At 44.4% G+C, this 269,638-nt stretch overlaps 5 protein-coding genes, 1 long non-coding RNA gene and 1 pseudogene across 17 annotated transcripts; 6 read left to right on the plus strand and 1 right to left on the minus strand.

Moving 5' to 3' along the window:
- The first annotated feature begins 18,529 nt into the window (after positions 1–18,529).
- Positions 18,530–65,179, plus strand: LOC130294285 (free fatty acid receptor 2-like). The gene is made up of 2 exons (XM_056543898.1): positions 18,530–18,655; positions 64,213–65,179. The coding sequence occupies exons 1-2, from the start codon at positions 18,600–18,602 to the stop codon at positions 65,177–65,179; spliced, it is 1,023 nt and encodes a 340-aa protein (XP_056399873.1). The 5' UTR covers positions 18,530–18,599.
- A 10,594-nt stretch (positions 65,180–75,773) lies between these two features.
- LOC130293770 (signal-regulatory protein gamma-like) lies at positions 75,774–167,138 on the minus strand. Of its 6 annotated transcripts, none has more exons than XM_056542847.1 (6): positions 166,688–167,138; positions 162,205–162,540; positions 161,640–161,936; positions 161,387–161,488; positions 161,111–161,171; positions 75,774–75,993 (listed from the first exon to the last, which is right to left on the minus strand). In XM_056542847.1, the coding sequence occupies exons 1-5, from the start codon at positions 166,758–166,760 to the stop codon at positions 161,146–161,148; spliced, it is 834 nt and encodes a 277-aa protein (XP_056398822.1). In that variant the 5' UTR covers positions 166,761–167,138; the 3' UTR covers positions 75,774–75,993; positions 161,111–161,145. The 6 variants fall into 6 exon arrangements, with proteins under 6 accessions (XP_056398822.1, XP_056398823.1, XP_056398824.1 ...); XM_056542848.1 differs by lacking the exon at positions 75,774–75,993 and adding an exon at positions 132,055–133,124; XM_056542849.1 differs by lacking the exon at positions 75,774–75,993 and adding an exon at positions 145,960–146,288.
- LOC130293772 (uncharacterized) lies at positions 92,972–104,159 on the plus strand. Its single transcript, XR_008848288.1, has 3 exons — positions 92,972–93,171; positions 101,972–102,065; positions 103,998–104,159. It is a non-coding gene; the product is annotated as an uncharacterized LOC130293772 (long non-coding RNA).
- LOC130293769 (free fatty acid receptor 2-like) lies at positions 127,794–153,805 on the plus strand. 2 transcript variants are annotated; one of them, XM_056542844.1, is made up of 2 exons: positions 127,794–127,916; positions 152,233–153,805. In XM_056542844.1, the coding sequence occupies exon 2, from the start codon at positions 152,249–152,251 to the stop codon at positions 153,224–153,226; it is 978 nt and encodes a 325-aa protein (XP_056398819.1). In that variant the 5' UTR covers positions 127,794–127,916; positions 152,233–152,248; the 3' UTR covers positions 153,227–153,805. The 2 variants fall into 2 exon arrangements, with proteins under 2 accessions (XP_056398819.1, XP_056398820.1); XM_056542845.1 differs by lacking the exon at positions 127,794–127,916 and adding an exon at positions 135,216–135,402.
- A 2,343-nt stretch (positions 167,139–169,481) lies between the features above and the next one.
- Positions 169,482–226,055, plus strand: USF2 (upstream transcription factor 2, c-fos interacting). Of its 6 annotated transcripts, none has more exons than XM_056543152.1 (11): positions 169,482–171,444; positions 194,371–194,417; positions 194,496–194,522; positions 202,809–202,927; positions 204,652–204,771; positions 212,487–212,640; positions 215,506–215,593; positions 218,467–218,525; positions 218,613–218,707; positions 222,049–222,177; positions 224,320–226,055. In XM_056543152.1, the coding sequence occupies exons 1-11, from the start codon at positions 171,401–171,403 to the stop codon at positions 224,407–224,409; spliced, it is 972 nt and encodes a 323-aa protein (XP_056399127.1). In that variant the 5' UTR covers positions 169,482–171,400; the 3' UTR covers positions 224,410–226,055. The 6 variants fall into 6 exon arrangements, with proteins under 6 accessions (XP_056399127.1, XP_056399132.1, XP_056399126.1 ...); XM_056543151.1 differs by having other exon boundaries at positions 169,486–171,444; positions 222,046–222,177; positions 224,320–226,054; XM_056543157.1 differs by lacking the exon at positions 194,496–194,522 and having other exon boundaries at positions 169,483–171,444.
- A 1,073-nt stretch (positions 226,056–227,128) lies between these two features.
- LOC130293938 (hepcidin-like) lies at positions 227,129–243,077 on the plus strand. Its single transcript, XM_056543244.1, has 4 exons — positions 227,129–227,148; positions 237,097–237,236; positions 239,214–239,279; positions 242,719–243,077. The coding sequence occupies exons 2-4, from the start codon at positions 237,159–237,161 to the stop codon at positions 242,818–242,820; spliced, it is 246 nt and encodes an 81-aa protein (XP_056399219.1). The 5' UTR covers positions 227,129–227,148; positions 237,097–237,158; the 3' UTR covers positions 242,821–243,077.
- Positions 243,078–258,973: 15,896 nt separating this feature from the next.
- LOC130294286 (hepcidin-like) lies at positions 258,974–263,459 on the plus strand (annotated as a pseudogene).
- Positions 263,460–269,638: the final 6,179 nt, after the last annotated feature.

The raw sequence follows: 269,638 nt of genomic DNA on the forward strand, positions 1-269,638 counted from the left end.
GCAGGAATGAGTGTGGGGTGGACCGGTGTTGTATTTTATGCTATGGTGTTGGTTTTATGATCGTTATATTGATTATGTTCTGTCGGATATGATATGTTTATGTTTTGTAATTTTTTTATTGTTATGTTTGAAATTTTAATAAAAGATCTACAGGATATAACTCAGGATCAGTACAGGATAAGTAATGTAATGTATGTACACAGTGACCTCACCAGCAGAATAGTGAGTACAGCTCTGGAGTATAATACAGGATATAACTCAGGATCAGTACAGGATAAGTAATGTAATGTGTGTACACAGTGATTTCACCAGCATAATAGTGAGTACAGCTCTGGAGTATAATACAGGATATAACTCAGGATCAGTACAGGATAAGTAATGTAATGTATTTACAAAGTGACTTATTTCATCAGTAAAAAGAAGTATCACTCAGCAATATTAGGACAATATAATACAAGTACAAAATGCAGCGGGTGCCTCCTCCCTGAGCCAGAGTCAGTAAAAATGGAACCTAAAAGATATTCCAAAGCCGCCAGTTGCAAGGTGTAAATAAAGGGATATTTTTTCACTTGAAAGCGCTGTTCTTGGAATATGTTTTGGATTGCATCAATGTATACATAAAGCACACAGCAAAGCATGATAGTGAGAACTTTTACTTTGCAACTCTTTAATATTTTGGGATAGACAGCGAAAATCTGAGCAGATCAAATTCCAGTTCCTGTGCATTACAAGATGGTGTTTATTGGATCGGATCCTATATTAAAGGGGTACTCCGGCGCTAAGACATCTTATCCCCTATGCAAAGGATAAGTAATGTAAGATGCCTGATCGCGAGGGGACCCCCGTGATCTTGCACGCAGCACCCCGTTACAATCAGTCCCCGGAGCTTGTTTGCTCCCGGTCTGATGACTGGCGATCACGGGGCTGGAGCATTGTGACATCACGCTCCACCCCCTCAATGCAAGCCTAGGCTTGCATTGAGGGGGCGGAGCATGACGTCACACGGGGCGGAGCCGTTATGTCACAATGCTCCGCCCTGTGTGATGTCACACTCTGCCCCCTCAATGCAAGCCGAGGCTTGCATTGAGGGGGCGGAGCGTGACGTCACACGGGGCGGAGCCGTTACGTCACAATGCTCCGGCCCCGTGATCGCCAGTCATCAGCACCGGAGCGAACATTCTCCGGGGGAAATTGTAATGGGGGTGCTGCGTGCAAGATCACGGGAGTCCCCAGCAGCGGGACCCCCGCAACCAGGCATCTTATCCCCTATCCTTTGGATAGGGGATATGATGTCTAAGTGCCGGAGTACCCCTTTAAATGTCCTTGTTTTATAAATGACATATACCATGTGCTCTGAATTGTGTACATATGTTATTTTTTCTTAGTTCAGGTTTATTGGATATACTTTAAGGGTACATTCCCACACGACGTATTTGCTGCGTATTTGCTGCTGCGTATTTTATTTTCTCTGTTGAAGTCAATGGGTAGGAAAATACGCAGCACCATATACGCAGCAAATACGCAGCAAAATACACCGTGTGGGAACGTACCCTAAAGGTAGATAGTCTACAAAATTGGGATAGTAATTCAGGCCAATGCTTTCGTATAAAAAAGCAAAAAAATAAATACATAAAAAAAAAAATCGGTAAAACTTCTACTGTGGAAAACTGTATCATGAAGGAGATTTGGAGATTTATATTTTAAACTGTGAAAAATTGTATCGACTACTTATTGTGTATATATTTTTCAGTTTATGTTTTTATTTTATTGAAATTGTTCTTATTTTTGCTGTACCTCTATTTTATTAGATTAAAAATAAAATCTTTTGTGTTCACTAGGACTGATATTATATTTGCTTGAGACTGTTTTAACATATATGGAAGTTGTACTGGATATTTTAGGGTCATTTATTTTTTTAGGTCAGTTCTTTTTTTTTTCTTATTCCAATTATTTTTTAAATTCTATTTATTTATTTTTTAAGTTAACTTTTAAATTCTAATTTAGCATTTAGAATTCTTTTTAAATTCCAAATGAGAATGCTAAGAATTTTAGAATTTTTAAATTCACGTTTTGAGGCCGTGTTCACATTCAGTAAAAGCGTCTGTAAACGGCTTGTGTCTCGCTTTTTGTGCCATTTATCTGGAGTCAGACGTGCTACCGTTGCGCCACAAGGTCAACTTGCCATTTATGATTTTAAAAAACTGCAGATTTTAACTGTGTGTGAACATGGCCTCAATATCCATGAAGAGTTGAACGGCTTTCGAGTTCCTTATTTTTACTCCTTATTTTAAATCTTTTTTTTAATACTTTTTAGTAGTTATTTCTAGTGACGCTGTTTTGCTAAGTGGTAGATTTATGATTTGCTTGAAAATTTGTGCACTTTTTTTTAAATTTGTGTTATTTTTCCTGGCAGAGTTTTTGTGTCTGATTTAAGAAATTTGCACACAGATTTACATGTATTTATTTTCTTAAAGTAGTACTGAAATAAAACGTATCCCCTATCCAAAGCATAGGGGATAAGTTACAGATCGCAAGGAGTCCGACCACTGGAACCCCCCACAATCTCCTGCAGGGTGCCCGGCTGTCCGTAGGAAGGGGGCCTGCCGACTCTGCACAAAGCCGCAGCCAACATGCCCCCTCCATGTATCCCACAGAGATACATGGAGGGGGGAACGTGCCGGCTGCAGCTTCCTGCTGGGGGTGCCACACCAACTTCCTGTGGACTGCTGGGGTGCTGTGCAGGAGACCACCCCTGCGGTCGGGCCCCCCGTGATCTATAAGTCATCCACTATCCTTTGGGTAGAGGATATGTTTTATTTCACAGGACTACTCCTTTAAATGAGGCATTTCATTAGGGGGCAGGAGATGTAAGATATTGTGATCCAGATTTTTCAATCTGCCTGGTTGCTATGGACAAAACTGTCTGGTTTTGCGCATAGCAACCAATCACAGTTCAGATGAAAGCTGAGCTGTGATCGGTTGCTATGGTCAAAACCAGACAGTTTTGCCCGCTAGTAGCCAGGCAGAATCCTAAATTGAAACCTTTATCTCTATTTTGGAACTTTCTTGTATGACCAATCCGCTCAAAATAGTGTCGTCGGACATTTTGTTTACCCAGACAGTGTTTCATATGGTCACTAGACTATATCACTAGAACGAGACACACAAATTCCACTGTCAGTTTTAAAAACATTTAATGCAAATTTGTATAATAGCTCCCAAAAAATAATAATAATAGTCATAGTAGTAGAATAAAATGCTGTATACAATATGCCGGGCTACTGACGACTGTACAAAAGGGAATGATGAGTGTACGGTAAATATCTAGCGGGCCCCATGTATGGAGTCTAGCTTAAACATGGTAGATATGGGACCCATAGCTAGGGATGGGAAAGTCTGGAAAAAAAATTAAAATTGGGGGAAAACAATGTATGGCATATGTTCTATTATAATGATAAATAATCTTCTTATTGTAATGTCTGTTTTTGTGTCTTTGCTTTTGTCCGTTTAAGACCCTGTTCAGACTTTCTTTGTATGCATTATCAGTTTTCTGTGCTATTCCCCCTGGAGAGGGAATAGTTCATGCTCTGAGCCAATCAGAACTCAGGTGGGGCTATTTAAACCCGAGCTTTTCTATAGTCTGTGCTGGTTATTTGGCCATTTGTGCTATTCTGACTGTTACATGATGCACCATGTACTTATCTGTTAATATCTGAGTTTTAACCCTGGTTTTATTATCCTGTTTATGATAGCTTTTAGTCTGCTTGGTTTTATAGGACATCTGTCAGTTTTTAGTATTATATATGTCCGTAACATATATGTCCGAGTCTTACTTATTACCTGTGCCCTGTATGTTATTATTCCTGTTTGGTATCCTGGAGTCAATTCTGACTCATCTGGTTTTCAGTCTAGTGTTCTATGTATTATATTTCTGTTTCCTACCAGGTCAGCATCCTGATCACACGATGGAGTGTGCCCGTTGGTTAGTAGTTTATTTGGCTTTATTATGCTGTCTACTCCTTTTGTTGAGTGGGGTGTCCAGTTTGTTTCTGTGTCCCAGTGTGAACAGTGTTCAGTGTTCCTGATCAGTTTGGTGTTTTTGCATTCAGTTCTTCCGTTCATCTCTTGGATTCTGCTGTATACTTGTTGCATACTTAGTTACATACCTAGTCTTGTTCATTTAATCATGTTTGCCGTTTATGTGGATTCCGGTTTCTGAACCATTTGTTAGGACTCTGCATCCTGCCCTGTTTGTGAGTTTATATTCTGTCTGGTATATCTGGTTGCCTGGTAGTTTTCCCGTTCTGTTTATGGCCTGTGACTATGTATATTATTATTTGTTTTGCGCCCACTGCACTGCAGGGAGGGACCGGCTCCAAGTTTTCGATCCACCGTTTAGGGTGGATGGGCAAGTAGGCAGGGAGAGTTTTTCCAGGGTCAGTTTAGGGCTCACTCTCCCTGTCCACCCCCAGTCATGACACTTATAACATGGTATTCCAACTATATAACATTTAGACCTTCTTCGATCTCACCTGAAGACAAGCCATTCCTGGAATATAATTAAAATACTGAGAATGCAATGTGCATTTCTGTCTCTAGGGGAGCTGAGGGGAAAAGGTTTCAGTTTGGTTTGGTTGTGGCTTTATCTTGGTAGTATTACAGTAGTTAATTGTTTCTGTGCTCTCAGATTGGCCATAAAGGGGTTTTGCAGCAAAAACTAACATATCCTCTATCCACAGGATAGAGTATAAGTAGCTGATCGAGAGAGGTCCGATCACTAGGACCCTGGCAATCTCCTGCATGGTGCTCCGGCTCTCCTCCTGCATGGAGCGTGGGTCAGCATGTGTCCTTCATGTATCTCTGTGGATGAATCGGAGATACAGAAGTACAGTGTTCGTGTATTTCGGGCTCTCTCCAATAGAGATGCATGGAGGACACAAGCTGACCCCTGCTCCGTGCAAAATAAGAGCCAGAGCACTGTGCAGAAGATTGTGGGGGGTCCCAGGGAACCTGTCATGAGATTTCACCATATATATATTACACGTGGCAACACGTTATACACCCTGTTCCAAATTATTATGCAAATTCGGGGACACCCTGGGGACGCGGCGACAGCGATGGAGGGCGACATCCAGGGCAGCGGTGACGAGCGGTGACGGTCCGGAGCGGCGGGGACAGGTGAGTATACCCTACAATACCAGTGGTCTTCAACCTGCGGACCTCCAGATGTTGCAAAACTACAACTCCCAGCATGCTGGGTGTTGTAGTTTTGCAACATCTGGAGGTCCGCAGGTTGTAGACCAGTGTCCAATACTTTACATTGCACGGATCCCTCAACATACGATGGTTTCAACAAACAATGGTTCATTTGGAATGGATTACCATCGTATGTTGAGGGACCACTGTAGTTAATAACATGAGAATTATGCTGGTTGTTATTTAGATCAATTATTTAGGTAAATGAGAAAAATATCATTTGAATAATAATTTGGAACAGGGTGTAGATAGATAGATAGATAGAGAGATAGGTATTAGAGAGATAGATAGATAGATAGATAGATACCGTAGATAGATAGGGAATGCTGGGAGTTCTGGGAGTTTTAGCTTTGCAACATCTGAATGTGTGCTGGTTGGGTAACACTGGTTTTGGAACTTCCCGACCATGAAGAATATAAAGGAGCAGTTTTAATAATGGCCAATAGAGGGCGGCAGAGTAAAGGAAAAAAATCTGAATCTGTCCTTTATAAATATACAGTTCGGCACCAACCATCATCGGAAATAACCTACTGACGCCCCTTTATTATCCTCAGATGGTTTAGTCTGATAAAGACTCAAAGAACTGGCCCTATATAGGAAGATCAAAGAACTAAGAAGGTTCTTTTATAGACAAAATAAGAATTATTTTAGTTTTCTGTTACTAGAAAGTGGTGCATTGTGGGTGCGCAGGTGACAGATACATAGTTAGAGCTACAGTGGGGCCTGAAAGTTTGTAAAAACTTAAAGGGGTACTTATCTTATCCCCAAAGGATAGGGGATAAGATGTCTGATCACAGGGGGGTCCAACCGATGGGATCCCCCACAATTCCTGGCCCGGAACACCAGCGTTCTGAACTGCACTCCCTGCTAGATTATGAGCTACCACAGCCGTCACGTCCCCTCCAAATATTTCCCATAGAAAGGGGGCGTGACAACCACGGTCACCCGAAGTCTAGCACATAAATGTTCAGAACGCCAGGGTGCCGGGCCAGAGATCGTGGGAGATCACAGCGCCGGACCCTCGAGATCAGACATCTTATCCCCTATCCTTTGGATCGGGGTGGAGTACCCCTTAAAATTTTTTCTATATTTCTGCATAAAGTTGACGTAAACAACATCAGATTTTCCTAACAGTAAATACAGAGAACCAAATCAATCAACACAATATTTTTTTCCATACATGAATGACTAATTCATGTATGGAAAAAAATATCCATATCTGTGAGTGGTAAAAGATCATTTGAAGGGGGAATTAGGATCATGTGATGTCAATCAATAGGATGACAATCAGGTGTGAGGAGGGGGTGACATGTTGATCTTTACAGCACATTTTGTGGCTTATACAAACCTTTTGGGATCCACTTTGCAGCTTTCCCATTTTCAAAACCTGAGGAAGGGGTGCGAACCCCAAAACGCGTCATTGGTGTATGGATTAAAGATCCCTTAGATTCTGTGGTTCTACATTTCCTGACAATTCTTTGGGGATTCTGAGCGCCTGGACAAAAAAGGTAATAATAATAATAATGTTAATGATAATAATATACAAATGAGACCTCAGGGGAATAGTTGTTGGTGTGTATCAGGCTGGAGAAGGTAACAAAAGCATCTTTAAAGAGATTGGACTTCATCAATCCACAATCAGACAGAATCCCCAAAGAATTGTCAGGAAACGTAGAAGCACAGAATCTAATAGATCTTTATTCTATACACCAACGACACGTTTTGGGGTTAGCACCCCTTCCTCGGGAGTTGAAATTGAGAATACAGCAAAATGGATCCCCAAGCTTTTGACAACCGGACAAAAGAGGACAAAGCCTGGTCAGAACCGACCTCCCTAGGGTTTTAAGTGATGCCCCATCACCTGACCCGGCTCCTTCTGTCATCTATTTCTTAATCTCAAAAAACACCCCAAAGGGACAACGATTTGTGATTGTTTCGGAGGCAACTACTGCTGGGATTGAGCAGTGACAACAGAAGTAGGAAGAATTATATCTGCAGCAAGAAGCTGCAGGACAGATGTCACAATGGTATTAACTTAATGGGGGAATATGTAGATTAGGGGGGCAGTTACAGTTATGACGTCCCTGCCACGCCCCCTCCATAGACTTGCAATGAGGGGGTGTGGCCGTGACATCATGAGCGGGGCGTGACAGTGATGCCACGAGCCTCCGACACTGAACCCAATGCTCTAAACGAATGCCGGGTGCAGCAAGGAGATCACAGGGGTCCCCAGTGGCGGGACTCCTGCGATCAGACATCTCATCCCGTATCTTTTGGATAGGGGATAAGATGTCTAGGGGTGGAGTACCCCTTTTATCATGCTCCAGCCCCCACCTTCCTGGCCGAGCACAATGGATGGTCCACTCAGCCCCTTACTGCCCGCAGTGATGTCCCAGTGAGTGGGTCATTACTTGCACTTGTCCAGGAAGGTGGGGGGGGGGGGGGCAGAACGTGCCAAGGATGGGTAAGTAGCACAGGAGATCACAGGAGTTCAGACTAGGGCTAGTGCAAGGATATTTGCCACCCTGCCCCCTTGACTTGCCCAACAAGGCTTGCTCGATGCACAATTATGGTACTGGGGGGGGGGGGGATGTTGCAACGGTGGTGCTGGCTGGGCGGGTGTTTTGGATAAGCGGTTGGGGCTTTGGATCCTGGCTGGCTACTAACATTCATGTAGCCAGCTGAGCGGCGCCCCCTTCAAGAGGGCGCTCTAGGTGGCTGCCTATTTTGCCTATAAGCAGAACCGACCCTGATCCGACCAATGGGACCACCTGCAACATCCTGTACAGGGTCCCGGCTACTTACCTGTATGTAGGGAAAAAGTGTGTCCGGAGTGCCCCTTTTAAAGTTTAATTCTTATCAGAACTCCCATGGTAGATCATACTACTCAATTCATAAGTGACCAATCACCACTTCAAGCTTTATTTTCACATCTCAACAGGCAGAACTAGATGGGCAGAATTCTGAACGCAGCTCTGGCTGTGACTAAGGCATGAAGTAACTATGTAAGTGCAATACAAAAAAAAAATGTTTCTGAGGAGTCATTCAACATTTCATTTAGATTTTATTTATTAAATCGTATGACAAATTATTTTGAGAGATGTTGACGACCAACTATAAAAGTGGAGCCGGTGACGTCACCACGAGAACCTCCGGTCTCCTCACATGAAGAACAATAAATGGTCCCCGTCTAGAGGAATTTCATTGCACTTTGCTCATACATTTTACCTGTCATCTGCTTGTCGGGGTCGGTCATAATATGGTGGATTGTGCCCATTACTGCCCCTCCTGACAGACACTAGACGCTCCTGGAGCCTGCAGACGATTTGTCATTCCAAATCCTGGGTCGTATTCTATTGTCAGAGGTGAACAATGATCTCATGGCCCCGTCTGTATCCGTATATTGTGACTCCAAGTCTTTTGGTTCTGTGTCTGGCAATGATTTTTATAGGAGACCCTGCACAGGTCTTCATTGTCTGCATGTGGATCGTCACTGTCACGTCTTCTGTGGTGCTGCAGTTTGACTGGTGAAGCAGGAGCTACAGGATGAACACAGCTACAGATCTCTGCTGCGAATGGTATTGGTAGGCAAGGTGGCATCTTTGGTGGCACTCTATGGCACCTAGGTGAATATCTTATAGCTGTATGATGGATGACATTGTAAAATATCTGCTCATGACAGAAGGCCACCATGTTACCGGCCTGGACGTGCACTGAGTGGCTACAAGTGATGGCTCTGGGGCAGTGTTTCCAACCAGGGTGCTTCCGGGTATTGCAAAACTACAATTCCCAGCAGATAGGTAGGTAGGTAGGTAGGTAGATAGATAGATAGATAGATAGATAGGAGATAGATAGGAGATAGATAGATAGATAGATAGATAGATAGATAGATAGATAGATAGATAGATAGGAGATAGATAGATATGAGATAGATAGATAGATAGATAGATAGATATGAGATTAATAGATAGATAATAGATATGAGATAGATAGATAGATATGAGATAGATAGATAGATAGATAGATAGAGATGAGATAGATAGATAGATAGATAGATAGATAGATATGAGACAGATAGATAGATATGAGATAGATAGATAGATAGATAGATATGAGATAGATAGATAGATAGATAGATAGATATGAGATAGAAAGATAGATAGATAGATATGAGATCGATAGATAGATAGATATGAGATAGATAGATATTAAATAGATAGATAGATATGAGATGGATATGAGATAGATAGATAGATATGAGATAGATAGATAGATAGATATGAGATAGATAGATATGAGATAGACAGATAGATATCTGTCTTTCACTCATCCCTCCTGCAGACCACGGCCTGGAGTTCATCGCCCTTGGCCTCCATGCACCACTCTGGCCACTGCCATCCTAGTAGCCTCCATGTTAGACTCACCTCCTGTTCAGACTTTGTTTTTCCTCTGAACACGTTGCTTTTCCTTGTTTATACATTGATGCTTCAATAAACTCCTGTTCACACTGCACTGATGGACGTCAGGAAATGTAAGAGGTGAAGAGATGATGTAATAATTCATCTGCAACCAAAGATCATGGATAACTCCACCACCCATGAGGTCTATCTATAAGGAGATGTGGTTCTCCATCAATAGGGCAGTCACTCTGGGTCTTTGGATGATACCTAGTACACAGCGGGGGTGTTGCACTTACTAGCCAATCAGATTTGAGAAGTCATTTTACCACCTGATTGGTTAAACACCCCTGCGTTTCTCAGCCACACTGAAAGGCCTGAGATAGACGTTTGGGTCCAAAAGTTGCCCTGTCGTACTGAATGGAGGGTTGAGTCTGATTGGCCGCCTGGTACTCTCATTTGCTTACTGATAATGGCGCATTGTTCCTGCCTGGTGTTTACTGTGCACACAGGGTTTATCACGTTCTGTATATACCACAGTATTTTTTACCACAATCATTTTATAACGTCCACACTGTCATCTATTAACAAGATGGTTTTCTTTTCCAGGGAAATTCAATTTCTGCCGTACGTGACCGGTCAGGCATCGCCTAATAATAATATTGATAGAGGGGCTGCCATTGCCATTGGGTTTTTGGCAGGTACTGTAATTTTTTATTCATTTATTTTTATTTAATTTTATTTATTTATTTATTGTATTTATTTATTTATGTTATTTATTGTATTTATTTATTTATTGTATTTATTTATTTTATTTATTTATTGTATTGATTATTAATTGTATTTATTTATTTATTATGTATTTATTTATTTATTAAACTAAGAATAAATACTTGTATTTTGTATTTTTGTATCCCCATGCTGGGAGTCGAAGTTTTGCAACATCTGAAGGGCCACAGTTTGAGACCACTGATCTAAAGCAATAAAACATTGAAAAAAAATAATGCATTAAAGTCAAAATCATAATGACACCTTATCTTTATTCTGTAGGTCCATACGGTTAAAATGATCCCCTACTTATATAGGTTTGATTTTGTTGTATTTCTGGAAAAAATCATAACTACATGCAGGAAAATGTATACGTTTAAAAATGTCATCTTCTGACCCCTATAACTTTTTTATTTTTCTGCATATGGGCCGGTATGAGGGCTCATTTTGTGCGCTGTGATCTGAAGTTTTTATCGGTACCATTTTTGTTTTGATAGGACTTTTTGATCGCTTTTTATAAATTTTTTACTGGTATAAAAAGTGACCAAAAATATGCTATTTTGGAATTTTTTTGCGCGCACGCCATTGACCGTGCGGTTTAATTAATGATATATTTTTATAGTTTGGACATTTATGCACGCGGTGATACCACATATGTTTATATTTATTTTTATTTACATTGTTTTTTTTATGGGAAAAGGGGGGGGATTCTGAATATTATAAGGGAAGGGGTTAAATCCCATTTATTAACACTTTTTTTTAAGCTTTTTTTTTGCAATGTTATATCTCCCATAGGGACCTATAACACTGCACACACTGATCTCTTAAACTGATCATTATTATCCCATAGGAACCTATAACACTGCACACACTGATCTCTTATACTGATCATTATTAACCCATAGGGACCTATAACACTGCACACACTGATCTCTTATACTGATCATTATTATCCCATAGGGACCTATAACACTGCACACACTGATCTCTTATACTGATCATTATTATCCCATAGGGACCTATAACACTGCACACACTGATCTCTTATACTGATCATTATTATCCCATAGGGACCTATAACACTGCACACACTGATCTCTTATACTGATCATTATTAACCCATAGGGACCTATAACACTGCACACACTGATCTCTTATACTGATCATTATTATCCCATAGGGACCTATAACACTGCACACACTGATCTCTTATACTGATCATTATTATCCCATAGGAGACTATAACACTGCACACACTGATCTCTTATACTGATCATTATTATCCCATAGGAGACTATAACACTGCACACACTGATCTCTTATACTGATCATTATTATCCCATAGGGACCTATAACACTGCACACACGGGACCTCGCAGGCTTGATGGGACTTGCAGTGACTTGACAGACTATGATGCAGGCCACTCTGACTATAGGTGACTTGACTTGAGATGGTGACAGACAATTGAGATGACTTACTCAGGACCGAGGCCTCCAATGGACGGACACAGGCACCGGAACACTTGACTGCACCGGACCTCAGCAGGAACTCAAGAGCATGGAAAAGAGAGAGATTACAGCCCCTCCCCATATTATTTAGGGGGGGGGGGCTGTGCAAGGAGCCCATAGGTCACTTGGGAGGTCACCTTGTCACTGGGGTTCTCTGGGTAACAATACAATCATGTGGTACAGATATAAAGGCATATTACACTTATAATACATGACTACACATAACCTATAAATACTATAGGGTTTGCTGCAGGGGAGCCCCAAGGACACGCAGGGACTCTGCCTGACAGGACAGAAGTACAGTACGGCAACATCCCATATTGGGACATTACAGTTGCAATCAGGGGTCAAGTCCTGGGAAAAAAGTGTGGGAACTCACCCTAGGTTTCCCCTTAAAGGGGTACTAGACATCTTATACCGTATCCAAAGGATAGGAGATAAGAGGTCTGATCCCGGGGGTCCCGCTGCTGGGGACCCCCATGTTCTCCCTGCTGCTCACAGCATTCGTTTAGAGCGTTGGGTGCAGCACCGGAGGCTTAGGACGTCACCGTCACGGCCCCTCAATGCAAGTCTATGGGAGGGGGCTTGACGGCCGTCACGCCCCTGTCACGATGCCGGCTGGCAGGAGGTGGATCCTCTGTGCCAGAGAGGGATTGGCGTGGACCGTGCTAGTGGACCGGTTCTAAGTCACTACTGGTTTTCACCAGAGCCCGCCGCAAAGCGGGATGGTCTTGCTGCGGCGGTAGTGACCAGGTCGTATCCACTAGCAACGGCTCAACCTCTCTGGCTGCTGAAGATAGGCGCGGTACAAGGGAGTAGACAGAAGCAAGGTCGGACGTAGCAGAAGGTCGGGGCAGGCAGCAAGGATCGTAGTCAGGGGCAACGGCAGAAGGTCAGGAACACGGGCTAGGAACAAACAAGGGAACGCTTTCACTAGGCACAAGGGCAACAAGATCCGGCAAGGGAGTGCAAGGGAAGTGAGGTATAAGTAGGGAGTGCACAGGTGGAAACTAATTAAGCTAATTGGGAAGATTGGGCCAGGCACCAACATTGGTGCACTGGCCCTTTAAATTGCAGAGACCCGGCGCGCGCGCGCCCTAGGGAGCGGGGCCGCGCGCGCCGGGACAGGACCGACGGAGAGCGAGTCAGGTACGGGGACCGGGGTGCGCATCGCGAGCGGGCGCCACCCGCATCGCGAATCGCATCCCGGCTGGAGTGGATCTGACCGGGGCGCTGCAGCAAGGAGGATGAGACGAGCGCTCCGGGGAGGAACGGGGACCCGGAGCGCTCGGCGTAACAGTACCCCCCCCCTTGGGTCTCCCCCTCTTCTTGGGGCCAAAGAACCTGAGGAAAAAAAACTCAATTATTCCGTGATGAGATCCGAGGCACATTAGGAGGGGTTCCGTGCGGTAACGCACGGCACAGTCCAATCTTTCATTGTAAACACAATTGATGTAGAGGGGTCTGGCGAGACTGGTCACAGGAATGTTGAACCTGTAGATAAGAGAGGCCAAAAAAAAATTTCCTGCAGATCCGGAATCCAAGAAGGCCATAGTAGAGAAGGAGAAGGTAGAGGCAGATATCCGCACAGGCACAGTAAGGCGTGGAGAAGCAGAGTTGACATCAAGAACTGTGTCACCTTTGTGCGGAGTCAGCGTACGTCTTTCCAGGCGGGGAGGACGGATAGGACAATCCTTCAGGAAGTGTTCGGTACCGGCATAGTACAGGCAAAGATTCTCCATGCGGCGTCGTGTCCTCTCTAGAGGTGTCAAGCGAGACCGGTCAACTTGCATAGCCTCCGCGGCGGGATGCACAGGAACGGATTGCAGAGGACCAGAGGAGAGAGGAGCCGGGGAGAAAAAACGCCTCGTGCGAACAAAGTCCATATCCAGGCGGAGCTCCAGACGCCATCCGGAAGAACGCATGTCAATGCGAGTGGCAAGATGAATGAGTTCATGTCGGTTAGCAGGAGTTTCTCGTGCGGCCAGAACATCTTTAATGTTGCTGGATAGGCCTTTTTTAAAGGTCGCGCAGAGAACCTCACTATTCCAGGACAACTCGGAAGCAAGAGCACGGAACTGAATGGCGTACTCGCCAACGGAAGAAACACCCTGGGCCAGGTTCAGCAGGGCAGTCTCGGCAGAAGAAGCTCGGGCAGGCTCCTCGAAGACACCACGGGCCTCAGCGAAGAAGGACTGGACTGTGGCTGTGGCAGGATCATTGCGGTCCCCATCAAATTTGTCCGGCAGGGACAAGCAGGGGTTAGGAGCGGCCGGTTGCTGCGGAGGAGTTGCAGGAGCCGGCGGAGGAGATGGTTGTTGCGGCTGTAGCTGTGACTGAAGTTGCTGTATCTGCGGCTGCAACTGCTGTGTCTGTGACTGAAGATGCAGTGTCACGGAGGTCAAGTATGCCAGCTGTTGATCTCGTTGGGCGATCTTTAGGGCTAGCTGGGCGACCAGTGTAGGAACTTCAGCGGGATCCATGGCCTTTCCAGAAAGGAGACCACGGCAGAGTCTAGAGTCCCCATCAAATTTGTCCGGCAGGGACAAGCAGGGGTTAGGAGCGACCGGTTGCTGCGGAGGAGTTGCAGGAGCCGGCGGAGGAGATGGTTGTTGCAGCTGTAGCTGTGACTGAAATTGTGACTGAAGCTGCTGTATCTGTGACTGAAGATGCAGTGTCACGGAGGTCAAGTATGCCAGCTGGTGATCTCGTTGGGCGATCTTTAGGGCTAGCTGGGCGACCAGTGTAGGATCTTCAGCGGGATCCATGGCCGGATCTACTGTCACGATGCCGGCTGGCAGGAGGTGGATCCTCTGTGCCAGAGAGGGATTGGCGTGGACCGTGCTAGTGGACCGGTTCTAAGTCACTACTGGTTTTCACCAGAGCCCGCCGCAAAGCGGGATGGTCTTGCTGCGGCGGTAGTGACCAGGTCGTATCCACTAGCAACGGCTCAACCTCTCTGGCTGCTGAAGATAGGCGCGGTACAAGGGAGTAGACAGAAGCAAGGTCGGACGTAGCAGAAGGTCGGGGCAGGCAGCAAGGATCGTAGTCAGGGGCAACGGCAGGAGGTCAGGAACACGGGCTAGGAACAAACAAGGGAACGCTTTCACTAGGCACAAGGGCAACAAGATCCGGCAAGGGAGTGCAAGGGAAGTGAGGTATAAGTAGGGAGTGCACAGGTGGAAACTAATTAAGCTAATTGGGAAGATTGGGCCAGGCACCAACATTGGTGCACTGGCCCTTTAAATTGCAGAGACCCGGCGCGCGCGCGCCCTAGGGAGCGGGGCCGCGCGCGCCGGGACAGGACCGACGGAGAGCGAGTCAGGTACGGGGACCGGGGTGCGCATCGCGAGCGGGCGCCACCCGCATCGCGAATCGCATCCCGGCTGGAGGCGGTACCGCAGCGCACCCGGTCAGTGGATCTGACCGGGGCGCTGCAGCAACGAGGATGAGACGAGCGCTCCGGGGAGGAACGGGGACCCGGAGCGCTCGGCGTAACAGCCCCCTCCCATAGACTTGCATTGAGGGGGCATTACTGATCACAAGCCTCTGCCCTGCATTACCAGTCATCTGGCAGGAGCGAAGTTCGCTCCGTGCACCGAATGTCTGGGGTGCCGCAGCCGAGATCGCGGGGGTCCCCAGCAGCGGTACTCCCGCAATCAGACATCTTATCCCCTGTCCTTTGCATAGGGGATAACATGTCAAGGGGCGGAGTAACCCTTAAAGGACTGGTCCTGCAGGACCCCTGCTATTGGGAACTGTATTCCTGCTGTGTAAAAAGTGCAGGAACTCTGTTCTCATGAGTTCCTGCAGGACTGGAGCCCTGGTTGTAATGCAAATAAGTGTGCGTGTCAAATGTTTGGAAGAAAACTGTAGTATTCAGCAAAGTTGAGCTGCAATGTCCTCTGTGGGATGCAGGTCTGTACGGAGATGTGATGTGATAGCCACAAATTCATGGCTGCAGGGGGACAGAACATCATATTAAAATTATGTCCCAAAGTATTAACATTGGTCCCTCCTCTTACCTGTTATGTATGCACCTGTATCGTCATTTTATTAGTACGAAACAGCTGTCTCCTCTTCACTCTCCACACTCCGCTGTCTTGTCTCCCCACTTTTCCACCATGTAAGTTTTTACTACTTGAAATTAGGGAATCTTGGATAGAAGAGACGGTGAATGCTCTGCCTGTTAGGCTGGGTTCACACTACGTTTTAAGCAATATGGGACCTTATACGGCTGTGGGGAGCAAAAACCGGGCTCTCCCGTATCCCTGCCGTATCCGGCAAATATGTAATGAATTTCAATGAGCCGACCGGAGTCAAAAGCTGACTCCGATTGGCTCATTTTTGCCCCGTATACACTTCTCTAACTGGACCGGATACGGCTGGGATACGGAAGCGCTTGGTTTTTGCTCCCCCCAGCTGTACAAAGGTCCCATATTGCTTAAAACGTAGTGTGAACCCAGCCTTGTATCTAGTGGACGTGGCGGGTAAAAACATCCATTGGCTTTGTCCTGTGGCAGCCATGTTTGCAGCATGTGAATGAGGACTTGTTCCTGCTGTGTCGGGTGTTTATCTTGTGTATCTCCAGCTCCCATAGAGAACACATGGAGCGCAAGTCAACAAGGTGCGCCCGGCCCTAATTAATACGTGACCGGGCCGGTTTATTTATCATATTGATTGATTGAGAAGACGATGTTCCTGATGATGAAGCACAGCAGGCGTATTGCTGATCGTAGTCTATAATGACCTCAGGTCTATTGCTGATCGTAGTCAATTATACTTACCTCAGGTCTATTCTTAACACATGGGAGGTGATTTATCAAAACCTGTCGTGAGGAAAAGTTGACCAGTTGCCCATAGCAACCAAACAAATCGCTTCTTTAATTTTTTAGAGGCGTTTTTAAAAACATAAAATGTACAGACCTCACTAGGATTCCCCTATTACTAATGGATCCCAAGATGAAATGGCGTATACCCAACAGAACTACAACATCTGTCCGAATCCTATAGAGAGGTTCATGCTTCTTAACAGGTCAACAAAACCTACATAACTTTCTACTAACTGTACATTTCCCCATTACAATGTCCCAGCCATAGAAACCACCAGAAATGGCACAAACTGTAAATATGTCGTAACACTATGTCATCCGCAGATCATCCCCATAACAGTGTCATCTGCAGATCCCCCCATAACAGTTTCATCTACAGATCCCCCATAACAGTGTCATCTGCAGATCCCCCATAACAGTGTCATCTGCAGATCCCCCATAACAGTTTGTCATCTACAGATCCCCCATAATAGTGTGTCATCTACAGACCCCCATAACAGTGTCTCATCTACAGATCCCCCATAACAGTTTGTCATCTGCAGATCCCCCATAATAGTGTGCCATCTACAGACCCCCCCTAACAGTGTGTCATCTACAGATCCCCCCATAATATTGTGTCATCTGCAGATCCCCCATAACAGTTTGTCATCTACAGATCCCCCATAATAGTGTGTCATCTACAGACCCCCATAACAGTGTCTCATCTACAGATCCCCCATAACAGTTTGTCATCTGCAGATCCCCCATAATAGTGTGCCATCTACAGACCCCCCCTAACAGTGTGTCATCTACAGATCCCCCCATAACAGTGTCATCTGCAGATCCCCCATAACAGTGTGTCATCTACAGATCCCCCATTACAGTTTGTCATCTACAGATCCCCCGTAATAGTGTGTCATCTACAGACCCCCCATAACAGTGAGTCATCTACAGACCCCCCATAACAGTGTGTCATCTACAGATCCCCCATAACAGTGTGTCATCTACAGATCCCCCATAACAGTGTCATCTACAGACCCCCATAACAGTGTGTCATCTACAGATCTCCCATAACAGTGTGTCATCTACAGATCCCCATAACAATTTGTCATCTACAGATCCCCCATAACAGTGTGTCATCTACAGATCCCCCATAACAGTGTGTCATCTACAGATCCCCATAACAATGTGTCATCTGCAGATCCCCCATACCAGTATTTCATCTACAGATCCCCCGTAACAATGTGTCTCCTACAGATCCCCCATAACAGTGTGACATCTACAGATCCACCATAACAGTGTGTCCCCTACAGATCCCCCATAACATTGTGTCATCTACAGATCCCCCCATAATATTGTGTCATCTACAGGTCCCCCATAACAGTGTGTCATCTACAGATCCCCCATAACAGTGTCATCTACAGATCCCCCAATAACAGTGTCATCTACAGATCCCCTATTTACAAGTCCCATCACTCCATAGACCCACATTAGAATAAGATCTATAGCACCAACATATTCCGCAGCGCAGTGCACACATTCCCCCATCACAGCATCCTCCTCCTGTCTGGGGTGCGGTCCCCTTCACATCTCCACTTCTATTCTTCTCTCCGTCTCTCGGACTTGTATCTTCTGTAGAATCTGACGTCACCTCCAGTGAGTTGACTTAAGTGAGTGTCGGCTGCAGGAGGCGGCAGAGGAGCTGATACTCCGCTCTCACCATGGTCCTCCCGGGCAGCCTCCTCCTCCTCCTCTCCTCTGGATGTTACGTCTCCTCCATTGCTGCAACTTTTATTTTCCTTGGGATGTGAAATTCTTCTGACTGGATAAAGTGGAGACATCCGATGACTACAAGGAGATGACAGCTGCGGCGGAGAAGGGGTTAACCCCCAATGCATCCTCCGAAGCCTTCGGGTATGTGACTTTACACCAAACTATCTGTACATACTTTAGTTCTCTGTATTTTATAGATTTGTGTTTTTGCTCTTTTATGTTGTGAATGTAGTAAATCTTCTATAGAAAACCACATGATGACAAACACATCTCTACTACACCAGCAGGTGTACGATTCCTTCTGACTGCATCACTACCTGCTCCTCCTCCGATGGCTCTGCTATACATATAGTACTGAGTGTTAAAGGGGTTATCCAAAGATTTTAAGTTATCGGGGGGAGATGTATTAAATCTGAGAATTGTAGTTTTGCAACAGCTGGAGGCACCCTGGTTGGGAAACACTGCATTAAAGCGGTATCCCAAGATTAAAACGTATCAACGAGAGAAGTGATAAGTATAGGATCCTAGTCTTGGGACTCCCAACTATCAACAGTCGGACCCCCACAAATCAGATAATTGTTAGTAAGCGATTTATCGATTAACAAGTATCAGATTGGTGGGGTCCGACTGCTGAGACCCCCGCCAATCGCCAGAATGCAGGTTAAGCGGCAGCTGAGTGAATGGAGGGGCAGCGCAAATGCTCAGGTACTGAAGTCGACTATCTTCATAAATATTTTATAGAGCAGTGGTCTCCAACCTGCGGACCTCCAGATGTTGCAAAACGACAACTCCCAGCATGCCCGGACAGCCGTTGGCTGTCCGTGCATGCTGGGAGTTGTCGTTTTGCAACATCTGGAGATCTGCAGGTTGAAGACCACTGTTATAGAGAGTTTGATTCATTCGGGGGGGACAAGGGAGCAGGGTTCTTCTGATAGTTGGGGGTCCCAGGACTAGGATTGGATAGCTATCTCTTATTTTGTTGAGAACTTTTAATCTTGGGATATCCCTTTAATGCAGTGTTTCCCAACCGGGGCGCCTCCAGCTGTTGCAAAACTTGTAGTTACCTGGCCGTTTAGGCTCAGGTAACTTTGACTGGGCAGACGTTGGAGGGGTGAAGTTTGTTATGGGGTAAGGGGTTAAGAGGCCCGAGTGTGGGAGAGGTAGGGTTAATGGTAGTTCCCTTTCCTTCCCCTTCTTGTTTCCCATTGGGTGGTTGGTCTAAGGGGATTGGTTTTGGGGCCGCACAGTAATCTGTAGCTTTTGTCTTTATTTTTTTCTATAGATCGTTGGCTCCATAGGGGAGAGGGCCAGATTAAGGCTGCTTGGAAGGAGGAGCACTTCATTATGATGCCCCCCCCGACAGTTCCCCCACATTAGGTGCAGTATAGTTCCCCACATTAGGTGCAGTATAGTTCCCCACATTAGGTGCAGTATAGTTCCCCACATTAGGTGCAGTATAGTTCCCCCGCATTAGGTTGTAGTTCCTCCGCATTAGGGGTACAGTACAGTTCCCCCACATTAGGGGTGCAGTACAGTTCCCCCACATTAGGGGTACAGTACAGATCCCCCACATTAGGGGTGCAGTACAGTTCCCCCACATTAGGTGCAGTATAGTCCCCAACATTAGGTGCAGTACAGTTCCCCCACATTAGGTGCAGTATAGTTCCCCCACATTAGGTGCAGTATAGTCCCCCACATTAGGTGCAGTATAGTCCCCCACATTATGTGCAGTATAGTTCCCCACATTAGGTGCAGTATAGTTCCCCCACATTAGGTGCAGTATAGTTCCCCCACATTAGGTGCAGTATAGTTCCCCCACATTAGGTGCAGTACAGTTCCCACACATTAGGTGCAGTATAGTTCCCCCACATTAGGTGCAGTATAGTTCCCCACATTAGGTGCAGTATAGTTCCCACACATTAGGTGCAGTATAGTCCCCCACATTAGGTGCAGCATAGTTCCCCCACATTAGGTGCAGTATAGTCCCCCACATTAGGTGCAGTATAGTTCCCCCACATTAGGTGCAGTATAGTCCCCCACATTAGGTGCAGTATAGTTCCCCCCACATTAGGTGCAGTATAGTTCCCCCACATTAGGTGCAGTATAGTTCCCCCACATTAGGTGCAGTATAGTCCCCCACATTAGGTGCAGTATAGTTCCCCCACAGACATACAGCCTTCAGCCATATACAGTGTATGGCTGGAGGCTGTATGCCTGTTTACTGCCCCATGTTCTGACCACCTCTCCTCCGGTCCGGGGTCACGATCTACTGCTCTGGCTTATGGGTCCTAGCAGTAGGTACCAGGACCGGAGAGGAGCAGTGGTCGGAACACTGAAGATGACATGCTGGTGAGTGGTGACTTACCATGCGTGCGTCCTCCTCACTGCTCCGCTCTACTCTTCTATGGGCGCATGCACGGGACGTCAGTGACGTCACAGACCTCCCGCCCGGCAGCCCCTGCATTTTTAAAGTTAATGCAGGGCCGCAGAGAGGTAACAGGGACATCCATGTGTCCTGAAAAGATTTTTCGGGACACAGGGATGTCCCGCATGTGACGGGTGCCCCCTGTGGGCACGAGACCTGGAGCAGGCCCTCCGTGAGCGCCAATGATGATCCGGCCCCAATAGGGGACTCTCATCACCAGCACGCACGACGTGGGCGCAGTCTTAGTCTTCGTGTTTCAGCCTGCGGGGTCACCATAGGGCGCTTCATAGTAACACTAACTAACATGTTATGCAGCGTACTTTACAAGCACTTCACTATGATATCTATTCCATTTCATTGTGGCATGCTAAAGGACATCCTCACGACAACAGTACATGCCATACTTTGCCATACCATAGGTATATAATTCGTACTTTGCGTAGCATACCATACATACATATACCGGGCACATCACTAGTACATAGAGTAGACACGCTACCATACAACATACATCACTATTCCATGCATACATCTCTACATTATGTGGACGTTACAACACATATACCTGGCATACGTTTTTTTATTCTGGGTATTTCATAACACGTGTCAGGCATTCGGTCACGGCAAGTCTTATACCATTCATATGATCGCTGCGATTCTCATGTATATGTGACTATGGCATGATAAAAAAAATTAAATTAAATTAAAAATAATATATATAGATAAGGATGTCGACTGATCCCCTGCGTCTTGGTTGCTCTTACAATACAGGATATAGATTAACGCATTGTATATACTGGTCACTCATTCACTTATGAGGGGCAGGTTATTATCCAGGGTAATGTCATTTCTTGGCACACTTTGGCTGCTGCGCAACCTCTTTTGTCAGTAGGGTGGTGTCGCTTGTCTGTCACTGAGACAATTTTGTAGCATATCTTTCACACGTTGTCACATTTACATCTGGTATTTACGCGTGCATACAGTTATATATTTATAGCATTTATACTGCTCATACGCTTGTGGCATTAATACTGCTCATACACTCATGGCATTTCCATTGTTCATATGCTCTTGGCATGTATACTGTGTATATGCTCATGGCATTTATACTGTTCATACTCTCATATTTATACTGTTCCTACGCTAAGGGCATTTATATTGTTAATACGCTCATGGCATTTATACTGATCATATGCTCATGGCATTTATTCTGATCATACGCTAATGGCATTTTACTCTTAATACGCTTATGGCATTTATACTGTTTATACGCTTTGACATTTATACCATTTCATACGCTCATGGCATTTATACTGTTTATACGCTTTGACATTTATACCATTTCATACGTTTCATGGCATTTATACTGTTTATACACTTTGACATTTATACCATTTCATACGTTTCGTGGCATTTATGCTGTTTATACACTCATGGTATTTATGCTGTTCTTACTCTCATGGCATTTCTGCTATTCACACGCTCATAGCATTCATACTGTTTATACACTCATGGCATTTATACTGTTCATACGCTTTGGCACTGTTAACAGTTCATACATTCATGACATGTATACGGTTCATACGCTCATGGCATTTATACAGTTCATACGCTCATGGCATTTATACAGTTCATACGCTCATGCCATGTATACAGTTCATACGCTCATGCCATTTATACAGTTCATACGCTCATGGCATTTATACTGTTTATATGCCCATGGCAGTTATACAGTTCATATTACAGTTCATACGCTTATAGTATTTATACTGTTCATACGCTTTGGCACTGTTACCAGTTCATACGTTCATGACATGTATACGGTTCATACGCTCATGTCATTTATACAGTTCATACGCTCATGGCATTTATGCTGTTCATACGCTCATGGCATTTATACTGTTCATATGCTCATGGCATTTATATTGTCATATGCCCATGGCAGTTTATTGCTTACTGTCCATACACTCATGGTATTTATTCTGTCCATTAGCTGGCTTGTATACTGTTCATATGCTCATGGCTTTCATACTCTCATACCCTCATGGCATTTATACTGTTCATATGTTTCTTGAGATGATACTGTTCTTACTCTCATGGCATCTACACTGTTTCATTTGCTTATGGTATTTATACTGTTCATACGCTCTCATTGTTCATTTGTTCATAGCATTTATGCGGCACATGCACTCTTGGCGTGTGTGCTGTTCATGCACTCCTGGCATCCATATTTGTGCACCCATGGTGTTTGTGCTGTTCGGATGCTCGTGGCATTTGTACATTTTATACGGCACATATGCTTATAGTACTGTATTTTTACTGTACATGCGATCATAGCTTATTCAGTACTTTTGCTTGTATCATTTATACGGTTTATTCGCTCATCATTTACAGTACTTTCACTCATAGTGATACATATGCTCATAGCTTTAGACTGTTCTTTTATAGGCTCATAGTACTCACATAGTACATTATTTCGGGGATACATTTGTAATGTGTATTCTAATATACTGTTAAGTATTGATAGCTTTTCATGTTCTTTTACACTGTGCAGTTCATACACAGCATTTATAAGGTACATAGGTTCTTAGTTTTCATATTAGTCATAAGTCCATGACCATTTACTGGGCATAGATAGGTTTACAGACGTTGATGCTAGAATTATATGCGTACTCTTGATAGGTTCATAACATTAATTGGCTAGCACACTCGTATTTACGTATTTACTGTTATTGACACGTCTTCAGAGAGATTACATGTAATTTAGGCGGTTGCATACCTATTGTGCCTGCCATGTCTGCAGGAGGATGCACTGCATAGTTATTGTTGCTGACACGGCTTCAGAGCAATAACATCACAAACACATAAGCAGTTATATACTCGTCATACTTGCCATGTCTGCAGGGGATGCTCTGCGTAATTGTTGCTACGGACACGTCTTCAGAGCAACAAGATCACGACACATATATGGTTGTATACCCGTCATACCTATCACGTCTGCAAAGGGGGGATACACTGCGTAGTGGTTGTTACTGACATGTCTTCAGAGCAACAACATCACGGCACATAGGTGATTGTATACCCATTATACCTGCCACGTCTGCAGGGGAATGCACTGCGCAGCAGTTGTTACTGACATGTCTTCAGAGCAATAACATCATGACACATAGGTGGTTATATACCTTTCATACCTGCCATGTCTGTAGGCACAAAGTTCACCTAAAGACCCGTCACGTCTACATACTCAATGGTTATGCAAAGACCTGTAGTTGATTTTCAGGGGACATGATGCTACAAGGTTATTATTACAGAAGGTCTGTCATGTAGTTTTGTTATTGTGTCTCTTTTTGCTAACAGTTTATTTTTGGCCTCTTAGCAGCAGCGACTTCGATAAATCTCATGTTATGACAGGTATTAATCTGTTTTGTTCTTGCCATGGTGTCATAGGTAAGTGTGTGAAAGATGTGTATGTTAGCAAGTACGGCAGCCCAGTCCTGTTCCAGTGCCGGCGTGTTTCTTCCAGATTGGGTGTGACCTATAGCTCCGTGGTACTAGACATTAGTGTTGGGCACGAATATTCGCATTTCAAATTTTAAACGCAAATATTGCAAATTCGTGAATTTGCGAATATTGCAAATATATATTTGCTATATATTCGAAATTACGAATATTCACTTTTTTCGGCATATGCACATATTCGCATATTCCTTCTTTTCATTTGTCAGCGTTAGAAACTGCAAATTGCAGAGGATGAAAACTTGGACCCTCTTGGTGCTCACCCGATGAAAGAATTAGCCGTGGAGGACAGTGGATAAAATATTCAACATTACTTTAATCAGCGCTAAAGACTATGCGTTTCAAGGGGTGGGACCCCCTCTTCGTCAGGTCTCTCTTCTTTTCATTTGTGGGCCAATTAGAATGATGCAAATACACTTGTCAGAGGTTATCAACAACATCCGTAGCAACCAATAGTAAAGTTGCCCACCCCCTCACCCCCTTTGGTGTTAGTGGTTGTGGTACTGGTTTATGCTTAAAGGGGTACTCCGGTGGTCAATGTGTTTTTCCGTTTTTGACTTGCCCTATTTGTTTTGTTTCATTTCTATTCTTGTTGTTTAGCCTACTCTATTTCCGTTCTTTGTTGTCTTTTTATCCCCCACTTTGTTTTCCTATCTTTGCTTCTATTTCCTGTTTCTTGCTGTGCTGAAAACTACAAATCCCAGCATGCCACATGCCTTGCTGGTTTGGGGTGGCTCCTTTTTTTTTGTTTTGTTTGTTCCGCCCTTTACCCATCCTACTATTTTCCTGGGTCGGCCCCCTTATACACAGCACACTAATATAATCAGCCTTGGTTGGGATACACTGTCATACACACACAAAAGGGACTACAACTCCCAGCATGTGTCATTCAGGAGTCTTCAGTCTGTGGTATAACACCAGCATGCTGCCTCTGTAGTCTCCTGGGGGTTGTAGTTCACCACACCTCTATTGGGCATACACCAGTGTTTCCCAACCAGGGTGCCTCCAGGTGTTGCAAAACTACTACTACCAGTATGCCTGCTGGGAGTTGTAGTTTTGATACAGCAGAAGACACCCTGGTTGGAAAACAATGCACTTTGTTTGTAATATACTGAATAGGCTAGGCCAGTGTTTCTCAATCACTGTGGCTCCAGCTGTTGCAAGACTACAACTCCCAGCATGCCCAAAGACTGTCCAGGCATGCTGGGAGTTGTAGTTTTGCAACAGCTGGAGGCAGACTGGTTTGTAAACACTAGCATACACACACATAACAGGGACTACAACTCCCAGCATGTGTCATTCAGGACAGAGCAGGGGGAGGGGAGATGAGGAGCTGTGTACAGAGCAGGGGGAGGGGAGATGAGGAGCTGTGTACAGAGCAGGGGGGAGGGGAGATGAGGAGCTGTGTACAGAGCAGGGGGAAGGGGAGATGAGGAGCTGTGTACAGAGCAGGGGGAGGGGGAGATGAGGAGCTGTGTACAGAGCAGGGGGAGGGGGAGATGAGGAGCTGTGTACAGAGCAGGAGGGAGGGGAGATGAGGAGCTGTGTACAGAGCAGGGGAGGGGGAGATGAGGAGCTGTGTACAGAGCAGGGGGGAGGAGAGATGAGGAGCTGTGTACAGAGCAGGGGGAGGGGGAGATGAGGAGCTGTGTACAGAGCAGGGGGAGGGGGAGATGAGGAGCTGTGTACAGAGCAGGGGGGGGGAGATGAGGAGCTGTGTACAGAGCAGGGGGAGGGGAGATGAGGAGCTGTGTACAGAGCAGGGGGAGGGGGAGATGAGGAGCTGTGTACAGAGCAGGGGGAGGGGGAGATGAGGAGCTGTGTACAGAGCAGGGGGGAGGAGAGATGAGGAACTGTGTACAGAGCAGGGGGAGGGGGAGATGAGGAGCTGTGTACAGAGCAGGGGGAGGGGGAGATGAGGATCTATGTACAGAGCAGGGGGGGGAGATGAGGAGCTGTGTACAGAGCAGGGGGAGGGGGAGATGAGGAGCTGTGTACAGAGCAGGGGGGAGGGGAGATGAGGAGCTGTGTACAGAGCAGGGGGAGGGGGAGATGAGGAGCTGTGTACAGAGCAGGGGGGAGGAGAGATGAGGAGCTGTGTACAGAGCAGGGGGAGAGGGAGATGAGGAGCTGTGTACAGAGCAGGGGGAGGGGGAGATGAGGAGCTGTGTACAGAGCAGGGGGGGGAGATGAGGAGCTGTGTACAGAGCAGGGGGAGGGGAGATGAGGAGCAGTGTACAGAGCAGGGGGAGGGGAGATGAGGAGCTGTGTACAGAGCAGGGGGGGGGAGATGAGGAGCTGTGTAGGAGCTTCTTTCTCTCATGCACACCTGCGTCCTCCAGGAGGGGGAGATGAGGGGGCGTGGCCTATCTCTCTCATGCAGTTCTCAAAGAACAGAGGGGAAAAAAAAGCTATGACATCTTGTCCACAGCCTAAACCTAACCTGTGGACAACAGTCAGAGATCCAACACAGAACTACAGAACTTCCTGGCCCACAAACAGGTAAGAAAAAAAGACACATACTACACAAATATATTATTCATGTCAATTGCAAAAAACATGACCATTAAAAGAAGATGCAATATAGCCAAAAATCTTAACCACCGGAGTACCCCTTTAAGGAATAGAGATAGGAGAAAAAAAGAGGACAGCGCCTCGTATAATTCCGTGAGACTGGTAGGTCTCTAGATGCTAAGGTGGAATTGTGCTCACCTTGAGTGAACCTTGGGTTCATGCATATAACCCCTCCATGTTGGGGTACAGAGGTGCGATCTGGAGCTGCAACCTGCTGATCCGGCCAATATCCCCAAGGGGGTCGGCAAATACAGCAGGGGTAAACTTGAAAAAAGGAAGCTTGCAATGGCGCTGCTCGATCGGGTGAAATTCACAAGAGTCCAGATGTAAAGGGAATCAAGGTTTATTGACACAAATTACAAAAGGACAAGACACTTTACATAGTTCAAGACGCATTTCGGGAGTAAGCTCTCCCTTTGTCATCTGTGAGAAAATGTTGACAACCCTTTGATTTTGCCACCCTTTGACCCTGCCCATTGGCTCTGCCCTTTGACACCTCCCCTCCAACTCTTTCTGTATCTCTATGGGATCAGGATATATAGTAGTAATACACCTCCCTCAGCTCTATCTGTATACTGCTGCTATCTCTATGGGATCAGGATATATAGTAGTTATTCTCCTCCACTCCAACTCTTTCTGTATCTCTATGGGATCAGGATATATAGTAGTAATACACCTCCCTCAGCTCTATCTGTATACTGCTGCTATCTCTATGGGATCAGGATATATAGTAGTTATTCTCCTCCACTCCAACTCTTTCTGTATCTCTATGGGATCAGGATATATAGTAGTAATACACCTCCATCAGCTCTATCTGTATACTGCTGCTATCTCTATGGGATCAGGATATATAGTAGTTATACTCCTCCCCTCCAGCTCTATCTGTATAGTGCTGCTATCTCTATGGGATCAAGATATATAGTAGTTGTATACCTCCTCTCCAGGTGTATCTGTATACTGCTGTTATCTCTATGGGATCAGGATATATAGTATTTATACACCTCCCCTCCAGCTCTATCTTTATACTGCTGCTGCTATCTCTATGGAATCTGAATTTTTATGAATTCAGATAATCTGTTGCTGCAGATGAAGCTCAGACTTTATAACTTGTGTTGACAATGTGTAGTTAACGTTCGTGGCCAGAAAATTTACATGGCCGCCATCCAGCTGGATACGGCTCAGCACAGATATGAGCACAAAACTGCACTTCCTATCTGCTCACAAGGACCGTCTGTCTACCATCAGGCATTCAGGGGTCTGGACAGGTGAGAGCTGTAATGGCGGCCATATTGGTTGTCACCCATTGTCCCCATTAGTGACTGTTGTTCTCCTATAGAGCCGGTCTCGACTATATTCATCCGCTCAGAAGTATCATTAAAAGTCCTGACTCACTAAAGCTCCAGAGCGAAGGGGCAAATATTTACAGGATGACTCTTTTGCAAATCTGCCAAGTTTAGCTGCAAAGTTCAATGTCCTGAAGGGTACGTAAAGAGTTTCTTCTAAATAAAGTTTAGTGAGGAGTGTTAAGGATATACTCACACCTTGTATACAATATTAAGGTTACAATACAGTCCCCGAAACTACAGTCAATGCAGAGATTGTTGAGGAGGAGGAGCTTAAGATAAGCAATACAAGTCTATGGAGGGGGAAAGAGGAGCTCAAGACAAGCAATACAAGTCTATGAAGAGGGAGGAGCTCAAGACAAGCAATACAAGTCTATGAAGGGGGAGAAGCTCAAGACAAGCAATACAAGTCTATGAAGAGGGAGGAGGAGCTCAAGACAAGCAATACAAGTCTATGGAGGGGGAGGAGGAGCTCAAGACAAGCAAAACATGTCTATTAAAGGTGAGGAGGACCTCAGGACAAACAATACAAGTTTATGAAGGGGGGAGAGGAGCTCAAGACAAGCAATACAAGTCTATGAAGGGGGAGGAGGAGCTCAAGACAAGCAATACAAGTCAATGGAGGGTGGAGGAGGAGCTCAAGACAAGCAAAACATGTCTATTAAAGGGGAGGAGGACCTCTGGAAAAGCAATGCAAGTTTATGAAGGGGGGAGGAGGAGCTCAAGACAAGCAATACAAGTCTATGAAGGGGGAGGAGAAGCTCAAGACAAGCAATACAAGTCTATGAAGAGGGAGGAGGAGCTCAGGACAAGCAATACAAGTTTATGAAGGGGGAGGAGGAGCTCAAGACAAGCAATACAAGTCTATGAAGGGGGAGGAGGAGCTCAAGACAAGCAATACAAGTCTATGGAGGGGGAGGAGGAGCTCAAGACAAGCAATACAAGTCTATGAAGGGAGAGGAGCTCGAGACAAGCAATACAAGTCTATGAAGGGGGAGGAGGAGCTCAAGACAAGCAATACAAGTCTATGAAGGGGAAGGAGGAACTCAAGACAAGCAATACAACTTGATGAAGGAGGAGGAGGGTGCCCATCCATCAGCTCTGGGAGAACTGTAAATTATAGATGAAGCCTGCAGAGCAGAAATCTGCTAAAAATATCAAATACAAGTTATATAATGGTCAGATATAGTGCTGCTCCTCATGTACACACAGGACAGGGTATCCTGAAAAGTCAACTTAAATGACAGATAAGCTTTAAAATGTATCCCCTATCCACAGAATAGGTGATAAGTACCTGATTTATGGAGGTCCAATAGCTTAGACCCCGACCAATCATGAGAACAGAGATCCTAGTGCACATGCTCAGCTCCCACTCCTTTCACTCACTGTGGGTCTGTTCAGCACTCGGCTACCACTGGCGGCTCCATAGAGAATGAATGGAAGAAAGAAACGTACATCTGTGTAAATAAGTGACGTGTTACAATGAAATATGCCTGAAAAAAACTGACCATAGGCTACCAAAGTTGCTGGGAAGTTTAATCAGATATTCCGCCTATGGTGTGTGATCGGAGTTATGCTTTAAACTACTAGGAAATTCTAATATATTTTTCAACACTTCTGTTCTATCATTTATAGTAAGAATTGTTTTGGATTAAATAAAAATAAAAAAAAATAAAAAAGTACAAAGATTTATTTTTATTTTTTTCAGTAACCACTGACGTTTTACCCAGAATTCTACCAGGTTCACCTATCTCAATGATGTGTGCCCATACGAAGATTGTGATCACAACCCCATCGCCTTAGGTTCCCCTTTGTAGTTAAAGAAATGTTTTATTTATCTCATTGTTTCTTTGAAAAAAGGAAGTATTCACACTGCAGCACATTACATTGTAGCTCAGTACATTACAGTTTATTATAATGTAGCACATTGGTGTCACAGTATCATGTCGGACCTGTCGCCAATAGAGGAGAGCAGGGTTTCCATACCTGGGTCCAGCTGGTTGGAAAACACTGAGTTACTTGGGGCCTTCAGATTTCATTTATAAGGTCAGGATATGAGGAGGGGATATGAGGACAGGATAGAAGGATGAGAGATCAGGATGGGATGTGAGATCGACAGATGAGGATGGGACATGAGGTTAAGATATGAGGATGGGATATAAGGATGTGATATGAGGTCGGGATATGAGGACGGGATATGAGGACGGGATATGAGGACGGGATATGAGGATGGGATCTGAGGTTGAGATAGAAGGACAAGATATGAGGATGAGATATGATGATGGGATATGAGGTCGGGATATAAGGACAGGATGTGAGGTCGGCGTATTAGGTCAAGATTTGAGGTTGGGATATGAGGTCGGGATTTAAGAACTAGATATAAGGTCGGGATTTGAGGACAGGATATGAGGTTGGGATTTAAGGACAAGACATGAGGATGGAATGTGCAGTCGGAATATGAGGACAGGATATGAGGTCAGGAAATAAGAATGGGATATGAGGCTGGGATATGATGATGTGATATGAGGTCGGGATATGAGGTCAGGATATGAGGTCAGGATATAAGGACGGGATATGAGGTCAGGATTTGAGGTTGGGATTTGAGGTTGGGATATAAGAACAGGATATGAGATGTGTATATAAGGAATAGAATCGCCATTGTTGCTGTTCTCAGCTAGTATTTTCTTATCATTCCATGACAGCAACAAGGATTGCATTTTCTGATTCAGAGCAGGTAAATAGACAGGGTAGATGGGCATCTTAGAAGGCAGGAACACAATGTGTTGGGACTGCTGCTATAAACGTGACATAATGCAGTGCAGTCCCTGCCCTGAAGAGGCCCCAAATCCTGTAAAAATCCCATCTCGATATTACGAGAGGAAATTTGGATTTTACAGTCCAAAGCAGTAAATCTGCTCGTACATGTGTTTAACTACAGCGGCAGAAGAAGAGAGAACGTTTACTCCGAATCACTTATAATCCTCTACGACAATGTTTATTAACCAGGGTATTGACACAAACCTAAAGGGACAAACCCTCAGGACAAATCCCCAAACTAAGGATCCCCCTTCTAAATTTAAAATAAAGTTTATTAGACTCCGTAGAGTATTTAACCCAATAAATTGTGCACATTTATTTAAAAACACACTGTGCTTCCGATATTGTGCCTTGGCACTGATGGATAGATTAGAAAGTGTATCTCTCCCCTTTATTGATCCTCTAACATGCCATGTGCCAACCTGCTTATTTGTGGCGGTCATGGAGGGGAGATATATGCATCGTCTTTTGGCATATGCCCCAGTGTACGTGTCAGAATAACACTGCTGATTAAAATAGCATAGTTAGCCTCCCCGACGTTTCGCTGATTGAATCAGCTTTGTCAAGGACACAGAGGCTAATGCCTGCATTTGCGTCTGCTGGCCCTATATTATATATATATATATATATATATATATATATATATATATATATATATGTGTTTATTTATTTTTATTTACATATATATATATTTTATATATATATATTTTTTTGTATATTTTACATTTAAATGTATATTATTTGTTTATTCATTTATTTTAATATTTTATTGATTTTTTTTACTTTATTTACTTAAATTTATTTTTATTTTTATTGATTTATTTTTTCTTTACTATTTATTCTTTTCCAAACGGGACTATTAACAGCAATCTTTCCATTGCTATTACTAATCAGTAGTTTTCAATGACATAGCACTGATCAGTGATGACTACACAAGAAGATCCCTGAAGAACGGCAAGGAGAAGGGTAATCAGACCATCGGCCACCATCTTTATTCATCAGACCCCCAGAATCCTGCTGCGGGTGGTCCGATGAGTGTCACCGAAGCCCCGAACTGTATTTTTCTGTTTTTTATGGCGAGATCAGAATTTATCACAGCATCTAAAGCAGCAGTTTTCAAACTGTGGCCCTCCAGCTGTTGCAAAACTACCACTCCCAGCATGCCCGGACAGCCAACGGCTGTCCGGGCATGCTGGGAATTGTAGTTTTGCAACATCTGGAGGACCACAGTTTAAAGACCACTGATCTAAAGGGTTAATAGCGGACATCAGCAGTGGAGTACAGGCTGCTGATAGCAGCTGGTACCCGCCATCTATGAAGCAAGCACAACTCCTGTACTCGATTCATAGACTGTAAACACCCCGAGGCTTTTACAACATGTGTCCTCTAGGGGTTAAGGAATTTAAGAATTAATTCAATCTGTCATCTCCTGATTCACTTGTTCCAATAACTTTAGGCATAAATCAGGAGTCGGTGACATCTTCCTCATCCTTCAGCAGCCTGTAGTTTCCGCTTCACTGTCTTCATGCTGTCAGTAAATGTTCACAAGCTTCTTCAGTGCACAAAAGATCAATCTAGAACATTATAAAAAAGGAATTTAAGAGGGGGGGGGGAAGAGGAGGGGGATGCAGCTGCAGAACCAAGGCTACAGTGTGAGTGTGAGACTGCATGCAATTACAGGGAGAGGTGGAGATGTGATCAGAGCGCACAGCGTGTATAGACATGTGATCAGAGTGCACAGTGTGTAGAGACATGAGATCAGAGTGCACAGTGTGTAGAGACATGTGATCAGAGTGCACAGTGTGTAGAGACATGTGATCAGAGTGCACAGTGTGTAGAGACATGTGATCAGAGTGCACAGTGTGTAGAGACATGAGATCAGAGTGCACAGCGTGTAGAGAGAAATGTGATCAGAGTGCACAGAGTGTAGAGACATGTGATCAGAGTGCACAGCGTGTAGAGACATGTAATCAGAGTGCACAGCGTGTAGAGACATGTAATCAGAGTGCACAGCGTGTAGAGACATGTAATCAGAGTGCACAGCGTGTAGAGAGAAATGTGATCAGAGAGCACAGTATGTAGAGACATGTGATCAGAGTGCACAGCGTGTAGAGACATGTGATAAGAGTGCACAGCGTGTAGAGACATGTGATAAGAGTGCACAGCGTGTAGAGAGAAATGTGATCAGAGAGCACAGAATGTAGAGACATGTGATCAGAGCGCACAGCGTGTAGAGACATGTGATCAGAGTGCACAGCGTGTAGAGACATGTGATAAGAGTGCACAGCGTGTACAGATATGTGATCAGAGTGCACAGCGTGTAGAGACATGTGATCAGAGTGCACAGCGTGTAGAGACATGTGATCAGAGTGCACAGCGTGTAGAGACATGTGATAAGAGTGCACAGCGTGTAGAGACATGTGATAAGAGTGCACAGCGTGTAGAGACATGTGATAAGAGTGCACAGCGTGTAGAGAGAAATGTGATCAGAGAGCACAGAATGTAGAGACATGTGATCAGAGCGCACAGCGTGTAGAGACATGTGATCAGAGTGCACAGCGTGTAGAGACATGTGATAAGAGTGCACAGCGTGTACAGATATGTGATCAGAGTGCACAGCGTGTAGAGACATGTGATCAGAGTGCACAGCGTGTAGAGACATGTGATCAGAGTGCACAGCGTGTAGAGACATGTGATAAGAGTGCACAGCGTGTAGAGACATGTGATCAGAGTGCACAGCGTGTAGAGACATGTGATCAGAGTGCACAGTATGTAGAGACATGTGATAAGAGTGCACAGCGTGTAGAGAGAAATGTGATCAGAGAGCACAGTATGTAGAGACATGTGATCAGAGCGCACAGCGTGTAGAGACATGTGATCAGAGTGCACAGCGTGTAGAGACATGTGATAAGAGTGCACAGCGTGTAGAGAGAAATGTGATCAGAGAGCACAGTATGTAGAGACATGTGATCAGAGCGCACAGCGTGTAGAGACATGTGATCAGAGTGCACAGCGTGTAGAGACATGTGATCAGAGTGCACAGCGTGTAGAGACATGTGATAAGAGTGCACAGCGTGTAGAGACATGTGATCAGAGTGCACAGCGTGTAGAGACATGTGATCAGAGTGTACAGCGTGTAGAGACATGTGATCAGAGTGCACAGTGTGTACAGACATGTGATCAGAGCGCACAGCGTGTATAGACATGTGATCAGAGCGCACAGCGTGTACAGACATGTGATCAGAGCGCACAGCGTGTATAGACATGTGATCAGAGCGCACAGCGTGTAGAGACATGTGATCAGAGCGCACAGCATGTAGAGACATGTGATCAGAGCGCACAGCGTGTACAGACGTGTGATCAGAGCGCACAGCGTGTATAGACGTGTGATCAGAGCGCACAGCATGTACAGACATGTGATCAGAGCGCACAGCGTGTATAGACATGTGATCAGAGCGCACAGTGTGTACAGACATGTGATCAGAGCGCACAGCGTGTACAGACATGTGATCAGAGTGCACAGCGTGTACAGACATGTGATCAGAGCGCACAGTGTGTACAGACATGTGATCAGAGCGCACAGTGTGTAGAGACATGTGGTCAGAGCGCACAGCTTGTAGAGACATGTGATCAGAGCGCACAGCGTGTATAGACATGTGATCAGAGCGCACAGTGTGTACAGACATGTGATCAGAGCGCACAGCTTGTATAGACATGTGATCAGAGTGTACAGACGTGATCAGAGCGCACAGTGTGTACAGACATGTGATCAGAGCGCACAGCGTGTATAGACATGTGATCAGAGCGCACAGCGTGTACAGACATGTGATCGGAGCGCACAGCGTGTACAGACATGTGTTCAGAGCGCACAGCATGTATAGACATGTGATCAGAGCGCACAGTGTACAGACATGTGATCAGAGTGCACAGCGTGTACAGACATGTGATCAGAGCACACAGTGTGTAGAGACCTGTGATCAGAGCGCACAGTGTGTACAGACATGGGATCAGAGTGCACAGCGTGTAGAGACATGTGATCAGAGCGCACAGCGTGTAGAGACATGTGATCAGAGCGCACAGCGTGTAGAGACATGTGATCAGAGTGCACAGCGTGTAGAGACATGTGATCAGAGTGCACAGTGTGTACAGACATGTGATCAGAGCGCACAGCGTGTATAGACATGTGATCAGAGCGCACAGCGTGTACAGACATGTGATCAGAGTGCACAGCGTGTATAGACATGTGATCAGAGCGCACAGTGTGTACAGACATGTGATCAGAGCGCACAGTGTGTACAGACATGTGATCAGAGCGCACAGCGTGTATAGACATGTGATCAGAGCGCACAGTGTGTACAGACATGTGATCAGAGTGCACAGCGTGTACAGACATGTGATCAGAGCGCACAGCGTGTAGAGACATGTGATCAGAGCGCACAGCGTGTAGAGACATGTGATCAGAGCGCACAGCGTGTACAGACATGTGATCAGAGCGCACAGCGTGTACAGACATGTGATCAGAGCGCACAGTGTGTACAGACATGTGATCAGAGTGCACAGCGTGTAGAGACATGTGATCAGAGCGCACAGCATGTAGAGACATGTGATCAGAGCGCACAGCGTGTAGAGACATGTGATCAGAGCGCACAGTGTGTACAGACAATTGATCAGAACGCACAGCGTGTAGAGACATGTGATCAGAGCGCACAGTGTGTACAGACATGTGATCAGAGCGCACAGCGTGTACAGACATGTGATCAGAGTGCACAGCGTGTACAGACATGTGATCAGAGCGCACAGCGTGTACAGACATGTGATCAGAGTGCACAGCGTGAACAGACATGTGATCAGAGCGCACAGTGTGTACAGACATGTGATCAGAGCGCACAGCGTGTAGAGACATATGATCAGAGCGCACAGCGTGTACAGACATGTGATCAGAGCGCACAGTGTGTACAGACATGTGATCAGAGCGCACAGTGTGTATAGACATGTGATCAGAGCGCACAGGGTGTAGAGACATGTGATCAGAGTGCACAGTGTGTACAGATATGTGATCAGAGCGCGCAGTGTGTACAGACATGTGATCAGAGCGCACAGCGTGTAGAGACATGTGATCAGAGCGCACATCGTGTACAGACATGTGATCAGAGCGCACAGTGTGTACAGACATGTGATCAGAGCGCACAGCGTGTATAGACATATGATCAGAGCGCACAGTGTGTACAGACATGTGATCAGAGCACACAGCGTGTACAGACATGTGATCAGAGCGCACAGTGTGTACAGACATGTGATCAGAGCACACATCGTGTACAGACATGTGATCAGAGCGCACAGTGTGTACAGACATGTGATCAGAGCGCACAGCGTGTACAGACATGTGATCAGAGCACACAGTGTGTACAGACATGTGATCAGAGCGCACAGCGTGTATAGACATGTGATCAGAGCGCACAGTGTGTACAGACATGTGATCAGAGCGCACAGCGTGTATAGACATGTGATCAGAGCGCACAGCGTGTATAGACATGTGATCAGAGCGCACAGCGTGTAGAGACATGTGATCAGAGCGCACAGCGTGTACAGACATGTGATCAGAGCGCACAGCGTGTACAGACATGTGATCAGAGCGCACAGCGTGTATAGACATGTGATCAGAGCGCACAGTGTGTACAGACATGTGATCAGAGCGCACAGCGTGTATAGACATGTGATCAGAGCGCACAGTGTGTACAGACATGTGATCAGAGCACACAGCGTGTACAGACATGTGATCAGAGCGCACAGTGTGTACAGACATGTGATCAGAGCGCACAGTGTGTATAGACATGTGATCAGAGCGCACAGTGTGTACAGACATGTGATCAGAGCGCACAGCGTGTATAGACATGTGATCAGAGCGCACAGCGTGTATAGACATGTGATCAGAGCGCACAGCGTGTAGAGACATGTGATCAGAGCGCACAGCGTGTACAGACATGTGATCAGAGCGCACAGCGTGTACAGACATGTGATCAGAGCGCACAGCGTGTACAGACATGTGATCAGAGCGCACAGTGTGTACAGACATGTGATCAGAGCGCACAGCGTGTAGAGACATGTGATCAGAGCGCACAGCGTGTAGAGACATGTGATCAGAGCGCACAGCGTGTACAGACGTGATCAGAGCGCACAGCGTGTACAGACATGTGATCAGAGCGCACAGCGTGTATAGATATGTGATCTGGATGCACATTGCGGCACTTACAACCATTGAGCTCCGCAGGCTTCATATCCTCTATAAATATTCTCTGTGTGAACAGTTTTTTATCTGTCCCCTGAGGACGCCTCCGGATTATGTGTTAGTAAATTTCAGAGTCTTTTTTGTAGATACCAGAAACATGAAGAAAATGGGAAGATTCTCTCTTTATTTATGGTTTGTTTCTTTAGAAATATTGCGGGAGATTTATCAAAACCAGTGAAGATGAGGAGTGGTGCAGTTGCCCATAGCAACCAATCAGATCGCTGCTTTCATTTTGCAAAGGACTTTATAAAAATGAAAGAAGACATCTGATTGGTTGCTATGGGTAACTGCCCCACTCCTCCTCTTCACTGGTTTTGATAAATCTCCCCCAATGTCCCTGGGGAAACAATGTCACATCCATAAATGCTGAATCATCATCACACAAATCTATTTTCTTATTTGTTGGCTACTTTAGGGAGAACATTATTTGAATCAGTGTTTCCCAACCAGGGTGCCTCCAGCTGTTGCAAAACTACAACTCCCAGCATGCCCGGACAGCCAACGGCTGTCCGGGTATGCTGGGAGTTGTAGTTTTGCAACAGGTGGAGGCGCTCTGATTGGGAAACACTGACCTATACTATATACTACTATATAGTCCAACACCCTGGGAATTGTAGTTTTGTAACAGCTGGAGGCACCTCTGGTTGGGAAACACGGACTTATACTATATACTACTATATAGTCCACCATGCTGGGAGTTGTAGTTTTGCAACAGCTGGAGGCACTCTGGTTGGGAAACATTGACCTATACTATATACTACTAAATAGTCCACCATGCTGGGAGTTGTAGTTTTGCAACAGCTGGAGGCACTCTGGTTGGGAAACATTGACCTATACTATATACTATTATATAGTCCAACATGCTGGGAGTTGTAGTTTTGCAACAGCTCGAGGCACTCTGGTTGGGAAACACTGACCTATACTATATACTACTATATAGTCCAACACCCTGGGAATTGTAGTTTTGTAACAGCTGGAGGCACCTCTGGTTGGGAAACACGGACCTATACTATATACTACTATATAGTCCACCATGCTGGGAGTTGTAGTTTTGCAACAGCTGGAGGCACTCTGGTTGGGAAACATTGACCTATACTATATACTACTAAATAGTCCACCATGCTGGGAGTTGTAGTTTTGCAACAGCTGGAGGCACTCTGGTTGGGAAACATTGACCTATACTATATACTATTATATAGTCCAACATGCTGGGAGTTGTAGTTTTGCAACAGCTCGAGGCACTCTGGTTGGGAAACACTGACCTATACTATATACTACTATATAGTCCAACATGCTGGGAGTTGTAGTTTTGCAAAAGCTGGAGGCACCCCTGGTTGAGAAACACTGACCTATACTATATACTACTATATAGTCCAACACGCTGGGAGTTGTAGTTTTGCAACAGCTGGAGGCACCCTGTTTGGGAAACACAGACCAATACTATATACTACTATGTAGTCCAACGTGCTGGGAGTTGTAGTTTTGCAACAGCTGGAGGTATCCCTGGTTGGGAAACACTGACCGATGCTTTATACTACTATATAGTCCAACATGCTGGGAGTTGTAGTTTTGTAACAGCTGGAGGCACTCTGTTGGGAAACATTGACCTATACTATATACTATTATATAGTCCAACATGCTGGGAGTTGTAGTTTTGTAACAGCTGGAGGCACTCTGTTGGGAAACATTGACCTATACTATATACTATTATATAGTCCAACATGCTGGGAGTTGTAGTTTTGTAACAGCTGGAGGCACTCTGTTGGGAAACACTGACCTATACTATATACTTCTATATAGTCCAACATGCTGGGAGTTGTAGTTTTGTAACAGCTGGAGGCACTCTGTTGGGAAACTCTGACCTATACTATATACTATTATATAGTCCAACATGCTGGGAGTTGTAGTTTTGTAACAGCTGGAGGCACTCTGTTGGGAAACACTGCTTTAGACAATACAGTAACTTCTGGGTCCACCTTAGCCGGATTCTCCAATGTCTCAGATTCACCAGGATCAAGTTTTTTATGAACCTGGATCTAAGATCCATTTTTTTTTCAGGCCGGTTCCGGGCTTTCTCAATACTAGATCTCCGGACCCGATGCCCTGGCAATACCCTTGTTTTTTGGGAAATAAAACAAATTGTCTTGATTTTGTGCAGATGCCTCATCTCTACCAGACTCAATACTGTGTATAACCAGCTTAACCAGCTAATCTGTATACGGAAGAGAAATGATCTGCAGAGATGAGGTCATCTCAGGCTAAATCTGAGGCAGAAGGACCGGAAAACTGAGATTTAAAGGGGTACTCCACTGGAAAAAAATAATAATTATTATTATTTTTTTAAATCAACTGGTGCCAGAAAGTTAAACAGATTTGTAAATTACTTCTATTTTAAAATCTTAATCCTTCCAGTACTTATCAGCTGATGTATGTTCCACAGGAAGTTCTTTTCTTTTTGAATTTCCTTTCTGTCTGACCACAGTGCTCTCTGCTGCCACCTCTGTCCATTTTAGGAACTGTCCAGAACAGAAGCAAATCCCCATAGCAAACCTCTCCTGTTCCAGACAGTTCGTAAAATGGACAGAGGTGTCAGCAGAGAGCACTGTGGTCAGAAAGAAAGGAAATTCAAAAAGAAAAGAACTTCCTGTGAAGCCTACACCAGCTGATAAGTACTGGAAGGATTAAGATTGTTAAATAGAAGTAATTTACAAATCTGTTTAACTTTCTGGCACCAGTTGATTTAAATACATTTTTTTCCAGGGGAGGACCCCTTTAAAGGAGATCCGGCTGCCCCCCACACACTGGAGCTAGGGTCGCCAGCTTTCTTGCAAAAAATTATACCAGCCATGCTAATTTGCATAATTAATTACATATGCGTGACATCACAGGATACACATATGCGTTGGATAATTTTGTCCTATTCCGACCCCTATAACTTTTTTATTTCTCCTTATACGGCCTGTACGAGGGTCATTTTTCTCACCCCGATCTGTAGTTTTGAACAGGACCATTATTGTTTTGATGGGACTTTTTGATCACTTTTTTTTTTATTAAATTCGGGAGTTGCAGTTAATTACTAACTACAACTCCCAGCATGCCCTGATACAGCCTGTGGCTCAGCAGCTGCCCCAAACAAAAAACTACAACTCCCAGCATGTTGGACTATATAGTAGTATATAGTATAGGTCTATGTTTCCCAACTAGGGTGCCTCCAGCTGTTGCAAAACTACAACTCCCAGCATGTTGGACTATATAGTAGTGCATAGTATAGGTCAGTGTTTCCCAACTTGGGGTGCCTCCAGCTGTTGCAAAACTACAACTCCCAGCATGTTGGACTATATAGTAGTATATAGTATCAGTCAGTGTTTCCCAACTAGGGGTGCCTCCAGCTGTTGCAAAACTACAACTCCCAGCATGTTGGACTATATAGTAGTATATAGTATAGGTCTATGTTTCCCAACTAGGGTGCCTCCAGCTGTTGCAAAACTACAACTCCCAGCATGTTGGACTATATAGTAGTATATAGTATAGGTCAGTGTTTCCCAACTTGGGGTGCCTCCAGCTGTTGCAAAACTACAACTCCCAGTATGTTGGACTATATAGTAGTACATAGTAAAGGTCAGTGTTTCCCAACCAGGGGTGCCTCCAGCTGTTGCAAAACTACAACTCCCAGCATGTTGGACTATATAGTAGTACATAGTAAAGGTCAATGTTTCCCAACCAGGGGTGCCTCCAGCTGTTGCAAAACTACAACTCCCAGCATGCCCGGACAGCCAACGGCTGTCCGGGCATGCTGGAAGTTGTAGTTTTGCAACAGCTGGAGGCGCTCTGGTTGGGAAACACTGGTATAGTATATGGTGCAACATTCTGGGAGTTGGGGGATAGATTGGAAAAATTCTGGCCATTGTTTTTCATATAAAAATACCGGAAGGGTGGCCAACTGGAACCCCCCACCTTTTAAACTTGCCGCCACCAATCAGCCACCGCCCCACATGGCAACTTTCAGCCAATGAGGAGTCCGGAACGCTGCCGACATATCTCTACAGCACGCCCCTGCAGTACAGCTGGAAATGACGTCATCCGAAATGCACCACGTGTATCACAGACAAACAATGGAAGTATCATAGTCACATGATCTGCCGAGAGTCCAGAGCCAGAAAGACGTCACAGAGCAGCTGAAAACTACAATGTATCAGAGATCATGACAGGGTGCAGCCCTCAACCAAAAAGGGGCAATAAAGCACAATAACTGTGGATGGTAGGGCAAAGACCACCTCCAGATGTGATAGGGGCAGCACGATGGCTCAGCACTGATTCAAATCCTACCAACAACATCTGCACATAGGGGGCAGTATTATAGTAGATATATTCTTGTACATAGGAGCAGTATTATAGTAGTTATATTCTGTATATAGGAGCAGTATTATAGTAGTTATATTCTTATATATAGGAGCAGTATTATAGTAGTTATATTCTTGTATATAGGAGCAGTATTATAGTAGTTATATTCTTGTATATAGGAGCAGTATTATAGTAGTTATATTCTTGTATATAGGAGGCAGTATTATAGTAGTTATATTCTTGTATATAGGAGGCAGTATTATAGTAGTTATATTCTGTATATAGGAGCAGTATTATAGTAGTTATATTCTTGTATATAGGAGGCAGTATTATAGTAGTTATATTCTTGTATGTAGGAGGCAGTATTATAGTAGTTATATTCTTGTATATAGGAGCAGTATTATAGTAGTTATATTCTTGTATATAGGATCAGTATTATAGTAGTTATATTCTTGTATATAGGAGCAGTATTATAGTAGTTATATTCTTGTATATAGGAGCAGTATTATAGTAGTTATATTCTTATATACAGTAGCAATATTATAGTAGTTATATTCTTGTATATAGGAGCAGTATTATAGTAGTTATATTCTTGTATATAGGAGCAGTATTATAGTAGTTATATTCTTGTATATAGGAGCAGTATTATAGTAGTTATATTCTTGTATATAGGAGGCAGTATTATAGTAGTTATATTCTTGTATATAGGAGCAGTATTATAGTAGTTATATTCTTGTATATAGGAGGCAGTATTATAGGAGTTATATTCTTGTATATAGGAGCAGTATTATAGTAGTTATATTCTTGTATATAGGAGCAGTATTATAGTAGTTATATTCTTGTATATAGGAGGCAGTATTATAGTAGTTATATTCTTGTATATAGGAGGCAGTATTATAGTAGTTATATTCTTGTATATAGGAGCAGTATTATAGTAGTTATATTCTTGTATATAGGAGCAGTATTATAGTAGTTATATTCTTGTATATAGAAGGCAGTATCATAGTAGTTATATTTTTGTATATAGGAGAAGTATTATAGTAATTATATTCTTGTATATAGGAGGCATTATTATAGTAGTTATATTCTTGTATATAGGAGGCAGTATTATAGTAGTTATACTCTTGTATATAGGGACAGCATTATAGTAGTTATATTCTTGTATATAGGGGCAGTATTATAGTAGTTATATTCTTGTATATAGGAGGCAGTATTATAGTAGTTATATTCTTGTATATAGGAGCAGTATTATAGTAGTTATATTCTTGTATATAGGAGCAGTATTATAGTAGTTATATTCTTGTATATAGGAGGCAGTATTATAGTAGATATAGTCTTGTATATAGGAGCAGTATTATAGTAGTTATATTCTTGTATATAGGAACAGTATTATAGTAGTTATATTCTTGTATATAGGGGCAGTATTATAGTAGTAATATTCTTATATATAGGAGACGGTATTATAGTAGTTATATTCTTGTATATAGGAACAGTATTATAGTAGTTATATTCTTGTATATAGGAGCAGTATTATAGTAGTTATATTCTTGTATATAGGAGACGGTATTATAGTAGTTATATTCTTGTATATAGGAACAGTATTATAGTAGTTATATTCTTGTATATAGGAGCAGTATTATAGTAGTTATATTCTTGTATATAGGAGACGGTATTATAGTTATTATATTCTTGTATATAGGGGCAGTATTATAGTAGTCATATTCTTCTACATAAGAGGCAGTATTATAGTAGTTATATTCTTGTATATAGGAGCAGTATTATAGTAGTTATATTCTTGTATATAGGATCAGTATTATAGTAGTTATATTCTTGTATATAGGAGCAGTATTATAGTAGTTATATTCTTGTATATAGGAGCAGTATTATAGTAGTTATATTCTTATATACAGTAGCAATATTATAGTAGTTATATTCTTGTATATAGGAGCAGTATTATAGTAGTTATATTCTTGTATATAGGAGCAGTATTATAGTAGTTATATTCTTGTATATAGGAGCAGTATTATAGTAGTTATATTCTTGTATATAGGAGGCAGTATTATAGTAGTTATATTCTTGTATATAGGAGCAGTATTATAGTAGTTATATTCTTGTATATAGGAGGCAGTATTATAGGAGTTATATTCTTGTATATAGGAGCAGTATTATAGTAGTTATATTCTTGTATATAGGAGCAGTATTATAGTAGTTATATTCTTGTATATAGGAGGCAGTATTATAGTAGTTATATTCTTGTATATAGGAGGCAGTATTATAGTAGTTATATTCTTGTATATAGGAGCAGTATTATAGTAGTTATATTCTTGTATATAGGAGCAGTATTATAGTAGTTATATTCTTGTATATAGGAGGCAGTATTATAGTAGTTATATTTTTGTATATAGGAGAAGTATTATAGTAATTATATTCTTGTATATAGGAGGCATTATTATAGTAGTTATATTCTTGTATATAGGAGGCAGTATTATAGTAGTTATACTCTTGTATATAGGGACAGCATTATAGTAGTTATATTCTTGTATATAGGGGCAGTATTATAGTAGTTATATTCTTGTATATAGGAGGCAGTATTATAGTAGTTATATTCTTGTATATAGGAGCAGTATTATAGTAGTTATATTCTTGTATATAGGAGCAGTATTATAGTAGTTATATTCTTGTATATAGGAGGCAGTATTATAGTAGATATAGTCTTGTATATAGGAGCAGTATTATAGTAGTTATATTCTTGTATATAGGAACAGTATTATAGTAGTTATATTCTTGTATATAGGGGCAGTATTATAGTAGTTATATTCTTATATATAGGAGACGGTATTATAGTAGTTATATTCTTGTATATAGGAACAGTATTATAGTAGTTATATTCTTGTATATAGGAGCAGTATTATAGTAGTTATATTCTTGTATATAGGAGACGGTATTATAGTAGTTATATTCTTGTATATAGGAACAGTATTATAGTAGTTATATTCTTGTATATAGGAGCAGTATTATAGTAGTTATATTCTTGTATATAGGAGACGGTATTATAGTTATTATATTCTTGTATATAGGGGCAGTATTATAGTAGTCATATTCTTCTACATAAGAGGCAGTATTATAGAGATATGTTTGGGCAGTACTCAGAATGGGGAAACATTGAGAAAGTAAAAAAAATGACCTTTTTGAAAATGTGAGAACCGTGCTTCCCTTTTCCTTACGGTGGGATAGGTTTGACGACAACAATGGATTTGGTAACACTTATTTCATAGAATGTTGTCCCTGTGTAACACTTGTACATTTCCTGCAATATTTTGATGTTCCTATCAGTTGTATCTGGGGCTGATGAATAATAAGGGAATATATTTACATTATAAATACATTTCCTCGTCTTACAGGAAACAAATTCCTTCTTGTGAAGTCACGGGAACCACCAGTTGTGTCATTTGTGTTTGTTGATTCTGTAGCGATCCCACGTACAGTATAATAGATATATATATATAGATATATTTCTATGGGATACAGCTGTGTCAATATGTCCTGTATAGGGTATGTTCACACTGAGGAATTGGAGAGGAATTTATTCAAGTAATTCCGCTCGCTTATTCCTCTCCAATTCAGTCAGCAGTGAAAAACCCAATAGAGTTTAACACTATTTCCGCTCCTCAGTTCACACTGAAGAATTTCTCCAAGCGGAATTCCGACGCTGAATTCCGTTCCACGTGAAGAATGAACATGTTCTTTCTTCATGCGGAATCCGCGTCTTTGTCCCATAGAAATCAGTAAAAAAAAAAATGTCAGCAGCCCGATGCCATACTGCGCTGAATTTGTGCGGCATTTGCCCGAAATTCATGTGGAATATGAGTGGAATTCGCGTAGAATTTGCAAGGAAATTTTGCGCAAAAAAAAGGGATTTTCTAGTTTTCTCCTATATTCCGCACGGAATTCTGTGCAAATTCGGCGCAAAAAAAAAAAAAGAAATTTCGTGGTGGATTTTTTTTGCAAGAATTCCTCGCCAATTCCTCAGTGTGAACATACCCTTATAGAGAGACCTTTAAAGGGGTACTCCGGTGCTTAGACGTCTTATCCCCTATCCTTTGGATAAGATGCCTGATCGAGGGAGTCCCGCCGCTGGGGACCCCCGTGATCTTGCATGCGGCACCCCGTTTGTAATCAGTCCCTGGAGCGTGTTCGCTCCGGGACTGATTACCGGCGACTACAGGGCGGGCGGCGTGTGACGTCACGCCCCCGCCCCGTGTGATGTCACGCTCCGCCCCTCAATGCAAGCCTACGGGAGGGGGCATGACAGCTATCACGCCCCCTTCCATAGACTTGCATTGAGGGGCGGAGCGTGACATCACACGGGGGCTGGGACGTGGCGTCACACGCCGCCCGCCCTGTAGTTGCCGGTAATCAGTCCCGGAGCGAACACGCTCCGGGGACTGATTACAAATGGGGTGCCGCATGCAAGATCACGGGGAGATCATAGGGTACCAGTGGAGCTGGGGGCTGCACTTACGGTCACAGACAGAGTCCTAAGTGAAGGAGACTGTGACAAGACAAAAGAAAAGTCTGCCAAGAAGCCGAGAGACAGTTCAGAGGAACTGATCAGGAATCTCCCTGACTCGCTGGTGCCAAGAGCCATTGAAGTTGTTGCTAGGGGCAACAAACTTACCGCCAAGGGATTGCCGGTCAGACGGGAGTGTTTAGCGAGAGTCTCCAGAGTTGCCAACGTGGTGGAAGAGGAAAAGTGCCAGGTGTCAGTGTCAGTGGCCCTGGAACAAGTTGAGACTCTGCAACATGAAAACAAGAACTTGCAACAGGAGATCTCAGATTTATCTCAACAGATTGGTGAGAGTGGAAAATCTTTCAATGAGTTAGTGAAGTCCAAGAAACAGTTGCTGGACAGTGAGAAGATGATCTCCGCACAACTCAAGAGTGAGCAGCTGAGATATATAAAGCTGGAAGATGACATGAAGATCTTAAAAGAGAGCCTGGAAGCGCAGAATGAAACGCGCAGAAGGTCCCACGTAGCTGCCTTGGTTTTGCTGGGAGCGCAACTCTACGAGCAGGTGGCTGTGCTGGCGGACAATGAACAATTGAGGAAACAATTGCTGTCTTCGGAAGATACTGTCAGGGACTTGACAGAGTTACTTGACAGTGAGAGGATGAAGTCCGCTAAGCTCCAGTGTAAGCAGCGAAAATGTGAGAAAAAGGAAGAGGACCAGGAAGTCCTAAAAGAGAGCAGAGACCAAGACATGGCGGAATTGTCTCAAGAAAGGCTTCTGGGGCCGAAGTTACAGGATACAGTTATGCTTTCTCTGAATGCCAAAAAGTCCTCTAAAGCTAAAATTGAGGTGAAGTCCTGTAAGAAGTCCCCTTAAGCTAGGACTGAGCTGAAACCTGGTGGGAAATCCTCTGAAGTGGAAACTAAAGAGAAGAGAGGTGGGAAATCCTCTGAACCTGAGCAGACCAAAAATTCTGAAGGTAATGCTGAGGCAGAGAAATCCTCTGAAGCAGAAGCCAAACTAGAGTCAACCTCAAAAGCTGTGAGTAAAGAGAATGGCACAACTGAAGCTAAAGGTGAAGAGAAGAGTAAGCCTGAAGAAGCTGCAGTAGTAGAAGCTGATTCTACACAAGAATCTGAAGGAGCCAAAGACTCTGAAGCCAAACCTGAGGAAGCTGGTGCACCAGAAGAGAAAGCTGGATGGGAGGAGGTGAAACCACGTGAGAAATCCACTGAAGTCAAGACTAAGTTGAAACCAGGTGGGAAGTTCTCTAAAGTTGAAACTGAGATGGACCCGTGTCAGAGGTCCTCTGACGGTACAGAGAACAAGACCGTGGTTGGTAAAGCCTCTGAGGCCGAAAGATTCTCTGAAGCAGAGGCAGAGGTCCGGCAAGCAAGAAGAAGACACAGGTTAGAGGCATCGGTCCTCTCACTCCTTAATTTCAAGAGCCCTGCCCACACCAGGGTGAAGAACCTGGTACTGGAGAGGTGTGACCGAGAGACTTCCAATTGGTGGCTGGTAAAAGTCCGGAAGAAAAAAGGCAAGGACTTCAGAGACTGTGGGACAAAAGTTGTCCAAGAGAAAGAAAAGGCAGATGGTTTCTGTCTTTCAAATACATGTGCTCCTTCCCGGTGGTCTGAGCAAAGGGGGGGGGGGGATATGTGGCAGTGTGGCAAGGAAAGGGTGTATTTCCTTGGCTCACCCTGCAGAAGCTCTCACCTGCTTCTTAAGTAATGAGGCAGGAGGGAAGGGAGGTGTATATGAGATGAAGACTCAGTCTAATCTAGGCTCTTCCTAGGAGACAGCATGTGGGCTGTAGGGAAGAGACAGAGGCTGCTGAGGAGTACACAGCCCGAGCTGAGTGGCTCAAAGAGAGTGACATTGTGAGTAGAAGGTTGCAGGGGACATATGTTTAACCGACTGAGGGAAGCTCAGCGGTTGTTAGTCAGTACAAGCTGATCTGTTTAGTCAGTGACCAGACGGTCTAGGATTTTGCTTTGTTCCTGCTTTTTGTTTATTTCTTTCCCTGCAACCTGTCTAATAAGACTGGCAAGGTGCCAGATTTGCATTATAAGCATTTGTTTGCTGGTTTATTGAGAAGAAACGCATCCTGTGGCGTGGTCAAGGACGATCCCAGAGCTAATCCCCAAGACGGATCGTCACAATAGGAGCAGTATTATAGTAGTTATATTCTTGTATATAGGAGCAGTATTATAGTAGTTATATTCTTGTATATAGGAGCAGTATTATAGTAGTTATATTCTTGTATATAGGAGCATTATTATAGTAGTTATATTCTTGTATATAGGAGCAGTATTATAGTAGTTATATTCTTGTATATAGGAGCAGTATTATAGTAGTTATATTCTTGTATATAGGAGCAGTATTATAGTAGATATATTCTTGTATATAGGAGCAGTATTATAGTAGTTACATTCTTGTATATTGGAGGAGTATTATATTAGTTATATTCTTGTATATAGGAGGCAGTATTATAGTAGTTATATTCTTGTATATAGGAGCAGTATTATAGTAGTTATATTCTTGTATATAGGAGGCAGTATTATAGTAGTTATATTCTTGTATATAGGAGCAGTATTATAGTAGTTATATTCTTGTATATAGGAGCTGTATTATAGTAGTTATATTCTTGTATATAGGAGCAGTATTATAGTAGTTATATTCTTGTATATAGGAGTCTGTATTATAGTAGTTATATTCATGTATATAGGAGCAGTATTATAGTAGTTATGTTCTTGTATATAGGAGAAGTATTATAGTAGTTATATTCTTGTATATAGGAGCAGTAGTATAGTAGTTATATTCTTGTATATAGGAGCAGTATTATAGTAGTTATATTCTTGTATATAGGAGTCTGTATTATAGTAGTTATATTCTTGTATATAGGAGGCAGTATTATAGTAGTTATATTCTTGTATATAGGAGCAGTATTATAGTAGTTATATTCTTGTATATAGGAGCAGTATTATAGTAGTTATATTCTTGTTGTCACGATGCCGGCTGGCAGGTAGTGGACCCTCTGTGCCAGAGAGGGATTGGCGTGGACCGTGCTAGTGGACCGGTTCTAAGCCACTACTGGTTTTCACCAGAGCCCGCCGCAAAGCGGGATGGTCTTGCTGCGGCGGTAGTGACCAGGTCGTATCCACTAGCAACGGCTCACCTCTCTGGCTGCTGAAGATAGGCGCGGTACAAGGGAGTAGGCAGAAGCAAGGTCGGACGTAGCAGAAGGTCGGGGCAGGCTGCAAGGATCGTAGTCAGGGGCAACGGCAGAAGGTCTGGAAACACAGGCAAGGAACACACAAGGAACGCTTTCACTGGCACTAAGGCAACAAGATCCGGCAAGGGAGTGCAAGGGAAGCGAGGTAATATAGGGAAGTGCACAGGTGAAAACCCTAATTGGAACCACTGCGCCAATCAGCGGCGCAGTGGCCCTTTAAATCGCAGAGACCCGGCGCGCGCGCGCCCTAGGGAGCGGGGCCGCGCGCGCCGGGACAGAACAGACGGGGAGCGAGTCAGGTAGGGGAGCCGGGGTGCGCATCGCGAGCGGGCGCTACCCGCATCGCGAATCGCATCCCGGCTGGCAGCAGGATCGCAGCGCCCCGGGTCAGAGGACGTGACCGGAGCGCTGCAGCGGAGGGAGTGAAGCGAGCGCTCCGGGGAGGAGCGGGGACCCGGAGCGCTCGGCGTAACAGTACCCCCCCCCTTGGGTCTCCCCCTCTTCTTGGAGCCTGAGAACCTGAGGAGCAGACTTTTGTCAAGGATGTTGTCCTCAGGTTCCCAGGATCTCTCTTCAGGACCACAACCCTCCCAGTCTACTAAAAAAAAATTTTTCCCTCTGACCTTTTTGGCAGCCAAAATCTCCTTGACCGAGAAGACGTCCGAGGAGCCGGAAACAGGAGTGGGAGGAACAGATTTGGGAGAAAAACGGTTGAGGATGAGTGGTTTGAGAAGAGAGACGTGAAAGGCATTAGGGATACGAAGAGAAGGAGGAAGAAGAAGTTTATAAGAGACAGGATTAATTTGACACAAAATTTTGAAAGGACCAAGATAGCGTGGTCCCAACTTGTAGCTAGGGACACGGAAGCGGACATATTTAGCGGAGAGCCATACCTTGTCTCCAGGGGAAAAAACGGGGGGAGCTCTTCTTTTCTTATCCGCGAACCTCTTCATGCGTGAAGAAGCCTGTAAGAGAGAATTTTGGGTCTCTCTCCATATAATGGAAAGGTCACGAGAAATTTCATCCACAGCGGGCAGACCAGAGGGCAAGGGGGTAGGGAGGGGGGGAAGAGGGTGACGGCCGTACACCACGAAAAATGGGGATTTGGAGGAAGATTCAGAGACCCTGAAGTTATACGAGAATTCGGCCCATGGAAGGAGATCTGCCCAGTCATCCTGGCGGGAGGAAACAAAATGTCGCAAATAATCACCCAGGATCTGGTTAATTCTTTCTACTTGTCCATTGGACTGGGGATGATATGCAGAGGAAAAATTTAATTTAATCTTGAGTTGTTTACAGAGAGCTCTCCAGAATTTAGACACGAATTGGACCCCTCTATCCGAGACAATCTGCGTAGGCAACCCGTGAAGACGAAAAATGTGTACAAAAAATTGTTTAGCCAACTGAGGCGCAGAAGGAAGACCAGGAAGAGGGATGAAATGTGCCATTTTGGAGAATCGATCAACGACCACCCAAATAACGGTGTTGCCACGGGAAGGGGGTAAATCAGTAATAAAATCCATACCAATCAGAGACCAAGGCTGTTCGGGGACAGGCAGAGGATGAAGAAAACCAGCGGGCTTCTGGCGAGGAGTCTTATCCCGGGCACAGATAGTGCAGGCTCGCACAAAGTCCCCAACATCCGTCTCCAGAGTCGGCCACCAATAGAAGCGGGAGATGAGTTGCACAGATTTCTTGATGCCCGCATGACCTGCGAGATGGGAGGAGTGACCCCATTTGAGGATTCCGAGGCGTTGGCGTGGAGAAACAAAGGTCTTTCCTGGAGGAGTCTGCCTGATGGAGGCAGGAGAAGTGGAGATCAGGCAGTCAGGTGGAATGATGTGTTGCGGAGGGAGATCAACTTCTGAGGCATCCGAGGAACGAGAGAGAGCATCGGCCCTAATGTTCTTATCGGCAGGACGAAAGTGAATCTCAAAATTAAATCGGGCAAAGAACAGAGACCACCGGGCCTGGCGAGGATTCAGCCGTTGGGCCGACTGGAGGTAGGAGAGGTTCTTGTGGTCGGTGTAGATAATAACAGGAAATCTTGATCCCTCCAGCAGATGCCTCCATTCCTCAAGTGCTAATTTAATGGCTAGAAGCTCTCGATCCCCGATGGAGTAGTTCCTCTCCGCTGGAGAGAAGGTCCTAGAGAAAAAACCACAAGTGACAGCATGCCCGGAAGAATTTTTTTGTAGAAGAACAGCTCCAGCTCCTACTGAGGAGGCATCAACCTCCAATAGGAAGGGTTTGGAAGGGTCAGGTCTGGAGAGCACGGGAGCCGAAGAAAAGGCAGACTTGAGTCGTTTAAAGGAGTCTTCTGCTTGAGGAGGCCAGGACTTGGGATCAGCATTTTTTTTGGTTAAAGCCACGATAGGAGCCACAATGGTAGAAAAATGTGGAATAAATTGCCTGTAATAATTGGCGAACCCCAAAAAGCGTTGGATAGCACGGAGTCCGGAGGGGCGTGGCCAATTTAAGACGGCAGAGAGTTTGTCTGGATCCATCTGTAGTCCCTGGCCAGAGACCAAATATCCTAGAAAAGGAAGAGATTGGCATTCAAACAGACATTTCTCAATTTTGGCATAGAGTTGGTTGTCACGAAGTCTCTGAAGAACCATACGGACATGCTGGCGGTGTTCTTCTAGATTGGCAGAAAAAATTAGGATATCGTCCAGATATACCACAACACAGGAGTATAACAGATCACGAAAAATTTCATTGACAAAGTCTTGGAAGACGGCAGGGGCATTGCACAGTCCAAAGGGCATGACCAGATACTCAAAGTGTCCATCTCTGGTGTTAAATGCCGTTTTCCACTCGTCCCCCTCTCTGATGCGGATGAGGTTATAGGCGCCTCTTAAGTCCAATTTAGTGAAGATGTGGGCACCTTGGAGGCGATCAAAGAGTTCAGAGATGAGGGGTAAGGGGTAGCGGTTCTTAACCGTGATTTTATTAAGACCGCGGTAGTCAATGCAAGGACGTAGGGAGCCATCTTTTTTGGACACAAAGAAAAATCCGGCTCCGGCAGGAGAGGAGGATTTACGGATAAAGCCCTTTTTTAGATTCTCCTGGACGTATTCGGACATGGCAAGAGTCTCTGGGGCAGAGAGAGGATAAATTCTGCCCCGGGGTGGAGTAGTACCCGGGAGGAGGTCGATAGGGCAATCATAAGGCCTGTGAGGAGGTAGAGTCTCAGCTTGTTTTTTGCAGAAAACATCCGCGAAGTCCATATAGGCCTTAGGGAGACCGGTTACTGGAGGAACCACAGAGTTACGGCAAGGGTTACTGGGAACCGGTTTTAGACAGTTCTTGGAACAAGAGGACCCCCAACTCTTGATCTCCCCAGTGGACCAATCCAGGGTTGGGGAATGAAGTTGAAGCCAGGGAAGTCCAAGGAGAATCTCCGAGGTGCAATTGGGGAGGACCAAAAGTTCAATCCTCTCATGATGAGATCCGATGCTCATAAGAAGGGGCTCCGTGCGGAAACGTATGGTACAGTCCAATCTTTCATTATTTACACAATTGATGTAGAGGGGTCTGGCGAGACTGGTCACTGGGATGTTGAACCTGTTGACGAGAGAGGCCAAAATAAAATTTCCTGCAGATCCAGAGTCCAAGAAGGCCACTGTAGAGAAGGAGACGGCAGAGGCAGACATCCGCACAGGCACAGTAAGACGTGGAGAAGCAGAGTAGACATCAAGGACTGTCTCACCTTTGTGCGGAGTCAGCGTACGTCTTTCCAGGCGGGGAGGACGGATAGGACAATCCCTCAGGAAGTGTTCGGTACTAGCACAGTACAGGCAGAGGTTCTCCATACGGCGTCGTGTCCTCTCTTGAGGTGTCAGGCGAGACCGGTCGACCTGCATAGCCTCCACGGCGGGAGGCACAGGAACAGATTGCAGGGGACCAGAGGAGAGAGGAGCCGAGGAGACGAAACGCCTCGTGCGAACAGAGTCCATATCTTGGCGGAGTTCCTGACGCCTTTCAGAAAAACGCATGTCAATGCGAGTGGCTAGGTGAATAAGTTCATGTAGATTAGCAGGAATTTCTCGTGCGGCCAGAACATCTTTAATGTTGCTGGATAGGCCTTTTTTGAAGGTCGCGCAGAGGGCCTCATTATTCCAGGACAATTCTGAAGCAAGTGTACGGAATTGTACGGCATACTCGCCAACGGAAGAATTACCCTGGACCAGGTTCAACAGGGCAGTCTCAGCAGAAGAGGCTCGGGCAGGTTCCTCAAAGACACTTCGGATTTCCGAGAAGAAGGAGTGTACAGAGGCAGTGACGGGGTCATTGCGGTCCCAGAGCGGTGTGGCCCATGACAGGGCTTTTCCGGACAGAAGACTGACTACGAAAGCCACCTTAGACCTTTCAGTGGGAAACAGGTCCGACATCATCTCCAGATGCAGGGAACATTGGGAAAGAAAGCCACGGCAAAACTTAGAGTCCCCATCAAATTTATCCGGCAAGGATAAGCGTATCCCAGGAGCGGCCACTCGCTGCGGAGGAGGTGCAGGAGCTGGCGGAGGAGATGACTGCTGAAGCTGTGGTAGCAACTGTTGTAGCATAACGGTCAGTTGAGACAGCTGTTGGCCTTGTTGCGCTATCTGTTGTGACTGCTGGGCGACCACCGTGGTGAGGTCAGCGACAACTGGCAGAGGAACTTCAGCGGGATCCATGGCCGGATCTACTGTCACGATGCCGGCTGGCAGGTAGTGGACCCTCTGTGCCAGAGAGGGATTGGCGTGGACCGTGCTAGTGGACCGGTTCTAAGCCACTACTGGTTTTCACCAGAGCCCGCCGCAAAGCGGGATGGTCTTGCTGCGGCGGTAGTGACCAGGTCGTATCCACTAGCAACGGCTCACCTCTCTGGCTGCTGAAGATAGGCGCGGTACAAGGGAGTAGGCAGAAGCAAGGTCGGACGTAGCAGAAGGTCGGGGCAGGCTGCAAGGATCGTAGTCAGGGGCAACGGCAGAAGGTCTGGAAACACAGGCAAGGAACACACAAGGAACGCTTTCACTGGCACTAAGGCAACAAGATCCGGCAAGGGAGTGCAAGGGAAGCGAGGTAATATAGGGAAGTGCACAGGTGAAAACCCTAATTGGAACCACTGCGCCAATCAGCGGCGCAGTGGCCCTTTAAATCGCAGAGACCCGGCGCGCGCGCGCCCTAGGGAGCGGGGCCGCGCGCGCCGGGACAGAACAGACGGGGAGCGAGTCAGGTAGGGGAGCCGGGGTGCGCATCGCGAGCGGGCGCTACCCGCATCGCGAATCGCATCCTGGCTGGCAGCAGGATCGCAGCGCCCCGGGTCAGAGGACGTGACCGGAGCGCTGCAGCGGAGGGAGTGAAGCGAGCGCTCCGGGGAGGAGCGGGGACCCGGAGCGCTCGGCGTAACACTTGTATATAGGAGCAGTATTATAGTAGTTATATTTTTGTACATAGGAGACAGTATTATAGTAGTTATAGTCTTGTATATCGGAGGCAGTATTATAGTAGTTATAGTCTTGTATATAGGAGCAGTATTATAGTAGTTATATTCTTGTATATAGGAGCAGTATTATAGTAGTTATATTCTTGTATATAGGAGCTGTATTATAGTAGTTATATTTTTGTACATAGGAGACAGTATTATAGTATTTATAATTTTGTACATATTCCAGCACTAGCAGCCTAATGAGATGATCAGGTGCAGTGATCAGAACGCACTTCATTCTGCATTTGTAACCAAATTGTATACAGATAAAGATCTACATTATTCTCTTATAATAGCCTTAGCTGCACTATAGAAGCAGACAAAAATTCCTGACATGCTTATGTAAATGAATGACTATGTGAGACAGTATGAAATCCTGGGAATCCCCAATATTTCCATTACCTGTAACATTTGGAAGTGACAGGGCTGTTACGCCGAGCGCTCCGGGTCCCCGCTCCTCCCCGGAGCGCTCGCTACACTTCCCTCACTGCAGCGCCCCGGTCGGTTCCACGGACCCGGGGCGCTGCGTTACCACCTCCGGCCGGGATGCGATTCGCGATGCGGGTAGCGCCCGCTCGCGATGCGCACCCCGGCTCCCGTACCTTACTCGCTCCCCGTCAGTTCTGTCCCGGCGCGCGCGGCCCCGCTCCCTAGGGCGCGCGCGCGCCGGGTCTTTGCGATTTAAAGGGCCACTGCACCGCTGATTGGTGCAGTGGTTCCAATTAGTGTTTACACCTGTGCACTTCCCTATATCACCTCACTTCCCCTTCACTCCCTCGCCGGATCTTGTTGCCCTAGTGCCAGTGAAAGCGTTCCTTGTGTGTTCCTTGCCTGTGATTCCAGACCTTCTGCCGTTGCCCCTGACTACGATCCTTGCTGCCTGCCCCGACCTTCTGCTACGTCCGACCTTGCTTCTGTCTACTCCCTTGTACCGCGCCTATCTTCAGCAGCCAGAGAGGTTGAGCCGTTGCTAGGGGATACGACCTGGTCACTACCGCCGCAGCAAGACCATCCCGCTTTGCGGCGGGCTCTGGTGAAAACCAGTAGTGACTTAGAACCGATCCTCTAGCACGGTCCACGCCAATCCCTCTCTGGCACAGAGGATCCACTACCTGCCAGCCGGCATCGTGACAGTAGATCCGGCCATGGATCCCGCTGAAGTTCCTCTGCCAGTTGTCGCTGACCTCACCACGGTGGTCGCCCAGCAGTCACAACAGATTGCGCAACAAGGCCAACAGCTGTCTCAACTGACTGTTATGCTACAACAGTTACTACCACAGCTCCAGCAATCATCTCCTCCGCCAGCTCCTGTACCTCCTCCGCAGCGAGTGGCCGCTTCTGGAATACGACTATCCTTGCCGGATAAATTTGATGGGGACTCTAAGTTTTGCCGTGGCTTTCTTTCCCAATGTTCATTACACTTGGAGATGATGTCGGACCAGTTCCCCACTGAAAGGTCTAAGGTGGCTTTCGTAGTCAGCCTGCTGTCTGGAAAAGCCCTGGCTTGGGCCACACCGCTCTGGGACCGCAATGACCCCGTCACTGCCTCTGTACACTCCTTCTTCTCGGAAATTCGAAGTGTCTTTGAGGAACCTGCCCGAGCCTCTTCTGCTGAGACTGCCCTGTTGAACCTGGTCCAGGGTAATTCTTCCGTTGGCGAGTATGCCGTACAGTTCCGTACCCTTGCTTCAGAATTATCCTGGAATAATGAGGCACTCTGCGCGACCTTTAAAAAAGGCCTATCCAGCAACATTAAAGATGTTCTGGCCGCACGAGAAATCCCTGCTAACCTACATGAACTCATCCATCTTGCCACTCGCATTGACATGCGTTTTTCCGAACGGCGTCAGGAGCTCCGCCAGGATATGGACTCTGTTCGCACGAGGCGTTTCTTCTCCCCGGCTCCTCTCTCCTCTGGTCCCCTGCAATCTGTTCCTGTGCCTCCCGCCGTGGAGGCTATGCAGGTCGACCGGTCTCGCCTGACACCCCAAGAGAGGACACGACGCCGCATGGAGAATCTCTGCCTGTACTGTGCTAGTACCGAACACTTCCTGAAGGATTGTCCTATCCGTCCTCCCCGCCTGGAAAGACGTCCGCTGACTCCGCACAAAGGTGAGACAGTCCTTGATGTCTACTCTGCTTCTCCACGTCTTACTGTGCCTGTGCGGATGTCTGCCTCTGCCTTCTCCTTCTCTGCTGTGGCCTTCTTGGACTCTGGATCTGCAGGAAATTTCATCTTAGCCTCTCTCGTCAATAGGTTCAACATCCCGGTGACCAGTCTCGCCAGACCCCTCTACATCAATTGTGTAAACAATGAAAGATTGGACTGTACTATACGTTTCCGCACGGAGCCCCTTCTAATGTGCATCGGATCTCATCACGAGAGGATTGAACTGTTGGTCCTCCCCAATTGCACTTCTGAAATCCTTCTTGGACTTCCCTGGCTTCAACTCCATTCCCCAATCCTGGATTGGTCCACTGGGGAGATCAAGAGTTGGGGGCCCTCTTGTTCCAAGGACTGCTTAAAACCGGTTCCCAGTAAACCTTGCCGTGTCCCTGTGCTTCCTCATGTAACCGGTCTCCCTAAGGCCTATATGGACTTTGCGGACGTTTTTTGCAAAAAACAAGCTGAGACTCTACCTCCTCACAGGCCTTATGATTGTCCCATTGACCTCCTCCCGGGCACTACTCCACCCCGGGGCAGAATCTATCCTCTGTCCGTCCCAGAGACTCTTGCCATGTCTGAATACGTCCAAGAAAATTTAAAAAAGGGCTTTATCCGTAAATCCTCCTCTCCTGCCGGAGCCGGATTTTTCTTTGTGTCCAAAAAAGATGGCTCTCTACGTCCTTGCATTGACTACCGCGGTCTTAATAAAATCACGGTTAAGAACCGCTACCCCCTACCCCTCATCTCTGAACTCTTTGATCGTCTCCAAGGTGCCCATATTTTTACCAAACTGGACTTAAGAGGTGCTTATAATCTCATCCGCATCAGAGAGGGGGATGAATGGAAAACGGCATTTAACACCAGAGATGGACACTTTGAGTATCTGGTCATGCCCTTTGGTCTATGCAACGCCCCTGCCGTCTTCCAAGACTTTGTTAATGAAATTTTTCGTGATCTACTATACTCCTGTGTTGTTGTATATCTGGACGATATCCTGATTTTTTCTGCCAATCTTGAAGAACACCGCCAGCATGTCCGTATGGTTCTTCAGAGACTTCGTGATAATCAACTCTATGCCAAAATAGAGAAATGTCTGTTTGAATGCCAATCTCTTCCTTTTCTAGGATACTTGGTCTCTGGCCAGGGACTACAAATGGACCCAGATAAACTCTCTGCCGTCTTAGATTGGCCACGCCCCTCCGGACTCCGTGCCATCCAACGTTTTTTGGGGTTCGCCAATTATTACAGGCAATTTATTCCACATTTTTCTACCATTGTGGCTCCTATTGTGGCTTTAACAAAAAAAAATGCCGATCCCAAGTCTTGGCCTCCTCAAGCGGAAGACGCCTTTAAACGACTCAAGTCTGCCTTTTCTTCGGCTCCCGTGCTCTCCAGACCTGACCCATCTAAACCCTTCCTATTGGAGGTTGATGCCTCCTCAGTGGGAGCTGGAGCTGTCCTTCTACAAAAAAACTCTTCCGGGCATGCTGTTACTTGTGGTTTTTTTTCCAGGACCTTCTCTCCGGCGGAGAGGAACTACTCCATCGGGGATCGAGAGCTTCTAGCCATTAAATTAGCACTTGAGGAATGGAGGCATCTGCTGGAGGGATCAAGATTTCCAGTTATTATTTACACCGATCACAAGAACCTCTCCTACCTCCAGTCTGCCCAACGGCTGAATCCTCGTCAGGCCAGGTGGTCTCTGTTCTTTGCCCGATTTAATTTTGAAATTCACTTTCGGCCTGCTGATAAAAACATTAGGGCCGATGCTCTCTCTCGTTCCTCAGATGCCTCTGAAATTGAACTCTCTCCTCAACACATCATTCCTCCTGACTGCCTGATTTCCACTTCTCCAGCCTCCATCAGGCAAACTCCTCCAGGAAAGACCTTTGTTTCTCCACGCCAACGCCTTGGGATCCTCAAATGGGGTCACTCCTCCCATCTCGCAGGTCATGCGGGCATCAAGAAATCTGTGCAACTCATCTCTCGCTTCTATTGGTGGCCGACTCTAGAGACTGATGTGGTGGACTTTGTGCGAGCCTGCACTATCTGTGCCCGGGATAAGACTCCTCGCCAGAAGCCCGCTGGTTTTCTTCATCCTCTACCTGTCCCCGAACAACCTTGGTCTCTGATTGGTATGGATTTTATTACTGACTTACCCCCATCCCATGGCAACACTGTTATTTGGGTGGTCGTTGATCGATTCTCCAAAATGGCACATTTCATCCCTCTTCCTGGTCTTCCTTCAGCGCCTCAGTTGGCTAAACAATTTTTTGTACACATTTTTCGTCTTCACGGGTTGCCTACACAGATCGTCTCGGATAGAGGCGTCCAATTTGTGTCTAAATTCTGGAGGGCTCTCTGTAAACAACTCAAGATTAAATTAAATTTTTCTTCTGCATACCATCCTCAATCCAATGGACAAGTAGAGAGAATTAACCAGATCTTGGGTGACTATTTACGACATTTTGTTTCCTCCCGCCAGGATGACTGGGCAGATCTTCTACCTTGGGCCGAATTCTCGTATAATTTCAGAATCTCTGAATCTTCCTCCAAATCTCCGTTTTTCGTGGTGTACGGCCGTCACCCTCTTCCCCCCCTCCCTACCCCCTTGCCCTCTGGTCTGCCCGCTGTGGATGAAATTTCTCGTGATCTTTCCACCATATGGAAAGAGACCCAAAATTCTCTCTTACAGGCTTCTTCTCGCATGAAGAGATTCGCAGATAAGAAAAGAAGAGCTCCTCCCATTTTTTCCCCTGGAGACAAGGTATGGCTCTCCGCTAAATATGTCCGTTTCCGTGTCCCGAGCTATAAGTTGGGACCACGCTATCTTGGTCCTTTTAAAGTTTTGTGTCAAATTAATCCTGTCTCTTACAAACTTCTTCTTCCTCCTTCTCTTCGTATCCCTAATGCCTTTCACGTCTCTCTTCTTAAACCTCTCATCCTCAACCGTTTTTCTCCTAAATCTGTTCCTCCCACTCCTGTTTCCGGCTCCTCGGACATCTTCTCTGTTAAAGAGATTTTGGCCTCTAAAAAGGTCAGGGGAAGAACTTTTTTTTTAGTGGATTGGGAGGGTTGTGGTCCAGAAGAGAGGTCCTGGGAACCTGAGGACAATATCCTGGACAAAAGTCTGATCCTCAGGTTCTCAGGCCCCAAGAAGAGGGGGAGACCCAAGGGGGGGGGTACTGTTACGCCGAGCGCTCCGGGTCCCCGCTCCTCCCCGGAGCGCTCGCTACACTTCCCTCACTGCAGCGCCCCGGTCGGTTCCACGGACCCGGGGCGCTGCGTTACCACCTCCGGCCGGGATGCGATTCGCGATGCGGGTAGCGCCCGCTCGCGATGCGCACCCCGGCTCCCGTACCTTACTCGCTCCCCGTCAGTTCTGTCCCGGCGCGCGCGGCCCCGCTCCCTAGGGCGCGCGCGCGCCGGGTCTTTGCGATTTAAAGGGCCACTGCACCGCTGATTGGTGCAGTGGTTCCAATTAGTGTTTACACCTGTGCACTTCCCTATATCACCTCACTTCCCCTTCACTCCCTCGCCGGATCTTGTTGCCCTAGTGCCAGTGAAAGCGTTCCTTGTGTGTTCCTTGCCTGTGATTCCAGACCTTCTGCCGTTGCCCCTGACTACGATCCTTGCTGCCTGCCCCGACCTTCTGCTACGTCCGACCTTGCTTCTGTCTACTCCCTTGTACCGCGCCTATCTTCAGCAGCCAGAGAGGTTGAGCCGTTGCTAGGGGATACGACCTGGTCACTACCGCCGCAGCAAGACCATCCCGCTTTGCGGCGGGCTCTGGTGAAAACCAGTAGTGACTTAGAACCGATCCTCTAGCACGGTCCACGCCAATCCCTCTCTGGCACAGAGGATCCACTACCTGCCAGCCGGCATCGTGACAAGGGCTTTGTTCTCGTTCTTCACCATTGTATACACTGGTTGTGTAAATCCGCCAAATCACAAACACTTTCTGTGTTTGCACAAAACATTCATAATATTATGAATACGGATAAATGTTTACATAAGCCGGAGTTCTCCAAATCACCTCCACATACTCCAAACTAAATATTCAAAGAAACCAAAGTCAATTAAAACAAGTATAAAAAAGATTGCAATACTGTAAAGGTAAAAGAAAAGAAAAAAAGAAAATTATAAAATTTTGGTGCAGGGGGGCCCAGGGGACACTATATGGAGGCTGCCTTACATGGCAGCTAGGGTACTGGGCCACTACAATAACACTGCCAAAGAGTGCACCCTAGGAAAACAATAGCTTTGCACACTGCACCCCCTAAACATCATACCGCTACACAATGTCCCTCTGAATATTATACTGCTACACTGTGCCTCCTGAATGTAAAACTGCCACACACTGTGCCCCCCCCCCCCACCCCCGAATGTAATAATGCTACACTGTGCCCAGGAAAATAATACTGCTACACTGTGCCCCTGAATATAAGACTGCCACACTGGTCCCCCCCTGAACAAAATAATGCTAAACCGTGTCCCCGAATATAATACTGCCACACACTGTGCCCCTGATTATAATACTGCCACACACTGTGCCCCTGAATACGAAACTGCCACACATTGTGCCCCTGAATATAATAATGCCACACTGGGGCCCCAAATATAATACTGCCACACTGTGCCACTAAATATAACAATGCTGCACTGTACCCCGTATATAATGCTGCCACACTGTCCCCCCAAAATATAATAATGTTTCACTGCACCCAACCGAATATAATGCTGCCACTCCTTGGCCCAGATCTATCAATCTGGGCTTTGAGGCCAAATTGTGTATGGATTTTCCATAAGAACCAATCACAGGTCAGCTTCTTTTTTTTTTTTTTTTTTTTACCAAAGCTTGTTAAGATATAAAAGCAGAGCTGTGATTGGTTGTTATGGGAAAACTAGACAGATTTAAAAGGGGTATTCCTATCTGGGACAGAGTCTCTCAACCGCCATCACCCCCTCCCCCCCAACCCCCTCCTCCCCCAGACTCCCACCACCGCCTGATATTCCATTACAAGTTTAACCTAATTTTCAGAATATTGTGTATATATCTAATAAATATCGACCTATTTCCATGTAATCCTCCGCTGTGCTGCGCGTTGTTATTGTTTCCTCATATTCTATCTCCATTAATCTTTCTGAATATTTAATAACTTGATTAATGTGGCGGCTGCGTCCTTTGTATGTGTTATCTCCATTAAGAGGAACTGATCCATAAACACTGTCTGATCGACACCAGGCATTGAGGTGACTATATTCTTTACGGCGGCCATTAGACACAAGGCCGGGCACTGAGCAGATCATTACGGTCGGGCTGGGTATATAAGTCAAATAATAAAACATTGTCAGGATATTTTCATATCCGGACCACAAGTCCTTAATGTTTAACAGAGGCCATAAAATGAGGCCTGGAAGGGAGAAGTGGTGAAGGCACACGCTGTACCGCTTGTGGAAACGAGATAAAATTTAAATATCTGGAAACAAAGAAACAGAATGAATACACGTAGCGCATACAATGCAAAAGTAGAAGGAAGTCCCCGCACCGCTCCTTACTATGGTAAATGACTGAATAAAGTAGAAATGCAGGGATGGTGCAAGGATTCTAGGCAGAAGCTAATTTTGCTATAATAAGGCCGGCCAAGCAGCTGCCTTAGGGCGCCGAGACTACTAAGCTGAGGGGGGGCGGTGGAAATTTTTTAATGCCACTGTATTTAAACATTTAACTACTAGCTTCCCCGACGTTTCGCAGACGAATCAGCTTTGTGCCTTCAAGACGTTTCGCTGACGAATCAGCTTTGTCAAGGGTAGCGAGGCATTAGCCTCGCTACCCTTGACAAAGCCGATTCGTCAGCGAAACCTCGGGGGGGCTAGTAGTTAAATGTTTTAATACAGCAGGCATAAAGGTGGCTTAATAACAAGAATAGGGACCCAGCACCAGATGCAATCGTGTGTTGTAGTATAAACACACAGATTATAAGCACAGTCCTTGGTTAAATAAGTGTCCCATTATAGAGAGAGTAGCATTGACTCTCCAGATAAATATCACCTTAGAGCTGCTGGAATTTTAAACGTTTTGTGTGGGGTATATTTTAATCAATAACCAATAAAGTTACTATTTTTAGGGGGGGTAGGGGGGTTTCTAGTAAAGGGTTTTCCCAACGAGGGGGAAACCCCTTAAAGATTTGCAATGACTGATTTGCCCTGTAAACTCCAGGGACATTCTTTTGAATGTTTTTTTTTTTTTTTTCAGATGAACGGCAGGCACTTTTAGGAGTAATGTCAAAAGGGCGGGGGCTCAAGCTCGCTTTCTAGTCAACCTCTGCAAGTCCCTGGCCCACAATGTCCCCTCTTCCTGTCCCCACACTAACTATTCTTTCTTCCTGCCTACCGGACAGTTAAGTCATACTTTGCCATGACTTTGGTCATGCAGCAGAATGTTTAAAAACTTCAAGACAATCTCTTCATCCTGAAAGTTAAGCGATCAGGACATGTATAGGAAGTCCCATAGACTTGCATGAGACTTCCGGTACATCTCTTGATCATGTTCATTTTGCATCGTGAACATGGAGATTGTTGGCATCAGGACATCCCTAAACTGTACAGTATTTTTATTTGAACCAAGTTTAATTGAAATATCTCCAGATATTGGGAGACCTCCCAAGTGTCAATTCATTCACTAATTAGCATATTGGTGACCGAAAGTAGCTGCACCAATTGTGAGAGAATAGGGGGGACTAAAGTAAAAAAAAAATCAGGGGACCATGGGCTGTAAGTAGATGCTGTCAGATTTCCTTTTTAGGAGACATAATGTAATGTAAATCTGGGGATTTATGAATCAAAAAGGGCTTTGTCCACAAGAAGTAACCTTCTGGTGGACAAAGAAGGTTGGTCCATCCAGATTGTATTATTTTCTTCCCTGACTAATTTGATATTTTAGCAAAACTTCCACCTTCAAATTGGATTTTCAGTCTTGACTGATCTTCTTCTTTCCTTCATAGGGGTCTCATAGTGGATGAAGAACACAGTCGAATCGTCCTGGCCATCTACATTTTCACCTTCATCACGGGCCTACCGTCCAACCTGTTGGCTTTCTATGCCTTTCTAGTCAAGGTTCGTAAGAAGCCGACTCCGGTGGACATCTTCCTCCTCAACTTGACCATTTCGGACCTCCTCTTGTTGTCCTTCCTTCCTTTGAAGATGCGGGAGGCTGCTGTTGGTATGATCTGGGATATGCCATTGTTTCTTTGTCCCCTTACAGGATTTTTCTACTACAGTAGCATCTACATCAGCACGTTGTTCCTCACCGCCGTCAGTGTAGAGCGTTACCTTGGCGTGGCTTTTCCAATCAAATACAAGCTCCATCGGAAACCTGCCTACGCCACCTTCGCAAGCATCATCATCTGGTTCCTATCCTGTGCGCACTGCACCATAGTGTATGTGGTCCAGTACACTACACCCAACAACATCACCAGCGTGACCAAATGCTACGAACAATTCAATAAGGAGCAGCTGAAGATTCTGTTACCGGTACGTTTGGAGTTAGGGGTGGTCCTCTTCTTCATTCCATCCATCATAACTCTTTATTGTTACATAAACTTTGTGCGGATTCTGATGTCCTTACCCAACATCCCAAAGAGGAGAAAGCTGAGAGCTATTGGCTTGGCCATCGCCACTCTAGTCAACTTTTGCATCTGTTTTGCTCCGTACAATATTTCTCATATTGTTGGTTTTATACAAAATGAGAGTCCAAAATGGAGGGTGGACGCGCTTCTTCTCAGCACGTTAAATGCCTCATTGGATCCGGTTGTTTTTTATTTCACTTCAACCACTGTCAAGAAAACTTTCTTTTACATTTTATCTATCATCTTTGAAAACTTGAGGAACACCTGCCCCTGTAAGAAGCTTTATCCATCCCTGCGTAATGCCCCATATAGAGACAGCAACACAGATAGGTCCTCCACTTGAGTGTTCATGGACCATGTAAGAACGTATTGTATTTAAGCACTGCCCGAGCAACAGGTTCTGGAAGTCTGGATTGTCTTTTCATTGGAAACTTTGGGGGAGATTTAGCAACACCTGTACAGAGGAATAGTTGCTGAGTTGCCCATAGCAACCAATCCGATTGCTTCTTTCCCTTTTAGTTTCTGATTGGTTGCTATGGGCAAATCAGCAACTTTTCCTCTGAACAGTTTTTGAGAAATCTCCGTTTAGATACTTTAGACGACCTTCAAAAAAGTAAAAGACACAAAAAGGGCTCCGAAGGAATGAAGGAATCATGATACTGTATAGAGGCTTCATGGTATTACTCACATTGTTTTCTTATACTATACTGATATATTATAAACCCTAAAAAAAAAAATAGCAAGAATGTAAAATTTCAATTTTAAAGGAGATATGCAGTGAAAAACTTTCATGTCCCCCTGTGCTCGGGCTGCAAAAATAAAACATTTTTTTTACTCACCTTCCTACATTCCCCTGTTGCTCCGGTATCGGAGTCCCGTTCCTTCGCTGCTGCTCTGCTCCGTGTCTCTTAGGCTCAAAACATCACACTGCGGCCAGCATATCGTCAGCCGTAGCGCACTGTCATGTAAGGAGCCGGCGCGAGTGCACTAAGCCTATCACCAGTCGAGGCAGGACACCACTGCGCCAAACGATATGCTGACCGCAGTGTGATATTTCGAGCCTAAGAAACACGGAGCAGAGCAGCAGCGGAGGAACGGGATGCCGATACCGAAGCAACAGGGCAACATAGGAAGGTGAGTTAGTTTTTTTTGTTTGTTTTTGCTGCCCGGACACAAAGGGGACATAAAAGTTTTCCACTGCCTATCTCCTTTAATTTCGACATTTGTCAACACAAGTGTAAGCGCAGGTCCACATTTTACCATATAGCAAAAAACTAAGTAAAGAAGATGTATAAAATTATATGGTCAGTATTATAACTCAGGATCAGTACCGGATAAGTAATGTAATGTATGTACACAGTGATCTCACCAGCAGAATAGTGAGTACAGCTCTGGAGTATAATACATGATATAATGCAGGATCAGTACAGGATAAGTAATGTAATGTATGTACACAGTGACCTCACCAGCAGAATAGTGAGTACAGCTCTGGAATATAATACAGGATATAACTCAGGATCAGTATCGGATAAGTGATGTAATTTATGTACACAGTGACCTCACCAGCAGAATAGTGAGTACAGCTCTGGAGTATAATACAGGATATAACTCGGGATCAGTACAGTATAAGTAATGTAATATATGTACACAGTGACCTCACCAGCAGAATAGTGAGTACAGCTCTGGAGTATAGTACAGGATATAACTCAGGATCAGTTCAGGAGGAGTAATGTAATGTATGTACACAGTGATCTCACCAGCAGAATAGTGAGTACAGCTCTGGAGTATAATACAGGATATAACTCAGGATCAGTACAGGATAAGTAATGTAATGTATGTACACAGTGACCTCACCAGGAGAATAGTGAGTACAGCTCTGGAGTATAATACAGGATATAACTCAGGATCAGTACAGGATAAGTAATGTAATGTATGTACACAGTGACCTCACCAGCAGAATAGTGAGTACAGCTCTGGAGTATAATACAGGATATAAATCAGGATCAGTATAGGATAAGTAATGTAATGTATGTACACAGTGACCCCACCAGGAGAATAGTGAGTGCAGCTCTGAAATATAATACAGGCCTAACTCTCTTCAGTACCCATTTTTCACAAAAACTCAACATATTTACTAAGGTTTCCAAATAAAATGTGGTGGATTTGAGCTGAGGAAAATCCGACAGATCAGAACATGTGTAAAAATAGCAAAGTGTAGGGAAAGTGGAAAATGTAGGGAAACCTTAGAAAATACTGTGGAAAATAAATTGAAGGGAATTAAAACCGACAAAGAAACCTACAATCTACTCAGGGGACACAATGTCTAGGGATGGAGTATCCCTTTAAGTTGAAGTCTATGAAAGGAATAACTTTTACATTGTAACTCTTTAATATTTTGGGATAGACAGTTTAAATCTAAGCAGATCAAATTCCAGTTCCTCGGGGGATGTTACAGCTATATTTGTGCGCATTACAAGATGGTGTTTATTGGATCAGATCCTAAATAAAATGTCATTGTTTTATAAATATAATATACCATATGTGCACATATTATTCTGTAAGTTCTTGTTTACTGGATACACTTTATAGGTAGATAATCTCCTATAATGGGGATAGTTATTCTGGCCAATCCTTATCTATATATTATGAAATTTATCAGCGCAGAACATCAAACCTGAAACTAAAACGGTGTTAAAATTGGAAATTAATTTTATACTGTGAAAAATTGTATTACTTATTGTGTATGTATTTTATTAGTTTCTATTTTTTTATTTTTTATTTAAAATGTTCTTATTTTTGCTGTTTCTCTATATTAAGAGAGGGAAAAAAAAAACTCTTGTGTTCAGGTAGGACTGATATTTTTGTTTTACACTCCATAAATGGAAGTTGTAGTTATTTATTTTATCTTGGATAAATAGTTCCTTTTAAAAGTTTAACATTTTTAATTTTAAAGTTGAAATTTTATTTTAATATTTAGAATTCTATTAAAATTCTAAATTAGAATTCAAAGAATTTGGGAATTTTAAATTTTACAGTTTGAGGCTATTTTCACATGGTGTTAAAACTGGCCGTAAATGGCTTGTGCTTCCCTTTTTCAGGCGTTTATGGCTAATAAAAAAAAAAGGCGCTTTTTTTTACTGTGCGTGAACATGGCCTCTATGTCTATAAGGGGTTGAAGGGGTATTCCAGGATTTTTTATATATATATATATATATATATATATATATATATATATATATCCACTGGTTCCAGACAGTTAAACAGATTTGTAAATTACTTCTATTAAAAAATCTTACTCCTTCCAATAATTATCAGCTGCTGAAGTTGAGTTGTTCTTTTCTGTCTGGCAACAGTGCTCTCTGCTGACATTTCTGTTGGACTCGGGAACTGCACAGAGTAGAATAGGTTTGCTATGGGGATGTGCTTCTACTCTGGACAGTTCCCGAGACACGTGTCATCACGTGTCTCAGAAAGAAAAGAACAACTCAACTTCAGAAGCTCATAAGTACTGAAAGGATTAAGATTTTTTAATAGAAGTCATTTACAAATCTAAATATCCAAAAGAAGCACAGCACTGGTAAAACCAAAACTTTAATCGAAATCCATATTAAAATCCATATGATACAAACAGGTGCAACCGGCAAGTGTGGAGGTAACAGCCTCCTCCTCTCTGACGCGTTTCCGCCCTACCGGGCCTTAATCATAGATAGATCATTTACAAATCTGTTTAACTCTATGGAGCCAGTTGATGTATAAAAAAAAAGTTTTTTCCTGGATAACCCCTTTAAGTGGCTTTCTAAGGGTCTATTCACACTGCAGAATTTCCGCCAGCGGAATTCCGCCCCAAATGAAATCCCAATACACTTCTATGGGATTCTGCAATCTCATTGACACTTCGAAATTTCCGCTTGCGATAGCAAGCGGAAATTCCGAAGTGTCAACGGGAGTGCGGAATCCCATAGAAGTGTATTGGGATCTTATTTGAGGCGAAATTCCACTGGTGGAAATTCCGCCATGTCAATAGACCCTAACTCTCTTCAGTACCCATAGCAACCAATCAGTGTCCAGCTATCAAGTGTTAAAGGGAACCTGTCACATTCAACAAGAAGTCTGATCTACAGGCATCATGTTATAGAGCAGAAGGAACTGAACAGATTGATTTATAGTTTTGTGTATGAAGATTCAGCAAAACTTGTAATTGATTCATCTAAACCTCCGGTCATTTTGGGTTAAAGAGTCCAGTAGGCAGTTCTGTTCCGTGATTGACAGCTATCTCAATATGGACACCCATGGAAATAGCAATGCCCACTGGACTCCTAAAACTCTGCTCATTGTAGACTTAGGTGTCTAGTGTGCCATTGTAGTGATTGATAGCTATGTTTGTAGGTGCACCTAAACAGCAAAGACAGTCAATCACTGATAGGACGACCCATTGGACTCCTAAACCACTGCTCATCCTAGGCTTAGGTGTCTAGTGGGCTGTCCTACTCAGTTATTGACAGCTATGTGTAGGTGACTCAAACAGTGAAGACAGTCAACCACTAATAGGACCACCCACTGGACTCCTAAACCTTTGCTCATTCTAGGTAGTTTAGGTGTCCAGTGGGCTGTCCTACGCAGTGATTGACAGCTATCTTTTTAGGGGCACTTAAACAGCAATGACAGTCAATCACTAGACTTCTAAGCTCAGAATGAGCAGACATTTAAGGTCAATAAATAAATGGTTTTATAGATTTATAGAAAAAAATAATGTATATATATATAAACTATAATAAAAAACTATACATTAACTATAGAATGCACTGTATTTTCCCAGTGACAGGTTTCCTTCAAACCTCTCTAAGCTGCGTTATGATTGGTTGCTATGGGTAACTAAAGCACCTTTTTTTTTACTATTTACAAAGATAATCAACGTTTAAAATTGTATCTCTGCTACTTTAGCTTGGTGTTAAAAATTATTTATCTGGGCCACATATCCTAATCTGGAATATGAGAGTTTCTTGCAGATCTCCACAAATTTTAGAGTTTGAAAAAAAATTTTTTTATACTTTTTAGCTCAAATGGCTCCCAAAAATGTAATTAAAATACTGTATGTGCCCAGCTACTGATGACTGTACAAAAGAAAATGCTGTATGTATGGTAAATATTAAGTGGGCTTCACGTACGGAGTCCAGCTTAGACATGGTACCCATATGTAGAGATAGGAAGGTCTGGAAAAGGAATGAATTTTTTGGAAAATGTCAATTTTGTCTGGAAAAAAAGAGGATTTTTTTTAAACAGCTTTACGGCAACTGATCAGCTTTAATTGTAGAAACCATTGAAAGCCGGAGGGTGATTGGTTACCACGAAGAACGTCGAATTTGAATTGACTTCTATGAATTGCTTGTCCTATGAGGGGAGCCTTGCACAGGAGGCCCGCCGTTCTTGTGTTATATAACTTTAATGTGTGATGTGTTTGATATGTGAAATGGAAAATAAAGATATTTTTCTACATAAAATACTGTTTTTTTAATATACAGACTCTTAAGGATACGTTCAAATGAAGGAGTTTCTGGTGGAAAAATTCTGCTAGAAAATTTCCATGGTTTCCATTGGGATTCTGCGGCACCGTGCACACGGTGGAAATTCAGTTTCCAGCCTCCACAGAATGAATTGACATGTCATTGCCGACTATGGAGATGGCGCATTTCCAAGTGGTCCTAGTGCCGTGATAAAACTGTGACACGTAGCCGAATGTGACCTGAGCTCCTGAGAGGTGGGGATTAGTTTTAGGGGTTAGGATTAGAGTTAGGGTTAAAATTAGGGTTAATATTAAGGGTTAGGATTAGGAGTAGGGATTAGGATTAGGTGTCAGGGTTAGGATTAGGGTTAGGATTAGGGTTAGGGATTAGGATAAAGACTGGGATTAGAATTAGGATTAGGGGTTAGGATTAGGGAAAGATTAGGAGATAGGATTAGGAGTAGGGGTTAGGATTAGGCTAAAATTAGCTGTTAGGATTAGGAATAGGGGTTAGGATTAGGGAAAGATTAGGAGATAGGATTAGGAGTAGGGGTTAGGATTAGGCTAAAATTAGCTGTTAGGATTAGGAATAGGGGTTAGGATTAGGGAAAGATTAGGAGATAGGATTAGGAGTAGGGGTTAGGATTAGGCTAAAATTAGCTGTTAGGATTAGGAATAGGGGTTAGGATTAGGGGTCAGGGTTAGGATTAGGGTTAGAATTAGGAGTTAGGATTAGGGGTTAGGATTAGGGTTAGTGATTAGGGAGTGAGAGGGAGACGGCTGTAAAGCAGAAAAGGGTGTCCCTGTGCGCAGGGTCACATTCCGCTACAGGGACACAGTTTTCTTCATTACATGCCTGATTCATTGACCATAATTATATCACCTGTGAAAGACTAAGGAAATCCTAAAAACATGTCCTCTTGGGGGGGTCTTGAGGACCGCGCTTGAGAAACACTGCCTTAGGGGGTTATTAACACGTGCAAGATTAACGTTTTTGCAGTGTGATTGACACACAGGTCCTCCGCGCATGCGCTGTCAAGATGTCTCTGCCAGTGTTCACACCCTCTCCAAACGCTCGCTCCCGATGTCTCTAAACTCGGCGCCCACGCATAGTAATTGAGGCAGAATGAGCAATCGATTGCAGACACATCTCGCTGAGCGCCGCAGTAGTGAGCGGCGGCACACGTGGAGGACCTGTTTGTCACATGACAGGCTCTGACATAGAGCAGAGAGGTGTGGAATCCCTAGGACATTGCAGACCCCCTGCCACAACTCTCTGACTGTTGCTGACTGTCTGAAAATGTAAATTTTAGCATTATAAAGGCACAGAAGAAGCAGCCAATGGTATGGCAGCATTACAGTTGTACACAGCTTTTACACAGTGGGCAGAGTTTTAAAGGGGTACTCCCCTGCACCAGCATTCTGAACATTTTGTTAGGAACGCTGGGTGCAGGATGCGGGGGTCGTGATTTCACGGCCACACACCCTCAACCCAAGTATATGTTAGGGGGTGTGGCATCTCCCCCGCTGCAGGAGATCCCCCCTATCAGTCATCTTATCCCCTAAGCTTTGGATAGGGTATAAGATGTCTAGGGGTGGAGTACCCCCTTTATATACTGAGGCACAGGGGGTTTTATTGTGTTGATTTGGTCAGATATATAAGGACTGGCTTTAACATAGCTAACAACACCCCCTGAGGAAGCAAACCAGCGAAACACGCATTGAGGTGAAGCCTTTGTTATAGGATATTTACTGTGTAATGTTGAGCTTGTTTTCTGGCAGCCATTGTTTTATGCGCTTTACAGATAAGTTAGTATTGATTGGTGTATATTACCATGGCAGTGGTTATTATATATAACGTCAATGTAACTTGTACATATTGACACATGTGGATTGGTTATTCCTCACACATGACTGCTATGTATTATATTCCCCTATCTCTTTTCTGCTTCTAATTGGTATTAGGGTTATATCCGAGAAAGTATATTCAGATTCTGTCAGCTGGTGCTATAATAGATTGGGAAACTTCACCTTATCTGCTCCCATGTACCAGTGAGTCCTTCCTGGTAGTGTTTACCCCTGACAAACACTGGGTTGCATATACCTGGGCAAAGTTGATGCAGATGGAGGGTTGTTCTATTATTACAGAGGAAGCCAATAGCATGGACACTGAGCTAGTCATATACTGGTCTTGTACTTCACCAAAGTCATCTTCTTCATCACATTCCCTTATGGCAGCTAAAAGCACTTAATAGGATACCCCAGGGGAGGATATATGTTTATGAAAGCTCTAAAGCCACCACACTACCTGGATATGTTCCCTGTAAACCATCCTGCCTGGTATGCATGGCTCCTGTGGCCCCTGTTCTCTTCTCTGGCTGCTTGATATTCTTTGCCATCCATCCTTCCCCTTTGCTATATCTCCAAGCAATTATTGCAGCTCTGCCAGCCAGCTCACTCTCTGAGAGCAGCCCCCACCCTCCTGCTTAGAGCAGCAGAGAGAGGCTTAGTGTCTGCACACACCTCCCAATTCTCAGGGCTTAAAAAGTACCTGTCACCAAATAAACTCTTCTAACTCAAGCTATGTTCCCAAACTACTCCTAAAACTCCTCCCACCCTTTAAAAAGCTCTGTATCTTACCTTTCTTCTTGCTCACATAGTGCAATCTCCCAACAGGATTGGGCATTTCCCAGCAGGCATGACATCACTGAAGTCTGCTGGGGGACCACTTCCGCCCTCACATCATTGCAGTGTTGTGATGAATAGAAGACCTTAAGCTCTGTGCAGCTTTCATTGAGGCTCTGTGTAGCTGTCAATCAAGCTCAGTGCATAGAGAAGCACTTCCTGAGTTTGGTCTCTTGCCAGGCCTGGAGGAGACCAAACTCACTGTATTAATTATGACAGGGAACAGAACAGAGCCACCTAGTGGCCGTTTTTTCTATTACATTTTAAACATATTTATGTTGATAATTTTAAAAGCAAGTGAATGGGAAAGTGTATGATAATTACACAAGTACTCTTTAAGGGAGAATGATTAATCAGTGCAGGGCAGAAACCACATGGTCTGTGTCTCTCAGAAAGGTGGGGACTGCTTTCAGAGAGGGATTTGGACAGAGACAGAGTAGATGGCTGGATGATGTAATTTCCTCACATACATGTAAGTGACAACCAGAGAGGGGAAACTGCTCTATATAGCTAATGAATGAGAAGGAAAGGATGGGCTATGGGGTACCCCTTTAACAACAATTCTTTTATAGAGTACCTTTCATGATCTTTATACATTTTTTAATCCTCCCAGGTCACTCCTCCCATTTTTTTTTCTACCTTGACATTGTGCTGTATATTCTGCTCAGTCAGCTCCACAGACTGGGAAGGAGTGTGGACCCCCTGCGATCAGACATCCTATCCCCTATTCTTTGGATAAGGAATTAGATGTCTAGGGATGGAGTACTCCTTTAATAAGGAACTGCTCAGGGTCCATTGTCAGGGTTAAGGCTTAATAGAGTATACGTTTTTAGCTCTTGCTGTTGTCAAAGGCAGGGATGGGTTTCTTTACTACTGTAGCGGATTCACCAGTCATCTCCTGGTCCTCAGCGTGGCGTGGCTGTAACGTCACGTACCAGTCTCGGGAGCAGTGCCCGGCACAGAATGCCAGGGGCTGCACGGAGATTGGGGGGGTCCCAGCGGCAGAACTCCTGCGATCAGACATATTATCCCCCCCCCCCCCCCTTTGGTTAGAGGATAAGATGTCTAAGGCCGGAATACCCCTTTATAGTCTATTCCCACATATAGTATTCTGTGCAGATTTGATGCGCAGGTTTTTCTGCTGCAGATTTCAATGTAAACTGAACACAGCTTGAAATCCCGCACATCAAATCTGTGCAGAATACTGTACGTGTGAATAGACCCTTAAGATAACTTACCTCAACTTCAGGAGTGCACTACAATATCAAGATATAATGTGTCAGTGCTTGCTGGCAGTCACTCAGGTGTTCAGTATTACTCCTTCTCAAGGAGCCATAAATCTCCTACTTAAGGTATATATATATATATATACATATATATATATATGTGTATTGTGATAAAACAGCTGCTTGAAATGACTTAGATGTAATCAAAAGTCATGAAATACACCTCCCCCCCTCCCCATTCACTACAGTACATCCGATGTTACATTAGTTCTACATAAAGATGAACCCTCTATATACAGACAGGTAGCCAGTGGCAATAGACAGAATGGGATATACTGCAAGTCTTGCACATAGCAGTGTAGTTTTACACTCAGAAGTCCAAAATAAGGTGCACATTTATTTTCTCATGTCTCAGCAATGGAAACGTTTCAGCTTCTCCATGAAGCCTTTCTTAAGCATACTATAGGATATATAATTAAAAAAAAATATTAATAATAATATATATATATATATACACTCCAGCTCTATCTGTATATTGCTGCTGCCATCTCTATGGGATCAGGATATATAGTAGATATACACCTCTCCCTCCATCTCTAGCTGTATACTGCTACTATCTCTATGGGTTCAGGATATATAGTAGTTATACACCTCCCCTCCAGCTCTATCTGTATACAGCTGCTTCTATCTCTATGGGATCAGGATGTATAGTAGTTATACACCTCCTCTCCAGCTCTATCTGTATACTGCTGCTATCTCTATGGGATCAGGATATATATTAGTTATACACCTCCCCTCCAGCTCTATCTGTATACTTCTGCTATCTCTATGGTATCAGGATATTTAGTAGTTATACTCATCCCCTCCAGCTCTTTCTGTATACTGCTGCTGCTTTTTCTATGGGATTAGGATATATAGTATATACTTCCCCTCTAGCACTATCTGTATACTGTTGCTGCTATCTCTATAGGATCAGAATATATAGTAGTTATACACCTCTCCTTTAGCTCTATATGTATACTGCTGCTATCTCTATGGGATCAGGATATATAGTAGTTATACACCTCCCCTACAGCTCTATTTGTATACTGCTGTTGCTATCTTTATGGGATCAGGATATATAGTAGCTATATACCTCCCCTCCAGCTCTATCTGTATACTGCTGCTGTTTTCTCTATGTGATCAGTATATATAGTAGTTATACACTCCCCCCCCCCCCCAGCTCTATCTGTATACTGCTGCTGCTTTCTCTATGGGATCAGTATGGGATCAGGTGGTTTTGCAAAAAATTCTCCTAGTGCTGTGCAAAACTGGATATACTCCTCCCGGGCACTGAGATTTGCTGCTATGGTGGAGGATCATACAGTATCTCCTGATATCTCAGATCTTGTCCTGAGAAGCCTCATAATCCCCATACCTAATCTTTATATAAATGTTGTACTTTCTCATGGTTTAACCACCCAGATTTAATAAAACAGACATTAAAAAAGCAGTAAACAAAAAAACCACAACATTAAAGGGTTTTTTACTGTGATCCACTTTCCACAGAAAACAAAATATTTAGTTTGGTGGAATTAAATTTAATGTCTGAAAAATAATACAGACGTGACCTTAATTTCCTTGTCTCTTTCTTCTTTTTATCCTCTATCCTTTTCTATATGAAAATCTGTGTAGTGGGCAGAGCTTCTGTCACATGATGTGCTTCGTCCTTCATTTCCCAGCAGTCATAGGTGCAGATGGTCATTCCTGTGTAATAGTAACGGTAGTGTTATTATATGGAATAACATCCTCCCCCCTTCCTCTGACTTGTGAATTTTGTGTTGCAGACTGTAATAAAGAAACTACATAATGTACATAATGTATATTTACCTCATCCTGGCAGTGAATATTCAGTCAGACTTCCTCCTACATAATTTTGTATTACAGACTGTAACATAGAAGCTATAGCTGTACATGATGTATCTTTACCTCATTCTGGCCAGTGAATATTTAGACAGACTTCCTCCTACATAATTTTGTATTATAAACTGTAACATAGAAGCTATAGCTGTACATGATGTATCTTTACTTCATCCTGGCCAGTGAATATTTAGACAGACTTCCTCCTACATATTTTACAGGGAATAATATACTTCTAAAAGGCCACTGTAGCAGATGTATATACTGAACTCTTTTTGTTTGCATAGTCCCTGTGTGAAGAACTGAGCAACGGAGCATGCCTCCAGGAGGAAAGTTCCTCCAGGACGTATCCCATGGCAAAAAGCAAAAAAACAAGAGAGCAACCAGCCTATATTGGTGGGGGCGCCTTTCAAAAACGATTGATTTCTGATAATTACTTGTATTTGCAAATATGGTACTTTTCACATGCATCAGTTTAGATCTATTTATCTTCATGGTAATATCCCTTTTAAGGGGTTCAGAACGCTAGGCTTCCGGGCTGCAGAAGCCGGACCTCCTGCGATCAGACATATATAAATTCCCCATATAATTAGCTTTGAAGTATTACTGTACTCGAGCGTTCTGAACACTCGGAGCCAGAGGCCATGACCGTGCCGTCACGGCCCCTCACGCCGTTGACAGGCCCTCTCCCATAGACATGAATGGAGGGAGCGTGGTGTGATGTCACGGGGGGTGTGTGGTTGTGACGTCACAACCACTGCCGCAGGGACCCGGGTGCTGCAAGAGATCGCATGGGGCCCCAGCAGCAGGACCCCCGCAATCAGACATCTTATCCCCTATACTTTGGATCCTTTGAGTACCCCTTTAAGGAGTGTGAAGGGGCCCTTAGGGTCCATTTTATAAAACAATCCCATACATCTCGGGCAGTGGTCTCAAACTGTGGCCCTCCAGAAGTTGGAAAACTTCAACTCCCAGCATGCCCGGACAGCCAACGGCTGTCATACACATTCCATCTGCTTCAGTGCCCCTTTAAGAAGAGGGAAGGATTCACGTATAAATCTTTGGGGCTCATAAAAGGGGTACTCCGGTGGAAATGTATTATTATTATTTTTTTTAATCAACTGGTGCCAGAAAGTTATACAGATTTGTAAATTACTTCAATTTAAAAATCTTAATCCTTCCAGTACTTATCAGCTGCTGTATGTTCCACATACTTTGTTGTTGTTTCCAGTCTGATCGCAGTGCTCTCTACTGACACCTCTGTCCATGTCGGGAACTGTATGGAGCAGGAGAGGTTTGTTATGAGGATTTGTCCCTGCTTTGGACAGTTCCTGATATGGAAAGAGGTGTCAGCAGAGAGCACTGTGGTCAGACAGAAAAGAAATGTGCAGCATTCAGCAACTGATAATTACTGGAAGGATTAAGATTTTTTTTAATTCACAAATCTGTTTAACTTTCTGGCACCGGTTGATTTAAAAAAAAATTGTTTTCCATCGAAGTACCCCTTTAATAGTGGTTTGGATGCCTTACGTGTCATCTGGTTTGGACCGGCAAGATTCACATGCATTGGTTGGTGTAGACCACTATTTACAGGATCCCCCAGCTCTAGTAGAACATGACCAATATTTGAGAAGTTACCAGCTACAAGTCAGAAATGTCCGGACCATTGTCCTTGAGAATTAATTCATATTTGGAATTTGCCTTTTGATAAGGAACTAATATTTGGGTAAAGCTTCTTTTACAACCGGGTCTATTTACTGATCAACTGAATGAATAGATCTAATCTGACATTAGACAATGAGTAAACAATGGCACGTCTGCTACTTCCTACTAATCCCAGGATTGTTACATATTAAAATGTTATATCAATTTATATCAACATTCATCTCTGTTGTTCAGCCTTATATCGACTACAGGAAGGAGGATCTCAAGTCATAGACTGGGGGGGGGGGAACGTTCTTAACCACCTGGATACCTGTGAACCTTATATACTACCTGTCGGGAACCCCCGTGTTCTCCAGTATGCCACCCTGGCATTCTAAACTTTTCATTCCGAACATGAATGGAGGGGGCATGGCGTGACGTAACGAGGGGGCCTGGCATGGCATCACGACCACGGCCCTGTATCCAGCGTTCGCAACAAAAAGTTCAGAATGCCGTTGGTACGGTGTCCATATAAGGACATCATCAGGCATCAGGCAAACCTCCGTCACACCTCAGAGAAACCTCCCTCAGCCGTTAGACAAACCTCCTTCAGCCCTCAGCTCTCAGGCAAACCTCCATCACACCTCAGACAAACCTCCCTCAGCCCTCAGCTCTCAGACAAACCTCCGTCATACCTCAGACAAATCTCCTTCAGCCCTCAGCTCTCAGACAAACCTCCATCACACCTCAGACAAACCTCCCTCAGCCCTCACCTCTCAGACAAACCTCCGTCACACCTCAGACAAACCTCCCTCAGCTCTCAGCCAAACCTCCGTCACACCTCAGACAAACCTCCCTCAGCCCTCAGACAAAGCTCCGTCACACCTCAGACAAACCTCCCTCAGTCCTCAGACAAAGCTCCGTCACACCTCAGACAAACCTCCCTCAGCCCTCAGCTCTCAGCCAAACCTCTGTCACACCTCAGACAAACCTCCCTCAGCTCTCAGCCAAACCTCTGTCACACCTCAGACAAACCTCCCTCAGCCCTCAGCCAAACCTCTGTCACACCTCAGACTAACTTCCCCCAGCTCTTAGACAAAGCTCTGTCACACCTCAGACAAACCTCAGTCATAACTCATACAAACCTCTGTCACACCTGAGACAAACCTCCCACAGCCCTCAGCTCTCAGACAAACCTCCGTCATGCCTCAGACAAACCTTGGTCATACCTCAGAAAAAGCTCCGTCACACCTCAGACAAACCGCCGTCACACCTCAGACAAACCTCCCTCAGCCCTCAGACAAACCTCCGTCACACCTCAGATAAACCTCCCTCAGCCCTCAGCTCTCAGACAAACCTCTGTCACACCTCAGACAAACCTCCCTCAGCCCTCAGCTCTCAGACAAACCTCTGTCATGCCTCACACTTCAGCCAAACAGCCGTTGATGTAAAGTTTTCCTCGATTCGTAGAAAACTGAGAGCGCATGCGCAGCACTCCGCTGACAACATAGGGCTAAATTAGGCGGCATTAGGAGCGTAGCGCTGGCGTAGCCCTGCACATTCGCAGTTGTCCGTACCGCTCAGAGCACATGCTCTGCTTTCCTCCACTACGCAGTTAGAGTAGGGAGGCTGGAAAACTTTAATGGCTGTCCGGCTGACGTCTGAGGCATGACGAAAGTTTGGCTGAGAGCTGAGGGCTGAGGGAAGTCTGAGGTATGACCGAGGTTTGTGTGTGGTGTGACGGAGATTTGTCTGAGGTATGACCGAGGTTTGTCTGACGCTTGGGATGTCCTAATATGGACACCGTAATCTTGGAGCCATAGCAGGCGCCTCGGACATGAAGACCTCCTCTAGGGCGGTACCTTTGACTTTTGGTGGCAGCAACCCAAAGGGATCTGTGTCCCAGTTGTCCATAGGTAAATAAGCAAATGGAATCTGCATTATATTTCTTCGGACGGGTCACCGCAGCTGCCTACTCTCCTCTCATGCGCTGCACAGGCATGTACTTGTTGCTGCGCCTGTCGCACCTCAAATGGCAGCAGCTTCGGCCCAAACTTCTCCTTTCTCTGAGCCCTCAGTCCCTCCACAATTTCAGCCAATTCACTCTCTTTTGGCCCTTTCGGACTGGGCCGGAGGGACTGGGGGATGGGACTTCCCTGGTAGGGGAAGAAGGTGCTCCCTCATGTATCGGATCAAGCTAGGTTCATCGCTGAATAACCACTTAGGTAAAGGTGGTGATGGTGGTGAACAGACTTCGGGGCCTGGGGGGTTTGCTCAGGGTTAGGTATGGAAGGAGGGGTAGAAAATGTGTCCTCATCCGGGGTACTCACTTCCAAATCTTCTAACTGGATTTCGGCCCAGGAACCCCAGGTCTGGTGGTGAGGAGACAGCCTCACCGGTGATGATGCACTTGATGACAGTGGGGCTAGGTGGCAGGCCTCCTCAGCCCCGAGGGAAATAAGTTGCAAGCGGTCAGCCAGTTCTTGAAGCAGCTGCGACGTGGCCGCGGCAACTTGCCGGGCCTCCGGCGCCATCTTGGGAGTCTCCACACGTGCTTCTACTCGCTCTGCCATGTTGCTTTGCTCCTCTCTGTGTCTTCCATTATACTGTACAGCTCCGGCAGCGTGGTCCTTTTCTTATTGGGCTCCAAGAAAATGGTCACCGTCCGGAAGGATGTCAGCGGTGCTGCGCTGACTTCCGCTCCCCAGGCAACAAGGGGCGGGTCTTCACAGTTCCACTTCGGCATGGAGACAGCGACATGATTTCCACGCCCAGGGGAGCGACGTTGATCAGCACGGGACATTTTCATGTGCTTCTCCGGCACATCTTTAACCCGTTGAGGTACAGGCAATGCTGAATAACGTAACATGGCTTCTGTTCTCATTTTGCACATAGTTTTTGCGACTTTAGCAGTTTTTCAAATAACAGGCAGCAAACTTTTCTTCATCTCCCATTCTATTTCACAAGCGCCATGGTTAAAATACATTTCAATGACAAAGTCCCGTACACTTTCTGGCGCAAACTTCTTTTGCATCAGCATGCGATTTTTGGCAAACAGTATTAGACACAGTTCAGACTAGGGGGAAGGACTTGTGGCATATGGCGCACACCCGTATCCTGTTCGTGATGCCAAAAGTTGTGGTATTAGCGGGGTGCAATGCAGGGAAGCTGTTATAACCCTAGGGGCAGATGTTATGAACCCCTTCTTGTCGTGTCGCCAGGGCATGGTTTAGCCTTAGCGACCCAAAGGTAATATGCACGGGGGCAATGAAGACACAGATGCCAAGTTATGGACAACAGTAGCTTTATGGACTTCCCAGAGGTGTCTAGATAATGGTGTATCTCCCTTGTTTTTGATCAGGCTGAGATGTTTTGATATTCTCCTCCGAAACTGTTGAACTATTTTTCCAACATAAAATTTAGGACATCCACATTCCGCTATATATACAATGCCGGTGGTTTGGCAATCAATAAAATCTCTAATCTCGTATTGCTGACGGTCAACTGGGTTAACGAAGGTTTTCTTTTTTGGTAGAAATTTGCAGAAAGTACATTTCCCACAAGGGAAGATCAACCAATTATTTGGAGCCCCCTCCGAATAATGGCTCCTTACTAGTTGCTCACGTAAGTTTTTGCCCCTTCTATTTCTGGATCCGCCAATAAGATTGACCAGTACTTCTGCAATATGTTTTTGACTTGTTTGTTATTGGAATCATAATTTCCTATGCATCTGATAACACGGGAGGTGTCATCAGTACGCCTGGTCTGTAAAAGATCATTCCTGTCTGTCGCCCTGGCAAATGCCCTGTGCATACAATTGATAGATCACTTGTCCACTTGTTATTCTGCCAATGTTCATTTCTGGGATTTGAATGTAAATCAGGAATATTGTCCTGTATAGATAGACAGCAGTGTCTCTTATTGCTGATTTTTTGTCAATCCTCATTTATTAATGTGTCCAATACTTACCCTCAGAATTAAAAAATTTAAAATAATAGTTTATATACACAGCCATCACTTGCCTTTTTTATTATTGACTTTTTGTCATCTTTATTAATTTGTTAAATACTTACCTTGTGAAACCAGATGGTACCCTGTAATAATATAAAATAATATATAATATAAAATAGTATCTTATATACACATTTAATCCCCTCATTTCCCCCTTTTTACTGGCTGGTGTCAGTTCTGAGTCTAAGTGTCAGCGTATCCATTATTTTCTATGATAGATTACCCCCAGTTCTGTGGCTAAGTGTTCGCGCACTCTCCACTGCGCAGACACTATCAGTATATACATTGAATGAATGAGTAGAATTGACTGCTAAGTTCTCGCGCAGCTGAGAATGCGCAGCTTGGACATAGTCGTTTAGAGACTCACAGACACTAAGTTCGCGCGCTGCTTGTTCTGCGCAGTGTTTACAGATAACGTCAGTGCCGGAAGTCCGAACAAACTCCTATTAGGAGGAGAGACGTGGCAGTCATCTAGTGGTGAGTTTTTAAGCTATATGGGTGGCTATCGAACCTGTCACTTATATTTTGATACAGATTGATTGGAGATTTTGTTACAATGGTTGATGGGAGTTAATTTTGATTGGTGGTAAGATCAATGACATCATAACAGAAGGTGTTAAAAGGTCCGGTCGGCTTTTTTTTTCGTCGCCATTGCCCATTTGCCTCTTGACAAAGCCACATTGGTGGCAAACGTTGAGGGGGGCAGTGTTATGGTTTTAACTGATATGTGCCCTGACAATCAGTAGTTTTGAGATGCTAAAACACAATTGTATCTCCTACTAACTACAAACAGTGATGGAGCTGGTTGAGCCCAATAAGCCTAATTACATCAGTTAGGAGCACATAGTGTTTTTAAATGTGTGATTTTTCCTTCTCTTTTTTCACCATTATAATTTTGGACCCGCACATTAAAGTCCTGTATATAGTATTTTTGGTTGGGACCCCCAGGGCCTTTATTGGATTGCCTCCGGCAATCTATTAGTAATTATTGCACATTTTGCTCTCCAACCAACAGTCTCGTTTATTTTTGGATTATTAATACAGGATATAACTCAGGATCAGTAAAGGATAAGTAAGGTAATGTATGTACACAGTGACCTCACCAGCAGAATAGTGAGTACAGCTCTGGAGTATAATACAGGATATAACTCAGGATCAGTACAGGATAAGTAATGTAATGTATGTACACAGTGACCTCACCAGCAGAATAGTGAGTACAGCTCTGGAGTATAATACAGGATATAACTCAGGATCAGTACAGGATAAGTAATGTAATGTATGTACACAGTGACCTCACCAGCAGAATAGTGAGTACAGCTCTGGAGTATAATACAGGATATAACTCAGGATCAGTACAGGATAAGTAATGTAATGTATGTACACAGTGACCTCACCAGCAGAATAGTGAGTACAGCTCTGGAGTATAATACAGGATATAACTCAGGATCAGTACAGGATAAGTAATGTAATGTATGTAAACAGTGACCTCACCAGCAGAATAGTGAGTACAGCTCTGGGGTATAATACAGGATATAACTCAGGATCAGTACAGGATAAGTAATGTAATGTATGTACACAGTGACCTCACCAGCAGAATAGTGAGTACAGCTCTGGAGTATAATACAGGTTATAACTCAGGATCAGTACAGGATAATTAATGTAATGTATGTACACAGTGACCTCACCAGCAGAATAGTGAGTACAGCTCTGGAGTATAATACAGGTTATAACTCAGGATCAGTACAGGATAAGTAATGTAATGTATGTAAACAGTGACCTCACCAGCAGAATTGTGAGTACAGCTCTGGAGTATAATACAGGTTATAACTCAGGATCAGTACAGGATAATTAATGTAATATCTTTGCACCAGTGTTATTTTAACCACAAAAAGTTTATTTAAAGAGACATTTCTAGGACGTGCACCTCTGTCTGCTGTTGTGCAGCCCTTGCACTATTTTGGCAGAAAACTGTCATATTTCAGAATATTCCTCCTATTATAGCTTAGCAGTCCAGTGTCTCTTTATCTGGATGGTTGCTGTTTGTATGTATACAGTGTTGTGGTCAGATTTCATAAATAGAAATGGTTTGCATAAATGTATTCTGTGCCAGGAACCAGTGTGCAGTTGTTATGTTGCAAACAGATTACACTGGAAACCAGCACGCATGCACCCGAACATGTAGCTGCGGTTTCCACATTAAGAGGAAGTTGCCAAAAATTGTATCTGTGTATTCTAAATCAAATTTCTGGGGAAACAGACAGTCATAGAGCTGTAGTTGCAAAGCATCATGAAAGGCAACCAATATGATTGTCACCCAGCTTTCCTAGAGCCCTGAATAATAGACATGTTTAGTTATGTTTCTTAAAGTGACAGTGCATAAAAGGTTTCTGGTTTCTTTTAAATTACCCTTTCCCTCTTCTCCTTCAGTTTTTGCTCTTTTTTTTGTATTGTTTTATTTTAAGTTGTTTTTTAATTGTGTTATTATTTCTTACCATTTATTAATTTCTATTTGTTTCTTTTTTATCCTTCTTATACATTTTTCTTTTTTTTATTTCATTTATTTACTGATCCTAAGTTATATCCTGTATTATTTTCCAGAGCTGTACTCACTATTCTGCTGGTGAGGTCACTATGTACATACATTACATTACTTATCCTGTACTGATCCTGAGTTATATCCTGTATTATACTCCAGAGCTGTACTCACTATTCTGCTGGTGAGGTCACTGTGTACATACATTACATTACTTATCCTGTACTGATCCTGAGTTATATCCTGTATTATACTCCAGAGCTGTACTCACTATTCTGCTGGTGAGGTCACTATGTACATACATTACATTACTTATCCTGTACTGATCCTGAGTTATATCCTGTATTATACTCCAGAGCTGTACTCACTATTCTGCTGGTGAGCTCACTATGTACATACATTACATTACTTATCCTGTACTGATCCTGAGTTATATCCTGTATTATACTCCAGAGCTGTACTCACCATTCTTCTGGTGAGGTCACTGTGTACATACATTACATTACTTATCCTGTACTGATCCTGAGTTATATCCTGTATTATACTCCAGAGCTGTACTCACTATTCTGCTGGTGAGATCACTGTGTACATACATTACATTACTTATCCTGTACTGATCCTGAGTTATATCCTGTATTATACCCCAGAGCTGTACTCACTATTCTGCTGGTGAGGTCACTGTGTACATACATTACATTACTTATCCTGTACTGATCCTGAGTTATATCCTGTATTATACTCCAGAGCTGTACTCACTATTCTGCTGGTGAGGTCACTGTGTACATACATTACATTACTTATCCTGTACTGATCCTGAGTTATATCCTGTATTATACTTCAGAGCTGTACTCACTATTCTGCTGGTGAGGTCACTGTGTACATACATTACATTACTTATCCTGTACTGATCCTGAGTTATATCCTGTTTTATACTCCAGAACTGTACTCACTATTCTGCTGGTGAGGTCACTGTGTACATACATTACATTACTTATTCTGTACTGATCCTGAGTTATATCCTGGATATATATACGGTATATATATATTTTTTCCTGTTATTACTTTATCTCATCTTCCTTCCATATTATAATAATAGATATATAAAAGCTTCTCATCCCAATCCTCACGATGTCTCTAATTCTCGCTCCTGGTTTTGATAAATATGTAACAAGACCATCACCCCATTGGGACGGCAGAGAGAGATCTGTGAGTCAGATTTTCCTGTCGATCGCAGTCATTCGGTCAGTTTAGTCCATTAGATCACCACAAGAATTAATTCTTATTTTTGTAGCCACATTTTTTACCTTATGTGACTTTTGGGGGGAAAAAAAATAATAATAATTAAAAGAGAAGTTTTTATATTGTTTTGTGTCCAGACACTCACGGGTAAAGAGCAGTGTTTTCCAAACAGTGTGACTCCAGCTGTTGAAAAACTACAATTCCCAGCATGCCCGGACAGCCAACGGCTGTCCGGGCATGTTGGGAGTTGTAGTTTTGCAACAGCTGGAGGCACACTGTCTGGAAAACATTGGTATAGAGAAGCTATTAAGTCTGCAAAGAAATGTAGGAATAAAATACTCTTTTCCCCCCCAAAAAAATAAAAAAATAAAGTTCAAAACAGCGCCACCTACTGTTGAAAAAAATTGAAAAATATATTTAACAAAGATTTTTGCTACAGTAACAGTTTGAAATAGCTTCTCTATACAATGCCTACAGGTTGGCACTATGAAAGGTGGTTATTGTTGTTTTTTTTCCATAATTTATTGCAGACACCAAACCATGGGGAAGGAATGCAGGAACGGGTGCGCGCCTGTATCTCTTCCCCATAGTTGGGTGTTTGCAAAAATTTTGAAAAAGAAACCAATTTGTAATAGTATCAGCCTGTACGCAATGTATAGAGAAGCTATTTCCAACCATTATTGTGGCAAAGAACTTTGTTACATTTTTTTTTTTATTTCAATTTAAATTTAGAATTTTTATTTTATTTTATTTTTTTACAGTAGGGGGCGCTGTTTCAATTCCAGGTTTTAAAGAAGAGGTTGTACAGGAAATATAAACGTATCTACAAGTCTGGGGGTTGTTTCAAATTAATAATAAACAAGAAAACAAGATATATTTACCCTCCCCCAGCCCCTGCAGATGCCCATCCCCCCCCCCCCCCGACCAATTTTTTAGTAATAATCCTTGAGTCACATGATGAAAGAATCACATGGCTTGTCATGAGACTAAAGCACCAAATAAGAAACATAAAAACGCCATTATGGAGGGCAAAAAAAAAATCAAAGGGTAGTTTTTCTTGTGACATTTCTTTTTGTTTTTTTAGGCCACAAGTTGTGTCTTTGGGAAGCTTAACGATGGAAAAGATAAACAAAAGCAATAAATAAATAAATGAATGAATGAATGAATGAATGAACGAACAAATAAGATTAACTTAATACATAAATAAATAAATGAATGAATGAATAAACAAATAAGATTAACTTAATACATAAATAAATGAATGAATGAATTAATTAATTAATAACTAAATAAAGGAATGAAAAAAACAAATGAAAGAATGAATCAATGAACAAATAAAATAAATAACTAAATACTTAAATGAATGAATGAATAAATAGATAAATGAATGAATTAATGAATGAATAAATAAATACATTTAAAAAATCAATAACAAATAAATAACTAAATAAAGGAATGAAAAAACAAACAAATGAATGAATGAATGAATAAAATAAATAACTAAATACATAAATTAATGAATGGATAAATGAATGAATTAATGAATGAATAAATACATTTAAAAAATCAATAATAAATAAATAACTAAATAAAGGAATGAATAAATAAACAAATAAATTAATGAACAGATAAAGAAATGAATGAATAAATAACTGAATACTCAAATAAATAAAATAAATAACCATCAAAATAAATAAATAAATACAATAAATAAAAAACAAACGAATAAATGAACTAAATAGATTATAGTAAATAACTAATAAAGGAATTAATGAATAAAAAAATAAATAAATAAAGTAAATAACCTAATAAATTAATTACCGTATATACTCGAGTATAAGCCGACCCGAGTATAAGCCGAGACCCCTAATTTTAACCCAAAATCCCAGGAAAAGTTATTGACTCGAGTATAAGCCTAGGGTGGGAAATACCTCATCCCCCCCTGTCATCATCCAGACCCGTCATTAACATCCTCATCATCATCCCCTTGTCATCATCCCACACATCCCCCCTTCATCATCCCCTTATCATCCCACACATCCCCCCTTCATCATCCCCTTATCATCCCACACATCACCCCTTCATCATCCCCTTATCATCCCACACATCCCCCCTTCATCATCCCCTTATCATCCCACACATCCCCCCTTCATCATCCCCTTATCATCCCACACATCCCCCCTTCATCATCCCCTTATCATCCCACACATCCCCCCTTCATCATCCCCTTATCATCCCACACATCCCCCCTTCATCATCCCCTTATCATCCCACACATCCCCCCTTCATCATCCCCTTATCATCCCACACATCCCCCCTTCATCATCCCCTTATCATCCCACACATCCCCCCTTCATCATCCCCTTATCATCCCACACATCCCCCCTTCATCATCCCCTTATCATCCCACACATCCCCCCTTCATCATCCCCTTATCATCCCACACATCCCCCCTTCATCATCCCCTTATCATCCCACACATCCCCCCTTCATCATCCCCTTATCATCCCACACATCCCCCCTTCATCATCCCCTTATCATCCCACACATCCCCCCTTCATCATCCCCTTATCATCCCACACCCCCCCCCCCTTCATCATCCCCTTATCATCCCACACCCCCCCCCCTTCATCATCCCCACACCCCCCCCCCTTCATCATCCCCACACCCCCCCTTCATCATCCTCTTCTCATCATTCGCCCTCAGTGGTCTTCAACCTGCGGACCTCCAGAGGTTTCAAAACTACAACTCCCAGCAAGCCCGGGCAGCCATCGGCTGTCCGGGCTTGCTGGGAGTTGTAGTTTTGAAACCTCCGGAGGTCCGCAGGTTGAAGACCACTGCGGCCTTCAACATCATCCAGCCCCCCTCTCACCCCCTTTAGTTCTTAGTACTCACCTCCGCTCGGCGCTGGTCCGGTCCTGCAGGGCTGTCCGGTGAGGAGGTGGTCCGGTGAGGAGGTGGTCCGGTGAGGAGGTGGTCCGGTGAGGAGGTGGTCCGGTGGGGAGGTGGTCCGGTGGGGAGGTGGTCCGGGCTGCTATCTTCACCGGGGGCGCCTCTTCTCCGCGCTTCCGGCCGGAATAGAGCCGTTGCCTTGGCAATGACGCAGAATTACGTTGGCAATGAACGCACCTCTGCGTCGTTGTCACGGCAACGTTGACTATTCTGAGGCCGGGCCCGAAGCGCTTAGAAGAGGCCTCCCCGGTGAAGATAGCAGCCCGGAACCAGTATCCCACCGACCACCTTCTCACCGGACAGTCCTGCAGGACCGGACCAGCGCCGAGCGGAGGTGAGTACTCAGAACTAAAGGGGGTGAGAGGGGGCTGGATGATGTTGAAGGCCGCAGTGGTCTTCAACCTGCGGACCTCGGAGGTTTCAAAACTACAACTCCCCAGCAAGCCCGGACAGCCGATGGCTGCCCGGGCTTGCTGTGAGTTGTAGTTTTGAAACCTCTGGAGGTCCGCAGGTTGAAGACCACTGCGGGTGGGGGAGTTCACTCGAGTATAAGCCGAGGGGGGTGTTTTCAGCACCGAAAAATAACGTGCTGAAAAACTCGGGCCTATACTCGAGTATATACGGTAATGATACATAAGTGAAAAAATAAAAAAAACAGCGCTTAACTCTGCATAATTCTTTTCGCCAGGTCTCAAGGTGCCAAATGCTTGCGCAAAAATGTGCACAAATTAAAATTTGAATTTGACTATTTAAAGGGGTACTCCCCTGGAAAACCTTTTTTTTTTTTTTTTTTTATCAACTGGTGCCAGAAAGTTAAACAGATTAGTAAATTACTTATTAAAAATCTTAATCTCTCCACTACTTATCAGCTGCTGTATGATCCACAGGAAGTTGTATCTCTTTCTGGAGTTCTTTTCAGTCTGACCACAGGGCTCTCTGCTGACACCTCTGTTTGTATGAGGAACTGTCCAGAGCAGGATAGGTTTGCTATGGGGATTTGCTTGTACTCTGGAGAGTACCTAAAATGGACAGAGGTGTCAGCAGAGAGCACATGTGGTCACACTGAAAGGAAAATTCAAAAAGAAAAGAACTTCTTCTGGAACATACAGCAGCTGATAAGTACTGGAAGGGTTAAGATTTTTAAATAGAAGAAATTAACAAATCTGTCGAACTTTCTGACACCAGTCGATTAAAAAGTTTAAAAAATGTTTTCCAGTGAGTACCCCTTTAAGCTGCACAAGCAAAGACAAAAAAACGAGTATGCTAAAGCAAATTATGAAAGCAATACAAAAAATTCATGATAATTTAGGATAAAAAATGCATCAAAACTGAGAATTTATGTGTAAAAAAAAAAAAAATACACAAATGCAATAATAAATCCCTAAATCCCCCCCCCCCCCCTGTGCCAAATGACAGATTCAGCTCTGCTACATCTGCATGGTAGCGCCCCTTATTAATAAGCAGAAGGAACAGAGCCTCCATGTTTGATGGTTTGGGTGTCGCTCCTTCCAGAGAGCTGGTTTATCAGCACCATACGTGTTTACCTCTCGGGCCCCATCATCAGCTCCACAGGATAATATTGACTTATGAGGTTGGGCCCCGAGCCGTACCGATCATATCAACATTAACTATGGCTGATGTTAACCGCTTCATCTCCAAATCACCCTAAACAGCGTAGTAAAAGAGGCGGCACGTGCAGATCGCGAATGAGTTGCCGCTGCTGGCTACGCTTCAAAATGTGACACTAGATGGCGCTGTGGTGTTCTAAAATGGAGCTGCCCCCTTTATTTAGCTGAGTGGGTCAGAGCATCAAGTGTTGTGGGGTGCTCCCGGTATTACCTACCAAAAGAGTCCAAGGAAGAACAACTGGGGTCCGGGGCTCTCACTGATGTGTGTGGGGGGGAGAGGGTTGTGTGCAGATTTGGAATCCCTTCAAGAGTGGTCTGTGCGGTCCTCCAACTAGACAACATCCTTTATGTCATTCATCTTTTTATTTTATAGTTTCTAGTAGGGATCGACCGATTATCGGTTTGGCCGATATTATCAGACGATATTTATGATTTTGGACGGTATCGGTATCGGCAATTACCTTGCCGATAATCTGATAAAGCCCCGCCCCCATGGCACCGCACAGCAGCGCACCCCCCACCGCACCACCCAGGCCAGAGACCGCCGCTGCCCCATTGCCTCCCCCATTCCTTTTTTTATAATTACCTGTTCCCGGGGTCCGCGCTACTTCTGGCTCCTGCGGTGTCCTATGTTACGCTGTGCGCTGCGCAATGACGAGTGACGTCCTCAACGCGACGTCACCGTCAGTGCGCACAGTGACAGCTCAGGAGGACGCTGCCAGAGCCAGAAGTAGCACGGACCCCGGGCCCCGGGAACGGGTAATTATAAAACCGGGAATGCGGGAGGCAATGGGGCAGCAGCGGTCTCTGGGGGGCGGGGGCGGTGGTAGGACTCAGGAGGACCCCAGGACAGGCAGGGGGAGAGAAGCGGGTGGCGGTCCCTGGCACCGCAAAAGCTGCTGCAATTCATTGATTTAAAGCGCCCGCTTTAAATCAATGATCTGCAGCGGTGTCGCGGGGGGATAAATAGCCGATAACTTATACCGGAATATCGGTCTAAGTTATCGGCTCTCGGCCCTAACCTCCACCGATTATCGGTATCGGCCCTAAAAAATCGATATCGGTCGATCCCTAGTTTCTAGAATGTGTCTTTAAGGCTTGCACACCTGCGCCCTCAGGTTCAGAGCTCAGGGGGCCTTCCCTGTAAAGCTTCTCCCCTTAGCTCTGAACCTGCAGTGGTATCCAAACTGTGGGCCTCAAAATGTTAGAAAACTACAACTCCCAGCATGCCTGGACAGCCGTTGGCTGTCCGGGCATGCTGGGAGTTATAGTTTTGCAACAGCTGGAGGTCCACAGTATGAAGGCCCGGGCACTACAGCACCAATGGTTCCAACTAGAGATGAGCGAACTTACAGTAAATTCGATTCGTCACGAACTTCTCGGCTCGGCAGTTGATGACGTATCCTGCAGAAATTAGTTCAGCTTTCCGGTGCTCCCGTGGGCTAGGAAAGAGTCTCCTAGGAATGTATCCACCTTTTCCAGCCCACGGGAGCACCTGAAGGCTGAACTAATTTACGCAGGAAAAGTCATCAACTGCCGAGCCGAGAAGTTCGTGACGAATCGAAATTACTGTAAGTTCGCTCATCTCTAGTTCCAACCAGTGGGAACAGTGTAATTAGTGTGAACACAGCCTCAAATATCTTATCCAGCACTTAAAGGGGTACTCCCATGGAAAACATTTTTTAAACTTGATTTAAAGGGGTCCTCCCCAATTCACAGGATAGGGGGCAAGTATGTAAAGAGGTACTCCACTGGAAAACATTTATTATTATTATTATTATTTTTAAATCAACTGGTGCCAGAAAGTTAAACAGATTGGGAAATTACTTCTATTTAAAAATCTTAATCCTTCCAGTACTTATCAGCTGCTGTATGCTACAGAGGAAGTTCTTTTCTTTCTGAATTTCCTTTCTATCTGACCACAGTGCTCTCTGCTGACACCTCTGTCCGTGTCAGGATCTGTCCAGAGCAGGAGCAAATCCCCATAGAAAACCTATTCTGCTTTAGTTTTAGTGCCGTTTTTTCCAAAAATTGTGGGTTTTAGTCTTGGCGTTTTTTCCCCCCCCCGGTATTTTTATCACGACAAGTCATGTCATTCTTTCATCATGTGACTCAAGGAACGGGGGGGGGGGGGGGGGGGGGAACGCCAAGGCTAAACCTACATGGCATTTATTATTGTGTTTTTTTTTTTTTAGCGTGGATTTACCCAAGAGGAGGAAATATATATTTTTATACAGACCACAGCGACATCAAAATGAATTATGCTATATATATAAAAAATGTTTTACTCACTGAAGTGCTGCCCCTTTAACACCGCCGCCCTAGGCTCAGGCCCATTGGTACGTCATGGCAAATACAGTCTGAGCGCTAGCAGGGGTCGTAGGGTCGTAGGGGAAGTTTGAGAGTTGCAGAGTTTATCATCAAACACTGAGGGGGAGATTTATCAAATCCAGTTCAGCAGAGGGAAAGTTGCCCAGTTGCCCATAGCAACCAATCAGATCGCTTCTTTCATTTTTGAAAAGGCCTCTGGAAAATGAAAGCAGCGATCTGATTGGTTGCTATGGGCAACTCAGCAACTTTTCCTCAGGGCAGGTTTTGATAAATCTCCCCCTTGAGATTAGAAAATGTTTCTGTCAGCCTTATTTGGTGGCCCAGTACAGGAGTTGTACCCCTGTACCCTGGCAGTCCTGTGTGGTGGACTCTATTGCAGTGTCCCCTGAGTCCCCCCATTAATCTGTGTATCATAAAGGGTTAACAAGTGCCTCATGTTATGTATGAGAATGCCTTTATAATGTTATATACCTTTAAATGTTGTTACCAAGTCTTGTAACCAGGGAAGGTGTCAGTGACCAGGTGACTTGTGGGTGATCCATCGGACCCCTCCTAAGTCTCCCCCATATAAACCCCGGGAGGAGCTAATTCTGTTCTGTGCTGAGTGCAGTAAAGTCCAGACCTGAGAGTGTCTGGTGTCCTGAGGAGACCCAAGGCCTAGTCACACATCGAGAACCTCAAAGCCTGGTAAGCTACACAAGGGGTGAGGTCTAGTCAGTCCTAGTTAAGTCTGTCTAAATTCAGCATGGGTCTGCAACATTCTATCCAATTCCATTACAAGTCCCACCGAGCCCGCAAGACTCTAAAGTCACTGGTCACCTCTTTGGGCCTAACTGAGCTGCAAAGACTATTCCATCTGTCTGCCTCAGTAAAGCTGCCGTTGTCCTGTAACTCGGCGTAGGAGTCATCCCCCCCCCCCCCCCCCGTGCCTAGCCCAGGATCCAGCGGCCATACCTCAGGTGGTGCAGAGGTTAACCATGCCCTGGCGTCACGAATACAAGGGGTTAATGCCATCTGCCCCTAGGGTAATAACATCTGCCCTCATCACACCCTCACCACACTAAAGTTCCGGTTTGCTCAGGTGAAGTCTCGTGTGGAGTCAAAAATCTCAGTAATTTTTTTATGACCAGTTTACAGACATTAGATTCTGTTACTACAGACTCTGACATTTACACAACTACGAGACAAGTCAGAACAGGCCGACCATCCGGGATATAGGTCAGGAGGATCCGCCGCCGCTCCCAGATTTTTATACTTTTGTATCAGAAATAACACATGATTTTTGTTTTGCTGCAAACAAATTCTTTCTAAATGCCAAAAACATCGACTGATTCTCCATAAACACAAAGATTCTGTGCAAATCGGAGTCCTTCACATATTCTTTCTGACATTACGGCCACCATAACCTCATCCAATCAAAGTGCTGAGATTTCCACGTCGTTGATAGAGAAATGACCTATGTAAAATTTAACTTTTCTTAGACATTAAAGGGGTACTCCGTCCCTAGACATCCTATCCTCTATCCAAAGGTGTCCACTGCTGGGGACCCCCGCGATCTCGGCTGCGGTACCCCAGATATCCGGTGCACGGAGCAAACTTCACTTTGTGCCGGATGACTGGCGATGCGGGGACGTCCCACCCCCTCCCATAGACTTGCATTGAGGGGGCGTGGCCGTGACATCACAAGTGGGGCGTGTCCATGATGTCACATGCCTCCTGCGCTGAACCCGATGCTCTTAATGAATGCTGGGTGCAGCAGGGAGATTGCGGGGTCCTGACGCTGGGGACAGGGGGGGGAGTACCCCTTCAAAAGAGATAAGAATAAGGTCTGTGTCAATGCAAAAAACAAACCAAAATTGAATTAAAGGGGTTATCCAGGAATAGAAAAACCGAGATAATTTCTTTAAAAAAAATGCTCCCCTTCTATCGCCAGGTTGTGTGCGGTATTCCAACTTGGCTCTATTCACTTCAATGGAACTGAGCTGCAGAACCACACCCAATCTGGAGACAGGCAAGGAGCGTTTTTTGAAAGAAATGAGCTCTGTTTTAACACTTATCATGACAATTAATCCAGATATATTGCTGGTACAGTAACTATATCAAGTTAGCAGATACTGCCCCTTATATTGAAAAGTGACCCCCCCCCCCCCCCACACACACACACACACACACACACACACGAGATTTCTATGGCACACTGTGTAATCCCAACATGTTTCCTCCTCTAAATGGTATGTAGGGTTCAGCAGGGCATAACTCAGTAAAGTGTAAAAGAATTAATGTAAATTTTTTGGCAAAGGTAACATGGACTAAAATAAAACAAAGGCCCTGAAAATAGGTCCAAAATAGGTCCAAGACTGGACTAACCAGTACATCTGGGAGCTCATTGATTGTAGTAGGAATTGTGCAACTGTTCATGTCTCCTGTAGAGGCGCTGTAGGGAAATTGAAAACTTCTTGCTGAGTTCCTTCACTGATTACAGCTGATGGGTGGGAGTCCAAAAGGACACCCACTGAGCAGGTTATCATTGGGGGAAACACTTCAAACAACTGGTACACAGCGCCCCACCTGTCTGTAGGTTGCGTCGGGTAATGCAGGTCAGTTCCACTGACAGGCGCGGGGGGTCAGGCCCTCACATACTGAGGACAGGTGTAGGGAGCGGTGCTTCAAATAAAGCTGCCATATTACTGGATGACCACTATAATAGGCCTAGTGTGGATTCAAAGTTAAAGGGGTACTCCGGTGAAAAAAATAGTTTTACAATCAACTGGTGCCAAAAAGTTATACAGATTTGCAGCCGTGACATCACGAGCGGGGTGTGACCGTGACATCACGAGCCTCCGCCCCGCATCGCCAGTCATCCGACGCGGAGCAAAGTTCACTCCGTGCATTGGATCGCTGGAGTGTCGCAGTCGAGATCGCGGGGGTCCCCAGCGGCAGGACCCCCCAGACATCTTAAGCCCTGTCCGTGACGTCACGAGCCACCGGCGCTTCGGCGCTACACACAACGTTCTGAACGAACAACAGGTGCAGCAGGGATATCACAGGGATCTCCAGCGGCGGGACCCCATGTCTAGGGGCGAAGTAACCCTTTAAGCTTTCAGGGCATGATAGGAGTTGTGGTCTCTCAACAGTTGGGAATCCTCCTCTAATGTGTATGGCCGGCTGGGGCTTTTCATAATCATAGCTGGTGGCCAAACAAACAAGGACAATTCCAAGAACTTATGTTAGTTCTATGGCAGGAGGACACAGGCAGAATGTTTTCCTTGTTTTCCCGGAACATAAAAGAGGGTGAGTGGTAATCCCCTAGACATGACAGTATTGGCCGCTCCTGTGCCTATTCATTCCTATTAGATAAACATAGTCCCCGCATTATGGAATGTCCCATAGAATATAGGAGTCTTTGTTACTGTTTTATCATTAGGTTTCTTATCATAGGTAAAGGTCTGGAGCTGTTATATCTACAGTAGTGCCAGGTTGTCCTAGCTGTACATATCAGGACCGCGGTGCCTACATGATATCGTAGGAGCAGAATGAAAGACTCCCTGTATATATTGTTACTTTATTAATAAAACATAAATTATTAATAATGTTTGCTGGATAAATATTTAATTAAGAAGTAAATACTGGATAACTCGACTGGAAGAACTCCCCCACCGGGATAAGAGGGGAGGATCCAAGCGGTCAGACCCCCGGCGATCAGCTACTTATCCCCTATCCTGTGGAAAGGGGATAAGTTAATTTTTAGTTGGAGTTTTCCTTAAAAGCAGTGGTCTTAAAGGGGTACTCCGTTTTTTGTTGTTTTTTAAATCAACTGGTGCCAGAAAGTTTTGTAAACAGATTTGTAAATTACTTCTATTAAAAGAATCTTAATCCTTCCTGTACTTATTAGCTGCTGAAAACTACAGAGGAAATTATTTTCCGTTTGAAACACAGAGCTCTCTGCTGACATCACGAGCACAGTGCTCTCTGCTGACATCTCTGTCCATTTTAGGAACTGTCCAGACAAGGAGAAAATCCCCATAGCAAACATATGCTGCTCTGGACAGTTCCTAAAATGGACAGAGATGTCAGCAGAGAGCACTGTGCTCGTGATGTAAGCAGAGAGCTCTGTGTTCCAAAAAGAAAAGAATTGCCGCTGTAGTATTCAGCAGCTAATAAGTACAGGAAGGATAAAGATTTTTTTAATAGAAGTCATTTACAAATCTGTTTAACTTTCTGGCACCAGTTGATTTAAAAAAAAAAAAAAAAAAGTTTTTCACCGGAGTACCCCTTTAAACCTGTGGACCTGTGTTGCAAAACTACAACCCCCAACATGCCTGGACATCCTTTGTCATGCTGGAAATTATAGTTTTGCAACATCTGTAGTTCCGCAGTTTTAAGATCACTTCAGGTTCAGAGCTCAGGGGACGTTCCCCGTAAAGCTTCTTCACCCCGCGGAGCAGCTTCACGGGGAATGCCCCCTGAGCTCTGAGTAATATAGGACGGTCCTAATATGATGCTATATGAATAATATTTGGTAGAGAGTATGTACATTTACCAGAGGGGCATCATATTAGGACCGTCCTATATTACTCAGAGCTCAGGGGGCATTCCCCGTGAAGCTGCTCCGCGGGGTGAAGAAGCTTCACGGGGAACGTCCCCTGAGCTCTGAACCTGAAGTGATCTTAAAACTGCAGACCTCCAGATGTTGCAAAACTACATTTTCCAGCATGACAAAGGATCTCCAGGCATGTTGGGGGTTGTAGTTTTGCAACACAGGTCTACAGGTTTAAGACCACTGCCTTAAAGGAAAACTCCAGCAAAAACGAACTTATCCCCTTTCCACAGGATAAGGGATAAGTAGCTGATTGCCCCCTCTGCCATGTGTGCTTGTGGAGCTACAGGCATTCCCTGTGAAGCTTCTTCAGGGGGATAAGAAGCTTCACGGGGAACGTCCCCTGAGCTCAGAACCTGCATTGGTTTCCAAACTGTAGACCTCCACATATTGCAGAACTACAACTTCCAGCATGTCCGGACAGCCGTTGGCTGTCCGGACATGCTAGGAGTTGTAGTATTGCAACATCTGAAGGTGAACAGTTTGAAGACCACTGCTGGGTTTCTTGATCCGTACACCTGTTTTCTCTGCCATGTGTGCTTGTGCAGCTACAGGTTCAGAGTTCAAGGGGCATTCCCTGTGTAGCTTCTTCAGGGTGTTAAAGGGGTACTCCAATGAAAACCTTTTTTCTTTCAAATCAACTGTTGGCAGAAAGTTAAACATATTTGTAAATTACTTCTATTAAAAAATCTTAATCCTTCCAGTACTTATTAGCTGCTGAATGCTACAGAGGAAGTTCCTTTCTTTTTGGAACACTGATGACATCACGAGCACAGTGCTCTCTGCTGACATCTCTGTCTGTTTTAGCAACCATGCATAGCAGATGTATGCTAAGGGCAGCATGGTGGCTCAGTGGTTAGCACTGCTGCCTTGCAGTGCTGGGGACTTGGGCTCAAATCCCACTAAGGACAACAATAAATAAAGCGTTATTATTATTATAATAATAACGTCAGAAGAGAGAACTGTGCTCGTGATGTCATCAGAGAGCGTTCCAAAAAGAAAAGAATTTCCTCTGTAGTATTCAGCAGCTAATAAGTACAGGAAGGATTAAGATTTTTTAATAGAAGTCATTTACAAATATGTTTAACTTTCTGCCAACAGTTGATTTAAAAGAAAAAAGGTTTTCACCGGAGTACCCTTTTAAGAAGCTTCACGGGGAACATCCCCTGAGCTCTGAACCTGAAGTGTTCTCAAAACTGCGGACCTCCAGATATTGCAAAGCTACAATTTACAGCATGCCAACGGCTGTCCAGGCATGTTGGGGGTTGTAGTTCTGCAGCACAGGTCCACAGGTTTAAGACCACTGCCTTAAAGGGGTATTCCGCCCCTAGACATCTTATCCCCATCCAAAGGATAGGGGATAAGATGTCAGATCGCCGTGGTCCCGCTGCTGGGGACCCCGGGGATCGCTGCTGCGGCACCGCGCTATCATTACAGCACAGAGCGAGTTCGCTCTGTGTGTAATGACGGGCGATCCGGGGGACGGAACAGCGTGACGTCATGGCTCCGCCCCTCGTGACATCACAGCCCGTCCCCTTAATGCAAGTCTATGGGAGGGGGCGTGACGACCGCCACGCCCCCTCCCATAGACTTGTATTGAAAGGGGCGGACCATGACATCACGAGGGGCGGAGCCGTGATGTAACGATGCTTCGGCCCCTGTACCGCCCATCATTACGTGCAGAGCGAACTCGCTCTGTGCTGTAATGATAGCGCGGTGCCGCAGCAGCGATCCCCGGGGTCCCCAGCAGCGGGACCCCGGTGATCTGACATCTTATCCCCTATCCTTTGGATGGGGATAAGATGTCTAGGGGCTTAATACCCCTTTAAAGGAAAACTCCAGCAAAAACGAACTTATCCCCTTACCACAGGATTGGGGATAGGTAGCTGATCGCGGGGGGGGGGGGGGCTGCTTTGACCCTCCCCCACCATTTCTGGATTTGGGGCCCGGCTCTCAGTGAGGCCGTCTGCAGCATTCGCTTCATTCATTTGTATGGGGGAGTATCAAAGAGACCTGAGTCCGGCACTCGGGCATCGTCAGCGCTTCCATAGTTGAATGGAGTTAGTGTCGTCTACTAGTAGACAACGCGCGCTCCTCACCGATAGAGCCAGGTCCCGTTCCAGAGATCGTGGGGGGGGTCGGGCCCACCACGATCAGCTATTTATCCCCTCTCCTGTGGATAGGGGATAAGTTCGTTTTTGCTGGAGTTCTCCTTTAACACGCATCCCAGTGTCTGATGCTGAGCCCGTGGTATGAGAATTATAATAATCTATGTCGACCACAGAATTCAGGTAGAGGATGGCAAGAATCTGGAGACTAACACATAACAGTGTATACACAAATAATATACAAAACTATCTGTAAAGTTTCCTTTTTACTTTACATGCATGAGAACAAAAGACGAAACGTTTGTAAAGGGGAACCTGGCCTCTGAGGTCCCATAAATACATATATGTGACATTTAAGAGACAGTTTCTACTTCTGTTTGCAGTAAATATAGAGTTAATAACCTTTCATATTTCTATCTGATTTATTTGCTGTCAAACGTGATCTCTGTGAGACGCAACCTGCTTTTGTGAAAATACATTACTGTCCCCAAGAGTGGAGCCTGGACATCAACAAGGGCGTACCAGATGCCCCCAAGGTCGGGTTCACAGTACGTTTGAGGCACGTATACGTTGGCAGAATCTCAAAATTGGCCCCAATGTAGTCAATGTTGACCCCAATGTAGTCACCAGACTATGTTTGAGGCCCGCCTGTCCTTGTTCTTACTCTGTGCTTCGTGGGGTTCCAACTGCTCAACTGTAGGTACAGCTGTGGACACCTAACCCCAGTAGGGGCCCTAGATAGTCATTGGTTGACTTTACTAACCTCCATGACTATGCAGGTCCATGATCATGATCTCCCACCTATAAGTGTGGTTCGTGTTGTCATCCCACCATACAAAAAAAAAGTGGTCAACCCAACCCGATCCTCAAGGGCTCACCAACATTCTGTGTTTTTGAGTTACTCCATTGGAACAGAACAGCAAATAATTCAAATCCTGGATTGTTATAGAGACTACAGTTTGGGTCATTGACTTGAATGGGGCCCGTACCGATTCGAGTACAGATACTTCAGGAGCCGGTTTTTAGATCCTTCCTTTGGGGGCAATGTGAACCCGGGGTAAGACGTCATTCACATCTAAGTATTTAGCTTCCGAGAGATCTGTATGTATCGGTTTATTACAGTCTTTACTCAGACAATACGCAAGGAAATATTGACTGATCGCAACACCACACTCAAACCAGGGCCCATGTCTCCGAGTTCTTAATCTATCCTCCAACTACTCAACAGTAGATCCAGCTGTGCCCACCATTTGGGTTCCAGCAGGTGTCAAGTCTTGGGGAAAAAAAAGTGTTGGAACTCACCCAAGATTTCCACTCAAGATCTGGTCGTGCAGGACTCCTGCTAATGGGACCAGCGTTCCTGCTGTGGAAAAAGAGCAAGAACTCAGCTCCCATGCGTTCCTGCAGGACTTGAGCCCTGGGCCCCAGATAGTCATTGGTTGTCTTGACCAACCTCTATGACTACCCAGGTCCAACCAGTACAGGCATCAACCCCCCTGCTGTTAAGTCTGAGATCATCATGGGTCATGGGTCAAGAGTATTTAAAGGGGTACTCTGCCCCTAGACATCTTATCCCCTATCCAAAAGATAAAGGATAAGATGTCTCATCGCGGGGGTCCCGTTGCTGGGGACCTCAGCTATTTTGGCTGAGGCACCCCAGACATCCAGTGCACAGAGCGAACTTTGCTCTGTGCCCCCTCCCATAGACTTGCATTGAGGGGGTGTGACCATGATGTAACGTACATCAAAGGTAAAGTAGCATCTTAAAGGGGTATTCCAGGATTTTTTTTATTTGACTATGCTACAGGGGCTGGAAAGTAGTTCATAATATAGTGTCTGTACCTGTGTGTGACGGTTTTCTCACAATTTTTCTGTGATTTTCACCACAATATTTATTTTTACCAGCATACAAAATGACTGTTGTCTCAGATTTTTCCCAGGTTGCAATGTGGCCAAGACCTGACATCACTAGTCAGCTGATGACAGGGAGCCTGTCTGCTTCAATGGGTGGAGCGATCGCTTGGTGGGAGAGAGATCAATCTGCAACTAATGTAACAGCTGGAGGCACCCTGATTGAAAACCACAGGTCTTTTGAATGGATGCAGCGCATTTATGTTTCAATGGGTGGGGTGGCTGATGTTTGGGAGGGAGGAAATGGAATTATGGTATTTGTAGGCAAAAAAGAAAACTCAAACAGGAAATACCAGTTCACAAAAAGCTAGTCACAGTGTTATGGTAATCTCACAACATAGCCATTTAGTCCCAAGACAAGCGCAGATCCTTCCAAAGCATGTCCATTACTTTCTGCCAGGTACGTACTAAAATCACCTTATGGTGGAGAACCCCTTTAATGATTTTACCAAGAAATTTTTGCTCCGCTTGAAATGTTTATTGTGAGTTGAAATGATATAATAAAGTTATACAAAAACATAAAGTTCTGGTGGCGGACGGCCAGGTTGTATCAGAGCCAAGGGAGGGGTAAGGGAGCGCTCCGGCTACGATCCTGCTCCACTGGTTTTTACACAAGTCTGATTACATTTCCGTTCCCTAAATAGTTAGGATACCAATACGTTACCAATCTATGGCTGTGAATGTGAATTGGTGTTAAAGTGTTATAAAGTCATTACCGTATTATATTATTCATATAAACGACGTGAACCTAGAGATATAGCAGAGCCAAAGGTGGAACACTCCAAAGATCCACAACATTTCACTGTTTAATTCAGATGTTTTATGCCTTATGCTAAGGTTATGTTCACACTACAGAATTTTCTACCCAAAGGAGACCCCGTCTGCTGCGGGCGCCACCGAAATCCATCGAAAGCTAGGACTGCGAGGACCTGCGCCATGACTATTGACGGCAATGCAGTCTACACGTATGTTCACTGAAAGAATAAACATGTTCATGCCTGAGACCGCTGGTTATAAGCCAAGGATGTTTGCAGCATATTTGACCCCCTGGGGGGCCACCATATCTGACCATTTTGCCGCATAGACTTTTATAGTGAGAAGGTCAGATTTGATTGACAGCTGGGGAGTTATCTGTGCGCTGCCAAGAACTTTCCAAACTAATAACTAGCGTTCTCAGTGGCTCTTGGGTGTGAGACTCTGTTGTGTTGAAAACTTTTGACATGTTTCGAAGTTAGAAATTTTTTTTTTTAAAGAGTACCTGTCATATTCCACAAAAACAAATATGTTACTCAGTACCTAATCCTGGTATCAGGTATGTATAATTTTCATGTGTCTAGCACCTATATTTCTCTCACAAATACCTTCAATCTGTTGCTCACTCACTTTGTCATCCTGTGCTCGGGGGGGGGGGGGGGGGGGCTGTCCTCACTCTGCATGCATTCACTTTATGGTGGCCCAGTACGGGAGATGTTTCCTCGTACCTTTGCTGTCCTGTCAGGCAGCCTCCTTCAGTGTCCCCAGGGCCCCTTGCACCTGTTTCCCCCCTGTACATATGTTCTGCAGTGTTATGTATTATAAAATGTGTTGTATCTTTAAGAGTTATGTCATGTGATTGTTACCCAGGAGGTACCAGTGACCAGGTGACCCCCAAGAGTGACCTATAGGCTCCCTGCTAGTCTCCCCCATATAAGCCCTGGGTGGAGCTTCTCTCTTCGGCTGAGGTCCAGTGCAGTCGTCTAGTGTGTGTATCCAGAGTGTTGGAGACCTCAAAGTCCAGTCCTGCAGCCGCCATCAAGTCAAGTAAGATAAAGTCACAGCTTTATGAGTCAAGTCAGTCCCTGTCATCTGTCAAGTCATCGTGATCTGCATTCAATTGTCCAATCCTACTACAAGTCCCAGCTATCCCTTAAGGTCTCTGCGTCACTGGTCACCTCCTTGGGCCCTGGCTGAACTGTATAGACTTTACCATCTGTCATTAAAGCTACCGTTGTCCGTAACTTGGCGTCAGAGTCTTAATTTCCCCCCGTGCCTAGCCCAGGATCCAGGGGTATACCTTTGGGTGGTATAGAGGATAAACCACGCCCTGGTGTCACGAATACAAGAGGTTAATGCATCTGCCCCTAGGGTAACAACATCTGCCCTCATCACACCCCGCCACCACAACTTCTTCCCTGAGTCTGCTGTGCTGTGCTGGGTCTCGTCATCCAATCACTGCTTTGTAACCCCCTCCTGGCTGCACTGTAACCCTCTCCTCTCTCTTTTTATGCTGCAGTCTGATAGGACAGGGGTGAGCACAGAGGAGTGCTAGCCCCGCCCTCATTTACCGGACTTTGAATCTAACCATGACACTTTAAATAACAGTTACATTTTAAATGTTTTTGAACCTTAAAGGGGTACTCTGCCCCTAGATATCTTATCCCTTATCCAAAGGATAGGGGATAAAATGTCCGATCGCAGGGGTCCCGCCGCCAGGGACCCTGCAATCTCGGCCGTGGCACCCCAGACATCCGGTGCACGGAGCGAACTTCTCTCCATACTCCATGACTGGAGATGCGGGGCCAGAGGCTCGTGATGTCACAGTCACGCCCTGTCACGCCCCCTCCCATGGATGTGCATTAAGAGGGCGTGGCTGTGACGTCACGAGCCTCTGGCGCTGCACCTGACGCTTTAAATGAACACCGGGTGCAGCAGTGAGATCACAGGGGTCCCCAGCGGTGGGACCCCCGAGATCCAATATCTTATCCCCTATCCTTTGGATAGGGGATAAGGTGTCCAGGGGCGGAGTACCCCTTTAAATGAAAACTCAAACAAAAAATAAACTGATACTAATGTAATCTAAGTGAATGTGACCAGTCTCCTAAAATATTCATGAATATGATGTTTATTTTGCCCATCAGACCCGGCCGAGTCAGAACAAGACATAACAGGTCACCCCAAGAAGAAACCTCCCGCTTGGAGAACTCCTAATGGATGATGTGCGGTCACCTCTATTATCTTCCCTGGTCCATGGCCTCATAATATCCAGTCTTCGTCTCCTCACCTGTCCGCTTACGGTTAAAAGGCGTAATGTTAGTTACTTTTGTTTTCACTTTGTCATTATGGGGTATTGAGGGCAGAATAATTTGGGATTTTTTTATATTTATTATTATTTTAGCACAAAGCCACAATGTGCCCTCATCTCACTTTAGGTTTATTTTGCATTTTTAATTCTTATTTTTCCCTTTATATAATAAACAACAATAGAAACACAATGTAGTTTTCCCACAGTCACAGGCTTTGCTGGTGTGACAGCTCCCCCTTCTGGCAGGTGTATGTGTGTATGAATGTTCCAGCACTTCCGAACGGCTGCAGTTATTTCTATGAAACTTCGTACACAAGTTTTTTTTTTCCCGATGTTAAATAAAAATAGTTTAGGAATGTCACCGCTGCCCGAGAGTAACGTGATCGAGAGATGTGCAGGAAGTCACACGCAGGTCCATGAGACTTCCGGTACATCTACTGATCATGTTATTCTCAGGCTGCAGAGATTGCCCGGGAATTTTAAACATCCTGCTGCCGGACGAACATCATGGTAAAGTATGATTTAACTGTCCAACAGGCTGGTGCAGAGAATAGTTAGTGAAGGGACAGAGAGAAGGGACGGGGCTGGAGGGGGAGAGAAAATTTAAGTGAAGAGTGAGGGGAAAAATAAGACATCAGTGCGGGGGCAGGGAGAGGGCATGACAGCAATGGAATGCAGGGAGGACGAGCAGCCTATCACTGCTGGAGCTTCAAGAGACTTGGAAATTTTGGTGGCACACAGTATGCATGCCACCCAGCTTTCCTAGTCTCCTAAAGAGCTTTGCCAGACAGATATTCTATTCAGTAGACTGGGAAAGTACTGTGAGCCATGCACTGTGTACTGTCTTCCACCCAGCTTTCCTAGTCTCCTGAACAGCTGCAATATGGCTGCTTTACCAGACAGATATTCCCTTCGGCAGACTGGAAAAGCTAGGTGGAGAGCAGTACTCACAGCTCACAGTACTTCCCCAACTTTCCCAGTCTCCTAAAGAGATTATCTGTCTGGTGAAGCAGTCGTATATATATATATATATATATATATATATATATATATAGATAGATAGATATATATATATATATATATATATATATATATATATATTTGGCCGCTAAATTGTGAACTAAGTGCCTAATTTTTGCATTTTCTGCATTGTAGCAATATAGCATTTCATGTTTTATCTGTATCTTTGTGCTAGCAGTGTGCTGCTGTATTCTCTTGTTTATATATATATACCATTGTTCCCCTGACATTGTAGTAAAAAATAAAAAAATCTTTGATTTGATGTATTAAAAGTGGGAAGATTTATTACTTAATCAACAACGAAACAGAAATGCAGGGCACTCACCATTACTGTATAAAGTTCTTTATTCAGACGATCCTTTCATAACAGGGCGGTAAGACGCTCGACAGGGGTGTGATTCAGGGCTACGGTCCGTTTCTCGCGATACTTGCACTTCAACAGGCCCAGCGGCCTGTTGAAGTGCAAGTATCGCGAGAAACGGGCTGTAGCCCTGAATCACACCCCTGTCGAGCGTCTTACCGCCCTGTTATGAAAGGATCGTCTGAATAAAGAACTTTATACAGTAATGGTGAGTGCCCTGCATTTCTGTTTCGTTGTGGATGAAGTTTTTTTTCCTTGTGGATTACTACTTGCAGTGAGCACAACCAGTGAATCTTTATTTTTTGGATCTGCTAGAAGGTGGGAGTGAATCATACAGGTGCTTGAGCAGTGCCGGGTGCGCTTTTTGAGAGTGAATTAGATTTATTACTTAGTTTGCACCTGGATTTTGTTTTGAGTTGCACCTTTTACTTTGGGCTTTATTTATTTAAATTTTTTTTATGTTGTATTAAACAAAAAAAACAAACAAGTATGTGCAACATGCGCACTCAAAAAAGATGGACATATTAATGTGACATGTAGTAGTTAAATACCTGTATGAAATATTTTGGTGCAAACAATTGGTACCTTTCATGGTAATACTATACGTGGTGTAAACGACCCAAAAATGTTTTACTGCTAAAATATACTAAATAAATGAATGAATAAATAAAATATTTAATTCATATATTTTTCCTATAAATAAACAATTCAAGAAGATTGGAAACACCAACTTGACACAAAATTAGTATTTGCAAAATAAACCAGAAACAGTAAATCTTCCTGATTGAAAAGGGTCTATTCACAAGACAGAATTTCCGCTTGCGGAATTCCACCTCAATTTAAAGGGGTACTCCGGTGGAAAACTTTTTTTTTTTTTTTATCAACTGGTGCCAAATAGTTAAACAGATTTGTAAATAACTTCTATAAAAAAAAAATCTTAATACTTCCAGTACTTATTAGCTGCTGAATACTACAGAGGAAATTATTTTCTTTTTGGAACAAAGAGCTCTCTGCTGAATCACGAGCACAGTGCTCTCTGCTGACATCTCTGTCCATTTTAAGAACTGTCCAGAGTAGGAGAAAATCCCCATAGAAAACATATGCTGCTCTGGACAGTTCCTAAAATGGACAGAGATGTCAACAGAGAGCACTGTGCTTGTGATGTCAGCAGAGGGCACTGTGCTCGTGATGTCAGCAGAGAGTACTATTCTTGTAATGCCAGCAGAGAGCTCTGTGTTCCAGAAAAAAAAAAAAGAATTTCCTCTGTAGTATTCAGCGGCTAATAAGTACTGGAAGGATTAAGATTTTTTTTAATAGAAGTAATTTACAAATCTGTTTAACTTTCTGCCAACAGTTGATTTAAAAAAATTTAAAAGTTTTCCACCGGAGTACCCCTTTAAAGCCCATAGACTTCTATGGGATTCCGCACTCCCACTCACACTTCTGAATTTCCACTTGCGGAATTCCGCTAGCGGAATTCCGCAAGCGGAAATTCAGAAGTGTGAATGGGAGTGCGGAATCCCATAGAAGTTTATGGGATTTAATTTTAGGTGGAATTCCACAAGCGGAAAGTCTGTCTTGTGAATAGACCCTTATACAGTCGGATAAATTAGTAAGTGAAATACTTGTTAGTTACCATCTATGACCACCAGAGGGCACTGATGTCTTCAGTATGGGCCACAATGGGTTTATTTGTCCACATTAGTATTAGTATGTACTTTCAGAGAACAGATTGAATGATAAACTAATTATTATAAACTACAGTAAACTATAAATGAGGGAACATATTGCAGAATATATTTAGTTTCCCTGTGTTACGGATCCGTCATTAATATCTGAGCGCGCAGCTTGTGCTATTCCCACAGGTTCTGTTTGTATAACATTGAATGGTTAATGAAAACTAAACACAAAGTGACAATAATGAAAAAAAAAGGAGGAAATAAGGGACATTTAAAAAATGTGAGTTTCCCACTGTTCCATGATGATCCATTGGAGATATAGTGGTGCTGTACTGTGCTAACACCACTGACTCCTTGTTCTACAGATTCACAAGGGTCACAATAAATGGACCCCTCCCCTCAGAAATATCCAGGTATTCTAAAACCAGACCCTTATTCTATATGAAAAATTACATACAATACATTATCTGTCCTGTACTGATCCTGAGTAATATCCTGTATTATACTCCAGAGCTGTACTCACTATTCTGCTGGTGAGGTCACTGTGTACATACATTACATTACTTATCCTGTACTGATCCTGAGTTATATCCTGTATTATACTCCAGAGCTGTACTCACTATTCTGCTGGTGAGGTCACTGTGTACATACATTACATTACTTATCCTGTACTGATCCTGAGTTATATCCTGTATTATACTCCAGAGCTGTACTCACTATTCTGCTGGTGAGGTCACTGTGTACATACATTACATTACTTATCCTGTACTGATTCTGGGTTATATCCTGTATTATACTCCAGAGCTGCACTCACTACCCTGCTGGTGAGGTCACTGTGTACATACATTACATGACTTATCCTGTACTGATCCTGAGTTATATCCTGTATTATACTCCAGAGCTGTACTCACTATTCTGCTGGTGAGGTCACTGTGTACATACATTACATTACTTATCCTGTACTGATCCTGAGTTATATCCTGTATTATACTCCAGAGCTGTACTCACTATTCTGCTGGTGAGGTCACTGTGTACATACATTACATTACTTATCCTGTACTGATCCTGAGTTATATCCTGTATTATACTCCAGAGCTGTACTCACTATTCTGCTGGTGGGGTCACTGTGTACATACATTACATTACTTATCCTGTACTGATCCTGAGTTATATCCTGTATTATACCCCAGAGCTGTACTCACTATTCTGCTGGTGAGATCACTGTGTACATACATTACATTACTTATCCTGTACTGATCCCGAGTTATATCCTGTATTATACTCCAGAGCTGTACTCACTATTCTGCTGGTGAGGTCACTGTGTACATACATTACATTACTTATCCTGTACTGATCCTGAGTTATATCCTGTATTATACTCCAGAGCTGTACTCACTATTCTGCTGGTGAGGTCACTATGTACATATTTAATACAAAGAAACAATTAATGACTTGATGATTTCTGTACATCCTAACCCAGTGTTTCCCAAACAGGGCGCCTCCAGCTGTTGCAAAACTACAACTCCGAGCATGCCCGGACAGCCAACGGCTGTCCGGGCATGCTGGGAGTTGTAGTTTTGCAACGCTGGAGGGCCCCTTGTTGGGAAACACTGTCCTAACTCAACAAATTATTAAGTGCGCCTGTGGCTACCATGAAGATGATGATGATGATGATGATGAGGATGTTGTCCTCTCACCTCTACGTGTCCTTTTTTTTATTATCACAGATAAGAGAGGAGATAATATCCTGTGGATCTCGGGGACACAACACAGCAGGGAACATGTCACCCGCCTGATACACACAATATCGGATTTCTCTGCATTTCCTCAATATGGTTGGATGTAGCAGAGCTGGATTGTCCCTTAGGTCCTTTGGGACTCATTATTGTTGAGTAGTTTCAGAAGAAAATCATATGGTGAAATCATTTTTGTCCAATGTCAGACTTAGCTCTGCTACATCTGAGACCCTTACTGCTGAAGGCACTCGCTTTTGTTGAGGAGATGTAATCCCAAACTCCTGGACACATTCTCCCGCCAGGGTACAGTCGCCACGTGCCCCACCTGGACAGGTATTGGAAATACACAGCTGTTACGCCGAGCGCTCCGGGTCCCCGCTCCTCCCCGGAGCGCTCGCTTCTCTCTCGCTACCGCAGCGCTCCGGGCAGCTCCACTGACCCGGTGCGCTGCGATACCGTCTCCAGCCGGGATGCGATTCGCGATGCGGGTAGCGCCCGCTCGCGATGCGCATCCCGGCTCCCGTACCTGACTCGCTCTCCGTCTGTCCTGTCCCGGCGCGCGCGGCCCCGCTCCCTAGGGCGCGCGCGCGCCGGGTCTCTGCGATTTAAAGGGCCACTGCGCCGCTGATTGGCGCAGTGGTTCCAATTAGTGTGTTCACATGTGCACTCCCTATTTATACCTCACTTCCCCTGCACTCCCTCGCCGGATCTTGTTGCCATTGTGCCAGTGAAAGCGTTTCCTTGTGTGTTCCTAGCCTGTGTTCCAGACCTCCTGCCGTTGCCCCCGACTACGATCCTTGCTGCCTGCCCCGACCTTCTGCTACGTCCGACCTTGCTTCTGTCTACTCCCTTGTACCGCGCCTATCTTCAGCAGCCTGAGAGGTGAGCCGTTGCTAGTGGATACGACCTGGTCACTACCGCCGCAGCAAGACCATCCCGCTTTGCGGCGGGCTCTGGTGAAAACCAGTAGTGACTTAGAACCGATCCACTAGCACGGTCCACGCCAATCCCTCTCTGGCACAGAGGATCCACTACCTGCCAGCCGGCATCGTGACAGTAGATCCGGCCATGGATCCCGCTGAAGTTCCTCTGCCAGTTGTCGCTGACCTCACCACGGTGGTCGCCCAGCAGTCACAACAGATAGCGCAACAAGGCCAACAGCTGTCTCAACTGACCGTGATGCTACAGCAGCTACTACCACAGCTTCAGCAATCATCTCCTCCGCCAGCTCCTGCACCTCCTCCGCAGCAAGTGGCCGCTTCTGGTCTACGACTATCCTTGCCGGATAAATTTGATGGGGACTCTAAATTCTGCCGTGGCTTTCTTTCCCAATGTTCCCTGCACTTGGAGATGATGTCGGACCAGTTTCCTACTGAAAGGTCTAAGGTGGCTTTCGTAGTCAGCCTTTTGTCTGGAAAAGCTCTGTCATGGGCCACACCGCTCTGGGACCGCAATGACCCCGTCACTGCCTCTATACACTCCTTCTTCTCAGAAATTCGAAGTGTCTTTGAGGAACCTGCCCGAGCCTCTTCTGCTGAGACTGCCCTGTTGAACCTGGTCCAGGGTAATTCTTCCGTTGGCGAGTACGCCGTACAATTCCGTACTCTTGCTTCAGAATTATCCTGGAATAATGAGGCCCTCTGCGCGACCTTTAAAAAAGGCCTATCCAGCAACATTAAAGATGTTCTGGCCGCACGAGAAATCCCTGCTAACCTACATGAACTCATCCATCTTGCCACTCGCATTGACATGCGTTTTTCCGAAAGGCGTCAGGAGCTCCGCCAGGATATGGACTTTGTTCGCACAAGACGTTTTTTCTCCCCGGCTCCTCTCTCCTCTGGTCCCCTGCAATCCGTTTCTGTGCCTCCCGCCGTGGAGGCTATGCAGGTCGACCGGTCTCGCCTGACACCTCAAGAGAGGACACGACGCCGCATGGAGAATCTCTGTCTGTACTGTGCCAGTACCGAACACTTCCTGAAGGATTGTCCTATCCGTCCTCCCCGCCTGGAAAGACGTACGCTGACTCCGCACAAAGGTGAGACAGTCCTTGATGTCTACTCTGCTTCTCCACGTCTTACTGTGCCTGTGCGGATATCTGCCTCTGCCTTCTCCTTCTCTACTATGGCCTTCTTGGATTCCGGATCTGCAGGAAATTTTATTTTGGCCTCTCTCGTCAACAGGTTCAACATCCCAGTGACCAGTCTCGCCAGACCCCTCTACATCAATTGTGTAAACAATGAAAGATTGGATTGTACCATACGTTTCCGCACGGAGCCCCTTCTAATGTGCATCGGACCTCATCACGAGAAGATTGAATTTTTGGTCCTCCCCAATTGCACTTCCGAAATCCTCCTTGGACTACCCTGGCTTCAACTCCATTCCCCAACCCTGGATTGGTTCACTGGGGAGATCAAGAGTTGGGGGCCCTCTTGTTTCAAGGACTGCCTAAAACCGGTTCCCAGTACCCCTTGCCGTGACTCTGTGGTTCCCCCTGTAACCGGTCTCCCTAAGGCCTATATGGACTTTGCGGATGTTTTTTGCAAAAAACAAGCTGAGACTCTACCTCCTCACAGGCCTTATGATTGTCCTATTGACCTCCTCCCGGGCACTACTCCACCCCGGGGCAGAATCTATCCTCTGTCCGCCCCAGAGACTCTTGCTATGTCGGAGTACATCCAGGAAAATTTAAAAAAAGGCTTTATCCGTAAATCCTCCTCTCCTGCCGGAGCCGGATTTTTCTTTGTGTCCAAAAAAGATGGCTCTCTACGCCCTTGCATTGACTACCGCGGTCTTAATAAAATCACGATAAAGAACCGCTACCCTCTACCCCTCATCTCTGAACTCTTTGATCGCCTCCAAGGTTCCCACATCTTTACCAAACTGGACTTAAGAGGTGCTTATAATCTCATCCGCATCAGAGAGGGGGATGAATGGAAAACGGCATTTAACACTAGAGATGGACACTTTGAGTATCTGGTCATGCCCTTTGGCCTGTGCAACGCCCCTGCCGTCTTCCAAGACTTTGTTAATGAAATTTTTCGTGATCTCTTATACTCCTGTGTTGTTGTATATCTGGACGATATCCTGATTTTTCTGCCAATCTAGAAGAACACCGCCAGCATGTCCGTATGGTTCTTCAGAGACTTCGTGACAATCAACTTTATGCCAAGATAGAGAAATGTCTGTTTGAATGCCAATCTCTTCCTTTCCTAGGATACTTGGTCTCTGGCCAGGGACTACAAATGGATCCAGAAAAACTCTCTGCCGTCTTAGATTGGCCACGCCCCTCCGGACTCCGTGCTATCCAACGTTTTTTGGGGTTCGCCAATTATTGCAGGCAATTTATTCCACATTTTTCTACCGTTGTGGCCCCTATCGTGGCTTTAACCAAAAAAAATGCCAATCCCAAGTCTTGGCCTCCTCAAGCGGAAGACGCCTTTAAACGGCTCAAGTCTGCCTTTTCTTCGGCTCCCGTGCTCTCCAGACCTGACCCATCTAAACCCTTCCTATTGGAGGTTGATGCCTCCTCTGTAGGAGCTGGAGCGGTCCTTCTACAAAAAAATTCTTCCGGGCATGCTGTTACTTGTGGGTTTTTTTCTAGGACCTTCTCTCCGGCGGAGAGGAACTACTCCATCGGGGATCGAGAGCTTCTAGCCATTAAATTAGCACTTGAGGAATGGAGGCATCTGCTGGAGGGATCAAGATTTCCTGTTATTATTTACACCGATCACAAGAACCTCTCCTATCTCCAGTCTGCCCAACGGCTGAATCCTCGCCAGGCCAGGTGGTCTCTGTTCTTTGCCCGATTTAATTTTGAAATTCACTTTCGGCCTGCCGATAAGAACATTAGGGCCGATGCTCTCTCTCGTTCCTCGGATGCCTCGGAAGTTGAACTCTCTCCGCAACACATCATTCCTCCTGACTGCCTGATCTCCACTTCTCCAGCCTCCATCAGGCAAACTCCTCCAGGAAAGACCTTCGTCTCTCCACGCCAACGCCTCGGAATCCTCAAATGGGGTCACTCCTCCCATCTCGCAGGTCATACAGGCATCAAGAAATCTGTGCAACTCATCTCTCGCTTCTATTGGTGGCCGACTCTGGAGACGGATGTCGTGGACTTTGTGCGAGCCTGCACTGTCTGTGCTCGGGATAAGACTCCTCGCCAGAAGCCCGCTGGTTTTCTTCATCCTCTGCCTGTCCCCGAACAGCCTTGGTCTCTGATTGGTATGGATTTTATTACAGACCTACCCCCATCCCGTGGCAACACTGTTGTTTGGGTGGTCGTTGATCGATTCTCCAAGATGGCACATTTCATCCCTCTTCCTGGTCTTCCTTCAGCGCCTCAGTTGGCTAAACAATTTTTTGTACACATTTTTCGTCTTCACGGGTTGCCCACACAAATAGTCTCGGATAGAGGCGTCCAATTCGTGTCAAAATTCTGGAGGGCTCTCTGTAAACAACTCAAGATTAAATTAAACTTTTCTTCTGCATATCATCCTCAATCCAATGGACAAGTAGAAAGAATTAACCAGGTCTTGGGTGATTATTTACGACATTTTGTTTCCTCCCGCCAGGATGATTGGGCAGATCTTCTACCATGGGCCGAATTCTCGTATAACTTTAGAGTCTCTGAATCTTCCTCCAAATCCCCATTTTTCGTGGTGTACGGCCGTCACCCTCTTCCCCCCCTCCCTACTCCCTTGCCCTCTGGTTTGCCCGCGGTAGATGAAGTGACTCGTGATCTTTCCACCATATGGAAAGAGACCCAAGTTTCTCTTTTACAGGCTTCATCTCGCATGAAAAAGTTTGCCGATAAGAAAAGAAGAGCTCCCCCCATTTTTGCTCCCGGAGACAAGGTATGGCTCTCCGCTAAATATGTCCGCTTTCGTGTCCCCAGTTACAAACTGGGTCCACGCTATCTTGGTCCCTTCAAAGTCTTGTGCCAAATTAATCCTGTCTCTTACAAACTTCTTCTTCCTCCTTCTCTCCGTATTCCTAATGCCTTTCATGTCTCTCTTCTTAAACCACTCATCATCAACCGTTTCTCTCCCAAATTAGTTTCTCCCACTCCTGTCTCCGGTTCTTCTGACGTCTTCTCAGTGAAAGAGATACTGGCCTCCAAGACGGTCAGAGGAAAAAAGTTCTTTTTGGTGGATTGGGAGGGCTGTGGACCTGAAGAGAGATCCTGGGAACCTGAGGACAACATCCTAGACAAAAGTCTGCTCCTCAGGTTCTCAGGCTCTAAGAAGAGGGGGAGACCCAAGGGGGGGGGTACTGTTACGCCGAGCGCTCCGGGTCCCCGCTCCTCCCCGGAGCGCTCGCTTCTCTCTCGCTACCGCAGCGCTCCGGGCAGCTCCACTGACCCGGTGCGCTGCGATACCGTCTCCAGCCGGGATGCGATTCGCGATGCGGGTAGCGCCCGCTCGCGATGCGCATCCCGGCTCCCGTACCTGACTCGCTCTCCGTCTGTCCTGTCCCGGCGCGCGCGGCCCCGCTCCCTAGGGCGCGCGCGCGCCGGGTCTCTGCGATTTAAAGGGCCACTGCGCCGCTGATTGGCGCAGTGGTTCCAATTAGTGTGTTCACCTGTGCACTCCCTATTTATACCTCACTTCCCCTTCACTCCCTCGCCGGATCTTATTGCCATTGTGCCAGTGAAAGCGTTTCCTTGTGTGTTCCTAGCCTGTGTTCCAGACCTCCTGCCGTTGCCCCCGACTACGATCCTTGCTGCCTGCCCCGACCTTCTGCTACGTCCGACCTTGCTTCTGTCTACTCCCTTGTACCGCGCCTATCTTCAGCAGTCAGAGAGGTTGAGCCGTTGCTAGTGGATACGACCTGGTCACTACCGCCGCAGCAAGACCATCCCGCTTTGCGGCGGGCTCTGGTGAAAACCAGTAGTGACTTAGAACCGATCCACTAGCACGGTCCACGCCAATCCCTCTCTGGCACAGAGGATCCACTACCTGCCAGCCGGCATCGTGACAACAGCCCTGTCTATATAAGGTCTCACAGCTGACCATGAATATCAAAGCTAAAACCAAGCCATAAGCTGGAAAGAACTGCCTGTAGAGCTCAAATACAGGATTGTGTGGAGGGACAAGGGGACAAAAACCAATACCAATACCATGGTGGGGACAGCATCATGTCTGGGGGAAACCAGGTACTGCCCATCACCTGCCCAATACCATCCCAACAGTGATCATGGTGGGGGCAGAATCATGTCTGGAGGAAACCAGGTACTACCCATCACCTGCCCAATACCATCCCTACAGTGATCATGGTGGGGGCAGCATCATGTCTGGGGGATACCAGGCACTGCCCATCACCTGCCCAATACCATCCCTACAATGATCATGGTGGGGGCAGCATCATGTCTGGAGGAAACCAGGCACTGCCCATCACCTGTCCAATACCATCCCTACAGTGATCATGGTGGGGGGCAGCATCATGTCTGGAGGAAACCAGGTACTACCCATCACCTGCCCAATACCATCCCTACAGTGATCATGGTGGGGGCAGCATCATGTCTGGGGGATACCAGGCACTGCCCATCACCTGCCCAATACCATCCCTACAATGATCATGGTGGGGGCAGCATCATGTCTGGAGGAAACCAGGCACTGCCCATCACCTGTCCAATACCATCCCTACAGTGATCATGGTGGGGGCAGCATCATGTCTGGGGGAAACCAGGTACTGCCCATCACCTGCCCAATACCATCCCTACAGTGATCATGTGGGGGCAGCATCATGTCTGGAGAAAACCAGGCACTGCCCATCACCTGCCCAATACCATCCCTACAGTGATCATGGTGGGGGCAGCATCATGTCTGGAGGAAACCAGGCACTGCCCATCACCTGTCCAATACCATCCTTACAGTGATCATGGTGGGGGCAGCATCATGTCTGGAGGAAACCAGGCACTGCCCATCACCTGCCCAATACCATCCCTACAGTGATCATGGTGGGGGCAGCATCATGTCTGGAGGAAAACAGGCACTGCCCATCACCTACCCAATACCATCCCTACAGTGATCATGGTGGGGGCAGCATCATGTCTGGGGGAAACCAGGTACTGCCCATCACCTGCCCAATACCATCCCTACAGTGATCATGGTGGGGGCAGCATCATGTCTGGAGGAAACCAGTTACTGCCCATCACCTGCCCAATACCATCCCTACAGTGATCATGGTGGGGGTGGGGGCAGCATCATGTCTGGAGGAAACCAGGCACTGCCCATCACCTGCCCAATACCATCCCTACAGTGATCATGGTGGGGGCAGCATCATGTCTGGAGGAAACCAGGTACTGCCCAATACCATCCCTACAGTGATCATGGTGGGGGGCAGCATCATGTCTGGGGGAGACCAGGTACTGCCCATCACCTGCCCAATACCATCCCTACAGTGATCATGGTGGGGGCAGCATCATGTCTGGAGGAAACCAGGCACTGCCCATCACCTGCCCAATACCATCCCTACAGTGATCATGGTGGGGGCAGCATCATGTCTGGAGGAAACCAGGTACTGCCCATCACCTGCCCAATACCATCCCTACAGTGATCATGGTGGGGGCAGCATCATGTCTGGGGGAAACCAGGCACTGCCCAACACCTGCCCAATACCATCCCTACAGTGATCATGTGGGGGCAGCATCATGTCTGGAGGAAACCAGGCACTGCCCATCACCTGCCCAATACCATCCCTACAGTGATCATGGTGGGGGCAGCATCATGTCTGGGGGAAACCAGGTACTGCCCATCACCTGCCCAATACCATCCCTACAGTGATCATGGTGGGGGCAGCATCATGTCTGGGGGAAACCAGGCACTGCCCATCACCTACCCAATACCATCCCTACAGTGATCATGGTGGGGGCAGCATCATGTCTGGGGGAAACCAGGTACTGCCCATCACCTACCCAATACCATCCCTACAGTGATCATGTGGGGGCAGCATCATGTCTGGAGGAAACCAGGCACTGCCCATCACCTGCCCAATACCATCCCTACAGTGATCATGGTGGGGGCAGCATCATGTCTGGGGGAAACCAGGTACTGCCCATCACCTGCCCAATACCATCCCTACAGTGATCATGGTGGGGGCAGCATCATGTCTGGAGGAAACCAGGTACTGCCCAATACCATCCCTACAGTGATCATGGTGGGGGGCAGCATCATGTCTGGGGGAGACCAGGTACTGCCCATCACCTGCCCAATACCATCCCTACAGTGATCATGGTGGGGGCAGCATCATGTCTGGAGGAAACCAGGCACTGCCCATCACCTGTCCAATACCATCCCTACAGTGATCATGGTGGGGGCAGCATCATGTCTGGGGGAAACCAGGCACTGCCCATCACCTGCCCAATACCATCCCTACAGTGATCATGTGGGGGCAGCATCATGTCTGGAGGAAACCAGGCACTGCCCATCACCTGCCCAATACCATCCCTACAGTGATCATGGTGGGGGCAGCATCATGTCTGGAGGAAACCAGGTACTGCCCATCACCTGCCCAATACCATCCCTACAGTGATCATGGTGGGGGCAGCATCATGTCTGGGGGAAACCAGGCACTGCCCATCACCTGCCCAATACCATCCCTACAGTGATCATGTGGGGGCAGCATCATGTCTGGAGGAAACCAGGCACTGCCCATCACCTGCCCAATACCATCTCTACAGTGATCATGGTGGGGGCAGCATCATGTCTGGAGGAAACCAGGCACTGCCCATCACCTACCCAATACCATCCCTACAGTGATCATGGTGGGGGAGGCATCATGTCTGGGGGAAACCAGGTACTGCCCATCACCTGCCCAATACCATCCCTACAGTGATCATGGTGGGGGCAGCATCATGTCTGGAGGAAACCAGTTACTGCCCATCACCTGCCCAATACCATCTCTACAGTGATCATGGTGGGGGCAGAATCATGTCTGGAGGAAACCAGGCACTGCCCATCACCTGCCCAATACCATCCCTACAGTGATCATGGTGGGGGCAGCATCATGTGTGGAGGAAACCAGTTACTGCCCATCACCTGCCCAATACCATCCCTACAGTGATCATGGTGGGGGCAGCATCATGTCTGGGGGAAACCAGGCACTGCCCAATACCATCCCTACAGTGATCATGGTGGGGGGCAGCATCATGTCTGGGGGAGACCAGGTACTGCCTATCACCTGCCTAATACCATATATCAGGGGTGCCTGGTACTGTTTATCATTGATGCCTGGCACTGTATATCAGGGATGCCTAGTACTGTATATCAGGGATGCCTGGCACTGTATATCAGGGATGCCTGGCACTGTATATTAGGGATGCCTAGTACTGTATATCAGAGCTGACTGGCACTGTATATCAGAGATGCCTAGTACTGTATATGAGAGATGCCTGGCACTGTATATCAGGGGTCCCTGGCACTGTATATTAAGGATGCCTGGCACTGTATATTAAGGATGCCTGGCACTGTATATTAGGGATGCCTGGCACTGTATATCAGGGGTCCCTGGCACTGTATATTAAGGATGCCTGGCACTGTATATTAGGGATGCCTGGCACTGTATATCAGGGATGCCTGGCACTGTATATTAGGGATGCCTGGCACTGTATATCAGGGATGCCTGGCACTGTATATTAGGGATGCCTGGCACTGTATATCAGAGATGCCTGGCACTGTATATTAGGGATGCCTGGCACTGTATATCAGGGATGCCTTGCACTGTATATTAGGGATGTCTGGCACTGTATATCAGAGATGCCTGGCACTGTATATTAGGGATTCCTGGCACTGTATATCAGGGATGTCTGGCACTGTATATCAGGGATGTCTGGCACTGTATATTAGAGATGTCTGGCACTGTATATTAGGGATGCCTGGCACTGTATATCAGGGATGCCTGGCACTTTATATTAGGGATGCCTGGCACTGTATATTAGGGATGCCTGGCACTGTATATCAGGGATGCCTGGCACTGTATATCAGAGATGCCTGGCACTGTATATTAGGGATGCCTGGCACTGTATATCAGGGGTGCCTGGCACTGTATATTAGGGATGCCTGGCACTGTATATTAGGGATGTCTGGCACTGTATATCAGGGATGCCTGGCACTGTATATTAGGGATGTCTGGCACTGTATATTAGGGATGTCTGGCACTGTATATCAGGGATGTCTGGCACTGTATATTAGGGATGTCTGGCACTGTATATCAGGGATGTCTGGCACTGTATATCAGGGATGCCTGGCACTGTATATTAGGGATGCCTGGCACTGTATATTAGGGATGTCTGGCACTGTATATCTGGGATGCCTGGCACTGTATATTAGGGATGTCTGGCACTGTATATTAGGGATGCCTGGCACTGTATATTAGGGATGTCTGGCACTGTATATTAGGGATGCCTGGCACTGTATATCAGGGATGTCTGGCACTGTATATTAGGGATGCCTGGCACTGTATATTAGGGATGTCTGGCACTGTATATTAGGGATGCCTGGCACTGTATATCAGGGATGTCTGGCACTGTATATCAGGGATGCCTGGCACTGTATATTAGGGATGTCTGGCACTGTATATTAGGGATGCCTGGCACTGTATATTAGGGATGTCTGGCACTGTATATTAGGGATGCCTGGCACTGTATATTAGGGATGCCTTGCACTGTATATCAGGGGTGCCTGGCACTGTATATCAGGGATGCCTGGCACTGTATATCAGGGATGCCTTGCACTGTATATCAGGGGTGCCTGGCACTGTATATTAGGGATGCCTGGCACTGTATATTAGGGATGTCTGGCACTGTATATCAGGGATGCCTGGCACTGTATATCAGGGATGCCTGGCACTGTATAACAAAGATTCCTATCACTGTATATCAGGGAAGCTCCGGGTGGCACTGTTTATAGCAGGAGATGTGACGGTGAAGATTAATGGGTTAACTGCAGTTGGCACCGGCGATGAGTAAACTCTGGGCGCTGTTTGTAGAGGAGGGTTCTGCTTACAGAAGGAAAGTGCGGAGCAGTGTGTGATATTTATGGGCGGCATTATTTAGAGCGGGAACCCATTGGCACTATTGGCTTTCTGGTTGGAAGTACTTATAGAGAATCTCTGTCTTACTCCAACATAATTGTGGTTCTGGGGCCCAGTAACTCAGGGGCCAAACCCAGAAATAAACTTACTGCTATCTCTTTGGCTGCGTTCACACACTGCATTTCCATACTCAAAAAATATCATTGCAATAAAAAAAAATCTTAAAATTTCTAATTCAATTTTATTGTTTTCTGCAGATTTTTTCCTGCAGATTTTCATCTCCATATGTTTTTTACAGAGTTTTTTTGGGCATTTTATACCTATATAGTATGTGTTGCAATTTTTAAAGCATTTATGCACAAAAAAAAAAAAAAAAAAATTCTGCAGCGGAATTTCTGCGGCGGATTCTGTTGACACTTCCATAGGCCTCGTCTATGCTGCTGAGTTTCCACTGTTGAAATTGCACAGTGGAATTATGCTTGCAGCAGAGTCTTATTGTTTCCAATGGGATTCTGCTGCATTCCCCAAACAGTGGAATTTTCCGAAGCTGAAATTTAAAAGATTCACTACCCTCCGGAAGAATGAACATGTTCCAGCAGTGTAGGCAAGCTCAATGGGGTCTGTTGCGGATTTTGGGGTATGTTTTTTTTTTATGGCTAAGTGTAAGAATTTATGATGATATAGTACAGTGGTCTTCCAGATGTTGCAAAACTACAACTCCCAGCATGCCCGGACAGCCGTTGGCTGTCCGGGCATGCTGGGAGTTGTAGTTTTGCAACATCTGGAGGTCCACAGTTTGGAGACCACTGGTATAAAGAAGTTCAGGAAGTCCAACTGAGCTGTTACAGGAAGCCTGCTGAGCTGTAGATACAGCATTCCTATCATTTTAAAGGGGTTATCCAGGAAAAAACCTTTTTATATATATATATATATATATATATATATATATATATATATATATTAACTTGCTCCAGAAAGTTAAACAGATTTGTAAATTACTTCTATAAAAATAAAAAAAATCTTAATCCTTTCAGTACTTATGAGCTGCTGAAGTTGAGTTGTTCTTTTCTGTCTAAGTGCTCTCTGATGACACGAGTCTCGGGAACTGTCCAGAGTAGAAGCAAATTCACATAGCAAACCTCTTCTACTCTGTGCAGTTCCCGAGACAAGCAGAGATGTCAGCAGAGAGCACTGTTGCCAGACAGAAAAGAACAACTCAACTTCAGCAGCTGATAATTATTGGAAGGATTAAGATTTTTTTTTATAGAAGTAATTTACAAATCTGTTTAACTTTCTGGAGCCAGTTGAAATAAAATAAAAAAGTTTTATCCCTGGAATACCCCTTTAACTCCGTAAGAGAATCGATCTGGCCTTGACGAACATCTAGATAAATATTTACAGTGAGGATTATTCCAGATTCGTCTGGAATTTCTGATAAAAAGTATGTCATTTTTCAATTTCAAAAATAATAACTAGTGTTGAGCAGGAATATTCGTAATGTAGATTTTTATCGCGAATAGCGGCACTTTGCGATTTCACGAATATTTAGAATATAGTGCTATATACGCGTAATGACGAATATTCATGTTTTTTTTGCATGCGAATAGGGGTCTATCACATGGGTCTGGGTTTTTTTTCGCATGGGAAAAAAAAAGTGAACGAACATAGCGAATATGCAAATTTCGCGAACATAGTTCGAATCATCGTCAATATATTCGCAAAATATCGCAAATTCGAATATGGCCCCTGCTGCTCATCACTAATAATAACCAAGGTTATTAAAGGGGTACTCCCGTGGAAAACTTTAAAAAACTGGTGCCAGAAAGTTAAACAGAATTGTAAATTACTTCTATAAAAAAAAAATCTTAATCCTTCCAGTACTTTTTAGGGGCTGTATACTACAGAGGAAATGCTTTACTTTTTAGAGTTTTCTGATGTCATGACCACAGTGCTCTCTGCTGACCTCTGCTGTTCATTTTAGGAACTGTCCAGAGCAGGAGAAAATCCCCATAGAAAACATATGCTGCTCTGGACAGTTCCTAAAATGGACAGCAGAGGTCAGCAGAGAGCACTGTGGTCGTGACATCAGAGAAATCTAAAAAGTAAAGCATTTCCTCTGTAGTATATAGATCATAAAAAGTACTGGAAGGATTAAGATTTTTTAATAGAAGTGATTTACAAATCTGTTTAACTTTCTGGCACCAGTTGATTTAAAAAAAAAAAAATAAAGTTTTCCACCGGAGTACCCCTTTAAGTACTTGCCACGTGCTCACCATTTGTCAAAGGATATCATGTCTATAGATAGACAGCATGACACACTATATACTATTTCAGTATATCTGTAGCAGGAGAATAGTCAGAGAAGTATCATATATGTAGAGCTAGTAGTATCCAATCAGATGACAATACAGTGACCCCCCGTCCTACGATGGCCCCGACATACGATCATTTCAACATACGATCACTCTCAGAGGCAGCACCAACATGCGATGCTTTTGTATGTCGGGGCCATCGCATAAACGGCTATCCGGCAGCGCAGACTGCTTCAGCTGCCACCGGATAGCCGTTTACGGTGCCCCGTGTGGTCCGCTGATGATCACTTACCTGTCCTCGGGGCTCCGGCGCGTCCTCTTCGGGATCCCCTGCATAGTCGGCGCTCTCCTTCGTCGTCATCACGTCGCTGCGTACACCGTCCCGTCATCCAATAGGAGCGGCATGCATAGCGACGTGATGGCGGCAACGGAGAGCGCGGATGCCGGGGAAGCAGAGGCCTTGCCGGAGCGTCGGGGACACCCCGGGGACGCAGCGACAGTGATGGAAGGCGACATCCAGGGCAGCGGTGACGAGCGGTGACGGTCCGGAGCGGCGGGGACAGGTGAGTACAACTTTATCTAACAGTGGTCTTCAACCTGCGGACCTCCAGATGTTGCAAAAATACAACACCCAGCATGCCCGGACAGCCGTTGGCTGTCCGGGCATGCTGGATGTTGTAGTTTTGCAACATCTGGAGGTCCGCAGGTTGTAGACCACTGTCCTATACTTTGCATTGCACGGATCCCTCAACATGCGATGGTTTCAACAAACGATGGTCCATTTGGAACGGATTACCATGGTATGTTGAGGGACCATTGTATAGCCATGACATAATGTATACACCCAAATATATATATATATATTCAGCCGACCCACTAGAAGGAGATATATATACTTTTAAATAACCATATTTGTATATTTATGGATAGTAGACACAGGATAAACACGCCCACATTTATAAAGGACACACCCATCATTTGAGCAGAAGTGGCTCCAGAGAAAGTCAGGGGAATAGATGGAGAAACGGACGTAGGTCTCCAGGAAGTCCTCTACAGATGGCAATCTTAAAGGGGTATTCCAGGAAAAAACTTTTATATATATATATATATATATATATATATATATATATATATATATCAACTGGCTCCAGAAAGTAAAACAGATTTGTAAATTACTTCTATTAAAAAATCTTCATCCTTTCAGTACTTATGAGCTTATGAAGTTAAGGTTGTTCTTTTCTGTCTAAATCCTCTCTGATGACACTTGTCTTGGGAAACGCCCAGTTTAGAAGAGGATTGCTATGGGGATTTGCTTCTAAACTGGGCGTTTCCCGAGACACGTGTCATCAGAGAGCACTTAGACAGAAAAGAACAACCTTAACTTCAGAAGCTCATAAGTACTGAAAGGATGAAGATTTTTTAATAGAAGTAATTTACAAATCTGTTTAACTTTCTGGAGCCGGTTGATATATATATATATATATATATATATATATATATATATATATATATATAAAAAGTTTTTTCCTGGTTAACCCCTTTAAAAGGACATTTCAAGATGGATCCACCACACTGGATAAAGTACTAAGGAATAGCGTTGAGCGTGAATATTCGAAATGCGAAAATTTACCACGAATGACGTCACTTCGCGATTTAGCAAATATTTAAAATATAGTGATATATATTAGTAATGACGAGTATTCATTTTTTTCCGAATATGTGCGAATATGCAAATTAGAGACTATGCAAATATTCGCGAATATGCTAATATTTGAATGTGCGAATATCGGCACGTCCAGTCGGAGGACACTGATCACTCCCTTCTTTTAGGTGACAGATATCATCCAAAATGCGCACTTCATTACAAATTTTCGCTTGAAAACAAAAAAGACAACGAACATAGCAAATATGCAAATTTCGCAAACATAGGACGAATATTCATCCATATATTCACGAAATATCGCAAATTCGAATATGGCCCCCGCCGCTCATCACTACTAAGGAAGAAATCCCAGCTGGTGAGACGAGATTTACGGACATGCCTACATAACCCTCCTACATTATTTCCTTATACTGAGGACGACCTTTATATAAAGGTTTCTTGTTATGAACTGTCGGCCATGATGTCAAGAAGATTACAATACATTTATGTTTTTTATACAAACAAAGAGCTCCCTCTCTCCGTAGTCAGACCGGGTTATTATTTAGCGTTCCGGTTATATTTAACAATGTCACTAAATGATTGGGGGTTTTGTCTTGTTTGATAGATGAGACTCTATGGAGGAAGTTGGCCGCCGTCCACCCGTCTGCAGTATCAGGGCGAGATAAGCCGGTGCTTCTCCAGATGCTCAAAGCGAGAGGTGACCTGATTTTAGGTCTGCGTCAACAGGAAGTCCCTCACAACCATCGCCGGTTCTGTAGACGGGGACCTGGTTGGGTTTAGTTCCCCTTTAATAATGTGCAGAGCGCTTTTCCCTTTCTGTTTTGTCCAGTCTCTATACTGTCTCTTATATGGTTATCATGACTCCTGCCTATGAGGGTTCTCACCAGTGTTGTAGCTTTAGGGGTTGCAGCGGTCGCAGTCGTGACTGGGCCCCTAAGGCACACTAGGCTGATTACTCTTACTATGCTTTCCTGTATGCACTGTGGCACTGTACAGTCTCCTGTGTTTTCCTTCCTACTCAGTCTTTACACCTCTGAGGCCAACAAAGTGGAGGGAAGATACAGGACATTGATTGCCGTGTGGTGCACCAGGGCTTAAGTACAATCAATACCACTGCACCCCCCTTTAGTTACACCTCTGCCAAAGTGCCCCCCTTGTTTTGTCCAGTCTCTATACTGTCTCTTATATGGTTATCATGACTCCTGCCTATGAGGGTTCTCACCAGTGTTGTAGCTTTAGGGGTTGCAGCGGTCGCAGTCGTGACTGGGCCCCTAAGCCACACTAGGTTGATTACTTTTACTATGCTTTCCTGTATGCACTGTGGCACTGTGGTACGGTATTTTCCTTCCTACTCAGTCTTCACTCCTTAATGATGCCACTGTGCCCCCAGAGTTAATGATGCCACTGTGCCCCCAGAGTTAATGATGCCACTGTGCCCCCAGAGTTAATGATGCCACTGTGCCCCCAGAATTAATGATGCCACTGTGCCCCCAGAGTTAATGATGCCACTGTGCCCCCAGAGTTAATGATGCCACTGTGCCCCCAGAATTAATGATGCCTCTGTCCCCCCAGAGTTAATGATGCCACTGTGCCCCCAGAGTTAATGATGCCACTGTGCCCCCAGAGTTAATGATGCCACTGTGCCCCCAGAGTTAATTATGCCACTGTGCCCCCAGAGTTAATGATGCCACTGTGCCCCCAGAGTTAATTATGCCACTGTGCCCCCAGAGTTAATTATGCCACTGTGCCCCCAGAGTTAATGATGCCACGTGCCCCCAGAGTTAATAATGCCACTGTGCCCTCAGAGTTAATTATGCCTCTGTCCCCCCAGAGTTAATGATGCCACTGTGCCCCCAGAGTTAATGATGCCACTGTGCCCCCAGAGTTAATGATGCCACTGTGCCCCCAGAGTTAATGATGCCACTGTGCCCCCAGAGTTAATTATGCCGCTGTTCGCCCAGAATTAAGGATGCCCTGGTTCCCCTTCATGAACGTTGCCACTGTGACTGTCCAGCTGTTGCAAACTACAACTCCCATCGTGCACGGACAGAAGGTCATGATGGGAGTTGTAGTTCTACGACAACTAGAGAGTCACACAAGGAGGAACACAAATTTTTACCTTTGGCTCTACCCCAGGTCCCGCCCTGCTCCGCTGCTCTGCCCTCTTCTTGTCAGGCCTGGCCAGAGCGGATGATGCAGACAGTGCTAATCGCACAGGAGCATCACCGGGCAGGGAACACAGCGCTCCATCGCTCTGGGCAGGGGCTATTCATTTGTATGGGTGACTTAGAGAAACCTATGCAAATGAATGCGGGGAGATCCGGTGGGTGGTCCGGATGACTGGTGGCCGCGGTCCAGATCTTTACCATGTCCACCAGTTGAGTACCCCTGATATAGGACATTTATGGCCTTGTGGTGCACACTGTAACAGTAGGAGGTCAGACAGTAAGTGCACAGGACACAGAGAGTCATTATGACCTTCTGGGTGACACTGAGGGGCATTATTTTCTTAGGAGGGCACAGATAAGGCGGTATTATTTTGTGAGGTTGCACAGAGGGGGCACTATTACCTAGTGGGGAGGCAGAGGGGGATTATTTGCCTAGTTGGAGGGAGGCAGATAAGGAACTAGTACCTTCTGAGAACACTGAGGGGGCAATATTATCGGAGATACAAAAGGGGCACTATCTTCTGGGGGACACTGAGGGGGGCAATATTATCGGAGATACAAAAGGGGCACTATTATCTTCTGGGGGACACTGAGGGGGGCAATATTATCGGAGATACAAAAGGGGCACTATTATCTTCTGGGGGACACTGAGGGGGGCAATATTATCGGAGATACAAAAGGGGCACTATTATCTTCTGGGGGACACTGAGGGGGGCAATATTATCGGAGATACAAAAGGGGCACTATTATCTTCTGGGGGACACTGAGGGGGGCAATATTATCGAAGATACAAAAGGGGCACTATTATCTTCTGGGGGACACTGAGGGGGGCAATATTATCGGAGATACAAAAGGGGCACTATTATCTTCTGGGGGACACTGATGAGGCATTATTATAATGTACAGAACACAGAGGGGGCACCATTATCTTCTGGGGGACACTGAGGGGGGCAATATTATCTTGTGGGGGTCACAGATGAGGCATTATTATAATGTACAGAACACAGAGGGGGCACCATTATCTTCAGAGGGCATATCTAATAGGTTATAAATAAGTATTTGACCCCCGATGGATCAGCAAGATTTCTGGATCCCGGGTGTCTTTTATACAGGTAACGAGCTGAGATTAGGAGCACTAATTATTTCCTTATCTCAGCTTGTTACCTATCTATCAGATCCCCGTGGTCAGACATTTTATCTCCTATCCTTTGGATAGGGGATAAGATGTCTTAGGGCTGGATTACCCCTTTAAGAGAGTGCTCCTAATCTCAGCTCCTTACCTTTATATAAATCATCTGGGAGCCAGAAACCTTCCTTATTGATTGGGGAATCAAATACTTATTCCTGACTTGTGAAATGTGTTTCTCTGGATTTTTTGTCGTTATTCCTTCTCTCGCTGTCCAAATAAACCGACCATTGGAATTATAGACCGATCGTTTCTTCTGTCAGTGGGAAAACGTACAAGATCAGCAGGGGGATCAAGTACTTTTTTCCTTCGCTGTATGCAGCAGTGTGGAACAGGTGGGAGGGAACAGCAGAGGAAGACCTGTTGTAGTTTGGCAGCAGTGGAGGAGCGAGCTGTCTGGATTGGTTCTCCAAGTCCTATTCCAATTCTGAAGGGGTTAATGATGCGCTGCGCCGGTCTCTAACCGTGCAGAGGCCCGGCCCATGATCATGACAGAAGCGACTTGCCACCCGCACACAACTGGCTGCACTTATACATCTGCTGGGGCGCTGGAGACTACATCCACCCGGATATAAGAGAGAACACAGCTTCTGCAAGTAAGTCACTTTTATACAGATGTAGCAGAGCTGAATTTGTCAGATGTAGCAGAGTTGAATATGTCAAATGTAGCAGAGTTGAATTTGTCAAATGTAGCAGAGTTGACTTTGTCAAATGTAGCAGAGTTGAATTTGTCAGATGTAGCAGAGTTGAATTTGTCAGATGTAGCAGAGTTGAATTTGTCAGATGTAGCAGAGTTGAATTTGTCAGTTGTAGCAGAGTTGAATTTGTCAGATGTAGCAGAGTTGACTTTGTCAAATGTAGCAGAGTTGAATTTGTCAAATGTAGCAGAGTTGAATTTGTCAGATGTAGCAGAGTTGAATTTGTCAGATGTAGCAGAGTTGAATTTGTCAGATGTAGCAGAGTTGAATTTGTCAGATGTAGCAGAGTTGAATTTGTCAAATGTAGCAGAGTTGACTTTGTCAAATGTAGCAGAGTTGAATTTGTCAGATATAGCAGAGTTGAATTTGTCAGATATAGCAGAGTTGAATTTGTCAAACGTAGCAGAGTTGAGTTTGTCAAATGTAGCAGAGTTGAAATTGTCAGATATAGCAGAGTTGAATTTGTCAGATTTAGCAGAGTTGACTTTGTCAGATTTAGCAGAGTTGACTTTGTCAGATTTAGCAATGCTGAGTCTATTGCCAGTAGTTTTGTCAGTGGGCTCTGTTCACAGCGATACCCTGATGTGTTATATGCGATTTTACATAGGACTGCAGGTAAAACTCTTGCTCTAATACAGGGGTAACAGGCTTAACTCAAAAGAAAATTACAAATTCCAGCTCCCAGTATGGTATGAAAAATTAAAAGTCCAAAATGTATTTCACATGATTAAAATATAGAAAAAATGAAAACCAACAGGTGGAGGTTAAAAGCATAGCAGAAACGCCGACGCGTTTCGAACCATATGGTTCTTAGTCAAGGCTTAACTCAGCTACATCACTCCCATTATCCATGTATCTGTTATCATTTACAGGTGTCGCAGAACCCAGTTTCTCATTTTTTGCTCATAGTGCCGCCGGTGACACTGCATTTTTTTACGTGGGACTGCTGGTAAATCTGAAATCAAAGCATTATTAGGATATTAGGTGCAGACCCAGGAGCAAAGTTGCAAACCCCTTCCTGCTATCCCTGCAACTATATGCAAGCCATATATGTCATTATCTAGCAGAGCTTGGTTTGTCAGATGTAGCAGTGCTGAGTTTGACATTAGGCAGCCGAAGGCTGTCCGGGCATGCTGGGAGTTGTAGTTTTGCAACAGCTGCAGGCACCCTGGTTGGGAAACACTGCTCTAACTTATGTGCATTGGCATATAAACCATACAGACAGGGCATGCAGCCGCTAAGGGGCCCCTGGTGTAGCCACTATGAAAAGTATGGAGCTGTGTATGGTTAACATCAGCATTGAGACCCCTTTAATTTAGAAGGTCCATGGGGGTCTGATCTATCTGATATGAATCTGATATTATTAGCCTGTTCAAAAAAAATATATATTTAAATCAGCTGGTGCCAAAAGGTTTAACAGATTTGTAAATGACATCTATTTAAAAATCTTAATCCTTCCAGTACTTATCAGCTTCTGTATGCTCCACATGTTCTTTTCTTTTTGAATTTCTTTTCTGCCTGACCCCAATGCTCTCTGCTGACACCTCTGTCCATTTTAGGAACTGTCCAGAGCAGGAGCAAATCCCCATAGCAAAACCTCTCCTGCTCTGGACAGTTCCTAAAATGGACAGAGGTGTCAGTAGAGAGCACTGTGGTCAGACAGAAAATAAATTAAAAAAGAGAAGAACTTCCTGTGGAGCATACAGCAGCTGATAAGTACTGGAAGGGTTAATATTTTTAAATAGAAGTCATTTACAAGTCTGTTTAACTTTCTGGCACCAGTAGATTTAAAAAAAAAAAATAATAATTCCCACCGGAGTACCCCTTTAAATACCAGTAATAGGGGTGTTACACATTTTTTTTTGGGGGGGGGGGGGGGGGAGGACCCTTTTAGTTCTGCTGGGGTTCTTCCTGAAGATGTGGAGCTGGTTGGATCCGATAAGAGACGAGGAAGTGAGTTGTGTACAGGACGCTTGTAATAGTCCACTCCATGCAGATGGCGGCATCGGTGCCAAAAGGAAGATTTACACAGCGCCATTAATAGCTTCTCACCCAGCGGTGTGCGCAAATGGTGTGTGCCAACTACAGGTCACCAGATGAGTGAGCAGAGCTCAGACCGTGCCAACAGCTCCGGGGGTAGACCTAAGCGGGCGTCCAAACCAACTCTATGTGCCACTGTTTGCTTGTTGCAATAAAATCATTTTGGTGGTGACAAATTCATAGGTTAAGCAGTGGTTATAGGAGCACTCTGATGGCAGTGGTTATAGGAGCACTCTGATGGCAGTGGTTATAGGAGCACTCTGATGGCAGTGGTTATAGGAGCACTCTGATGGCAGTGGTAATAGGAGCACTCTGATGACAGTGGTTATAGGAGCACTCTGATGGCAGTGGTTATAGGAGCACTCTGATGGCAGTGGTTATAGGAGCACTCTGATGGCAGTGGTTATAGGAGCACTCTGATGGCAGTGGTAATAGGAGCACTCTGATGGCAGTGGTTATAGGAGCACTCTGATGGTAGTGGGTATAGGAGCACTCTGATGGCAGTGGTTATAGGAGCACTCTGATGGCAGTGGTAATAGGAGCACTCTGATGGTAGTGGTTATAGGAGCACTCTGATGGCAGTGGTTATAGGAGCACTCTGATGGCAGTGGTTATAGGAGCACTCTGATGGTAGTGGTTATAGGAGCACTCTGATGGCAGTGGTTATAGGAGCACTCTGATGGCAGTGGTTATAGGAGCACTCTGATGGCAGTGGTTATAGGAGCACTCTGATGGCAGTGGTTATAGGAGCACTCTGATGGCAGTGGTAATAGGAGCACTCTGATGGTAGTGGTTATAGGAGCACTCTGATGGTAGTTGTTATAGGAGCACTCTGATGGCAGTGGTTATAGGAGCACTCTGATGGTAGTGGTTATAGGAGCACTCTGATGGCAGTGGTAATAGGAGCACTCTGATGGCAGTGGTTATAGGAGCACTCTGATGGCAGTGGTTATAGGAGCACTCTGATGGCAGTGGTTATAGGAGCACTCTGATGGTAGTGGTTATAGGAGCACTCTGATGGCAGTGGTTATAGGAGCACTCTGATGGTAGTGGTTATAGGAGCACTCTGATGGCAGTGGTTATAGGAGCACTCTGATGGCAGTGGTTATAGGAGCACTCTGATGGCAGTGGTTATAGGAGCACTCTGATGGCAGTGGTTATAGGAGCACTCTGATGGCAGTGGTAATAGGAGCACTCTGATGGTAGTGGTTATAGGAGCACTCTGATGGTAGTTGTTATAGGAGCACTCTGATGGTAGTGGTTATAGGAGCACTCTGATGGCAGTGGTAATAGGAGCACTCTGATGGCAGTGGTTATAGGAGCACTCTGATGGCAGTGGTTATAGGAGCACTCTGATGGCAGTGGTTATAGGAGCACTCTGATGGTAGTGGTTATAGGAGCACTCTGATGGCAGTGGTTATAGGAGCACTCTGATGGTAGTGGTTATAGGAGCACTCTGATGGCAGTGGTTATAGGAGCACTCTGATGGCAGTGGTTATAGGAGCACTCTGATGGCAGTGGTTATGAGGTATCAATGTTTCAGCATTTTAATGGAGGCATTTAGGGGGCATGAAAAATGACAAATATCCACCCAGCTTTTGAGTAAACTCCAATGAATGGGTGTGGCTCAGTATAAAGGGGCGTGGTTATTCGCATAAGTGTTGTAGTCGCCCCATTTCCCAGATTTCAGCACTGGTGTATGGGCTCGCTGACTTATATAAAGGGGATCTCGTCATACATCCAGTCTGTGCACTGGTGGGGCTTCATGTTAGACCCATATGTTACCCTAGAAACTAACAACATGAACGATGACGCCTTTTAAAAATGTTTGAAAAACGGCAAAAAATACACAATAGCAGAAAAGGACAATTTTACAAGACAATATACTAAAGTGTTTTATGTCCTGTGAACCTTGTAAAAGTGAAAGAGATCACAGTAACTGCAAGTGTTATACACATCCTATAAAAGAGACTGTGCCAGGAGACGCTGCCAGACACCGAACAACAGGAAATGCCTGGAGATTTCAGGTCTGATGCTGCAGAATAGTGAGTACAGCTCTGGAGTATAATACAGGATATAACTCAGGATCAGTACAGGATAAGTAATGTAATGTATGTACACAGTGACCTCACCAGCAGAATAGTGAGTACAGCTCTGGAGTATAATACAGGATATAACTCAGGATCAGTACAGGATAAGTAATGTAATGTATGTACACAGTGACCTCACCAGCAGAATAGTGAGTGCAGCTCTGGAGTATAATACAGGATATAACTCAGGATCAGTACAGGATAAGTAATGTAATGTATGTACACAGTGACCTCACCAGCAGAATAGTGAGTACAGCTCTGCAGTATAATACAGGATATAACTCAAGATCAGTACAGGATAAGTAATGTAATGTATGTACACAGTGACTCCACCAGCAGAATAGTGAGTACAGCTCTGGAGTATAATACAGCATATAACTCAGGATCAGTACAGGATAAGTAATATAATGTATGTACACAGTGACCTCGCCAGCAGAAAAGTGAGTGCAGCTCTGGAGTATAATGCAGGATATAACTCAGGATCAGTACAGGATAAGTAATGTAATGTATGTACACAGTGACCTCACCAGCAGAATAGTAAGTACAGCTCTGGAGTATAATACAGGATATAATTCAGGATCAGTACAGGATAAGTAATATAATGTATGTACACAGTGACTTCACCAGCAGAATAGTGAGTACAGCTCTGGATTATAATATAGGATATAACTCAGGATCAGTACAGGATAAGTAATGTAATGTATGTACACAGTGACTTTCAGCTACAATAAACATCATTCATTATTTCCTGATATTATTTAATATGATACAATTTGCGAATCTAATAAGGTGTTTAGGATCGGGGATAATCTCAGAGGTCGCCTGTCTGTGCGCGTTCCATATTTCCTCCTGCGCTGTGTTGCCCCGGGGTGAGATCTGCACATGACCGTCACTGATCTGATTATCACAATTGCTTCTCGCTCTGATGTCATTCATTAGGATCTGCGCAATTATCAGTGTCACCTTCCATTTCCTTCTGTAAGAATCATCTTGCGCACGTTATCACATTAATAAGTACGAAGCAATAGCGACAATTATATTAGCCTGTTACAATTCTATGATTGTAAAGAATAAATGTTCCTAAAACGCCTGATGGAAAGTCTATGGATCTTTATGGCTAGACGGCAGGGTACATGAGGCATGTCATATGGATCTTTATGGCTAGACGGCAGGGTACATGAGGCATGTCATATGGATCTTTATGGCTAGACGGCAGGGTACATGAGGCATGTCATATGGATCTGGAGGTTGGGAGGCCCAATACACCTTGGATGGTCATCCAGTTTTGTCAAAATCCCCAAGTTTGGCAGACACGTACCTCACATGTATGGCTAGCTTTAGAGACCTTTTCTTCAATACGATAGCCGGACATCATGTGACTATTGGCATGGTATTGATATGAAGAGAAGAAAAGGAATGTACAAGAGATTTGGGAACAGTTTGCGTATGACTGTTGACCGAGTGACAGAAGACGTCTACATAGATGCCCAAAATGGCAGGGGCCAAAGGTCATAATCCCAACCTGGCTCTGGTCCATGAGGGGGCATAAAGTCCCCTCTGTCACGTAACATAATGCCTATATGGCACATGGTAGGTGGGGCCTTGTTAAAGGGGTACTCCGCCTCTAGACATCTTATCCCCTATCCAAAGGATAGTGGATAAGATGTCTGATTGCGGGTGTCCCGCCGCTGGGGACCCCCGCGATCTCGGCTGCGGCACCCTAGACATCCGGTGCACGGAGCCAACTTCACTTGTTGGTGTTGTGTCCCGGTACTGTATTGCATACCGTAACTTGTATGGTGGTCCCCAAAGCCAGAGTTACTTCTTTCAGGTAGGGTCTCCCAGGTGGGACAGCCCCTAGTCACCTCCTTCTCTAATTTTAAAATATTTATTTGTACATATTTAATAATGTGTATATTTAATATGATGCATATAAGTGTGCATACCTTGATAGCGTCGCAGGACCTTCAGTCATGTGACTATGTTAATTCCTCTATGGTATGTTGGAGGACCTTTGGAGGTCCTTGGGTCACATGTTTACCCATAACTATGTAAAGATGATTGACAGAAGTATTGGACCAATTAGGTCTAGTCCAGCCCCTTCCCATATAAGGGAGCTCTTGCGCTGCTCTCATGGATGCTGGACTAGCAGGACAGATCTGCGCAACTTTCAAAGACAAACTAGGCCAGAAAACCTGCCGGCCTCAGCCTAAACTAAACCGTGATTCCTAAACTAAATCCCCGCTAAAGCTAGCGTGACTACTGGACTGAAACTAAATCCCCTAAATCCAGTGGAACAGCACATATCAGTCTACGGACTCTAAAACGATTAAGGTCCCAAACACTGTCAATCTCTAAGATACTTTACCTGTATAGAGACTGTTCCGGTTATGAAGCTTGCATAAAATCTTCAGTAAAGTTCCGACTGTTTTCAGCAAACTCTCCGGTTGTGGACATTCAATTACTCTATACCTCCCTATCGCTCTTGGGAAGGGTGGTGGTAGGACAAGCATTACAGAGGAGCCCTCACCCTGGCGTCACGAATAGAAAGGTTTAAATAACCACCCTTTAGAAACCGCACAGCTACATCCCATATACCCTACTCCCCCAGGCTATCACATTGGCTTGAAGGCTCGTGATGTCACGGCCACGCCCCCTCAATGCAAGTCTATGGGAGTAGGTCATGAACTATTTATCCCGTTACTATCTTCCGTCACAAAATAACGGCCGTTATCAATAACGGACTATAACGGGTTAAAACGGCTATTAGAAAAATCCCATAGACTATATTGGGATTTCCTAACGGACGTATAGGATTTTGTTACTGCTGTTTTCAGATGGAACTTCATACGGATGTTTAAAAACGGAGAATTTTTGTAGTGTGAAACAAGCCTTACAGTATATGTTCTTTTAACATGGCCCCCTATGTATGACAGACCCCCCACAAGTGTCACCCCCATATGTATACAGTGAAGCTGTACATGAAGGAGCGCCGGACATCGACCTCCAGACACGGCGCTGCCCTCACCTGACCCCACAGATGGATCCAGTACAGGGACAACCCAAACATAACACGGCCATTAATAAGGACAATGTGAGAACAGTCTAGTAAACTGTTTGGATATAGTTGTGGGCAGTGACTCCTGGAGTGGAAGGATAACACGGTCCCTATAAAACACTGAAGTGCCCTTTAAAGCTGTTCATGTGCAATTCTACCTGTTCAGTGTTTATACAGAGAGGAAGTCAGCGTGGAGGTAAACAGGGGACAGGGGACATGACGGGGTCCTCGAGACGATTTAATCTGTTTTATGTTGTAGTTTTTATGGGGGAAGCCATGTTGTACAGGCTGTTTTATTTTTATTTTATTTTTTTACAGCATTTAGTAATATGCTTTACTGTAAGCCACATGCACATGGACACAATGAATATCTCCAGCCCCCATTCTTTGTATGGGAAAGGCTTGTGAGCATGCTCTGTGACCAGTGCAGAGGTGATTCTAGAAACATAGAATATGTCATTCAGGCCATTCAGTCTGCTCAATATTCTGAATACTATCAATAGTCCCTGGCCCTACCTTATATGAAGGATAGCCTTATACCTATCCCTATCTTATATAAATGATACCCTATCCCTATCTTATATGAAGGATAGCCTTATGCCTATCCCTATCGTATATGAAGGATAGCCTTATACCTATCCCTATCTTATATGAAGGATAGCCTTATACCTATCCCTATCTTATATGAAGGATAGCCTTATACCTATCCCTATCTTATATAAAGGATAGCCTTATACCTATCCCTATCTTATATAAAGGATAAACTTATTCCTATCCCTATCTTATATGAAGGATAGCCTTATACCTATCCCTATCTTATATGAAGGGTAGCCTTATACCTATCCCTATCTTATATAAAGGATAAACTTATTCCTATCCCTATCTTTTATGAAGGATAGCCTTATGCCTATCCCTATCTTATATGAAGGATAGCCTTATACATGTACCATGCATGCATTAACTATTCCACTGTATTTGCAGCGACCACTTCTGCAGGAGGTCTCTTCCATGCATCCACTACTCTCTTAGTAAATATATAACACAATGTCCTGTATATAACACTATGTCCTCTATTTAACACAATGTCCTGTAAATAACACTATGTCCTGTATATAACACTATATCCTCTATAACACTATGGGGGAGATTTATCAAAACCTGTCAAGAGGAAAAGTTGCCCAGTTGCCCATAGCAACCAATCAGCTCACCACTTTCATTTTTAACAAGGCCTCTGCAAAATGAAAGAAGCGATCTGATTGGTTGCTATGGGCAACTGGACAACTTTTCCTTTGCACAGGTTTTGATAAATCTCCCCCTCCTCAATATAATACTATGTCCTCTATATAGCAGTATGTAGGTGTTTCCCAACCAGGGCGCCTCCAGCTGTTGCAAAACTACAACTTCCAGCATGACTGGACAGCCAACGGTTGTCCAGGTGTTGATTCCCTTTATGTATATAAAGTCTCTATCATATCCCTCTGTCTCTTCTTTCTTCTATACATAATAAGGTCCTTTAACTTTTCCTGGTAAGTTTTATTCTGCAATCCATGGACTAGTTTAGTATCTTCTATGAACTCTCTCCAAAATATTTATATCCTTCTGGAGATACGGTCTCTAGTACTGTGCACAATACTCCAAGTGAGGTCTCATCAGTGCTCTGTACAGCGGCATGAGCACTTCCCTCTCTACTGCTAATACCTCACCCTATACACCCATGAGCACTTCCCTCTTTACTGCTAATACCTCTCCCTATACACCCATGCGCACTCCCCTCTCTCTACTGCTAATACCTCTCCCTATACATCCATGAGCACTTCCCCGTTTACTGATAATACCTCTTCCTATACACCCATGAGCACTTCCCTGTACTGCTACTACCTATCCCTATAAACCCATGAGCACTTCCTTCTTTCTACTGCTAATACCTCTCCATATACATCCATGAGCACTTCCCTCTTTACTGCTAATACCTCTCCATATACACCAATGAGCACTTACCTCTCTGCTGCTAATACCTCTCCTTAAACACCAATGAGCACTTCCGTCTACTGATAATACTTCTCCTTGTACACATATGAGCACTTCCCTCTCTACTGCTAATACCTCTCCCTATACATCCAAGTATTCTACTAGCATTCCCTGCTGCTCTATGACATTGTCTGCCCACCTTTAAGTCTTCTGACATATTATCCCCTCAATTCCTTTCCTCAGATACTGAGGTCAGGACTGTGGATCTTGCACCTATCCACATTATATTTTAGTTGCCAGAGTTCTGAACATTCCTCTAGTTTACCAAAATCTTTTTCCATTTGGTGTATCCCTCTGGGAACAACAACCCTAATTCTACTGGGAAGGGGGAGGCTGAGCTCCTATTGTCATATATTTGAGTCCCAAATGGTGCTCAATCTGTCACTTTACAGGTATTAGGCTCCATAGACCTGTGTTTTCCAAGCAGGGGGACTAAAGCTTTTGCAAAACTAAAACTCCCAGCATGCCCGGACAGCCAAAGGCTGTCCGGGCATGCTGGGAGTTGTAGTTTTGCAACAGCTGGAGGCACCCTGGTTGGGAGACACTGCCATAGAGTATAATGGAGCTCGTCTTCTGAAAAGTCTCCCACCAAAAGGTAATTAAAACTTCTTTACAGACCTCAGTTGTGGGCACATCAGCAGTAATGTACAAAACATGGCAATCACATGACATCACTGAGGTTTATAAATGACCGCCATCAATGCTCAGTCTAGACAGCTTCATATCTGTCCCTAGGTGCAAATATTCTACAAGACAAATACCTTCCGCTCTACAACTACACAGCATTCGGAAAATCTTCAGAACCTTCCATGTGTTCTTACAGTAGATATATTTCTGTACATAGGAGCAGTATTATAGTAGTTATATTCTTGTATATAGGGGGCAGTATTATAGTAGTTATATTCTTGTATATAGGAGCAGTATTATAGTAGTTATATTCTTGTATATAGGAGCAGTATTATAGTAGTTATATTCTTGTATATAGGAGCAGTATTATAGTAGTTATATTCTTGTATATAGGAGCAGTATTATAGTAGTTATATTCTTGTAGATAGGAGCAGTATTATAGTAGTTATATTCTTGTATATAGGAGCAGTATTATAGTATTTATATTATTGTATATAGGAGCAGTATTATAGTAGTTATATTCCTGTACGTAGGAGCAGTATTATAGTAGTTATATTCTTGTATATAGGAGGCAGTATTATAGTAGTTATAGTCTTGTATATAGGAGCAGTATTATAGTAGTTATATTCTTGTATATAGGAGCAGTATTATAGTAGTTATATTCTTGTATATAGGAGGCAGTATTATAGTAGTTATATTCTTGTATATAGGAGCAGTATTATAGTAGTTATATTCTTGTATATAGGAGCAGTATTATAGTAGTTATAGTCTTGTATATAGGAGCAGTATTATAGTAGTTATATTCTTGTATATAGGAGGCAGTATTATAGTAGTTATATTCTTGTATATAGGAGCAGTATTATAGTAGTTATATTCTTGTATATAGGAGCAGTATTATAGTAGTTATATTCCTGTAAATATGAGGCAGTATTAGAGTAGTTATATTCTTGTATATAGGAGCAGTATTATAGTAGTTATATTCTTGTATATAGGAGCAGTATTATAGTAGTTATATTCTTGTATATAGGAGCAGTATTATAGCAGATATATGATTATTATTTTTCACAGCAGGTGCTCACACTTCCATGTGTTCCTCTTTCTTTTGCAGTAATACATCTGGGGGGATGAGTAATAAATCGAGGGTCCTGTTTTCCACAATATTGAACTGTCCCTTTAAACTGAGATTACTGAGAGTGTGACAGCTCCTTCCTGCTGGCAGTTTTCCTCGTTGCTTTTTAATTCCTCCCCAAGTTCTCAGGCCCATTGAATCCAGGGTTATAGAGATAGTGATGAGAATCGTCTACTAATAAAGATCATTTGTACAGAAATATGTAATGTATGTGCGCATGAGAGCGAAGACATAAATATACACAAAATATCCAACTGATTATGTAAAAAAAAAAAAAAACGCAAAACACATAAGAGGCACGCAGTATGTAATCGAAAAACATTAACTATTAAATGTCCCTGTCACTTTAATATAACATATGAGCTGTCACAAAGGCACGCCAATAGTTTAGATATATCTGGGTTTAAGCGATTAAACCCGGTGCTTCCCATAACCCATGTGTGCAGGCAGAACCAGGACTAATTGTAGGCGACTTCTATCTGCTCCATTCTCTATTGGCTTCTTCTTTCCGACCCAACCTTAAACTGCTACCCTAGGCCTGGGCCTTGTTGGCCAACTGGTAAATACACCATTGGCTACTGCTCTGATTTTCCAACAGTATACAGATAGAGCTGGGGGAAAGGGGTATAACTTCTATATATCCTGATCCTGTAGAGATGGCAACAGCTGTATACAGATAGAGCTGGAGGGGAGGTGTATTACTAATATATATATATATATATATATATCCTGATCCCTTAGAAACAGCTGCAGCAGTATACAGATAGAGCTGGAGGGGTGGGGTAGAACTACTATATATCCTGATCCCATAGAGATAGCAGCAGTATACAGATAGAGCTGGAAGAGAGGTGTATAACTACTTTACTTCCTGATCCCATAGAGATAGCAGCAGCCATATACAGATAGAGCTGGAGGAGAGGTGTATAACTACTATATATCCTGATCCCATAGAGATAGAAGCAGTATACAGATAGAGCTCGAAGAGAGATGTATAACTACTTTACTACCTGATCCTATAGAGATAGCAGCAGTATACAGATAGATCGGGAGGGGAGGGGTAAAACTACTAAATATCCTGATCCCATAGAGATAGCAGCAGTATACAGATAGAGCTCGAGGGGGTGGTGTATAGCTACTATGTATCCTAATCCCATAGAGATAGCAGCAGTATACAGATAGAGCTGGAGGGAAGGTGTATAACTACTATATATCCTGATCTCATAGACATAACAGCAATATACAGATAGAGATGGAGGGGAGGTGTATAACTACTATATATCCTGATCTCATAGAGATAGCAGCAGCAGTATACAGAAAGAATTGGAGGGGAGGTGTATAACTACTATATATCCTGATCCCATAGAGATGACAGCAGTATACAGATAGAGGTGGAGGGGAGGCGTATAACTACTATATATCCTGATCTCATAGAGATAGCAGCAGCAGTATACAGAAAGAATTGGAGGGGAGGTGTATAACTACTATATATCCTGATCCCATAGAGATGACGGCAGTATACAGATAGAGCTGGGAGGGGATTGGGAGCAAGCAGTAGCGATCTGATTGGTGATGATGTCATCCTGTAGTTCACAACAAGTCAGCTGACCCAGGGCTGATAAGACTTGACATGTGGACACATGAGTTTTTTTAGGACACTCTAAAGTGGATTTTAAGATCTCAAGTACCCACTAAAATGTATCAGTCGTGGCAGCGGAAGTTCAGTGGCCCCACTTCCTTCTTTTAATGCGATTCACTTAAGAGATCCGTCCATTTCAGGTCATCTGTTTCTTACTTGTCATCTTTTTCTTTTATGATCCCATAACTTAAGGCAGATTTGATTGCCTTGTGTTGTGACTTAAAGGGGTACTCCTGTGGAAAACCTTTTTATTTATTTATTTATTTATTTATTTTTTAATCAACTGGCTCCAGAAAGTTAAACAGATTTGTAAATTACTTCTATTAAAAAATCTTAACCCTTCCAGTACTTTTAAGGGGCTGTATACTAAAGAGAAATCAAAAAAAGAAATGCATTTCCTCTGATATCATGACCACAGTGCTCTCTGCTGACCTCTGCTGTCCAGTTTAGGAACTGTCCAGAGCAGGAAAAAAATCCCCATAGCAAACATATGCTGCTCTGGACAGTTCCTAAAATGGACAGCAGACGTCAGCAGAGAGCACTGTGGTCATGACATCAGAGGAAATGCATTTCTTTTTTGGATTTCTCTTTAGTATACAGCCCCTAAAAAGTACTGGAAGGATTAAGATTTTTTAACAGAAGTGATTTACAAATCTGTTTAACTTTATGACACCAGTTGATTTAAAAAAAGTATATAAAGTATATAGCAGCTGATAAGTACTGGAATGATTAATGTCACGATGCCGGCTGGCAGGAGGTGGATCCTCTGTGCCAAAGAGGGATTGGCGTGGACCGTGCTAGTGGGCCGGTTCTAAGTCACTACTGGTGTTCACCAGAGCCCGCCGCAAAGCGGGATGGTCTTGCTGCGGCGGTAGTGACCAGGTCGTATCCACTAGCAACGGCTCAACCTCTCTGACTGCTGAAGATAGGCGCAGTACAAGGGAGTAGACAAGAGCAAGGTCGGACGTAGCAGAAGGTCAGGGCAGGCAGCAAGAATCGTAGTCAATAAGGAATAGCAGGAGGTCAAGTACACAGTATGGACAAACACAGTAACGCTTTCACTAGGCTCTAAGGCAACAAGATCCGGCAGGGAAGTGCAGGGACAGAGAACAGATATAGTCAGGGAGCAGGTGGAAGCCAATTAAGCTAATTGGGCCAGGCACCAATCATTGGTGCACTGGCCCTTTAAGTCTCAGGGAGCTGGCGCGCGCGCGCCCTAGAGAGCGGAGCCGCGCGCGCCAGCACATGACAGCAGGGGACCGGGACGGGTAAGTGACCTGGGATGCGATTCGCGAGCGGGCGCGTCCCGCTGTGCGAATCGCATCCCCGACGGCCATGACAGTGCAGCGCTCCCGGTCAGCGGGACCGACCGGGGCGCTGCGGAGAGAGAGACGCCGTAAGCGCTCCGGGGAGGAGCGGGGACCCGGAGCGCTAGGCGTAACAGTACCCCCCCCCTTAGGTCTCCCCTTCTCTTTGTCCGGTAACTGCCTCCCCTGGGATGAGGACACCGGGAAAGAATGGAGGGATTCCTCAACGGCAGGCAGTACAGCAGGAGTGGGAATGGGGAGGGAGGGCAGAGGGCGAGGCCTGGCACGGGGCAGTGTGACACCAGGAGGGGGGCCATGGGGAGGCACCGAGGCTTGCCTGACTGGACTGGGAGGGGGGGAGAGGCACTTCTTATGGCAGGCAGAGTCCATAAAGACCTTAGGGAGACCGGTTACAGGGGGAACCACAGGGTCACGGCAGGGAGTACTGGGAACCGGTTTAAGGCAGTCCTTGAAACAAGAGGAACCCTAGCTCTTGATCTCCCCTGTGGACCAATCCAGGGTTGGGGAATGGTGTTGAAGCCAGGGTAGTCCAAGGAGAATTTCGGAAGTGCAATTGGAGAGGACCAAAAACTCAATTTTTTCGTGATGAGGTCCGATGCACATTAGGAGGGGCTCCGTGCGGTAACGCACGGTGCAATCCAACCTGACTCCGTTGACCGCGGAAATGTAGAGTGGCTTGACGAGACGGGTCACCGGGATGCGGAATTTATTCACCAAGGAATCCAGAATAAAATTCCCAGAGGCACCGGAGTCCAAGCAGGCCACGGCTGAGAGGGAGGAGTTGGCTGAAGGAGAAATCCGTACGGGCACCGTGAGACGTGGAGAAGCCGACTTAGCATCAAGAGACGCCACACCCACGAGAGCTGGGTGCGAGCGTGCGTTTCCCAGACGTGGAGGACGGATAGGGCAATCCACCAAGAAATGTTCGGTACTGGCACAGTACAGACAAAGATTTTCTTCCCTACGGCGATTCCTCTCTTCCTGGGTCAGGCGAGACCGATCCACTTGCATGGCCTCCTCGGCGGGAGGCCTAAGCGTAGATTGCAACGGAGACTGTGGGAGAGGTGTCCAGAGATCTAAGTCTTTTTCCTGGCGGAGCTCTTGATGTCTCTCAGAAAAACGCATGTCAATGCGAGTGGCTAGATAAATGAGTTCATGTAGATTAGCAGGAATTTCTCGTGCGGCCAGAACATCCTTAATGTTGCTGGATAGGCCTTTTTTAAAGGTCGCGCAGAGGGCCTCATTATTCCAGGAAAGTTCAGAAGCAAGAGTACGGAATTGGATGGCGTACTCGCCAACGGAAGAATTACCCTGGACCAGGTTCAGCAGGGCAGTCTCAGCAGAAGAGGCTCGGGCAGGTTCCTCAAAGACACTTCGAATTTCCGAGAAGAAGGAGTGTACAGAGGCAGTGACGGGGTCATTGCGGTCCCAGAGCGGTGTGGCCCATGACAGAGCTTTTCCAGACAGAAGGCTGACTACGAAAGCCACCTTAGACCTTTCAGTAGGAAACTGGTCCGACATCATCTCCAAGTGCAGGGAACATTGAGAAAGAAAGCCACGGCAAAACTTAGAGTCCCCATCAAATTTGTCCGGCAGGGACAAGCGGAGGCTAGGAGCGGCCACTCGCTGCGGAAGGGGTGCAGGAGCTGGCGGAGGAGATGATTGTTGCTGCTGTAGCTGAGACTGAAATTGCTGTAGCTGTGACTGAAGCTGCTGTGTCATGGTGGTCAAGTACGACAGCTGGTGATCTTGTTGGGCGATCTGTCGGGCTTGCTGGGCGACCAGTGTAGTGAGGTCGGCGACAACTGGCAGAGGAACTTCAGCGGGATCCATGGCCGGATCTACTGTCACGATGCCGGCTGGTAGGAGGTGGATCCTCTGTGCCAGAGAGGGATTGGCGTGGACCGTGCTAGTGGACCGGTTCTAAGTCACTACTGGTGTTCACCAGAGCCCGCCGCAAAGCGGGATGGTCTTGCTGCGGCGGTAGTGACCAGGTCGTATCCACTAGCAACGGCTCAACCTCTCTGACTGCTGAAGATAGGCGCGGTACAAGGGAGTAGACAAGAGCAAGGTCGGACGTAGCAGAAGGTCAGGGCAGGCAGCAAGAATCGTAGTCAATAAGGAATAGCAGGAGGTCAAGTACACAGTATGGACAAACACAGTAACGCTTTCACTAGGCTCTAAGGCAACAAGATCCAGCAGGGGGGTGCAGGGACAGAGAACAGATATAGTCAGGGAGCAAGTGGAAGCCAATTAAGCTAATTGGGCCAGGCACCAATCATTGGTGCACTGGCCCTTTAAGTCTCAGGGAGCTGGCGCGCGCGCGCCCTAGAGAGCGGAGCCGCGCGCGCCAGCACATGACAGCAGGGGACCGGGACGGGTAAGTGACCTGGGATGCGATTCGCGAGCGGGCGCGTCCCGCTGTGCGAATCACATCCCCGACGGCCATGACAGTGCAGCGCTCCCGGTCAGCGGGACCGACCGGGGCGCTGCGGAGAGAGAGACGCCGTAAGCACTCCGGGGAGGAGCGGGGACCCGGAGCGCTAGGCGTAACAATTAAGTTTTTTAAAGATAAAGTAATTTATAAATCTGTATAACTTTCTGGCACCAGTTGATTAAAAAAAAAAAAAATGTTTTCCAGCGGAGTACCCCTTTAAATGGATAATTAAACAAACTGGAGGCTGGAAATTTGTATAGTCCATAGACTTCTCGCAGCTGAGGGTTTGTTACAACTGTCGAGACCTGCGGTGTCCAACCTCCAGCTGTTGCAAAACTACAACTCCCAGTATGTCCGGACAGCCGTTGGAGTTGTAGTTTTGCAACAGTTGAAGGCCCTAGATTGGACACCAAGGGTCAGTGTTTCCCAACCAGTGTACCTCCAGCTGTTGCAAAAAAAGCTAAAACTCCCAGATGGCTCTGCGGGCATGCTGGGAGCTGTAGTTCTACAAGAGTCTAAGGGCCGAAGCTTGGACACCTAGGGTCTAGATCAGTGTTTCACCACCAGTGTACCTACAGCTGTTGCAAAAGTACAACTCCCAGCATGCCCGGACAGCCAAAGTCTGTCCGAGCATGGTGGGAGTTGTAGTTTTGCAAGAATCTAAGAGCTGAAGTTGGTTCTAGACCAGTGTATGCCAACCAGTTTACCTTCAGCTGCTGCTAAACTACAACTCCCAGTATGTCCGGACATGCTGAGAGTTGTAGTTTTGCAACATCTGAAGGTCCAAAGGGTGTCCAGGCATGCTGGGAGTTGTAGTTTTGAAACAGTTTAAGGGTTGAGGTTTGGACACCCAGGGTCCAGACTAGTGTTTCCAAACCAGTGACCAGTGACTCTAGCTGTTGCAAAACTACAACTCCCAGCATGCCAGGACAGCTTTAGGCTGTCCGGGCATGCAAGGAGTTGTAGTTTTGCAACAATCTAAGAGTTGAAGCTTATTCTAGACCAGTGTATTCAAACCAGTTTACCTTCAGCTGCAGCGAAACTACAACTCCCAGTATGCCTGGACATGCTAAGAGTTTAAATTTTGAAACAACTGAAGGGCCACAGGTTGGCCAAAGGTTGTCTGGGCATGCTGGGAGTTGTAGTTTTGCAACAATCTAAGGGCCAAAGTTTGGACACCCAGGGTCTAGACCAGTGTTTCCAAACAAGTGTGACCCCAGCTGTTGCAAAACTACAACTCCCAGCATGCCCGGACAGCCGTTGGCTGTCCGTGCATGCTGAAAGTTGCAGTTTTGCAACAGCTGGAGGGCCACAGGTTGGCCAAAGGCTGTCTGGGCATTCTGGGAGTTGTAGTTTTGCAACAGCTCGAAACACATTAGCAGCACAAATCTTGCTAGTGTCCTGAGGGTTTGCTACAATGTGACAGCGCAGTTAAAATACCCTAAGCATAAGCCATCAATGTACGCCCCTTTTATGACTGTACAAGGATATTTCCATTTACTGAGCAGAGATCTTGAAAAATGAAAAAAAAAAAAAAAAAAAAAAGTATACCAGAAAGTTGTGGCACTTTTTATTGGGCAGTGACGAGGCCTTCTTCATGCAAAACTGGAGAAACCTTGGAGTCACCTTGAATGTAGAATAAAAAGCTACAATAGCCGGCAATTGAGATACAGCAGATATTTACACCCCCATCGTTCAGACGCGAGTACAAAGAACGGAACAGTCTAGATGAAGAGATGGCTCCACGGAGAGTAGTTATGAGATCCTCCAATGACTCTCCCGGGACTCTCACATGTTTATACTGATGTATTGTGAGGTTCCTGGAAGATCAGAAGTACAGCTGGGACACCGTCCGGATTTCTCCACAATGAGTAGGCACAACGCGGCCTGGAAGATACTGTTATATAGAGAATTTAGTGCAAGTTTTTTTAAGGAGATTGGTATCGAAAAGTATAATAAAGCAACTTACTAACATAATGTTATTGGCCATACTGCACAGATCTTCCTTTTCAGCTGAGCTGTCTCAATTGTGTTCTATCACAGGCTCTGATTGAAGCTCTTGTACCTCCTCCCCTCCTGTCAGCACAGGATGAGACCAGTGTTGTGAAAGAGGGAGTTTGTATTACTGCGTATTAGATTTATGATTCATTAGATAAGGCATCAGGGGGCCCCGTTGTGATTGAAACTACTGTGGCTGAGAATGGCTTCCTGCTGCCTTATCTAAAGAGTCCTAAATCTAAAGAGCAGTAATACCAGCTTCCCTTTTCACATCACTGGTCTCGTCCCGTGCTGACAGGAGGGAAGGGGGGAGGAAGGAGGAGGGAAGGGAGTTCTGCATCCAGAGCCTGTGGCTTGACGTCACAGCTTACAAGGGAGATAGCTCAGCTGATACGGAAGATCTCTGCACCATGGTTTATAACATTATGTTAGTAAGTTGATTTATTATACTTTATAACACTATACATGGGTTGTTTCTTTCGCTGGACAACCCCATTAATTAAATAAAAAGAAGTATATATATATATATATATTTATATATATATATATATATATATATATATATTTTTTTTTATTATTATTATTATTTTTTTTGGGAGTATTGCTCCACTTGCTTGTGTGTGAGTATGTATGTATATATATATATATATATATATATATATATATATATATATATATATATTTGTGTGAGTATATATATGTGTGTGTGTGTGTGTATGTATGTGTATATATATATATATATATATTTGTGTGTGAGTATATATATGTGTGTGTGTGTGTATATATGTGTATATATATATATATATATATATATATATATATACAGTGAAAGGAAAACCTCCCGAGAAAACGTTTGTTTTTTGTTTTTTATGACCGAATTTCTTCTTGTTATGGCAACAAAAGAAAGGCCACTACTAACAATATTTGAAATTCGAGTGCAAGTACGTTGCAGATACCGTATAGTATTTCCAGAAGACAAAGCCAACAAAGTAAAAAAAAAAAAAAATGCACAATATCTGTAAAAATATAAAGAAAACCTTTTTTGTACAAGTATAAGACAAAAAGGATCAGGCAAAGATATAAAAATCAATTGAAAACACACAGCAACACCTGAATATAGCAGTAAATAAGCTACATCCGACCCTCCTGAATGTAACAATGACCACATGGCTATAAAACAAACAACCAAATGAGATAGTAATACATGATAACTACTACTAATAAATGAATGTAATAACTGTACACGATCAATAGATGGAAAAAAAATATATAGATGATCGTTCCTTCAATAGATGTTCAACCATCAGCCCTCTTCTTTCTAATGTAGTGTTTCCCAACCAGGGTGCCTCCAGCTGTTGCAAAACTACAACTCCCAGCATGCCTGGACAGCCTTTGGCTGTCCAGGCATGCTGGGGGTTGTAGTTTTGCAACAGCTGGAGGCCCCCTGGTTGGGAAACACTGATCTAATGTGTGTGGTGCCCTATAGAAGCCCCAGTATACAGGATGATCAATAGATGTATGTCTCATCAGGTCGTACGTGGAGCGCTGCCTCCATCCTGCTGTGATGTTCCTGGAGCATTAGGAGACGGAATCATTACGGCACTTATCAGATCCCATCATCTGGGTGTCAGGATGAGGAGCTGACGTCTCGTAACATTTTATGTTTGCATTAGATGAATCGATACTTTGTAACTTTGTGACCCTCATTATTATTTCATCTGTCATTCTCCTCTCCACCCCCCCCCCACCCTCAGATCTATCATGAATGCAATAGCCAGACTTGTTTTTCTGTCTAGCTCCTACGATGATGCCTCCACTTACACCCTGTGCCCATCACTACACAGACACCTCCATCCTGTGCCCATCACTACACCGACACCTCCATCCTGTGCCCATTACTGCACCGACACCTCCATCCTGTGCCCATCACTACACCGACACCTCCATCCTGTGCCCATCACTACACCGACACCTCCATCCTGTGCCCATCACTACACCGACATCTCCATCCTGTGCCCATCACTACACCGACACCTCCATCCTGTGCCCATCACTACACCGACACCTCCATCCTGTGCCCATCACTACACCGACACCTCCATCCTGTGCCCATCACTACACCGACACCTCCATCCTGTGCCCATCACTACACCGACACCTCCATCCTGTGCCCATCACTACACCGACACCTCCATCCTGTGCCCATCACTACACCGACACCTCCATCCTGTGCCCATCACTACACCGACACCTCCATCCTGTGCCCATCAATACATAGACACCTCCATCCTGTGCCCATCACTACACCAACACCTCCATCCTGTGCCTATCACTACACCGACACCTCCATCCTGTGCCCATCAATACATAGACACCTCCATCCTGTGCCCATCACTACACCGACACCTCCATCCTGTGCCCATCACTACACCAACACCTCCACCCTGTGCCCATTACTGCACCGACACCTCCATCCTGTGCCCATCACTACACCGACACCTCCATCCTGTGCCCATCACTCCCCTGACACCTCCATCCTGTGCCCATCACTGCACCGACACCTCCACCCTGTGCCCATCACTACATAGACACCTCCATCCTGTGCCCATCACTACACCGACGCCTCCACCCTGTGCCCATCACTACATAGACACCTCCATCCTGTGCCCATCACTACACCGACGCCTCCATTCTGTGCCCATCACTAAACCGACACCTCCATCCTGTGCCCATCACTACACCGACACCTCCACCCTGTGCCCATTACTGCACCGACACCTCCATCCTGTGCCCATCACTACACCGACACCTCCATCCTGTGCCCATCACTACACCGACACCTCCATCCTGTGCCCATCACTACACCGACACCTCCATCCTGTGCCCATCACTACACCAACACCTCCACCCTGTGCCCATTACTGCACCGACACCTCCATCCTGTGCCCATCACTCCCCCGACACCTCCATCCTGTGCCCATCACTCCCCCGACACCTCCATCCTGTGCCCATCACTACACCGACACCTCCATCCTGTGCCCATTACTACACCAACACCTCCACCCTGTGCCCATCACTACACCAACACCTCCATCCTGTGCCCATCACTACACCGACACCTCCATCCTGTGTCCATCACTACACCGACACCTCCATCCTCTGCCCATCACTACACCGACACCTCCATCCTGTGCCCATCACTACACCGACACCTCCATCCTGTGCCCATCACTACACCGACACCTCTATCCTGTGCCCATCAGTACACAGACACCTCCATCCTGTGCCCATCACTGCACCGACACCTCCATCCTGTGCCCATCACTCCCCTGACACCTCCATCCTGTGCCCATCACTACACCGACACCTCCATCCTGTGCCCATCACTACACCGACACCTCCATCCTGTGCCCATCCTTACACTGACACCTTCATCCTATGCCCATCACTACCATGACACCTCCATCCTGTGCCCATCACTACACCGACACCTCTATCCTGTGCCCATCACTACACCGACACCTCCACCCTGTGCCCATCACTACACCGACACCTCTATCCTGTGCCCATCACTCCCCCGACACCTCCATCCTGTGCCCATCACTACACCAATACCTTCACCCTGTGACCATCACTATACCAATGCCTCCACCCTGCGCCCATCACTACACCAATACCTCCACCCTGCGGCCATCACTACACCAATACCTCCACCCTGTGCCCATCACTACACCAATACCTCCACTCTGCGCCCATCACTACACCAACACCTCAACCCTGTGCCCATCACTACCAGTAAGCTGATCTGTGGCCAGATCTGATCTGTTTATAAATCACTTAAGAAGAAAGTTCAGGAGAGGAGTGATAAGGTCTGTAGACTGAGCCTACAGTTGCAGTACCAGGCATAGGCACTCATACCGTTGAGCCACTGTGCCTATTTAAACCATGAAGTGTCCCAGACGTCAGACCATCTCCAACCTATACTAAGGATCGACCGTGAGTGTTAAAGTCCCACAAGCCCCTCATTCTTGATGTCTCCGGTTATTGGCTCGGTGGTCAGCTACGTAATTTGTGCTTCCTTTTACAATTAAGCATTTTCCCTGTGAACAGGATCTTGTTTAATCCAAGGAAGGAAACTAAAGAATCCTAAAAAAAAAATTAAAAAAAAGGTCCTCCAGAGATCATATCACGTTTCATTTTTAAATCAAAATGTGAACTACGAGGAATTTCAGAATGCGTACTTCTGTAACAGAAGGGACACTTGTCCTACCACGTTGTGGGAAGAAAGGGCAGGGCAACTCTTGGCCTCGTTCTTTCTGATGTCTTTCCTTAATGTAATAAGGTCATGCCCCCAACTCTGCACTCTGTACTTTAGATCTTACAGTGCTCGTACACATTAGATGAACATTGCCCAAACCCAACAATTTCACTGGACAATCATCTGATGCAGTGGGCGCCAACTGTGGCCCTCCAGATGTTGCAAAACTTCAACTCCCAGTATGCCCGGACAGCTGTTGGCTGTCCGAGCATGCTGGGAGTTGAAGTTTTGCAACATCTGAAGGGCCACATTTTAGACCACTGATCTAAAGTATATGGCGGTGTCCCGACATCTCTCTCGATGAAAGATGTTTGGGTAAAGGAAGGATCGGGAAGAAGGAATGGTGCAAGTTTAGCCAAGCCAACTGAGCCTATATATGGGGGTTTATGGAAGTGTTTGGTCATCAATGGTTTACTGATGGGAGCCCAAATCTCAGGACCACTGCAAATAAGGAATAGTGGTATGGTCACCTTTGGATTCGGACAGGGCCGGTTATGCCTCTAGGCAAAATAGGCAGCTGCCTAGAGTGTCCTCTTGACGGGGGCACTGCTTTGCCCGCTGCAAGAAAGTTAGTAGCCCCCCCTCCCGGTACCATAATATCAGCCTGCTGGAGAAGGGCAGAGCCACCTCAGAGGCAAACAGGCAGGTCAGATCCGTCCAGCATCCTGACATCGCGCGCCTTCACGAGGAGGAGTTTGTTAAAGTGTGTCACCCCAGTAGTAAGGAGATTACATGAGGAGGAGGGTTGTTACAGTGTGTCACCCCAGTAGTAAGGAGATTACATGAGGAGGAGGTTTGTTACAGTGTGTCACCCCAGTAGTAAGGTGATTACATGAGGAGGAGGGTTGTTACAGTGTGTCACCCCAGTAGTAAGGAGATTACATGAGAAGGAGGTTTGTTACAGTGTGTCACCCCAGTAGTAAGGAGATTAATCTCTTTACTACTGTAACAAACCTTCTCATGTAATCTCCTTACTACTGGGGTGACACACTGTAACAAACCTCCTTCTCATGTAATCTCCTTACTACTGGGGTGACACACTATAACAAACCCCCCCCCTCCTCATGTAATCACCTTACTACTGAGGCGACACACTGTAACAGACTACCTCCTCTGTATATAATCTCTTTACTACTGTAACAAACCTTCTCATGTATATACAGAGGAGGTAGTCTGTTACAGTGTGTCGCCTCAGTAGTAAGGTGATTACATGAGGAGGGGGGGTTTGTTATAGTGTGTCACCCCAGTAGAAGGAGATTACATGAGGAGGAGGGTTGTTACAGTGGGTCATGCCAGTAGTAAGGAGATTACATGAGGAGGAGGTTTGTTACAGTGTGTCACCCTAGTAGTAAGGTGGGGCATGTCAAAGTGCAGAGCCAATGAACAGGGTCAAGGGGTGGCAAATTTAGCTTTTGCCTAGGGTGTAAAAAAAAAATCCTTGAACCAGCTCTGGATTTGGATGGGACTTGGTCTTGGTCCATTGCTTGTGGACAACACTGACTTGTTCTTCTCTTATTTTACCTAGAGATTATGAAGTCACCATGGCACCAGCAGCAGAAGATAAATACATGTACTTGGCTATATACATTATAACGATTGTCACAGGATTTCCTGCCAACCTCCTCGCACTGCATGCCCTCATTCGGAAGCTACGCATCAAAGCTACGCCCAATGCCATCCTGCTCTTCAACCTGACCATATCTGACCTATCGTTCTTGGCTTTTCTGCCTTTCAAGGTAACGGAGGTCTTACAAGGCCGGTGGTCCATGCCTTCCTTCCTGTGCCCGCTCAGCGGTCTCTTCTACTTCAGCACCATCTACTCCAGCACCTTGTTCCTGACAGCGGTCAGTGTGGAGAGGTACCTTGGCGTAGCCTTCCCCCTCAAGTACAAACTCTATCGCAAGCCAAGCTACGCAGTGGCCATCAGTGGCTTCCTATGGGTCTGTTCATTTGCCCACTGTAGCATCGTCTACATCACAGAGTACCAACAAGTCTCCAACGTCAGCAGTAATAAGTTCATTTGTTACGATAACTTCACCGAGAAGCAGTTGGAAGTCCTGCTGCCGTTTCGTCTAGAGCTGGGACTTCTCTTGTTCTGCCTTCCTTTCCTCATAACCTGTTTCTGCTACGGAAGCTTCATCAGGATCCTGGTATCTTCTCCGCACATCCACAAGGACAAGAAGCAGCGAGCCATTGGGCTGGTCCTCACCACTCTCTGCGTTTTTGCCATTTGTTTTGCCCCCTACAACGTCTCCCACTTGATTGGATTTGTCCTGAAGAGGAACTTGGAGTGGAGGGAAAAGGCTTTGCTCTTAAGTACTTTCAACGCCAGTCTGGACCCCGTCATCTTCTACTTCTCTTCCAATGCCGTCCAGCACTCTTGCAGATGTTGCCTGAAGAAGCTGAACTTCTGCCATCCTAGCCCAGGTCTACATAGGATGATGGACAGGCAGAGCATAAAACTGAGTCAGCCGCATATTTCGGACAGCCAGATATACAGCTCAAAGTATGGGCCTTGATGTCTTATTTATTGGACTTGAACATTTTATTTTTTGTCGAGTTGTTGTGTTTTCAACATGTGACGATGGTTGGCCCATAATATTGTATTAAGACTGAGTTCACGTTGGAGTTTGCCATGGTTCTCCATAGAGGAACCAACACCTGACCGTACAATAACGCAACAGGAGGCCTGGCTATTATCTGCACCCGTAAAGCAGAATGAAGAGTGGCCATAATGAGTGGAACATCTCCCACCACCAATAGGACAATGGGGTTCACCTGAGACCTTTGGCCCATAGAAGCCTCATAAAGCCATTAGTCACAGTGTCACCCAACGACATTGTCTTCTTTGACCACCTTATGTGCTAGGCCCCTATATGTTCCATTGAAGTCATTCAGACTACGGAAATTACATTCTATACATTACAAAAATGACAAATTGGGATTATTGCCCTCCAAGGATGCCTAAATTTGGCTAGGCCATGACCTAGGATAGACTGTGCCTTCACCATTGTGGATCCTGCATTACCATATCTAGGAAATGTAGTTTCATAGGTGATAATATAATAATATTATGTGTAATAAAGCCACTAATTTGGCAATGGAACGTTCTCTTGTGATTGTTAAATTGTTATTGAAGGAGAACTCCAGCAAAAATTAACTCATCCCCTATACATAGGATTGCGGGGGGGGGGGGGGGTGGACCTCGGCATTATGAGTGAGGAGCATGTGTTTTTTACCAGTAGATGGCACACGCTCCATTCAGTTCTATAGGAGAGCCGATGGCCGAGAGCTGTGCTTTGGTCTTTTTGGCGCTTCCATAGAAATGAATGGAGCCTGCCGCACGTTCTCCACACTGAGCACTAGGGTCCATTCTGGAGATTTTTGCTGGATTTCCTCTTTAAAAACACAATACTGCGCCTCCCAAACAAGATCCAGCTTGCAGTGTGGCCCGAGACATTACTAGTCAGGTGTTGAAAAGGAGCATGGCAGTACTTCACTGAGCGAAGCAACTGCTGAGTGGGAGGGAGATCATTTTCCCCAGGGCTGCAGGGTATTGTAATTTCAAGCACAGCACAGTATGGAAGGGAGCCTAGCTGTGCTGCAATGGGTGGGGTGGTTGATGTGTGGGAGGGAGAGAAGTCACCTCCCACCTAGAAATAAGGGATTATGGGACTGTAGTTGGAGGGAGGGCACAGAAACAGGACATAGCCAGTTCACACAAACAAGCCAGCAGTGTTATGGGGAAACCAGACACGGCCATTTGCCACCAACACAAGCACGGATCTTTGGTCAATTACTGGATGACAGGTAATTAGGGAAATTACCTATTATTGGATAACCCCTTTAAGTCATTAAAGCTCCACCCACGGTATACACAGCACGACTAAACAGGCAGTATAAATTGTGTGCCCTCTAGAGGCCAGTGTGAAATTATTTATCCTTGGAATATGATGTATGACAGACAAATAATGCTCCATCGCCTTGCTAATATATTACACGCGGAGCATTGTGTGAGCGGGACGTGGTACGGTCGCCCCTATGCACACTTCTTAGTATCCTACATCTGTTTCACCTTTTGTTTTACTTTATAACAGGTGAATTAGAAACTTATTACATTACCGGACAAATTCAGAAATATTGTTTTCGTCTCTCCGGCCTCTTATTGTCTTTTAATGTGACCTCAGCCTCAGCGTGGACATCGCTCTGAATTTGTTACACCAGGAACACAGGCCGAAAATTAGATTTCACATTGCAATTCACTTACCAGGGAGCAGCTGCCGACTGATTCATGGAAGTTACAGAACATTTCCCCCCTAAGGTAAAAGGGGTATTCCTGTATTAGAAAACTTTATTAACCAAACATATATAACTTACCAAAATAGTGTTATCACAAATTCTACTGGCTTCAGCATGTTTTTGTTAGAAATAGTCCTGTCAGGAAGTTGTGTAGTCCTCTCATTGAGAGTGTGGTATGTTCTCAGTAGCTCCTGGCTCCTCCCTCTTTTCTGTCAGAAAGCTGCGTAGTCTTCTCATTGTTGGTCTGGTTATGTCTCCAGCTTCCCAGATCCTTCCTCTCTCCTGACAGGAAGTTGTGTAGTCCTCTCATTGTCAGTGTAAGGTTTTAACAGCAGCTCCTGTCTCCTCCCTCTCTCCTGACAGGAAGTTGTGTAGTCCTCTCAATGTTAGTATAGTGTTGACTCTGCAGTTCACCAGCTCCTTCCTCTCTCCTGACAGGAAGTTGTGTAGTCCTCTTATTTTCAGTGTGGTGTTGTCTAAGCAGATCCTGACTCCTCACTCTCTCCCAAGACAATGTATCATCCTCTGTTGTGGCGTGGCTGGGTCTTGTTTCTGAGCTCTAGCCCCTCCCCCTCAGTGATGTCATCACCGCTGTTCAGCCCCTACAGCTTCATCACCATCTCCCTCTCATACACACATATACTTACATAACTTTATTGAAAGATTTAGGGAGATTGAGGAGACTAATGCATAATTCTTCTCCTATATCACAGCAGGGCATTTGGAACTCTGTATTAGAAAAAACAGAAGCTCGGACTGCTACAAAGATATAGTAAGGAAATGATCAGCGCAGAATTTTGGGCCATAGAAATTACAAAGTGTTAAAGTAAGAGATTATCGTTTACATTTTTGTTCAGCCTGTTGGGGGCGCTCTATAAATTCTACAGTATCATCTATGGCAGTGTTCCCCAAGCTTTTGGCTTTTCAGATGCTGCAAAACTCCCATCATGTTCCCGGCTGCTAGGATATTGTCAAGGACCAACAGGGGGGACAGGAAGAGAGCCCTAAACTGACCCCAAAACCGCTTTCCCAGCCTACTTGCCCACTCACCCTAAACGGTGAGTCAACAACTGTGAGCCGGTCCCTTCCTGTGCTAGAGTGCAGTGGCGTAAAAACAAATAATAAACATAGTCAGTCACAGGCCAGAAACGGAAAACTACTACATATCCAGATATACCAGACAGAATACAAATACTAACAATGCAGAATATAACTCACAAACAGAATATACTGAATTAACAAACAGTTCACAAAATCGGATATGAGATAAACGGCAGACATGATAAAAAGACTAGGCATGATATGAGTATACAGCAGAATCCAGGAGATGAAGGGGATAGCGGAAGAACTGAGAGCCAAAACACTAAAACTGAACGGGTAAAATAGAACACTGTTCACATACAGGTACAAGTACAAAGGACAAAGGATTGGATAAACCAAACAGGATATAAATAAAGGACACTGTTCACACTGGGACACAGAACATACAAACTAGAACTGGATGAGTCTGAATAGACTCCAGCATACCGAACAAGAATATAACATACAGAAACAGGGTATAAAACTAGACTCAGACACAGTGTGAACACCGAAAAAGCTGAACAGACATAATCTTAAAACCGACAAATGTAACACAGACTAAAAGCTACAATGAACAAAAATATTTAACCATGGATAAAACTCAGATAATATCACAAGATAAATACAAGGTGCAAGCTCAAGCAGACATGGAAGGGTTTTGCACAAACAGACACGGTGGCATAAAACTAACAGACATCATAGTATTGCACTGAATAACCAGCACCAGTATGCAGGATTACTCTGGCTAAATAACTCCACCCGAGTTCTCATTCGCTCAGAGCATTAACTATTCCCTATCCAGGTGGAAAAGCAAACTGTTCTGAACAAACTAGTGTGTGAATACACACCTAAACAGAAAAATACAAAAACAAATAAACGGACATTACAGATATCATGGGGCATAAAGTTTTGCATGTGACAGGAATGTCCAAAGCTTTGATTTCAAACACTTTTATTGAATATTTTGGCATCACATCAAGCTAAAGTGGCCATATTAGATAACACAGGCATCCGCAGTGGCCATTACAGAATATAAACATTGAGGGGGAGATTTATCAAACCTTGTGCAGAGGATCATTGGTGCAGTTGCCCATAGCAACCAGATTCCAGCTTTCATTTTTAAACAGGCCTCTGAATAATGAAAGCTGAAATCTGATTGGTTGCTATGGGCAACTGCTCCACTCTTCCCCGTGGTTTGATAACTCTCCGCCTTAGGCCTCATTCACACTACAGAGATTCTATGAAATTACGCTGCCTCGTTCACACGTCAAACGTTCCGCAGTGGAATCGGATTCCACCGGGGGTTTATTTTCAATGGTGCTTAAATTGCCACGGACATAGGCGCAGATTCCAGAGCATGGTGAACGGCGCAGACCCACTGTGGAAATTCAGTAAGAAAATTTCTTTAGGGTTCGTTCACACTACAGAATTCAGCGAGGAAAATTGCCTCCCTGAATTCCTCCTGAATTGGTGCCCTCATTATTCCATGATACTGGAGCAGACATAAGGGGACATCAGCACTAATTTTCGTGTCGCAAATCTATGGGAGGGGGCGTGGTGCCCGTCACGCCGCCTCCCATAGACTTGCATTGAGGGGGCAGGACGTCACGAGGGAGCATGGCCAACCCCAGCAGCGCAATCAGAGCTTTCGGAACTAAATAGACCTGATAACAACCAGGCCGGTTCTTCCTCTAGGCAAAATAGACAGCCGCCTAGAGCGCCATCTTGATGGGGGCACCGTTCTGCCTGTTGTAATAAAGTTAGCCAGCATCTGAAGCACCTGCCCATCTGAAACACCTGCCCATCAAGCAAAACCCCGCCACGCTACCTACCCCCCACCTGTACTATAATAATCAGCATTTTTCCGCCTGCTGGAGGAGTGCAGCGTCACTTCAGAGGCAGACAGGGGCAATCACTAAGCCCAGGTCCATCCAACATCCTGACAACGCGTGCGCCTCCATACACCGGGAAGAGCCAATGGGCGGGGTCAAGGGGCATTAAAATTAGGTTTCACCTAGGGTGGCGGAAATCCTCGCACCAGGCCTGATAGCAGCAGCATGTCATGTGACAGGCGGCTGCTGGGGCGGGGGATTCAAAACGATCCATCTTTTTATCGCTGTGCCCAGAGATCAGGACGTTTATGGGGCTGGTAGTCTATGGGGGTAGAGCAAGAGCTGCCTGGCAATGCCAACAGGTGCCCATGGCTGTTCTGAGCACAGACCAGATGATATCTGAGCGTGCCCGAGGCTCAGGGTAACAGGCAGCTGCGGGGGAAGCATGCTCAAATGCCCTCGGGACTTGCTGCCAGTCGTCAGGAGCACTATGGGGGTGGCTGCTCAGATTCTGATTCAATCTTCCGACCGGATCCAATATTGCATCGGAATACGGAAATTCTGTAGTGTGAACTGAGCTTTAGAATCACATTGGGGGAGATTTATTAAAACCTGTCCAGGGGGGAAAGTTGCTGAGTTGCCCATAGCAACCAATCAAATCGCTTCTTTCATTTTCCAGAGGCCTTTTTCAAAAGTGAAAGAAGCGATCTGATTGGTTGCTATGGGCAACTCAGCAACTTTTCCCCCTGGACAGGATTTGATAAATCTCCCCCATAGAGATCAAAGGGAATTCTGGAGATTCCGTAGTGTGAACTAACCCATAGTCTAATCTTTAATACGTAATCACATGACGACAACCAAAAGTGCAGTTAATACGGGATTCCGGGTCCTGGTGCTGCCGGAAGACATTTTGGAAGGAGATTTATAGGACTGCAAAAGAAGGATATCGGATAAGGAAGAAAATAACAAGAAAAATCGTCCAATATGTAGACATTCAATGGGGGAGATTTATCAAAACCTGCGCAGAGGAAAAGTTTTACAGTCGCCCATAGCAACCAATCAGATCACTACTTTCATTTTGCAGAGACAATGTTAAAAATGAAAGAAGCGATCTGATTGGTTGCTATGGGCGACTGGGCAACTTTTCCTCTGCGCAGGTTTGTTAAATCTCCCCCAGTGTGTTCAATGTTCTCCTCTCCGCCATATTCCAATACTTTCTCATGTGAACCGTTCTTATAACCCCACACGGCAGTGTTTTTCAAAAAGGGTGCCTCCAGCTGTTGCAAAACTTCAACTCCCAGCATGCCCGGACAGCCGAAGGCTTTGGTTGGATAGGGGATAAGATGTCTAGGGGTGGAGTATCCCTTTAAGCAGCTGTATGCTACAGAGGAAATTATTTTCTTTTTGAATTTCTTTTTTGTCTTGTCCACAGTGCTCTCTGCTGACACCTAATGTCCGTATCAGGAACTTTCCAGAGCAGGAGAGGTTTGCTATGGGGATTTTCTCCTGCGCTCTAGACAGTTCCTGATACGGACAGAGGTGTCAGCAGAGAGCACTGTGACAAAAACAAAAAAGAAATAAAAAATAGAAAATAATTTCCTCTGTAGCATACAGCTACTTAAAAGTACTAAAAGTACTTATAGGGGTACTCCGGTGAAAACTTTATTTTTTATTTTTTTTAAATCAACTGGTGCCAGAAAGTTAAACAGATTTGTAAATTACTTCTATAAAAAAAAATCCAATACTTTCTCATGTGAACTGTTCTTATAACCCCACACGGCAGTGTTTTTCAAAAAGGGTGCCTCCAGCTGTTGCAAAACTTCAACTCCCAGCATGCCCGGACAGCCGAAGGCTTTGGTTGGATAGGGGATAAGATGTCTAGGGGTGGAGTACCCCTTTAAGCAGCTGTATGCTACAGAGGAAATTATTTTCTTTTTGAATTTCTTTTTTGTCTTGTCCACAGTGCTCTCTGCTGACACCTAATGTCCGTATCAGGAACTTTCCAGAGCAGGAGAGGTTTGCTATGGGGATTTTCTCCTGCGCTCTAGACAGTTCCTGATACGGACAGAGGTGTCAGCAGAGAGCACTGTGACAAAAACAAAAAAGAAATAAAAAATAGAAAATAATTTCCTCTGTAGCATACAGCTACTTAAAAGTACTAAAAGTACTTATAGGGGTACTCCGGTGAAAACTTTATTTTTTATTTTTTTTAAATCAACTGGTGCCAGAAAGTTAAACAGATTTGTAAATTACTTCTATAAAAAAAAATCCAATACTTTCTCATGTGAACTGTTCTTATAACCCCACACGGCAGTGTTTTTCAAACAGGGCGCCTCCAGCTGTTGCAAAACTTCAACCCCCAGCATGCCCGGACAGCCGAAGGCTTTGGTTGGATAGGGGATAAGATGTCTAGGGGTGGAGTACCCCTTTAAGCAGCTGTATGCTACAGAGGAAATTATTTTCTTTTTGAATTTCTTTTTTGTCTTGTCCACAGTGCTCTCTGCTGACACCTAATGTCCGTATCAGGAACTTTCCAGAGCAGGAGAGGTTTGCTATGGGGATTTTCTCCTGCGCTCTAGACAGTTCCTGATACGGACAGAGGTGTCAGCAGAGAGCACTGTGACAAAAACAAAAAAGAAATAAAAAAAAGAAAATCATTTCCTCTGTAGCATACAGCTGCTTAAAAGTACTAAAAGTACTAATAGGGGTACTCCGATGAAAACTTTTTTTTTTTAATCAACTGGTGCCAGAAAGTTAAACAGATTTGTAAATTACTTCTATAAAAAAAAAATCCAATACTTTCTCATGTGAACTGTTCTTATAACCCCAAACGGCAGAGTTTTTCAAACAGGGTGCCTCCAGCTGTTGCAAAACTACAACTCCCAGCATGCCCGGACAGCCGAAGGCTGTCCGGGCATGCTGGGAGTTGTAGTTTTGCAACAGCTGAAGGCACCCTGTTTGAAAAACACTGCCATATGGACATGACTACCCCCTCCGCCTATTATCTCTATAGGTGGGGATCCCAAATTCTTATTTTTAAATAAATATCTTCTCTCAGGAGGATCTATTCTTCTTGCTGATGGTTTCCAGGTAGCAGCGCAATAGTATACAGTAAAGATGTCTGCCGACTATAGAGCCGGCGGTGCTTCACTTTATTATCCGTCACTTTATCTATTATGTAGGTGAACTTACCTCAGTACTGAATATATGTCGGATCTTTATTCTTCTCATTTGTTTTTGCATCTCTTTTGTACTAGGAATAAAAAAAAATAATAAATAAATAAATAAAACATAACATGAAATATAGACTATGGGTCAAAATGGCAAATCTGCTACCAAGAAATATGCAAGCGAGAGGTGCATCCCGGCCAATCAGGAGCCCGGAAAGCTGAGTGGAAATATCTATAAAGGATGATCCAGCTTTCCCGGGACCAGATTTAATAAAGAAATGGCTGAAAGCATCTTTACCTGTCAGAAGAATGCTGATGGTAAGGCCAAGTATCAGCGCTATTTTAAGAACGTTCAGATATTCGACGAGCCGATATCCGCTCACGCCAGACTGAGACGGATCTAGAGAATAAAAGCGTAAAACGTTAGAATAAAAAAAAACATAAAACAAACGTTGCAAAAAAAATAAAAAATTTGGAATACGTGAATGCGAAAGGATTTACTGCCATCTGCAGGCAAAACGCTGCAATTACATCAAACCATCAAGGCTCACCGTGAGAGTAGTTGGCGTACAATGGTGCTGGAAAAGATATGTGACGGACAATGCAGGATACAGTCAGCAAGCTGGTTTTAAACCATGACGGTAAGACAAGGTAACGGGCAGCATGAAAGTTGCCGTGATCTGACTTCCATATCTCTAAAGGTCTAGGATCGGGAAAGTCAATGTCATTGCTGTGCCAAGTTATCGCGATGTCCGGTGGGTAGTAGCCAGATGTGCGGCAAGTAAGGACTGTGTCTTCTTGTGACGTGGCGGATACCTTCAGGTAGATCTCTGGATGTGACGGATGAGCTGAGAAGAGAAAATATAAGGGAACCGGTTTAGTGATGAGCAGCAGAGGCCGTATTCGAATTTGCGATATTTTGCGAATATTTGAACGAATATTCATCCTATATTCCCGAATTTCGCATAATCACTATGTTCGTTCTCTTTTCTTTTTTTTTTTTTTCATGCAAAAAATTCGTAATGAAACCCGCAAAGTGCACTTGCATCCTAATCGTGGTTATATGCTTTATTATTGGCAGAAAATACTGTAATAAAGGGTTAATTCTCCCCCTACCGTACACAACGAGGCTGGTCCCAGGTCCTCGCTCCTCTGGCTTCTCCCACATACACACGTTGCAGAAGTAAATCCCAGCATCTTCCCAGGTGATGTTACTGATGACCAGCGAGGCGTCTCCTTCACTCAGAAAAGTCTTGGGGTGAGCAAGAGAGAAGCGGTTTCTCAGAGGAACGGCTTGAAGGGAGGTCATGTTCCCATCTAATGGAGCTTTATACCAGGTCACCGCACCCTTTCTATTAGATTCAGTAGAGAAAAAGCAACCCAGCTTGGTCAGCTGACCCTGAGTGACGACCAGAGACGGAGGGGACTGGAGAACTTTTAAATCAAACATCCCTGGGGTGAAAAACAATGGGTCAATACGGGGCAAGAAGAGGTTACATGAAGAACATAATGTACATAGTCAGGAACATGTACTCTATAGTAAAGATTATACAAGGATACTAGAATAGAATCAATAGTCAGGAACATTCATGGTGAAGAATCTACAGAAGTCCAGAACATACAAAGCATAGAAAGAAAAAAGAAAAAGAGGGGAATTTGCGCCCCTAGTGAAGGACGTTAGGGTTAAAAGTTTACACGTATTTTTGGTTAAACTCGCCGGAGGATGTTGTGCTCAGAGCACAACACCTAAAGCGCTTGGTATGGTAGTAATTGCCAGATCCGCAGCCTCAGTCCTCTGGAGTCAGGAAAGCTGTCCCAGTATAGTATAGTAGCAGGTGTAGTGGAAAATTGAACCGATCTTGGCGCTGGAACTCTGGAGTTCCAGCGCCAAGATCGGTCCAATTTTCCACTACACCTGCTACAGAACATACAAAGGGAAGAGCCTACAAAGTCCAGAACATACAAAGTCCAGAACATACAAAGTGCAGAACCTACAAAGTGAAGAACCTACAAAGTGCAGAACATACAAAGTGCAGAACATACAAAGTGAAGAACCTACAAAGTGCAGAACATACAAAGTGCAGAACATACAAAGCGAAGAACCTACAAAGTGCAGAACCTACAAAGTGCAGAACATACAAAGTGCAGAACATACAAAGTGCAGAACATACAAAGTGCAGAACATACAAAGTGAAGAACCTACAAAGTGAAGAACCTACAAAGTGCAGAACCTACAAAGTGCAGAACCTACATAGTGCAGAGCATACAAAGTGAAGAACATACAAAGTGCAGAACATAAACAAAGTGCAGAACATACAAAGTAAAGCGCCTACAAAGTGCAGAACATACAAAGTGAAGAGCCTACAAAGTGCAGAACATAAAAAGTGAAAAACCTACAAAGTACAGAACCAACAAAGTGCAGAGCATACAAAGTCCAGAACTTACAAAGTCCAGAACCTACAAAGTGCAGAACCTACAAAGTGCAGAACATACAAAGTGAAGAACATACAAAGTGAAGAACATACAAAGTGCAGAGCATAAAAAGAGCAGAACATACAAAGTGAAGAACCTACAAAGTGCAGAGCAGGTTGGTCTGTACATCATGATGACCTCCATCAGGTTGGTCTGTACATCATGATGACCACTATCAGGTTGGTCTGTACATCATGATGACCTCTATCAGGTTGGTCTCTACATCATGATGACCTCTATCAGGTTGGTCTGTACATCATGATGACCTCTATCAGGTTGGTCTCTACATCATGATGATCTCTATCAGGTTGGTCTCTACATCATGATGACCTCTATCAGGTTGGTCTGTACATCATGATGACCTCTATCAGGTTGGTCTGTACATCATGATGACCCCTATCAGGTTGGTATTATATCATGATGATCTCTATCAGGTTGGTCTGTACATCATGATGACCTCTATCAGGTTGGTCTGTACATCATGATGACCTCTATCAGGTTGGTCTGTACATCATGATGACCTCTATCAGGTTGGTATTACATCATGATGACCTCTATCAGGTTGGTATTACATCATGATGACCTCTATCAGGTTGGTATTACATCATGATGATCTCTATCAGGTTGGTCTGTACATCATGATGATCTCTATCAGGTTGGTCTGTACATCATGATGACCTCTATCAGGTTGGTCTGTACATCATGATGACCTCTATCAGGTTGGTATTACATCATGATGACCTCTATCAGGTTGGTATTACATCATGATGACCTCTATCAGGTTGTTCTCTACATCATGATGACCTCTATCAGGTTGGTCTGTACATCATGATGACCTCTATCAGGTTGGTATTACATCATGATGACCTCTATCAGGTTGGTATTGTATCATGATGACCTCTATCAGGTTGGTCTCTACATCATGATGATCTCTATCAGGTACGTCTGTACATCATGATGACCTCTATCAGGTTGGTCTTTACATCATGATGACCTCTATCAGGTTGGTATTACATCATGATGATCTCTATCAGGTTGGTCTCTACATCATGATGACCTCTATCAGGTTGGTCTCTACATCATGATGACCTCTATCAGGTTGGTATTACATCATGATGATCTCTATCAGGTTGGTCTCTACATCATGATGACCTCTATCAGGTTGGTCTCTACATCATGATGACCTCTATCAGGTTGGTCTGTACATCATGATGACCTTTATCAGGTTGGTCTGTACATCATGATGACCCCTATCAGGTTGGTATTATATCATGATGACCTCTATCAGGTTGGTCTGTACATCATGATGATCTCTATCAGGTTGGTATTACATCATGATGATCTCTATCAGGTTGGTCTGTACATCATGATGACCTCTATCAGGTTGGTCTGTACATCATGATGACCTCTATCAGGTTGGTATTACATCATGATGACCTCTATCAGGTTGGTATTACATCATGATGACCTCTATCAGGTTGTTCTCTACATCATGATGACCTCTATCAGGTTGGTCTGTACATCATGATGACCTCTATCAGGTTGGTATTACATCATGATGACCTCTATCAGGTTGGTATTGTATCATGATGACCTCTATCAGGTTGGTCTCTACATCATGATGATCTCTATCAGGTTGGTCTGTACATCATGATGACCTCTATCAGGTTGGTCTGTACATCATGATGACCTCTATCAGGTTGGTATTACATCATGATGACCTCTATCAGGTTGGTCTCCACATCATGATGATCTCTATCAGGTTGGTATTACATCATGATGACCTCTATCAGGTTGGTCTCCACATCATGATAATCTCTATCAGGTTGGTATTACATCATGATGACCTCTATCAGGTTGGTCTGTACATCATGATGACCTCTATCAGGTTGGCCTGTACATCATGAAGACCTCTATCAGGTTGGTATTACATCATGATGACCTCTATCAGGTTGGTCTCCACATCATGAAGACCTCTATCAGGTTGGTATTACATCATGATGACCTCTATCAGGTTGGTATTACATCATGATGACCTCTATCAGGTTGGTATTACATCATGATGACCTCTATCAGGTTGGTATTACATCATGATGACCTCTATCAGGTTGTTCTCTACATCATGATGACCTCTATCAGGTTGGTCTCCACATCATGATGACCTCTATCAGGTTGGTATTACATCATGATTACCTCTATCAGGTTGGTATTACATCATGATGACCTCTATCAGGTTGGTCTCCACATCATGATGACCTCTATCAGGTTGGTCTCCACATCATGATGACCTCTATCAGGTTGGTCTCTACATCATGATGACCTCTATCAGGTTGGTCTCTACATCACAAGAAGATACCTCTTTCTCTTGGACCATGACCATCTTCACACAATGACACACTTGTTTGGGTCTTCAGACTATGACTATCTTGTTGGTGCTTGTTCTATTTCTCCAATCTCTTCATATACATAATAATATTCTTTATTTATATAGCGCACACAGATTCCGCAGCGCTGAATAATAATAATAATACATGCTGTATTATGTTATAACCTGGGTTTTCTGATATTTTGTCCATTGGTGTTTCCAGTGAGAGATCTCGAATGTGTCTCTAGGTCCATAGCATCTTTGAAGGTCTTCTTCTTCAAGACGAAACATCAGAGGTGTCACCATGTTTTCTGACCAGAACATTCACCAGCAAGGTCTTGACATCCATAGCTTATCGTTGAAGGTCTTCTTCTCCTTCTTCGCCAGGTTGGTGTCTACATCCTGATGGCTACCCCAGACCCAAACATCAGAGGTGTCACCACGTTTTCTGACCAGAACATTCACCAATAAAGTCACTTAGACCCTGAAACTTTGCAGCAACAATGCAGATAATTGGCAAAGTGGTGCCAGATCGGCATCAGGTGTTCAGCACATCAGTATTATGGGTGCTGGTCACCAGCTTCATGTGTACTGATATAAGGACATATTCATCCAACAAGGTGACGTCTATCCAGAAATTCTGTTAATCTACAGTTCCTTGACATTCTGGATTATCAGAATTTAACTCTTTCTATTAAATCCTATTCATCGACACCACAGTCACCCCCACCCGACCAACCCACCCCTGCACATACAACTCACCTGCTGGAATCAAATGGATCCAGATCAGGACCCTGAAGAAGAACGGTGTCTGGCCCATGGTGCTGGGTCCCATACAATGTAGTGCGATTCATCCAGTAGATGAAAATAGGGAGGGGTATCTGGAAATGGGTGGGCTACCAACGCTAAAGATTTCTAATGTGGTTTTGCACTTAGAACATCCATTCTGCTGACTCTGCCTTCACGAGACCAAGACCCAATTTCCAGGACACCGCAGTAGCTTGCGGCCAATGCTGTATATTTACGGCTCTTACACAATCTTTACCCGGATGTTAAATGGTTAATAAACCCTAAATGTAGAGTTTTGCAGTTTGTATAGATGTCTGAAAGCAGCTTTATGCCCCAATTTGCTCTTAAAGGGGTACTCCGGTAAAAAACATTTTTTTTTTTTAAATCAACTGGTGCCAGAAATACTTCTATTTAAAAATCTTAATCCTTCCAGTACTTATGAGCTGCTGTATGCTCCAGAGGAAGTTCTTTTTCTTTTTGAATTTATTTTCTGTCTGACCACAGGGCTCTCTGCTGACACCTCTGTCCATGTCAGGAACTGTCCGGAGCAGGAGCAAATCCTCATGGAAAACTTATCCTGCTCCAGACAGTTCTTAAAATGGACAGAGGTGTCAGCAGAGAGCACTGTGGTCAGACTGGAAAGAACTACACAACTTCCTCTGGAGCATACAGCAGCTGATAAGTACTGGAAGGGTTAAGATTTTTTTAATATAAGTCATTTACAAATCTGTTTAATGTTCTGGCACCAGTTGATTTAAAAAAAAAAAATTGATTTTCACCAGAGTACCCCTTTAACGCACTGACCTCCTTGTGAGCTTGTGATTTTGGACACAATGATCAGTACTGCAGTGTAATGTATGGGGGATTGAAATACCAGATTTCTGGCTACCCCAGACTCCAAATAGCTTTCATGGTGCCTCCAGCTGTTGCAAAACTGCAACTCCCTGCATGCCCAGACAGACAATGGCTGGGACACAACAAGCAGCCTGGGTATGTTATCATACAGGTATTGGATTTAAAGGGGTACTCCCGTGGAAAACTTTTTTTTTATATATATATTTATTTTTAATCAACTGGTGCCAATAAGTTAAACAGATTTGTAAATTACTTCTATTAAAAAAATCTTTATCCTTCCAGTACTTATTAGCTGCTGAATACTACAGAGGAAATTATTTTCTTTTTGGAACACAGAGCTCTCTGCTGATTCGCGAGCACAGTGCTCTCTGCTGACATCTCTGTCCATTTTAGGAACTGTCCAGAGCAGCATATGTTTTCTATGGGGATTTTCTCCTACTCTGGACAGTTCCTAAAATGGACAGAGATGTCAGCAGAGAGCACTGTGCTCATGATGTCAGCAGAGAGCTCTGTGTTCCAAAAAGAAAAACATTTCCTCTGTAGTATTCAGCAGCTAATAAGTACTGGAAGGATTAAGATTATTTTTAATAGAAGTAATTTACAAATCTGTTTAACTTTCTGGCACCAGTAGATAAAAAAATTAAAAAAAGTTTTCCACCGGAGTACCCCTTTAAGGCTACCTGTGACTCACAATAGACTGCTCATTTAGACTGGAGCCATCGTGCCCTAATAGAGCAGTGGTGACCTGTAAAGAATGGGGGAGAGATAGAGCAACATGTCATTTTGTTGCACACTACGGTATCACAGCATCTAGGAGAGTGTTTCCCAACCAGGGTGCCTCCAGCTGTTGCAAAACTACAACTCCCAGCATGCCCGGACAGCCGTTGGCTGTCCGGGCATGCTGGTTGTTGTAGTTTTGCAACAGCTGGAGGCACCCTGGTTGGGAAACGCTGTTCTAGAAAGAGGATACAAACCTGCTGACTAAGGAAGAAAACGCAGTCAGCGGATGAGCCTGTGCTAGTAATACAGTTATGTCCTCCCCACACATCCCCTCCATACACTTATATTCACTTACATCTAAAAAAGGCAAAAAAAAATAAAAAAAAATTACAAAGCGGTAAAATTACGAACGCGCCCCCTCCATGCGTTCCCCAGGCTTCCAATAGACAATGCAGCTTAATCAGAGACATTAAAGGGGTATTCCAGGGAAAAAACTTTTTTTCTTATATCAACTGGCTACAGAAAGTAAAACAGATTTGTAAATTACTTCAATTAAAAAATCTTAATCCTTCCAATAATTATCAGCTGCTGAAGTTGAGTTGTTCTTTTCTGTCTGGCAACAGTGCTCTCTGCTGACACCTCTGCTTGTCTCGGGAACTGCACAGAGTAGAAGAGGTTTGCTATGGGGATTTGCTTCTACTCTGGACAGTTCTTACAATGGACAGAGGTGTCAGCAGAGAGCACTGTGCTCGTGATGTCAGCAGAGAGCTGTGTTCGTGATGTCAGCAGAGAGCTCTGTGTTCCAAAAAGAAAAGAATTTCCTCTGTAGTATACAGCAGCTAATAAGTACTGGAAAGATTAAGATTTTTTAATATAAATAATTTACAAATCTGTTTAACTTTCTGGCACCAATTGATTAAAAAAAAAAAAGTTTTCATCGGAGTACCCCTATAAGTACTTTTAAGCAGCTGTATGCTACAGAGGAAATTATTTTCTTTTTGAATTTCTTTTTTGTCTTGTCCACAGTGCTCTCTGCTGACACCTGATGTCCGTATCAGGAACTGTCCAGAGCAGGAGAAAATCCCCATAGCAAACCTCTCCTGCTCTGGACAGTTCTTGATACGGACATCAGGTGTCAGCAGAGAGCACTGTGGACAAGACAAAAAAGAAATTCAAAAAGAAAATAATTTCCTCTGTAGCATACAGCTGCTTAAAGGGGTACTCCACCCCTAGACATCTTATCCCCTATCCAACCAAAGCCTTCGGCTGTCCGGGCATGCTGGGAGTTGTAGTTTAGCAACAGTTGGAAGCATCCTGGTTGTGAAACAATTGTCTAAGTGTTTAAGTCAGGGCTCAAGTCCTGCAGGAACGCGTGGGAACTAAGGTCATGCACTTTTTCTACAGCAAGAACACCATCCCCATAAGCAGGAGTCCTGCAGGACCAGCCCTTTAGTGGAAGAGTTCCTACACTTTTTCCCCCAGGACTTGACCCCTGGTTTTAGTGCAATCGGATTCCCTTGGTGTGAATAGGGCCCTATAGAGATCAGGAAGGGTAATAGCCGACGAGCACTAGGACCTTGGACAGAGAACTCCCTCCACCTCACAAGCGCTTGGCGTCACGTGGTAATGACATGTCACATGACGCAGAGCTGACAGCTCCACGCGCCGCCTCCCTCTACAGCATTTTTTTTTATGTGGGCGGAGCCACTTAATGTCTTTGTTCAAACTGATGCGCGACCCCGCGTTATTTGGCGCTTTTCGCGGACGCGATTTTTAGAGACTTTTTTTCCCCCCTCTCTCCTTGTCGCTTTCTTCTGTTAGCGGCAATAGCGACCGACCGCTTCTGACACAACCATAACATTTACGTCCACGTATAGAACAAATATATATATTAAAAAAAAAAAAAAAAAGTCCCGACCACTGCTAAAAATATATTAAAAAGACGTGAAACATAAAATCTGTCTCGTAGTTCCCTGAGTGCAGTATGCGGTGGGCAGAGGCTGCGCGAGCTCACTGGAACTGTCATTCTTATGTTTGTGGCGCCCGCCCGCTCCGATACAGAACAGCCCCCTGTATTCTCTATAGCAGTATTTGTGTTTGTCGGGCCCGCCGCTCTGACACAGCCCTGTATTCTCTATAGCAGTATTTGTGTTTGTCGGGCCCGTCCGCACAGCCCTGTATTCTCTATAGCAGCAGTATTTGTGTTTGTGGCGCCCGTCCGCACAGCCCTGTATTCTCTATAGCAGTAGATTTGTGTTTGTCGGGCCCGCCCGCACAGCCCTGTATTCTCTATAGCAGTAGATTTGTGTTTGTCGGGCCCGCCCGCACAGCCCTGTATTCTCTATAGCAGTAGATTTGTGTTTGTGGCGCCCGCCCGCACAGCCCTGTATTCTCTATAGCAGTAGATTTGTGTTTGTGGCGCCCGCCCGCACAGCCCTGTATTCTCTATAGCAGTAGATTTGTGTTTGTCGGGCCCGCCCGCTCTGACACAGCCCTGTATTCTCTATAGCAGTATTTGTGTTTGTCGGGCCCGCCCGCACAGCCCTGTATTCTCTATAGCAGTATTTGTGTTTGTTGCGCCCGCCCGCACAGCCTTCTCTATAGCAGCAGCTTTGTGTTTGTGGCGCCCGCCCGCACAGCCCTGTATTCTCTATAGCAGTATTTGTGTTTGTTGCGCCCGCCCGCACAGCCTTCTCTATAGCAGCAGCTTTGTGTTTGTCGGGCCCGCCCGCTCGCGGTTTGAGCGCTGCTTCTTGTGTCTCGGGCCCGCCCGCTCTGTTTCTGCCCTCCCGCTCTCCAGTACAGCAGCAGCAGCCGCCTAAGCTGAGGGATCCGCCCGCTCCTCCCGCCCGTGTGCCGCTCGTTCCCGGTGCCGCTGTCCGCTCCGGTGTGAGGTGCTCTCGCTCCTTCTCCCCGCCTCCCTTCTCCTCACGTGTCCCGGCGGCGGTGCAGGAGAGGCAGGGAAGGGATCTCCTCACATGACCCGTGTGTTTGTCCCCGTGATCAGATCCGTCGGGCCTCCCGCCTCCTCCTCCTCCCCGGGCAGCCCCGGGCCCCGGCCCTGCTCAGCCTGACCCGGGGGGGGCCCTCTCCCTGACCGAGCCCCGACACATGGACATGCTGGACCAGAGCCTCGACTCTTCCGCCGCCGCCAGGTGAGAACTCGAGCCCCAGGCTGCGGCCTACAACGGGGGGAGGAGGGGACAGCGCACAGGCCTGACACATAGGAGCAGTGGGGGTAATAACGTGTAATGCACCAGCCTGGGGGGGGGGGGATAATAACATGTAATATACCAACCTGGACTATAATAACTGTATAATACACCAGCCTGGGGGATAATAACATGTAATATACCAACCTGGACTATAATAACTGTATAATACACCAGCCTGGGGGGGGGGGGGGGGGGATAATAACATGTAATATACCAGCCCGGACTATAATAACATATAATACACCAGCCTGGGGGGATAATAACATGTAATATACCAGCCCGGACTATAATAACTGTATAATACACCAGCCTGGGGGGATAATAACATGTAATATACCAGCCCGGACTATAATAACTGTATAATACATCAGCCAGGGGATAATAACATGTAATATACCAGCCCGGACTATAATAACATAATATACCAGCCTGGGGTGTAATAACTGTATAATACACCAGCCTGGGGGGATAACAACATGTAATATACCAGCCCGGACTATAATAACATATAATACATCAGCCTGGGGATAATAACATGTAATATACCAACCTGGACTATAATAACTGTATAATACACCAGCCTGGGGGGATAATAACATTTAATATACCAGCCCGTACTATAATAACTGTATAATACATCAGCCAGGGGATAATAACATGTAATATACCAACCTGGACTATAATAACTGTATAATACATCAGCCAGGGGATAATAACATGTAATATACCAGCCCGGACTATAATAACATAATATACCAGCCTGGGGTGTAATAACTGTATAATACACCAGCCTGGGGGGATAACAACATGTAATATACCAGCCCGGACTATAATAACATATAATACACCAGCCTGGGGGGATAATAACATGTAATATACCAACCTGGACTATAATAACTGTATAATACATCAGCCAGGGGATAATAACATGTAATATACCAGCCTGGACTATAATAACTGTATAATACATCAGCCTGGGGATAATAACATGTAATATACCAACCTGGACTATAATAACTGTATAATACACCAGCCTGGGGGGGGGGGGGGATAATAACATGTAATATACCAGCCCGGACTATAATAACATATAATACACCAGCCTGGGGGGATAATAACATGTAATATACCAGCCCGGACTATAATAACTGTATAATACATCAGCCAGGGGATAATAACATGTAATATACCAGCCCGGACTATAATAACATAATATACCAGCCTGGGGTGTAATAACTGTATAATACACCAGCCTGGGGGGATAACAACATGTAATATACCAGCCCGGACTATAATAACATATAATACACCAACCTGGACTATAATAACTGTATAATACATCAGCCTGGGGGGATAATAACATGTAATATACCAGCCAGGGGATAATAACATATAATATACCAGCCCGGACTATAATAACTGTATAATACACCAACCTGGACTATAATAACTGTATAATACACCAGCCTGGGGGATAATAACATGTAATATACCAGCCCGGACTATAATAACTGTATAATACACCAACCTGGACTATAATAACTGTATAATACATCAGCCTGGAGTGTAATAATATACCAGCCAGGGGATAATAACATGTAATATACCAACCTGGGGGATAACAACATATAATATACCAACCTGGACTATAATAACTGTATAATACAGCAGCCTGGGGGGATAATAACATATAATATACCAGCCCGGACTATAATAACTGTATAATACACCAGCCTGGGGGGATAACATATAATACACCAGCCTGGGGGGATAATAACATGTAATATACCAGCCCGGACTATAATAACTGTATAATACATCAGCCAGGGGATAATAACATGTAATATACCAGCCCGGACTATAATAACATAATATACCAGCCTGGGGTGTAATAACTGTATAATACACCAGCCTGGGGGGATAACAACATGTAATATACCAGCCCGGACTATAATAACATATAATACACCAGCCTGGGGGGATAATAACATGTAATATACCAACCTGGACTATAATAACTGTATAATACATCAGCCAGGGGATAATAACATATAATATACCAGCCCGGACTATAATAACTGTATAATACACCAACCTGGACTATAATAACTGTATAATACACCAGCCTGGGGGATAATAACATGTAATATACCAGCCCGGACTATAATAACTGTATAATACACCAACCTGGACTATAATAACTGTATAATACATCAGCCTGGAGTGTAATAATATACCAGCCAGGGGATAATAACATGTAATATACCAACCTGGGGGATAACAACATATAATATACCAACCTGGACTATAATAACTGTATAATACAGCAGCCAGGGGATAATAACATGTAATATACCTGCCCGGACTATAATAACTGTATAATACATCAGCCAGGGGATAATAACATGTAATATACCAGCCTGGACTATAATAACTGTATAATACATCAGCCAGGGGATAATAACATGTAATATACCAGCCCGGACTATAATAACATAATATACCAGCCTGGGGTGTAATAACTGTATAATACACCAGCCTGGGGGGATAACAACATGTAATATACCAGCCCGGACTATAATAACATATAATACACCAGCCTGGGGGGATAATAACATGTAATATACCAACCTGGACTATAATAACTGTATAATACATCAGCCTGGAGTGTAATAATATACCAGCCAGGGGATAATAACATGTAATATACCAACCTGGGGGATAACAACATATAATATACCAACCTGGACTATAATAACTGTATAATACATCAGCCAGGGGATAATAACATGTAATATACCAGCCCGGACTATAATAACATAATATACCAGCCTGGGGTGTAATAACTGTATAATACACCAGCCTGGGGGGATAACAACATGTAATATACCAGCCCGGACTATAATAACTGTATAATATACCAGCCTGGAGTGTAATAATATACCAGCCAGGGGATAATAACATGTAATATACCAACCTGGGGGATAACAACATATAATATACCAACCTGGACTATAATAACTGTATAATACAGCAGCCTGGGGGGATAATAACATATAATATACCAGCCCGGACTATAATAACTGTATAATACACCAGCCTGGGGGGATAACATATAATATACCAGCCCGGACTATAATAACTGTATAATACACCAGCCTGGGGGGGATAACATATAATATACCAGCCTGGGGGGATAATGACATGTAATATACCAGCCTGAACTATAATAACATGTAATATACAAACCTGGGGGGATAACATGTAATATACCAGCCTGGACTATAATAACATATAATACACCAGCCTGGGGGGATAACATATAATACACCAGCCCGGACTATAATAACTGTATAATACACCAGCCTGGACTATAATAACTGTATAATACACCAGCCAGGGGATAACAACATGTAATATACCAGCCCGGACTATAATAACATATAATACACCAGCCTGGGGTGTAATAACTGTATAATACACCAGCCTGGGGGGATAACAACATGTAATATACAAACCTGGGGGGATAACTACATGTAATATACCAGCCTGGAGTATAATATACTAGCTTGGAGTGTAAAAATGTAAAGTACAGTAGCCTGGGGTGTAATAACAACATATAGTATACCAGTCTGGGGTGTAATAACAACATATAGTATACGAGTCTGGGGTGTAATAACAACATATAGTATACCAGTCTGGGGTGTAATAACAACATATAGTATATCAGTCTGGGGTGTAATAACAACATATAGTATACGAGTCTGGGGTGTAATAACAACATATAGTATACCAGTCTGGGGTGTAATAACAACATATAGTATACCAGTCTGGGGTGTAATAACAACATATAGTATACCAGTCTGGGGTGTAATAACAACATATAGTATACCAGTCTGGGGTGTAATAACAACATATAGTATATCAGTCTGGGGTGTAATAACAACATATAGTATACGAGTCTGGGGTGTAATAACAACATATAGTATACCAGTCTGGGGTGTAATAACAACATATAGTATACCAGTCTGGGGTGTAATAACAACATATAGTATACCAGTCTGGGGTGTAATAACAACATATAGTATACCAGTCTGGGGTGTAATAACAACATATAGTATACCAGTCTGGGGTGTAATAACAACATATAGTATACCAGTCTGGGGTGTAATAACAACATATAGTATACCAGTCTGGGGTGTAATAACAACATATAGTATACCAGTCTGGGGTGTAATAACAACATATAGTATACCAGGAGGGGGCACTGCATAGGCCTGACAAGGATACACTGAAGTGTCATAACACAAAATATATCAGCCTGGTGTGTAATATGATATACAGCTCCGGCCATATAGTGTCCACCACTGGTGTCCTATAATATATCAGCCTGGTGTGTAATATTATGGGGGAGGTGCTGGGCTCTGTATTTACACTCCATATAACATCCCTCATATATAATGCCACAGAACAGCCGACCAAGTGCTGATATCTGGATGGACCATATGTTATTGTATTAGGCTCCGTTCACACTATAACATTCTTCCACTTTAAAGATCCGTTATAATGACCCGTTATGAAAACCCTGACAATCGTCCGTTAAGCAGCCGCTACATAATCCCATTATAGTCTATGGGATTTTTACATTATCCGTTTTAACCCGTCATTGCCCGGTATTAATAACAGACTATGACTGGATAAAATGGGTAAAGTAAAAATCCCATAGAATCTAATGGTATTATAACGGGTCTTTAAAATGGAGGATTTTATAGTGTGAAAGGAGCCTTATAATTACATTTGTATATAAACTCCGGCCATAACACAGACTGGTGTGTATTAAAATAGATATATACAGTATATATATATATATATATATATATATATATATATATATATATATATATATATATATCTCAAACATTATATGGCATGCCACTGGTGTGTAACATCGAACATATGCTGTGTGTGTATATATATATAATGTTAGTGTGTGTGTGTGTATATATATAATGTTAGTGTGTGTGTGTGTATATATATATATATATATATATATATATATATATATATATATATATATATATATATATACACACACACACACATATACATACATACACACAGCTCTCTCCTCCTGCCCTGTCACTGGTGTATAATAATAATAGTATTATAAAACATGTGCTGTATATATATACAGATCGCAGGTGGTGTCAGTGATCTCTGGTGTATAATAATAATCGTAATAATAATAGTGATTGTTTGTTTATTATTATTATATAAATATCTCTCATTCTTAGATCCCCTGTCAGCACTCTCTGGTGTCTTACACTGATAGAACACACGTAACCTGCATTGTCTATGGCCACATCACTGTTGTTTCTCTCATTTACCAGTTTAAAGATCTCTGCTTGCTGTCGGTGTACGTGAGTGAGACAGTTCACATCCAGGGACCGACGACTCTACCATTACACATACAGACAGCTGAGGGTTTGCTACAATTGTCAGGAGTGACTCCATTCTGGACAAGGGTTGTTGATCCAGGGATTTATTCTGATGCCAGATGTTGTCGGGAAGGATTTTTTTTTCTTCTTCTGTGGCCCTCCAGATGTTGCTAAACTACAAATCCCAGCATGCCCTGACAGCTAACGGCTGTCCTATATCATCCGCACAAATAGCTTGTATGCTGTTGCAAAACTACAACTCCCAGCATGCCCGGACAGCCAACGGCTGTCCGGGCATGCTGGGTGTTGTAGTTTTGCAACAGCTGGAGACACATTGTTAGGAAAACACTTTTCTAGATATGAGCTTATGTGCTGCTATGTCGGATCGATCCATTATTGTAGGGATTCACTGTGCATTGGTTTGGTCCACATTTAGCTGACAGCTGAGACACTTCATTGGATCAGTCCATTATTGTAGGTAGTGACTGTATATTGGTTTGGTCCACAGTTAGCCGACAGCTGGGACACTTCATTGGATCAGTCCATTATTGTAGGTAGTGACTGTGCATTGGTTTGGTCCACAGTTAGCCGACAGCTGGGCAGTTCATTGGATCAGTCCATTATTGTAGGTAGTGACTGTGCATTGGTATGGTCCACAGTTAGCCGACAGCTGAGGCAGTTCATTGGATCAGTCCATTATTGTAGGTAGTGACTGTGCATTGGTTTGGTCCACAGTTAGCCGACAGCTGAGGCAGTTCATTGGATCAGTCCATTATTGTAGGTAGTGACTGTGCATTGGTTTGGTCCACAGTTAGCCGACAGCTGAGGCAGTTCATTGGATCAGTCCATTATTGTAGGTAGTGACTGTGCATTGGTTTGGTCCACAGTTAGCCGACAGCTGGGCAGTTCATTGGATCAGTCCATTATTGTAGGTAGTGACTGTGCATTGGTATGGTCCACAGTTAGCTGACAGCTGAGACAGTTCATAGGATCAGTCCATTATTGTAGGTAGTGACTGTATATTGGTTTGGTCCACAGTTAGCCGACAGCTGGGACACTTCATTGGATCAGTCCATTATTGTAGGTAGTGACTGTGCATTGGTATGGTCCACAGTTAGCCGACAGCTGGGACACTTCATTGGATCAGTCCATTATTTTAGATAGTGACTGTGCATTGGTTTGGTCCACATTTAGCCGACAGCTGGGACACTTCATTGGATCAGTCCATTATTGTAGGTAGTGACTGTGTATTGGTTTGGTCCACAGTTAGCTGACAGCTGAGACAGTTCATTGGATCAGTCCATTATTGTAGGTAGTGACTGTGCATTGGTTTGGTCCACAGTTAGCTGACAGCTGAGACAGTTCATTGGATCAGTCCATTATTGTAGGTAGTGACTGTGCATTGGTTTGGTCCACAGTTCACTGACAGCTGGGCAGTTCATTGGATCAGTCCATTATTTTAGATAGTGACTGTGCATTGGTTTGGTCCACAGTTCACTGACAGCTGGGCAGTTCATTGGATCAGTCCATTATTTTAGATAGTGACTGTACATTGGTTTGGTCCACAGTTAGCTGACATTCAGCTGGGACAGTTCATTGGACCTATCCATTATTGTAGGTAGTGACTGTACATTGGTTCAGCCCACAGTTAGCTAGCAGCAGGCCTCGGCATACTTGCGTGCAGTGCGCTCTCCTCCTGACTGTCCCCCTCACTCATGATGGCAGCTTCTCCTGCAGGTTGAGAGGACACACAACTGACTGAGGCCAGGACCTACCCTCCGCTACCGCTAGATATGTTGGCTGTCTGGGCATGCTGCGCGTTGCAGTTTTGCAACAGCTGGAGGGCCACAGTTTCAGGGGTATCTGGTTGGACATATGGATTTTTTTTCAGCATTAGGATAAGTTCACACCACACAATCTCCGCACAGAATTCAGAACTCCACTATTCTAGGATTGGTGTGAAGGAAGGTGACAGGAGGCGCAGCAGGAGGGAGGCTGACGGGAGGCGCAGCAGGAGGGAGGCTGACGGGAGGCGCAGCAGGAGGGAGGCTGACGGGAGGCGCAGCAGGAGGGAGGCTGACGGGAGGCGCAGCAGGAGGGAGGCTGACGGGAGGCGCAGCAGGAGGGAGGCTGACGGGAGGCGCAGCAGGAGGGAGGCTGACGGGAGGCGCAGCAGGAGGGAGGCTGACGGGAGGCGCAGCAGGAGGGAGGCTGACGGGAGGCGCAGCAGGAGGGAGGCTGACGGGAGGCGCAGCAGGAGGGAGGCTGACGGGAGGCGCAGCAGGAGGGAGGCTGACGGGAGGCGCAGCAGGAGGGAGGCTGACGGGAGGCGCAGCAGGAGGGAGAGTAACAAGAGTTCCCAGGAGGTGCAGGGCGCTCTCAGGACACGGCCTCCAATAGCATTCCGGAATTGGCCTGTAAGTGCGGGAGGATCTACTACAGGCCACCACCAGGGGCAGCACAGAGCAGTGTCCTCGGCATAGGTGGCTCAGTCCTAGATTAAAAGGGGATACATCAGCCGCTGGGTGTATCTAATCATTATATCCCGATGGTGCTCAGGCTGACGAACATTTAGGTGCCAGGATGGAATTCTCAATCCATGATGACCTGGTGCCTGGGATATGTAGAGTCTTGGCTAAGAGACGGGGAACAATGGGGGAGATTTATCAGAACCCGTCCAGAGGAAAAGTAGCTGAGTTGCCCATAGCAACCAATCAGATCGCTGCTTTCATTTTCCAGAGGCCTTTTCAAAAATGAAAGAACTGATGTGATTGGTTGCTATGGACACCGCTCTTCCTCTGGACGGGTTTTGATAAATCTCTGGAAATGTCTCCAAGGAAAAAGCAAAAAAATGTGCAGCAAAGACGACCTGAAGAATGTGGAAAAGTAAAGTCGTGTAGACTCCATAGAATCTGTCACCTATGTACAGTATAATCCGCAGACATAGAATCTGTGTCACCTATGTACAGTATAATCTGCAGACACATAGAATCTGTCGCCTATGTACAGTATAATCCGCAGACACATAGAATCTGTCACCTATGTACAGTATAATCTGCAGACACATAGAATCTGTCACCTATGTACAGTATAATCCGCAGACATAGAATCTGTCACCTATGTACAGTATAATCCGCAGACATAGAATCTGTGTCACCTATGTACAGTATAATCCGCAGACATAGAATCTGTGTCACCTATGTACAGTATAATCCGCAGACACATAGAATCTGTGTCACCTATGTACAGTATAATCCGCAGACACATAGAATCTGTCACCTATGTACAGTATAATCCGCAGACACACAGAATCTGTCACCTATGTACAGTATAATCCGCAGACACATAGAATCTGTCACCTATGTACAGTATAATCCGCAGACACATAGAATCTGTCACCTATGTACAGTATAATCTGCAGACACATAGAATCTGTCACCTATGTACAGTATAATCCGCAGACACATAGAATCTGTGTCACCTATGTACAGTATAATCCGCAGACACACAGAATCTGTCACCTATGTACAGTATAATCCGCAGACACATAGAATCTGTGTCACCTATGTACAGTATAATCCGCAGACACATAGAATCTGTCACCTATGTACAGTATAATCCGCAGACACACGGAATCTGTCACCTATGTACAGTATAATCCGCAGACACACGGAATCTGTCACCTATGTACAGTATAATCCGCAGACACACAGAATCTGTCACCTATGTACAGTATAATCCGCAGACACATAGAATCTGTCACCTATGTACAGTATAATCTGCAGACACATAGAATCTGTCACCTATGTACAGTATAATCCGCAGACACATAGAATCTGTCACCTATGTACAGTATAATCCGCAGACACATAGAATCTGTCACCTATGTACAGTATAATCTGCAGACACATAGAATCTGTCACCTATGTACAGTATAATCCGCAGACACATAGAATCTGTCACCTATGTACAGTATAATCTGCAGACACATAGAATCTGTCACCTATGTACAGTATAATCCGCAGACACATAGAATCTGTCACCTATGTACAGTATAATCCGCAGACACATAGAATCTGTCACCTATGTACAGTATAATCCGCAGACACATAGAATCTGTGTCACCTATGTACAGTATAATCCGCAGACACATAGAATCTGTCACCTATGTACAGTATAATCTGCAGACACATAGAAACTGTCACCTATGTACAGTATAATCCGCAGACACACGGAATCTGTCACCTATGTACAGTATAATCCGCAGACACACGGAATCTGTCACCTATGTACAGTATAATCCGCAGACACACGGAATCTGTCACCTATGTACAGTATAATCTGCAGACACATAGAAACTGTCACCTATGTACAGTATAATCCACAGACACATAGAATCTGTCACCTATGTACAGTATAATCCGCAGACACATAGAATCTGTCACCTATGTACAGTATAATCCGCAGACACATAGAATCTGTCACCTATGTACAGTATAATCCGCAGACACATAGAATCTGTCACCTATGTACAGTATAATCCGCAGACACATAGAATCTGTCACCTATGTACAGTATAATCCGCAGACACATAGAATCTGTCACCTATGTACAGTATAATCCGCAGACACACGGAATCTGTCACCTATGTACAGTATAATCCGCAGACACATAGAATCTGTCGCCTATGTACAGTATAATCTGCAGACACATAGAAACTGTCACCTATGTACAGTATAATCCGCAGACACATAGAATCTGTCGCCTATGTACAGTATAATCCGCAGACACATAGAATCTGTCGCCTATGTACAGTATAATCTGCAGACACATAGAAACTGTCACCTATGTACAGTATAATCCGCAGACACATAGAATCTGTCGCCTATGTACAGTATAATCCGCAGACACATAGAATCTGTCGCCTATGTACAGTATAATCCGCAGACACATAGAATCTGTCGCCTATGTACAGTATAATCCGCAGACACATAGAATCTGTCGCCTATGTACAGTATAATCCGCAGACACACAGAATCTGTCACCTATGTACAGTATAATCCGCAGACACACAGAATCTGTGTCACCTATGTACAGTATAATCCGCAGACACATAGAATCTGTCACCTATGTACAGTATAATCCGCAGACACATAGAATCTGTCACCTATGTACAGTATAATCCGCAGACACACGGAATCTGTCACCTATGTACAGTATAATCCGCAGACACATGGAATCTGTCACCTATGTACAGTATAATCCGCAGACACACAGAATCTGTGTCACCTATGTACAGTATAATCCGCAGACACATAGAATCTGTGTCACCTATGTACAGTATAATCTGCAGACACATAGAATCTGTGTCACCTATGTACAGTATAATCTGCAGACACATAGAATCTGTCACCTATGTACAGTATAATCTGCAGACACACAGAATCTGTCACCTATGTACAGTATAATCTGCAGACACACAGAATCTGTGTCACCTATGTACAGTATAATCCGCAGACACACAGAATCTGTCACCTATGTACAGTATAATCTGCAGACACACAGAATCTGTGTCACCTATGTACAGTATAATCTGCAGACACATAGAATCTGTCACCTATGTACAGTATAATCTGCAGACACACAGAATCTGTCACCTATGTACAGTATAATCTGCAGACACACAGAATCTGTGTCACCTATGTACAGTATAATCTGCAGACACACAGAATCTGTCACCTATGTACAGTATAATCCGCAGACACATAGAATCTGTGTCACCTATGTACAGTATAATCCGCAGACACATAGAATCTGTCACCTATGTACAGTATAATCTGCAGACACACAGAATCTGTCACCTATGTACAGTATAATCCGCAGACACATAGAATCTGTCGCCTATGTACAGTATAATCCGCAGACACATAGAATCTGTCACCTATGTACAGTATAATCCGCAGACACACAGAATCTGTCACCTATGTACAGTATAATCCGCAGACACACAGAATCTGTCACCTATGTACAGTATAATCCGCAGACACACAGAATCTGTCACCTATGTACAGTATAATCCGCAGACACATAGAATCTGTCACCTATGTACAGTATAATCCGCAGACACATAGAATCTGTGTCACCTATGTACAGTATAATCCGCAGACACATGGAATCTGTCACCTATGTACAGTATAATCCGCAGACACGGAGGGTTTGTTGCAGTGTATATAACTATTTGTGGCAGCTGATAAGCGCTGACGTCTGAGCTACGTGGCAGATTACAGCTCCTGTGCGAGCGGCTTTACTGCAGACAATGGCGCACAGCTCAGGAATTATCACACAAATCACCTTCTTCTGAATTCATTCAATTCTGCATCTTGGAAAAGCTGAGTGACAGCGGGGACACTATCCAGAGTGAAGACGCCCATAAAGACTTAGGTGTCCTTCCAAAACACCCTATGAAGAGTCGGCTAAATCATCCTGCACTGTTCTTTATCTGTTCCTTGGAAAGCTGGGACCTCATTAAGGACATTTCTACCTAAATCAGTTCCCAGTATTTGTAAACATTCCTATAGGGGGCGATAGCCTCATTGCTTTCTGGAGGAGCTGGGTGTAGGCGCCAACATGGTTGTGGTCATTGGCGACTGATTTGTGTTGTGGCCGTAGCTCAGTGACAGAAGAAGTCACGTGACAGTGTCACATGATCGCCTGCAGTGATAACGACTGATGTCAGACTCTTAACTTGTAGACTACTCCCTTTTTTCTTTCTTTTTTTCTTTTGTTTACGTCTTAGGCCAGCAAAAGGCTTTTCATATGGCTGAGCTTGCATGTATTCAGGAGAAGCTAGAAAGCCGCTGCCAGACACCTTTTTAGTGGTTGCTTTTCTCCCCAAGAACAAAGCGTTGGATATCATTCCTCCCCCTCCCCCAATCATCTGCTGTGAGTCAGACGGGCGCCCTTAGGTGTCGGGGGGGGGGGGTCGCCCTTAGGCGTCCACGGGGGGGAGGGTCGCCCTTAGGCGTCCACGGGGGGGAGGGTCGCCCTTAGGCGTCCACGGGGGGGCATGTCGCCCTAAGGCGTTGGGGGGGCGTGTCGCCCTTAGGCGTCCACGGGGGGGGCATGTCGCCCTAAGGCGTTGGGGGGGCGTGTCGCCCTTAGGCGTAGAGGGGGGGTTCGCCCTTAGGTGTCGAGGAGGGAGGGTCGCCCTTAGGCGTCGAGGGGGGGGGGGTCGCCCTTAGGCGTCGAGGGGGGGGGTCGCCCTTAGGCGTCGAGGAGGGGGGGGGTCGCCCTTAGGCGTCGAGGAGGGGGGGGGTCGCCCTTAGGCGTCGAGGAGGGGGGGGGTCGCCCTTAGGCGTCGAGGAGGGGGGGGGGTCGCCCTTAGGCGTCGAGGGGGGGGGGGGGTCGCCCTTAGGCGTCGAGGGGGAGGGGGGTCGCCCTTAGGCGTCGAGGGGGAGGGGGGTCGCCCTTAGGCGTCGAGGGGGAGGGGGGTCGCCCTTAGGCGTCGAGGGGGAGGGGGGTCGCCCTTAGGCGTCGAGGGGGAGGGGGGTCGCCCTTAGGCGTCGAGGGGGAGGGGGGGTCGCCCTTAGGCGTCGAGGGGGAGGGGGGTCGCCCTTAGGCGTCGAGGGGGAGGGGGGTCGCCCTTAGGCGTCGAGGGGGAGGGGGGTCGCCCTTAGGCGTCGAGGGGGAGGGGGGTCGCCCTTAGGCGTCGAGGGGGGGGGGGTTGGTCGGCGGGTCCTGCCTAGATAAGTGGGCTTGGTCAACACATGTCTGATACATATAATCAGCTTTAAAGTGTTTACATTTTTGGGCCACTTTTGTAGCCCGAGACTGCAGCGATCAGTAAACGAATTTGGTAGAATCTCATGCAAGTCTATGGGACTTCCACCAAATCCTTATCATGATGGCTGCAGTCGCGGCCTATGAAGGTGCCGCCGTAGCCGTGCGCTATAAAGTAAAAACTGGCCTGACCATACATTAGAAGAGGCTGTATTACACTACAGTAGTGTTTCCCCACCAGTGTGCCTCCAGCTGTTGCAAAACTACAACTCCCAGCATGCCTGGACAGCCGAAGGCTGTCCAGGCATGCTGGGAGTTGTAGTTTTGCAACAGCTGGAGGCACAATTGTGCCGTAACACTGCACTACAGGACAGGGTATTGCTGCCCCTTCTTCTCTCCTTTTTAGGATATTGTCACTTAGCAGGTCTCCCCCCAACTCTGTCACATAAAGTCTCTCCGGCCTAGAAGAATCCAAACTCTGTATTTCTTATATCCTAATATACTGAATGTATTTTTGCATAGAGGCTGATGAAGGGCGCAGCGGTGCCCACCAGTGTAGGCGTAACATGGCATCTCGTGTCTGATGTCGGATGCAGGGTACATTCTGCTATTCCAGGCTACAATATTATCCATCCAATGTTTCCATACACAGGAGACATCGATCAGCCAACTCCACCATATACATTATATTCTTCCTGCCGGAATAACAAGATAACAGGTAAAGATCTGTCTCCAACCTGCGGCTCCCCAACTGTGTCAACACTACAACTCACAGAATGCTCCGACATCAGAAAGGATTGTAGGGGTTGTAGTTTTGTCCCAGTTAGAGAGCTGCAGGTTAGACAGCACTACCCTACATGTTACGTTGATGTCGGTGCATGCTGGGAGTTGTAGTCTTGCAACAGCTGGAGAGCCACATGTTGGACACCACTGCCCTACATCTTATGTTGATGTTGGTGCATGCTGGGAGTTGTAGTTTTGCAACGACTGGAGTGCTGAAGGTTGGACACCACTACCCTACATGTGTGTTTTGATGTCGGTGCATGCTGGGAGTTGTAGTCTTGCAACAGCTGGAGAGCCACATGTTGGACACCACTGCCCTACATGTTATGTTGATGTTGGTGCATGCTGGGAGTTGTAGTTTTCAACGACTGGAGTGCCGCAGGTTGGACACCACTGGCCTACATGTTATGTTGATGTCAGGGCATGCTGGGAGTTGTAGTTTTGCAACGACTGGAGAGCTGAAGGTTGGACACTACTGCCCTACATGTGTGGTGTCGGGGCATGCTGGGAGTTGTAGTCTTGCAACAGCTGGAGAGCCACAGGTTGGAAACCACTGCCCTACATATTTATGCGGATGTCGGGGCATGCTGGGAGTTGTAGTTTTGCTCCAGCTAAAAAGCTACAGGTTGGACACCACTTTCCTACATCTCATGTTGTTGGCACATCCCTTAATCTCGTGCCCCCTTCCTCCCCCTTTCTGTTTTTATTAACCCTTGGCGGTTGCCGTTTCCTCATTTTTCGGCAGATGCCTTCACATTATTTCCAGCTCCTGACCGTGTCCCCCGCCGTCCGCCGCTGTAATCCTTCCCTTCTCCTCTGGGCTCAGATAATTGGGTCATTCTCATCTGCTTCATTTCCGTTCTTAGCGGCTTGTTATAAATATTCAGAGGTCGGGTCCTTTAAATGCGACAAGATTAAGTGAGAGTGATAGGAAATAATTTGTTCACCGTACGGGGCTCGGACGGGCGGCATAAGATCTGGGTCCCCTTCTGTGTGCTCAGACAATCTCATACAACCAGACTATCTATAGCAGTGGTCTTCAACCTGCAGACCTCCAGATGTTGCAAAACTACAACCCCCAGCATGCCCGGACAGCCAACGGCTGTCCGGGATTGCTGGGAGTTGTAGTTTTGCAACATCAGGAGGTCCACAGGTTGAAGATCACTGATCTATAGTCTGTAGCCTGTCGAGAAACTACAACTCCCAGTATGCCCTGACACTTGAAGGCTGGGAGCTGTAGAGCCACAGGTTGTGGACGACTGGACTAAAGATTCCACCATTATTGGGATTAAAGGGGTACTCCGGCGGAAAACATTTATTTTTATATCAGATAATGCCAGAAAGTTAAACAGATTTGTAAAATACTTCTATTAAAAAAATATTTATCCTTCCAGCACTTTCTAGCAGCTGTATGCTACAGAGGAAATTATTTTCTTTTTGAATTTCTGTTTTGTCTTTTCCACAGTGCTCTCTGCTGACACCTCTGTCCGTGTCAGGAATTGTCCAGAGCAGGAGAAATTCCCATTGCAAACCTATGCTGCTCTGGACAGTTCCTGACACGGACAGAGGTGTCAGCAGAGAGCACTGTGGACAAGACAAAAGAAATTCAAAAAGAAAAGAAGAATTTCCTCTGTAGCATACTGCTGCTAACAGGTACTGGAAGGGTAAAAATGTTTTAATATAAGTCATTTACAAATCTGTTTAACTTTCTGGCATAAGTTTATTTAAAATAAAAAGTTTTCCACCCCTTTAAGGATAATCCCATTGAATACTTTTGGGCCTGAATCCAGCCCTGTGCTCCAGTTATGATGGCAGCTCCTGTGACCCGGCTTTGGGGGAAAAAAAGTGTAAATACTCAAAATCCTTAAATCTTAATTTATACAGAGTCTATAGTACAATATTCTCCAGCTATTGCAAAATTAAGACTCTCTTTATGCCCTAATGCAGTGTTTCCCAACCAGTGTGACTCCAGCTGTTGCAAAACTACAACTCCCAGCATGCTCGGACAGCCTTCGGCTGTCCGAGCATGCTGAGAGTTGTGGTTTTGCAAACGCTGGAGGCGCACTGATCGGGAAACACTTTCCAGCGGTTGCAAAACAACTATAAAATGTTACTGCTGTTTTCCCAAGTCGCTGTAAAAAATTGTGCAAATTTACAAAACTACAACTCCAAAAAAACATAATGGGAGTTGTAGTTTTGCAAACCCTGGAGAGATACAGGTATGGTGGGGCATGATAGGAGTTGTAAATCTGAAACCACTGGAGAAACAAAGGTTATTGGGCCATGATAGGAGTTGTAATTTTGCAGCCCCTAGAGAGATACGGGTTGGTTGGGCATAATGGGAGTTGTAGTTTTGCAATACCTGGAGAGACACTGGTCGGCGGGGCATGCTGGGAGTTATAGTTTTGCAACCACTGGAGAGACAAGCATTGGTGGGACATGATGGGAGTTGTAATTTTGCAACCCCTGGAGAGATACGGGTTGGTTGGGCATAATGGGAGTTGTAGTTTTGCAACCGCTGGAGAGACACGGGTATGGTGGGGCATGCTGGGAGTTGTAGTTTCGCTGGATAGTCAGGGGTACGTTGCTGTAATAGGTGACGTAGAGTTCTGTATACTTTGTAGAGATGCAGAAATAACAATTCCCTAATAGGTTCTATGCACCTCTTTATGTCAGCTGTAAAGGTGGAGCATTCCTTTAAAATGTATGCAAAAATATGTAAATCCTTCCCTCCCCCAAAATATTGCAGACTGCCTCCCCCCCTTTCCTTTAGCTAATCCCTCTAATTCCTCACTGTTGTGTCCCGGGCTGCGCTGTGATTTGCCGCAGCGGACCAGGCACGGAGCGGATTTGCTTATATTACCACGGTGGTTGAGCAGAGCTTTCTGGGTCAGGTCGCGGCTACACTGATCTAGTATGGTCGCCGAGTCCAGGATCTCTCTGCTCCTGTGGGGTCAGGGTCATGGCTTGTTCCACTAACGCCCTTAAAAATTAGATCCCCCTTAGTTTTATGTTTTATGTCTGTGTCCCCCCCCCAATACTCATCGTTTGTGAAAGAGTTAATCCGCCACGACAAACTGATTAAAATGCAAGGAGGGCGCCGCTTATTAATAGGGAAACGACAGCAGCTAAAGCCGAGCAGCGAGACGATTTCAATGGCTTCTGTAGCCATCATCCTTGCCGTCACTGCGACGGGGGGCGCGATGTCTGCAGAGAGGCTTCGGGAATATCGGGATAGTCTGCAGACCTACGGTATCTGATTATAGGCCAATCCTCCAAACTGGACCTTTGGGGCTCAATGTAATAGTCAAATGCATTTTTTTTTAATATATAGTGTGTAATATATAGATATGTAATGTGTGTGTGTGTGTGTGTGTGTGTATGTATGTATGTATGTATGTATGTATATATATATATATATATATATATATATATATATATATATATATATATATCCCGTATTTAAAATAATATAAAAATAATTATAAATAATAATGATTATTTATTTATAATGATTAGTATCATTATTTATGATTATTTATCATTATTATTATAAATAATTATAAATAATTATAAATAATTATTATTAATTATAAATAATAATTATTATTTATTATTGATAATTTATTATATTAATAATTATTAATTATTATATTAAGATACAAATGTTTTATTATTAATATAATAAATTATTATAAATAATATTAATAAAATAAATAATAATATTAACAATAATAAATATTATTTTTATAATTTTATTTATTTAAACCATAATTTATATGGCACTCCAGAAGGCCTTTATGTCCTATTCACTCATATAACGTGATCGCTACGTGAATACCTCCAGCCGTCTAACACTACCCAGCAGTGTCCTTTTAGATCCACTATAATCCATCTAGCTATAGATCCTGTCATCACTTCTGTACAATGTGTGAACAGAGCAGACAACGCCATTCACAGTCTCGCTATAGTCATCAGTATTTTCCAACTAGGATCCTTCAGTCTGTTACATAACTACAACTCCCAGCATGCCCGGACAGCCTTTGGCTGTCCGGGCATGCTGGGAGTTGTAGTTTTGCAACAGCCAGAGACACTGGTTGGGAAACACTGCGCTATATACAGATCCTATACACACCATCAGGTTGCAGCTTTTGTTTTCTCTCTATATACGTTAAGTTTAACCCCTTAAGGACCAGGCCAATTTTTTTTTGCATTTACGTTTTTTTTTCCTCCTCCCCTCCTAAAGATCATAACATTTCAATTTTGCACCTACAGACATATAAGGGCTTGTTTTCTTGCATCACCAATTGTTCTTTTGTAATGACATCACTAATTTTATAACCTTATTTTGCTGCACAACAACAACAAAAAAACTTATTTGTGGGGTGAAATAAAAAAAAGAAAAACGCCATTTTGTAACTTTTGGGGGCTTTGGTTTCTACACAATGCACTTCCCGGTAAAAATGACACCTTATCCTTATTCTGTAGGTCAATACGGTTACAATGATACCCAATTCATATAGGTGTCATTTTATGTAGGTATATAAAGTGATGTAAAAATGTGCATTTTCGGACTTTGGTGTTTACGTTTACGCCATCAACCGTGCAGTTAAAGGAACCTTATATTTTAATAGTTCGGACATTCATGCATGCGGAGGTACCACATATGATTACTTTTATTACTGTACATTATTTTATTTAAAAAAAAATGGGAAAAGCGGGGATTCAAACTTTTATTAGGGAAGGGGTTAATTCACTTTTATTAAAACTTATTTATTTCATTTTTTTGTCCCCATAGGGGCAATCTTTTGATTACATATAATCGCGAGCCGCAGCTTGCCGACCACTGGGATAGGGGATAAGATGTCTAGGGGCGGAGTACACCTTTAATGGGTTAAAGTGATTTGGGAGCACAAAGTGTATTAGAAGAGGAGCCCTTTCAGTGAGGTTTGGCGGGGAGGGTTGTCAGTCTGTGTCAACAGAGAAATGCGGATCCTCCGTCACAAAGGGCTTCTCCCCGGGGCTGAGTCATGAGAAGCTTTGCAACAAGACGGAGCGAGCCAGAGCATTCCTACGGGCAACACCCAGCGAGCTGTGATACCAGGGCAGTAATCAGATGGCAGCGCACAGTCACGAGGCTGCCCCTCATATCAACCTTGGGGGGACTAACACTCCCAGCCAGCCTGTGTCCTCTATAGTTCACTATGGGAACGACGCATTGTGAAATAAAATAACTCTCTGCTAGTAAAGGATATACAGTACACCGGTATATACATGTACGTTGTATCTATCATAATTGTATCATTTGGGGGGGTCCAACCATTGGGCTCCACTATGGCTGAGTATATACATGTACATTGTATCTATCATAATTGTATCATTTGGGGGGGGGGGGGGGGGTCCAACCATTGGGCTCCACTATGGCTGAGTATATACAAGTACGTTGTATGTATCATAATTGTATCGTTTGGGGGGGGGGGGGGGGTCCAACCATTGGGCTCCACTATGGCTGAGTATATACATGTACATTGTATCTATCATAATTGTATCGTTTGGGGTGGGGGGTGTCCAACCATTGGGCTCCACTATGGCTGAGTATATACATGTACATTGTATGTATCATAATTGTATCATTTGAGGGGGTCCAACCATTGGGCTCCACTATGGCTGAATATATACATGTACGTTGTATCTATCATAATTGTATCATTTGGGGGGGTCCAACCATTGGGCTCCACTATGGCTGAGTATATACAAGTACGTTGTATGTATCATAATTGTATCATTGGGGGGGGGTCAAACCATTTGGCTCCACTATGGCTGAGTATATACAAGTACGTTGTATCTATCATAATTGTATCATTTGGGGGGGGGGGGGGGATGTCCAACCATTGGGCTCCACTATGGCTGAGTATATACAAGTACGTTGTATCTATCATAATTGTATCATTTGGGGGGGGGGGGGGTCCAACCATTTGGCTCCACTATGGCTGAGTATATACATGTACGTTGTATCTATCATAATTGTATCATTTGGAGGGGGGGGGGGGGGATGTCCAACCATTGGGCTCCACTATGGCTGAGTATATACATGTACGTTGTATGTATCATAATTGTATCATTTGGGGGGGGGGGGGGGGGGTTCAACCATTGGGCTCCACTATGGCTGAGCGCTGTCACTATGTGCGATCCCTCTCTAGGAATGAAGGGGTTAAAACCTCCAAGCACTCGGCTCTAATTTACTTCCCAGTAGAGAGGGGATCACATATGCACGCTCGCATGAGCGAGCGTGCATATGTGACCCCCTCTCTACTGGGAAGAAGGAATCGGCGCCCCCTATGCTCAGAATTGTGGTCCGCTAACCTGCCGTCAGATGGGCTGAGCGCAGAGACGGGGAGTGAAGTGCACTACTACCACACTCGGAGGGGGTCTCACTGATCAAAGCTTTTCCCAGGTCTGATTTTGTATAATGTTAGTAACACTTTAAAGGGTCTTTCACTAGAAATAATTTTTTTTTTTTTTTTAATCAACTGGTGCCAGAAAGTGAAACAGATTTGTAAATTACTTCTATATAAAAATCTTAATCCTTCCAGTACTTATCAGCTGCTGTATGCTCCAGAGGAAGTTCTCTTTTTTTAATTTCCTTTCCAGTCTGACCACACTGCTCTCTGCTGACACCTCTGTCCATGTCAGGAACTGTCCGGAGCAGGATAGGTTTGCTATGGGCATTTGCTCCTACTCTGGACAGTTCCTAAAACGGACAGAGGTGTCAGCAGAGAGCAGTGTGGTCACAGCAAAGAAATTCAAAAAGAAAAGAACTTCCTGTGGAGCAATACAGCAGCTGATAAATACTGGAAGGATTAAGATTTTTAAATAGAAGTAATTTACAAATCTGAAAAAAGTAGAAAAAGGCCAGCACGGCTGAATGAAATCTTCAAAGCTTTATTCACGAATCCTCGTTAAAAACCTTCATGGTGGCAGAAAGACACGGATATATACAAAAATAGAGATATTGCACATGGAAAAACAGTCCCAAACAAGGCTGACGCGTTTCAGGTTGCCTTTATGTTTATGTTTTTTGGTGGGAGGAGCACTTCATTTTTTGTGATCAGAATCGGTTTTCCACATGCCTCTCATGGTACGGGAGGTATGTGGACGACGTGATTATGGTTTGGAAATCCCATCCAAAGGAGGCATTTGCATTCATACAATATATGAATGATAATCATTGTAATCTAAAATTTACGTACACATACAGCAAACAGGAGGTTCCTTTCTTGGATCTATTGTTGCGGGGTAACTCCATAACAAGAAAAGTAGAAATAGAACCTTACCGCAAAGATATTACGGGCAATACTATCTTAAGAGCTGATTCTTGCCATGCTAAGCATACCATTTCTGCCATACCAGTTGGGGAATTGATCCGTATGAAACGGAACAGTTCCTCATCACAAGTGTATCAGAGGGAAGCCGAAAGGGTCTGCACCCGCTTGACAGCGCGTGGATATCCCCCTTGGCTCCTGAACAAAGCCCAGGCTCGGGTCGATCATATGGACCGCAACAACCTGTTAACAGGTAGGAAACATTCCAGTACTCATGATCAGGTGACTTTTGTCACCACTTATAGTATGGAATTCAATGAAATCAAAAGAATTGTGAACAAACATCTACCTCTACTGGCAGCAGATCAAGTAGTAGGGGAAATCATCAAACCAGGGATCCGGTTTTCCACCCGACGTGCTCCAACTCTATCGAGCCTGCTTGTTCCTAGTATGGTTTGTGTAGAGGAGGAGCAGTCAACCTGGCTGAAAATTAAAGGTTTCCATAAGTGCGGTAACGCAAGGTGTGTGGTGTGCCCCTATGCAACAAAGGGCAATAAAATAGAAGGTACAATAGATGGTAAAATCCATATGATTCGCGAGTTTAACAACTGTGATAGTACCTTCATAATATATAGAGTCACCTGCACTACTTGCAAAATGGATTATGTAGGTAGCACTAAACGCACCTTAAAAAAGAGAATGCAGGAGCATATCAGGCATGCTGCAGGTCCTTTGATACCTAGCATGTCTAATGTCTCAAAACACTTTTTTCTTAAACATAATTCAGACATATCGTCCTTGCGTTTTTATGGCATTGAAAAAATCAAAAGAAGTAAAAGAGGAGGTGATCTTATACGTATTCTTCATAATAGAGAGATTATGTGGATTTACTTGTTGAATTGTACATATCCGCATGGTCTGAATAACAAGACGGACTTAATACTACATTACTAAAAAGTCCATCATTTGTTTTGTTTCCCATAGCTGTTATATAGTCCTATTGGATTTTATATGTGAGTTTTTTAATGATACATGTATTTTCCTGGTTTTACTTGTGTTGGATTGCACACTGACATAAGATGTCCCTCCCCTTCCTAATGGAAGGGATGGCCTTGCAGTATATAAGGCATTCTCATTTGAGTATTGGCAAGCTATGAGTAAGGGTATAGCAACCTGAAACGCGTCAGCCTTGTTTGGGACTGTTTTTCCATGTGCAATATCTCTATTTTTGTATATATCCGTGTCTTTCTGCCACCATGAAGGTTTTTAACGAGGATTCGTGAATAAAGCTTTGAAGATTTCATTCAGCCGTGCTGGCCTTTTTCTACTTTTTTCTACTTTGGTTGGAGGTAGCCGTGCACGCCCCAGGTGAGCTGAGACTCTTTTCCTTTTTTTAATTTACAAATCTGTTAAACTTTCTGGCACCAGTTGATTAAAATAAAATGTTTTCCAGTCTTGAACTCCTTTTTAAGTAAAATTTGTGTTGTATTTTTATATTTTTTTTACACCACTTCTGATAAAATGATCTTTTTTTTGCTTTGCAGTCACGATAAAGGACAGGAAGCGGAAGAAGTGGTAGAGTTACATGATGGTGAGTGCTCGCTCCACCTGTAATCTTATGGATCAGTGTAAGATTTCGCCGAAATTGAAGCCCCGTTTATTTTATTAGGGTTCCACTGGCGGAATTCCGGAAAATGTAAGACTGATCTTGCATTTCTACGCAAAGCGGAATCCAATTCAAAGGGATTACATTGCGGTGAAAATTCGGATGGAATTCTGCATGGAAATTCCGCTGTGTGAACATAACCTTAGTGTCAGCTGGTAGATTTAAAGAAGAGGATTTTATGTGTATTATTGTACAGCAGGGTTTCCCAACCAGGGTGCCTCCAGCTGTTCAAAACTACAACTCCCAGCATGCAGTGTGATGAAGTAACGGCCATAGCTGACAGCGATCACACTTGAGAGCATGCTGGGAGTTTTAGTTCTGCAACAGCTGGACAGCAAAGTTGAAGGTCATTGTGAAAAAGGGCGAACAATTATATATGTGTTAAAGGGGCACTCCGCTGCTCAGCGTTTGGAACAAACGCTGGAGCCGGGAGCTCGTGACATCGTAGCCCCCTCAATGCAAGTCTGTGGGAGGGGGCGTGACAGCCGTCACGCCCCCTCCCATAGACTTGCATTGAGGGGGCGGGACGTGATGTCATGAGGGGGTGGGGCTATGATGTCACGAGCTCCCGACTCCCGACAGTTTGTTCCAAATGCTGAGCAGAGGAGTACCCCTTTAAGATGCATGGGTTTTGTATTATTGGTACTACAACGTTTGTTGTTATAGTTTGTACTTGCATAACGTTTCGTTATTACTTAGGTGTTTGTCATAGTTTTCATCCTGGGGTCAGATCAAATGATGTTGCGCTTAAGTTCTTGGTAGTCATATCTTGTAGGTTGCGGTTTGTTGTTATGAAGTGTACGCGTTCAATGGCATCTATAATGTTCTGTACAGTCCTAGTGTTCAGCTTGGGTACGGTCATAGCGATACATATATGGTGGTAGAATGTAGATTGTCAAACAGTGGATACTAGGGATCGACCGATATCCATTTTTTATTTTTAGGACCGATACTCTGTAGAAGTTAGGGCCGATAACCGATAACTTATACCGATATTCCGGTATAAGTTAACGGCTATTTACCCCCCCCCCCCTCTTCTTCTGGCTCCGGCGGCGTCCTCCTGAGCTGTCACTGTGCGCACTGACGGTGACGTCGCATTGAGGAGGGGGGGGGGGGCTGCTGTCTATAAGGGGGGGGGCTGCTGTCTATAAGGGGGGGGGCTGCTGTCTATAAGGGGGGGGGCTGCTGTCTATAAGGGGGGGGGCTGCTGTCTATAAGGGGGGGGGGGGGCTGCTGTCTATAAGGGGGGGCTGCTGTCTATAAGGGGGGGGGCTGCTGTCTATAAGGGGGGGGGCTGCTGTCTATAAGGGGGGGGGCTGCTGTCTATAAGGGGGGGGGCTGCTGTCTATAAGGGGGGGGCTGCTGTCTATAAGGGGGGGCTGCTTTCTATAAGGGGGGGCTGCTGTCTATAAGGGGGGGGGCTGCTGTCTATAAGGGGGGGGGCTGCTGTCTATAAGGGGGGGGGCTGCTGTCTATAAGGGGGGGGGCTGCTGTCTATAAGGGGGGGGGCTGCTGTCTATAAGGGGGGGGGCTGCTGTCTATAAGGGGGGGGGCTGCTGTCTATAAGGGGGGGCCTGCTGTCTATAAGGGGGGGGGCCCTGCTGTCTATAAGGGGGAGGGCCCTGCTGTCTATAAGGGGGAGGGCCCTGCTGTCTATAAGGGGGAGGGCCCTGCTGTCTATAAGGGGGAGGGCCCTGCTGTCTATAAGGGGGGGCCTGCTGTCTATAAGGGGGGGCCTGCTGTCTATAAGGGGGGGCCTGCTGTCTATAAGGGGGAGGGCCCTGCTGTCTATAAGGGGGAGGGCCCTGCTGTCTATAAGGGGGAGGGCCCTGCTGTCTATAAGGGGGAGGGCCCTGCTGTCTATAAGGGGGAGGGCCCTGCTGTCTATAAGGGGGAGGGCCCTGCTGTCTATAAGGGGGAGGGCCCTGCTGTCTATAAGGGGGAGGGCCCTGCTGTCTATAAGGGGGGGCCTGCTGTCTATAAGGGGGGGGGGGGCTGCTGTCTAGAAGGGGGGTGGGGCTGCTGTCTAGAAGGGGGGTGGGGCTGCTGTCTATAAGGCGGGGCCTGCTGTCTATAAGGGGGGTGGGGCTGCTGTCTATAAGGGGGGTGGGGCTGCTGTCTATAAGGGGGGGGGGCTGCTGTCTATAAGGGGGGGGGGCTGCTGTATGCAAGGGGGGAATATCTGTATAAGTTATCTGCCTGAAAGTTCACAGATTATCGGTATCTGCTCTAAAAATTCCATATCGGTCGATCCCTAGTACACATGGCGCAAGGTAGCGTATCTGACGTGTCCGTTCTGGTGAAACATATACATTATAGGTATACATTATCAGGTACAGGGAGTTGAAAGGGTTACTCCGCTCCCCAGCATCCAGAACATTGAGTTCCGAACGCTGTGTGCGGGCTTCCGTGTTCACGCCCGGCTATAGACGTGCATTGAGGGGGCGGGAGGTGACGTCACATGACGGGGCGGGCGTGAACAAGGAATCCCGCACACAGCGTTCGGAACTCAATATTCCCATTTGTGTGCTGCACATTTGCTTTTAGCATTTACAGTCATGGCCATAAATGTTGACTCCTGAAATCTTTCTAGAAAATGAAGTATTTCTCACAGGAAAGGATTGCAGTAACACATGTTTTGCTATACACATGTTTATTCCCTTTGTGTGTATTGGAACTAAACCAAAAAAGGAGGAAAAAAAGCAAATTGGACATAATGTCACCAAACTCCAAAAAAGGTCTGGACAAAATTATTGGCACCCTTTCAAAATTGTGGAAATATAAGATTGTTTCAAGCATGTGATGTTCCTGTATACTCACCTGGGGCAATATAAAAATCACACCTGAAAGCAGATAAAAAGGAGAGAAGTTCACTTAGTCTTTGCATTGTGTGTCTGTGTGTGCCGCACTAAGCATGGACAACAGAAAGAGGAGAAGAGAACTGTCTGAGGACTTGAGAACCAAAATTGTGGAAAAATATCAACAATCTCAAGGTTACAAGTCCATCTCCAGAGATCTAGATTTGCCTTTGTCTACAGTGCGCAACATTATCAAGAAGTTTACACCCCATGGCCCTGTAGATAATCTCCCTGGGCGTGGACAGAAGAGAAAAATTGATGAAAGGCGTCAACGCAGGATAGTCCGGATGGTGGATAAGCAGCTCCAAACAATGCTTCATTTTCTAGAAAAATTTCAGGGGTGCCAACATTTACGGCCATGACTGTATACGGTACATACATAGCATTCTTACCCTTCATTCTGCATATTCTCATAGCACTTATACTGTATAGGAATTCATTCTTAGCGTTGTTAGGATGCTCACAGTTGTAGTTTACTTAATTCATCATAGATTTACTTTGGACAACTTTATGTCCATTGCGTTCATTCATACCTAGCATACGTTTCATAGTGCGTACATGTTCATAGCATTTTATGCAGACATAATCACGATAATCACTATTTTGGGCATTATCGATATCTGCAATTACCTTTCCGATAATGCCCCACCCCCCGCACCGCAACTGCCCACCACCGCACCGCGTCGCACCCCCACTGTAGTGCTGGGCGGTATACCTACTGTTTTTTTTTTTTTCTCTCCCACGGTATGGATTTTTGCCCATACCGCTATACCGGTCGGGCCCCTCCCCCACCCTCCAAGTGACTAAAAAAAATTAAACTTACCCGTAACGGGGGTGGTCCGGGCCATCCATCCTTCCTGTAGTGTCCGGCGGCATTCCGGGTGGAGGGTGAACCGGTCCGGGCTGTCCTTCTCCGGGGGTCATCTTCTCCACTCCGGGCAGGCTCCGGCCTAGTACGCTGCATAGACGCTGCTACGTCAGGTGCGTCGCTGCGCAGCGGCGTCTATGCAGCGTTACTAGGCCAGAGCCTGCCCGGAGTGGAGAAGAGGACCCCCGGAGAAGGAGGACAGCCTGGACCGGTTCACCCTCCACCCGGAATGCCGCCGGACACTACAGGAAGGATGGATGGCCCGGACCACCCTCCCCGGATGGTCCCTGCAGCAACTGGGAAGGTGAGTCAGGGTTCTGGGATGGACAGGGGTCTGTATAATATACTATACCTACAGTAGGCCCTCCAGCTGTTGCAAAACTATAACTCCCAGCATGCCCGGACAGCCAACGGCTGTCCGGGCATGCTGGGAGTAGTAGTTTTGCAACAGCTGGAGGCACCCCTAGGCGCAGCGGGGGGAGCGGTGGCGGTGATAGGTCTCAGGACCCCCGGACAGGCAGGGGGAGAGAAGCGGGGTGGCGGCGGCGGCCTATGGCACCGCAAAAGCCACTGCAGTGCATTGATTTAAAGCGCCTGCTTTAAATCAATGACCTGCAGCGGTGTCGCGGGGGGGATAAATAGCCGATAACTTATACCGAAATATCGGTATAAGTTATCGGTATCGGCCCTAACCTCCACTGATTATCGGTATTGGCCCTAAAAAAACGATATCGGTCGATCCCTAACAGTCATCATATTGTGTATGATCGTGGCTTTTATTCTGTGTGTAGGTTCGTATACATATATACAGCATATACGGCCATAGCATCTGTTCATAGGATTATACTGGACATACGTTTCATAGCTTACATTCTATGTATACATTCATCATAATTATTTCATGTTTTTAATAGATTTATCATTCTTATTTTATAACGTATTTCATGTGACTGTTCATAGCAGTTTATCGGGTTTTAGGTCATAGTATGGCACTAAGCTTATATCATGTGCACAGTCATAGTATTTGTCATATGCTTCACACCCATGTATACTTGTATAGAAATTATCCTGTATAGGTTCTCAGCAGTTTCTATATACAGTTTCTATATACGATCATAGCATTTACATTGTGTATACATTCATAGCAGTTATCGTTTTATTCATAGCATTGATATTGTGTATTCGCTCTCAGCATTCACAGTGTGCATATGCTCATAGCATGTATAACACGTATATGTTTTTAGCGTTGTATTGGGCATATTTTTCATAGCTATTAGTACACGTTTATAGCATTTTGGTGGCGCATTTCTTAGCGTGTATATGGTGCATATCTGTTAGCCTGTATGACTCATAGCATTTGGGTTGTATAGGGTTGTTATTGTGGATATGATTCGTTGCATTTGTAGTGTCTGTTCGGTTCATAGATTTGGTAGTGACTATATGGTTCGTAGCATTTAGCGTTTATATGGTTTATAGTACCGTATATACTCGAGTATAAGCCGAGTTTTTCCGCACGATTTTTCGAGCTGAAAACACCCCCCTCGGCTTATACTCGAGTGAACTCTCCACCCGCAGTGGTCTTCAACCTGCGGACCTCCAGAGGTTTCAAAACTACAACTCCCAGCAAGCCCGGGCAGCCATCGGCTGTCCGGGCTTGCTGGGAGTTGTAGTTTTGAAACCTCCGGAGGTCCGCAGGTTGAAGACCACTGCGGCCTTCGACATCATCCAGCCCCCTCTCACCCCCCTTTAGTTCTGTACAGTACTCACCTCCGCTCGGCGCTGGTCCGGTGCTGCAGGACTGTCCGGAGAGTAGGGGTGTGAATCGCCAAGAATTTGGCGATTCGATTCGAATCGCGATACCAGTGTGGCGATTCGATATATCCCGATATATCGCGATACCGTCTAGGTGACGATACATCGCGATATATCGCCCACCTGGGAGCATTCATAGATCCCAATAGACGCCGCTGTCAGCTTTGACAGCGGCGATCTAGTACTCCGGTGCTCACTTTTCTCATGTTATCCCGTCCGGGCTGCAAAATAAAATAAAACGCACTTTATCTTACCTGCCAACGAGCCCCTGGAGCTCCGGTACAGTCCGGTACAGGTGTTCGGTCCCCGGGCTGTATTCTTCTTACTTCCTGTTAGTCCGGCACGTCACATGGAGCTTCAGCCTATCACCAGCGGAGGCGGGACATCGCTGCGGCTGGTGATAGGCTGAAGCTCCATGTGACGTGCCGGACTAACAGGAAGTAAGAAGAATACAGCCCGGGGACCGAACACCTGTACCGGAGCTCCGGGGGCTCGTTGGCAGGTAAGAGAAAGTGCGTTTTATTTTGCAGCCTGGATAGGATAAAATGAGAAAAGTGCGCACCGGATACTCCTTTAATAGCCAGCCGCGGCGATTGCCGCATGCTGGCTATTAGCGGCGGCCCCCGGCTACTGAAATCAGCCGGGGGTCGCATAGTACGGAGCGGGCACGAGTCGGAGCCCGCTCCATAGCCGTGTCAGATCCGGCCTGCCCGGCTCCACAAATGTGGAACTTTTATCTCCTGATGCCCAAGACATGACATGCTGTTCCGGGCATCCGCAGATAAAAATTCCACATCCCTAAAAGAATCGATTCAAAAATATTTTGAATCGATTCTGTATCGGCAAATGAAAAATCGCGATTATCGCGAGAATCGATTTTTTTCTTACATCCCTACCGGAGAGGAGGTGGTCCGGTGGGATAGTGGTTCCGGGCTGCTATCTTCACCGGGGAGGCCTCTTCTAAGCGCTTCGGGCCCGGCCCCAGAATAGTCACGTTGCCATGACAACGACGCAGAGGTACGTTCATTGCCAACGTACTTCTGCGTCATTGTCAAGGCAATGCCTCTATTCCGGGCCGGAAGCGCGGAGAAGAGGCCTCCCCGGGGGTGTGGGATGATGACAAGGGGATGATGAAGGGGGGGGTGTGGGATGATGACAAGGGGATGATGAAGGGGGGGGGTGTGGAATGATGACAAGGGGATGATGAAGGGGGGGGTGTGGGATGATGACAAGGGGATGATGAAGGGGGGTGGGGATGATGACAAGGGGATGATGAAGGGGGGTGGGGATGATGACAAGGGGATGATGACAAGGGGATGATGACAGGTGATGATGATGAGGGTCTGGATGATGACAGGCGGTGATGATGATGATGAGGATGTTAATGACTGGTCTGGATGATGACAGGGGGGGATGATGTATTTCCCACCCTAGGCTTATACTCGAGTCAATAACTTTTCCTGGGATTTTGGGTTGAAATTTGGGGTCTCGGCTTATACTGGGGTCGGCTTATACTCGAGTATATACAGTAGTTTTAATGTGGACACAGTTCATAGGGTACAAGTCTGCAGGGAAATACACTGCATAGTTGTTGTTACTGACACGTCTTCAGAGCAATAACATCACTACACAGGTCACTACGCTGCTATACTGGACATTCCTTCCTGCAGCTGATATGCCACACATAAGTTACTATAGTATTTGTACTACATTTTAATCACTGACATTATTACGGTCATATGTTAGCATCTGTATCTTGATATCTTATATTCAGCCTCTACCTTTTAAATGATTTTGTCCAGGGGCATGCACTAAGTTATTGCAGACATGTCAACAGCACGATAACATCATGACACGTAAGCGGTTGTTTCCCATCCTACCTGCCACGTCTGCAGGGGATTGCACTTCGTAGTTGTTACTGACACGTCTTCAGAGCAACAACATCACGACACAGGGGTTGTATACCCTCCATACCTGCCACGTCTGCAGGGGAATACACTGCGTAGTTTTGTTACTGACACGTCTTCAGTTTATTTTCTGTATCTTTTGCAGCCCGGGCATAGGTATACAGTGTACAGCAGTGGTCTCAAACCTGTGGACCTCAGGCTGTTGCAAAACTATAACTCCCAGCATGCCCGGACAGCCAACGGCTGTCCGGGCATGCTGGGAGTTGTAGTTTTGCAACATCTGGAGGTTCACAGGTTGGAGACCACTGGCGTACAGGGAGTTCCATCGCCGGCGGCCCCCAACAAAGAGGAGGAGGGCAGTGCTTGACATCTGTGAGTAGTACCCCACTGGGCTGATCATTAATTTGGGGGGGGAGGGGGGCAGAACAGTGCTGGCGGGTCAGATGATTTGAGGGGGGGGGGGGGGAGCTGAACACTGCGCGCGGGTCACATGATTGTTGGGGGGACAGAACAGCGCTGGCGGGTCACATGATTTGGGGGGGGAGGGGGGAGAAAATACCGTTATATACCGTGGAACCGCCGTAAGTTTAAAAAATACCGTGATACACCTATTTGGTCATACCGCCCAGCCCTACAGTGGGGTATAACGTCCTCTCACCAATAAGAACACATGGATGCACAGCCGAGGGTCGCTGGTATTGGGAAAGAGATGTTGGCCAAACATTCTTGTAACCTCTGTCTTCTGTATAGGACCAGCTTTACTTCTCACTGATGTATTGTAACAATCTCCGTTTAGGTCAGGACAATATTTCAGCCTCTTAATGTATACAGATCTTTTCTTCCGTAATCAGGTGATTTTGTCTTCTCTTAGCAGGAGATGAAACCAGTGCTGACGAGCATACGGCGGTGGCCATCGCTACGGTGCAGCAGGCAGCCTTTGCAGACCACAACATTCAGTACCAGTTCCGCACAGAGAACAATGGAGGACAGGTATGCCGCTAGTTCTCTTGGTTCTACCGATGCATGTACATATCTGTTCAAGGAAAACATTGGCATTATGGGCGGCATGGTAGATGGCGCCATTAACCCCTTAAAGGGGTACTCCGCTGCTCAGCACTTGGAACAAACTGTTCCGGCGCCGGGAGCTTGTCACGCCATAGCCCTGCCCCCTCATGATATCATGTCCCGCCCCCTAAATGCAAGTCTATGGGAGGGAGCGTGACAGCCGTCACACCCCCTCCCATAGACTTGCATTGAGGGGTCAATGCAAGTTATAGCCCCGCCCCCTCATGACTTCATAGCCACACCCGTCAATGCAAGTCTATGGGAGGGGGTGGGGCTATGGCGTCACGAGCTCCAAGTGCCGACTCCAGCGTTCGGAACAGTTTGTTCCAAACACTGAGCAGCGGAGTACCCCTTTAAGGACTGATCGTTTTTCCATTTACCGCACTTTTGTTTTTTTTTCCTCCTTACCTTTTAAAAATCATAACCCTTGAAATTTTGCACCAAAAAAATCCATATGATGTCTTATTTTTTGCGCCAGCAATTCTACTTTGTAATGACATCAGTCATTTTACCCAAAAATCTAAGACGAAACAAACCAAAAAAAAAAAATCATTGTGCAACAAAATTGAAGAAAAAACGCTATTTTGTAATTTTTGGGGGCTTCTGTTTCTACGCAGTACACTTTTCGGGAAAAATGACACCTTATCATTATTCTGTAGGTCCATATGGTTAAAATGATCCCCTACTTATATAGGTTTGATTTTGTCGTACTTCTGGAAAAAATCATAACTACATGCATCTTTTGACCCCTAAAACTAAATTTTTCTGCCTACGGGGTATGAGGGCTCATATTTTTTTTTTGAGCCGTGATCTGAAATTTTTATCGGTACCATTTTTATTTTGATCTGACTTTTTGTTAGAGAGGAGCGAACTTACAGTAAATTCGATTGGTCACGAACTTCTCGGCTCGGCAGTTGATGACTTATCCTGCATAAATTAGTTCAGCTTTCCGGTGCTCCGGTGGGTTGGAAAAGGTGGATACAGTCCTAGGAAATAGTCTCCTAGGACTGTATCCACCTTTTCCAGCCCACGGGAGCACCTGAAAGCTGAACTAATTCATGCAGGATAAGTCATCAACTGCCGAGCCGAGAAGTTCGTGACGAATCGAATTTACTGTAAGTTCGTTCATCTCTACTTTTTATTAATTTATTTTTGTATGGTATGAAAAGTGACGGAAAATACTGTTTTTGACTTTGGAATTTTTTTACGTGTACGCCATTGATTGCACAGTTTAATAATGATATATTTTTATAGTTCGGACACTTACGCACGTGGCGATACCACATATGTTCATTTTGTTTAATTTTTTTTTTATGGGAAAACTTTTATTAGGGGAGGGGTTAAATCATCTTTTAACTTTTTTTTTTTTTTTTTTTTTTTTTTTTTTGCAATGCTATAGCTCCCATAGGGGACTTTAACATGCATTACATTGATCTCTTACACTGATCATTGCTATCGCCGCTTGACTGCTCCTGCCTGGATCCTGGACCCCATATTATAGAAAGGGAGCGGACGTAGGGCATACAGGTACGCCCTTCGTCCTTAAAAGGTTAAGTGACGGTTTTGGCCGCAGTCTTCCCTGAAGTGCTGTAGGTTTGAAGGGACCAGATTTCCTCATCTTACGTACAGTGTTTCCTATGTGATTCTAGGTGACATACAGAGTTGTCCAGGTGACAGACGGTCAGCTGGACGGTCAGGGGGACGCGACTGGAGCAGTGAGCGTTGTTTCAACAACCGCTTTTACTGGCACCCAACAAGCTGTGGCGCAGGTGAGAGATGGTAACAGAATAACCTAACAATTGTTTCTGCCTCAAATTTATAGGGAGCCTGTCTGGTCCTCCGGGCCTCGCACGCCGTCCCCGGGACCTGACACTGTTCTCCTAATTAAAGAGGTATTCCAGCTTTATACATCTTATCACCTATCCAAAGGAAAGGAGATAAGATGTATGATCGTAGGGGTCCCGCCGCTGGGGACCACCGCAATCACTGTGCAGCCCCCCGGCATTTTGTGCCGGGCGCTGCCTCTGAGACGGGGACGTGATGTCACGGTCACACCCCCCCTAGTGACGTCACGCCACTCCCTCTCTATTCATGTCTATGGGAGGGCCGCCATGCCCCCTCCTATAGACATGAATGGAGGGGGCGTGGTGTGACGTCACTGGGGGGGCATGGCCGTGACATCACGTCCCCATTCTCAGAGGCAGCGCCCGGCACTAAATGCCAGGGGCTACACAGAGATGGCGAGACTCCTGCGATCATACATCTTATCTTACCCTTTGGATAGGGGATAAGTTGTATAAAGCCGAAACACCCCTTTAGCATGACATGACAGTGTTACACCGCAACCTAATTGAACTTAGTATTATACTGTAAAGCCTTGTAGGGGGGGGCATGTAACCCTGTAAGGTAAGCTTGTAGGGGGGGGGGGGGGCACGTAACCCTGTAAGGTAAGCTTGTAGGGGGGGGGGCACGTAACCCTGTAAGGTAAGCTTGTAGGGGGGGGGCACTTAACCCTGTAAGGTAAGCTTGTTGCACATAACCCTGTAAGGTAAGCTTGTGGGGGGGGCACGTAACCCTGTAAGGTAAGCTTGTGGGGGGGGGGGGTGTAACCCTGTAAGGTAAGCTTGTGGGGGGGGGGTGTAACCCTGTAAGGTAAGCTTGTGGGGGGAGCACGTAACCCTGTAAGGTAAGCTTGTGGGGGGGGGGGGCGTAACCCTGTAAGGTAAGCTTGTGGGGGGGGGGGGCGTAACCCTGTAAGGTAAGCTTGTAGGGGGGGGGGGGGGGCACGTAACCCTGTAAGGTAAGCTTGTGGGGGGGGGGGGCGTAACCCTGTAAGGTAAGCTTGGCATGTGTGGCGGGACTACCTTGCACCAACAGTTTAGAAATGGTCAGCATGTGACTGTAGCATTACATTACATTGTTCTGAAAAATACTGCTTTTTATTATTCATATTTTAGTTGTTGCGCAGTTTTACACAGCAAAATACACACATGTGAAAGGATCTGAAGGGTGTATTCACACGTACAGGATCTACTGCAGATTTGTGTTCAGTCATTTAGTTTGCATTAAAATCTGCAGCAGATCTGGTTCGTGTAAATACACTTTTAGGTTAAAGGGGTACTCCGGTGGAAAACAATTTATTTTAAATCAATTGGTGCCAGAAAGATAAACAGATTTGTAAATTACTTCTATTAAAAAATCTTATTCCTTCCAGTACTTATCAGCTGCTATATACTAAAAAGTTCTTTTCTTTTAGAATTTCCTTTCTATCTGACCACAGTGCTCTCTGCTGTCACCTCTGTCCATGTTAGGAACTGTCCGGAGCAGGAGAGGTTTGCTATGGGGATTTGCTCCTAGTCTGGACAGTCCCTGACATGGACAGAGGTGTCAGCAGAGAGCACTGTGGACAGACTGAAAAGAAATTCAAACAGAAAATAACTTTCTCTGGAGCATACAGCAGCTGATTCGAAGTACTGGAAGGATTAAGATTTTTTAATGGAAGTAATTTACAAATCTGTATAGTTGAATTAAAGAACCCCTTTAAGACAGTTTTTCCCAACCAGGGTGCCTCCAGCTGTTGTAAAACTACAACTCCCAGCATGCTGGGAGTTGTAGTTTTGCAACAGCTGGAGGCACCCTGGTTGGGAAAGACTGCGTTAGGGTCACACGGGCCATATATTGCTGTGTATTTCATATTTTCTTGCACAATAAAGTAAACGGGTAGGAAAATCAATCGGATATTATCCCCAAATATAGTAAAGGGATTATCTAGCGCAGTGGTCTCCAACCTGCGGACCTCCAGATGTTGCAAAACTACAACTCCCAGTATGCCCAGACAGCCAACGGCTGTCCGGGCATACTGGGAGTTGTAGTTTTGCAACATCTGGAGGTCCGCAGGTTGGAGACCACTGATCTAGCGTATTGTTGGAAGTCCAGCCAGTGAAACCTTCAACGATTTCGAAAATGGAGGATGAATTTCCATTGAATGAATGACATACACCGTACGCGCGGCCAATCTAGCTGCTCCATGTTTTTAACTCCCCCCCCCCCCCCTCACCTTCTGTAGGCCGGCTTCCGCAGGCTTGGTTCCCCTACAGGGCGCCCTTTCCTCACAGTGGGCCGCTCGATATAGTTAAAAAAGAAAAAAAAATTTGCTCATTGCCCCACTACTCCCTCTAGTGGCTGAATATAAAATGACTTTACAGCTCTGTCTGTAAAACTCAATTTGATACTGGGAGTTGTTCACTGACTGTGTCCCAGCAGGTGCGATGTACCTTCTACAGTGGCAGCGCCCACTTCACTTTCATGGGTGGTGTAACCTTGGTTTACAGTAGTATCTGCTATTGTTCTGCTTGGAGTCCCATACCATATTTGCCCCTTCCGCAGGGCGGTTATGGTGTCCTTTTGCTAAGTGTGGGGGGGGGTCTAATGGAGTGACCCTGCGTATGCAATGGACGCTTGTCAGAGATGGTGTCTGTTTTCCCCTTCTCCATATGGGGAGTATCTGTGGCTTTCCAAGGGTAGTAATTCGCAGGTTGTCTGCTGTAGCCCTCGCAGCCACTCCCACTCTTTTTGGGGGGGGGGGGGGGGGCAGGTTTGCTGAGTACCTGCACTGATCTACAGCCGTTTCATTCTATCCTTCCACTGGGGGAGTTGTTTGCCGGGTGTTGCGGTGTGGGTGACTTCTTCTCCCATCCATGCAGGGGAGTATTCGTGGTCTTGCTACCTGCTACTGTTGCTTACTTTAAGTTGCCACTGATTCTCATGTGGTCATTGCATTTATACTCGCTAGGCGAGGTGTTAACAGCCTTATGTGACCAATTCTATGGCGGGACCAGCCATCTCATTATCTCCTTCCGCTGACTGCCCCGGGGTAGCTCGGTGGGTTGTTGGCTGACGGGTTTTTAGCCATTCCGCTTCCCCTTCCTAGAGGGAGTTATGCAGGTCTTGTACGGTTCCTACCTTTGCTCTTGCAACAGTCGTTCTTCAGCCTCCTCCTGTTGAATGGTTTGTTGCTTTGGTTCCTATTCCTCTTATCCCTGCCATCATACTCCACCTTAGGCGGTGTACTGCAGGTTTTGGCGTAGTTACAGCTGTTTCTGTCCTAGCCTTCTCGTTGGCCTTCTTTAGGGGCTGCTGTGGCGGTTCGTGCCTTGGGTGGGGTACCTACAATCGTTGCACGGCTCCTAGTCTGGCCACCCCAGCTCTTGGGTTGCGCTATCTCTCTAGCACTCGCATAGGAGTCGTCCTGACAGTCATCATGCGGTTTCTGTCTTGGCTTCTATCGGTCTCATCTCTTCCTTTCCATTTGCAGGGTGCTCTCGGTTTTACCTCTGCTCTCCTCTCCAGAAGGCTCTCTACTTGGGTGTCTCCAGGGCTTCTTCCTGTGCCTATTCTTTTTCGAGCTGCCTTTGGCTCCTAGAGGTTCTGCAACAGTTCCAGTTGCCGCATGTCAATCCTCCTTCTTAGTAACTGTTGGGTGTTGCGTGCTTGGGCGATGGTCTTGGTGGGCGACCTCCTGCGCCCAGCACTTGACTTCTGTTCCTGCCCCTTTTTGCTTCGGCTAGACTAACACCTCAGCTGGCTCCCCTTCATCTCCCTCTCAATTACTTGTTCTCTATGGGATGTTCCCTCCTGGGGTCATCCAGTCGGTTATGACCATTGGGATCGGGTAACTGTTCGGCCTTGTCTGTCCTCTCGTCTATGCAGTTGGCGAGTACTGGGCGGCGCGGTATGCCAGTGGTGGCAGTGCCTGTTACTCTGCCCACTGTTCTCCCCTAGGGTATATCACTCTTCCCTTGTTGTGCCATTCTCGTTCGGGACCCTCTCCCTCTTGATTCTACCTTTTCAGGAGAAATCTGCTGGTGTGCCTTCTGGCTTGGGCTACCTTCCGGGTGCTCATTACAGGTCTCGTTCTTTCACAAATGGTTTTCCTGCTACTTCTCCTTGGCAGTGGTTGTTGCCTCTGGCCTTGGTGGTGTTCCTGTCCCGGTTCTCTCCACTTATTCTATGGGGGGAGGGTGACCTCTCCACCTCCTGTCTCGGCCTGGGAGCACGTCACCTGAGGTGTTTCGCTACGCTTGGGTTGCTGACATCTGATGGTGTGAGCCTTATTTCCGTGTCTGGGAACCTCTGGTTCTGATAGCTGCTGTTCCGGTGTTGCTGAACAGCTCTGGCCTCCTCATCGGCCAGTTTGGGTTACTTTGCCTCCCTCCGGGCATGTGCGGACCTCACCTTATGGCAGAGGGCCTTCTGGTCATTCTGGTTACCTCCGTTTGGCCAGTACGCGTTTCCATGCCAGGCAAAGTCCTGCTCTTCGTGCACTTTTCCCCGCCTTCTGGCTTATGTTTTTTTGAGTTTTCTCTTTCACCCGGTTCTCATGGGGTGGCTTTGGGTCTCTCTATTGTACCTGAGCCTTTTGATCGGCTGGTCGGCAGTCTGGTCCAGGCCCTGACCTTCTATCTGGCCGGTCCGCCCCTGTGCTCAAGCCCTTACGAGGGTCTTGTTTTGTGTCTCTTCATCCTTTTCCAGCGGCCTCTAGGTGGCTACATGGCTCAGTGGTTACAGCGCTGGTCTTGTAGACCAAAGGTCGTGTGTTCTATTCTTGGTTCTGCCCTCTGAGTTCTGTCTCTCTCTCTTTCTCTATATTTCTTTTTCTTCCTCTTTCTCTCTCTCTCTATCCTGCCATTGAGGCTACCCATCTGGCAGGGCTTACCCTACAATCCTCTCCGGTCCATTTCTCTTCTGGAAGTTGGCATGTTTCCCGCCATGTCCGCTTTGCTTTGACACATCTCTGCTGTGGTTATCGTCCCTTTCTCTTCCATGTGTTGGCCAGGCCGCGGTGGGCCTGCGTCTTCTGTCTTGCTCGCCAATCAGGCGACCGAGGGAAAAAAAAGGAGATTTTTTTTTTTGTACTCACTGTAAAATCTCTTTCTTGTAGCCTTCATGGGGGAACACAGCGCCCACCCATTTATGGGTCCTAGTCAGGTTGTTTATCTGTTGTTATTTTCTGGTGTCTTTCGGACATGTTTCCTTTGTTGTTTGGCTTCTCCTACTGCTTTGCCTAGTGTCAGCCTCCTAGTGGACAGCAGCATAATACCCATGGTCTCTGTGTCCCCCAATGAGGCGACCGAGAGAGAGATTTTACTGTGAGTACAAAAAAATCTCCTTATTGTAAATACATTTCATTAATTTCCTGTACTGATCCTGAGTTATATCCTATATTATACTCCAGAGCTGTACTCACTATTCTGCTGGTGAGGTCACTGTGTACATTCAATACATTACTTATCCTGTACTGATCCTGAGTTATATCCTGTATTATACTCCAGAGCTGTACTCACTATTCTGCTGGTGAGATCACTGTGTACATACATTACATTACTTATCCTGTACTGATCCTGAGTTATATCCTGTATTATACTCCAGAGCTGTACTCACTATTCTGCTGGTGAGATCACTGTGTACATACATTACATTACTTATCCTGTACTGATCCTGAGTTATATCCTGTATTATACTCCAGAGCTGTACTCACTATTCTGCTGGTGGGGTCACCGTGTACATACATTACATTACTTATCCTGTACTGATCCTGAGTTATATCCTGTATTATACTTCAGAGCTGTACTCACTATTCTGCTGGTGAGGTCACTGTGTAAATACATTACATTACTGATCCTGTACTGATCCTGAGTTATATCCTGTATTATACTCCAGAGCTGTACTCACTATTCTGCTGGAGGGGTCACTGTGTACATACATTACATTACTTATCCTGTACTGATCCATTGAGCCATTGCCCTGAAGTATAAGGATTTCGTGTCTCAAGTTGTTGTTGTTTTAGAAACAGACCTAGAGGAAGTGCAGGGGGTGAGTCGGCCATGACATGTGAGTTCACTTCTGTGTAGTTGTGTACACGGCTTCGCTCTCCCCCCCCGCTCTGCCGTATTGCTGTGTACCGGAAGCGGACACATGAAGTTTGGCTCTGATGTTATGACTGGTAGACATCCAAACACTTGAGGTCACTTGAGAATAGATTTGTGTTTCTAGGGCAGCGATTCCCAACCAGAGCGCCTCCAGCTGTTGCAAAACTACAATTCCCAATTTAAGAGGTTGTCCAGAATTAGAAAGAACAGCACCATTCCTATTTACAGGCTGTGTCTGGTACTGCAGCTTGGCTCTACTGAAATGAATGGGACGGAGCTGCAGTACTACACACCACCTGTAGACAGGAGCGGCGCTGTTTTTGCAACAACAAAAAAATAAAAAATGCAGCATGCCCGCATTGCGTCGGGGAAACACTGCCTTAGGCCAGTGTTTTCCAAACTGTGTGCATGCAGCTGTTGCAAGACTACAACCCCCCAGCATGCCCGGAAAGGCTTCGGCTGTCTGGGCATGCTGGGATTTGTAACAGCTGGAGGCACCCTGGTGGGGAATCACTGCCTTAGACTTTAGTGTAAGGTTTATTGGTTATCCAGGATTAGAAAAGCATGGCTGCTGCCTTCTAAAAAAAAAAAAAAAAAAAAAAACAACACCGCCCCTCTGTCCTCTGGTTATGTGCGGTATTGCAGCCTGGCTGCATTCACTTTGCAACTGAGCTGCAATACTCCACACAACCTGAGGACAAGTGTGGCGCTGTTTCTGGAAGAAAGAAACTATTTTTTACAAATCCCGGATGACCCCAGATTTCTTAAGGGAATCTGAACCACTATTTCAGGACTAAACGAATCAATGGCGGATTCAGATTTGGCAATTCTTGCTGTAAAATTTAGAATCTCCATAAAACAGTGTTTTTTTCCCAACCAGGGTACCTCCAGCTGTTGCAAAACTACAACTCCCAGCATGCCCGGACAGCCTTTGGCTGTCGGGGCATGCTGAGAGTTGTAGTTTTGCAACAGCTGGAGGCACCCTGGTTGGGAAATGCTGGTAAAAAGGAAGTTACTTACCATGAACTTCCCTAAAGGGTTGGTAAGGGGAGATCTCCATGTAATGACATTTAAAGGGGTTATCCAGGAAAAAAACTTTTTTTTTTAATATATCAACTGGCTCCAGAAAGTTAAACCGATTTGTAAATGACTTCTATTAAAAAAATCTTAATCCTTCCAATAATTATCAGCTGCTGAAGTTGAGTTGTTGTTTTCTGTCTGGCAACAGTGCTCTCTGCTGACATCTCTGCTTGTCTTGGGAACTGCGCAGAGTAGAAGAGGTTTGCTATGGGGATTTGCTTCTAAACTGGGCGTTTCCCGAGACAGGTGTCATCAGAGAGCAGTTAGACAGAAAAGAACAACTCCACTTCAGCAGCTCATTAGTACTGAAAGGATTAAGATTTTTTAATAGAAGTAATTTACAAATCTGTTTAACTTTCTGGAGCCAGTTGAGCAGCTCCATACATCACATGTAGCACCAGGGCCGATTATTGTTTCTCAGGCGTCATCATTCGTTTTACGTTGTCCGGTGTTCTTACTAGTGTTTGACGTTGCAGGCGGTCATCCAGAACCCCTTCAGTAATGGCGGAAGCCCTTCTACAGATGCGGTCAGTGGGGAGGCACGGTTTGCATACTTCCCTGCTTCCACTGTGGGCGACACAACGGCTGTGTCCGTGCAAACTGCCGATCCTGCGCTGACTCAAGCAGGAGGTAAGTGCCACCCAGGTTATTCGCACCATTCACACAGATTTTACATAGGGTAAATTCACCGGAGTAGCCTTTTAAAGGAGTACTCCCCTGGCCAGCGTTGGGAACATTTTAGTTCCGAACGATGCGGGGGTCACCCACGCCCCCTATGACATCAGGCCACACCTCCTCAGTGCAAGTCTATTGGAGGGGGTGTGGCGGTCGCCATGCCACCTCCCATAGACTTGCATTGAGACATCACGAGGGGGCGTGGGTGACCCCCGCATCGTTCGGAACTAAATGTTCCCAACGCTGGCCAGAGGAGTACTCCTTTAATGAGGTTTGTCTGGTGTTCTTTTATCTAGCAGGATCTGACCGGACAAAAAAAAAAATGGACATTAACCCCTTCCTGCTATAGGATGTTTGCATGCATCCGACACGTTCACACAATTGGACTTATGCATACATCCTAGCGATCTCCGGCACTGCCGCTGGCAGCACAGGAGATCGCCGACGGGACCCGGCTGTTAATCACAGCCAGAGTACCGCCGCAGCTGCCGGAGCCGCGAACGCGCCGGTCACGGCAGCATTAACCCCCTAGATTCTGGATCAATCCTGATCACGGCATCTATGGTGTTGACAGGGGGAGCGCTCTCCCCCTGATCACCAACGGCGGTGCCGCTATACGATCGCGGTTGCTATGGCAGCAGGAGGTCAGATCCTGTCTGCCTGCTACGGAAGCCTGTGAGATCCAGCCAGAGGCTGTAGTGTGTGGATCTGATCGGGTCATACTGTGCTGCAGTACAAATGTATTCATAGTATAACCTGTAAAAAGTGTTAAAAAATATAAAATAAAAAGTTCTTCAATAAAAGTATGAAGTGTAAAAAAAAAATATAAAAAATACCCTTTTCCCAATAAAAGCCCTTGTATTATCACCAAAAAGATCAAAAACACAAATCATATAAATATGTATTGCCACGTCCGTAATGACGTGTACTATAAAACTATAATGTAAATTATCTCGTACGGTGGACGCCGTAAAATGAACATAAAAAAAAGCTAAAAATTTGCCAATTTTGGTACAAATAGCAGAATAAAAAAAGATCAAAAGGTAGCACAAAAATGATATCAATAAAAAGTACAGCTCATCCCGCAAAAAATGAGCCCTTACTCAATGGCGTCGGACGAAAAATAATAAAGTTATGGCTGAAAATTAATGTCAGAAAAATAATTTTGCTCAGAAAAGGAAAAACAACTTAGAAAGTTATAAAAAAATGGGAATCGCCATAATCGTACCGACCCACAGAATAAATAGAACATCACTTTTACCGCACAGTGTACACCATACAGCCTTTTTTTATTTATTTTTTTTATTTTATTTTTTAAACACCAGAAATTTTCCAGTTTCACAATATTTTGAAGTTTTTCACAAAAAATGCAGCATGTGTCAACAAAAATGCACCATTTATATAAAGTACAAGATGTCATGAAAAAAAACCACCTCAGAATCGCTCCGCTCAGAAAAAGCGTTCTAAAGTTATTACCATATAAAGAGACACATGTCAAATAAAAAAAATAAAATAAAAGAGCCTGGTCATAGAGGTAAAAAATGGGTCCGTCCTTAAGGGGTGAAAGGGGTACTCCGGTGGAAAACTTTTATTTTATTTTTTTATTTTTATTTTTTTAAACAACTGGTTAAACAGATTTGTAAATTACTTCTATAAAAAAAAAATCTTTACCCTTCCAGTACTTCTTAGCAGCTGTATGCTACAGAGATAATTCTTTTCTTTTTCAATTTCTTTTCTGTCTGACCACAGTGCTCTCTGCTGACACCTCTGTCCGTGTCAGGAACTGTCCAGAGCAGCATAGGTTTGCAATGGGGATTTTCTCCTGCTCTGGACAGTTCCTGATACGGGCATCAGGTGTCAGCAGAGAGCACTGTGGAAAAAAGAAATTGAAAAAGAAAAGAATTTCCTCTGTAGCATACAGCTGCTAAAAAGTACTGGAAGGGTAAAGATTTTTTAAGAAGTCATATACAAATCTGTTTAACTTTGACACCAGTTGATTTAAAAAAAAAAAAAAAAAAAAATTGACCGGCGACCCCTATAAAGGGCTACTCCGTAAAAAAACAAAACTGTTTTCCCCCTCAATAAATCCAGTTTTGAAAGTTATGATAGTGCTCACATTCATCCAGTAACATTAAACTCCAATGATTCTCCACTGACTTCCTTTGCCCAGAAGTTGTGTCGTTTCTTACAGCGTCACTCTTCCACTTCCTCTGCTTAAGCCGCCATCTTGGGATGTGACATCATAGGCTTACATCATCACTGTGGACTCTGCTTGCTCTGGCATCCCCCATTGAAGTCGGCCCACGTTGCTACATCACAGCCCTGCTCCTGCGGTTCTACAGCACAGCACGGACGGGAGAGTATAGTAGCATAGCTCATAGCGCAATTCGTCATGTGACCGCCACATAAGACATGGAAAGCAGTGAATCTCGGACTTGTAGGCATTAGCAGTGCATGCTTTACCATTAAAGGGGTACTCTTCCCCTGGGCATCTTATCCCCCTATCTAAAGTCAGTTCGTGGGGATCCCGCTGCTGGGGACCCCCATGATCTCTGCTGTTTCACTTAAGTCATCTGATACATGAAGCGAACTTTGCTCCGTACCGAATGACTGGCGATGCAGGGCAGGAGCCCCTTGTGACGTCACTCAAAAAAATAGAGTGTAAGCATCGGAACGGATTTAATATTCCAAATAAGCTTCTTATTCAATGACAACAAGCAGAGCTCTTATGATCCCTGGAAACTGGATGGGAAAATGACTTGTGATGAAGATTTAATTGTGGGAAAAAATGTAATGATCTGTGTGTCTTTCTATCATCAGGGCAGTTCTACGTCATGATGACCCCTCAAGATGTGCTTCCTGCTGGGACACAGAGGACGATCGCTCCGCGCACTCATCCCTACTCCCCGTATGTATCCGTACTGTGCTTGGTTAGGCTAAAAAAAGTAAATTACCGTATGTTTCGCCCTATAGGACGCACCGGCATATAAGACGCACCCAATTTTAAAGGTGCACAATCTAGAAATCTTCAACCTGCGGACCTCCAGATGTTGCAAAACTACAACTCCCAGCATGCCCGGACAGCCGTTGGCTGTCCGGGCATGCTGGGTGTTGTAGTTTTGCAACATCTGGAGGTCCGCAGGTTGAAGACCACTGGTATAGGAGGTAATACTCACGTGTCCCTGCCGCTCCGGACCCGTCACCGCTGCCCTGGATGTCGCTCCATCGCTGTCGCCGCGTCCCCGTGGTGTCCCCGTCGCTCCAGACGTCTTCTTCCCCAGGATCCACGCGCTCCGTCGTCGTCATCACGTCGCTACGCACGCCGCTCCTATTGGATGACGGGACGGCGTGCGCGACGACGTGATGACGTCGAAGGAGAGCGCCGGCCATGCAGGGGATCCCGGCCCAGAGCAGACACAGAGGAGGCAGGTAAGGTCCCTCCCGGTGTCCTGTAAGCTGTTCGGGACGCCGTGATTTCACCGCGGCGGTCCCGAACAGCCGGGTTAGTGTCACTTTCCCTTCAGACGCGGCGGTCAGCTTTGATCGCTGTGTCTGAAGGGTTAATACAGGGCATCACCGCGATCGGTGATGTCCTGTATTAGCCGCGGGGCCCGGCCGTTGATGGCCGCAGGGACCGCCGCGATAGGTGTGTGTATTCGCCGTATAAGACGCACCGACATTTTCCCCCCAGTTTTGGGGAAGAAAAAGTGCGTCTTATACAGCGAAAAATACGATACTCTTGCTAAGTAAATCCGCTCCAATCCTTGCTTCCGCTCCCGTGCTCCGACCGATAGGGTTGTGTTCCCTTCCAGGCCAAACGGCAAACAAAGGAAAGTGTCCAGCACCAGGTAGCGGGTAAAACGTCCACTTTATTGAGGCATCTGAATAAAACAAGTACACAAGTGCTTAGTCGCCTACGCGTTTCAGGCTGAAGTGCCCTTGGTCATGGCTTCTATTTAAAAAAAAAAAAAATCTTAATCCTTCCAGTACTTATTAGCTGCTGTATACTACAGAGGAAGTTCTTTTTTTTTTGTTGGCTATTTTCTGTCTGTCCACAGTGCTCTCTGCTGCCACCTCTGTACATGTCAGGAACTGTCCAGAGCAGGATAGGTTTGCTATGGGGATTTTCTCCTGCTCTGGACAGTTCCTAAAATGGACAGAGGTGTCAGCAGAGAGAATAGAAGTCCAAAAAGAAAAGCACTTCCTTTGTAGTATACAGCAGCTGATAAGTACTGGAAGGATTAAGATTTTTTAATAAGTAATTTACAAATTTGTTTAACTTTCTGGCACCAGTTGATAGAAAAAAAAATAGAAAAAAAACTTTTTTTTACCCCGGAGTACCCCTTTAAGGTGGGGTAACTCCAGTACTTAGGGGATATGTGTCTGAGCGCTCGTGTATCTCTGGCTCTCCCATAGACAGTGCATGGAGGGGTCATAGCAGGAGATTGCGTGGGGGGTCCTAGCGGTCGGACCACCCCCTCCGCCATCACACACTTATCCACAGATGTACCGGAGTTCCCCTTTAACACTGATTGCACAGAATGAAGATCACAATGTCACATTGTATCTTCTCATATAATGTGTTGTAAAGCGCAACCTACCGCAATATGACTGACGCTAAAAGTCCAAACCTGTTAGGTTTTCGCTCACATGTAAGTCTCGCACGACCCGCTTGTCACAGTTTATGCAATTTTTTATTGCGCAACGTATTTGGTACAAAGTTGCTGTGTGGATGAGAAACCTACACGTCCCTTTACTATAACCAGTGTGACTGCAGCTGTCTCAAAACTACAACTCCCAGCATGCCCACAGCATGAGTAAAATCACAGCAAGTTTTGCCAAATCTGAATCCGTCGACTCGGCCGTAGATTAATTTAGTCTTGAAATAGTTGTTCAGATTCTACTCCAGTGAAAAACTTTTATTTTTTTTATTTTTAAATCAACTGGTGCCAGAAATTTAAACAGATATTTAAATTACTTCTAGTAAAAAAAAATCTTAATCCTTCCAGTACTTATTAGCTGCTAAATACCACAGTGGAAATTATTTTCCTCTCTGCTGATATCATGACCACAGTGCTCTCTGCTGACATCTCTGTCCATTTTAGGAACTGTCCAGAATAGGAAAAAATCCCCATAGCAAACATATGCTACTCTGGACAGTTCCTAAAATGGACAGAGATGTCAGCAGAGAGCACTGTGGTCATGATGTCAGCAGAGAGCACTGTGCTCGTGATGTCAGCAGAGAGCTCTGTGTTTCAAAAAGAAAATAATTTCCTCTGTAGTATTCAGCAGCTAATAAGTACTGGAAGGATTAAGATTTTTTTTTAATAGAAGTAATTTACAAATCTGTTAAACTTCCTGGCACCAGTTGATTTAAAAAATAAAATAAAAAATAAAAAAGTTTTCCACCGGAGTACCCCTTTAAGTCTGGGGTCATCCAGGATTTGTAAAGCATAGTTGCTTTCCACCAGAAACAGCGCCACTCTTGTCCTCCAGGTTGTGTGCGGTATTGCAGCTCAGTTGCAAAGTGAATGCAGCCGAGCTGCAATACCGCGCATAACCCGAGGACAAGAGGGGTGGTGCTGTTTTTAGAAGGCAGCAGCCATACTGCGGGTTGTAGTTTTGCAATAGCAGGAGGCAGACTGGTTGGGAATTATTGGCATTATGAAAGTTACATCAGTAGAAGTGTGTTTTTTTTATTTTTTTTATTAACCCTTTGTATACAAAGGCCTTCCGTTGTGAGCGCAGTTTGTCACCGGAGCTTGCGTTTTCTTTTACCAGAAAAATGGATGGAAACAGAACCCCGCGGGACGAGCGGCGCAGAGCCCAACACAACGAAGGTAAGCGGCCCGCCTCTCGCTCTCCTCGCCACCGTCAACACTCTTGTATTTCCACCTCTGTTTGAGGGTCGGTTTTATTTTTTGTAGTGGAGAGGCGACGACGAGACAAGATAAACAATTGGATCGTCCAGCTATCAAAAATCATTCCAGACTGCAACATGGAGAGCAGCAAGACCGGAGCGGTAAGAGGAGCTGGACCATGTCTCCGCAGGCGGCTCGTAGCTTAAAGTGTACCTGTCATCAACAAAAACTATTGTTATAATGTAGATAATAGAGATGAGCGAACTTACAGTAAATTTGATTCGTCACGAACTTCTCGGCTCGGCAGTTGATGACTTTTCCTGCATAAATTAGTTCAGCTTTCAGGTGCTCCGGTGGGCTGGAAAAGGTGGATACAGTCCTAGGAGACTCTTTCCTAGGACTGTATCCACCTTTTCCAGCCCACCAGAGCACCTGAAAGCTGAACTAATTTATGCAGGAAAAGTCATCAACTGCCGAGCCGAGAAGTTCGTGACGAATCGAATTTACTGTAAGTTCGATCATCTCTCGTAGATAATACCATTATATGTATATTTGTAATACACATTGGTTAAAAATTGTGTATATTTTTGGGTGAAAATATTTTGTTCCTGCAGCTATTGTCTGTGTGTCTCTATGAGGAGTCCAAATACAGGAAGTGAGGGCGGGACAAGCAGGGATCTGTTCAGACTCCTGGCCTGTCAATCATCCTGATGTATGAGCATATTATAGAGCAGTGGTCTCCAACCTGCGCACCTCCAGATGTTGCAAAACTACAACTCCCAGCATGCCCGGACAGCCAACGGCTGTCCGGGCATGCTGGGAGTTGTAGTTTTGCAACATCTGGAGGTCCGCAGGTTGGAGACCACTATTATAGAGTCTCAGTGCACACTGTCCTTTTTCTTGGTGCACAGAGCCCTGCCTGTCCTACCATCACTTCCTGTTTTTGGACTCGTCATAGAGACACACAGACAATAGCTGCAGGGACAGCATTTTATCAGCCAAAAATATACACAATTTTTAACCAATGTATATTACAAATATACATATAATGGTATTATCTACATTATATAAAAAGTTTTTGTTGACGACAGGTACAGTTTAACCGCTATAGGAATCTTTTTTCAGCTTTTTATTTATTTTATTTTTTGTTTTTTTGTTCCATGTAGTCTTTCCCAATAAAATACCTGATTTAACTAGTTAACGACCATGGACATGTGTACTCGTCCAATGGCCGTTAACAGACTCGAGCCCACGTCATACCGGCCGGCCCTCAGCTGATTCTTGTAGCTGATTACCGCGGCCGACTTTTAACCCTTTAGATCACCGCTGTCAAAAGTTCACAGCAGCGTTTACAGAACCCTGTAAAGGCTCCATGGTGGTCCAGTGGGGTGGATCGCCCCCCCCCCCCCCTGCAGGATCGCGGGGGGCGATCCACGGAGGTAGCCAGAGGACTTACCTCTCCTTCCATTCAGGTCCTGACTCTCGCATTGAAAAAGCTTGGCAGGACCAGGCTTTATCAATCGAGTGCAGATCAATGTGGTTCTATGGAACCACATTGATCAGTATGAGGAATCTAATGATTCCTAATGAGGGACTAATAAAGTGTAAAAAAAAAAAAAAAGTTTTAAAAAACACACATTAACCCCTTCCTTAATAAAAGTTTAAAACAACCCCCTTTTCCAAAATTCCATATACAAAATATAAAAACATAATAAAAATATATGTGGTATCGCCGCGTGCGTAAATGTCCGAACTATAAAAATATATCGTAAATTAAACTGTCTGGTCAATGGCGTACGCGCAAAAAAATTCCAAAGTCCAAAATAGGCTATTTTTGGTCACTTTTTATACCATAAAAAAAATGAGTCAGATCAAAACAAAAATGGTACCGATTAAAACTTCAGATGATGGCGCAAAATATGAGCCCTCATACCGTCCCGGACGCAGAAAAAGAAAAAAAGTTATAGGGTCAGAAGCTGAAAATTTTAAATGTATTAATTTTTGTGCATATAGTTACGATTTTTTCCTAAAGTATGTCAAAATAAAACCTATATAAGTAGGGGATCATTTTAATCGTATGAACCTACATAAAGAGAAGGTGTCCTTTTTACCGAAAAGTTTACTGCGTTGAAACGGAAGCCCCCAAAATTTACAAAATTGTGTTTTTTGTCTTCAATTTTGTCGCGCAATGTTTTGGTTTTTTTTCCCCGTTTCGACGTAGATTTTTGAGTAAATTGACTAATGTCGTTCCAAAGTAGAATTTGTGGCGCAAAAAATAAGCCCTCATGTGGATTTTTAGGTGCAAAATTGAAAGAGTTATGATTTTAAAAATTTAAGGAGGAAAAAACGAAAGTGCAGAAACTGAAGAATGCTTGGTCCTTAAGGGGTTAATAAAATATTTTCACCCATTTGGCTTCTGCAGCATAAATACAATACACTCCCTCAGACAGCTGGGTGTTGGCTCAGCCTGCAGCCCTTTGCTCAACTCTCCTCCAGACTGTTCTTTGGGTTCTGTTAAAGGGGTACTCCACCAGAAAACGTCTTATTCCCTATCCAAAGGATAGGGAATAAGATGTCTGATCACCGGGATCCACCTCGATCTCCAGGCTTGCAGCGCCATCTCGTTTCCTCCCATAGACATGAATGGAGGGAGCGTGGTGGCTGTAGTCATCCGGCACGGAGCAGAGTTCTCTCCTACACCGGATGACTGGAGGGCCGCAGTGGCGGGACCCCCGAGATTAGACATCTTATCCCTTATCCTTTTGAAAAGCAAGATATTTCCCTTAAAGGGTAGCTCCCACCATCCTATATTTTTTTTTTTGTTCTGGCCCTGCCTATTGCACATCTATCCCTAACCCCAGCAGGTACAACGTCACTGATGCCTGCTGGGGCCGACTTCCGCCCTAAGTTCATCTATACAGGGTGCCTCCAGCTGTTTCACCACAACTCCCAGCTTGCCCCGACATCTATTGGCATGCTGGGAGTTGTAGTAGTGAAACAGCTGGAGGCACCCTGTGTAGAGGAACTATAAGTTAGGGCCTTGCATGTCTGATTGACGGGCAGGGAGTGAGCGCAGTGTAAATGATCGCTCCGAATTCAGGCGTGATGTCACACCGTGCTGCAGCCGGCCAATGGGAGGGAGACCCCTAGTGGCCGGTTTTCAAACGTAAAATTCACCCTGAAAATGAAAACAATTTATAATGAAAATATATTACAGATATGTTGTAGTACATAAGTACTACAACATATCAAAATATAAAGTGCCCATTTAAATTATCAGTATTTTTTTTTAATTATAGTTAGAGCTGTCTAGGAAAACATTGTGACGGGATATGGATGATACATTGCTTAGTGCTGGCCTGCAGGGGGCAGAGCGATGACCCAGGGAATCTGTAGCTGTGATTTACACGCCTGTCCCTATATATACTGCGCTATATTCAGGTTTTTCTTTGTGGCTTTAGAGTGGTAATAAATCCCTCTTTGTTTTCCTGGTGCACAGCAGAGTAAAGGCGGAATCCTGTCCAAAGCCTGCGACTACATCCGCGAGCTGCGCCAGACAAATCAGCGCCTGCAGGAATCCTTCAAGGAGGCCGAGCGGCTGCAGATCGACAACGAGATGCTGCGTCAGCAGGTCTGTGATAGGGGGTTACAGGAGTCGTAGATACTCTAGGATGGTGGGAGTCAGCTTTCATACACATTGGATCAGTGTTTCCCAACCAGGGGGCCTCCAGCTGTTGCAAAACTACAACTCCCAGCATGCCCGGACAGCCAAAGGCTGTCCGGGCATGCTTTGAGTTGTAGTTTTGCAGCAGCAGCAGGAGGCACTCTGGTTGGCAAACTCTGCCCCATACAGTGGGGGGGGGGGGGGGAAGTATTGAACGCGTCACTGTTTTTCTCACTAAATATATTTCCAGGTGATATTGACATGAAATGTTCCCCAAGACGTTGGTGACAAACCCAAGTAATCCATATACACATACATACAAAGAGACCAAAACTAATAAGATCAGAAATTAAGTTGTGTGTAATGATGTGAAATGACACAGGGAAAAAGTATTAAACACGTGAAGAAAGGGAGGAGCAAAAAGGCCTGGAAAGCCAAGACAACAGTTAGAATTTATCAGTAGTTAAAAAGGTACATGTGTCGGAGATACTCTAGGATGGTGGGATTCAGCTTCCATACACATTGGATCAGTGTTTCCCAACCGGGGTTCCTCCAGCGGTTGCAAAACTACAACTCCCAGCATGCTGTCCGGGCATGCTGGAAGTTATAGTTTTGCAGCAGCTGGAGGCACCCTGATTGGGAAACACTGCCTCAGACTTTAGTATAAGGTGTATGAGCATGTTAATGGGTCACCCAGGTTTAGGAAAGCATAGTTGCTTCCTTCCAAAAATAAAACAGCACCAACCCTGTCCTCAGATTATGTGTTTTATTGCAGTTTGGCTGCATTCACTTTAATGCAACTGAGCTGCAATACCGCACACAACCTGAGGACAAGAGTGGCGCTGTTTCTGGAAAAAAGAAACGTTTTACAAATCCTGGATGACCCTAAAAGAGAGTTAAAGGTGAACTCTGGTGGAAAACAAATGTTTACATATCAACTGGTGCCAGAAAGTTATACAGATTTGTAAATTACTTCTATTTCAAAATCTGAAGCCTTCCAGTACTTAACAGCTGCTGTATACTACATAGGAAGTTGTGTAGTTCATTTCTGTCTGACCACAGTGCTCTCTGCTGACACCTCTGTCCGTGTCAGGAAGTGTCCAGAGCATGAGCAAATCCTCATAGCAAACGTATCCTGCTCTGGACAGTTAGTGACACAGACAGGTGTAAGCAGAGAGCACTGGGGTCAGACTGGAAAGAAATTCACAAATGTATCTGTGGTAGCTCTCTAATATACAGCAGCTGATAAGTACTGGAAGGATTAAGATTTTTCTTTCTGGCACCAGTTGATTTGAAAAAAATAAAAATAAAATTCTACCTGAGTTCCCCTTTAAGTCTCTTGCATACACATCTGATCAGTATTTCCCAACCAGTGTGCCTCCAGCTGTTGCAAAATTATAATTTTTAGCATGCCGGGAGCTGTAGTTTTGCAACAGCTGGAGGCACCCTGGTGGGTAAACACTGCAATAGATGGTTGGCTGGTTAAAGGGGTACGCCAGTGGAAAACGTATTACTTTTTTTTTTTAAATCAACTGGTGCCAGAAAGTTTAACAGATTTGTAAATTACTTCTATTAAAAAAAAAATCTTAATCCTTCCAGTACTTATTAGCTGCTGAATACTACAGAGGAAATTATTTTCTTTTTGGAACACAGAGCTCTCTGCTGACATCGCGAGCGCAGTGTTCTCTGCTGACATCTCTGTCCATTTTAAGAACTGTCCAGAGTAGGAGAAAATCCCCATAGGAAACATATGCTGCTCTGGACAGTTCCTAAAATGGACAGAGATGTCAGCAGAGAGCACTGTGCTCGTGATGTCAGCAGAGAGCTCTGTGTTCCAAAAAGAGAAGAATTTCCTCTGTAGTATTCAGCAGCTAATAAGAACTGGAAGGATTAAGATTTTTTAATAGAAGTCATTTACAAATCTGTTTAACTTTATGGCACCAGTTGATTAAAAAAAAAATAAAAGTTTTCCACCGGAGTACCCCTTTTAGCTTGTGTTGGCAGAGTTCTTAACCCTGCCCCTGCCTGTACCCCTAGGCGCTAAAACAAAATGGCGTTTTTTTTTTTTGGCAAATCTGTAATTTTTGTCGTGTCCCGTTCCTTCATCAGATGGAAGACCACAAGAACGAGAACACCCTCCTGAGGACGCAGCTGCAGCAGCATGGCATCGAGGTGGTGGAAGAGGTGCAGAGGCAGTAGAGGCAGCGGCCGGACGCGCTCCTTCTCCTTGTGTGGCTGCAGGGAGTCAAAGATGCCACGAAAAAGAATAAAAAAAAAAAAAAAAAACTTGTATATCGGCACCCGCCCCCCCCCAATTTACCCTCTACACCCTTTTTGCCCTGCTCACCTGCCACCACCCCGCATCCACCCCCTTTACAGTAACCGTGTCAAAAAAACATTTTTTTTTTTTTTTGTCTCCATCCTGGCGAAGAACATTGTGAACTGTGTGGCACAGCGCAGGGGGGGAGGTGGAGGAGGCACTGCCACGGGTCTTCCTTTTGCAGACAGGAGAACCCTTTGCCCCCCTCTTCAAACTTATAGGAACATGCTTACCTTGGAAAACAAATTTTTTTTTCAGGCCTCTTCACTGCCAGGGACTTGCATGGGGCTGACAGAAGGGCTGCCTGAGCGGCAGAGGGTTTAATACGTTTGCATTGCTCCGATATTATTTTTTTTTTATTATTATTATTATAAATATATAAATATGAATCTTCCTTTAGACTTTTAGCAATGACAATAGATGAAAAAAAACTTCCCTTATTTCCTTATTTTTTTTTTCATTTTTTTAATTTTTTTTCAATGTAATTTTTTTTTCTTTTTTTTTTCATTTTATTATTATTATTTTTTTTTTTTGTTGCCTATCCATAATCCTCTGCAGTGTGTGACTTTTGCCGATCACAGAGCTGTAGTATTATCCTAAACTATACTACGGCTTCCAGGAGAATTGCACATTTGTTTATTCAAAGCTTAACAGGAGGTGTCTGAGGTACAATTCCTCCATTTTTTTTATTATTTTAATATATTTTTTTTTTTGTGTTTTTTTTTTTTTTTTTTTTTTTTTTTCTTGAATACGTTACAGAATTTTGCTTCGTTCTCCACTTTTTGCTGTTTTTATTTTGCCCTTGGTAAACTGTACTGACAGACTGGGTCTCTTGCAGCAAAGAATAAAAAAATTAAATAAATGGCCACTAGATGGCAGCGGAGAGCTGTGTATCCAGCTAGTCTTGACGGCGCGGTAAAGCGAGAGCTCCCAACATTGAACTTTCGTTTAAATTACTAGATGATACGTTGTGTCCAAATTTTGACATTTTGAATCTTGTTACTCCAGTTACCTCCAGAGCTGCATTCAAAATCGGCACCGCTCTGCCCGTAACACATTATTGGCGGAACTCTCCTTCGTAGGGGTTAACATGGCTTGTCAAATAGCTCTCGAATGTTGTTCATTGGCAGTGTTTCCCAACCAGGGTGCCTCCAGCTGTTGCAAAACTACAACTCCCAGCATGCCCGGACAGCCTTTGGCTGTCCGGGCATGCTGGGAATTGTAGTTTTACAACAGCTGGAGGCACCCTGGTTGGGAAAAAAACACTGTTTTATGGAGGTTCTAAATTTTTGCAGCAAGATTTGCCAAATCTAAATCCGTGGAATCGGCCATCGATTCGTTTAGTCCTGAAATAGTTGTTCAGATTCCCTTAAAGGGGTACTCCGGTGGAAAACTTTTTTCGTAAAACTCAACTGGTGCCAGAAAGTTAAACAGATTTGTAAATTACTTCTATTAAAAAATCTTAATTCTCCCAGTACTTATTAGCTACTGAATACTACAGAGGAAATTCTTTTCTTTTTTTTTTTTTTTTAACACAGAGCTCTCTGCTGACATCATGACCACAGTGCTCTCTGCTGACATCTCTGTCCATTTTAGGAATTGTCCAGAGCAGCATATGTTCTCTATGGGGATTTTCTCCTACTTTCCAGTTCTTAAAATGGACAGAGATGTCAGCAGAGAGCACTGTGGTCATGAGGTCAGCAGAGAGCTCTGTGTTCCAAAAAGATATGAATTTCTTCGATAGTATTCAGCGGCTAATAAGTACTTGAAGGATTAAGTTTTTTTTTGTTTTTTTTTAATAGAAGTAATTTACAAATTTCCACCGGAATACCCCTTTAAGAAATCTGGGGTCATCCGGGATTTGTAAAAAAAAATAAAAATAGTTGCTTTCTTCCAGAAACAGCGCCACTCTTGTCCTCAGGTTGTGTGGAGTATTGCAGCTCAGTTGCAAAGTGAATGCAGCCGGGCTGCAATACCGCACATAACCAGAGGACAGAGGGGCGGTGCTGTTTTTTAGAAGGCAGCAGCCTTGCTTTTCTAATCCTGGATAACCCATTAAGGTGCCCATAAACCTTATACTAAAGTCTAAGGCAGTGTTTCCCCCACCAGGGTGCCTCCAGCTGTTGCAAATCTACAACTCCCAGCATGCCCGGACAGCCGAAGCCTTTCCGGGCATGCTGGGGGTTGTAGTCTTGCAACAGCTGGAGGCACACTGTTTGGAAAACACTGGCCTAAGGCAGTGTTTCCCCAACGCAATCCGGGCATGCTGTTTTTTTTTTTTTTTTTTTTTTTTTTTTTTTGCAAAAACAGCGCTGCTCTCGTCTACAGGTGGTGTGTAGTACTGCAGCTCCGCCCCATTCATTCATTTCAGTAGAGCCGAGCTGCAGTACCAGACACAACCTGTAAATAGGAATGGTGCTGTTTTTGGAAAAAGAAAAAAATGTTTTTCGAACTCTTAAATTATATATATATATATATATATATATATATATATATATATTTTATATATTATATTTTTTTCTTCTTTTTTTTCTATTATAAATGTCTATTTACTGTGCAGGGTAGCAAACTCCACATCTCCTGCAGCGCAGCAGAGATCCAGCAGGGGGTGCTATAAGGTAAGGAGAGAGCGTCCATATTCTGTATGTGAATGAAGTATGTAATGGGTCTCTTGTGGTTAGACCATTGTTTCTCAACCAGGGTGCCTCCAGCTGTTGCAAAACTACAACTCCCAGCATGCCCGGACAGCCTTCGGCTGTCCGGGCATGCTGGGAGTTGTAGTTTTGCAACAGCTGGCGGCACCCTGCTTGGGAATTACTGGGTTAGACTGAAGCAGTATGTGGCGTCACTATGCAGTTAACCCTTTTGGTGCAGCGCCATCGCACCCAGCACCATTACCTGCTAAGACGTCGCGCTGCCCCCCTCTGGTTAGGCGAGGGAACGCCCCCTGTTCACATCCATGGTTTGTGTTTCCTTGATCAGCCCTGAGACCGTCGCTCAGATACTACAATGTCTTAAGAAAACCAAGAAAAATAATCATTCTGTTCTGTTCATTCTGTTACCGTCACTTTTTTGCCGTTTTTTTTGTTGTTGTTTTTTTTCTTTATTTTTTTAATGATTTAATGTTTTTTGGCTTTTCTTAAAGTGAATTTACCTCTAAAATAAACAAAGTCAACTGTAAATGTAAAATCCTCCGGTCGTCCTCGTCTTTCAAGTCCATTCGATGATGATCTAATGTTGCATCTTCTTCTGGGAAAGCTGAGTGAGGATATTGGCCACCTTTACAGGTCCTGTTGGGGGGAGTATCCAGCTTTTTATGGCTGCTGAAAGGCAAATAAGAGAGCTTGGGTAACAATCGTGGACACAATGGGGAAGGTATTGGCTTGTTCTAATACTACAGGATGTAAGATTATGCAGCTGCATAGTGAGGCGGTGGTCGTTCTGGATTGTGGGAAAGCTGGAAGGCGATCTCTGTGTGCTGTTATAGCTGTATTTACAGCTCCCACTTAAGGTATTTATTTATCTGTGTCTCCTGAATGGCTTATCGTCCTAATATTACAGGATCAGAAGAAAACAGAGTGGCCATTCTGGACTGTAGGAAAGCTGAGTCACCATCTCTGAGAATTATAAAGGCTCACCCATGTGGAAGTATTCATCTTTTTATGGGTTATGATTGGTGAGCCTTTCTGACATGGCAGAAGAATGCACATTCAGGCCAGTTAGGATCAACACCCTTGATATATTGACAGTTACCCAGCTTTCCCTGAGACCAAAGCAAGGACAAGGGTTTAAGGGGTACTCCAATGGGAAAAAAAGTTTTTAAATTAACTGGTGCCAAAAAGTAATACAGATTTGCAAATTACTTCTATATAAAAATCTTAACCCTTCCAGTACTTATCAGCTGCTGTATGCTCCAGAGGAAGTTGTGTAGTTCTTTTCAGTCTGACCACAGTGCTCTCTGCTGACACCTCTGTCCGTGTCAGGAACAGTCCAGAGCAGGAGAGGTTTGCTATGGGGATTTGCTTGTACTCTGGACAGTTTCTAAAATGTACAGAGGTGTCAGCAGAGAGCACTGTGGTCAGACTGGAAAGAACTACACAACTTCCTCTGGAGCATACAGCAGCTAAGTACAGGAAGGATTAAGATTTTTATATAGAAGTAATTTACAAATCTGAATAACTTTTTGCCACCGGTTGGTTTGAAAACCTTTATTTTTCCCCTTTTATGTTCACACCGAGTAATTGGAGAGGAATTTACTCGAATAATTCCGCTCGCTTATAAATCACACTAAGGAATTTCCGCAAGCCGAATTCCGTTCTGCATGAAGAATGAAAACGTTCTCTCTTCATGCGGAATCCGTGTCTTGAATCCGCGTCCCATTGAAATCAATGACATTTTTTTTTCAGCCCGACGCCGTCCTGCACAGAATTTCCGGGGGAAAAAAAAAGTAAATTCTAATTGGCGGTTGTCTTCCAGCAAAAAAAAAAAATTAGCGGCGGAATTTTTAAATGTGAATTCCTCACCAATTCCTCAGTGTGAACATACCCTGAAGGTTACCTATTAAAAGCTTGGTGGAAGAGGATGGCATAAGTATTTGTAGTTACTAGAGATGAGCGAACTTACAGTAAATTCGATTCGTCACGAACTTCTCGGCTCGGCAGTTGATGACTTTTCCTGCATAAATTAGTTCAGCTTTCCGGTGCTCCTGTGGGCTGGAAAAGGTGGATACAGTCCTAGGAGACTCTTTCTTAGGACTGTATCCATCTTTTCCAGCCCACCGGAGAACCTGAAGGCTGAACTAATTTATGTAGGATAAGTCATCAACTGCCGAGCCGAGAAGTTCGTGACGAATTGAATTTACTGTAAGGTCGCTCATCTCTAGTAGTTACTGGAGATTTTTGCTAGTTTGGGGTGATCCTGTAGGAGACGGCAGGTCTGGGGTCCTTCCGGTCTGTTCACTTGTAGCTTATTAGATCTTGGACATCTGCTGATTGCTCTGCAGACAAGATCTCTGCTGTGATGTCATCATGGAGCTCTGCTGGGCAGGATCTCTGCTGTGATGTCATCATGGAGCTCTGCTGGGCAGGATCTCTGCTGTGATGTCATCATGTAACTGCATGGCAGGATCTCTGCTGTGATGTCATCATGGAGCTCTGCTGGGCAGGATCTCTGCTGTGATGTCATCATTGATCTCCGCCAGGCAGTAAGTCTGCTGTGATGTCATCATGGAGCTCTGCATGGTATGATCTCTTCTGTGATGTCATCAAGGAGCTCTACCAGCAGGATCTCTGCTGTGATGTCATCATGGAGCTCTGCCTGCCAGGTTCTCTGCTGTGATGTCATCCTGTAGCTCTGCCTGCCAGGTTCTCTGCTGTGATGTCATCCTGTAGCTCTGCCTGCCAGGTTCTTTGCTGTGATGTCATCCTGTAGCTCTGCCTGCCAGGTTCTCTGCTGTGATGTCATCCTGTAGCTCTGCCTGCCAGGTTCTCTGCTGTGATGTCATCCTGTAGCTCTGCCTGCCAGGTTCTTTGCTGTGATGTCATCCTGTAGCTCTGCCTGCCAGGTTCTCTGCTGTGATGTCATCCTGTAGCTCTGCCTGCCAGGTTCTCTGCTGTGATGTCATCATGGAGCTCTGCCTGCCAGGTTCTCTGCTGTGATGTCATCATGGAGCTCTGCCTGCCAGGTTCTCTGCTGTGATGTCATCCTGTAGCTCTGCCTGCCAGGTTCTCTGCTGTGATGTCATCCTGTAGCTCTGCCTGCCAGGTTCTCTGCTGTGATGTCATCCTGTAGCTCTGCCTGCCAGGTTCTCTGCTGTGATGTCATCCTGTAGCTCTGCCTGCCAGGTTCTCTGCTGTGATGTCATCCTGTAGCTCTGCCTGCCAGGTTCTCTGCTGTGATGTCATCCTGTAGCTCTGCCTGCCAGGTTCTCTGCTGTGATGTCATCCTGTAGCTCTGCCTGCCAGGTTCTCTGCTGTGATGTCATCCTGTAGCTCTGCCTGCCAGGTTCTCTGCTGTGATGTCATCCTGTAGCTCTGCCTGCCAGGTTCTTTGCTGTGATGTCATCCTGTAGCTCTGCCTGTTCTTCTCACAGACATGGGGCCCGCTTACGCCATCGGTGGAGCAATGTAGATCTCACAAACAGTGGCCTCGGGTCATGTGACAGAAAAGTAATCTACAAGGGGTCTTATTTCCCCTATGGATATTATAAGTGACTCTGGAACCTCGTCAAGAGATATGGTGATACCTCTTATGGGGAATCTAAGGCGTAACTTCAGATATGATGGTTTCCATATGTTGACAGCAAGCAGAAGTCTTGGAAGAGGTAACGAAAATAACGCGACTATTAATCATTGCTCACAATCTGCAATTTAACTTCATTTTATGAGCTTTTGTTTTTTGACAAAACGACGGACACGACGCCTACAGCCTTTATCCAGTGGGATTTGCGTAATTTGCACTCCTCCAGCTGTTGCAAAACTACAACTCCCAGCATGCCCGGACAGCCAACGGCTGTCCGGGCATGCTGGGAGTTGTAGTTTTGCAACAGCTGGGGGCACACTGCTTTACGGTTTATAGTGTTTACCCGGATTACGGGAACCTTACCGTTTAGGACACTCTTCGTCGATACTTGTTTGTGCTCCCGGAATGGACATGGAGCAGCAAAGGTTAACAGCCTGCCCCCGGTGGCCAGCCTGCCTGACGCCCAGCCCGTCTTCGGCGCCGCTATAGTATTTGCAATGTGTGAACTTAACCTCCCTGGCCTCAGCCAGTGTCACAACCGCGGTGAAACGCACCAGTCCTCACCGGCATGTAGACTTGCAAATATATTGGTCTCCAGCTGTTGTGAAACTACAACTCCCAGCACTCCCAAGACAATAGTGACCTTCATAGTGCAGTACTCTTAGTATTGTACCTTTTTAAAGGGGTACTGCGGTGAAGAACATTTTTTTTTCAAATCAACTGGTGCCAGAAAGTTATACAGATTTGTAAATGACTTCTATTTAAAAATCTTAATCCTTCCAGTACTTATCAGCTGCTGTATGCTCCACAGGAAGTTCTTTTCTTTTTGAATTTCCTTTCAGTCTGACCACAGTGCTCTCAGAGCTCTGACATCACTGTTCAGAGCAGGAGAGGTTTTGCTATGAGGATTTGCTCCTGCTCTGGACAGTTCCTGACATGGACAGAGGTGGCAGCAGAGAGCACTGTTTTCAGACTGAAAGGAAATACAAAAAGGAAAAAAAACTTTCTGTGGAGCATACAGCAGCTGTTAAGTACTGGAAGGGTTAAGATTTTTAAATAAGAAGTAATTTGCATATCTGTTAAACTTTCTGGCACCAGTTGACTTAAAAAAAAAAAATTCAACCGGAGTACCCCTTTAGTGTACAAAAACATATGTGGCCTCCTCTACACCAGGAACGGAGGAGCAGGAACCCTAAGTTTGGAATTGGGGGGGATTTGACCCGACCTGGACCATATCCAAAGCAGTAGTTTTTTTTTTTTGAAGGAACGTAACATTACACGTCAATGGTCTCCAACTTTTCAGTGATGTCTAATCCCAACACGTTCCAGGGTGTTCCGCAGCTTTGAGGTCTCCGTACCCCAACCTGGACCCTAGGATCCTTTTTTGTTTTTCCTTCTGTGCCAGCTTCTCCGTGTCTGGCCCTGACCTCTCCACCTCAATATTGTCCTACGGGTGTAACATGTTCTGTCCACAACCTGCCCTCAGACGTCTCCACCTAAATCTTCGTAAGGAAACATGGCAACCGGTCAGACGTTTCCTTGCACTTGGCACCATCTTCTAGCAGGTTATGGTGGCCAAGCCCAGTATGTAGGTTTCCTCTAGGGATGTACCGATACTGGTATTTGTATCGGGACTGATACTTGACATTTGCACCGAGCGCACGTCATAGCCGGGACTTGTGGCTAATGCCAAACATCACCGATCGGTGATGTCCGGCATTAACCATATAGACGCTGCAATCAAAAAGTCTAAAAGTCCTGAAGTTAACTGCCGGTTAGCTCAGGGATGCTGATCGGGATCATTTCAGTGAAATCGCGTTGTCCCGATCAGCTTTGAGGACGGCCGGAGGTCTCTTGCCATGCTCCGTGCCGTCCAATCATCGCTCCTTTACTGCAGCCAACCATGGCAAACACCATGCCAACTATAGGGCAGATCTAACCACCCGATATAAGTACTCATCCTACCATCCAAAAAGGCATGGAAAGCCAAGAAAACAGTTAAAATTTTTAAGTAATTAAAAAGTAACCCAGCCCCTTGTCAGTGCAAATTATTAGCCCATCTGATGGCTACAATACAGGATATAACTCAGGATCAGTACAGGATAAGTAATGTAATGTATGTACACAGTGACCTCACCAGCAGAATAGTGAGTACAGCTCTGGAGTATAATACAGGATATAACTCAGGATCAGTACAGGATAAGTAATGTAATGTATGTACACAGTGATCTCACCAGCAGAATAGTGAGTACAGCTCTGGAGTATAATACAGGATATAACTCAGGATCAGTACAGGATAAGTAATGTAATGTATGTACACAGTGACCTCACCAGCAGAATAGTGAGTACAGCTCTGGAGTATAATACAGGATATAACTCAGGATCAGTACAGGATAAGTAATGTATTGTATGTACACAGTGACCTCACCAGCAGAATAGTGAGTACAGCTCTGGAGTATAATACAGGATATAACTCAGGATCAGTACAGGATAAGTAATGTAATGTATGTACACAGTGACCTCACCAGCAGAATAGTGACTACAGCTCTGGAGTATAATACAGGATATAACTCAGGATCCGTGCAGGATAAGTAATGTAATGTATGTACACAGTGACCTCACCAGCAGAATAGTGAGTACACCTCTGGGGTATAATACAGGATATAACTCAGGATCAGTACAGGATAAGTAATGTAGTGTATGTACACAATGACCTCACCAGCAGAATAGTGAGTACAGCTCTGGATTATAATACAGGATATAACTCAGGATCAGTACAGGATAAGTAAGGTAATGTATGTACACAGTGACCCCACCAGCAGAATAGTGAGTACAGCTCTGGAGTATAATACAGGATATAACTCAGGATCAGTACAGGATAAGTAATGTAATGTATGTACACAGTGACCTCACCAGCAGAATAGTGAGTGCAGCTCTGGAGTATAATACAGGATATAACTCAGGATCAGTACAGGATAAGTAATGTAATGTATGTACACAGTGACCCCACCAGCAGAATAGTGAGTACAGCTCTGGGGTATAATACAGGATATAACTCAGGATCAGTACAGGATCAGTAATGTAATGTATGTACACAGTGACCTCACCAGCGGAATAGTGAGTACAGCTCTGGAGTATAATACAGGATATAACTCAGGATCAGTACAGGATAAGTAATGTAATGTATGTACACAGTGACCTCACCAGCAGAATAGTGAGTACAGCTCTGGAGTATAATACAGGATATAACTCAGGATCAGTAACGGATAAGTAATGTAATGTATGTACACAGTGACCCCACCAGCAGAATAGTGAGTACAGCTCTGGAGTATAATACAGGATATAACTCAGGATCAGTACAGGATAAGTAATGTAATGTATGTACACAGTGACCTCACCAGCAGAATATAGAGTACAGCTCTGGAGTATAATATAGGATATAACTCAGGATCAGTACAGGATAAGTAATGTAATGTATGTACACAGTGACCTCACCAGCAGAATAGTGAGTACAGCTCTGGAGTATAATACAGGATATAACTCAGGATGAGTACAGGATAAGTAATGTAATGTATGTACACAGTGACCTCACCAGCAGAATAGTGAGTGCAGCTCTGGAGTATAATACAGGATATAACTCAGGATCAGTACAGGATAACACTGCTGTATTATTTTACTGTCCCTTTAACAGGTGAAACAGATTCCATAATGTCTCTATTATGTCACACATAAATATTTGGTATCTCTTCTCGGCGCTGCAGGTGACCGTGTTATTGTCGCGTCCAGCGCCGGCGGGTTCCCTTATCAGATAAGAATCTGGTGATGGCTGATACTGTGTGAGGGGCAGATCCTCCCCTGGACCTCCACCTCCTGTTAGTAGTGAGCGAGGTCAGTGCCTCTCCTGGCGCCCCGGGGTCTAGGTGTAGCCGACTCACAGGAGCCTGGGACACGTGAACTTCAGCTCGGTACATTGAGTAACGGAGACGCGGAAATCTACGGAATGATGAGATCTGGTGTATCTACACAACAAAGATGTATCCGAACATCCAGAGAATATGTTCTAAGGACATTCTGTAATAATACATAACGTACCGCTTCAACAGACAGTATCACATGATAGGCTTAGATACACCGCTTCAACAGACAGTATCACATGATAGGCTTAGATACACCGATTCAACAGACCGTATCAGACATGATAGGCTTAGATACGCGGCTTCAACAGACAGTATCACACATGATAGGCTTAGAAAAACACTGCTTCAAAAAACAGTATCACACCTGATAGGCTTAGATACAGTGGCCAAGCAGACAGTATCAACATAATAGGCCTAAACACATCACTTCAGCATTGTCACATGATAGGTTTAAATACAGGACCTCTGCAGACAGTATCACACGATAGGCTTAGATACAAGAGCTTAGCAGACAGTAAAGTTCATTATACGTTTAGGTACAGTGGCTCAGCAGACAGAATCAAACATAATAGGCTTAGATACAACTCAATAAATCAGTGTTTTCCAAACAGGGTGCCTCCAGCTGTTCCAAAACTACAACTCCCAGCATGCCCAGACACACTGACAGACAGACTGCATCACTCTGTGTGCTCAGCAGGCACTGCAGCGCTCTGTGTGCTCAGCCTGCACTGCAGCGCTCTGTGTGCTCAGCCTGCACTGCAGCGCTCTGGGTGCTCAGCCTGCACTACATCGCTCTGTGTGCTCAGCCTGCACTGCAGCGCTCTGTGTGCTCAGCCTAGTTTTTTTTTAAATAGACAGGCACACTTCAAAGATCCTGGTATATAAGGGGCGCGGTGTACCACTGTGCTGAGATACCAGACCCGGGGGATATCTGTATACTATTTATTCTATAAAGCAGTGTATCCCAGCCAGTGTGCCTCCAGCTGTTGCAAAACTACAACCAAAGGCTAAAGGCTGTGCGGGCATGCTGTTTTGTTATCTAAGCCTATCATGTTTGCTACTGTCTGCTGAGCCCCTGTATCTAAGCCTATCATAACAGATAATGTCTGCTGAGCCCCTGTATCTAAGCCTATCATAACAGATAATGTCTGCTGAGCCCCTGTATCTAAGCCTATCATAACAGATAATGTCTGCTGAGCCACTGTATCTAAGCTTATCATGACTGATACCGTCTGCTGAGCCACTGTATCTAAGCTTATCATGTTTACTACTGTCTGCTGAGCCCCTGTATCTAAGCTTATCATGACTGATACCGTCTGCTGAGCCACTGTATCTAAGCTTATCATGTTTACTACTGTCTGCTGAGCCACTGTATCTAAGCTTATCATGTTTACTACTGTCTGCTGAGCCACTGTATCTAAGCCTATCATAACAGATACTGTCTGCTGAGCCCCTGTATCTAAGCGTATCATGTTTACTACTGTCTGCTGAGCCACTGTATCTAAACTTGTCATGATGTATACTGTCTGCTAAGCTGTCGTATCTAAGCTCATCATGTGTGACACTGCTGAGGTGATGTTTTTAAGCCTATCGTGTGTGTGATACTGTCTGCTGAGACATTGTATCTAAGCTTATCATGAATTATACTGACTGCTGAGCCACTGTATCTAAGCCTATCATGGTGTATACAGTCTGCCAATCCTCAGTAACTAATACTATCATATGTGATACTAATCTCCGAAGGGCATAACGCTACGGAACTGAACTGTTGAGCTGTGTATCTAAACCTATCATGTGTGATACCGTCAGTATCTGTATATTATTTATCCTTTAAAGCAGTGTTTCCCAACCAGCTTTCCTCCAGCTGATGCAAAACTACAACTCCCAGAATGCCGTTGGCTGTCCGGGCATGCTGGCAGTTGTAGTTTTGCAACATCTGGAGGTCCGCAGGTTGAAGACCACTGATCTAGGAGATAGGTGCTCTATTGCTACAGCCCGCCTGAGGCATACTGTATCTATTTGCCAGGCCATTGGAGGCGACGAGCCGAAGGCTGTCCGGGCATGCTGGGAGTTGTAGTTTTGCAACAGCTGGAGGCACCCTGTTTGGGAAACACTCTTTTAAAGGATAAATAATATACAGATCCAATATTTGCACATTTAAACCACTTTAAAAATACCCGAATTTATTTAAAAAAAATTTTTATTGCTTTTGCAAACCTGGAACGTTGTCCTCTTTTTGGGAAACATGAAAATGTGTAATTTACTGTCAAAATAATGTTAAAAAAAAAAAAAAAACACGGACCCTGGAGATAAGGACCGAGAGTTTCCTGACGCCAGGATTATCGGCGATGACCTTGTGTGTGACCTCCGGGGCCGGACCCTGCCCATAAATACGGCTCTACCCCGCAGGTGGAGCAGCGTCAGATCCCGACCTCACCTGCTGATCACTCATCGTCTGATCCAGAGAGAAGATGAAGTCCCTCAGCCTCTGCCTCATCCTCGTCCTGTCCCTGACCGTCCACCGGGGGCTCTGCGCCTCCGCTAGAAGGGTAAGTCCAAAGCAAATCATTTTCAAGATCTCTGCTTGCTGTCAGGGAATGGATATGTTCTTGTTTGCAAAAAAAATAAAATAAATAAACATATAGACCAGAGTTTCCCAACCAGGATGCCTCCAGCTGTTGCAAAACTACAACTCCCAACATGCCCGGACAGCCGTTGGCTGTCCGGGCATGCAGGGAGTTGTAGTTTTGCAACAGCTGGAGGCATCCTGGTTGGGAAACTCTGTCCTATTCACAGTGGATGTAAAGGTTTTATTTACTGACAGCAAGCAGAGATCTTAAAGGGGTAATAAAATGTTTTCAAATCACTTGGTGCCAGAAAGTTAGACAGATTAGTAATTTACTTCTACATAAAAATCTTAATCCTTCCAGTACTTATCAGCTGCTGTATGCTCCAGAGGAAGTTGTGTAGTTCTTACCAGTCTGACCACAGTGCTCTCTGCTGACACCTCTGTCTTATAAAGGCTCACCCATGTGGAAGTATTCATCTTTTTATGGGTCATGATTGGCGAGCCTTTCTGACATGGCAGAAGAATGCACATTCAGGCAAGTTAGGAACAACACTCTTGATATATTGACAGTTACCCAGCTTTCCTTGAGACCAAAGCAAGGATAAAGGGGTACTCCGGTGGGGAAAAAAATACATTTTTAAATCAACTGGTGCCAGAAAGTTAGACAGATTAGTAATTTACTTTTAAATAAACATCTTAATCCTTCCAGTACTTATCAGCTGCTGTATGCTCCACAGGAAGTTGTTTAGTTCTTTCTAGTCTGGCCACAGTGCTCTCTGCTGACACCTTTGTCTGTGTCAGGAACTGTCCAGAGCAGGAGAAAATCCCCATAGCAAAACCTCTCCTGCTCTGGACAGTTTCGGACGTGGACAGAGGTTTCAGCAGAGAGCACTGTGGTCAGACTAGAAAGAACTACACAACTTCCATGTAGAGCATACAGCAGCTGATAAGTACTGGAAAGACTAAAAGGGGTACTTCCCTGGAAAACTTTTTTTTTTTTTTTTAAATCATCTGGTGGCAAAATGTTAAACAGATATGTAAATTACTTCTAATTAAAAATCAAAATCCGTTCAGTACTTATTAGCTGCTGTATGCTCCACAGGAAGTTCTTTGCTTTTTGCTTTTCCTTTCTGTCTGACCACAGTGCTCTCTGCTGACACCTCTGTCCATGCCAGGAACTGTCCAGAGTAGTAGCAAATCTCCATAGAAAACCTATCCTGCTCCGGACAGTTCCTGACATGGACAGAGGTGTCAGCAGAGAGCACTGTGGTCAGACAGGAAGGAAATTCGAAAAGAAAAGAACTTCCTGTGGATCGTAACAGCAGCTGATAAGTACTGAAAGGAATAAGATTTTTTAATAGAAGTAATTTTCAAATCTGTTTAACTTTCTGGCACCAGTTGATTTAAAAAAAAAAAGTTTTCCAGTGGAGTACCCCTTTAAGATTTTGATATAGAAGTAATTTACTAATCTGTAGAACTTTCTGGCACCAGTTTATTTGAAAACTATTTTATTTTATTTTTAATTTTATGTATTTTTTTATTTTTTTTTACTGTGGGGTACCCCTTTAAAAATAGTATGTGTCTGATATGTAGTGAAATCTCTTTGAGAAGACTTCTGTTGGGGGGGGTCTTCTCAAAGAGCTTGACCAGTAGGCCATATATATGGTGGTACCGAAAATTGGAACAAATAACCTGGTCTGTGCCGTATCTTTAAGATCTCTGCTTGCTGTGAGCAAATAGAAACGTTTACATCCACCCCTGCTGTTTAGGTCAGACTGACAGGTGCAGGGTGTTGTAGTTTTGCAACAGCTGGAGGCACCCTGGTTGGGAAACACTGTTGTATGGATTTGGAGCTTTGTGTCAGAAAAACGAAGCATTGTAAAATTAATTGGCGCAAAATATTCTAACAATTTATATAAGGATAAAAAATTATACTCTTCATCATTTGTCTTCATAGCACAATGAGGTAGCAGATCCTGCAGATCATCTCGCCAGCCCAGACGTGGTAGAGTCACATCTAGAGGTGAGTGTGCGGTTACGTTTTTTTCCGGTTTCTACCGCGGCTCAGCGCATAGGTGTCAATTGTGTGCCAATGGCGGTCAAACTCTAATATCGTATACGGTATAAAGCTATGTTCACACAGCGGAATGTCCATGCGGGAATTCCTCAAGAACATTCCGCCGAAGCATTGATTTCTAAGGGATTCTGCAACGCTGTTCACACGGCTGAATTTCCGCGCCAGATGTTTCCACTGTGGAAATTCAGATTCTGGCGTCCGTAGAAGGAATAAGTCAATTCCATTCTTTCTGCAGAGCCCGCAAGGAAATGCATTGCTGTCTATGAGACGGCGCATTCCCGAGAGATACTAGAGCCCGCCGGTTAGTCAAATGTGCGGAATGTCCGCACATTTTACGCTTCTGTGTGAACCCGGCCTAACCAATAGGAGGCGCTTACTTCGTACTCATAGTGGACAGTCCTTATGACTGCGGTAGAATTTATACCAGTTTCCATGTTCACCTATGTTTTTACTAGGTATCTAAGCTATGTACCATGGTCCAGCCAAGCCCACCAAAACTTAAAGGGGTACTCCGCCCCTATCCTTTGGATAGGGGATAAGATGTCCGATCATGGGGGTGTCGCAGCTGGGGATCCCCGCAATCTCGGCTGCGGCACCCCAGACATCCGGTGCATGGAGCGAACTTCGCTCTGTGCCAAATGACTGGCAATGCAGGGCGGAGGCTTGTGACCTCCCGGCCACGTCCAGCTCGTGATGTCACGGCCAGGACCCCTCAATACATGTATATGGGAGGGGGCGTGTCATTCAACATTTACCCAAGCTATTGTCAGGCCAAGAAGGATAGAAGACCATGAATCGCCAGACCCTCTGTAATGCCAAAACAATAAGTCTCATAATGGGATGTATCTAAGCTTAGACGAAGCTATGACCAACCCAAGACTTGAGGTTGAAGAACACAAAACAGCCATAGATTGGTCATTGTACTTCTTATGATTGGATGTATCAAGCTATAGACGAACCTATGACCAACCCGAAAGAACAGTGTTGCTACAGTCTTGGAATGGTCATAGGTTAAAATATCTCCATAACATAAGGTCTAATGACGGGATATATCCAAACTCTAGACCAAGCTATGACCAACCCAACAGAACCACCTTAATCTAGGTCTTAAGATGATCGTAGGTCAAAATATTTCTATTTAGCCCAACTAGAAACAAGCTATGGCCAACCCAATGGAACCACATTACTTCAGGTCTTGAAATGGTCATAGGTCAAAGTATCTCTACAAAATAGTGTCTAATAAAGGAATGTAGCCAAGCTATAGCAGAGTCATGACCAACCCAATTCTTTAAGGTGGAAGAATACAGTCACGTTAGAAAGAAATATAGCCAAGATTGGGTTGATCATAGTATTGTGAAGGTGGAAATACAGACCCATGATTCTCCATGGCTTGGGGTGGTCATAGGTCAGTGTCTCTAAAAGCTAAAATCTCATAATGTGATGTTTCCAAGATATAGACCAAGTAGAACCAACCCAACAGATCCAAGTATCCCTAGAAGATAAGGTCTTAGAAAGAAATGTAGCCAAGATTGGGTTGGTCATAGTATTGTGAAGGTGGAAATATACAGACCCATGATTCTCCATGGCTTGGGGTGGTCATAGGTCAGTGTCTCCAAAAGCTAAAAACTCATAATGTGATGTTTTTAAGATATAGACCAAGCAGAACCAACCAGATCCATGTTACTCAAGGCCTTGAGATGATCAGAGTATCTCTAGAAGATAAGATCTTAGAAAGGAATATAGCCAAGATTGGGTCGGACATAGCGAAGGTGGAAACATAGACCTGTGTTTCTCCATGGCTTGAAGTATTACCAACCTAATCTTTAAGGTGCAAGTATACAGACCCATGTTTCTCTATGTCTCCAAAAGCTAAAAACTCCTAATGTGATGTTTCCAGACTATAGACCAAGCAGAACCAACCAGATCAGTGTTTCCCAAATGCGGTCCTCAAGCACCCCCAACAGGTCATGTTTTCAGGATTTCCTTAGTCTTTCACAGGTGATATAATTGTGGTGATGCCCGATTCACTGACCATAATTATATCACCTGTGAAAGACTAAGGAAATCCTGAAAACATGACCTGTTGGGGGTGCTTGAGGACCGCGTTTGGGAAACACTGAACCAGATCCATGTTACTCCATGTCTTGAGATGGCCAAAGTATCTCTAGAAGATAAGGTCTTAGAAATAAATATAGCCAAGATTGGGTTGGTCATAGCTTAGTGAAGGTGGAAATATACAGACCAATGTTTCGCCATGGCTTGGGGTGGTCATAGGTCAGTGTCTCTAAAATCTCATAATGTGATGTTTCCAGACTATAGACAAAGCAGAACCAACCCAACAGATCCATGTTACCCAAGGTCTTGAGATGCCCAAAGTATTTCTAGAAGATAAGGTCTTAGAAAGGGATGTAGCAAAGATTGGGTTGGTCATAGCATTGTGAAGGTAAAAATATACAGACCCCTGTTTCTCCATGGCTCTCTGTGGGGGGGGGGGGGGTCATAGGTCCGTGTCTCCAAATCCTAAAAACTCATAATGTGATGCTTTTAAGATATAGACCAAGCAGAACCAACCAGATCCATGTTACTCAAGGCCTTGAGATGGTCAAAGTATCCCTAGAAGATAAGATCTTAGAAAGAAATATAGCCAAGATTGGGTTGGTCGTAGCGAAGGTGGAAATACAGACCCATGTTTCTCCATGGCTTGAAGTATTGCCAACCCAATCATTAAGGTGGAACTATACAGACCCATGTTTCTCTATGTCTCCAAAAGCTAAAAACTCCTAATGTGATGTTCCCAGACTATAGACCAAGCAGAAATAACCAGATCCATGTTACCCAAGGTCTTGAGATGGTCAAAGTATCTCAAGAAGATAAGGTCTTAGAAAGGGATGTAGCCAAGATTGGGTTGGTCATAGCATTGTGAAGGTGGAAATATACAGACCCCGGTTTTTCCATGGCTTGGGGGGGGGGGGGGGGGTCATAGGTCAGTGTCTCCAAAAGCTAAAATCTCATAATGTGATGTTTCCAGACTATAGACCAAGCAGAACCAACCCAACAGATCCATGTTACCCAAGGTCTTGAGATGGCCAAAATATTTCTAGAAGATAAGGTCTTAGAAAGGGATGTAGCCAAGATTGGGTTGGTCATAGCATTGTGAAGGTAAAAATATACAGACCCCTGTTCCTCCATGGCTTGGGGGGTCATAGGTCAGTGTCTCCAAAGAATGAATTCTCCATAATGTGATATTTCCAAGCTATAGAACAACCTGACAGATCCATGTTCCTCAAGGTCTTGAGATGGTCATTGGTTTTAGAGCTCTCACCTAGCACTTGGAGATAGACAATAACATGGCCACATCCTCTTAACCCATTCCTTCTCATTCCAGGAGGTTTTCCATAGAACAAAGCGTTTCTCCCACCTTTCCATCTGTCGCTTCTGCTGCAATTGTTGCAAGAACAAAGAGTGCGGATTATGTTGCAAGACCTAAGACCCGGAGCTCCACCACAGAATGGAGAGACTTGATCTAAGAACGCTTGAGATTGAGGGCCGGTCAGGAGACAAGATGTCTTGGGGCCCCACAGTGGAAGCCCCACAGCCCTTCACCAGGTGGTGGGGGAGGGGGTCTTCTTTAATTCCGTATTTCTAAGAATATTCGGAGAAATGTCCATTGTCGCTCATCGTGATGTAACTGTATGGAGTCTCCAGCCCTGTATTTATAAGTGTTGTCGATGTTTTTGGTTTATATGTTTGTACAGATGTTTTTTTATTATTATTATTATGTAATATTTCTATAAGCCTGTAAAAATAGATAACAGAAAACGTGCATTCACACCACGATTTAAGCATCCGGCGACCGTATACGGTCGCCGGATGCTTAAATCGTGGTGTGAACGCACCCTTACTTTTTTTTTTTTCTCTGTAAAACCTTTAAGAAACCTCATAGTTTTTAAACAATTTTAGAAAAAATTAAAATAGGAATTGTGAAGGCCATCGGGGTGATAGGTCAGATCTTTGGCGCCATCTTGAGGCACCTGGAGCAGCTGCACTGTCCCTCAGAACGGGTTTACATCTTCTGCAGCCATATTCCCGCCTGGCGATCCACCTCCATCTTCTCCTCTGTCTACACGAGACTTTAGGATGGACTCCTCCCTGGAGCGGAGCAATATAGATGCAGGGTTGTTATTTTCCCTAAATTCCTATTACGGTAAAGAGTATGGTAGAGTACGGTGCTGAACATCTCATCTCACTCCATATTATCCTCTGCCGGATTGTCTGTATATTCACTTTTATTGTGCTGAATAAAGACGAAGGTTACAGAATAAGTGAGATGTGCGCTTCTTATGTGAGGAGAAGGGAAAAATGTATAAAATATCTATCTATCTCATATATCTCATATCTATCTATCTATCTCATATCTATCTATCTCATATCTATCTATCTCATATCTATCTATCTCATATCTATCTATCTCATATCTATCTATCTCATATCTATCTATCTCATATCTATCTATCTCATATCTATCTATCTCATATCTATCTCATATCTATCTATCTATCTCATATCTATCTATCTCATATCTATCTATCTCACATCTATCTTTCTATCTATCTCATATCTATCTATCTAATATCTATCTATCTAATATCTATCTCATATCTATCTATCTATCTATCTCATATCTATCTATCTAATATCTATCTATCTAATATCTATCTCATATCTATCTATCTATCTATCTCATATCTATCCATCTATATCTATCTATCTATCTCATATCTATCTATCTCATATCTATCCATCTATATCTATCTATCTATCTCATATCTATCTATCTCATATCTATCTATGTATCTCATATCTATCTCTCATATCTATCTATCTCATATCTATCTCATATCTATCTATCTCATATCTATCTATCTATCTATCTCAGATCTATCTATCTATTTATCTATCCTTCTCATAACTATTTATACATTTATTTCATATCTTTCTCATATCAGATATTGGTCCGGCAGCAGGATACTTGCTTAAATTTCCTGGTAACTTTGTAGCCGGATATTTCAGCGATCAGACTTGCTCGGTACTTCTGGCAAATCTGTCTCCTTATTGGGCTACAAATTTTCCGGGAGATGTCAACAAATATCCTTCTGCCGGACCAACATGTGAGTTGTGCTTTAAAGGGGTATTCCAGGCAAAAACATCTTATCCCCTATCCAAAGGATAGGGGATAAGATGTCTGATTGCGCAGGGGGCGACCGCTGGGACCCCCCGTAATGTCCCTGCAGTAGCCCGCATTCTATGCGTAGCTGCGTCTGCAGTTAGGGAAACCGTCGGGCTTCCGAGACGAGGACGTGATGTCACGCCCCCTCCATTCATTTCTATTGGAGGGGGCGTAATGGCCGTAACGCCCCCTCCCATAGACATGAATGGAGGGGGCGTGGCGTGACGTCACGTCCCCGTCTCGGAAGCCCGACGGTTTCCCTAACTGCAGACGCAGCTACGCATAGAATGCGGGCTACTGCAGGGACATTACGGGGGGTCCCAGCGGTCGCCCCCTGCGCAATCAGACATCTTATCCCCTATCCTTTGGATAGGGGATGAGATGTTTTTGCCTGGAATACCCCTTTAATGAAGCTCCAAAAATAGACCCCCAAGTATTGTAAGACATAGAACTAATAAAGACTGAAGGGGCCAAACCCAAGATGTCAAACCCTTCTCTCCCTGAACATCCTATATCAGGGGAGAGTTAGGCGCTGTTCACATTAAAGGAGTACTCCGCCCCTAGACATCTTATCCCCTATCCAAAGGATAGGGAATAAGATGTCTGATCGCGGGGGGCCCACCGCTTTGTTTAGAGCATCGGGTGCAGCGCCGGAGGCTCGTGACATCACAGATACTCCCATAGACTTCCATTGATGGGGCGTGGCCTTGAAGTCACGAGCCTCCGCCCCGGACATTGCTTCATGCACCGAATGATATCTCGGGAGTCCCCAGCGGTAGGGTCACCCGTGATCAGACATCTTATCCCCTATCCTTTGGATAGGGAATAAGATGTCTAGGGGCCGAGTATCCTTTTTTTTTTTTTTTTTGTATCAACTGGTGCCAAAATGTTAAACAGATTTGCACATTACTTCTATTAAAAAAATCTTAATCCTTTCAGTACTTATCAGCTGCTATATCCTCCACAGGAAGTTCTTTTCTTTTTGAATTTCCTTTCCAGTCTGACCACAGTGCTCTCTGCTGACACCTCTGTCCATGTCAGGAACTGTCCAGAGCAGCATAGGTTTGCTATAGGGGATTTGCTCCTACCCTGGAAAGTTTCTAAAATGGACAGAGGTGTCAGCAGAGAGCACTGGGGTCAGACAGAAAACAAATCCAAAAAAGAAAAGAACATCCTGTGGAACATACAGCAGCTGATAAGTACTGGAAGGATTAAGATTTTTAAATAGAAGTAATTTACAAATCTGTTTAACTTTCCGGCACCAGTTGATTTAAAAATGAAATATTTACCAGCGGAGTACCCCTTTAAGGAAATTCCAGACACATTCAGCTTACAGCAGTTTTCTCCAAAGCAGGCGCTTATTGTCCACTGCAATCTGCCACGGACAATAACCCCCATCATGTTCACTACAGTGTAGTGCTGGAACATGTTTACTGGTGTTTACTGCAAACTGAATCCGCGTAGAATATTCTTGTGGAAATTCCGTAATGTGATCTAGCATTTAGGAGGCCACCCATACACTTCTGCCATAGCAAATGCTACAAGACCAAGGGGAGCGAGAAACGGGGCCCAATGGAAAAGGACTGAGAGTGATTTTAAGAGGACGCCCCCTGTGAGTCACTGGATATAACTGCACCATAATATCGTATATGTTCTGTATAGCGTCGGGGTCACCACTGTAGAGGAAAGGGTTGTTGTTGGTTTTTTTTTTGCCATTTTAATATTGTGTTAACTTTCTCATTTTGGGTGATGATTATGGAGATACTGTAAATATGTATCTGTATGGCAGTTGTATACTATGGGCGCACGGTCATGGAAGGCATTAAAGGGGTACTCCGGTGAAATTATTATTTTTTTAAATCAATTGGTGTCAACAAGTTATACAGATTCATAAATTACTTCTACTTAAAAATCTTAATCCTTCCAGTACTTTAAACAACAACAAAGAAGTGGTCTCAAATGGCTGGAGGTGCTCAACCCCAAATGCGGTTGTGCATATATATTGGGGGAGCAGATCCTGCCCTTGTAGTCCGTTGCTAAGGGCGATCCCCAGTATAAAAATGTATACAATGGAGGATGCCTGCAGCGGACTACAAGTGCCACAATAGAATCCTACACCAGATAAACAATTAGAATAATACAGGAATATGGGTCACTACTGTGGTAGATGTATACAATGACATTGGCTATCCCTCAACACTGATGTTAACATTGAGACATTCGCCAGTGTATCCTTATATGAAGGACATACCAGAGCCCGCACACCAACGCCAGTACTTATCAGCTGCTGTATACTACAGAGGAAATTCTTTTCTTTATTAATTTATTTTAGGTCTGTTCACAGTGCTCTCTGCTGACACCTCTGTCCATGTCAGGAACTGTCCAGAGCAGGAGTAAAATCCCCATAGCAAACCACGGACAGAGGTGGCAGCAGAGAGCAGTGTGGTCAGACAGAAAATAGCTTCCTGTGTAGCATACAGTAGTTGATAAGTCCTGGAAGGATTAAGATTTTTTTAATAGAAGTAATTTACAAATCTGTTTATATATATATTTCACCGGAGTACCCCTTTAAGTGTACTGTTTTTTTCTGTAGAAGTCTAGAAAAAATAAAAAGTTTCAGGAAGAAATGAAACACCAGAGCACACTGATTTCCAAACATTGCCAGGTACATAAAAAACATCACCAAAGGGTGAAAAATAAAATATGGGGCGGCTTCAGGTAAATCTTTATGGGAAAAGTAGAGATTTTCCATGCAATGTCAATTCTCACCTGCAGGTGGTGCTGCCTTACATCTTATCTGCTGGCTACAAATGAAAACTTCCAATATTCTCAATAAATAGAATAATGGTCTCAAAACTGTGGCCCTCCAGCTGTTGCGAGACTAGAACACCCAGCATGCCCAGACAGCCAACAGCCACCCCAGAAATTGGTGTTAATTTTGCATGGAATTTGCAGTGGAAAATTACCCCTGCAATTTAACCTACCATACTACTAGAGTGACACACTGTAACAAACCTCCTCCTCATGTAATCTCCTTACTACTAGAGTGACACACTGTAACAAACCTCCTCCTCATGTAATCTCCTTACTACTGGGGTAACACACTGTAACAAACCTCCTCCTCATGTAATCTTACTACTAGAGTGACACACTGTAACAAACCTCCTCCTCATGTAATCTCCTTACTACTAGAGTGACACACTGTAACAAACCTCCTCATGTAATCTCCTTACTACTGGGGTGACACACTGTAACAAACCTCCTCCTCATGTAATTACCTTACTACTGGGGTGACACACTGTAACAAACCTCCTCCTTATGTAATCTCCTTAATACTGGGGTGACACACTGTAACAAACCCTCCTCATGTAATCTCCTTACTACTGGGGTGACACACTGTAACAAACCTCCTCCTCATGTAATCTCCTTACCACTGGGGTGACACACTGTAACAAACCTCCTCCTGTAATCTCCTTACTACTAGAGTGACACACTGTAACAAACCTCCTCCTCATGTAATCTCCTTACTACTAGAGTGACACACTGTAACAAACCTCCTCCTCATGTAATCTCCTTACTACTGGGGTAACACACTGTAACAAACCTCCTCCTCATGTAATCTCCTTACTACTGGGGTGACACACTGTAACAAACCTCCTCCTTATGTAATCTCCTTACTACTGGGGTGACACACTGTAACACACCTCCTCCTCATGTAATCTCCTTACTACTGGGGTGACACACTGTAACAAACCTCCTCCTTATGTAATCTCCTTACTACAGGGGTGACACACTGTAACAAACCCCCTCCTCATGTAATCTCCTTACTACTGGGGTGACACATTGTAACAAACCTCCTCATGTAATCTCCTTACTACTGGGTTGACACACTGTAACAAACCTCCTCCTCATGTAATCACCTTACTACTGGGGTGACACACTGTAAGAAACCTCCTCCTCATGTAATCACCTTACTACTGGGGTGGCACACTGTAACAAACCTCCTCCTCATGTAATCTCCTTACTACTGGGTGACACACTGTAACAAACCTCCTCCTCATGTAATCTCCTTACTACTGGGGTGACACACTGTAACAAACCTCCTCCTCCTCATGTAATCTCCTTACTACTGGGGTGACACACTGTAACAACCCCCCTCCTCATGTAATCTCCTTACTACTGGGGTGACACACTGTAACAAACCTCCTCCTCATGTAATCTCCTTACTACTGGGGTGACACAATGTAACAAACCTCCTCATGTAATCTCCTCACTACTGGGGTGGCACACTGTAACAAACCCCCTCCTCATGTAATCTCCTTACTACTGGGATGACACACTGTAACAAACCTCCTCCTCATATAATCTCCTTACTACTGGGGTGACACATTGTAACAAACCTCCTCCTCATTTAATCTCATTACTACTGGGGTGACACACTATAACAAACCTCCTCCTCATGTAATCTCCTTACTACTGGGGTGACACACTGTAACAAACCTCCTCCCCATGTAATCTCCTTACTACTGGGGTGGCACACTGTAACAAACCCCCTCCTCATGTAATCTCCTTACTACTGGGATGACACACTGTAACAAACCCCCTCCTCATGTAATCTCCTTACTACTGGGATGACACACTGTAACAAACCTCCTCCTCATATAATCTAATTACTACTGGGGTGACACATTGTAACAAACCTCCTCCTCATTTAATCTCATTACTACTGGGGTGACACTATAACAAACCTCCTCCTCATGTAATCTCCTTACTACTGGGGTGACACATTGTAACAAACCTCCTCCTCATGTAATCTCCTTACTACTGGGGTGACACACTGTAACAAATCTCCTCATGTAATCTCCTTACTACTGGGATGACACACTGTAACAAACCTCCTCCTCATATAATCTCCTTACTACTGGGGTGACACATTGTAACAAACCTCCTCCTCATGTAATCTCATTACTACTGGGGTGACACACTATAACAAACCTCCTCCTCATGTAATCTCCTTACTACTGGGGTGACACATTGTAACAAACCTCCTCCTCATGTAATCTCCTTACTACTGGGGTGACACACTGTAACAAATCTCCTCATGTAATCTCCTTACTACTGGGGTGACACACTGTAATAAACCTCCTCCTCATGTAATCTCATTACTACTGGGGTGACACACTGTAATAAACCTCCTCCTCATGTAATCTCCTTACTACTGGGGTGACACACTGTAACAAATCTCCTCATGTAATCTCATTACTACTGGGGTGACACACTATAACAAACCTCCTCCTCATGTAATCTCCTTACTACTGGGGTGACACACTGTAACAAATCTCCTCATGTAATCTCCTTACTACTGGGGTGACACATTGTAACAAACCTCCTCCTCATATAATCTCCTTACTACTGGGGTGACACACTGTAACAAACCTCCTCCTCATGTAATCTCCTTACTACTGGGGTGACACACTGTAATAAACCTCCTCCTCATGTAATCTCATTACTACTGGGGTGACACACTGTAACAAACCTCCTCCTCATGTAATCTCCTTACTACTGGGGTGACATGTGACCGCCACTCCAGCTCAGCCCCGCCTCCTCCACAGCATTATGACAGGTCCTTCACCCACCATTTCTCCTATCCTGCCCAGTGCCCCCAACATATTACTGGTTACATAATGGTGACATCATCACAGGTAATATCCAGGAACTTAAAGGGGTACTCCACTGGCCAGCATTTGTAAGTAAATGTTCCGAACGCTGTTTTCGTGCTGCAGGAGTCGGCCATGCCCCTCGTGACATCATGATCACGCCCCCTCAATGCAAGCCAATTGGAGGGGGCGTGACAGCTGCAATGCCCCCTCCCATAGACTTGCATTGAGGGGGCGTGGCTGAGAAGTAACTAGGGGTGTGGCCGACCCCCGCTGCACGAAAACAACGTTCAAAATATTTACTACCGAATGCTGGCCAGTGGAGTACCCCTTTAAAGGGGTACTCCGCCCCATTCAAATGATCCCCAATCCAAAGGATAAGGTATAAGATGTCTGATCATGGGGGTCCCGCCGCTGGGGACCCCCGCAATCTCCCTGTTGCACCCGGTGTTCGTTAAAAGCATCGGGTGCAGCGTGGGAGGCTCGTGACGTCACATCCACGCCCCCTCAATGCAAGTCTATGGGAGGGGGCGTGACGGCCGTCACGCCCCCTCCCATAGACTTGCATTGAGGGGCATAGCCGTGATATCACGAGCCTCCGCCCCACATCGCCAGTCATCCGGATGTCTGGGGTGCTGCAGCCAAGATAATGGGGGTCCCCAGCGGCGGGACCCCCGCAATCAGACATCTTATCCCCTATCCTTTGTATAGGGGATAAGATGTCTAGGAGCGGAGTACCCCTTTAAGGAGTCATTACAGAAGCTGATGTATATAGAGGCTTAGGTAACCTATTAATCATCCTATACAAAGGACGGAAGATGCTTATAAATGACCGTTCAAATAGCGAATATTGAGACAATGGCGGAAGGTGTGCGCACATCAGCCTGGAGCATACCATTATCTTATCTAGTGACATTACAGCAAGTCGGGATCACTCATCATCAACTATCGCATATAAAGAGTCACCACACCTGAGCCTACAGGTGAAAGAAGGAAGGAAAGAAGGAAAACATCTGAAACAAGGGAAGACAATTTACTAGAAGGGTTCAAACAGCGTAAAATTCATTGGCATAATTTATATTATACTGCTCCTATATACAAGAATATAACTACTATAATACTGCTCCTATATACAAGAATATAACTACTATAATACTGCTCCTATATACAGGAATATAACTACTATAATACTGCTCCTTTATACAAGAATATAACTACTATAATACTGCTCCTATATACAATAATATAACTACTATAATACTGCTCCTATATACAAGAATATAACTACTATAATACTGCTCCTATATACAAGAATATAACTACTATAATACTGCTCCTATATACAGGAATATAACTACTATAATACTGCCTCCTATATACAAGAATATAACTGCTATAATACTGCTCCTATATACAGGAATATAACTACTATAATACTGCCCCTATATACAAGAATATAACTACTATAATACTGCTCCTATATACAAGAATATAACTACTATAATACTGCTCCTATATAGAAGAATATAACTACTATAATACTGCCCCTATATACAAGAATATAACTACTATAATACTACTCCTATATACAAGAATATAACTATTATAATACTGCTCCTATATACAGGAATATAACTACTATAATACTGCTCCTATATACAAGAATATAACTACTATAATACTGCTCCTATATACAAGAATATAACTACTATAATACTGCTCCTATATACAAGAATATAACTACTATAATACTGCTCCTATATACAAGAATATAACTACTATAATACTGCTCCTTTATACAAGAATATAACTACTATAATACTGCTCCTATATACAAGAATATAACTACTATAATACTGCTCCTATATACAAGAATATAACTACTATAATACTGCTCCTATATACAAGAATATAACTACTATAATACTGCTCCTATATACAGGAATATAACTACTATAATACTGCCTCCTATATACAAGAATATAACTGCTATAATACTGCTCCTATATACAGGAATATAACTACTATAATACTGCCCCTATATACAAGAATATAACTACTATAATACTGCTCCTATATACAAGAATATAACTACTATAATACTGCTCCTATATAGAAGAATATAACTACTATAATACTGCCCCTATATACAAGAATATAACTACTATAATACTACTCCTATATACAAGAATATAACTATTATAATACTGCTCCTATATACAGGAATATAACTACTATAATACTGCTCCTATATACAAGAATATAACTACTATAATACTGCTCCTATATACAAGAATATAACTACTATAATACTGCTCCTATATACAGGAATATAACTACTATAATACTGCTCCTTTATACAAGAATATAACTACTATAATACTGCTCCTATATACAAGAATATAACTACTATAATACTGCTCCTATATACAAGAATATAACTACTATAATACTGCCCCCTATATACAAGAATATAACCACTATAATACTGCTCCTATATACAAGAATATAACTACTATAATACTGTCTCCTATATACAAGAATATAACTACTATAATACTGCTCCTATATACAAGAATATAACTACTATAATACTGCTCTTATATACAAGAATATAACTACTATAATACTGCTCCTATATACAAGAATATAACTACTATAATACTGCTCCTATATACAAGAATATAACTACTTTAATACTGCATCTATATACAAGAATATAACTACTATAATACTGCATCTATATACAAGAATGTAACTACTATAATACTGCTCCTATATACAAGAATATAACTACTATAATACTGATCCTATATACAAGAATATAACTACTATAATACTGCTCCTATATACAAGAATATAACTACTATAATACTGCTCCTATATACAAGAATATAACTACTATAATACTGCTCCTATATACAAGAATATAACTACTATAATACTGCTCCTATATACAAGAATATAACTACTATAATACTGCTCCTATATACAAGAATATAACTACTATAATACTGCCTCCTATATACAAGAATATAACTACTATAATACTGCTCCTATATACAAGAATATAACTACTATAATACTGCTCTTATATACAAGAATATAACTACTATAATACTGCTCCTATATACAAGAATATAACTACTATAATACTGCTCCTATATACAAGAATATAACTACTATAATACTGTATCCTATATACAAGAATATAACTATTATAATACTACTCCTATATACAAGAATATAACTACTATAATACTGCTTCCTATATACAAGAATATAACTGCTATAATACTGCTCCTATATACAAGAATATAACTACTATAATACTGCCTCCTATATACAAGAATATAACTACTATAATACTGCCTCCTATATACAGGAATATAACTACTATAATACTGCTCCTATATACAAGAATATAACTACTATAATACTGCTCCTATATACAGGAATATAACTACTATAATACTGCTCTTATATACAAGAATATATCTACTATAATACTGCTCCTATATACAAGAATATAACTACTATAATACTGCTCCTATATACAAGAATATAGCTACTATAATACTGCTCCTATATACAAGAATATAACTACTATAATACTGCTCCTATATACAAGAATATAACTACTATAATACTGCTCCTATATTCAAGAATATAACTACTATAATACTGCTCCTATATACAAGAATATAACTACTATAATACTACCTCCTATATACAAGAATATAACTACTATAATACTGCTCCTATATACAAGAATATAACTACTATAATACTGCTCCTATATACAAGAATATAACTACTATAATACTGCTCCTATATACAAGAATATAACTACTATAATACTGCTCCTATATACAAGAATATAACTACTATAATACTGCTCCTATATACAAGAAGCGCAACTATCGCGAGAAACGGACCGTAGCCCTGGATCACACCCCTGTCGAGCATCTTACCGCACTGTTATGAAAAGATCATCTGAATAAAGAACTTTAAGCATTTATGGTGAGTGCCCTGCATTTCCTTTTCGTTTTGGATGAAAAGATTTGTAAATTACTTCTATTAAAAAATCTTAATCCTTCCAGTACTTATGAGCTGCTGAATATTACAGCGGAAATTCTTTTCTTTTAGAAACACAGAGCTCTCTGGTGACATCACGACCACAGTGCTCTTTGCTGACATCTCTGTCCATTTTAGGAACTGTCCAGAGCAGCATATGTTTGCTATGGGGATTTCCTTTTATTCTTGACAGTTCCTAAAATGGACAGAGATGTCAGCAGAGAGCACTGTGTTTTAAATGGAAAATAATTTCCTCTGTAGTATTCAGCAGCTAATAAGTACAGGAAGGATTAAGATTTTTTAATAGAAGTAATTTACAAATCTGTTTAACTTTCTGGCACCAGTTGATTTAAAATAAAATAAAAAAACAGTTTTTCACCGGAGTACCCCTTTAAGGCTTGGCTTGAAAATTGCATCGGTAGAACCAGGACTAAGTCCCTCCACAGAAACATTTCATTTCCTCTGTGTCCATAAGACAATCTTCCTTTTTGGGTTATTCTGTGGGATTAAATATTGTTCTTCTGCCACGTGGAGTGCGGTATTATAGACTATGGTCACCTAATGCAGGGGGCCCCCCCATCCCACCTCCCTTTGGTCCCCAGTTTTCGGTAGTCTGTATATAGTTCTTGTCTGGTTTTTCCCAGATGAAGACATTTTTAGATATATAAAGCAAATACTGGGGAGTAGTCTGAAGGGTTACAGTAAGTGATATCACGGAGGACATTGGGAAATTCCCAGAGCTGAGGTCATGTTTTGGGGGATGAGAAGTGCTGGGAAGGACGACCTTGGTCATGAGACGGGGTTACTGTGTGTCATGATATAATCAGGACATAAACACTACTATAGGGGAGGAGAGGTGAAGGAAGGTGTCCGGACCTGTATACTCACTGTGCCGGACATTCACCCGCCCTATTGTGCTTGGAAATGATAATCCAGTCCAACCTCCATTCACCTGATCTCAACCAAGATGTCCAGAGAAAATGTTATTTATTGGCCTTATTATTCAATCCAAAATCACACAGAATATTATTATACACAATGGAGAAAGGGCAAAAATCTGCACTGGTTTTAATGCTGAATCCAAACTAAGTTACTATTTATAATCAACTGAAAACCCCATTAACTTCAATGGACAATTGCATATCATGCGGTAATATCTCTGCCTCCTATGTACAAGAATATAACTACTATAATACTGCCCCCTATATACAAGAGTATAACTACTATAATACTGCTCCTATATACAAGAATATAACTACTATAATACTGCCTCCTATGTACAAGAATATAACTACTATAATACTGCCCCCTATATACAAGAATATAACTACTATAATACTGCCTCCTATATACAAGAATATAACTACTATAATACTGCTCCTATATACAAGAATATAACTACTATAATACTGCTCCCATATACAAGAATATAATTACTATAATACTGTTCCTATATACAAGAATATAACTACTATAATACTGCATCCTATATACAAGAATATAACTACTATAATACTGCTCCTATATACAAGAATATAACTACTATAATACTGCTCCTATATACAGGAATATAACTACTATAATACTGCTCCTATATACAAGAATATAACTACTATAATACTGCTCCTATATACAAAAATATAACTACTATAATACTTCTCCTATATACAAGAATATAACTACTATAATACTGCTCCTATATACAAGAATATAACTACTATAATACTGCTCCTATATACAAGAATATAACTACTATAATACTGCTCCTATATACAAGAATATAACTACTATAATACTGCTCCTATATACAAGAATATAACTACTGTTACGCCGAGCGCTCCGGGTCCCCGTTCCTCCCCGGAGCGCTCGCCTCATCCTCGTTGCTGCAGCGCCCCGGTCAGATCCACTGACCGGGTGCGCTGCGGTACCGCCTCCAGCCGGGATGCGATTCGCGATGCGGGTGGCGCCCGCTCGCGATGCGCACCCCGGTCCCCGTACCTGACTCGCTCTCCGTCGGTCCTGTCCCGGCGCGCGCGGCCCCGCTCCCTAGGGCGCGCGCGCGCCGGGTCTCTGCAATTTAAAGGGCCAGTGCACCAATGTTGGTGCCTGGCCCAATCTTCCCAATTACCAATTTGTGTGTTTAAAGCCTGTGTACCAGAACTTCTGCTATCTTCCCTGACTATATCTATCCTCCTCCCATGCACTTCCTTGCCGGATCTTGTTGCCTTAGTGCCTAGTGAAAGCGTTCCCTTGTCTGTTCCTAGCCCGTGTTCCTGACCTCCTGCCGTTGCCCCTGACTACGATCCTTGCTGCCTGCCTCGACCTTCTGCTACGTCCGACCTTGCTTCTGCCTACTCCCTTGTACCTCGCCTATCTTCAGTATCTTCAGCAGTCAGAGAGGTGAGCCGTTGCTAGTGGATACGACCTGGTCACTACCGCCGCAGCAAGACCATCCCGCTTTGCGGCGGGCTCTGGTGAAAACCTGTAGTGGCTTAGAACCGGTCCACTAGCGCGGTCCTCGCCAATCCCTCTCTGGCACAGAGGATCCACCTCCTGCCAGCCGGCATCGTGACAACTACTATAATACTGCTCCTATATACAAAAATATAACTACTATAATATTGCTCCTATATACAAGAATATAACTACTATAATACTGCTCCTATATACAAGAATATAACTACTATAATACTGCTCCTATATACAAAAATATAACTACTATAATATTGCTCCTATATACAAGAATATAACTACTATAATACTGCTCCTATATACAAGAATATAACTACTATAATACTGCTCCTGTATACAAGAATATAACTACTATAATACTGCTCCTGTATACAAGAATATAACTACCATAATACTGCCTCCTATATACAAGAATATAACTACTATAATACTGCTCCTATATACAAGAATATAACTACTATAATACTGCTCCTTTATACAAGAATATAACTACTATAATACTGCTCCTATGTACAAGAATATAACTACTATAATACTGCCTCCTATATACAAGAATATAACTACTATAATACTGCTCCTATATACAAGAATATAACTACTATAATACTGCTCCTATATACAAGAATATATCTACTATAATACTACTCCTATATACAAGAATATAACTATTATAATACTGCTCCTATATACAAGAATATAACTACTATAATACTGCTCCTATATACAAGAATATAACTACTATAATACTGCTCCTATATACAAGAATATAACTACTGTAATACTGATCCTATATACAAGAATATAACTACTATAATACTGCCTCCTATATACAAGAATATAACTACTATAATACTGCTCCTATATACAAGAATATAACTACTATAATACTGCTCCTATATACAAGAATATAACTACTATAATACTGTTCCTATATACTAGAATATAACTACTATAATACTGCTCCTATATACAAGAATATAACTACTATAATACTGCCTCCTATATACAAGAATATAACTACTATAATACTGCTCCTATATACAAGAATATATCTACTATAATACTACTCCTATATACAAGAATATAACTATTATAATACTGCTCCTATATACAAGAATATAACTACTATAATACTGCTCCTATATACAAGAATATAACTACTATAATACTGCTCCTATATACAAGAATATAACTACTATAATACTGCTCCTATATACAAGAATATAACTACTATAATACTGCTCCTTTATACAAGAATATAACTACTATAATACTGCTCCTATATACAAGAATATAACTACTATAATACTGCTCCCTATATACAAGAATATAACTACTATAATACTGCCTCCTATATACAAGAATATAACTACTATAATACTGCTCCTATATACAAGAATATAACTACTATAATACTGCTCCTATATACAAGAATATAACTACTATAATACTGTTCCTATATACTAGAATATAACTACTATAATACTGCTCCTATATACAAGAATATAACTACTATAATACAGCTCCTATATACAAGAATATAACTACTATAATACTGCTCCTATATACAAGAATATAACTACTATAATACTGCTCCTATATACAAGAATTTAACTACTATAATACTGCTCCTATATACAAGAATATAACTACTATAATACTGCCTCCTATATACAAGAATATAACTACTATAATACTGCCTCCTATATACAAGAATATAACTACTATAATACTGCTCCTATATACAAGAATATAACTACTATAATACTGCTCCTATATACAAGAATATAACTACTATAATACTGCTCCTATATACAAGAATATAACTACTATAATACTGTTCCTATATACAAGAATATAACTACTATAATACTGCTCCTATATACAAGAATATAACTACTACAATACTGCTTCTATGGCATGTGCCCCCGAAACCCCCCTCCCCCCCTCCCCAGAATTTCCCAATCTCTCCCCTCTGTGAAAAATAAAATGTAAAACGCCCCAAAACTGTAGAACATTAGGAAACCTCCTCTTCCAGTAAAGAAAACAACAAACAAAGAGAAGGCGACGGGAATATCACAGACGTGACCCCTGCTGTGACCTCTGGGGCCGGACCCTGCCCATAAATACGGCTCTACCCCGCAGGTGGAGCAGCGTCAGATCCCGACCTCACCTGCTGATCACTCATCGTCTGATCCAGAGAGAACATGAAGTCCCTCAGCCTCTGCCTCATCCTCGTCCTCTCCCTGCTCCTCAACCGCAGTCTCGGTACCACCATGAGAGAGGTAAGTCACCTGCAATATGGGATTTAAAGGGCAACTCCGTTTTGGCGCCGCGTCACCTTAATCTAAGTCTTCATGTTGGGTAACTACCAATAATATTACTTATTTCTTAAAGGATAGGTCCATTTAAAGGGTGGGTCTGATTAAAGTGTGGGTTTTGGTCAAATTTTCAGTTGACCGATTTAAGAGACTGTTTACTAATACACTTTAACTGGCTACAATGTATCACTTATCTATAGTTAGTGGTTACAATTCTTTCATCAGCTTCCGACACCCAACGGAAGCATTAAAGGTAATAATAGCAATACTAGATACTGCCGAGCAGTGATTTCCAAACTGTGGACCTCCAGCTGTTGCAAGACTACAACTCCCAACATGCCCGGACAGCCGTTGGCTGTCCGGGCATGCTGGGAGTTGTAGTTTTGCACCATCTGAAGGGCCATAGTAAAGTCTTTAGATATGATTTGGCTCTATACATCTACTATGTTGCAAAAATTGCCAAGGAGGGGGGGGGGGGGGATATTAAAAACTATATTTGGCTTTTTTTGTGTGTGTAAGCTGCGCCCAAAAAAAGCGCATTTTCAAAAGACTGTCGCCTTATTTGCACTATGTGCGCTGGAGGGGCCATGACTTAAATTGGGCCAAATTAAATGGGGTCACAATAAATTTAAAAAAAAAAATTTATTTTATTTTTTTGTTTAGTTTTTGTTTTTTGTTCTTTTTTGTTTTTTTTTCCTCCTCTCCTAAGAGCCAAAGCTTTTTAATTTTTCCATCCTCCGACACATACGAAGGGTCCTTTTTTTTTTTTTTTTTTGCACGGTCAATCGTACTTTGTAATGACACCTTTTTAATTTTACATGAAATGTACGACGCAACTATTAAAAAAGAAAGAAAGAAAGAAATACAATGTTTGTCATGGGAAATAAAATTTAAAAAAAAAACACAATTTTGCAACATTTTTTTTGGGGGGGGGAGGGGGTTGTATTTACACAACTTGCACTTTATGGTACAAATGGCACATTCTCATTATTCTGTGGGTCAATACGATTAAAATGATCGCCATTTTTTTTATTTTGCTTTTTTTTTTATTATTTTAACACTTTTCTATTATTTTAATTCATAAAAAGAATTTAAAAAAAACTCAAGCTTTTTAAACTAAATGAGGGTGTTTAAAATTCTCCTCTGCTGACCCCCTATAGCTTTTTTATTTTTCCATGTAGGAGGGCTCATTTTTTGGCGCCGTGATCTCTAGTTTTTTAATTGGTTATTTTATTATGTCTTTATGTGACTTTTTTTTTGATCATTTTTATTCTTTATTTTATTTTTTATCTGGGATATGATGTGACCAAAAGTCAGCAATTTTTTCTTTTTTCTTCTACATTTACGCCGTTTTCCATATTTTAATAGTTCAGACATTTCCGCAAATTGCAAATATATATGCTTAAAAAAAATAATAAAAAAAAAATTATTGTAAAATGTGAAAGCCCTCCATCGCCTACCCCCCCCCCCTCTTTCACATATTACAATTTTTTTTTTTTAGCATACATGTTTGCCATTTGCGGAAATGTCTGAACTATTAAAATATGGAAAACGGCGTAAACATTTCTTTAATTTAAGATCACGCCGCAGATGGTCTGATGAGCCTGTGTACGCAGCCCTAATACTATAGATGCCGTTTACAGTATTGAAGTATTGATCACAGCATCTAAAGGGTTAAAGGCGGCCATGAGTGTGATCGCTGCTGTCCGCCATTACCGGCGGGTCCATGGTCTGTGAAGCAAGTTTGATTATTTTTGGTTTTGTTTTTGAGTAAAATGAACAGTTTTGATTAATTCTATAAACAACTATTCCTCTAAATTCTAAATAAAAATATTTTCATTTAAAGGATTTATTTGTAGAAATAACAACTGGTTTTTAATAAGGTTCCGGTCTGGAGATTGGGGGCGGCCATGACGGGTCTTGATCCGGTGTCCTTCGCACCTTGACTGACCTGGCTGTGTGTTATGGGACATTGTCCTCCTGGAAAACCCAATTCTTAGAGTTGGAGAACATTGTCAGAGCAGAAGGAGGTCGGAGTTCTTCCAGGATAACCTTGTACTTGGCTTCTTCCTTGTGTCCTTCACAAAGACAAATCTACCAGATTCCTGCCTTGCTGAACCATCCCCCGATCATCACCGATCACCGATTCTCCACCAAATTTCATAGTGGCAGCGAGTACCCACTGTACCCACTGTGATATTTGGTGAACGATCGGTGATGTTATATATCGGTAATGTAACTGAATGGGAAAAGCTTCAGATATTATCAAACATTAACATTCAGCTCTGCTACATCTACAATCTAATACATGTTTAAACATTCTTCTGTTCTTCTTACATTTCAGAACGAGATAATTAATTCCTGCAGATCATCTCACCCTTCACCAAACACAGGAGTCTGAAGTACAGGTGAGTGTATTATAGGGATTGATACATACATACATATGGGATAGATAGATAAATAGATATGAGCTAGATAGATAGGTACGTAGATAGGTAGATATGAGATAGATATGACATAGATAGATATGACATAGATAGATATGAGATAGATATGATATAGATAGATAGATATGAGATATACAGCAACAGGAGAATACAGCAGCACACTGCAGCACAATGATACAGATAAAAACATGAACTGCTATACAGCTATAGTGCAAAAAATGAAAAACATGGAAAAGTGAGGTACTTAGCTCACAATTTGGCGGCCAAATAGTTTGGACCATCCCACCACGATAAGGTGACCTCATTGTGATGGACCCTACACTGTGAATATGCCTCTGTGTAATCAGCTTGGGCATCTCAGACCTTGCAATGCCTGTTGAACTAAGTACAATTTTTTGCACTCTAGCTGTATAGCAGTTCATGTTTTTATCTGTATCATTTTGCTAGCAGTGTGCTGCTGTATTCTTCTGTTGCTGTATATCTAGCCTAGCAGCCTGCACCTGTAAGCCAGGTCCATATAGTAGTTTGGTGTCAATAGTGCTGGCTAACTTATCCTTGTTTGTGTTAGATATGAGAGATAGATAGATAGATATGAGATAGATAGATAGATAGATAGATATGAGATAGACATGACATAGATGGATATGAGAGATAGATAGATAGATATGAGATAGATAGATAGATAGATAGATAGATAGATAGATAGATAGATACAACCAAAGAATAAGTTGGCCAGCACTATTGATTCCAAACTATTATACGGACCTGGCTTACAGGTGCAGGCTGCTGGGCTAAATATACAGCAACAGGAGAATACAGCAGCACACTGCTAGCACAAAGATATAGATGAAACATGAGTATATAGATACAACATGAGTATATAGATAGAACATGAAAAGCTATACAGCTGTAATGCAATAAATGAAAATCTGAAATTATAAGGTACTTAGCTTGCAAATTTGGTGGCCAAATAGCTTGGACCGTCCCACCCCTGTAAGGTGACCTCATTCTGGGACGGACCCTACACTGTGTATATGCCTCTGTGTGAACAGCTCAGCAGGCATTGCAGGATCTGAAACATCTAAATCACCTTATATACACCTAATAGAGGTGGGTGGGGTGCAAGAGCCAACATGGAGGTAGCCACTCCCCCGTATGTGTAATAAAACCAAAGAATAAGTTGGACAGCACTATTGATTCCAAACTATTATATAGACCTGCTGAGCTGTTCACACAGAGGCATATACACAGTGTAGGGTCCGTCCCAGAATGAGGTCACCTTACCGCGGTGGGACGGTCCAAGCTATTTGGCCGCCAAATTTGCAAGCTAAGTACCTCATAATTTCATATTTTCATTTATTGCACTACAGCTGTATAGCTTTTCATGTTCTATGTATATGTATACTCATGTTTTATCTATATCTTTGTGCTAGCAGTGTGCTGCTGTATTCTCTTGTTGCTAGATAGATAGATATGAGATAGATAGATAGATATGAGATGATAGATAGATATGAGATAGATATGAGATGATAGATAGATAGATAGATAGATATGAGATAGATAGATAGATGGATAGATATGAGATGAGATAGATATGAGATAGATAGATATGAGATAGATAGATATGAGATGAGATAGATAGATATGAGATAGATAGATATGAGATAGATAGATGGATAGAAATATCTTTACTATTCGATCCTCATCTTTACATCCTTCTTCTTCCAGGCGTCTCTCTCCCGTAGTCGTAGTCGGCGTCACACTCCATTGTCCATCTGTCTGTTCTGCTGTAACTGCTGTAAATACAAAGGCTGCGGATATTGCTGTCGGACATAGAGCGGCCCGGACCCCAGAGGACACCCCGGAGAGACCCCCCGTGTACAGACACCGCAGAGCAGTCATCTGCCGGACAATCTTATTGTGATTATCTGCTGTACAGGATCGCATGTAATGGAACAGTGGAACGACAAAGTCAGCTCTGCTACATCGGTTACCTCATCGGTTACCTCATTACATCTCCTTGTATTATGTGGAATATATGTCTCCTCGCACACGTATGGCATGTGTGGGGTTAACTTCGATACTTTCTGTTATCCCTCCCACCCTATCTTCCCTGCTCCACATTTCTCACTATTTATATATATATATATGTGTATGTGTATATATGGTTTCCCTTTGTAATGATGTTTCCATAGGAATATAGTTTTTTTATTGATAATAAAGGCGATGTTTCTTATAGATTGGTTACCTGCATATTAATTATATGTACTGTACTGTAGCTCTAGCATTCTATTCATGAATCAGGATGCTCAGGATGAACAATACTCTAAGACACTCTAGATATGGAATACTACAGTATGTGGAATCCTCAACCAGTGTGCCCCCAGCTGTTGCAAAACTACAACTCCCAGCATGCCCGGACAGCCGAAGGCTGTCCGGGCATGCTGGGAGTTGTAGTTTTGCAACAGCTGGGGGCACACTGGTAGGGAATCACTGCCCCAGCTCAATACCCTAAGGTTGCATTCACAATGAGTAATTCAAGAGGAATTTACTCCAGTAATAAAAGAAATAATTAACCTCTGCTTTGCCATTGACTTCAATGTATTTTTACTCTGCACTGTTCACACGGCGCAAATTCCGCTCACGGAATTCCGTTCCGCTGGAAGAAAGAACATGTTCATTCTTCTTGCGGAATACGCGAGCAGAAGTCTATTGAAGTCAATGGTAAAAAAAAATCCTGATTTTAATCGTATCCGCATGGAATTTGCGCACGAAAAAAAAATTAATAAAAAAGGAAATTCCAATTGGTGGTTGTAGTCCAGCAAAAAAGAATAAAAAAATAAAACAGTCTCCTCCTATATTCCGCACAGAAAATCTGTGCGGAATTCCGTGTTAATTGCACGTGATTTCCGCGCAAAATTCGCACAAATCTCACGTAAAAAAAAAAAAGATAAATTCCACAACGGAATTTTTTTACGCGAGGATTCCTCTCCTTTTCCTCAGTAAGACGCTATAGATATGGAATACTACAGTATGTGGAATCCTGAACCAGGGTGCCTCCAGCTGTTTCCAAACTACAACTCCCAGCATGCCCGGACAGCTTCCGGTACACAGTGCCCCAATCTGTGGTTCTCCAGCTGTTGCAAAACTGCAACTTCCATCAGTATGTTGGAGGTTGTAGTTTAGCAACAGCTGGAGGGCCGTAGGTTCTGATCCCCCGTTTTGTGCCCTCATAGGGTTTGGAGTTGTACCATGTGCAGAATATATTAGGCTTTTTTTGTTTGTTTTTGTGGCTGTACTGAAGCGGGGCACGCCAGCGCAACAATACGACAATGTGTCAGTAAGGGTTCATTCACCCGACGTGTGCAGATGTGATGAGTCCACAAAGGATTTCGCCGCCAGTTCGGTGGGATGTCCTGACAACTAGGGGTCCGCAACGACTATATAATATCATCATCATTATTATTATTATTATTATTTTTTTTTTTATAAAAATAATAATAAAAATGTATTATTATTATTAATATATTATTATTATTATTATTAATAAAATATTATTATTGTTATTATTATCATCATTTTATTTGTATTCTTAATAATAATGTATTTATTTTATTAATAAAATAGTATTATTATTATTTAATAATTTTTTAAATAATAATAATAATAACAATTTAAATTAATAAATTATCATTATAATTATTACTTTATTATTGTTGTTATTAATAATAACAACAATAATTAAGTAATAATTATAATAATTTATTATTGTTGTTATTATTAACAATAAGAAATATAATAATAATAATTATTATTATTATAAAAAAATAAAAAAATAAAATAATAATAAATTAATAATAATAATTAATTAATTATAATAATAATACCTAATAATAATAAGTACCATTGCTGTCCCCTTATGCAGCACAGGGGCCTTTGGGTGTGACTGCCACCATTTAAGAAGAGGTCCCATACCTTGAAGTACAGAAAAACGTATCCCCCCTCTACAAAGAAGACCCCCGCAATCTCCTGTACGGAGCCCCGGCTCTCCCCCAGAGTGGCGCGTCACGACCCCCCGCTCGGCTATTTTCGACTCTGCCATAGAGATATATGGAGGGGGCGGGGTGCCCCCCGCTCCGGGTGGGGTTCTTCACTTGCCGCTTCGGGGCTCCGTACAGAAGATCGCTGGGGGCCACAGCGGTCGGTCCCCCCCGCGTTCTACAACATATCCCCTATCCTGTGGGGATACGTTTTTCTGTACTGCATGGCATGGGACTTCTCCTTTAACCATTTTATCCCCCCACTACAAGAATCTAAGGAGTTTTCATAATTTTCGTGATTCCCGCAATTTCTGAATGGATCCACTAGGGGCAGCACTGTCAACAAGTCAGAAGAGAATGGGCAGACTGGTTGGAGATGACAGAAAGGCAAAATGTAAATTACCATTTGATACAATGTAGACCAATTCATGGGCCTACTTTACTCCATGTTGCAGATAAACCATGCCCCCTTTTCAACAACAACAATGCCACAACCATTTTTTTTTTTTTTTAAAGAAGCCCCACCCCTTTGCTGGAGGAGGCGCAAAAGCCTGCAGGACAGCTTGAATATCTTTGGAACTTGTTTGGGGCTGCTTATCCACCATCTGGACTATCCTGCGTTGACGCCTTTCGTCAATTTTTCTCTTCTGTCCACGCCCAGGGAGATTATCTACAGTATCATGGGTTGTAATATTCTTGATAATGTTGCGCACTGTGGACAAAGGCAAATCTAGATCTCTGGAGATGGACTTGTTACCTTGAGATTGTTGATATTTTCCCACAATTTTGGTTCCCAAGTCCTCAGACAGTTCTCTTCTCCTCTTTCTGTTGTCCATGCTTAGTGTGGCCCACACAGACACACAATGCAAAGACTAAGTGAACTTCTCTCCTTTTTATTTGCTTTCAGGTGTGATTTTTATATTGCCCACACCTGTTACTTGCCCCATATTACGGCCATGACTGTATAGATAGATAGATAGATAGATAGATATACACGTCTGGCGGCCAAAGATTATTTTTATCAATCCTTTGCGTTTCTATGATTCAGCAGGTTAAAGTCGGAGAAGGTGCAGCCATGGGAGGGTTAATGATTAATCTGCAGGGTGAAGGATTTTTATTATTTTTATTATGTTATACTAGTGGGAACATGAGCGGAGACGCAGCCCCGCCATAGTGAGACGATCTCTGATGCCCGGACACGGTAGGTCTCTTCACATATCGGGGTTCTTCTTTATCTGATTTTTACATATGTGCGATATAATGCACAATAATAGCAACACTAGATACTGCAGAGCAGTAATCTCCAAACTGTGGACCTCCAGCTGTTGCAAAACTATACCTCCAAGGCATGCTGGGAGTTGTAGTTTTTCAATAGCTGGAGGCTGTTCATTACATATCGGGGTTCTTCTTTATCTGATTTGTATATATGTGCAATATAATGCACAACAATAGCAACACTAGATACTGTAGAGCAGTGATCTCCAAACTGTGGACCTCCAGCTGTTGCAAAACTACAACTCCCAGAATGCCCGAACAGCCTTTGGCTGTCCGGGCATGCTGGGAGTTGTAGTTTTACAAAGGCTAGAGGCTGTTCATCACATATCAGGGTTCTTCTTTATCTGATTTTTACATATGTGCGATATAATGCACAATAATAGCAACACTAGATACTGTAGAGGAGTGATCTCCAAACTGTGGACCTCCAGCTGTTGCAAAACTACAACTCCAAGGCATGCTGGGAGTTGTAGTTTTTCAACAACTGGAGGCTGTTCATTACATATCGGGGTTCTTCTTTATCTGATTTGTATATATGTGCAATATAATGCACAATAATAGCAATACTAGATACTGTAGAGCAGTGATCTCCAAACAATTCTTCACCATTATCAAGATCTCCACTTGCTGTCAGTGAAAGAAAACAGTTCTTTCCAGAGTAGAGGTTAAAAAAAATCCCCCGCCCTAGTCCTGCTCATCCGGGCAATCTTTAAACCAGTTGTCTCCAAACTGTGGACCTCCAGCTGTTGCAAAACTTCAACTCCCAGCATGCCCGGACAGCCAACGGCTGTCCGGGCATGCTGGGAGTTGCAGTTTTGCAACAGCTGGAGGTCCACAGTTTGAAGACCGCTGCTGTAGCCATATAACATCCCAGTGATTCCTCAAAATAATCTGCTGGCAGCGGAGCCCTCCCTAAACTGATTAGGACAGGCCAATCCTAAACACTTCCTATGTCAATTATTCACCATTATCAAGATCTCCGCTTGCTGTCAGTGAAAGAAAGCAGCTCTTTCCAGAGTAGAGGTTAAAAAAAAATCCCCCGCCCCAGTCTTGTTCATCCGGGCAATCTTTAAACCAGTGGTCTCTAAACTGTGGACCTCCAGCTGTTGCAAAACTCCAACTCCGCCGCAGTCCCTACTGACTTCAATTGGGCTTGCGGCGGATTTTCCGCAGAGTAAATTCCTCCGTGGAAAATCTGCTACGGACAGCCGAGAAGAGCCCGCCCCCTTTCAAATACGCAGCGGAAAACCTGCAAAAACAAATAGGCCGCCCTCATTTACTTAGAAAATCGGGTTGTAAGTCTATGTTGCTTTCTTACCCGACTGCTTTTTTCCCCTGGTATTTATTATTATGTCGCATCCTGTTTGTCGCACGTGGGTTTTGTTGGTTTTGGTTTCCAATTCCTCTGAGTTGACGGGAAAAAATCCACAACAATTCAACAAATTCGGGTTGGAAACCTTTATAAATACGTGGGAAAGCTCAGAAATGTCGGGTTACGCCCCTTTTTCGGGTTTGGGAGAATCCACATCGGGTCCGTCGGGAAAAAATGTCTCATCGTGTCGCAGACTGGCGCACGATGTCTGCGACATGGCGCAGACAAAGATGCGACAAAAAAACCCGACAAAAGAGGTCGGGTTTAGAATAGTAAATGAGGGCCATAGCGTCTGAACGCACCCAAAGGGCGAATTTGTTTCCGTATTTCCCAGGTGATATTCTCCGTCCTCTTCTCTTCCGGTTCTAGATGTCAGTGAAGCCAGAATGTCTCTCTAAAGTCCAGTCTGGCAAATCCTTATTGGTGAAGTGGCTGAGACGGACCCGACCGTGCTGCTGAGGTGGCTCCACGATGCCGGGGTCTTATCCAGAAGACTTATTTTAACCTTCTGGAGAGTAGACCGGAGAGCAACCAGGTCATCTCCCTGCTGGAAATCCTGCTGAAGAACGAGAACAGCTGCAGGACCTTCATCCATGTCCTCCAGCAGGTCCAAGAACATTACTGTCCAGAGCTCCGGGACTGGCTAAGAAACACCTTTCCTCTTTACTACAAGCAGCCAGTTGGTGCCATTGGTAAGTTTACAAGGACACCGGTGCAGCCAACCATTACCCCATCCTATACTCCACACTGGGGACACCTCATGACAACAGAGCTTTAAAGGGGTATATGTTTGCTATGGGGATTTTCTCCTACTCTGGGCAGTTCATAAAATGGACAGAGATGTCAGCAGAGAGCACCGTGGTCATGATGTCAGCAGAGAGCTCTGTGTTCCAAAAAGAAAAGAATTTCCTCTGTAGTATTCAGCAGCTAATAAGTTCTGGAAGGATTAAAAATTTTTTTATAGAAGTCATTTACAAATCTGTTTAACTTCTGGCACCAATTGATTTAAAAAAAAAGTTTAAAGGGTTTACTCCACCCTAGACATCTTATCCCCTATCCTCGGCTGCAGCCCCCCCCCCCCCCCAGACATCCGGTGAATGAACTTTGCTCCGTGCCGGATGACTGTAGAGGCTCGTGACGTCAAGGGCAATCAAGAGCGTTATATAAATAAATAAATTATAATAATAATAATTTATACAAAATGAAGCAATTGAAGCAAATGTAAAACCAAGGGCAAAATACTGGACCTAAAAACACTAAAAGCACTGAAATGTACATATAAATATATATATCTATATACACACATTCAAGTAAATAGAGAAGAAATGGAATTTGATGTTTTGACAATGGTTTTAATTAAAATACAGAACAGAATATATACAAAGCTTAATCTCACTTTATCCCCCCCCCCTTTTTT

The sequence above is a fragment of the Hyla sarda genome, chromosome 10 (assembly GCF_029499605.1).
Source record: "Hyla sarda isolate aHylSar1 chromosome 10, aHylSar1.hap1, whole genome shotgun sequence".
NCBI lineage: Eukaryota > Metazoa > Chordata > Amphibia > Anura > Hylidae > Hyla > Hyla sarda.

What these genes read in the sequence shown, in the direction of transcription:
- LOC130293769 (XM_056542844.1), top strand. Translation starts at nt 152,249, where the DNA reads ATGGCACCAGCAGCAGAAGATAAATACATGTACTTGGCTATATACATT.
- USF2 (XM_056543151.1), top strand. Translation starts at nt 171,401, where the DNA reads ATGGACATGCTGGACCAGAGCCTCGACTCTTCCGCCGCCGCCAG. An exon ending in GACTCTTCCGCCGCCGCCAG is followed by an intron (nt 171,445 to 194,370) that starts GTGAGAACTCGA and finishes TTTGCTTTGCAG; the next exon opens with TCACGATAAAGGACAGGAAG. An exon ending in AGTGGTAGAGTTACATGATG is followed by an intron (nt 194,418 to 194,495) that starts GTGAGTGCTCGC and finishes TTATTTTATTAG; the next exon opens with GGTTCCACTGGCGGAATTCC.
- LOC130294285 (XM_056543898.1), top strand. Translation starts at nt 18,600, where the DNA reads ATGACAGCTGCGGCGGAGAAGGGGTTAACCCCCAATGCATCCTCCGAA. An exon ending in GCATCCTCCGAAGCCTTCGG is followed by an intron (nt 18,656 to 64,212) that starts GTATGTGACTTT and finishes TTTCCTTCATAG; the next exon opens with GGGTCTCATAGTGGATGAAG.
- LOC130293938 (XM_056543244.1), top strand. Translation starts at nt 237,159, where the DNA reads ATGAAGTCCCTCAGCCTCTGCCTCATCCTCGTCCTGTCCCTGACCGTC. An exon ending in TCTGCGCCTCCGCTAGAAGG is followed by an intron (nt 237,237 to 239,213) that starts GTAAGTCCAAAG and finishes TTGTCTTCATAG; the next exon opens with CACAATGAGGTAGCAGATCC. An exon ending in TGGTAGAGTCACATCTAGAG is followed by an intron (nt 239,280 to 242,718) that starts GTGAGTGTGCGG and finishes TTCTCATTCCAG; the next exon opens with GAGGTTTTCCATAGAACAAA.
- LOC130293770 (XM_056542847.1), bottom strand. Translation starts at nt 166,760, where the DNA reads ATGGGACCCAGCACCATGGGCCAGACACCGTTCTTCTTCAGGGTCCTG. An exon ending in GACCAGCCTCGTTGTGTACG is followed by an intron (nt 161,937 to 162,204) that starts GTAGGGGGAGAA and finishes TTCTCTTCTCAG; the next exon opens with CTCATCCGTCACATCCAGAG. An exon ending in GTACGCCAACTACTCTCACG is followed by an intron (nt 161,489 to 161,639) that starts GTGAGCCTTGAT and finishes TTTATTCTCTAG; the next exon opens with ATCCGTCTCAGTCTGGCGTG.